The sequence below is a fragment of the Schistocerca piceifrons genome, chromosome 2 (genome assembly GCF_021461385.2).
Source record: "Schistocerca piceifrons isolate TAMUIC-IGC-003096 chromosome 2, iqSchPice1.1, whole genome shotgun sequence".
Classification (NCBI taxonomy): domain Eukaryota; kingdom Metazoa; phylum Arthropoda; class Insecta; order Orthoptera; family Acrididae; genus Schistocerca; species Schistocerca piceifrons.
This window is the reverse complement of record NC_060139.1, coordinates 107,704,626-107,977,317: the sequence shown is the minus strand read 5'-3', so window position 1 is coordinate 107,977,317 and position 272,692 is coordinate 107,704,626. Positions and strand designations below refer to the sequence as shown.

The 272,692-nt window shown below is 42.0% G+C and overlaps 1 protein-coding gene and 1 long non-coding RNA gene across 2 annotated transcripts; both read right to left on the bottom strand.

Annotated features, from left to right (window-relative positions):
- Window positions 1-39,800: 39,800 nt before the first annotated feature.
- LOC124775181 (alpha-tocopherol transfer protein-like) lies at window positions 39,801-60,376 on the bottom strand (the record flags this gene model as incomplete). The annotated part of the gene is made up of 4 exons (XM_047250021.1): window positions 39,801-40,226; window positions 40,313-40,454; window positions 50,218-50,328; window positions 60,203-60,376. Coding segments are annotated over 4 exons (474 nt in total), but the record flags the coding sequence as incomplete, so codon positions are not given.
- A 50-nt stretch (window positions 60,377-60,426) lies between these two features.
- On the bottom strand, window positions 60,427-226,991 carry LOC124777910. The gene is made up of 3 exons (XR_007015799.1): window positions 226,898-226,991; window positions 129,292-129,386; window positions 60,427-60,529 (listed from the first exon to the last, which is right to left on the bottom strand). It is a non-coding gene; the product is annotated as an uncharacterized LOC124777910 (long non-coding RNA).
- Between the last annotated feature and the right edge of the window lie 45,701 nt (window positions 226,992-272,692).

The window sequence follows — 272,692 nt, the reverse complement described above, 5'->3', positions numbered from 1 at the left end:
AAATTTTGGACCTCATTTTCATAAATCTCAGAACTTGCTTAATCACCACAAATCTCAATTTATACCATCTCAGGCTTGGAAATATTCACCAGTTAATAGTTCAGAGGTGCACTTAGACTCACAAGTTGTGAGTTATTTAAACATAACAGTTTCATCAAGCCCTGGGCAAATGATTTTTTTTGTCAGTATCAAGTACACTATGTGCAGCTTTTAACACATTTAACTTCCCTGTAGCTGAACTAATAGCTCAACTAATGTGTAAACCATACAGTCCCAATTACTGTAGAAGCAGTAGTTAATTATAAGTCGAATTTTAGTATTTATGCAGCTATGGAAGTGTCAGGATGCATATTCTTACAGTAACTGATAATAATTTAGGAGAAAAGGACACTGCTAATCAAATAGTAGAAGCGTTGAGTTGTCAGCATGCACAAAAGAGAGAGAAAACTTGCCACATTTTGAATGAATCATTTGCTTTTGTACTCTAGCTCAACAAAGGAGTTATGCTACAAGCTAGCAAGTTTTCTTTCTCTTTTGTGTGAGCCTGTTCATAACTCCATGCTTCTGCTATTTGATGAGTTGTCCCTTTTACTCCTAAATTATTTACATTCTATCTGAACTTTCCTATTGTAATTGTCAAATAGAATACACATCATCACAAGGACAACAAAGGTAAGTATTGTAGTAGTAATAGTTTTATTCGTCTGTGGATCACATTTAAAAGCATGCATGAATAGTTACAGAATTAGAGTTTAAAAACAAAAGAATTGTCATATATACAGACATTCGCTTTACTGCAAATCTAGTTTGACAAGAATAAGCAGATAGTCTGTGGGTCCTAATAGTAAGAACCATCATTGCATTTACCTGAAGTAATTTATACAATCTTAGAAGACCTACATTAAGATGGCTGGATGGGCTTGGAGATCTCATCTTTCCAAATACAAGATCATTCTCTTAAAAACAATACTATTTTTAAGTTTCCCTACTGTTGATTTTGATAAAGGCCTGATTTTTTATTCTCTTTTCATTCCAAGTAAGAAGACCAAATTTTTCAAAGGATGTCACAGCAAGAAGATTTGTACCATCACTTTAATTTTGAAGATGTGTAAGTTAAGAATGGAAAAAATGTAATACAACTAGATTTGTAATTTTTATTAATACTTTTTGTCACATTTTCAATTATTTGCCACTAAATAACTTTTTAAGAGTAAAGCAACTTTCCCCTGAATGTTTATATTGGATGCACCACAGAGAGTGATTAAAACATTAACACAACAGCATGCCAGGCCAAGACAACATTGGCAAAACAGCTTGAACAGAAGTGCCACTAGTGCAAAGTGGTAGCTGCCACTCACATACTCCAGAATTACTGATGCAGCAAGCTACTTCCCAATTGTTGTGGACACTAATGAATATTCTCTTCCATGCTACAAGGCTAAGTTACATATCTTGTTTCAGAAATGGTGAAGTTGGTCAGCTGTTCTTGTGCTACTGTGGTACACATCTATGGAAACTGTCGAAGGCCAGTGAAACGACAAGTAGCCAACAAGGTTTTAATGTCAATGCCTCATCACTGAGTATGGAAGTCAGAGGCTTGTCCACACTTGTAAGCAGGATAGGTGGCAGTCTGTGGCACATCTGATAAGAGTAAAATGTTTGTGCAAGCACAAGTCTTTCAGAGCACACCGTCCTGTGTGCATTGTTGAATATGGAGATCTGCAGCAGACAATTGACCCATTTACAAATGCAGTAGGCACAGAATCATTGAGATTGGACTGTAGATCAATAGAAATAACTCCTTTTTGGGTGAATAATGTTTCTTGTGCCAGGTCGATGGTTCTCCTTGGAGATGTCATTGAGGCTCAGTACGCTCATTACTCTATGAACAAATTCTAGTAGGGGCAGTACTACACTAGAGGGAGGGGGAATAGTCATTCACCTCAGCTCCATGAGACCTGTGGCAGCAATTGAAGGTACCACAGCAGCTGAACGTCGTTGCAGATCACCTACATAACTTTGTGGTTGATGTGGTCCCTGATGGAGATGACATCTTACGGAACGGTAACTGTCTATTCTTTAAGGCCACAATCACGCTGCAGCAGTTTGAGGAGTGTGTCAACAAATTTATGTTGATGTCTTGGCCACTAAATTTGCCTGATCTGAACCAAACAGAACACCTACAGAATGCTTTTGGGCACCAACTCCATGCACACAAACCATTAGCCTATGTCATGGGAACTGCGTGACTTGTGTAGTCATCTGATACTGATTACCTCCTGAAACTTACCAAGGACTTGACAGATTCATGCTGCACAAATCTGCTGTTGTATTGAGATCCAAAGGTAGATCAACATGCTGTTAAGCAGGGGTTATAACGTTTTTGCTATCAGTGTATCAGCTTACCTCAAGTTTTAATTTTGCACACTGCAACTTGCCATTTGCTTTTCTGAAAAACTGAGTCAGCATCCCACCATAATGAGTGAGATTTTGAGTTCAGAAAGAGAATAAAACTTTGTTATACATTGCTAGAATTTGGTGTAATGTTTCCCAAGGAAAAAAGTACAAAAGTAACAGTGATCTGTATTCCATAAAGAGCTATTTGTAAAGAGAGTTGACAGCTTTCAGTTTATTTAGAGCATGAAAAATAAATAACTGTGTTAATGTGTTTTACTGAAATGTTTGCACATGCTAAACTCATGTTGGGAATACAACTTAACCAAATCCCAACCACTAGTGCACTGTCAGCTAAACACTTATATGAATTATCTCTCATTAAAAATACATAGTGGTCTGACATTTAATTGACTTGGTAAGATGCATACAACATGTAAATGTTTCTTTTATAAAATAATACATTCTCTTTTGTTGCGTAGATGGCAAAAGATCATGTAATAAGTTTTTGTTAAACCTTAATTGCTAAATAATTTTTGTATACAGAAAAGATATTCAACAATGGACAAGGTCCAGTCTCATCAAAGCAGTATCCATTTCACACCAATGATTTCCAAAATGCTGTGTATGCCTTTTTAGGGTAAATTCTACATCCATATCTGGAGAATAAATTGGTTATAGTTGAAACATGTAGTTGCAAAACAAAATGTTATAGCTTGAGCAAAGTCATGGGTAATAAGAAAATTCTTTTAAAGTCATCCATGAAGGTATCAGAATCCTTATTAATAAAAAGGAAGAACTTAATGAATCTATACAGAAAAAATGATAAATGGAATAAGAGCAGAATACCACATGGAAATCAGTTAAATTTTATAGAATCTTCTTGATGAATACAACCTAATATACTACTGTGAAACTAATAACAAGAAAGAGGATTGGCTACAAATGCAAAACAGGAGTGTGAAGTGCAAGGCCATTCTGATTGATGAAACAAAGACTTACAGTACTGACATATAGGCCACAAACTGGAAATATCTTAAGCTCCATAAAGAAGCTAGAAACAGTTTTAACACACTGACTGCAACAAATCAGCTGCTGGCAACAGCAAAGCCTCATGTTTGATGCCATATGTCTCTTGGTGGCCATAGTGATCAACATTTTAATACGGTTATGTAGATTCAACTGCAGCATCATTGCTTGTAAAGATTTGAATGCCGATTTTTCATGAATGCTGATCAAGGGCACCTAGAGTTGTGTATGTCCAACTTTGAATTATTACTCCCAGAAAAATTCCTGAGAAGGATTGAAGTACATCGTGTAATAGAGCATGATGGTGAAATGTTAACGATTGAATGATGTGCACACTTTATACAGTATTGTATTATAGAATCCCAAAATTATTTTAATATGGAGTTTAGAAAGACAGTATGGAAGAACACAGAGGAGAAAAATATAAATCAGACAGTGTAGATTGAAAATTTAACTCTTTCCTCCATGTACCCCTAACAGCACTTTGTCTTGTTTTCACTAAAACATACAAGAGAACAATCAAACAGTAGCAGGGGTAAGGGTAAGGGTAAGGGATGGATGACCTTGGGATCAAAATATCTTGAGATAATATGATTTACCACCCCTATATTAAGCCAACTGAATAAAGATATCCATGTTCAGCTACCTCCATCACAACCTGTCAGTTCTTTAATTGGTATCAACTGGATCACCAGGCTTACTATAAAAGTTATACTTCATGAGATAAATGCAATTTTCTACATACAAATCATCAGGCTACTTTATCTTATGAGTAACCAGCATCAGTTCATATATTCAGTGACATCAATGCTGGAAGACTGTCTAAATTGATGAACACCTCCTCTGTTCATGTATACCTGCCACATTCAAAGTTTGAAGTGCTCACTAGAGATACAGGAACAACACAAACTATCTGAAAACACAGAGGAAAAGATTATCAAAAATGGCATGCCAATATTCAGGGTGACTCAAAATTCCATTAACATTTGAAAATGCATTAATTCACAGAATATGTGGTAGTTAGAGAGGTAAAAATTGAACATACATGACTGAAATGACATTGGGATTTATTGAAACCAAAAAGAGAGCAAAAGCTGGCCAACAGATGGCACTCAAAGGCAACATGCACATGATGCCACTTGAGAATCATGTATAAAGTTAGCCACAGTGAGACACAGAGTCAGATCATTCTTATCCTGGCTGATAAACACCTGCTGAAAAGTACAAATTTTATGCAAGATGGTGCTCCAGCCCATGTTGTTACATGTGTGAAAGACCTCCCGTACACCTTATTTGGTGAGGATCATGTGCTGAGCTGCCATGTCCTTCATGCTTGGCCTCCCAGGTCCCCAGACATCAATCCGTGTGATTATTGGTTGTGGGATTACCTGAAGTTACAAGTCTACCGTGAGTATCCAACCTCTTTAGTGATCCTAAAAGACAATATCTGACAGCAGTTTCTCACAATGCCTACTAATATGCTGTACAGTGTTAACAACATTATTCCTTGCCTATGGGTATTGTTGATGAATAACTGATGACACATTGAGTATTTGTTATAAAGAACATTGTCTTTGCTAAAAATCAATTATTATGCTAATTATTGCTTTTGTATCATGTGAAGCGCCATCTGTTGGTCATTTTGTGCACTTTGTTTTGGTTTCAATAAAACCGCATGTCATTTCAATATGTGCATCTGTATTTAGCTCTCTATCTACATTATTCTGTGAAGTAGTGAATTTTCAAATGCTAATGAAATTTTGGGTCACCCTGTAAATTAAATGTGAATCTCTGATAATAATACCTACTTCCACACTTTCGAAAATATGATGTCACAACCAGACTTAATGAACTTTCCTCCATATGAAGACAAATAATTACTAAATGACAGTGTCTAGAATGTGTAAGTGAAACAATATTTAATTTTCTTGGTTCCACCATCTATGAAATGTAGCAGTGCACAAATACGCCAATTAGTACTGAGATAAAAACTATGCAAATATAATACGGTTAGAATATTATAGAAGGACGTGTACAAAAAACTCTCTTTCAGTCTTTTTCTCTTGTTATTAAGTCTTGGATGGAATTAGGTCTTCGTTGCTGAACTGTATTACTAAATGTGACTCATACTTACGTTTGAAACTGACTGAATGCCCATTAAAAGAATTAAAAAATATTTTATGACATTAAGACTATGTCATTTAAAGAACATCTTTTATTTTGTATAAAAAGGAAAAGATCCATTTTATTCAGTGCTAGGGAGATAACTAAATACAGAAGCTTTTATTTGGTTTGTGATTATTTCAAACCCTACTTTATATGTGGTTACTAGTTGCACATTACACTAATTAGAAGCTGCGGTTGCTTATTTTTCTCAAAGTATGATTTTTGTGACCAGCAAAATACCAAACGAACTGCTTCCAAACTAACTGTAAGCCATAACTATTTGGCAATTTTGAAGTAAATGTTTTTATCCTTCTTCACTTCTACAAAAATAAGTGAGATTAAATCAAACTGGGCACCCACAACAGATTAACTGTAACAGCCCACACTCCCCCATACTCCAGTATTGTGACACTCTTTTGTGCCTTCTTACTCTTTTGTTTCGTTCTCTCACCAAAATCTAAAAATCTGAGCTCCCATAGGTTGTATAGCTCCTGTGCTGCTCCTCATTGCCTTTCTAAGCTCTCCTAGGAGCATTTCATGTACAGCCATTGCCTAGAAACAACAGATTGTATGTCTTGGGGAGAGGGCATGGTGATTACACTGCTAAATAATCTCTTGGTGAGGCTGTTGGTCTGCCGGCGATGGTCTCCGGGTTATCAATTGTTATGAAGTGCTCTGGGGCTGACACGAGCAGGTAGCTCTCGAAAGAAAGAGGGGACTTCAGACCTGTTGTGTTGATCGTAGGTGGAAGCGGCATGGACTGCTCTAATTACCTTGAGACTGTGCTGTTGCCCGACTGTCTTTTGTCAAATTTGGCCCTAACCATGAGTAGTGAGTCCTGCAATGTTACAGAAATGTCTTCTGGGAGGTAGTCTCGCAGGTCTAGGCTGACTGTAAATTGGCTTGATGGGCCTGGAGCTGGGGCTGATGGAGGGTAAACATTGGGTGTGTCCACTAAGGTCCACGCCAGTTTTGTGTTGCTCAGTGACAGTGTTGTCGTTTTTCAAGCTTGCAAGATATCAAAAGTGTTTGGCCCACATTTTAACACCTTGTACGGACCACTGTACACATAGTGGATTGTGGGTTTGATGGCAGCAGTTCTGAGTATGACGTGTGTACATGATTGGAGGTCCTTGTTCACAAAGATGGTCAATTTGGCATGATGGGATGCGGATGTGGTGGATGTGATTCCTCACATGTTTTACTAGGTCTGGCAGGTTGATATCCATGGGATCAGTGGTTTGTGATACAAACTCTGCTAGGAGAGTGGTCAGTTCCCCGTAGAGTACCTCTGCTGGTGAGTCATCCATATCTTCTTTGTAGGCAGTTAGTATACCCATCAGCAGCCAGAGGAGGGCCACCATTCATTCCTGGTCATGACATATGAGCACTGTCTTGAGGGTGCAGTGCCACAGTTCCACAAGTCCATTGTATTGAGGATGGTAGGGTGTTGTGTGGAACAGGTGACACCCACAGAGGTGGCAAAGCTTGGAGAAAAGAGCCAACTCAAACTGCTGGCCCTTTGTTAATTGTCAGGGACTCAGCAGCTGAAGAGTGTAATCCATAGTGTGATGAAAAATCAGGTGATGGTGTTGGCCCAGATATCAGTCAGAGGTGCGGCCACTACCCATTGAGACGTTCTTTCTATGGCTGACAAGATGTCCTTGTATCTGTTTGAATCTGGGAGTGGCCCCATCAGGTCTATGTGGGCATGCTGGAAATGGTCTTCAGGATGGAGAATTTCTCAAAGGGTGGTTTGGCATGATGTCTAATCTTGGCCCATTGGCATTGGATACAGCCTCTCATCCACACAGCACATATCCTAATAAATCATGTCTGTACTTCATAACCCAGGTATGTTACTATACCCTAATGAATTCAGAAATGTCTTCATTCACGTGACCAACTGTCACTCAAAAGTCTTTCATTAGTTTTACAAATAACATGTTAATACCATTTTGTGGGTAGATACTGAACAGTCTTTAATTATTTATCAGTGTAAATGTCCAAAATACATTGCCTAACACTAAGTATAAAGGTGCAGAACATTTCATTGTAATGTACCTGACCCACAGTACCCTCCCATGGATTTGCCTACTCATTTCTACTTACTTTAATCCTAATGTGGGTGCACTTCACCTTATATCCCATATTAGCCACACTGTAGTTACTTTATAACACTACACGAAGAAGTTCCTTTACTGTATCTAGATGCCAATGTAAATCTTCTGTCACTTCAGCTTTATTTGTTTTGTTTTGTTGCAGCCTGCCATGGATTCCTCTCCTGTGCCAACATCTTCATTTCCAAGTAACTTTCGCAACCTACACCCTCAATTATTTGCTGAATTCATTCCAATCTCTGTCTTCCACCAGAATTTTTACCCTCTACAGCTCTCACTAGTACCATGGAAATTATTCCCTGACATTTTAACTGATGTCCTACCATCCTGTCTCTTCTTCTTGTCATTGTTTTCCCTATATTTCTTTCCTCATCAATTATGTGGAGAACCTGCACACCCCTTACCTTATCAGTCCACCTAATTTTAAACATTCTTTTGTAGCACCATATCTCAAATGCTTCAAGTCTCTTGTTTTTCAGTTTTCCCATGGACCATGTTTCATTACCATACCGAGCTGTGCTCCAAACATACATTCTTAGAAATTTCTTTTTCAAATTAATGTCTATGTTTGATACCAGTAGACTTCTCTTGGCCAGCAATGCCCTTTTTGTTGTCTTATACCATATCATATATACCCAAGCTCACTTCCTCTAAATTAATTCAGTTACTTCACCTCTACGTGCTAAAAGTTTGTTTATCATAGCTGTGTAGATATATGTTTCCCAAAAATATTTTACAACAATATTATTCTCTCATCAATAGTCACAAGGATAGTTTTTTAGTGTGGATAATTTCGTCACTTTCTCAACTTCCAACCTGTCAGTATCTACCTCAAAACTCACTATGTCTCATTCTCCAATTATTTCTACTTCTTCTTTTGAATGGGCCCGCTAAGGACCACAATATCCAATTTTTCAGCCTGGAGAGGGACTTGATGTTTGCCCAGTAATCCCACATTCTCTGGCAATGTTTCTCCTTTCTCTCCTTTGTCCAAAGGGCACCGGTCTTTTTACAGGATGATCTGTCCTGAAACCTCTTTTCTTTTAGTATTCTTCTGAGAAGTGCTCGGTTTCTAATGTCCTTTCAGTTATGTTCAGTTCCTGGACGTCTTTCTTGACTTCTATAAGCCATGGTGTCACCGTCTTCCTGCTCTTCCAGTAGTTGAGAAATCGGTTGGTCAGTCTTGTTTGGTCCATCCTTGTGATATGTCTGTAGAAAGTGAGATGTCTCTTCCTGGCTACATCTGTGATTTTCTCAGTATGATGGTATAGCTCCTGGTTTAATTGTCTTCTGTACTCACCATCTGTTTTGATCAGTCCCAGAATTTTTCTCACGATCTTCCTCTCCTGAATCTGTAGTTTATCTGTTAAGCCTTCCCTGTTCAGGTTCTCGCATTCTGAGGCATATAGGGCTTCAGGGTAGATAACTGTTTGGTAGTGTTTTAGTTTGGAATTGCAAGATAGGCATTTATTGTTATAGATGTTCTTGATTGATCGATATGCTAATTGTAACTTATTAATTCAAGTTGTTAGTGCTGTTCATTTTGATAGGTTATGTTCCAACCATTCTCCTAGATACTTGAATCTGTCAAATTTCTCAATTTGACGTTTTTTGAGCTGTAGTTTCACTGGGAGTATCACTGCTGTTGGTGAGATATTTTGTCTTTTCTAGTGACAATTGAAGTCCTACCTTAGCAGCCTGGAGTTTGAGTATATTGAGCTGCTTTACTGCTACTTCCACTGAGCTTGCTATAACTGCCAGATCATCTGCAAAAGCTAAACCGTCTACTACTAGTCCCTTCCGTTTGGGTCCCAGGTAAATACCACTCGATATATTTTGTACTTCCATTTTTTTCACCGGCCTCTGATCACCTTGTCCAGTGCACAGTTGAAGAGAAGAGGTGAAAGTCCATCTCCCTGTCTAACTCCTGTCATTATCTCAAAGCTTTCTGAAAGTGTCCCCCCCAAACTTTACTTGTGATCTAGTGTTACTCAGGGTCTTTTGAATAAGGCTGTAGGTTTTCTGGTCCAGGCCCATTTCCTGCAAAATTCTCTGTCAACAGAATCGTATGCTTTCTTGAAGTCAATGAAAGTAACTACATACTGTTTATTCGTTACTTTAATTTGACTTAATATTGACTTCAAGTTAAGGATCTGTTCAGCACAAGAACGTCCTTTTCTAAAAACACCCTGATAATCTCCAAGTTTTGGGTCCAGTTGAGGTTCGGCTCTGTTTAATAATGCCTTAGATAATATCTTATAGGTGACTGGTACCAATGAGATCCCTCTATAATTGTTGATGTCAGTCAGATGACCCTTCTTGTGTAAGGGGTGGATCAGAGGAAATGTCTAGTCATCTGGTAACTTCTCAGTAGATGATCTCAGTCAACTTGCTGATTGCTTTGTCTCTAGCGTGCTTCCAGAGCTCTGCAACTATAGCGTCTTCTCCTGTTGCTTTGTTATTCTTCAGGGACTGAATGATATTTTTCACTTCTTCTTCTGTTGGAGGGTGAGAGTTTGGTTGTCTGGGACTGTCTTGATAGATAAAGGAGGTTTTAGGGGATCCACAGTTGAGGATATTCTCAAAATATTTGGCCAATATGTGACAGTTGTCTTTGTCATTATAGGCTATGTTTCCATCTGGTCCTCCGAAATGTAAGCTAGGTGGGGCATAGCTTCTAAGGTTTCACTTGAAAGTTTGGTAAAAGTTTCTAGTGTTATTCTTCTTGAAATCTTCATCTAATTGAGTCAAGTGGTCCTGAGTGTACTGATGTTTAACCTGCCTAATGGTTTTGGCAGTTAGCCGATGCTGTTCTATGAACTTCTCCTTATTTGCTTTGGACTTCTGTGAGCTCCATCTTAACCAAGCTGCTTGTCTCTTTGCGATCACTTGGTTGCAGGTACTTGTCCACCACTCATTCCTTCTTTTTCTTTAGTGGGGCAACTTCTGTTGTGGCTTTTACTAATTTGTCCCTTAGTTGGTTCCAGTTGTTGCATTCATGATCTAGTGTTTGCATTCTCTCTGCAAGTAAATTACAGGTTTTCAGTTTTTCCAAGTTAAATTTGGTAAGTTTGAGATTTTCTTGTATTCCTAGGTAGAAATTGGAACTTTATTTTTGAGAGGTAGTAATCTGAGTCCAGGTTCTCCCCTCTTAACACTCTCACATTCTGGACTTCTCTACAGGACTTTCTTGAAATGGCCACATGGTCTATTTGAAACTCTACTAGGAGTTTATTGGGTGAAGTCCATGTCTCCTGTTTTCTTGGTAGATGCTTAAAGGCCATTGATTTCGTTACTATGTTAAGTGCGTTACAGAGTCCCACAACTTGTTCTCCATTTCTGTAAGTGAGCTTGTGAGCCCGGTATTTCCCCACTACATATTTATACTTCCACTCTTTCCCTAACTGGGTGTTAAAATCACCCAATAATATGACTGTATTCTGCTCTGGGATCTTGCCGATAGTGTCCTTGAGTTCTTCCCAAAATTGGTCTGTACCTTCAGTGTTTTTCTTGTTGTCCTGGTTAATAGGTTCATGTACATTCACAATGGTGTGGACCTCACTGGAGCATCAAAATGTTAATAGAGACATTCGACTAATAGGTGAATGGAAGTAGATAACTGAATCAAGTATTTTGTTACTGACAATGAATCCAGTTCCCAGGTGAGTGATGTTCTTCATCTTCCAATGTCCCACTTTGCCCTTGAATATTTGATAACCCTGAGATTCAAAGGTATGTTCATCTGTATACCTGTTCTCTTGTACCACTGTGATAAGAATCTTGTGTTGTGTCAGGGTGCCTGTCAGATGCTTCAACTTGCCCATCTTGAGCAAGGAGTTAATATTCAGCATGGCAAAGTAGTTACATTGTTTATGCCGTATCTTTTTTCTAGAAGTTTTAGGATGCTCCAACTCATCCTTGTTGCATGTTGGTGTGGGCCCCCCAGAATCCAAAGACCCACTAACATCATCCGAGGCGACGGTGGATTGAGTACCACCTGGGGTAATTATATCTGTAAGCTTGTCCTCCATGCTTTTGTTGAAAATGTTGTTGGGTGGATTAGGATTGTTACAGCCTAATGATGTTACTACCAAGGTTGTAAGCTCCAGTAGGTTTGATTTCAGGGTTTACTTCCTTAGATTAGTTGCCTTCCCAGGCTATGGAGACCAACCTTCCCCTTGTGGTTCTCCAATTATTTGCTACTGCTCTGATGCAAGTTAGTGTATCATTTCCTTTACCATTGTAGCATTTTGTGACTTGTTCTCCTCCTCTAAAGCAGTAACCTGTCTAAATCACACTGGAAAAATGTTTGACTAATTGTCAATGTATTATTATGAGCTCTTCATTCTCCAGGATTCCTGTGAATACAAGTACAACAAGTCATGTTGTAGTTTCACCTTTAGAGCTCTGGAATAGAAGAAAGAGAAGTTCAACACATTAAGAAAGAAAAAAATAGTTAACAGCAATTCATTATTGTCATCAGTTTGTCTATCATTCATTATATTTATTCCCCATCTATGCTACACCTCCTCTAGAAAAATAATACATACCCCTTCACTATATATTATGTTGATAAAACATAAAAAAATTCCCTGTTAAGTAAAAAATAGAAAAGTTTCATATTACATATGTATTATGTAATACTGTTGCAACATGTTAAAAAGATGTATCTTCAATACTTATACTAATTAGGAATTGTGAATTCATTCATGTTTCAGATATGATAATCATATACGTTTTATTGCAGAACTTATTCTGGTCAGCATCTGCAATACATAAACAGTCGTAAATTTATTTTTTCTATATATTCACGATAAAAGACTTTCTCTGTTTTATATGTTAATATTACTATGTATTTGTTTATACTCAATAACATGGTGCCCCAGAGATCTAGTTATAAATATATTAATTCATAAAGGGTGAGGAACCAATGCAGATGAAATAAATATGGGATGTTGCATCACTTCACATAACTCCTAATCATATCAACATTACATAACCCTTTATTTTGACCATTGGGTGGATCTACCAGAAATACTGCCTTGGGGTGAGAAATATCAATTATTTTACAAGGTCCCTCACAATAAAAAAAATTCCAATCTCCTTTGTCAAGTTGTAGCTCTGATGGGATTTTACTAGAACTAGTACATCTATGTACGTATAAATGATGTGTGACTGCGTTCTAATTAATTTCTTTGACTCTAATTTCAGACTGACATTTTAACTATTTTTCTACTTGCTTTTTTGTATATCATCAAAGTTGATGTTTCCAACATCAGGCCTGGTGTAATATTTTAATAATAGTTCTCCAATAAATTGCTTATAAAGTACTTCCATTGCCAAGAGTCCTATAGATAGGTGTGGAAGCTCATTTAGAATCACCTGAAACCTGGGGATCATCTGTATTCATGTAGTGTGTCTATGTGAACAATACATTCCATGCAGTCATCTGATTTCCTTCATTACTCTCTGTCAGATTTGACTGCAGGTGGAGTATCATGTATAGTTATATGTCTTGAACCAGCACTCTCGTATCACGAGAATGTAGGTGACACACCTCCTCTACCTTGTCATATGTTTAATGACTTTCTTTATTTCAAAGTGTTCATAACCTCTGAGTAAAAACCAGATTAGGTCCATCTCCATGTCTTCTGGGATGCAAATCCTCCAGTAACAAGAGTTCTCATTTAGTCTCCAAAACAAAGTATCCTTGCAAACAATCCACATTTCCTTTCATTTTCTGGTAAAATATTCTGCTCTAATAATGACAATACTTAACTGAAAAACTCATTCATTTTATCTTCCTCCTTGATTGTCTTGCTAGAATTCTCACTTCATTATTGGTGTAAATTATAGATAAAAAATTAATAGTAAAAACTAATTCCTGGTCCCTCTGTTCCAGTTAACATATTCATGAAAAGGGATAATCATGAAAGTGCATCAGGTACTGCATTTAATTACCCTTCAATATGATGTATCTCTTTAGGGAACTTCTGCAAAAATCTTATTATTCTACTGTGAAGAAGTTTAGTCCCCATTACAAAACTCGAAGGCTGGTGATTGATGTATGTTACTATCTTTGATCCCCAAATCAACATTTGAAACTTTCTTAACTCCATACAATAGCTAGTATTTCTTTTTCCATAGCTGATAATTTAATTCATTTTTATTAAGAACTCAGCTAGCAAAAGCTATGATATTGATTTCTCTTTGTGCCACTCCCCTTGAAACAGTTCACAACCTAATCCATATTCTGAAGCATCCTTTGCTAACTGTGAATTGTGTTTTATTCGGCTCATGATACACATTTGCAATCCATTAGGCTGATGTAACCTTGGATGCATAAGTTGCTTAGCATCTAATAAACAATATTTAATTTTGTTAAGGGTTTCAGCACTCCCTCATCCCATTCCTATTTAGTTCTTTGCTTAAGAAATGACAATAAGCGTGGATCATTCATGGATTGACATTTTATGAAAAATCTGTAGAATCCAGCTAAATCCAAAAATGAACCTAACTGCTTGGCATTTCTTAGCTCTAGGCAATCTTTGGTTGCTCATATTCTTTCAGGGTCAGATTGTATCCCTTTTACTCTTACCATATGTCCTAAAAAAATTTATTCATTTCTACCAAAGTGAGAATTTTTTAAGTTAACTGTAATACCCCTAGTAAGATTTCAGTTAATAATTCACAATGTTCCTCCCATGATTCTGATATTAATAGCAAATCATCTACATATATTATTAAATCTTGTATTAAATCATCTTCCAGCACTCTGTCCAATACTCTTATAAAAACAGGTACTGATATATTCCAAATGGAAGTACTTGGAACTGGTAAAACTTCCCTTCAAACACAAACACCATATGTGGTCATGAGTATTCGTGCAATTTTGCTTGAACGTACCTGGCTGTGAGATCCGTTGAACTAAAGAAATTGGCTTGCTCAAATCTGCATAGTGATTCATCTGTTCCTACTGGTTGGTCTCTTTCTGTTTTGATGTGTTTCTTTAATATCCAAGCATCTAATACCAAGAACATTCCACCAGTCACTTTAATTACAACCAATAATGGATAATTGTACACACTTAGACTACTTTCAATTATCCCATTTTTGATCATTTTGTGTATCTCTTCCTCTTTTCGTAAACCCATAGGAATAGCATATGGCTTACAAAAAAAGTCCTATTATATAAAAAGGCCTATTATATTTTATTTTAAAATTACAGACATAATCTCCTATTGCTCTTGCCATAACAGAGAAAACTACCTTGTTTGTAATTAATATATCATATAATTCCCGCTTTTATTCTTCTGTCAGATGTCTGATTCACAAGGTTTCCATTGTAGACTTTTGTGGATTGCAGCCATTTCAACTACAGCATTCTCCATTACTGCTGTTTTAGTAGTGGCTACCAATTATATCTTGGCTACGTCTTTTCTGTCTGACTAACTGCTTTTGTTTTATTCTTAAATGGTACATTTTAAGAAATTGTTCCAATCCTCTATGATACTCTGTTAGTATGAAAATCAAGCATTACTTCCACGTTGTAACAACCAATCAATTCTGAGTAATACATGCAAATTAAAATTAGGAATGACTAATAAAGTTTGTTGACTGGAGGGTATCATCTCTGTAGGAAAACTGGCCTCTGTATTACAAGCAGAAATTACTGCAATCAGGGCATGTGTGGAGGAGAGTATGCATAGGTGCTACAAGGACCATAGCATCTACATCTATTCAGACAGTCAGACAGCCCTGAAACCATTCACAGCTCCTGCAACAAGATCTAAGATTGTTGCAGAATGCCACAAGGCTCTGGTGGAGCTATGGGGAAGCAATAGGATAAACTTAATGTGGATCCCTGGCCACTCAGGGATCTGTAGCAATGAACAAGCTGACAGACTGGCTAGGATGGGAGGTAACAACTCCATTTATTGGACCAGAACCTGTCCTGACAATCATTAAGGTTATGATCAAATTAGAACTACAGAACTGGCTTAGGAAACAGCACATAGGATGTTGGACCAAGGTCCATAAACAAACACATGGTAAGGTAATGATTCCCAAGCCATGTTTTTAAAACATAAGCTCTGTAATCCTGGGATTGAACAGGAAAGAGATCAAACTCATGACCTGGACTGATGACCAGCCATGGGAATTTCAAAAAACATCTACACACAGTGGGTATAATGGAAGAGGACCCTAAATGTAGGATCTGTGATGAGGGTGAAGAAACTGCATCACACCTAATCTTCGAATGCATGGCATTGGAGAGTAAAAGATACAGAATCTTCGGGACAGCTAGACCTGAAGAAATTGTGTCTAACAAAAAACTGGTAGAGGGACTCCTTGCACTATTTAAGGGCATTGGTTGGCTTTACTAGATATACAGGGAGCAATACTGCACATTAAACTTAGTTTCGGTGCAGGCAGTGGTGGGTTAGACCTAAGCCGTTTTAGCTTCCCTGTTACAATGAAATCAAAATCAAATCAATAACGTTTGTTAGTTTACTCATGTTGAGCTTGAAGAGCCAATCTGGAGTGACTGCTTAAGAGGAGAACTACTTAGCCAAGTTCTCTATAAAAAACTTTATTGCGGATAATTGATTTTTGGTAGAACTAACTTACCACTTTCAGATATTCATAAAGGTTGTGAAGATGTTTGTAATAACCTTTACGAAGTCCTGAAGATGGTAACTTAGTTTTATCAAAACCGGTTATCTACAATAGAGTTGTTTTTATAACTACCTCAGCTACAAAGCTGTTCTTCTGCTAAGTAATAGAGTTTGGTAAAATGGAGAACCATTCACCATAATTGGTGCTATTGTTTCCTCTTTTGTAGGCTTACCTCTACTTCGGGTTATGCATGTCACATAAACACCAATTACTGGTAGTACTGGACATTTTCATTTTCTATACTCAAGGTCATAAATTCCTGTGAAATTATTGATGTATTGCTACCTGAATCTTAGTGAATATCTACCTCTATTTCAAAAATTTTATCCACAGTTATAGGTTTTATTTGTTCCTCCTCTACTGTTCCTTCTTCTTCTTCTGGCAGCCAGTCACACCCTTCCTTTCATTGTTTAAATCATCTGACCCCCTCCATTAACGTTAAGAAATCACTAACACTTGTCCATCGTTGATACAAGACTTCTTTATGTACATGATAAAGTAATCAGCTTACCAATAAATCTGCTAAATGTCCTATTTTACTATCTAAATATTTGGTATGTGTAAGGTGCGTTCCATATATTTCTTGTGGGAACCCCAACTATTACTATAATTCTTAGGATTGAGTACATCAAGTATTAATATTTCCTACATGCTAGCTGACCAGTATTTCCTCTTGAAACTACTTTTGAAACATTCCCAAGATGTGAAGTTTTCAGAATGGGAACTATTCCATTCTGATGCATCTCCTATTAAATAGCCTAATGTAAAACCTATTTTTCTTGAGTCTTCCCACTTACTTGGTAATGAACTAGAAAATGCTCATAAGAGATAAATTGGATGTACTTGCCTTTCCACTTTAGATTTAGGAAATTACTTGGATGAATTTAAACCTGATCATAACTGGAATTCCTCCAAGAATTCTTTAGACACCCTACATTAACACTGTTCCCTCTTTTTTCAATATCTAACTGTGTTTTCTCTAAATTTTGAAATTTTGTTGTTGTTGTGCAGCACTACCCACAGAAGTGGTAAGTCCACTAAAGGATTCCACAGTGCCCTGTACCTTTTGTTCTACAAAATCTTGCGGTTGTTTCTCTAAACTAGTTAACACTATGTGGATTTAATACCTGGTGGTTTTCTAAGGTCTCAACTCTTTCTTGAATCTTTGAGATTTCATTGCTTACTGCTTAGAAATTCTCTTCAACCTAGCTGTAAAATGATCTTTAAGTTTAGTCATCACTTTAGTGTCTACTGTTGCTGGTAGACTTTTAGTTAAGGTACCAACTTTATTTTCTAAGGAACCTACTAGATTTTCTAGCATAGTTATGCATGACAGAAATTCTGTTTCAATGGTGTCCTCCACTTTCTTGTTTATATTTTCCTCTAATTGCGTGATATATCCTTCTTGTAAAGTCAGTTTGGTATTTATTAATGTTTGTAATCTTTTACCATTAGCTTCTAATGTGTTTTTAAGACTATTTGTTAACTTTTTAACTTAGGCATTTGCGATGCTGCTACAGATTCCACTGCTTTTGCTTCCATTGCACACTTAACTACTGTCACAAATTAAAGCTATTTTAATTTCAATTTGTAGTAGAAATAAGTAACCATCAATGATTGAAATGAAATTATGAAACAAAATCTCACTGTTTCACTTCTCACGAAGTTTCTCCATCATTACTGTGAAAATAAAATTTTTGTATTTAGCTCACTGGATGAAGTGAACTGCATGCTGGTGTTCATTAACAGTAAACAGCCGATGCACTGGCGAAGAGCTGCTGATGATCAGTGTACCATTTTGCCAGTGGGCTGCAGCTGGCTATGATGCATTTTGGAGCTGTATCTGGCTGCTGATTAGCTGCTACCGCCAAGTCGGTGAAGCAATTCTGTAATTTTGGAGCGTACATCAGCTCACAACTAGATGCTAATTACAAACTCGACTGTCTTCTTCTCCAAACCTGAACTGAATTTATTGTTATGTTGCTAAGTATGTAATATTTGCTCAATATTTGTCATGCATTTACTCTGTTGTAATAATTCTGGCTGGTGTTTACAAGTTTACAGCACTATTGCACCCTTCAAATTACGGATAACTTCATGAGCTATTGTTGTAAAATAATATTGGATAACTTGTCTTCTCCAAAGTGTTGAAATTTGTATCACAATGTATTGTGTGCACTTTGTAAGTTGTCTTGTTGATTTGTTGTTGCTTGTAGCAAAATATTGTTTCTTCTTAATGTTTTGTTGAAACCCCTTGAAAATTTGTTCATCTTCTTTTTAAAGCTTCTTTTTTCAATCATACACCATGCTTCTGACTCACTGTGACACCACAACATGGGGTGAAATGTACACACTGGGTAGTTGTGTGTGAGCATGTAGCATCTGCATTGGATCTGTCACTCAAAGCTCAAAGTCAGTATTACCTTTTTGATAATTCTGGCAAACAATTACAGTCACTATTCTAAAAGTTATCATGGTCTAGCTATTTCATACCATAGTTGTTTACAGAGTTGATTTCGTTGGACTGCTACTTCCTACAGGGTGGCACTGAAAGAAAAGTCTTCACTACTCAACACTAATGAAATAATCAGTTTAGTCCTTGATGTAACTCCCTAGATGTCAGTTTACTCCTTTCATTGGTATTCTTCTATATTTGAACAACACAAGTCAAGCAAATGACGGATCCATTTAACAATAATAATGACAATCACATAACTCAACATACATTGAAGCATTGCAAGCAACGTCTGCCATCAGGGTAAGTCAGTTCGAAGATAGTGACCATATTGCTCTGAGGAGTTCGCCACAACTTCTGTATGTACCACCAAAGCACCACTCATCATCCACAGCCAATGATCTTTTTTTGTATTTCATTCCCTGTTTTGGTAATCACATGTCCATATAATGTCTGCACCATCTGCACATACAGATACGAGACTGCACACAGTGCATGGTTGCTCATTTACACTACACCAAGTTAATATAGAACATGATCACCTTTGGCTACTGCAAGAAACCACAGTGGAACAGGCTGTTCCAAGAAACATCACATTGCACCTCTCTTAGAAAACATAAATTTTACATACGAGGTGCATTCAAGTTCTAAGGCCTCCGATTTTTTTTCTAATTAACTACCACCCGAAATTGATGAAACTGGCGTTACTTCTCGACGTAATCGCCCTGCAGACATACACATTTTTCACAACGCTGATGCCATGATTCCATGGCAGCGGCGAAGGCTTCTTTAGGAGTCTGTTTTGACTACTGGAAAATCCCTGAGGCAATAGCAGCACGGCTGGTGAATGTGCGGCCACGGAGAGTGTCTTTCATTGTTGGAAAAAGCCAAAAGTCACTAGGAGCCAGGTCAGGTGAGTAGGGAGCATGAGGAATCACTTCAAAGTTGTTATCACAAAGAAACTGTTGCGTAACGTTAGCTCAATGTGTGGGTGCGTTGTCTTGGTGAAACAGCACACGCGCAGCCCTTCCCGGATGTTTTTGTTGCAGTGCAGGATGGAATTTGTTCTTCGAAACATATTCGTAGGATGCACCTGTTACCATAGTGCCCTTTGGAATGCAATGGGTAAGGATTACGCCCTCGCTGTTCCAGAACATGGACACCATCATTTTTTCAGCACTGGCAATTACCCGAAATTTTTTTGGTGGCAGTGAATCTGTGTGCTTCCATTGAGGTGACTGGCACTTTGTTTCTGGATTGAAAAATGGCATCCACGTCTCATCCATTGTCACAACCGATGAAAAGAAAGTCCCATTCATGCTGTCGTTGCGCGTCAACATTGCTTGGCAACATGCCACACGGGCAGCCATGTGGTCTTCTGTCAGCATTCGTGGCACCCACCTGGATGACATTTTTCGTATTTTCAGGTCATCATGCAGGATTGTGTGCACAGAACCCACAGAAATGCCAACTCTGGAGGCGATCTGTTCAACAGTCATTCGGCGATCCCCCAAAACAATTCTCTCCACTTTCTCGATCATGTCGTCAGACTGGCTTGTGCGAGCCCGAGGTTGTTTCGGTTTGTTGTCACACGATGTTCTGCCTTCATTAAACTGTCGCACCCACGGACACACTTTTGACACATCCATAACTCCATCACCGTGTCTCCTTCAACTGTCGATGAATTTCAATTGGTTTCACACCACGCAAATTCAGAAAACGAATGATTGCATGCTGTTCAAGTAAGGAAAACGTCACCATTTTAAGTATTTAAAACCTCATTCTCGCCGCTGGCGGTAAAATTCCATCTGCCGTACGGTGCTGCCATCTCTGGGACGTATTGACAATGAACGCGGCCTCATTTTAAAACAATGCACATGTTTCTATCTCTTTCCAGTCCGGAGAAAAAAAATCGGAGGCCTTAGAACTTGAATGCACCTCGTATAGTTGGGTTGAACCATACTTAACAAACTGAATTCAAAAAGTTGTGATGAATAATTCTGAACAATGTTGCATCAAGAGAAAAATTTAATTACTGCAGAGAAATCATAAGTCCTACAGGGTAGAACTTTGAGTCCACTTTTATGTCTTATATCTGTGATGTCTAGCAGAATTGGTATATTTTGCAAACAATACTAGTGTTATAATAAATCTCATAAGAGAGAAAGCTACAACCCTGTCTCACTCCCTTCCCAACCACTGCTTCCCTTTCGTGCCCCTCAACTCTTATAACTGCCATTTGGTTTCTGTACAAATTGTAAATAGCCTTTCGTTCCCTGTATTTTACCCCTGCCACCATCAGAATCTGAAAGAGAGTATTCCAGTCAATATTGTCAAAAGCTTTCTCTAAATCTACAAATGCTAGAAATGTAGGTTTGCCTTTCCTTAATCTAGCTTCCAATATAATACGTAGCGTCAGTATTGCCTCACATGTTCCAGTATTTCTACGGAATCCAAACTGATCTTTCCCGAGGTCGGCTTCTACTAGTTTTTCCATTCATCTGTAAAGAATTCGCATTAGTATTTTGCAGCCGTGACTTATTAAACTGATAATTTGGTAATTTTCACATCTGTCAACACCTGCTTTCTTTGGGATTGGAATTATTATATTCTTCTTGAAGTCTGTATATTGTCAATCTGTATATTGAGCAAGCAGTGAAGGAAACAAAAGAAAAATTCGGAGTAGGTATTAAAATCCATGGAGAAGAAATAAAAACCTTGAGGTTCGCCGATGACATTGTAATTCTGTCAGAGACAGCAAAGGACTTGGAAGAGCAGCTGAACGGAATGGATAGCGTCTTGAAAGGAGGATATAAGATGAACATCAACAAAAGCAAAACGAGGATAATGGAATGTAGTCGAATTAAGTCGGGAGATGCTGAGGGAATTAGATTAGGAAATGAGACACTTAAAGCAGTAAAGGAGTTTTGCTATTTGGGGAGCAAAATAACTGATGATGGTCAAAGTAGGGAGGATATAAAATGTAGACTGGCAATGGCAGGGAAAGCGTTTCTGAAGAAGAGAAATTTGTTAACATCGAGTATAGATTTAAGTGTCAGGAAGTCATTTCTGAAAGTATTTGTATGGAGTGTAGCCATGTATGGAAGTGAAAATATGGACAATAAATAGTTTGAACAAGAAGAGAATAGAAGCTTTCGAAATGTGGTGCTACAGAAGAATCCTGAAGATTAGATGGGTAGATCACATAACTAATGAGGAGGTGTTGAATAGGATTGGGGAGAAGAGAAGTTTGTGGCACAACTTGACTAGAAGAAGGGATCAATTGGTAGGACATGTTCTGAGGCATCAAGGGATCACCAATTTAGCATTGGAGGGTTGTGTAGGGTAAAAATTGTAGAGGGAGACCAAGAGATGAATACACCAAGCAGATTCAGAAGGATGTAGATTGCAGTAGGTACTGGGAGATGAAGAAGCTTGCACAGGATAGAGTAGCATGGAGAGCTGCATCAAACCAGTCTCAGGACTGAAGACCACAACAACAACAACAGAGAAAAAGCAACAGAAGAAATTGATAATGATGTTTTTTTCAAAGAAGTGTTAAGTGGTTCTCTGAAAACGGAATCTCTCTAAATTTTTAGGGAACATATTACATTCAGATCCATTCAACAAATAATCATACAACAATTGATGCAGGACATGAACAGCAGTCAGTAAACAAGGCAGAATGCTCCAAATTTTAGGGTAAAAAAGCCTTTCACTGATGGAAGCATGTTGCTGAGCTGCTCAAACAGCTAACTTTATCTGCTTTCACTCTTCATATAATGGCAAGTCTTAGAAACAAACGAATTAACCCTCGAGCGGGTGCGCCTGTGCATAAAGTGCGCCAACCAAAAATAAAATTTCATGGTTCCATTGTCATCTCACAACTGCAAATCCATACCCATTCCTTCACTATTGGTTCAGGTAACATGGTGATAAATTCTGTTATCATACATCCAAGTGAGCAATGGTAATAGAAAATGCAAAGTGATGTAGGCAAGAGAAAATGTACGATCCATGCAAAAAAATGACCCTGATTACGAACTAGCAACATAATCCCACATTGAGGCAGTTGTCTAGGAGATAATTAGTGATCGAATAAGCAGCTGGCTGGAATCCGATGCTACTGCACTGCTTAATGCTTCAAGTGGGTCATTACTGTCTATGTAACACCTGCCCTTGACAACAGAGTTTGATAGTGAACATTTATTTCATTATTGTTTGATAAAACAGTGGTTAAGATCAAATTATGTAAGTTTATTTTCTTGTTGTTTAAATAAACTATGATTAAACTGTGATTTTGATCATACATGACTTACCTTGATAATATAAAGAAAGCTATCCTACACATTTGTGAAAAGTGCACCTTGCGGCCGCTCGTGTTATGAAAAACAGCACACCCACTTGAAGGTTAACCTTCTAATACATTTTCCATATTTCCACTCAATGATGTATTATGGAATAACTGTCTTGGGTGACTTGTCAGTTAGAAAGAAAGTGCTGATCACACAAAAGTGAGCTGTAAGAATAATATATGGTGTTCACCTGCAGTCATCTTGTGGGTACCTCTTCAAGGAGTAAGGCATTTAAATTGCTCCTTCACAATATATATACTCATTAGTAAAATTCATCACAAGTAATCCAGCACAATTTGAGAAGAATAGTGATGTCCATTCCAACACTAGAAAAAATGGCCTTTATTATCCATTATTATAACTTTCACAAGCTCACTGAAAGATGTACCAACAAAAGTTTTGATTATTTTGCCAATAACATAATGTGACTACAGGTAGCAAACAAGTTTTAAATCAAACCTACATTGATTTTTCCTGGCTAACTCTCCCTATTTTGTAGACAAATTTTTATTTAAAAACTGGTAGCCTGTAAGAAAATCTAGTTTTTAAGTGTAGTTGTGTGAGTAGAACTGAGAAATAATGTGTCATTATCAAGGAAAGAGGTGGTGTTATACTGTATTAGTGTGATGTCTCCTGGTGCTGAAAATTTTGATGGGTGCATTTATTTGGTTGTGCTGGTAGTTACAAATAGTAAAAATTATGTACAGGCCTGCAAGCTTCGATGAAACAACTACACTGAGATAAGTGTATCCATAGTAGTCAAACAATGGAAAATCCAGGATGGAATGTAATAGTTTAATGAAAAGGACAGTTGCTACTCACCATATAACAGAGGTGGTGAATTGCAGAAAGGCACAACAAAAAGGCTGTCAGAAAGTTAGCTTTTGGCTAACAAGGCTTTTGTCAAAAATAGACAAACACACACACACACACACACACACACACACACACACACACACACACACACACACACACACAGATGACTCCAGCTGCCAGAGACTGTAGTAATGTGTGTGTGTGTGTGAGTTTTAAAGCTTCTTTTTTTTTTCAATCATACACCATGCTTCTGACTCACAGTGAGATCACCACATGGGGTGAAATGTAAACACTGGGTAGCTGTGTGTGCACATGTAACATCTGCATTGGATCTGTCTCTCAGAGTCAATGTTACCTTTTTGTTAATTCTGGTAGACAATTACAGTCAGCATTCTAAAAGTTCTCCTGGTCTAGCTATTCTGTGCCATAGTTGTGTGCAAACACACACATGACCACAGTCTCTGGCTCCAGCTGCCAGAGACTGTGATCGTGTGCACACCCGAGCGCGCGCGCTGGTGTGTGTGTGTGTGTGTGTGTGTGTGTGTGTGTGTGTGTGTGTGTGTTTGTTTTTCTTTTTTTCTTTTTTGTCTATTTTTGACAAAGGCCTTGTTGGCCGAGAGCTATCATCTATTCCTTGCTCCAGTCTCCCTACAACTGCTGGGTAAGTGTGCCCAAAAGCCAGAGGAAGGCAGTTGCATTGCACCTCCAATAGGATAATTCCTGGTAAAGCACTGTGATTTTAAAATCAATCTTTGGGATTATGAAAGATTTGCTTAATTGTTAGATCAGTTATCTGTTTCATATTTACTATTGGAAACATTCATCAGTACAAGGAGGAGAAGGGGACTAAAAAATTTATCTCTTTGTAGCACAATAATTTTTCAACAAAGTTGCTTACTTTTTTTTTTAATGGTAAGTGGAAATGTAGTGTAGCTATTACATTTGTTGTGTATGAAAGCAGGATGATCTGATCAAGTATAAGACACATTCTTAAGGATACACATAATTAATGAGAATAGCCTGCTTCAAAGGATTGAAAACTGTGTACGGTAAGCGAGGATGAGGTACGAGGGTTGCCCATAAAGTAAGGTCTCCAATGAGCTCCCATTGGGACAAAGCAAGCTAGCTTAAATCTGACAACAGCACCGTGTTCCTGGCTTCCCACACCAATATTCTTGCCAGTTCCCACCTCTCTGTGACACTCATTCTTGGTGTAACAGCCATTAATGATGGAAGGGAAAATCAATGTTCCCACCAAGTGTGAATTGCGTTTGGTGGTTAGAGTTTGAAATATCACTACATGTGCTGTGTTGTTCGAACAAGACACAGCCAGTGCAAATGCACCACAGGTGCAAAGATGCAAGCTGGTACCAGTGCCACAGAGACTCACCACTTGCATGAGTTCCACTAGCTCCACGGGTGGCACTGAGGATGAAGATATTGACTTCACCTCGGCCAATTGCTGGCCAAGTACATTCCACCAATGAACGGACGACAACAGACAGAAGCCTACTCAGGAGATACAAGAGCAGCTCTTACCCATTTAGTTATAAATCATCGTCCAGGGCTGACTTAGACAGGGAACATCATCTAGTGAATTCTTAGAAGTGAACGAACAGTTGTTGTAAATTGCATTTGCTATTTACTGTGAAGTTTACCTACGATTATTTGTACTTAGCCATTGAGGGCCTTTTTTGCATTATATTACATGTAGTGTTACTGACTTCATTATTCGACAAGTCACAAAGATACGTAAACCTTCTTAACTCACTTGTGTGACTTTGTTACTAACTTGTTGAAGTGTTGTAGAACCTTTGTTCCCCTCTCCTGTTACCTGACTCTGGGGCATAGCTGTGTAATAATGGCAGGGAGAAATTGTCTTAGGAACATACTGCACCAGAAGCCATTTCATGAACTCACAAACTCGGCCTACCGTAACAACAGCGGCAACTCAGCCTCCACAGCAGTAGTGACAAGGCCTTTACAAAAGGGTGTGTGCCAGCTGGGTCCCACGGATGCTCATTTATGAACACAAAAAGGAGTTTCTGCGCCATTACTGGGAAGAGAGTGAGGAATTTCTGGATTCAGTTGTAACCAGGGATCAGACTTGCGTCCACAACTTCATGCCAGAGACTAAGGAACAATCAAAAGATTGGCAGCACTCTGGTTCTCCAAATGTCAAGAAGTTTAAGCAAACACTGTCTGCGGGAAAGGCGATGGCTTTGGTATTCTGGGATAGGAAAGGCATTCTGCTGGTCGAATACCTGGAAAGATGTACAACAGTCAACACTAACAAAGCTAAGCTGGGCTATACAGAACAAAAGGAGGGGTCGGCTGACAAAGAGAGTCCGTTTACAACATGACAATACCTGCCCTCACATTGTCCACAACATGACAGATCTCATCACTAAATTCAGGTGGGAAATCATTGACCATCCTCCATACAGCCCTGATTTGGCTCCCAGTGACTACTAATTGTTCCCCAATTTGAAACAACACTTGGGGTGAATGAAATTCCCAAGCATCAAAGAGCTGGTGGCGGCTGTCCATTCCATCCTGCATGAGTCGGCAGGAGAGTGGTATGATGCAGGTATGAAAAACCTTCTGAAGTGTCTCCAAAACGGCATCAATCATGATGGGGACTACATTGAAAAACACCTAAAAGTCCAAGGCTTCGGAATATGTACTTTTGCAATAAAATGATATTTACTATGTAAAGAAACATTGGAGACCTTAATTTACAGAGGACCCTCATATTCGTGGGGAAACCTGTGTGGTCAGGAGAGGTACTGTTCAAACTTAACAGCCCTGTGGACCACCAAAATTGTATCTACTGGCCTCCTAAAAATCCTCATGTTCTTGTAGACAAGGCAGTGAATCTACCAGTGCTTAACATGTGGTGTGGTTTGTTATCACATGATTTAATTGATCCTTTCTTCTTTGAGATTACAATAGTGGGTCAGGCATATCCTGATATTCTGCAGACAATGATTTAACCTGCTATCGAAACTCTGAGTAGAGAAGAAACATCTGACAAGAGAAGAAACATCTGAGCCCCACCTCCCTCACATTGAAATGTCAGGGTGTACCTAGATGACAGTCTACCTGCATGGTGGGTAGATCGGCCACAGGGAACCATCTAAGATCCTGTGTATTGACAAAAACCATCTACAGTCAATGAGCTGCATAAAAAAAAAAAAAAAAAAGAAAAAGAAATCATAGCCTCATGTGCTGCAGTTACACCAGATCACTGACACCTGTGGTTCAGTCTGCAGTTCAGTGCCAACAGTGTTTAGAAATTTCTACTTGTAATTTTGGACAAAAAACATAACTCTCTCTTTATGTCAAAAACTGTAAATTAAGTCAATTTTTTAAAAGATGTGTATGCTATCAAACAGTGAGTACATTCTTTGGACTCCTGTATATGACAATTTTTAATAAAAGTAATGTTAAAAATCACTTGGGTGATATATATTTTACTGCACATCTGGCCATGTGTTGCCTAAATGTGACACAAATGAGAGTATGGGCATCCACATTTAAAGCAAAGTGGATAACCTTTCTGTATGCTACACACCGGTCTTCCATTTTTCTGTACTTTAAAGAATATTATATACTATAGCAATGAAAGTATCTAATTCAGTCTACAAATTTTTTTCTCTATACATTGTATAACTGTAAATTCAACATTACTTTTCAGGGCTAAGGATGGATGTTAAAAGCATTATACTCAATGTCAAATCTTGCCTACTCCACTCAAAATGTAAACACAGCAAAAAGTTTTGAAACACTCCATTTCCCAGAACTCCTGGAGATAGACATTGACTGTGGGTATTGTATCACAGACACAGTCCCTTTGACTGTTCAGAGATGTCACTAAACCCACCCAAAGATGTAAACAACTATGCATGAGCAGCACCTATTAGGAGGAGGAGGTCTGACAGCCAATAAGTTCCAGTCATTCCACCAGGAATGAGATACACAGCTCATGTTGTGTGTAGTTCAACCAGGCCTAGATGATCAATATTGCGGTTCGATCACATCCGCATTGTTACTTTGTGCCAGGAAGGGCTCTCAACAAGGGAAGTGTCCAGAGTCTAAGAGTGAATCAAAGCGATGTTGTTCAGACATGGAGGAGATACAGAGAGACAGGAACTGTTGATGACATGACTTGCTCAGGCTGCCCAAGGGCTACTACTACAGTGGATGACTGCTACCTATGGATTATGGCTCACAGGAACCCTGACAGCAACACCACCATGTTGAATAATGTTTTTTGTGCAGAGACAGGACATTGTGTTACGACTCTGATTGTGAGCAATAGGCTGCATGATGCACAACTTACTTCCAACATCCATGACGAAGTCCGTCTTTGCAACCTCGACACCATGCAGCGTGGTACAGATGCGCCCAACAACATGCTGAATGGACCACTCAGGATTGGCATCACGTTCTCTTTATCAATGAGTGTCACATATGCCTTCAACCAGACAATCGTCGGAGATGTGTTTGGAGGCAACCTAGTCAGGCTGAAGCCTTAGACACACTGTTCAACGAGTGCAACAAGATGGAGGTTCCCTGCTGTTTCAGGGTGGTATTATGTGGGGCAGACGTATGCCACTGCTGGTCATGGAAGGTGCCATAATGGCTGTACAATACGTGAATGCCACCCTCCAACCGATAGTGCAACCGTATTGGCAGCATACTGGTGAGGCATTTGTCTTCATGGACAACAATTCGCAACCCCATCGCACACATCTTGTGAATGACTTCCTTCAGGATAACGACATCACTTGACAAGAGTGGTCAGCATGTTCTCCAGACATGAACCCTATCCATCATGCCTGGGGTAGATTTAAAAGGGCTGTTTATGGATGACATGACCAACCAACCACATCTGAGGGATTTACGCTGAAGTGCCGTTGAGAAGTGGGACAATCTGGACCAACAATGCCTTGATGAACTTGTGAATAGTATGCCACAATGAATACAGGAATGGATCACTGCAAGAGGATGTGCTGCTGTGTATTAGAGGTCCTGGTGTATACAGCTGTCTGGACCACCATCTCTGAAGGTCATGCTGTATGGTGGTACAACATGCAATGTGTGATGTTCTTGAGCGACAAATATGGTGGAAATGATGTTTATGTTGACCCCTATTCCCATTTTCTATACAGGTTCCGGAATTCTCAGAACCAAGGTGATGAAAAACCTTTTTTGGTGTGTATATAAAGTGAATAAGTGTGAGTTGAGGAGACATTTTCATCAGCATAATATGTTCTCATACGGTAAGATGAAATCCAATACATAACTCAGTCTCCTGGCACTCATTGTGACAATTATCAGCAGTGTTAGTACCATCTTTCCTATACTGGTGGCTATAATGAGTCACCCTCCTCTAACATTACCTTTTTCTTTAGAGAAATAACCGATACCATGTATAATATCGATTCTTGTCTAGGTGAACATTATATCAGCTGTCTAACTGAATGAACTTCATATGATTTTTTATATGATGTGTTACGTTTCAGACTAAAATATGTAAAAAGAAATTAGATCCCTTAATCGGGCAGGTGGGTTAGAAAATTTAAAAAGGGAAATGGATAGGTTAAAGTTAGATATAGTGGGAATTAGTGAAGTTCAGTGGCAGGAGGAACAAGACTTTCGGTCAGGTGAATGCAGGGTTATAAATACAAAGTCAAGTAGGGGTAATGCAGGAGTAGGTTTAATAATGAACCAAAAAATAGGAGTACGGGTAAACTACTACAAACAGCATAGTGAACGCATTATTGTGGCCAAGATAGACATGTAGCCCACGCCTACTACAGTAGTACAAGTTTATATGCCAACTAGCTCTGCAGATGTCGAAGAAATTGATGAAATGTATGATGAGATAAAAGAAATTACTCAGGTAGTGAAGGGAGCCGAAAATTTAATAGTCATGGGTGACTGGAATTCAAGTGTAGGAAAAGGGAGAGAAGGAAACATAGTAGGTGAATATGGATTGGGGCTAAGAAATGAAAGAAGAAGCCGCCTGGTAGAATTTTGCACAGAGCGTAACTTAATCATAGCTAACACTTGGTTTAAGAATCATGAAAGAAGGTTGTATACATGGAAGAACCCTGGAGATACTAAAAGGTATCAGATAGATTATATAATGGCAAGACAGAGATTTAGGAACCAGGTTTTAAATTGTAAGACATTTCCAGGGACAGATGTGGACTCTGACCACAATCTAGTGGTTATGAACTGTAGATTAAAATTGAAGAAACTGCAAAAAGGTGGGAATTTAAGAAGATGGGACCTGGATAAACTGAAAGAACCAGAGGTTGTACAGAGTTTCAGGGAGAGCATAAGGGAACAATTGACAGGAATGGGGGAACGAAATACAGTAGAAGAAGAATGGGTAACTTTGAGGGATGAAATAGTAAAGGCAGCAGAGGATCACATAGGTAAAAAGATGAGGGCTAGTAGAAACCCTTAGGCTGTTGTTGTTGTTGTTGTTGTTGTGGTCTTCAGTCCTGAGACTGGTTTGATGCAGCTCTTGTAGTAGCTTACCCACATTCCTATTTTCCTATTCATTATTAAACCTACTCCTGCATTACCCCTATTCGATTTTGTATTTATAACCCTGTATTCACCTGACCAGAAGTCTTGTTCCTCCTGCCACCAAACTTCACTAATTCCCACTATATCTAACTTTAACCTATCCATTTCCCTTTTTAAATTTTCTAACCTACCTGCCCGATTAAGGGATCTGACATTCCACGCTCCGATCCGTAGAACGCCAGATTTCTTTCTCCTGATAACGACGTCCTCCTGAGTAGTCCCCGCCCGGAGATCTGAATGGGGGACTATTTTACCCCCAGAATATTTTACCTAAGAGGACGCCATCATCATTTATCCATACAGTAAAGCTGCATGCCCTCATGAAAAAATTACGGCCGTAGTTTCCCCTTGCTTTCAGCCGTTTGCAGTACCAGCACAGCAAGGCCGTTTTGGTTAGTGTTACAAGGCTAGATCAGTCAATCATCCAGACTGTTGCCCCTGCAACTACTGAAAAGGCTGCTGCCCCTTTTCAGGAACCATATGTTTGTCTGTCCTCTCAACAAATACTCTTCCGTTGTGGTTGCACCTACGGTATGGCTATCTGTATCGCTGAGGCATGCAAGCCTCCCCACCAATGGCAAGGTCTATGGTTCATGGGGGTAACAGAAAAATATTGAATTTAATTGATAACAGAAGAAAATATAAAAATGCAGTAAATGAAGCAGGCAAAAAGGAATACAAACGTCTCAAAAATGATATCGACTGGAAGTGCAAAATGGCTAAGCAGGGTTGGCTAGAGGACAAATGTAAGGATGTAGAGGCTTGTCTCACTAGGGTTAAGATAGATACTGCCTACAGGAAAATTAAAGAGACCTTTGGAGAAAAGAGAGCCACTTGTATGAATATCAAGAGCTCAGATGGAAACCCAGTTCTAAGCAAAGAAGGGAAAGCAGAAAGGTGGAAGGAGTATATAGAGGGTCTATACAAGGGTGATGTACTTGAGGACAATATTATGGAAATGGAAGAGGATGTAGGTGAAGATGAAATGGGAGACGTGATACCGTGTGAAGAGTTTGACAGAGCACTGAAAGACCTGAGTCGAAACAAGGCCCCCGGAGTAGACAAAATTCCATTAGAACTACTGACAGCCTTGGGAGAGCCAGTCCTGACAAAACTCTACTGTCTGGTGAGCAAGATGTATGAGACAGGCGAAATACCCTCAGATTTCAAGAAGAATATATTAATTCCAATCCCAAAGAAAGCAGGTGTTGACAGATGTGAAAATTACCGAACTATCAGTTTAATAAGTCACAGCTGCAAAATACTAATGCAAATTCTTTACAGACGAATGGAAAAACTGATAGAAGCCAACCTCGGGGAAGATCAGTTTGGATTCCGTAGAAATGTTGGAACACATGAGGCAATACTGACCCTACGACTTATCTTAGAAGCTAGATTAAGGAAAGGCAAACCTACATTTCTAGCATTTGTAGACTTAGAGAAAGCTTTTGACAATGTTGATTGGAATACTCTCCTTCAAATTCTGAAGGTGGCAGGGGTAAATTACTGGGAGCGAAAGCCTATTTACAATTTGTACAGAAAGCAGATGGCAGTTATAAGAGTCGAGGTGTATGAAAGGGAAGCAGTGGTTGGGAAGGGAGTGAGACAGGGTTGTAGCCTATCCCCGATGTTATTCAATGTTATTCAATCTGTATATTGAGCAAGCAATAAAGGGAACAAAAGAAAAGTTCGGAGTAGGTATTAAAATCCATGGAGAAGAAATAAAAACTTTGATAATGAGATTTTCACTCTGCAGCGGAGTATGCGCTGATATGAAACTTCCTGGCAGATTAAAACTGTGTGCCCGACCGAGACTCGAACTCGGGACCTTTGCCTTTCGCGGGCAAGTGCTCTACCATCTGAGCTACCGAAAAACAACTCACGCCTGGTCCCCACAGCTTTACTTCTGCCAGTATCTCGTCTCCTACCTTCCAAACTTTACAGAAGCTCTCCTGCGCAGGAGAGCTTCTGTAAAGTTTGGAAGGTAGGAGATGAGATACTGGCAGAAGTAAAGCTGTGGGGACCGGGCGGGAGTCGTTTTTCGGTAGCTCAGATGGTAGAGCACTTGCCCGCGAAAGGCAAAGGTCCCAAGTTCGAGTCTCGGTCGGGCACACAGTTTTAATCTGCCAGGAAGTTTCAAAAACTTTGAGGTTCGCCAGTGACATTGTAATTCTGTCAGAGACAGCAAAGGACTTGGAAGAGCAGTTGAACGGAATGGACAGTGTCTTGAAAGGAGGGTAGAAGATGAACATCAACAAAAGCAAAATGAGGGTAATGGAATATAGTCAAATTAAGTCGGGTGATGCTGAGGGAATTAGATTAGAAAATGAGACACTTAAAGTAGTAAAGGAGTTTTGCTATTTGGGGAGCAAAATAACTGATGATGGTCAAAGTAGAGAGGATATAAAATGTAGACTGGCAATGGCAAGGAAAGCGTTTCTGAAGAAGAGAAATTTGTTAACATCGAGTATTGATTTAAGTGTTAGGAAGTCGTTTCTGAAAGAATTTGTATGGAGTGTAGCCATGTATGGAAGTGAAATGTGGCTGATAAATTATTTGGACAAGAAGAGAATAGAAGCTTCTGAAATGTGGTGCTACAGAAGAATGCTGTAGATTAGATGGGTAGATCACATAACTAATGAGGAGGTATTGAATAGAATTGGGGAGATGAGGAGTTTGTGGCACAACTTGACAATAAGAAGGGACCGTTTGGTAGGACATGTTCTGAGGCATCAGGGGATCACCAATTTAGTATTGGAGGGCAGCGTGGAGGGTAAAAATCGTAGAGGGAGACCAAGAGATGAATACACTAAACAGATTCAGAAGGATGTAGGCTGCAGTAGGTACTGGGAGATGAAGAAGCTTGCACAGGATAGAGTAGCATGGAGAGCTGCACTGAAGACAACAACAACAACCACTTAAAATTCATATTATTAATTGCACAATATAATGTGAATTATTAAATTTATTTCTGGACTCATTTATAAAATAATGTTATATCTTGCATGGGATTCTTTTTTGTCAAGAAAGTCGGTAAACTCTTTTGCTTTGTAAACTCTTTGGAATTTTGTGAGTTCAGCAGAATGTAGGAGGTAGTGGGCATGCCTCAGATGGAAAAAGATGTTTTTCTAAGTTTGTCAACAACAATGTAATTTGTGGTGAGATAGAAATGAAAATTGTAAGGTCAGTGTGATTTAGAAGAATGGGATAAAATAAAAAGATATTCATAACACCAGGCAAATCTTCCTCAGTTATTCAGTTCAACAAGAACCCGCAACATTATAAAATTACAGTCTCAAGAATGTACCCCTAGACAAGACTTGGAGCCAACATCAAAAAGATACTAAAGATAAGTAAAACTTTTTCTTGTGTATATATTACACCTCTCAAAGCTTTCAAAATTTGTGCAAAGGCAGAGAATTTTATAAGTAATGTAGGGGAGGGTAATATTACAAGTGTGGGCATCAGCCATGGTCTGTTGACTCATAATGAATTTTTGTCTGTTGCAGAAGAGGAAAGGACAATTATTTGTGTATTTTTGTATAAATGAGCTTCAATCACCGGACAGAGAAAGACCCAAGGACTGCCCAACAAAGTTGGATCAACAGTGACAAGATAATATCAACAATGACAGACCAGATGAATTGAAAGAGGACTTTACAATGACAACGGGGCACATCAATAAGAAAAAAACATAAGTACAGACTATTTGTGAAATTAATAGTTTTGGTGCACTTGTGTGATTGCTAGGAAAATGAATAGAGATGAGGGTAGTAGTGATGAAGTGAAAGCTGTAAGTAGCCTAGACATGTTTGAACCAAGTGAAAGTGTAGAAAGCAAAGAGACAGTGAAAACCAATATTTTGAAGTTGATTTTATTAAAATTAGAGGAAATGAAGATGGACTACAAAGCAAATTTAGTGCAGTCAGTGATCAGTTAATAAAAATAAAAACAGAACAGTCTAAAACAATGATCAAATGGACAAGGTACAATACCAAATAGACCAACTTAGTAATCAGGTTTCAGAACTAAAAGATGGGTTGTCAGAAGGATTAATAAGCGTAAATGATGTATTAGAAAATAAATTTATTGTATTGGAAAATGAATTCATGGCCAAATCTGCACAACAGGAGAAGAATGTTGATGATGTCAGAGTTGAACAGAGAGCTGTAGCAGAAAGAATGGAACAGTATTGTAGTGGTTTAGATTTTAAAAAATTAAATGTTGAAAACATTATGCTAACTAATGTAAATATTTTAGACCAAAAAATTTCAGTAGTTCAGGAAATTTGTATTCACAACAATCTGAATTCAAATAATGGTATTGCATGGTCCAACATTCCAATCAAAAGTTTCCCATCAGACAATTTACAGCCAGCGGATTTTCTACACCGCTGTAGAGATAGTTTTGTGTCAGGCGTGAGTGATGACCAAAAGATTAAAATTGTTCAAAGATTTCTTGAAGGCAAAGCTCTGTCTTGGGTAAACCTAAATTTAAGTCAGTGGGAGACATATCAAAGTTTCAAAAAAAGTATTTTAAATAAATTTTGGTCAGAAGCTGAACAAGGGAGAATTAAAAGTGAGCTTCTGAATGATCTAAATTATAGGAATAGGGACAGTACAATGAAAGAATTTTGTAAGAATCAACTAAAGAAATCAGCACACCTTGACAGGCCATTTGATGAAATGACATTGACTGACACACTTAAAAAGAGATTACCAGAGAGATTGCAGTGGGATTTAGTACACGGACCTGACAATTGCCTTGAACAATTTTTACAATGTGTTGACAGACTGGACAGGGCAGTTAGAAAGAAGCATGTACCATAACAATCATAATGATAGAGATCACAATGGTAGTAATTACAGAAACAGATAAAGTGGTAATTTTTATCAGGGTCAAAATGGTAATAGAGACAGAAATTTTGAACATCAGCAGAATAGGAATAATGGTGATAATCATGGGTGAATTTATGGGAGAAACAATCATAGACATGGCTATTCAGGAAATGGCAATCCAGCTCAATGAAGGTCCACAGTTTTGGGGCGAGGAAGCACAACAAGTACAGGACACCCAATTAACAACAATTAGATAATAAAAACAGTATTAAAATGTGGCACAGATATCTGAAGTTGAACACAAGGAACATCAGATTTCTCAATTATGTATTGATCAGAAGTTTTGAAATACTATGATCAATTATAAAGATGTAGATGTGAACCACAAACCATGATGTGAGAGTAATGAGAATTTTGATATTGTGTGTATGTGTGTACTATTAATTTCTTCTCTTGGTCAGAAAACAGTGTTATTGATGTATGTGAAAAAGGTAACAACTGTACTGTACCTGAATTAGGTCATATTTTTGATGAAGATGTGAATGAGAGCTGTGAAATTACTAAGGTCAGTAAGTCTGAGACTGGTAGCTTATTGGTGAGACTTGTGGTGTTAATGATGTTATTGATGAAGTAATTTTGGAAGAATATGATGATAATGATGATGATGACGATGAGTATCACGTTTTTGTGGAGTTTAAGAATAGTGAAGCAAGTGAATACAGGTAAGGTGAGTGATGTTTGTGATGATGTAAGTGAGAGTCATGGACTACCAGTCCAGTCAAAGCAGTTTTTCATTAATGTCATGCAGACTAATGATCCAAACAGTAAAGGTGAGTTATCTGTAAGTCTAGAGAACAAAGATGAAAATTTTTTGAAATTTGTTTGGGACAAAATTGATGATAACATAGATAATGGAATAAGTTAGGTGGTTAGTCAAAATTTACATACAAATTGGTGGAATGAAGTGAAAGAAGATCTAAGTAGGAAATGTAATTTTTTCAGTAATATATTTTGTGTTCCTTCTGTAATAAGTGACGTTAGTTGTGCTATGGAATCTGTTCAGTGTATTCAATTTTTACCTGACAACATTTGTAACCAAAGTAATGCTATGATACCAATAAAGTTGATAAAACCCTGCAAAAGCTGTGTGGATGTAGCATCTGATGAAATTGAAAATGATATCTTACATGAAGTGTCTAATAACAAAGTTGATGATTTAGATTTTGAATGTCCTTACATTAAGATTAAGACTGACCAGTGGGAAGGGAATTGTTGATACTGGTAGTCCAATTTGTGGTATATCTGAACAATTTAGAGATGATATCCAATATAGTAAGAATTTGGTGGAAATTTCCATTGCACTTGTAATGATTAGAGGTGCAACTGGTAAGCAAAGCAAGTATGTGAAATGTCAAGTACTGTTAAAATTTAGCATAGAGGACAAGACCTCTAAACATGATAATGATCCTTAGTCTGTAGATTTTTAAGACTATATAATTGTGTTTTGTTTGCCATGAATGTAGTATGTAAGATCATGTAGTTTCTAGCATTCCATCTTATGCATTGACTGAATTTAAATCTATTTTTAGATTCATAAAACAATATAATTGTGTTTTGTTTTCTGGAATTTAGCATGTAAGATGATGTGATTTTTTTAAGATTTGTCTTATCTGTTGACTGAGTTAATACCTATGATACACTATATAGTTGTGTTCTGTAATGGATTTGTGCTTTAGAATTTAATACATATATGCCATGAGATTAAAGAGTAGATCTTTTTGCAATTTTACAATGGGACAGTATTCACAATTTGTACTGCAAAAATTAGGAACAGTATCTGCACATATCTGTGTGTATTAACTTACTAGTCCATTCTTTTCATTGTGTTTAACTCCATTTATTAATGTTTCGTATGTGAACATTCTCACTGACATAAATCCCATATAACTGACTTGGAAAAGTTAATAAGGAGAACGTATCTTGTGTGATGTGAAGAAGGTACTGAACAGTATATTTAGTACACAAAACAATGTTTCAGGATTTGATGTGAATGCTAGACAGGAAGTTACCTATCTGCTGGAACATGTGATTATAACTCTAGAGAGGTAGCTGAAAGATGTGGGCGGATCAACTTCCCACACTGCTGTATGACTGTACCCTGCTGGGCCAGCCAACTTGCAAGAGATCGTGGGTGCTAGCATCTGTTGACTGGATCTGTGTTGTGACTGATATTTGTGAACTGTTAGCTGAGACGACTAAAGACAGTGTTATTCAGCATAAATGCATGTAGGGGGATTGTCTTTCCAATACATTATGTAACTTTAAATCAGTATGTATTTTTTTATCAATTGTGAATGAATCTTCTAGATTTTTATATATGTAGGTTAGTTTGGGTGGACAGTTAGAAAATAGTGTGGAAGACATTTACTAGTGTGGACAATATAAGTGTCATCATTCAAAGCTATTTATGACTATGTTTACTTGAATCTATCCTGAGTATTGCAGTATTGTATCTGACTGGATCTTGAGTCATGGACAGACTCATGCTTGGCTCAGTTTTGGTACTGCTGGTCATTGTGACTCTCTCTCTCTCTCTCTCTCTCTCTCTCTCTCTCTCTCTCTCTCTCTCTCTCTCTGTGTGTGTGTGTGTGTGTGTGTGTGTGTGTGTGTGTGTGTGTGTGTGTATGATACAACCTTTGATTGAGGCTAGATGCTTCTTTCATTTACTCTCTGCATATGACTGAACTTATTGCTATGACTATGAACCTTATTTTGTTGCTGGTTTGTAGTCAGTGTGGTTTGGATTCGTGGGTTGGTCCCCACATCATAAACTTTGGCTCTAATATTTTTCCATTAGTTTGTTCTTTCATGAGTCAACAAACTGTGAATACTATGACTTACATGGCTGATTGGTTCCTACTCATGATTTAGTATATTCTTATGGTCTGTAACTGTCGTTATGAGTTTTAGGTGTCAGCTCACTCATCGTACACTTAGGCTCTGAAATTTTTTCTCTTCTCTTTTGAAGGTTTGATTGTGTAGATCTTAACATAAAATTTATAAATTCTAGTAGTTTACATTATCTCTGTAATTATTTCTATAGTTTAGAGGCGTAATGTAGTTTTGACCTTGTATTATTTGTCTTGCGACAATGTGTTCCACAGATCTGAAAATCTGAACGCCACATCCTGATATAGGTATAGATTATGATTTGTATAGCAGATATTTTTCTTATGTTCTCTGTAATATGTTATGTATCAGATACTTCTATACATCCATTTTCTATCCTGGGCATCATTTTATACACCATTTGGCAAACCTTATAGACTGTCACAAAATATTGTAAACATTCTGTTTTCAAATTTTGTAAGGGGGGTATTATAATGGGTCACCCTCCACTAACATTACCTTTTTTTGTAGAAATAACCGATACCATGCATACTATCAACTCTTGTATAGGTGATCATTATATCAGCTGTCTAATTGAATGAACTTAATATGGTTTTGTATACAATGTGTTATGTTTTGGGCTAAAATATGTAAAAAGAAATTAATTTGTTAGTACTCTGTATGTACAGTTAAAATTACTCTTCTTTTAAAAATATTTGAAATTACAAAATTTCAGGTATACTTAAAATTCATATTATTAATTGAGAATCTAACACGAATTATTAAATTTATTTCCAGGTTCATTTATAAAATAATGTTATATCTTGCTTGGAATTCTTTTTTGTGAAGAAAGTCTGTAAACTCTTTTACTTTGTAAACTCTTTAAAATTTTGTGAGTCCATTAGAATGTAGGTAGTAGTGGGCATCCTTCAGATGGAAGTAGATGTTTTTCTAAGTTTGTCAACAACAATGTAATTTGTGGTGAGATAGAAATGAAAATTGTAAAGTCAATGTGATTTAGAAGAATAGGCTAAAATAAGAAGATATTCATAATGACAGGCAAATCTTCATCAGTTCTTCAGTTCAACAAGAACCCATAATGTTATAAAATTACAGCCTCAAGTATGTACCCCTAGACAAGACCTGGAGCCAACAACGACAACCACAAAATAGTGAAGATAAGTAAAATGTTTTTCTTTTGTATATCTTATACCTCTTGAAGCTTTCCAAATTTGTACAAAGACAGAGAATTTTAATGGTGATGTATGTTAGGGTAAGATTACATGGCAGCATGTGATTTCTGAAATGCTTTCACCTCCAGGACTCTAAATGACTTCTCTCTATAGTGTAACATAATTATCATAATTTAGTAACCTCGGTCACCAAAAAGTGCTTTGTAAAATAACAATTTTGATGGTGATGTTAAATACATACCCACCCTTGACTCTTTAAGATGGATCTCCGCAGTATTTTATTGCCAAACAACTGTAATGTACCTAGAACTCGAGTACATACAGGTCACAACAAACAGAATATTAGGTGCTTCTATATCAGTTCACAACTTCCTAATTACTGAAGTAGGAGGATAAAAATGATAGCAGTTGACATATAAAATGAGCAACAACACTACAGTATTTTCTCCAATATAGGCATTGTGAGAAAATACACTATTCTAAATACAAAACTATATTATACACAAAGCTTTAGCTATCTTGTACAAACATTCTAAAACCAGTCCAATTTCTTTTACTGTACAAAAATATTTTACTCAATACAGAAAATGCATATAACTATGACAGTGATGCTTTTTTCAAGTTATCTGTCTTCTTCTAAATAATCAGATCATCTTCAAAAACGTAACCAACTTTCTTCAGCCCTAGAAAGAGAGAAATAAACTCACATGTAAGAAACAGTAACTTCTTCATGATAGTAAAATCATAATGTTTCACTGTGAACACTCACCTAATACCACAGGTTGACTGAGAACATAGGAAAGCCACTCATTTAGATCTGTTTCTTTTCCAGAGCCTCCCAGGTCAGGGGGCAACCAGTCAGGAGTTATGTGGCTATGTAGTGATTCCATGTCATGTCCATGTAAGAACAGCTAAACAGAAAATATTTCAAACTAACAAGTAATCACATGTATCTTTTTGATATGGCTAACTTTTGTTTAAAGATAGTCTCTTTTGCAAATAAAAAATATAATGGCTGACCCAGTACAAGAAAATCCCTGACAGTTGCAGTGGGTGGAGTGCTGTAGCTTCACGCTCCTACCTCAACCAGTCATGTAACATGATTTTATAAACAGCTCTATGAGAAAGTTATGGAGTGAACCACTTGCAGAAAATATTCTGTGGTGGTTATTAGGATTGATAAAACTTTCAGAAAAAAGAGGTTTTTGACAACTAGATGCAAAGCAATCAAAGTATTTGACTCAGATCATAATATAAAAATAATGAAGAGAAAAAGAGGCAATCTGTTAGAATATGGGATTCTGACAATTTCATTTATTGGGGAATGAATTAGAAACTCTCAAGTCTGTGGCCACAACAGGGTTGCTTTTATGCGTAGATAATCCAAGATGAAACTTAGGAGTATGCAACTTGAAAGGGCCCATGCCACAACATTTAGAGTATTACATGGCATAAAGTACAAACTAATCTCAATAAAAAGGGAGAGTAGTTTAAAAACGGAAGTTCCAAATGAAAATTCTTTTCCTCTTTTTAATCTCCTCAAGTCATTAAATTTTCATTTGTGTGGTAAATTGTTATACAACTAGATAACAATCCTTAAACATTGCATTATGGGTTTTTAGTTTGAACTTTGCCCTAAAATGATTTCTTTCCAAGTCAGTTATCATAAAATCTAAAATTTCACTTCACGTCACCTGAACATTCATTCAGTGTAGCAATCTGTAGACTCTGACTACTGTCCTGAGCCACAAGACTGGGCACACACACTGATATGAGTAAACAGAAGATGCAGTAATGTAATAATAATAAACGTTGACACTGTGGCAATCATATGAAATATAGAATATTGTGGATACCTGAAGAAATATTCTGAGTTCTGAATTAAATAATTAGTGCAAATTTGTGTGAGATGTCAGAGGGTACTGACTGTGTGTAAATTGACTAAAGAAATTATCAATTTATGTTTGAAGAAAGAGGTTCAAAAGGAAAGTGGTGTCAGAAAGAGAACTGAGAGTAACCATTATTAGAAGAAATAATTCAGCACAGAGAAATATTAAGGCCAGTGGTATGTATCCAATGGATGTGAAGTAAGCACTGCTTACACAGCATAAACTGGAAACAATGGTGAAACTAATGGAAACAATGAAGTATAAAAGCATTCCTTACATAGGCTGGCAGACTTTTAGATTAGCACTATCAATTTTTCATGAGTCTCACCAAAATTTGTAAGATTGTGCTCACTCGAAATTACAGTCTGGGTGGGGCCTGATGTCCCTGAATGGGTTGTACAACTGGGAACAAAGCTCTGTGGAGGATGGTTACCTGCTTCCTCCAGCCACCAGCTCCCACGGTGAATTGATTGTGGGCATTGGTATAAGGTTATAACTACTAAACATAATAATTTATTTCCAACTGCTGCAGAAAATGTGTTCATTGTTTGTAAAAAAAAACTATTTATGCATGTGGTATACAATTTTGTATTATCTCAATACCATAAACAGACCTAACAGTTTCTAATACGCATTGCACATGTACACTGCTATTGGTAGGAAGGTAATCAACCAAGTCCATTGCTTATCACACTGCTGAGCAGCAAAATTGTGAAAGTTGGAGCAGGGCAACACCAGAGGGAATGCTGGACTCTGCTGCACAACTTTGTAGCCAATAGTTTCAGAGACAAGAAGAACATAATACAACTGGGTAGACCTATAACTGAATCACACATCACAACTATAAATCCATATCACAGTTCATTATGCATCTATACAAAAGCAACGAGTGGTTATCAGGATGCCTAATACTTTAAAGCTGAAATATGCAATCATTCTGAACTCATACATCTTCTCAGTGAATGTGACAAAAAGCTAAAATTTCATTCAATAGGTTCTTCTGTGTTTTCAGGAGCATTAACTCTAATAGAAAATGGCTTGACTGCATCTATTTCAAACACATTCATGAATAAAATAACAAAGGAGAATAATGAATTTTGTCTAATTTATTCTGGGTAATGTAACTGATATGTACAATTTCTTGCAGGCCTTCTTGATGCTAGCTGTCATAGCTGTTAGTCAAGTAAATTAAAGGTTTATAAAATTCATGAAAGAGCTCAGAGTTTTGATGGAAATGCAAATGGATGGTCATTTCAATGGATTCCAGTCAAGAGTGATAAACATGTTTCTAGTCCAATGGTCATTCATCATTTCACTGAATTCAGTGCTATTGCAAGCTGTGCCAAAGATCAAAGGATGCAGATTTTTTTTCCCTCTCTTCCACTGGTCTACCTACCTTTCTTTCCAAGTAAACAAAAAGAACTGGGTTCTACACTGAAGAGCCAAAGGAACTGGCACACCTCCCTAATATCGTATAGGGCACCCGCGGGCAATCATAAATGCTGCAACACGGCATGGCATGGACTCGACTAATGTCTGAAGTAGTGCTGGAGGGAACTGACTCCATTAATCCAGCAGCACTGTTCATAAATCCATAGAGTATGAGAGGGTGGAGATCTCTTCTGAACAGCACACTGCAAGGCATCCCCGATATGTTCAATAATGTTCATGTATGGGGAGTATGGTGTCCAGCAGAAGTGTTTAAACTCAGAAGAGTGTTCCTGGAGTTACTCTGTAGCAATTACGGACATGTGGGGTGTTGCATTGCCCTGCTGGAATTGCCAAGTCTGTCAGAATGCACAATGGGCAGGACAGATGCAGGTGATCAGACAGGATGCCTACATACGTGTCACCTGTCAGAGTCGTATCTAGATGATTCAGGGGTCTCATATCACTCCAACTGCACAAGCCCTACACCATTACAGAGCCTTCACCAACTTGAAGAGTCCCCTGCTGACATGCAGGGTCCATGGATTCATGAGGTTGTCTCCATACCTGTAGATGTCCATCCCCACGATACAATTTGAAATGAGACTCTTCTGATCAGGCAGCACGCTTCCAGTCATTAACAGTCCAATGTCAGGGTTGACAGGCCCAGGCAAGGTGTAAAGCTTTGTGTTGTGCAATCATCAGGGGTACACAAGATGGCTTTTGGAACCGATATCCCATATCGATGATGTTTCATTGAATGGTTCTCTGCTGACACTTGTTGATGGTCCAGCATTGCAATTTGCAGCAGGGTTGCTCTTCTGTCATGTTGAATGATTCTCCTCAGTTATTGTTGGTCCCATTCTTGTAGAATCTTTTTCCAGCTGCAGCAATATCTGAGATTAGCTTTTTTAACAGATTCCTGATTTTCATGGTACACTCATGAAATGGTCATACAGGAAAATCTCCGCTTGATCACAACCTCAGAGATGCTGTGTCCCATCACTTGCACATTGACTATAACAGCACATTCAGACTCACTTAAATCATGATAACCTGCCATTGTAGCAGCAGTACCTGATCTAACAACTGTGTCAGACACTTTTTGTCTTATATAGGCATAGCCAACCAGAGCACTGTATTCTGCTTGTTTCCATATCTCTGTATTTGAATACACATGCCAGTTCTTCGGTACTTCAGTGTAGATGAGGAAGTAAAGAAATGACTGTCTAAAGTGTCAGCTACGTGGTGGAGTTTTGCATTCTGTGTGTGAGAACCTTAAACTGCAGTCATTTGTTTCACGAAAAGCCTATACTACTGTGCATGGATTTGAAATCATGATGCAAGAATTCATTTCAGTTTCATTCAACATACTTTTGCAGACTGTTTCCCTTTCACTGACACATTATTTGATATATTTCAGTCTGGAATTTATGACGTTAGCTAATGTATGATAAAATTAATGAATTTGAAGAACTGCTGAAAATTAAACATAATGGACTTGTGAGAATATGGGAAAAACTAATTCATGGCCATCATACACATTAACAGGTAATTAAATGTCATATGAATAATACTTCTGTCATTTTGGCAACAATCTTTGGAATAAACTACTAGAATTTTTTTTTACACAGTTGTTTTTTCTTGTTTAAGAAAAATGCATCATGAAAATGTTGGTGATTTCATGAATTTTGCTGTCAAATGGGCTCCAGACTGCATGCTATGAAATTATAAACCTCTTTGGACTTATTTAGACTACTCTTGCATCCAGTACCTCAGCCAAGAGAAGCCTTTCAGTTATGAAAAAGATAAAAAACTATGTATGCACTTCATACCCTCAAGAACAGCTTACAATGTTAGCTCTATTGTTAATTGAAAATGATTTCCTGTGGAAGCTGATGTCTTGAGTTTTATGGTCCAGTGAGCAACAAAATTGCCAGAAATGTATTATCATATTTAAAAATGAAATTTTATTCTATTGTAACTGCTATTCCTGACAGTAAGTTCAGTACATACCACTGGTCAAAGAGTAATATTGGTAAGACAGAAGTAAAGGCATTCACATCTATTGGGAATATGGCAGACCATGAGAGAAGGAAATGACATATTTAAAGACTCAATGAAGGGGAACTGCATGGCAGAGTCCCAAAAAAAACTCAGTCCTAAACAAAGCAGCAAGGGCCAACAAGTGCAATCGAAGTCACATAAACCTGACAAGAGGATTGAGTACTAGGAGTTAATTTATAAACGAAGAATACAACTCAAAGAAACAGAAGAGTTTTTAGAAGATCACTATCCTCTCTACAAAGGTTGGCACTAACTCTATGACTGCTGATGTGATATTTGTTTTTTGTTTTTTTTTTTTTTCAGTTATCTATATCCTTGACTGTGCATGCTAGGCTGCCCAGTTTAGTCAAGAATAAATGTGTTCCAAAGGATAATATTAATTATCTGAAGTAGTGTGTCAGGTTTATTCTTATGGGTGCAGCAAAAAATACAAACGTGATCTCATCAAAGACACAAGATCGCAAGACTGTGTGCAATAAAACTACTGCTTCTGGGCATTGTCAAAGTTACAGTTAAACAGGAGATGGCTGTACCATTCAAACTCATTCAATCATTTAATAAAATATTTAGAACTGCACTTCAGACCCCAGTGGCTAATGCTGATGGAACATCTGGTGAAAATCAGTCATTTTTTATGCCTATCCAACTGGGACCCGACTTTTCTTGAGAACACCACTCATCAGATAATGATTTCTCATATGAATGAAGATGTAAACTATGCAATCAAATTTCAAATTACTCCAGTCAGTTAAAATCATTTGTGATGAAGCAAGCTTGCATAATTTTAATTCCCCTCTTGTTTTGCCATCTGCCTGCTTAAATTCGTTTTGTTACTTTTAACTGATTATCGTTAACATACATTAATATAATCTGCACTTCCATAAAATAGAAAGATTGGCCCTTAGTTTTAAAGTAAATAACTCCAGATCTAATTTTGTGATTAGTTTTGTGTATGTAATTGATTTTCTAATTTGTTTTGACTATTCCTTGTTAGTATCTTTCATTATAGGGTGAAAACAGTAATTGTTTCATGACTTATATTCTATTGTTGACATGTAAACAAATATACATTCTGTAATAATTGTAAACATTTGGAAGGTGAGATACTAGCAATCTTAAAGTATCTATTTGACTCTATTCGGAAACATGCTAGCAAAATCAGCCCTGAATTAATTCAAAAGTAATTAACAGTTTGGTCAAAAGCATTGTTTGTGCAACTATATTTGTTAATTTCACAATTTAAACAAATAATTTGGCCTAACTCTTGTAGTACAAGAAACTGTTAAAAAGAACCAGTTTTTCGATGAACTCAGTTAATTTAATTAGTTTAGTTTTAACTGTAGTTTCTGTAATTTTAACTTTGAACAATGTGTAGTTTCAGCACCTATTATTGTGATAACATATAAGGGCCCAATTTTTGGTCACAAGACAGTTGGTCCAGGGCCAAGTTTCAGATAAGAAACCCGTGCTGGTTATTAAAACAACCAGCTCTCTGAGACTGCAGACGTCTGTGCAAGTTGCGCTTGTGTGAGTGTGTGTGTGTGTGTGTGTGTGTGTGTGTGTGTGTGTGTGTGTGTGTGTATGTATGTATGTGTGTCTACTGCTGACAAAGGCCTTAATGGCTGAAAGCTATGTTTGTGTGAATCTTTTTATTGTGCCTATTGCGACTCAGCATCTCCGCTATATAGTGAGTAGCAACTTTCCTTCTCTCGTATTGCTACAATGCTTCAATTTAACTGTGAAACAAGTGTTAAACAATTAGCTCATGTGTAAAAACCAATGTCAATGGCAGCTTCATATGCACCTGATTATTATTCAAGAACTGTGGACTTTGTGGTTATGTCTTTACTGCTCGGGGATGTTCAACAGTAAACTACTGTAGCAATATGTGGAGCTTCACATGCGAACTATTAATGAGGCTTATCATAAGTTAAACAATAGTGCACTGGACATATAACTGTGTATTACTGAGAGGTTGTGAACAGTGAAACTAAAGTACTATGAAACACAACTATGTACCTGTCGGCTACATAATTTGCAGTAATCAGTGTCTGAATCCACAGTCCATTTTTTCAGCAAATGTAGGAATGGACAATGTTGACACTGAAGACAACAATCAACAAACGAAGAGATAAAGCAGGTGGAACTGCCACATGCGGTGTCCTGGCAGGTGAGGAGTATTGTACGTAACCACAATAAACAAGGACTCGCGAATTTTGAGCAGTAAATTTTACAGCGGTTTACAGTGTAATGGAGCACCAGCCAGTCGTGCAGGGTTTTCATGGCCACAGTGGGACAGCAGCTAATCAGTGACCAGTTTCTATGGAAGCAGCCACGGAGCACAGGAGCAGCCAATCAGCATGGAGGTGGATACAGCTGACCGAAGGTAAACAAGACGCTTCGCTGAGAGAATTACAATGCGCAGCAGATGATGAATCAAGAGGACAACCACAAAAACGGCCTTTATTCCCACAGCACTACAGACCGTTTAGCCTCTTGCCAACTCTCAGCAAGATCTGTGAGTGCCTCCTGCTTATTCCCATATGAGACCACATCACCAATGAGTGACTTCTGCTGGATTTACAATTCGGATTCCAAGCATAGTCAGGTTAGTCCAAAGCTATCTCACAAACAAAACTTTCTCTGTGAAGGTAGAAACAGTCATCTCCACCAAAAGCCATATTCATGCTGGGATGCCACAGGGATTGGTCTGGGGCCCGTTTTGTACAATCTGTACACTGCGGTCACTCCCACAGCCCCCCTGATGCGCACCACACAGTATGCTGACGACACAGCCCTTTACACTCATAATGCGAGTAAGGACCTGGTCATTCATAGGCTACAAATGGTTTTAGATAACACAGAAACCTGGGCCTGTCACTGGCGCATCACCATCAGCCCTGAAAAGACATGGTCTATGCTGATCACCTGGAGACTTGGGAGACGTGAAACCCCTCAACGTCCCCCCTTTCACCTCCACCGATATGGATCCCGACTCCCCTGGTGCAGATCCACCAAGTATCTAGGTGGAACCCTGGACTCAAGACTAAGGTGGAAACCCCACATAGATGACATCCACAGGAAGGTCTGTGCCAGAATGTCCATCCTATACCCAGTCCTCAACACAACCAGCTCCCTTCCCTGCTCTGTATGAATAAATGTCAATCAAGCCCTTATATGGCCAGCAATGGAGTATGTGTGCCCTGTCTGGGGATACACAGCAAAGCAGCATCTGGACAAACTCCAGAGGCTGCAAAACCGCGCCCTCAGGAGGGCACTGCATCTACCCATGGGATTCCCCACCAACAATCTGCACGCCGCTGCCAAAATCCCCCTCCTCAAAGAAAGATTCCAAGATCTGGCAAGGACTTTCTATGAGAACTCTTCCAGATCTAGAAATAACCTCATCCACTGCTTAGGCCAGCATGACGTGTCCTGTGATACGCGCAAACGCGCTATAATAATCTTCGACGATTAAGTCGATGACAAAAATCCCAAAATTTCCAAGTCCTAATATCAATCCTTAATCCTTAAAATACCCAACATCTCACCAACCTCAGGCAAGTACAAGATAGGTTTTTCTGAGTGATAATTTTGTCTGGTCAGTAATGAAAGTTAAATTTGCCTTAGCATAAGGATCTGTTACTTTGGAGTGTTTTTCAGTAGAGTAAATTGGGCATTAAATAAGCAGAGCAGGTGTTTATTTATTATATAATGAAACAATAATGAAATAAGAAAGGGAGCCTGTCTCTGCAGCAGGGATATTTTTTGAGAATGCATTCCACTTGTTAATTAAATGAGAAAGGTAAGTAAAATAATGGTGGTGACAGACATGACTGAGTAGTGACCAATGGTGCACTTTGAAGTTTTTTTGGGGGGGGGGGGATCAGCAGTACCAGGACTGGATGTGATGGCCCGGCAAATCTGCTTTTTAAGTAGGCTGGTGGTATAACTATGTTCGGTAAAGGCTGAGGTGAGAATGGTGGTGTACTGTTGTAAAGAGTCTGCATCTGAACAAATATGTTTGCCTCAAATGCTGGGCTGTACTGGAGGGAACATTTGACATGCAAAGGATGGCAACTATAAAAAATTAAGTACTGTTGTTTGTTAGTAGGTTTAATGTGAACAGAAGTGTGTAGCTGGCCTTTGGTAAGGATGAGACCAACATCAAGAAAAGAGGTACTGGATTCAGAATAGGACCATGTGAAATTTATTTGGGAGAAGGTGCTCAGAGATTCCAGGAATTTTAACAGGTTAGCCTCACCATCTCCGCAATATTCTTCTCAGACCCTATGCTGTTCCTACACCCATCTCCCTAAAGTATGGCTCCTATTCCTGTGATCATCCCTGCTGCAAGAATTGCCCAATGCACACTCCTACCACCACCTATACCAGCCCTGTAGCTGACAAAACATATAATTTCTAAGGGACAGCCACCTGTGAAATGACACATGTTGTATACCAGCTGTTATGTAAACACTGCTCAGCCTTTTATATTGGCATGACTACCACCAAATTACAGTTAGAATGAATGGGCATAGGCAGTGGGTGTATACTGGCAACACGAAATACCCTGCTGCAGGGCCACAAGTAAGAACTAGTGCTGCAACACATCCTTGGTTCTTTCCACCCACCTTGCCTTAATTTACATTAATTCCTTCACAGTTTTCTACATCTTTCATTTTCTTACCTGCCTATTTTCTGTTCCCTCCCACCTGTGTTATGTACAATGCACTCAGCTTTTCATTATTATTAACTCATGCATAATGTTTAAGCAGTAGTCTCTGTCTTGCATATAACCCTGTCTTCCACCTTCAAACTCTCAGGTTTTCAGATCTCTTCCAGTGCGGTCCCCAATGATCAGTCTTTCCTTCGCATCCCATTTGGTAAGTCTCTCCTGAGCTGCAGTTCTGGGTGACTTTCCTGAAATCTGCACCTTTTCCTAGACCTCTCCAGTCCCTTTGCTTCACCACTCTTCCTACCCCTTCAACCCTTCTGTCTGAAGAAGGAGTCACTGGTTCCAAAGGCTTGCCTAATTATAAGCTTCTTTTAAGTGTGTCTTTTGCGCCTTTTATCTTAAGTAATAATATTGTTGGTCTGGAGTTTATTTTTAAAGCTATAGACACCCAACTGTGTGTTTATTAGGAGCCTACAAGACATCTGACATATGGGAGTATCAAAAAGGAGGAAGCAAAGTGCATTAATAAAATGTGAATGCATCCTATTAACTTATATGTAAATTAAATTTTAATACATTATAAAAACTGTGTAATAGTATTTGGAAACTTACCCTTTTCTGCATACGTTCATTAAGGAAGCTCTTGAATAGTGAAAATACCAGACCAAAAATTGCTGGTTCATTTACAACATGGACTCCGTTTATTCGTATAGGAAAGCAATTCTGTAAATGAAAAATTTTGCTGTACCAGTGTTATTTTAGTGTTAATATATTATTAATAATAAGATACTCAGTAGAATGACCCCATTTAGTGATCTATTATCTGTCAAAAATAAAGAAAGAAAGGAAAGACATTCTTTCAGCAGTCAAATATTGAATCTTTTCATCCTCTATCCTCTACGCTCAATACCACACAGTATAGAAAACAAGCAAAGTGGTTTTCTACTGATTATATTATGCAATCCTGACAACTCTGTGTTGGAATTTTAATGTAAACGTATGACCAGAAGTTCACAGTGCTGCTACAACAGTGTATTTATGACAATATTTTACAGCTACACACTAACCAGTATGGAAATACAAAGGAAGAGATAGCACAGTGTGTGGCCACAGATTGGATAGACAAGCAAAGGAAACATCATCATCATCATCATCATCATAAAGTGTATTTAAATTCTGGGACAGCAAAAGAGTAATAGTAGTTGGTAGAGGAGCAAAAGATTGCCATAGTAATGGCAGATTTTAAGTCCTGGTTCACAAATAGCATAATTACCATAAATATGAGCATATGAAATCTGTAACTTTAGCAATACATAGTAAAATGTTCTTATAAATTAAAATTTGGAAGAGTAAATTATTGCACAGTGATACAAAAGAGTGACCTTCTGGTGTACTTTTGATATTATATTGACAATCTTGGTAACAACAATATTCGTGAGCTAATAAAAATAAATGAATAATTTGTATTTGATCATATCCTTATATGATTCAGTGTAAGCATCAGCACACTGAATCATTTGTTTGGATAGTTTTCCCAGTCTAAATAGCGTAAGAGTAAGGCAATGTACATTCACTCATGATGCATGTGATTTCAGAGAGTGTGTCCATACAGTTCACAGCCCTGCTTATAGAGGCTGCCTGGGTCAGCCTGCCGGTGTGCTCTGGTGAGCTGCCAAAGAACAGTATTATTTAAGCAATCACAAATGAGTGCTTGGTTTACTCTTTCTGTTGTATTACTGTTGTCCAGTCAATGTGCTCAGTGCTACGCAGTGCTATCAGAATATTATGTGTTACTCTATAAAGTACTGTGTTCCATAAAGCATGTTTTTTCATGGTGTAATAAACTTGGCGATAAGTGAGGGTTATGTTTTCTCTGTGTGCCAGTGCTAAGTCAGCTGACATCATTTCAATGGAAGAAATATTCCAACATCTACGAAACGTAAATGGAATGAGGCTAATGATTCAAAGACACTTCCAGCTTCACCACAGTTTGTCATTGTTTCACATTCTGAAGGTGGTCAGTCCTTCGCAACAGTAAATTCATTTATTATTCAGAAAGGTGATGATGCAATTGCTGGCCCTGTGAAATCCTGCTCTCGTTTATGGAATGGCACTTTGCTTTTGAAGACTACTTCTGATTCACAGGCACAACAACTGCTTGCCACCTCGCTTCTCCATGGCCGTCCCATTCATGTCAAGGCCCACAGAATTCTGAATTCTTGCTGTGGTGCTATGTATACTAGACTGCTTGCCATTCTGACCAAGGCCGAAATCTAATCATACCTTTCTGATCAGGGTGTCATTGCCATTCATCAGGTGATGAAAAACGTAGAATCCACCTTAGTGCCCACCTGCAGCCTTTTTCTCACCTTTGATGGAGTGGTGCTTCTGTCCAAGATTAAAGCAGGCTATGAAATTATCACAGTCTTCCAAACCCGATGCACTGCTACCGGTGCCATCATTTCAACCACGCTAGAATGTCTTGTTGACACCCAGCCAAATATGTATACCGTGGCACACGAGGTCAATTATCCACCTCCTTCTCCCCACTGTATCAATTGCAGTGGCGGCCATGCTGCCTCCTCTCGGGATTGTCCCATGTATCTTGATGAGAGGGCTGTCCAGGAGATCCAGGTAAAGGAAAAAGTGCCTTACCCAGCCGCTCGCAAGCTATTGGATTGTCACAAACCTGTGTTCTCCCGCCTGGCACTTATAATTCTGTTCTTGCTACCTCTCGCTCCATGAAGGACATGGCCATGCAGACATGCGACCTCAAATTCAGATCTGAGGTTGTGAAATCTCCCAGTGTCAAGGTAGCATCGCGATCCCCTCGTACAGCTGTGCAACAAGCCATCAAACTCTCGCCTCAGAGGGTGAAGCCACCAGCTACACAACCAGTAGGCCAGAATGGACAGAAGGAATGCTCCCGTCAAGACTTCTTATATCCCTCCAGCCAACCAGCATCTGAGCCCTCCTCTGCTAACTGGAAAGGCTCAAAGAAGTCCAACAAAGGCAAACGATCTTCTCCTTCACTGAATCAAAGATCCTCTTTGATGATGTTGCCATGTGATACCTTAGCCTGACCAGTCCCCGTGTCGCTGGTGTGCACCACCGACCCTTTTTCTGCGCTGGACTCCACAGACCAACAGCACAAGCAAGCTGATGCTTCTGTGGAGATCAAGGAGCACGATCCTCCTGCTTCTGTGCCCTGTAGGAGCAGTTCTTTGCACGCTATCGCTCGGCAGCCGCCAAGGTGATACCACTTCATTTCTTCATCATCATGACTCTCCTCCAATGGAATGTTCATGGTCTTTGATCCCACATATAGGATTTATGGCTGCTTTTAGCATTGCCACATCCCCTTGTACTCTGCCTTCAGGAAACAAAATTGCATCCTCATGACTTCTTTGAGCTTTCACATTTCTTCCCAGTTTGTTTTGATCTTCCTCCTGAGGTCGACATTCTGTCTCATGGGGACGTCATGCTGCTCATAAGGGATTACGTTCGTAGCCAACCCATCTCCCTGACTACCCATCTTCAAGGTGTTGCAGTTCGCCTTTTCCTTCCTCACCTGACTTTTTCCCTCTGTACCATTTATGTTCTTCCATCGTTCAGTGTCACCAGGACAGACTTCCTTCAGCTTATTGGCAGCTACCTCCCCCATTTCTGCTACTCGGTGACTTTAATGCACATCATCCCCTTTGGGGTTCTCCCAGGACCTGTTAGAGAGGAGCCCTCTTGGCTGATCTTGACACTGCCTTAACACTGGAGCTCCCACATTCCTTTCTGACTCCTTGCACACCTATCCCCATTTGGACCTATCTTTCTGCACTGCCCAGTTTGCTCATCGTCTTGAGTGGTCAATTCTTTCTGACACATGCTCGAGCGACCATTTCCCATGTGCTATCCATTTGCTGACTCCAACCCCAGCTGCGTACATACCCAAATGGCAGCTTACTAAGGCTGACTGGCAGCTTTACTCCTCCCTGGCGACCTTCGAAGAACAAGATTTCCCTGGAAGTGATTACCAGGCGAACTATCTCACAAACGTTATTCTTACTCCTGCAGAACATTCCATTCCTCGCATTTCCACTTTACCACGCCGTGTCCCAATCCCATGGTGGACTGAGGCAAGCCGCGACGCAATTTGCGCGTGGAGACGTGCCTTCCGCATTTTTAACCATCATCCTACGATGGCAAACTGCCTCCATTAAAAACATATGAGTGCAAAGTGACGCTGCGTTCTTCGGGACAGCAAATCAGCTAGCTGGATTTCATTCACTAGTTCTTTTAACAGTTCCACCCCTTCCTCTGTTGTGTGGGCCATCCTCCGACGACTCTCTGGGACCAAGATCCGTTCGCCAATTTCCGGCCTGGCAGTAGCAGACATTGTCATCGTGGACCCTATTGCCATCTCCAACACCTTGGGCCGCCATTTTGCGGAAATTTCGAGCTCTTTCTACTATCACCCTGCCTCACTCCATCGGAAACGAGCGGAGGAAGCTCAGGCGATACCCTTCTCTGCTCAGAATCATGAGTGTTACAATGCCGCCTCTACTATGAGGGGGCTAGACCATGCTCTCAGTTCATCCCGATCTTCCACCCCAGGGCCAGACACTGTCCACATTCAGATGTTGCAGCACCTTTCTCTTGTGGGCAAGCACTTTCTGCTTAATACATGCACCCACATCTGGACAGAGGGCACGTTTCCTGGACGTTGGCGTGAAGCCACCGTCATACGTATAACTAAGCCCAGTAAGGACAAAAACCTTCCTCCTAGCTACCTCGCCATCTCTTTCACCAGCTCTGTTTTCAAGGTGATGGAATGTATGTATGATTCACGGCCGGCTGGCATGGTGGCTCGAGTCTCGCAATTTACTAACGACTGCACAGTGTGGATTTCGAGCGCCCCATTCTGCAGTTGACCATCTAGTTTCTTTGTCCACCCATGTCATGAATCGTTTTCTGTGGAAATCCTAGACTGTGGCCGTGTTTTTCGGTTTGGAGAAGGTCTACGACACCTGCAGGAGAACTGGTATCCTCCATACTTTTAACACGTGGGGCTTCTGTGGCCGCCTGCCCCGTTTCCTTCAGGAACTTTTAAACGGCCGAGTTTTCAAGGTGCATGTGGACTCTGCCTTGTGAGACACCCTTTAGCCAGGAAACCGGTGTGTCTCAGGGTTCCGCTCTGAGCGTCGTCCTCTTTGCTATCGCCATTAACCCTATACTGGCCTGTCTCCCAAATTGACGATTCTCCACGGACCTGTCTCACTGAACGGCGTCTACAGCGATGTTTTGATCGTCTTTACTCCTGGAGCATCGATAAAAGCTTTTGTTTTTTCACTGACAAAACCGTCTGTATGAATCTCTGGCGGTGCATTTGGTCTCTCCCCCGATCTTTACATCTTGGGCCTGTTGCTCTTCCGTTCGTTGAAACTACGAAATTCTGGGGCTCATGCTCGATAGGAAACTCTCTTGGTCCTCCCATGTGCCTTACCTGGCAGCCCACTTTACGTGGTTCCTTAATGTTCTACTCCCTCAATTTTCTACATGTCCTCAATGTTACTTCCTGGGGTGCAGATAAAACGACCCTCCACCGTTTGTACTAGTCCCTTGTCCGTTCGAAACTAGACTATGGCTACTGTGTTTATATTTCTGCACGTCCGTCCCTCTTACGCTGTCTCTACATTATCCACCATCGTGGCATCCGTTTGGCCACTGGCGTCTTTTACACTAGCCCGGTTGAGAGTCTGTATGCAGAAGCTGCTGAACTACCACTGTCCAACCGCCATGACTTTCTCCTCAGCAGGTATGCATACCGTTCGTCTGCCATGTGTGGCCACCAATCTTATGTCTCCTTCTTCGATGATTCCTTTGATCGCTAGTATGGGGCGTGTCCCTCTTCTCTGTTATCTCCTGGGGTCCACTTTCGGCACTTGCTCCAGCGGTTTAACTTCACGCTGCCTGCAACTGTCCCGGTGGGTGTAGAGTCTTCACCACCTTGGCTTCGTGCAGCGGCCCATGTTCACCTTGGGCTTCATTCGCTTCCTAAGGACACTACACCAGCCTCGCTCTGTCGACTTCAGTTTCATGACCTTTGCACGGAACTTCGCGATTGTACCTTTGTGTACACCGATGGCTCTCAGACTGACCGTGGTGCCGATTGTGCCTTCGTTATTGGCGCCAACGTTTTTCGATATCGGCTTCTGGCACACTGCTCAGTATTTACAGCCGAGCTCTTCGCCCTGTATCTGGCCACGGAGTACAACCAGCGACACAGACTTTTCAATTGTGTCCTCTGCTCAGACTCTCTCAGTGCCATTCAAAGTCTATGTGCGCTGTACTCCGCCCATCCCATAGTGCAACGGGTCCAAGGAAACTGTCACTTGCTCATTCATGGTGGAGCCAGTGTGATGTTTCTGTGGGTTCCTGGTCATGTCGGTCTGGCGGGAAGCTAGGCTGCTGACGCTGCTGCCAAGGCTGCAGTCCTCGTACCACAGCCCACTAGTTCCTCTATTCCCTCCAGAGATCTCTGCGTTGCCGCCTGTCAGCAGGTTGTGTTCCATTGGCATCGCCATTGGTCCTCCCTTCATGGGAATAAGCTCCAGATTATTAAGCCTCTCTCAGCGGCTTGGACGACCTCCTCTCGGCCCTCCCGCTGGAAAGAGATTATTTTAACTAGGTTGCTTATTGGGCACTGTCTCTTCAGCCATGGTCATTTGTTAAATGGCGCTCCCCCACTACTTTGTACACATTGCGCCCAAGCCTTAACTGTCTGCCACTTCCTCACAGAATGCCCATATTTTAACCGTTTACTTTCCTGCTTGGGTTTGCCGTCAGAGTTATCGGCCGTTGTAGCAAATGACGCGCGGGCTGTCGACGGCGTTCTACTTTTTATCCATCGCAACAGTATGGCGTACGCCATTTAATTTTTAGTTCTCGATCTCCGTTTCTCTATGGTGTCTTTTGCAGCCCTTTCTCCACGTCCCTGTTTTTAGCTGTCTTCTCTTACGTCAGTTGGGATTGAGGCATAGCCCTTTGCTAACTCCTCTCTGTCTTCATGTCCTATAGTTTTGACTTGGGTGCGTGTGACCCCAGTTGTTTTTTCTCAAGACCGTTACAGCTTGTATTTAAAGCAAACCTGATTTGCAGCATCATTGTTGCGCTATTAGTGCCACTCTTAGGCGACTGGCCCGAAGTTCGAATAAACATCATCTTTCAGATGCAGAAACACCCCTTCCGACTTTCGTTTATGTCACATTGACCCTTTTTGGTGTTGTGATTTTCTTTCCGTCAGCGTACATATATTTTTTTTTTTTATATAAAACGCTGAAGAGCCAAAGAAACTGGCACACCTGCCCACTATCATGTAGGGTCCCCGCGAGCTCGCAAAGTGCCACAACACGACGTGGCATGGACTCGAGTAATCTCTGAAGTAGTGCTGGAGGGTACTGACACCATGAATCCCGAAGGGCTGTCGAGAAATCCGTAAGAGCATGAGGGGGTGGAGATCTCTTCTGAACAGCGCGTTGCAAGGCATCTCAGATATGCTCAATAAAGTTCATGTCTGGGGAGTTTGGTGGCCAGCGGAAGTGTTTAAACTCGGAACAGTGTTCCCGGAGGCACTCTGTAGCATTTCTGGACGTGTGGGGTGTCGCATTATCCTTCTGGAATTGCCCAAGTCGATCGGAACGCACAATGGACATGAATGGATGCAGGTGATCAGACAGGTTACTTACGTACGTGTCACGTGTCAGAGTCGTATCTGGACGTATCAGGGGTCCCATATCACTGCACATGCCCCACATCATTACAGAGCCTCCGTCAGCTTGAACAGCTCCTTGCTAACATGCAGGGTCGATGGATTCATGAGGTTGTCTCCATACCTGTACACGTCCATCCGCTCGACACAATTTGAAAGTAGACTCGTCGGGGCAGGCAACGTGTAGAGCCTAATGATCTCAGCAGTTTGGCCCCTTAGGAACTGACCACAAATTTCCAGACAACATGTTTCCCGTCATCAGCAGTCCAATGTCAGTGTTGACGGGCCCAGGTGAGGCGTAAAGCTTTGTGTTGCGCAGTCATCAAAGGTACACGAGTTGGCCTTCAGCTCCGAAAGCCCATATGGATGATGTATCGTTGTGAATGGTTCACACACTGACACTTATTGAGAGCCCTGCATTGCAATGTGCAGCAATTTGCGGAAGGGTTGAAGTTCTGTCACCCCCACTTCATCGCTACCTCGTAGCGTTCTACATCTACATTTATACTCCGAAAGCCACCCAACGGTGTGTGGCGGAGGGCACTTTACGTGCCACTGTCATTAGCTCTCTTTCCTGTTCCAGTCACGTATGGTTCGCGGGAAGAACGACTGCCGGAAACCCCCGTGCGCGTTCGAATCTCTCTAATTTTACATTCGAGATCTCCTCGGGAGGTATAAGTAGGGGGAGCAATATATTCGATACCTCATCCAGAAACGCACCCTCTCGAAACCTGGGCAGCAAGCTACACCGCGTTGCAGAGCGCCTCTCTTACAGAATCTGCCACTTGAGTTTGCTAAACATCTCCATAACGCTATCACGCTTACCAAATAACCCTGTAACGAAACGCGTCGCTCTTCTTTGGATCGTCTCTATCTCCTCTGTCAACCCGACCTGGGACGGATCCTACACTGATAAGCGATACTCAAGTATAGGTCGAGCGAGTGTTTTGTAAGCCACCTCCTTTGTTGATGGACTACATTTTGTAAGGACTCTCCCAATGAATCTCAACCTGTCACCCGCCTTACCAAGAATTAATTTTGTATGATCATTCCACTTCAAATCGTTCCGTACGCATACTCCCAGATATTTTACAGGAGTAACTGCTACCAGTGTTTGTTCCGATATCATATAATCATGCAATAAAGGATCCTTCTTTCTATGTATTCGCAATACATTACATTTGTCTATGTTAAGGGTCAGTTGCCACTCCCTGCACCAAGTGCCTATCCGCTGCAGATCTTCCTGCATTTCGCTGCAATTTTCTAATGCTGCAACATCTCTGTGTACTACAGCATCATCCGCGAAAAGCCGCGTGGAACTTCCGACACTATGTACTAGGTCATTTACATATATTGTGAAAAGCAATGGTCCCATAACACTCCCCAGTGGCACGCCAGATGTTACTTTAACGTCTGTAGACATCTCTCCATTGAGAACAACATGCTGTGTTCTGTTTGCTAAAAACTCTTTAATCCAGCCACACAGCTGGTCTGATATTCCGTAGGCTCTTACTCGGTTTATCAGGCGACAGTGCGGAACTGTATCGAACCCCTCCCGGAAGTCAAGGAAAATGGCATCTACCTGGGAGCCTGTATCTAATATTTTTTGGGTCTCATGAACAAATAAAGCGAGTTGGGTCTCACACGATTGCTGTTTCCGGTATCCATGTTGATTCCTACACAGTAGATTCTGGGTTTCCAGAAATGGCATGATACGCGAGCAAAAACCATGTTCTAAAATTCTACAATAGATCGATGTCAGAGATATAGGCCTATAGTTTTGCGCATCTGCTCGACGACCCTTCTTGAAAAGTGGAACTACCTGTGCTCTTTTCCAATCATTTGGAACCTTCCGTTCCTCTAGAGACTCGTGGTACACGGCTGTTAGAAGGGGGGCAAGTTCTTTCGCGTAAGCTGACTATAACACCATGTTCAAACTCACTTAAATATTGATAAACTGCCATTGTAGGAGCAGTAACCGATCTAACAACTTCGCAGGACACTTGTTGTCTTATATAGGTGTTGCCGACCGCAGCGCCGTATTCTGCCTGTTTACATACGTACCTCTGTGTTTGAATACGCATGGCAATGCCAGTTTCTTTGGCGTTTCAGTGTAGAATGAATGTGAGATACAAATTTTATAAAGTGGTTGTTGCAAGAAACGATTTGGCGATTTCTATGTTGTGGACATTTTATCAGCAGAAGATTAGTAGAGATCTCGCGGCACCCCTGACATTATTGGCGGCACGCACCAGTGTGTCGCTACACGGCGGTTGAGAAATGCTCCACTGGACCGTGAGCTGCGGGCAAACCTACGATGAACAAAGTATAGTATTCAGAATGAGATTTTCACTCTGCAGCGGAGTGTGCGCTGATATGAAACTTCCTGGCAGATTAAAACTGTGTGCCGGACCGAGACTCGAACTCGGGACCTGTGCCTTTCGCGGGCAAGTGCTCTACCAACTGAGCTACCCAAGCACGACTCACGCCCCGTCCTCACAGCTTTCCTTCTGCCAGTACCTCGTCTCCTACCTCCCAAACTTTACAGAAGCTCTCCTGCGAATCAAGCAGGACTAGCACACCTGAAAGAAAGGATATTGCGGAGACATGGCTTTGCCACAGCCTGGGGGATGTTTTCAGAATGAGATTTTCACTCTGCAGCGGAGTGTGCGCTGATATGAAACTTCCTGGCAGATTAAAACTGTGTGCCGGACCGAGACTCGAACTGCCAGGAAGTTTCAAAGTATAGTATTCACGAAGAGTGAAAGAAGTGAGTGAAACAAGAGGGTGGAAGAGTACTGAAGGTCGCCGACCTCGGCGCAGCTGAGCACTCACCCCGAGATAGTGGACCATAGTGCGCGCGAAGCCGGGCGAGAGCGCGCGCAGCTGCTCGAGGCCCAGCCCGCGCAGGTCGAAGACGGCCTGCACGCCCGACAGCTGCGCCGCGGGCTCCAACGCGGCCACCTCGCCGCACAGGCCGGCCGCCTGCAGCAGCTCCTCCGCCTGCCAGGCTGCGGGCCGCCAGCGGCCGAGGCGCAGCAGCAGCAGGCGGCGGGCGCGCACCTCCAGCACGCCAGAGGTCAGGCAGCGCCGCACCCACGGCCGACGTGGGCGCCGCCAGCCGGGCCCGCGCTGGCGCACGAACTCCTCGTACAGCTGCGCCTGCGCAACAAACGGTCGCGGAAGGCGTGCGTCAGTGCAGGGACGCCAGGATAAAGGGAGTGAACCGTCCATTAGGGCGGTTCACAAACAACAACTCAAGCACAGTAAAAACTCGGTTAACCGTCACTCTTTAAACCGCCAGTTTCTGTTAACCGTCACTGCTGTAACAGCATAATAATACTGTAATAACGGAATGCTCTAAGGTGCAGTTGTTTATTTACTTTATTTTAGTGGGAAGTGAATGTATCCGCCCGCCGTAGAATGGTACATAAAATATGACCTTCAGGTGACGTGCGAACACATCTCCCCCTTTTCTTGTCTTTGTCTCACTTGTGAGTCAACAATCACCACTGGATCGGTTTCCAGTTGTGGCGAGAAGACTCGCAGTGTATGTAGCGGACTGTGCCGTGTTACGTGTTTTCCACTTGAATAAGCTTTATTGACTAATATTTTACACTACCGTATTTAGTGCAGGTGTGTGTGATACAGTGACTTGATAAAATGTAAATGTAAACGTGTTGTTTTAGGACTTAAAACTTGAAATTATAAAACGCTTAAGAAAGGGCGAAACTGCGACAAATGTAGCGCTGATTTATGGTATTGGGAGAACAACAGTTAACGATATAAAACGTGATACTGATCAAATAGAACGACATGTCAACAATGCAGAGCATGGATGGAGATGTGCGAACAAGAAAGACAATGAAACCTGCAAAAATGATGAATTGGACACTGCAATGTACCGATGGTTTATACAAGCAAGAAGTCAGAAGATTCCACTTTCAGGGCCTATAATAATGGCCATGGCTGTTGAAATGAACAACCAACTTGATGGTGACTCGTCTTTTAAAGCAAGTATCGGATGGCTCGACAAATTTAAATTTCGTCATGGCATTCGCCAACTTGATGTCAGTGGAGAAAAACTCAGCGCGGATAGCTCTGTAATTGCTGAGTTCCGGGAACAATTTAAAGAAAAAATGGCTGATTTGAATCTTGTTAGGGAGCAAGTTTACAATTGTGATGAAACTGGGCTTCATTGGAAGGCTTTACCACAAAAGACATTAGCATCACTCTCTGAAAAAGCTGCTCCAGGTTTCAAAGTACAAAAAGATCGCATCACTGCTATGGATTTGCGCAAATGTGACCGGCAATCATAGGCTACCCCTACTTGTGATTGGGAAATCAAGAAAACCTCGTGCATTCAAGAATTTGAATGCTCTCCCTGCACAATACTACGCCCAGAAGAGTGCTTGGATGGGTCAATCAATTTTTTCTGACTGGTTTCACAAACAGTTTGTACCTCAAGTTAGAGCACATTTGGCTGAAAAAAAGTTGTCACAGAAAGCGCTATTGCTATTAGACAATGCCCCAACGCACCCTACTTGTGAAATGAAAAGTGATGACGGCAACATAACATGTGTCTTCCTTCCAGAAAACACAACTTCACTTATACAGCCCATGGATCAGGGAATCATCGAAAACATGAAACGTCATTACAGAAAAATATTTATCGAAAGTTTGCTCTCATCTGATGAATCAACATCTGTAAAACAGTTTTGGAGGTCTTACAGTATTAAAGATGCCATTTTCAATGTTGCCAGTGCATGGAATGATTTGTCAGTGTCAAATCTCAAGAATGGCTGGAACAAACTTTGGCCTCAACCTAGAGGTGAAGAATCGGAGGAACCTGAGTGTGTGACAGTTGACGAGATGGTCAATTTGTGCAATAATTTACAAATCAGCGCAAATTTGACGACAGAAGAAGTACCAGAGTGGTTAGAGTGTCACAAAGTCGATGGGGGTTTTTAGATTTTGAGTGATGACGAAATTGTTGCCAGTGTAAGTGCCACCAAAGAAGAAGAAGAAGGGGCTGATGAAGACAAGTGTTCAAACCATGAAGAAAAACAAACTATTGGCCATTCAGAGACCGAAACAATGCTGTCCAAGTGTATAGAATGGTTTGAAAGTCAAGAAGAGGCTAATGAAACGCAGGCTCTACTGCTCCGAAAAATACGAAATATTGCTGCGGTGAAAGCTCGAACATTAAAAAGGCACAAGAAATTGACTGACTATTTCCAAGCTAGATAAACTATTTCACCTGTAAGTTTATAGTACAGTACAGTACTGTACATTACGTATTTTGCAACTTTTGTAGCTACTGTACGGATGTTTTTATCATGTAATAAATAGTTTTATTTGCTATTACAATCGTGTTTAATTTGTTTTCGCTCCGAAATATTATTATATTACTGTGAGAGTGATATGTGTCTATACATAAAATGATCGATTGAGGTTATGTTTTGGAGGAATACAGTGTTTCTGTTATCCGTCTATTCGCTCAACCGTCACGACCACGGTCCCGAACATGACGGTTAATCGAGTTTCCACTGTACACGTGTTATTCGCCCGCCCGGTTGTCCGTGCGGTCTAAAGCAGGGCTTTCCGGGCGGGAAGGAGCGCCTGGTCCCCGGTACGAATCCGCCCGCCGGATTTGTGTCGAGGTCCGGCGAACCGGCCAGTCTGTGGATGGTTTTTAGGCGGTTTTCCATCTGCCTCGGCGAATGCGGGCTGGTTCCCCTTATTCCGCCACAGTTGCACTATGTCGGCGATTGCTGCGCAAACAAGTTCTCCAGGTACGCATGCACCACCATTACTTTACCACGCAAACATAGGGGTTACACTCGTCTGGTGTGAGACGTTCCCTGAGGGGTCCACCGGGGGCCGAACCGCACAATAACCCTGGGTTCAGTGTGGGGCAGCGGAGGGGTGAAGTGGACTGCGGTAGTCGTCGTGGGGTTGTGGACCACTGCGGCTGCGGCGGGGACGGAGCCTCTCTGTCGTTTCTAGGTCCCCGGTTAACGTACAATACAGTACAATACAATATACATGTTATTACAACCGTTATTGTGGAAGTAGGGGCCAGGAGGCGCTGGTGAAATAACACACTGCTAAGGTTATCTTTTTATTTTGAAAGGCTTCCTCAATAATAAATTTTTAACTCTGGCAATTAAAAAAAAATTAAAAAACAATTTCGAATAGCTGCCAAATTTTCTTTATGAAAAGGAGATTGCCAGGTATGACGTTACCAACTTCCCAATAGTAAGATTTTAGCTTGACATATATATATGGGGTGATCAAAAAGTCAGTATAAATTTGAAAACTGAATAAATTACGGAATAATGTAGATAGAGAGGTACAAATTGACACACATGCTTGGAATGACATGGGGTTTTATTAGAACTAAAAAAATACAAAGATTCAAAAAATGTCCAACAGATGGCGCTTCATCTGATCAGAATAGCAATAATTAATATAACAAAGTAAGACAAAGCAAAGATGATGTTCTTCACAGGAAATGCTCAATATGTCCACCATCATTCCTCAACAACAGCTGTAGTCGAGGAATAATGTTGTGAACAGCACTGTAAAGCATGTCCGGAGTTATGGTGAGGCATTGGCGTCGGATGTTGTCTTTCAGCATCCCTAGAGATGTCGGTCGATCACGATACATTTGCGACTTCAGGTAACCCCAAAGCCAATAATCGCACGTACTGAAATCTGGGGACCTGGGAGGCCAAGCATGACGAAAGTGGCGGCTGAGCACTCGATCATCACCAAACGACGCGCGCAAGAGGTCTTTCACGCGTCTACCAATATGGGGTGGAGCGCCATCCTGCATAAACATCGTACGTTCCAGCAGGTGTTTATCAGTCAGGCTGGGGATGATGCGATTCTGCAACATACCGGTGTACCTCTCACCCGTCACGGTAGCAGTTACAAAACCAGATCCACGCATTTCCTCGAAGAAAAAAGGCCCGATAACGGTAGATGTGGTAAATCCAATCCATACCGTGACTTTCTCGTCGTGCAATGGAGTTTCCACGACAGTTCTAGGATTTTTGGTAGCCCAAATTCTGCAGTTGTGGGCGTTGACAGACCCTCGGAGCGTGAAATGAGCTTCGTCGGTCCACAACACATTACTCAACCAATCGTCATCTTCCGCCATCTTTTAAAACGCCCACACTGCAAATGCCCTCCGCTTCACTAAATCGCCAGGTAACAGTTCATGATGCCGATGGATTTTGCACGGATAGCATCGAAGGGTACGCATCAGTGTCAACCAAAGAGTAGTGTATGGAATTCCAGTGCGACGTGCGACTGCACGAGCGCTGACTTCCCCGTGCATAGACGAACCCGCTACAGTCTCCATTTCTTCCTGAACTGTCTCAGCAGCATTACGCCTTGTGCTCGGTCGGCCACTACGGAGTCTATCGTCTAAACAACCCGTGGCTTCGAACTTCAAAATCATTCTCGCCACAGCTGCATTTGTCAACGGACCTTTACCCTTTCGAATCCCCTTCCTATGACGATAGGATCGTAACGCTGAGCTAGCACATTCCCCATTCTGATGCTTCACTAAAAGCGCCTTTTCAGGTAACATCAACATGTTGCGACTGCTGGCACATCTGATTCTCTCTCTCATTACAGCTCCTTTTATACACGATTGTCATGAGCACTCATTGACGTTTTGCTGTCCAGCGCCATCTGTCGGACATTTTGTGAACTTCGCATTTTTTGTTCTAATAAAACCCCATGTCATTCCAAGCATGTGTGTCAATTTTTACCTCTCTATCTACATTATTCCGTGGTTTATTAAGTTTTCAAATTTATACTGACATTTTGATCACCCGGTATATAAGACAACAATTTAAAAAACTCTTTTAAATAGCTGGTAAATTTTCTCTATGGAAAGGATATTGCAAGGTATGACGTTAACAACTTCCCAATAATAAGATTTTAAACTTGTTATATCTATAAGAGAACAATTCCGTAAAAAAAAAAAAAAAAAAAGAAAAAGAAAAAAAAAAAAGAAAAAGCGCCTTTAAGTAGCCAGTTTGTACTAAAGCTAAAATAGTTGTCTCTCGCCAGTTAAATAACTTATATTACACCTGTCAGTTGTTAAAAGATAAATGTGAATAAGCCAGCACACAAACCTTCACATTAAAGGCAGTTCCCAAAAAAATTTTCCTTAGCTCGGTGAGGGAGTGACACGTGTAAAGGGGCCCAAATCACAATAGGCGGAATAGTTACTGGTGGTCTACAGGGCCACGGCAGATCAGCCCCAAAACTTCCATTAGAAGCTACCACCTCCCCGAGTTACCCAAAACCAGAAGATGCAGCAAGGGCGGTGCCTGCACGGACTCCGAACCACAGCGACACGCGACACTGACCCTAAATCACCCAGTCGAGGTGTGAATGAAACGGTCTGACCAAGAAGCAATTACCAAATTTCCTGCGGACAGACAAACGAAAACTGTGGTGCGAAGACCCCAACAAAACCACTGGTGAAGAAACTCATACACTTCACTAGAACTTGAAAAACCCCTTTATATATATATATATATATATATATATATATATATATATATATATATATATATATATATATAGATATAGGGTCTATACAAGAGCGATGTACTTGAGGACAATATTATGGAAATGGGAGAGGATGTCGATGAAGATGAAATGGGAGATATAATACTGCGTGAAAGATTGACAGAGCACTGAAAGATCTGAGTCGAAACAAGGCCCCAGGAGTAGAGAACATTCCATTAGAACTACTGACGGCATTGGGAGAGCCAGTCCTGACGAAACTCTACCATCTGGTGAGCAAGATGTATGAGACAGGCGAAATACCCTCAGACTGCAAGAAGAATATAATAATTCCAATCCCAAAGAAAGCAGGTCTTGACAGATGTGAAAATTACTGAACAATGAGTTTAATAAGTCACAGCTGCAAAATACTAACGCGAATTCTTTACAGACGCATGGAAAAACTAGTAGAAGCCGACCTCGGGGAAGATCAGTTGGCATTCCGTAGAAATATTGGAACACGTGAGGCAATACTGATCCTACGACTTATCTTAGAAGCTAGATTTAGGGAAGGCAAACCTACGTTTCTAGCTTTTGTAGACTTAGAGAAAGCTTTTGACAATGTTGACTGGAATACTCTCTTTAAAATTCTAAAGGTGGAAGGGGTAAAATACAGGGAGCGAAAGGCTGTTTACAATTTGTACAGAAACCAGATGGCAGTTATTAAAGTCGAGGAACATGAAAGGGAAGCAGTGGTTGGGAAGGGAGTGAGACTGGGCTGTAGCCTATCCCCGATGTTATTCAATCTTTATATTGAGCAAGCAGTGAAGGAAACAATAGAAAAATTCGGAGTAGGTATTAAAATCCATGGAGAAGTAATAAAAACTTTGAGGTTTGCCGATGACATTGTTATTCTGTCAGAGACAGCAAAGGACTTGGAAGAGCAGTTGAACGGAATGGATAGTATGTTGAAAGGTGGATATAAGATGAACACCAACAAAAGCAAAACGAGGATAATGTAATGTAGTCGAATTAAGTCGGGTGATGCTGAGGGAATTAGATTAGGAAATGAGACACTTAAAGTAGTAAAGGAGTTTTGCTATATGGGGAGCAAAATAACTGATGATGGTCGAAGTAGAGAGGATATAAAATGTAGACTGGCAATGGCATGGAAAGCGTTTCTGAAGAAGAGAAATTTGTTAACTTCGAATATAGATTTAAGTGTCAGGAAGTCATTTCTGAAAGTATTTGTATGGAGTGTGGCAATGTATGGAAGTGAAACATGGACGATAAATAGTTTGGAAGCTTTCGAAATGTGGTGCTACAGAATAATGCTGAAGATTAGATGGGTAGATCACATAACTAATGAGGAGGTATTGAATAGGATTGCGGAGAAGAGAAGTTTGTGGCACAACTTGACTAGAAGAAGGGATCGGTTGGTAGGACATGTTCTGAGACATCAAGGGATCACCAATTTAGTATTGGAGGGCAGCGTGGAAGGTAAAAATCGTAGAAGGAGACCAAGAGACGAATACACTAAGCAGATTCAAAAGGATGTAGGTTGCAGTAGGTACTGGGAGATGAAGAAGCTTGCACAGGATAGAGTAGCACGGAGAGCTGCATCAAACCAGTCTCAGGACTGAAGACCACAATATATATATAACTCTGTTACATAAAAACAGTACTCAACTTCTCACACTCCACCACAGCGCCTAGAACACGTTGCACTTCCAAATGCTCGTCAGAGCCAACCGCTGCCAGTGGTTTCAATGGCCGATAAGAAGACATACGGTCCCAAGAGCTGATCTCCTACACTACGGCTTCTAAGGTTCATAAGCCACGTACATGCGGGTAAGGCAGACTTAGTCCCTGACAGCCAAGAGGTCGGGCAAAGCACGTGGCGAGCAGTTGACGATCCCCAACAGCAGGGCCCCGCTCTCGCCAGCACCTCTCTCGGTCACCGCCCAGTACGTGCTCCTCGATCTTCACGCGACCGTACACTTGCCTCACCTGCCGCTAGAGGGCGGTAGCGATCCAAACAGCGCGCCAAACAGAAAGCGCCACCGCAAACACTAGACGCGAAGCGAAAGCACACCGCCTGGCGCGCTTTTCGAACACAACTACGGCTCAGAGAGACCTCACCAGAAAGTATTAGTCACTTGTAGCCATAGTGGTTACGTCTGGGAACCGTGACTGTGTGGAATAATTACTGATTTGTAGTTTCCGTTACCAGCCGCTTTTATTTGCTTCATGTATAATTTAACATATTGCAACGCGTTTCGAGGATGTTCTGCTGATCTTCAAGTTTTATACGTACGGAAGATTATTACTTAAAAACAAAATTTTGATATGGCTCCATGCTGATGAATAATCGGAGCTACACGTATTGTCAATTTTTTTTTTTTTTTAACACGGCACTGAACTGTTATACGGGGTGTTTAGAAATGAATATCGTTGTTTTAACGCTTTATAATATTTATTATATTAAACTTACAGTTATAAATGATATGTCAAATGAAAGAGCGACTCAAACAGTTTTACCAAGAACCTTATAAATGTCCAATGTGAGCACCGTTTGTCACACGGCAAACATCAAGTCTATAGCCGAGTTCTTCCCAAACGTAGATGAGTGTGTCTTCAGTAATTGTAGCAACAGCTGCTTCAATCCGGTTTCTTAATTCAGGGAGGTCTGTTGGTAGGGGAGGCACGTACACAGGATCCTTGATGAAGCCCCAAAGGAAAAAATCGCATGGCGTGTTAGGTCAGGTGAATGTGGACGCCATGCAAAGCAAGCCCTGTCATTGGGCCCTTTGCGGCCTATCCAGCGCTTGGGTACAGTGAAGTTCAACCAATCGCGCATGCGCACTGGTGCCGAACACAACTGCTTGAGGCAGGGGCAATTGCCCCCCCCCCCCCCCCCCCCCCCGGCCACCGTTGCTTGACCGATCTTTCTTTCCGACTGCTTTAGGGGCTGATTATTTTACGTCTATCTAGTATGTTTTACTTGAAGTTGAATATGTAAACAATGGCACGCAGTTTGATGTAACAATTCAAAAAGAGACCTTGAAGCCACTTCCATTTAACGAATAAACTACAGAAGAAACAACTATACTTGCGAATAAAATGATAATATTCGCTGAGGCATGAGCGATGTGTGTCCCTTTTTTAGCACTTTCCCTGCAGTGCGTATGTAAGATTTTGTTCCTAGTGGCAAATTGGAAAGAGATGGCAATGAGCACCGAAGGAATACTTGAAAATATTCTCATTAGTTGAAAATAGTGAGAACCTTACGACAATCCCTTGTATTCTGCAATTGCACGTTTCGATCTGGATGAACGCTTCTCCCCCATTTTGGCTTTCTTCTCACTTTTGATGCGGAATGTGAACAAACATTAATTAGCCAAATGTAATAATGCACACGAAAATAACGTCTGTGGATTCATTCACAATCCATTCTCTCATTTTATTTTTTATTTTGTCCAGTAAGAATATAAATGTTACGGTCAGCAGATTCAAACAGATCCTGAAATCTAGAAAACTCACATTCATTTCTCTTTCTCCAGAGTGCAGAGGACAACTCTGCCAAAGACTGAGGAAGATGCGTTTTCCTCATCAATATAATTTATTCTGAGGAACTAAGCGTATGCTTCTGCCGCAATCTGAAAAAGCATGAATTTCATAACAGTGTTAGAACTTAGAGCTGTGGCTTTGTTCTAAACTGTTTGCTTATTTCAGAAGTCAAATCTTGAAGAAACGAACTGGTGTTTGCAAATAGCCAGGGAAACTGCTGGAGTAGAAGGAAGAATCTGCTCTCGAGCTTGCTAAACTGTCATAACAGTATTTAAAGAAAACATGAGCTCCTGTTGCTAGTTCATGAATTTTTATTGTTTACGTCCTGTTTCTGATTCCTATAATGCCATCATTCCCCACCTGCTTTCCTCCCACATGATTTTATTGATAATATGTATTTCGCCACCAGTTCATAAGTATTTCACAGGACTCTGAAAACCCAATGGTACTCGGTCGCTGTAGCGGAACAGCTTTAGGCGTTGTCATGAGCCGCGCGTACGCGAAGACTGTGTTCGTGTCCCCCCTTGGGTATCAGTGATGTCTGTACAGTGTGTAAACTTTTAGATGGCAGACCTCTCCCTAGTCCTGAATCGGTAGAAGTCGGTAAACGTCGGGAGACTTCGGTAGGCAGTTGCAACTGCTGCCAACATTATGTAGCTGACTGTGTTGTGCAAGGTAGCCATTGTCGTCTGCTTCGTTATCGTTTTGCGCTGTACTGTTCTGCGTGTTTTTATTGTGCAGTTGAGCTAAACATTTTCAAAATGAGTGAAGAGGCAGTTGCTGGCCCATCTTGGGAGTCGCCAACAACCCCTACCGGTAGGCCTACGGTTAGAAGGAAACCAGTATTACGTATCGATGCTCGCAAAATTATATTGCGTGTGATTGAATGCTGCGAAAGGGAAAGGGAGCAGAAAAAATTGCTTCTATTACTCTTTTCGGGAGTTTGGAGAACAACTTACCAAAGTTTCATTGCAATCGGAAGAATGGTTTGTGAGCGCATAGTAGACAAACATACATACATTCATTTTTATATATATAGATTTTAATATACATGACGATTTCAGTTTCGTTTACGAATAACATTTAAAGCGAGTTTTACTTCCAAGCCTTTCGTGTAAGCATGACGCGCAATTGGTAGTGCCAGCACTGCAACTGGTAGGCGTGCCTTGTCCCCCCCCCCCCCCCTTGCCAGCCAATGCTTGCTTCCTCCTCTCACCGCACTCCCCTCACAACTCTGCCGTCTTACAGTTAACACACTTCGTAGATTAAGCTACAATAAGTTAGCACTAAGCTGTCTCTAATGACCACATTGTCAACAGGACGTAAAACAACAACGTAAAAAAAACGTAGGCTTCCAATTTTTTGCTTCTCAAATTCAGTGAAACACGATAGTGATAATGTAAGTCACCACTGTAGTAGGCCTAGAAGCGTGATTTGACAGAAAAAAAAACATCATATATTAGAAACTACTGCGAACCGCTGAAGTCAAGAAGGTTGTGTTGAGGTGCGGTTTGACTGTTAAGAAACTGACAGCGAGCGAACACTTTGGGTGGCCACCGGCATCGAGCTCAATATCCCTCGCATACCTCGCCACGGTCGACGCCAAGTTTATCGTGACAACCCTCAAACAAATTCGGCAGAAGAATATTGCAGAGTAACAGTCTATGCTCCCCTACTTGTCTCCACAACCGTACACGTACAATTTGAAACGAGACTCGTCCGACCTGCAACATGTTTCCAGTCATCAACAGACCAATGTCGCTGTTGACGGGCGCAGGCGAGGCGTAAAGCTTTGTGTCGTGCAGTCATCAACGGTACACGAGTGTGCCTTCGGCTCCGAAAGCCCATACCGATGAGGTTTCGTTGACTGGTTCGCATGCTGACACTTGTTGATGGCCTAGCATTGAAATCTGCAGCGATTTGCGAAAAGGTTGCACTTTATCACGTTGAACGATTCTCTTCAGTCGTCGTCGGTCCCGTTCTTGCAGGATCTTTTTCCGGCGGCAGCATTGTTGGATATTTGATGTTTTACCGGATTCCTTATACTCACAGTACACTCGTGAAATGGTCGTATGGGAAAATCACCACTTCATCGCTACCTCGCAGATGCTGTGTCCCACCGCCCGTGCGCCGACTGTAACACTACGTTTAAACTCACTTAATTCAAATGGTTCTGTGCACTATGGGACTTAACATCTGAAGTCATCAGTCCCCTAGAACTTAGAACTACTTAAACCTAGCTAACCTAAGGATATCACACACATCCATGCCCGAGGCAGGATTCGAACCTGCGACAGTAGCGGTCGTGCGATTCCAGTCTGAAGCGCCTAGAACCGCTCGGCCACAACGGCCGGCGAAACTCACTTAAATCTTGATAACCTGCAATGTTGGAGCAGTAACCGATTTAACATCTGCGCCAGACATTTTTAGTCTTATACAGGCGTTGCCGACAACAGCCCCATATTGTGCCTGTGTACATATCTCTGTACTTGAATACACATGCCTTTACAAGTTTCTTTGGTGCTTCAGTGTAATGTAAGTAAAGAATAGCGAGAGGTGTGAGGTCATCCACATGACTGGATCCGTAAAATATCGGTTACACGATAAATCAGTCTAATCTCAAGGCCGTAAATTCAACTAAATAGCCGGCCGCTGGTGGACGAGCGGTTCTGGCGCTACAGTCTGGAACCGCGCGACCGCTAAGGTCGCAGGTTCGAATCCTGCCTCGGGCATGGATGTGTGTGTTGTCCTTAGGTTAGTTAGGTTTAAGTAGTTCTAAGTTCTAGGGGACTTATGACCTCAGCAGTTGAGTCCCAAAGTGCTCAGAGCCATTTGAATTTTTTTTCAACTAAATAGCTAGGAATTACAATTACGAAAAATTTAAATTGGAAAGAACACACGAAGAAAATGTTGTGGGGAAGGCAAACCAAAGACTGCGTTTATAGGCAGAACGCTAAGAAAATGTAATGGATCTACAAAGAGACTGCATGCACTACGCTTGTCCGTCCTCTTTTGGAGTACTGCTGCACTATCTGGGCTCCTTACCAGGTAAGATTAAAGGAGTACATCGAGAAAGTTCAACGCATAGGAGCACTTTTTGTAGTATCACGAAATAGGGGAGTGAGTCTCATGGACGTGATAAGGATTTGGGATGGACACCATTAAAACAAAGACTTTTTCGTTGAGGCGGAATTTTCTCACGAAATGTCAATCAGTAACTTTGTATTTTGTTGACGCCGGCCTACATAGTGAGAAACGATCATTATAATAAATCAAGGGAAATCAGAGCTCGCACGGAAAGATATAGGTGTTCGTTTTTCCGCGCTTTGTTCGGGAGTGGAATAAGAGAGAATTATTCTGAAGGTGGTTCGATGAACCCTCTGCAGAGTATCCAAGTAGATGTAGATGTTGATTTCACTCTAAATTTCACATTTTTTAAAAAAAAATGACAGTGTATATACTCAAAACACAATGTTATTTCAAATCTCACAAATAATTTTAATGAGACTGGAGAGAAGACATAATTGTAGTGTGTCACATGTATCGAAATTTATCGATTATCGGACACCACTATGTAAACAAACGTATGCTTGGTTATTTGTGAAAACATTATACTAGCTAAATCGCCATTGTGGTGACAAGTGACCACGCTGGGACATCAGCACATGTTGTATGTTTTAATTGTGTGATGTTTTATTTGCGACATGCTAATGTACCCTGCCACGTTTTATTACAATGTGACACAACATCACGTGTGACTTGCAGTGCTGAAAAAAGCATTCACATCTAATAACGTAACGGGGTACGTTCTAATGTTCAGTAGTGTACACAGTGGTTATATGAAATCGTATATGTTTGTGGTACCACTACTTGAGATGTTGGTTTTAGTAACTGTTAGATCTGATGATGGTACCGTAAATCTGCAGAAAGTGGTAATATCAATAAAGAGATTTCCTAGCGATCTTGGTAAACTTGGTTCTTCAAGAGTAATATAATAAGTAAAATGTCTCAATCTACATTAGCAAACGACTTTTTGTTTGTTGTTCGCTGCTGGTGTGGTATTTGTGGGGAGGGGGGAGGAGGAGGAGGAGGAGGGGGCAGGCAGTGGTTGGCCGGAAATTAATGTCCGGTGATGCCTTCTGCTGATGTGGAGCTGCCTCATTGTTTATTATTATTGACGCCACAGCTTGTATAGGATGCAGATCAGTGCTTACGGTGCGAGAATCTGCCTGTACAATATTTTACTTAAGCACTCCGTCTTCAGGCCACAGGTGGCCCATCGGGACCATCCGACCGCCGTTTCGTCCTCACTGAGAATGTGGAAAGGCGGGGCATGTGGTCAGCACACGGCTCTCCCGGTCGTTATGAGGTTTCCTGTGACAGGAGCCGCTACTATTTGGTCGAGTAGCTCCTCAGTTGGCATCACGAGGCTGAGTGCTCCCCGAAAAATGGCAACAGTGCACGGCGATCCCGACGGTCACCCACCCAAGTGCCGACCACGCCCCACAGCGCTTAACTTCGGTGTATCCATTGCGGCAAGGCCGTTGCCCCACTCTTTTACTTGACAGTTGTTAATTTAGGATTTTGATGTCCCAAAAGCAGTTTGCATCGTTGGTACACCGGCGGAGATGTTGTGAGACGTTACAGTATTGTACTATTTATTTTGGCACTGTTTTTTGACGCAGTTGACTCCACTGTCCTCCTGAGGGATATCGTGCCAAATTCTGTCCTAATGGCGCGTTAGACTGTCAGAATCCTGAGCTGGTTGGAACGCCCTGCCCATAAAATTTCAAACGCCCTCAACTGCGAAGAGATCCGGCAACCTTGCTGGCCAAGGCAGTATTTGGCATGCAGGAAGACAAACAGTAGATACTCTAGCCGCGTGCGGGCGGGCAATAACTTGCCGAAATGAACGTCCAGGATGACTTGTCACGAAGGGCAACAAAACGGGGCGTAGAACACCGTCAACGTACCGTTGTGCTGTAAGAGTGCCGCGAATAACAACCAAAGAGGTCCTGTTATGAAAAGGAATGGCGCCTCAGATCATCGTACGTGGTTCTCGGGCCTTTATACTGAGTGACAGTCAGGCAGGTATCCCACTGCATTTCATGGCTTTTCCAGACACGTCTTCGGCCCGGAATCTCATTGACTGGAGTAGAGTTCTCTTCAGCGATGAGCCCCGCTTCAAATTGAGCCCCAATGCCTAGACACTCTGTACAGTGAAGAGATACCAACCTGAATGTTGCCCACCTTATGGTCCGACATCCAGGACGCACACGGCGAGAGTTTCTACCGCTTGTCTTCGTGCTTGCCAAACCCTACCTTTGCCAGCAAGGTCGCTGTATCTCTCCCAACTGAGAAAGACCCTCCAACCATCTCGTGATTTTGACCATCTAACACGCCAGTTCGACAGAATCTGTCACGATGTGCCTCAGGAACAGGTCCAGCAACTCTGTCAATCAATGTCAAGCCAAATGGCTGCTTGCTTAATGGTCAAAAGTGGACCAATGCGTTACTGACTAGCTCTGTTTCTGCAGCTGAAGATCTTTCTCTTGAATAAATCATCCAGTTTTTTCTGAAATTGTAAGCATTCCTTTGTCTGCGTTTGAACATCACATCTATAGATTTCTCTTCCATTCGGATAATTTCTTCGTGGTGCGTCGTTTTTTCTCCCCCTTTTTTCTTGGAGTGTATCAGTGTCCCTCCTCGGATTCCGCATTAAAATACTGTAATATTTTGGGGAAACCACTAAAATGTCCAGAAATAGGCACATCATGACAGAAATTAATGAGTAGATAATGAGATTAAAGCTGACGAACAAGGGACGTTTTGAAACAAGAGACAGCCGGCCGAAAAGGCCGCGCTGTTCTAGCCGCTACAGTCGGGAGCTGAGCGACCGCTACGGTCGCAGGTTCGAATCCTGTCTCGGGCATGGATGTGTGCGATGTCCTTAGGTTAGTTAGGTATAATTTGTAGTGGCGTAGCAAGACAGCCACGCCACTCGGAAGTAGCCGAAAGGCACGCGTTAAGCTCACGCAGGCTGGCGTGAGGTCTGAAACAGGATACGTAATGAATGCTATAAAGAAAAGTACGTAGCTTCTGGAATACCTAACTTTAATCCATAATTATAGAACATCGCTCTTGATGATACATGCTTCATAATATTAATTAGCAATTGAATACGGCGCCTTGCTATGTCGTAGCAAATGTAGCTGAAGGCTAGGCTAACTATCGTCTCGGCAAATGAGAGCGTATTTGTCAGCGTGGCGTCGCTAGCAAAGTCGGCTGTACAACTGGGGCGAGTGCCAGGACGTCTCTCTAGACCTGCCGTGTGGTGGCGCTCGGTCTGCAATTACTGACAGTGGCGACACGCGGATCCGCCGTATACTAGCGGACCGCGGCCGATTTAAAAGGCTACCACCTAGCAAGTGTGGTGTCTGGCGGTGACAACACATAATTAGTTCTAAGTTCTAGACGGCTGATGACCTCAGAAGTTAAGTCGCATAGTGCTCAGAGCCATTTGAACCATTTGAAACAAGAGACAGGACAACCGATAAGTGTAACAGTCACAATTAAATGGAGATAATGTTGTGACTCATCATTCACAATTTCCGACAATTTCCTTAGTAATATATTATGTAATGTGTCACTGGCACAGGAAACTTTTCCAGATAGATTAAAGTATTCCTTTATTAGGAAGATGACAAGAAAGAATTATTGTCCAATTTTCTTACAAACATCTTTTTCCACAATATTCGAAAAAAGTGATGAACTCAAAAGCAGTCTCATATTTTAGCAGAAACACTTTACTTAACACGTTGAGAGTTTGAATTCCAGAAGGGCTGTTCGACTGAGAATACTATTCATTATTATGAGTTTTAAATAACAAAATATCGACAGTTAGTGTTTTCTGTGAAATTTCCAAGGCGCTGGTTGGATCATGTTACTCTCTTAGTAAAATTATGGACTTGATGACTTTATGGACAACTGATATAAATAAATCATACTTGACAGGCAGAACACGAACAACTATGCTGAATATTTCAAATAACGTTGGAAAGAGGGAAACTTTAGCTAGTGAGGAGGAATCACTCAGAGAGTTGTACAGGGTTCAGTTTTATGTCATACGCGAACGCTCTCCCACTTAACATTCCTCAAGCAGAGTTGGTACTTTTGCAGACATTATTAGTGCTATAATAAATGCCATTGGTGTGAAAATAACAGAAAAATCATTGTTCATGATTCTTTCCGAAGAATTATTAAGAGGTTCTCCGAAAATGTGCTCCCCTTTAATTTTGAAGAAATTCATTATTGTTAGTCCTGCACAACAAATAGCGTCTTACCATCGGTGGCAAAGCACACGAACAATAATCAGTATAAAGTATAGTATGTTCCAAATTGTTGGATCTAGATATCGATCAAAACTTGTACTGGGTGAAATGTATTACTAAACTGCTCAAACAATTAAAGACCGATGAGTAACGTGTTCATTAATGCGAAATTTTGGTCATAGTAACATTTAGGAACTTGTAAATGGCCAGCATGTTGCCATACTTTGAAACTAACGATGTATATACATTCTGTAAACCGACTCGTTCCACATCATTTCGATAAAAAGATCTATCAATTGGTCTAGGGAACATGTATCTAACTAACTCAAAGAACACACTGTTCGCCTTTAGTGCTGCACATGCCGTAGAACTGGCGAAAGGTACTCAAGTGACCTCTCAAACTGAGATGTTTCTTTAGAAAATATACATTTACATATTGAGGGTAGAGCCTAGTGTAGTACGTATGTAAACCTTGTGTCTTTAATTACGTAAACATAAATTTTGATTAAGTCGATATCGTAAAATGCAGATGTCATATCAAGAATACCAGCGATCTGCATTTCAAATCAGAGATTTCCAGGTGTTCAGAGATATACGGAATACCTTTGCTAAAACAAGAAAATGTAAAGCTGTTTCGTTTGTTTTATGAGTGCTGGCTCACTTCTATCTTGCCTTCCATCCACTCTGCTGCAGAGTTGATTTACTTGTGTCTGCTCGTGTACGCGTTTTTCGCTGGCTTTAAATAATATTAAACTTGTGTATCTAGTTTATACGATTGTTATCATTTATAGAGTAATTTCCTTTCCTAGAACTCTGACACGTGTATGTATTTATTCACTATTTTTCAGAATATTCAACGGTTGGAATAGCGAAGTTGGTAAGGAATTACGGTATATTAATAATTTTTACTTATGGACCGTCTGACAGCAACTGAATAAAACACAATTTCAGTGCCATACGCGTTTCGCCTTTATTTTCTGCAAGGCATCATCAGTGGCCTGGAATATGTACATATGTTAGCTATTTTATTTACATTTTTGTCATTGTGCCTATAGGTTATAAACAGTTCTGGTGGTTGGTATTTCTTATTAAGTAGTAATGTTTTTAACTGTACTTACAGGTTGCGTGGACAATTTCCTACATATTACGCTCCTGTTGCATTTTTAGTGTTGTTCTTCTTCTTATGAACGCCAATTTGCGGTATTTTTCGCCATTCCACAACACTATGCACAGAACGCTTTTTTTAAAGCAATGTTTTGGTTTCTGTTGACGACTGTCAAATATTTTTGCCAAAGATCGAATGTTATTGCCAAACTTATGAGTGTAACTATTGAAGTATCTGTGGTCTGTTCGTGTATGCATTTGTGTGTGCGTTTGTGTATGTGTGTGTGTGTGTGTGTGTGTGTGTGTGTGTGTGTGTGTGTGTGTGTGAGTGTTTTTTGGTGTGATGTATATTTTTTTCCCCTGTGTGAGTGTGTGTGTGTGTGTCTCCAGATGATGTGGGGAAGAGTTTTATTTCTTTTTTTCTTTTTTATGTTATCATTTCCTTTACTAAGTGCAGTAGGGAGCCTGTGCTGATGTGTGTTTGTTCATTTATCACATGTTTGTTTTCTGCTATGGCTTTTTGGATGTGGAAGTTTTCTTGCATTTGTATAAGATGTTTGTCATGGTTGATTATTCTCATTATTTTCATTTCTTGTTCCATGTTTGTAGGATGATGGTTGTAGTGTTTTAAATGCTCTGCAAATGTGGAATGGTTTGTTTCATACTTCCAACATCTGATATGTTCTTTGCATCTTGTTTGAAAATTCCTGCATGTCATGCCTATGTATACTGCATCACAACTTTGACATTCAAGTTTATATATTCCTGATTGTTGGAATTTGTCTCTCTTGGTAGCTGGCTGGCTTAGGTGTGATTGAAGGGTTTGCCCAGGCTTATATGCTATTTTGAAGCCCTGTTTCTTTAGGATGTTTGCAACTCTGTGTGTTAGTTTATGTGTGTAGGTCATGGTGTACCATCTGGTACTTTTCTGTGTGGTGTTGTCATTGTGTGTGTTTGTTGAGTGTGTTTGTAAGTTGTCAGCTTGTGAGTCCTTTTGTATTGTGGAACTGTTGTGTTTGTTTTTTATTTGTGTTTTATTTTTTGATTGAGCTTGTGTACCACATGTGTGTCATACCCGTTGTTCCTAGCTATTTGTATGATTGTACTCGTTTCTTGTTCATAGTTTCTCTTGCTGAGTGGGATTCCGTTTAATCTATGTAACATGTGTCTTAGTGCTGCAAGTTTCTGGCTGTGGGGGTGGTTGGATGTGGAATGTATTATTGTGTCTCTGACTGTTGGTTTTCTAAAGATGTTAAATGTATGTTTACCATTTTCTTTTTTAATTGTAATGTCAAGAAAATTTATTTGATTTTCTTTTTCTTTTTCAAGTGTGAATTTTATGTTCTGATGAGCTTTGTTTATTTCTGAATGGAGTTCATCTATTTTTTCACTTGGCTCATCTACCAGACAAATAATGTCATCCACGTATCTATACCAATATATGATTTTGAAACTTTCATTTGTGGTTATCTTATCAAATATCTGATTTTCTAGGTGACTGATGAAAATGTTTGCTAGTGTTCCTGATACTGGGGATCCCATGGGCAGTCCATCAGTTTGTAGATAATATTCTTTCTCAAACTGAAAATAGTTTTGTTCAGTTGTCAGTCTGAGCATATCTGTTATTTCTTTTATTGCGTCTGTGGTGAGGTTGCTGTGGGATGAGAGATTTTGTTCTATGATTTCTATTGTTTCTGTGATAGGGATGGAGGTATACATATTTTCTATATCGAATGAAATCAGTGATGCTGTGTGTGGTACCTGTATGTTTTGTATGTTTTCTATTAGGTTTCCTGTGTTTATCACTGTTCTGTTGTTTTCTACTTTATAGTGTTTTGTAACTAACTTTTGGAGGTGTTTGGCTATGCGGTATGTTGAGGCTTTCTTGAAGTTGATAACAGCTCTCATTGGCATTCCGTCTTTATGTACTTTCGGTTGACTGCGGAGTGTTGGTGCTTGTGGGTTTTTCTGTGTTAAGTAGTATTTCTGTTTGTCTGTGAGTGTGTGTTCAATGCTTTTCAGTGTTCGTTTCACATTTGCCTGGAATCGTGTAGTTGGATCTGACTTCAGTTTTTGTATGGCGTTGGTGTTTATGTATTCCTTGGTTTTTGTGATGTATTGCTCTTTATCCATGAGTACTGTTACATTTCCCTTGTCTGCTCTTGTTATTAATACGTTATTGTCTGTTAACGTTTGTTTTAACCTTTTCATAGTAGCTGCTTCTGTTTGGTTGTTCTTATTGTGTGTCTGCTGTGTTTGTTTTATTATACCTTTTATTTCTTCTTTTACTAGTTCTCTTGTCAGTCCTATGTTTATTTCACAATTGTTTTGTTGTTCTTCACGTGTAAGGATGTGTTCGGTTTCTACTATGAGATTTTCTATGTGTTGATTGTTCACTTTGTTATTGGTGCAGTGTTTCAAACCTTTTTCCAAGAGCATTTTTTCATTTTCGTGTAGTTCTGTCTCTGTTAGGTTAACGAAGCGTGGATGGAATGTGTGTTGGTGTTCATGTGGTTTCTCATTTAAAATGTAAATGTGTTTTTGCGTCTTTTTTACTGTTAGTTTCATTATCTTCTGTTTATGTTTGGTTTGTAAATGTTTCATTGCTGTGTATGTGTTGTGTTCAGTTTTTTCTGCTAGTGCCATGAAAACTGCGGCGTTTCCTACGTTTTTTGCCAATTCTAGATGAGTCTCATAGAGTATCATGTTTAGGTGCTGTTTTTTCGAATAGAGCATCTTAATTTCATGTAGTGATCAATATCGTTCTGCAAATGATTTCGACTTTTGTGCCACTGTAGAACTGTTTTTAACCTTTACATTAATGTAACTTGGAATTAAATCGTTCTTTTTGCATGTTTTGTTGAATTTTATATGCTGTATCGTCTTATGGAGTCTCAAATGTATTTTCTTGAACCTGTTGTACACGTTGACAGGGAATGCTTGACAGGGAATGCTTGACGTAGCTGTATTGACATCTTCAACTTTTATAGTCCTGTCTTCCTCAGTTGCGTGTAATATTACGGTATATTAATAATTTTTACTTATGGACCGTCTGACAGCAACGGAATAAAACACAATTTTAGTGCCATACGCGTTTCGCCTTTATTTTCTGCAAGGCATCATCAGTGGCCTGGAATATGTTGTTCTTCTTCTTATGAACTCCAATTTGCGGTATTTTTCGCCATTCCACAACACTATGCACAGAACGTTTTTTTTAAAGCAATGTTTTGGTTTCTGTTGACGACTGTCAAATATTTTTGCCAAAGATCGAATGTTATTGCAAAACATATGAGTGTAACTATTGAAGTATTAAAACACTACAACCATCATCCTACAAACATGGAACAAGAAATGAAAATAATGAGAATAAGCAACCATGACAAACATCTTATACAAATGCAAGAAAACTTCCACATCCAAAAAGCCATAGCAGAAAACAAACATGTGATAAATGAACAAACACACATCAGCACAGGCTCCCTACTGCACTTAGTAAAGGAAATGATAACATAAAAAAGAAAAAAAGAAATAAAACTCTTCCCCACATCATCTGGAGACACACACACACACACACACACACACACACACACTCACACAGGGGAAAAAAATACACACACACACAGCACAAAAAAAATATATATCACACCAAAAAACACTCACACACACACTCACACACACACACACACACACACACAAATGCATACACGAACAGACCACAGATACTTCAATAGTTACACTCATAAGTTTGGCAATAACATTCGATCTTTGGCAAAAATATTTGACAGTCGTCAACAGAAACCAAAACATTGCTTTAAAAAAAGCGTTCTGTGCATAGTGTTGTGGAATGGCGAAAAATACCGCAAATTGGCGTTCATAAGAAGAAGAACAACACTAAAAATGCAACAGGAGCGTAATATGTAGGAAATTGTCCACGCAACCTGTAAGTACAGTTAAAAACATTACTACTTAATAAGAAATACCAACCACCAGAACTGTTTATAACCTATAGGCACAATGACAAAAATGTAAATAAAATAGCTAACATATGTACATATTCCAGGCCACTGATGATGCCTTGCAGAAAATAAAGGCGAAACGCGTATGGCACTAAAATTGTGTTTTATTCAGTTGCTGTCAGACGGTCCATAAGTAAAAATTATTAATATACCGTAATATTACATGCAACTGAGGAAGACAGGACTATAAAAGTTGAAGATGGTAAGGAATTGTTGCGAGACGAAATGAGCGAACACGTTGAGTGTACAGTCAGTTTGCCTTTGAACCAAATACAATGCGGCCCTGAGATGGAAGCCATGCTGTGAATGATTCGTCCATTGATCTCCCATCAATGATGTTGTCTATCTTCAATATCAGTCAGACAGAGGCGCGCTCTACTATTTTAATCGACGGTGCTAAAAAAATTAAAAAAATTAATATTCTCATACAGCACTTTGTGCTAATCATAAGTACTTTCTTTACAAGCACGAGCTCTATGCGATAATATAATCAACACCATCAATGAAGTGTTGTTCTCTTATGACTGTTGTTGTCTGTATCTGTTACATAGGGTAAGATCGGTTAAGAGTATGCAGTGACATTTTCTCTACATTGGCCACACTGACCGGCAACGAAAAACTACATTCAGTTGTTGCTTCCATAAAGACGCCATCACATGTAATCTTCAAGAGCTTCGCCGGGTTTATTGGTTACAGAAGGTAAATATAAATTTTTGTTTCAAATTATGAATGTTTAAGTTGTATATCATAAGCAATAAGCACTATCTAGGTATGCACTAGAAAATAAAACTATGAGGTTAAGTCAATTATTATCCGCAATTTAGTTATATTTTTGTTTATTTTGGTAGTACTGTCGTTTTACGTTGATGACGCATGCTTTGTTTATTTGCAGTTATATCATTGCAATTTTCAAGCTGATAGGTTGGTTTAGTTATCGCTACCGTGCTGTTAATCGTGGCAGCTCCGCTGTCTATTTGCACCATGCACCAAAGAAGAGCAACGTTCAGTGATCCGTTTTTTTTTTTAAGGCGTATCAGGGGCCGAAATTCATCGGAGACTTTCGGTACAGTACGGCAACAGTGTTTTGCCACAACGGAGAGTCTACGAATGGTTTGAAAAATTCCGAAATGGTCGCATAAGTGTTACGCACGTTGGAGCCGGACGACCGTTTACCGCCACAAATGAAAAAAACCACTGAGCGTTCACGTGAAATGATTCTCTTAGACGATTAACTGACGAAGTGCACATCGTCTGCAAATTAGTCACGGTTCTGCCTACGAAATCATCCACAACAGACTTGGGTTTCTACATCTACATCCATACTCCGCAAGCCACCTGATAGTGTGTGGCGGAGGGTACCTTGAGTACCTCTATCGGTTCTCCCTTCTATTCCAGTCTCGTATTGTTCGTGGAAAGAAGGATTGTCGGTATGCTTCTATGTGGGCTCTAATCTCTCTGATTTTATCCTCATGGTCTCTTCGCGAGATATACGTAGGAGGTAGCAATATACTGCTTGACTATGTTCTCGAAACATTAACAAAATCCCGTACCGAGCTACTGAGCGTCTCTCCTGCAGAGTCTTCCACTGGAGTTTATCTACCATCTCCGTAACGCTTTAGCGATTACTAAATGATCCTGTAACGAAGCGCGCTGCTATCCGTTGGATCTTCTGTATCTCTTCTATCAACCCTATCTGGTACGGATCCCACACTGCTGAGCAGTATTCAAGTACTGGGCGAACAAGCGTACTGTAACCTACTTCCTTTGTTTACGGATTGCAATTCCTTAGGATTCTTCCAATGAATCTCAGTCTGGCATCTGCTTTACCAACGATCAACTTTATATGATCATCCCATTTTAAATCACTCCTATTGCGTACTCCCAGATAATTTATGGAATTAACTGCTTCCAGTTGCTGACCTGCTATTTTGTAGCTAAATGATAAGGGATCTATCTTTCTATGTATTCGCAGCACATTACACTTGTCTACATTGAGATTCAGTTGCCATTCCCTGCACCATACGTCAATTCGCTGCAGATCCTCCTGCATTTCAGTACAATTTTCCATTGCTACAACCTCTCGATACACCACAGCATCATCTGCAAAAAGTCTCAGTGAACTTCCGATGTCATCCACAAGGTCATTTATGTATATTGTGAATAGCAGCGGTCCTATGACACTCCCCTGCGGCACACCTGAAATCACTCTTACTTCGGCAGACTTCTCTCCATTGAGAATGACATGCTGCGTTCTGTTATCTAGGAACTCTTCAATCCAATCACACAATTGGTCTGATAGCCCATATGCTCTTACTTTGTTCATTAAACGACTGTGGGGAACTGTATCGAACGCCTTGCGGAAGTCAAGAAACACGGCATCTACCTGGGAACCCGTGTCTTTGGCCCCCTGAGTCTCGTGGATGAATAGCGCGAGCTGGGTTTCACACGATCGTCTTTTTCGAAACCCATGCTGATTCCTACAGAGTAGATTTCTAGTCTCCAGAAAAGTCATTATACTCGAACATAATACGTGTTTCAAAATTCTACAACTGATCGACATTAGAGATATAGGTCTATAGTTCTGCACATCTGTTCGACGTCCCTTCTTGAAAACTGGGATGACCTGTGCCCTTTTCCAATCCTTTGGAACGCTACGCTCTTCTAGAGACCTACGGTACACCGCTGCAAGAAGGGGGGCAAGTTCCTTCGCGTACTCTGTGTAAAATCGAACTGGTATCCCATCAGGTCCAGCGGCCTTTCCTCTCTTGAGCGATTTTAATTGGTTCTCTATCCCTCTGTCGTCTATTTCGATAGCTACCATTTTGTCATCTGTACGACAATCTAGAGAAGGAACTACATTGCAGTCTTCCTCTGTGAAACAGTTTTGGAAAAAAACATTTAGTATTTCGGCCTTTAGTGTGTCATTCTCTGTTTCAGTACCATTTTGGTCACAGAGTGTCTGGACATTTTGTTTTGACTCACCGACCTCTTTGACATAAGACCAAAATTTCTTAGGATTTTCTGCCAAGTCAGTACATAGAACTTTACTTTCGAATTCATTGAACGCCTCTCGCATAGCCCTCATCACACTACATTTCACTTCGCGTAATTTTTGTTTTTCTGCAAGGCTTTGGCTATGTTTATGTTTGCTGTGAAGTTCCCTTTGCTTCCGCAGCAGTTTTCTAACTTGGTTGTTGTACCACGGTGGCTCTTTTCCATCTCTTACGATCTTGCTTGGCACATACTCATCTAACGCATATTGTATGATGGTTTTGAACTTTGTCCACTGATCCTCAACACTATCTGTACTTGAGACAAAACTTTTGTGTTGAGCCGTCAGGTACTCTGTAATCTGCTTTGTGTCACTTTTGCTAAACAGAAAAATCTTCCTACCTTTTTTAATATTTCTACTTACGGCTAAAATCATTGATGCAGTAACCGCTTTATAATAACTGATTCCCTGTTCTGCGTTAACTGTTTCAAATAGTTCGGGTCTGTTTGTCACCAGAAGGTTTAGTATGTTATCGCCACAAGTCGGTTCTCTGTTTAACTGCTCAAGGTAGTTTTCAGATAAAGCACTTAAAAAAATTTCATTGGATTCTTTGTCCCTGCCACCCGTTATGAACGTTTGAGTCTCCCAGTCTATACCCGGCAAATTAAAATCTCCACCCAGAACTATAACATGGTGGGGAAATCTACTCGAAATATTTTCCAAATTATCCTTCTGGTGCTCAGCCACAGCAGCTACTGAGCCAGGGGGCCTATAGAGACATCCAATTACCATGTCTGAGCCTGCTTTAACCGTGACCTTCACCCAAATTATTTCACATTTCGGATCTCCGTCAATTTCCTTCGATACTATTGCACTTCTTATCGCTATAAACACCCCTCCCCCTTCACTGTCCAGCCTGTCTCTGCGGTATACATTCCAATCTGAGTTTAGGATTTCATTACTGTTTACGCCTGGTTTCAGCCAACTTTCTGTCCCTAGTACTATATGGGCATTGTGTCCGTTTATTAATGAGAGCCTTTCTGGGACCTTTCTATAGACGCTCCTGCAGTTTACTATTAGCACATTAATATTTTTATTCCCTGTTGCATTTTGCCTACTCCTACCTTGCCCCGTCTCAGGAGGCGTCTTGTCGGGCCTAGGGAGGGAATTCTCTAACCTAAAAAACCCACATGTGCACTCCACACGTACTCCGCTACCCTTGTAGCGGCTTCCGGCGTGTAGTGCACGCCTGACCTATTCAGGGGGACCCTACATTTCTCCACCCGATAGCGGAAGTCGAGAAATTTGCACCCCTGATCTCCGCAGAATCGTCTGAGCCTCTGGTTTAAGCCTTCTATTCGGCTCCAAACCAGAGGACCGCGATCGGTTCTGGGAACGATACTACAAATAGTTAGCTCAGATTCCACCCCGCGAGCGAGGCTTTCCGCCTTCACCAATTCCGCCAACCGCCTGTATGAAGTGAGGATGACCTCTGAACCCAGACGGCAGGAGTCATTGGTGCCGACATGAGCAACAATTTGCAGTCGGGTGCACCCAGTGCTCTCTATCGCCGCCGGCAGGGCCTCCTCCACATCTCGGATGAGACCCCCCGGCAAGCAGACAGAGTGAACAGTGGCCTTCTTCCCCGACCTTTTCGCTATTTCCCTAAGGGGCTCCATCACCCGCCTAACGTTGGAGCTCCCAATAACTAATAAACCCCTCCCCCCGTGTGCCTGTTCGGACTTTGCTGAAGGAGCGGCCACATGTCCACTCACACGCAGAGCGGGCGATGCCACATGGCCAGCCTCCACATTGACCCTCCGCCTCGTGCGCCGTGAACGCCGCTGAACCCGCCACCCCCCTTGGGGAGAGGGTGGCCCAACCGCGCCCTGTACCCGCGAAGATGTCTCGACAGCAGGGACAGTGGGTGAAGCACGTAACACCTGGGGTGTACCATGCGATGCACCAGACTCCCCACTGCGCTACACTCCGAGGCAGCAGCCTGAAGACGGCTGACCGCGGCCATCAACACGTTCAGCTGTTCGCGAACAGTGGCCAGCTCCTCCTGCGTCCGTACACAGCTGTCACACATCCTACCCATCCTAAGAAATCAATTTACTGTAGAGAATTAATCAACTTTTAACTAGACTGCTAATTCACTAAAGGCGGCTGATTGTTGACTAAACTGTGGTTGCTAGACACTTCTCGTAGAAAACAATGAAAATAGCACTACCTGTCTCTGGACTGTATTGAAAACAAACACTAGCTCTACTGGCACTATGGTTGACAAAGGGACTCTCTCCGACTGTATTCAAAACAAACACGAAATCTATGGAACACTATTACTAGCACTCGACAATTAAAGCTTCCTAAAAGCAAAAACACACGGAAGAAGAAGTGACAGGTAAGAAAAATACAGTTAATACTTAAATTAACGTAGCTCGCTGCACAGCAGACGGCATAAGATTTGTGCAAGATGGGTCCCAAAAAAAATCTCACACAGTTGCATAAACAAACGCGCTTGGACATCTGCAAAAAACATTTGGATCGCTATGGTAACGAAGGGGACAATTTCTTAGGATCATTACTGATGGCGAAACATTAATCCATCATTACTAGCCGGAGAGTAAACGGCAGAGTATGGAATGGAAACATGCAAATTCGCGGAGCAAAAAAAAAGTTCAAGACCCAACCGTCCGCAGGAAAGCTGATGTTTACGGTTTTTTGGGACGCTCAAGGTCCAGTACTGAAACATTATGGGGAAAGGGGCACAACAATAAACAGTGTACGTTACAGTGAGATGCTTACTGCCAGGCTAAAGACTGCAATTCGAAGCAAACGCCGAGGACTGCTGTTAAAAGGTGTTGTGTTGTTGCACGCTAATGCCCGTCCGCATACTGCTGCCCACACTGCTGAAACGCTCCAGAAACTCAAATTTGAAGTACTGGATCATCCTCCATATAATCCCGATCTTGCTCCTTCCGACTATCACTTGTTTGGTCCACTCAAACAGGCATTAAGGGGCCGTCGATTTGCCTCGGACGAAGCAGTGAAAAAAACGGTGCATTCCTGGCTAGCAGCTCAGGGCATCAGGAAACTTGTACAACGATGGACCAAGTGCGTTGAAACGCAAGGAGACTATGTCGAAAAATGATTTCCTGTAAGTTTCCTATTTGATTACAATAAAATTTTATAACTACTTTGCGGATAATAATTGACTTACCCTCGTATTTGCCAAAAGAATCGCCGTCCTGTGAGGAACAAACGACAGCTCGACAAACAGCGGAAGCAAGCAGTGACTGACATTTGTGATGTTTTCTGAACCGTGTGGCGCATCGGTTAAGAGTACGCTGTAAGATAGTGGGAAAGACTAATCGCATACTCTTAACCCCCACCTCTCCCCTTGTTTCTAACGGTCACTAATCCAGGAATACCATCAGGCAGACAGTTGTGAGTGCTTTGTTTCGAGCTGCATATTCTCAGTGGCAACTCCAGACAGTTGAGAAATCCTTCAAGTCAACGGGAATACTCGCGTTCAATCTGGATGTCTTCACAACAGGAGATTTTCTCCATCAGAAATCACTGAGAGAGCTGGGTTTCCAACATCTGAAGAAGGAAAAGGAGTTCAGTAGGAGCCCACAGACAAATAGTGCTCATCAGTGACAGATGAGTTGTCTGTGCAGTCACCAGGAAAAATCCAAGAACATCACACTAATGAAGTTCAGAGTGCTCTTTAACGAACAGTTGTAGGCTTATCCAGTGTGTATCCACTGCCAAAATTCGATTGACCCACGACAAAGAAGAAAATGGCAAAAAATCCAAGATTTTGTCTGGGTCTCCGTACAAAAATGCATTGTTAAGCAAAATAGCTAAACCAGACAAAACCAGTAAGAGAGAAACCACCAGTAGCGAACAACGCATAATTTCTATGGCTAATCTGGACTTAACTGCGCCATCATCTTCAGGAAGAACCAGTTTCAGGTCCAAGGAAGGATCTAATATTTTCAACTGCTCTGAGTGTGGTGAAGTCTACAAGGAACTTATCATGGAAGACTAGATTAAGTGTGATAATTGCTCCCAATGGTGGCATGAAGAATGCGCAGTTTATGAAGGACATGATGAATTTTCTTGTGATTATGCTAGTGCCTACTCTCTGACTACATGTCGCGTACTCTTACCAGACGGTGCGGCTAAGAGTGCAAACGAGCAGCATCTTGCATATGTTGGCATTTAAGATTTGTGTTAAGAATTAGGCAGCTGCAACTGATTCATGTTGTCCCTAAATAAACCGGCAATAGTTTTTTATAGGAAAAGTTTGTTTTATCCTTCTCACCTACTAGATATGATCGTTAAATATTAGGTGCGTACTCTTTCCTGACTTACCCCTACATGTAATTTAATTTAATTAGCTCAAGTGAATCGCCTCTCTTCAACCTCCGAAGTGTGACATGCCAGTGAAGTGGTGTGTGTGTGTGTGTGTGTGTGTGTGTGTGTGTGTGTGTGTGTGTGTGTGTGTGTGTGTGTGTAAGTGGGTGTGGGCGTGTGTGTGGGTATGTGTACCATTCGTTTCCATGGCATCAGCGCAGTAAGAAGAGTCTACATGGACATGTGGCGAAAGGCAGAAAAAAGCTACTGTCTTTGGACCTGCCCACGAAGTTGTCCGGTTTCTTAGAGTATCAACAGGGACCCACCAATGTGTCTAAAAGAAGTGATGTAAAACTGACAGCCATGTAATTCGATGTAAGAACAGTGGTCGTAAAAATATCTTAACTGACGGGCCAAAGAGGAGTTTCACGCCGCATCATTGGCAATCGGTTACATTATGTTAATAGTAGTGGAAAAATAAAGTTCTTGCAGTTTAATGAGTATAACTCAGTTTCTTCAAAATATAGGAAATTAAATTTTAAACAAAGTTCCTATTTCATGAAACTCGATCCAAGATGGCGAACATAGCCACAAAAATCCGTAAAGTTGTTCTTAAATAAGTATAAAACCTATAGGTCCGATCGAAAGATCGGAAACGAGAAAGTCGTAACGCTTTAAAATCTAAACAAACACTGTTTTTTGCCTTTTTTCACAAATTTTATTACTGCTCAACCTAGGTTTCGGGTTATAAGCCCATTTTCAAGTACATTACTGATTCTCAAAGATGATAATGCACAGATAAACATGATTATAATGCGAAGATATTCGTCTCCACTTCTTAGTGTGTCGATTCATGGCTTAATGTAAAAATACTGCAATGACCAATTTTTAACAAATTACATATGGAATTATACAATTTGTGATGTCACCGCCAGACACCACACTTGCTAGGTGGTAGCCTTTAAATCGGCCGCGGTCCGGTAGTATACGTTGGACCCGCGTGTCGCCACTATCAGTGATTGCAGACCGAGCGCCGCCACACGGCAGGTCTAGAGAGACTTCCTAGCACTCGCCCCAGTTGTACAGCCGACTTTGCTAGCGATGGTTCACTGACAAATTACGCTCTCATTTGCCGAGACGATAGTTAGCATAGCCTTCAGCTACGTCATTTGCTACGACCTAGCAAGGCGCCATTATCATTTGCTGTTAATCTTGTGATGCATGTACAGTCTGACCGATGTTCACCAATTATGGATTAAAGTTAAGTATTCCTGAAGCTACGTACTTTTCTTGATAGTATAATTACTTTACCTGTTCCAGACCTCACGCCAGCCTGCGTGAGCTTAAAAGCGTGCCTTTCGGCTTCCTCCAAACCCCGTGAATTGGCTCCTGCCAATTCACAACACAATTCACCAGTTACAATAACATAACGGGACTGAAGTTATGCATCAGCGAAGAACTTTTTATCTACAGATGCACTGAGGCCCAAAGTTTTACTTACTTAATAAAAACCTTATTTTGCAACTTTGCAGATTTTTGTGGCCATGTTTGCCATCTTGGATCGAGTTTCGTCAAAAAGAAACTGCATTTAAAATTAAAATTCCCAAATGCTAATTTTTTTGTCTTCAGGTCATAATTTTTGCAATCACTTCTCCATAATGCTTGGACTAGTATTAGTGCGATGTGTCCCAGGGGTAATTTTTTTTTTTCGTCTGTTGTGTTCTTAGTAATTGACAGACAGATAACCAGCTACTCAAACAAATGATGAAAACCGCTATGTATAATACAATCTTTAAATACTTAAATCAAAACAATCATTGTACACAAAAGGACACATAGGGCCTTCAAGCGTAACCCAACTCCCGAGGCATACGAAGCTTATAGGAAACTCCGAAACAGAACCAAGCAAAGCGTGAGGAATGCCAAAATCAGACATGCCCGCTCTGTCGTATGCGGCATATCAAAACCTGCTGCACTGTGGAAAAAGCTGCGCAGTTTCGGTATAGGGAAGCGAAGATCTGACGCTGTTTATCAAGCGTCTGCAGAAGAATTAAACGATTTCTTCTCAACAGCTGTAAGCTGCCATGCAGCGACAAATTACCAGCCCCAAGATATCAATCTCTCGAGAGACAAGTTTTTCCTAAAACATGTCACTACCGGCTCAGTACACAAGGCAATTATGAGAATCTCTTCCGAGGCAGTAGGAAATGATGGAGTGAGCATTGGCATGATTAAGAACGACGTAGACACTATTACTCCAGTTATCACAGACACCTTCAACCTGTCTCTTGTCAGTAGTACATATCCTACTGAGTGGAAGCAAAGTTTAATTCAACCTATACCCAAGACTGACAACCCTAAGTCGCCAGGTGACTACAGGCCGATCAGCATACTACCTGCAATATCTAAAGCCCTAGAATACATTGTCCATGAACAGCTGACGGATTACCTCAAAACTCATAACATCCACGGCAAATATCAGTCAGGCTTTCGAAAGCACCATAGTACAGCAACTGCATTAATCAAAGTAACTGATGACATTAAACATGCTATGGACAGACGTGAAGCTACCATCCTAACACTGCTTGACTTTAGCAAGGCTTTTGATACAGTTGACTTCGATATATTACTAATTAAAATGAAGCAGCTGAATTTCTCAAACAGTGCAATACACTGGTTCGACAGCTACCTCAAAAACAGAAGTCAACAAGTCATTTGTGGGTCGGAAAAGTCATCATGGAAAAACGTGCGCTCTGAAGTTCCCCAAGGCTCTGTCCTTGGTCCATTACTCTTCACTGTACATTAATGATATTTCTTCAGTGATGCACTCCTGCAACTACCATCTATATGCCGACGACATCCAACTGTACATAAGTGCAAGCCCCAAGAACATTGCTGACGCAGTAGCGAGTATGAACGCAGATCTTTGCTCTGTTTCTCGATGGGCACAGAACCTAGGTCTGAAACTAAACCCCAAGAAATCCCAGGTCATACTTATATCTCATCCAAAGATAATCAGTCGGTACTTTCGCGAAACAGTCCCTCAAATACTCCTCAATGGTACCCAACTACCATACCAAAAAACAATAAAAGACTGTGGAATAATCTTGGATGAACACCTAAACTGGGAAGAACAAACAGTCACAGCTTGCCGGAAATCGCTCTCCTCCCTACATGCAATTCAAAAATTTAGAAAAATATTTCCAACCCATGTTAAACAAAAATTAGTCCAAACACTTGTCTTGCCTAATCTTTACTACTGTGATGTAGTTCAACACGGCACAAATAGTGAAAATTCGAGATGCCTCGAGCTAGTGATGAATGCTTGTGTTAGATACGTATGCAACATACGGTTGTATGATCATATCAGTCCTTCATACTCCCAGCTAGGTTGGATACGCCCACATAAGGCACGCGATCTCCACACGATGTGCTTACTTCATCGATTTCTTAGCCACTGGTGCCCCCAATACTTATCTTCTCACATTAAACACCTATCATCATTCCACACCCGCAATACCAGATCGGATACGTCTAGCATCTTGGCTGTACCTTTACATAACACAAAATCTTTCTCCGTGTCATTCTCCATCTCAGCCATACGACTATGGAACGCGCTCCCCTGTGATCTGCGTCTTATCCAGAACCACTCAACATTCAAGAGGGAACTCAAGACTTACATATTAGGGACGGTATAGCCACCATTGTTGTGCCCCTCTCATCCTTTTCTTTCTCCTCTCCATCATAGCTTCGAATTTTACCATTCTATTTCTCTTCCTCTAACCTATCTACCTCTTCTATATCTCTTTCACCCCATTCTATCGTCTTATGTCTCTGCTTGATGAGAATAACTCACAAGCTGCAAGAACATAACGAGAAAATTCCCAACTAGCAATAGGACTGACATTCATAAAAGAAAAATATGTTTACTTTCATATAGATAGTCATTACTATTATTATTATTATTATTCTTGATTGTTATAATTATTTTTTGATTGTTATAATTATCATTGTACTACTTTTATAAGCTCTATTTTTTTCTTTAACATTAATACTGTATAACATGTTATATGTCCTTAATGTTCTGTAGAAACTGAAATTTGTTGAATCTGAGTATGCCTGGTTAGGTGTAAGAGAGGGCCCGATGGCCTTAATCTTGCCAGGTAAAATAAATGCATAAATAAATAAATAAATGAACACAGCCTAGTGTCGATACTGATATTCCCCCTGTATGCTGTGATGTGCTGTTTCGCCCTAGAATTCAGTTATTTAAACTGCACTTCGAAACCACAGTAGATACATGTGCAGTCTTTTGAGATCTCTGATCGAAACTGCGTGAGTAAGCAATCCTTCCACCAAAAGATAACAATTTATGAAGTTGTACAGCAAAGCAGCACTGTCAATAAGTGAGTGCTTGATGTTACACTGAGGTGTCACACGTCCCGAGACACCTCCTAACATCGTGTCGGGCCTCCTATTGCCCGGCATAGTGCAGCCACTCGACGTGGCTCGGAGTCAACAGATCGTTGGAAGTCCTCTGCAGAAATATTGAACCTGCCCTGCCTCTATAGCCGTCTACAATTGCGAAAGTGTTGCCACTGAAAGGTTTTGTACACGAACTGACCTCTCCGTTATGTTCAATAAATGTTCGATGGGATTCATGTCGGGCGATCTGAGTGGCCAAATAATTCGCTCGAATCGTGTTCTTCAAACCAATGGTGAACAATTGTGACCCGGTCAGATGGATGCGCCACACTCGACCCCTTCTATCAGCTCTTACCAACTGAAATGGGGACTCCTCTGACAAGGCCACGGTTTTCCAGTCGCCTAGGGTCGAACCGATTTGGTCATGAACCCAGGCGATGTCATGCTGCTAGCAAAGGCACTCGCTGCGTAGGTCGTCTGGTGCCATAGACCATTAATGACAAATTTCGCCGCATTGTCGTAACGGATATGTTCATAGTACGTCCCACTGATTTCTACGGTTTTTTCACGTAGTGTTGCTTGTCTGCTAGCACTGACAGCTCTAAGCAAACGCCGCTGTTCTCGGTCGTTAAGAGAAAGTCGTCTGCCGGTGCGTTGTACAGGCTCTGAGCACTATGGGCCTTAACATCTATGGTCATCAGTCCCCTAGAACTTAGAACTACTTAAACCTAACTAACCTAAGGACAGCACACAACACCCAGTCATCACCGGTGCGTTGTCCGTGGTGACAGTTAACGCCTGAAATTTGGTATTCTAGGCACACACTTGACACTGTGGATCTCTGAATACTGAATTGCCTGAAGATTTCCGAAACAGATTGTCCCATGCTTCTGTTCCTCATTCAGAGTTTGTTAATTCCCTGCTTGCTGGCTACAATCACGTCGGAAACCTTTTCACAAGAATCACCTGATAACAAACGAGATCTCCGCCAGTGCACAGCTTTTAAAAAACCTTCTGTATGCGATACTACCGCCATCTGTACAGGGTGTCCCAAAAAGAATGACCCGATTTTAAATAGAATTTTTTATTAGAAAGAAGGGCTTAACACCAACAAATTGCATACTAAATTACTCAGAAAAGACAAAAGATTATAAAAATCCATCAACATAAAAACATTGCTTAACATATCCCACAGGAAGAAATCACATTGTGTTAAGCCAGGGGCCGGCTGGAGTGACTGAGCGGTTCTAGGCGCTTCAGTCTGGAACCGCGCGACCGCTACGACCGCAGGTTCGAATCCTGCCTCGGGCATGGACGTGTGTGATGTCCCTAGGTTAGTGAGGTTTAAGTAGTTCTAAGTTCTAGGGGACTGATGACCTCACAAGTTAAGTCCCATAGTGCTCAGAGCCATTTTTGTTAAGCAAGGGGACCCAGGAGGCCAAGAGTGTAACGCGTGGTCTCGCGGTCCTGTATGCCCTATCCAGCGTTGAGGCACGTTGGCGTTGAGGAAACTGCGCATATTGTTGGGCCAGTGCTGTGGTGTTCCATCTTGCTGATAGGTGAAATTGACAGAGTCAAGGTGTGGGAATAACCAGTTACGTAGCATTGCAAGATATGATTGTCCTGTTACGGTTTCTTCCTCAAAAAAGTACGGTCCATAAACCCTGCTTTGCGAAACAGCACAAAAAACATTCACTTTTGGTGAATCACGTTTGGGTTCAATTGCTTCATGAGGATTTTCGAGCCCCTATATACGCACATGGTGAACCTTACTGCTAGTATGGAAAGTTGCCTCTTCGCTGAATATCAACCGTGACATAAAAGTGTCATCTTCCGTGTCCTCTACAACAGCATTACTAAAGTCCGCTAGCTCCACTTCGTCAGTATCTTGAAGAGCTTGTACCAGTCGTAATCGGTATGGTTTGAGGGCTAAACGACGCCGTAACACACGCCACACTGTCATGCGCGGTAGCGCAAGTTCTCAGCTAGCACAACACGTAGACTTGCGGGGGCTCCGCTCAAATGCTCGTCGAATTTGTTCCTCTGTTTGTTTAGGAACGCGTGGCCGTCCAGGACTTTTGCCTTTACAGAGGCACCCTGTGGTGTGCGTACTGTAAGACCTTCGGTACACACACCATGAGATTATTTGACTTGTCACTCTAACGAAGTAGGCGAGTGTCAGCAATATGTCTCGTGGTCTTATCGTGGTGTGTTTATCTTCTGCCGTTAGGTCAGACGATAGAAATGCCACTTGCACGCTTGGAGTAGCAGATTGACGGTGAACAACTTTAAACAGAACTTGATTAATTTTCACACACATTTATTAAAATAATAAAAATCATAGATATTACTTAACTTGATTCTGGTTGCTGTTTACAAATGACAATCTGAAGTTCCTTTGGTCTTGGTACGTTAATCTTATTCTCACATATCTCTGATACTTGACAAAGTGTCTATGCATTTCTCTTCATGGCTATGTACAGGAATATGATAATCTTATTAGGCACAGACTGAAACTTGGCTACAGGCTAATGCAGAGTAATGCAGACTGAGTAATCGGAGGTCTGTACACTCGTTATAATACCTCACGCGTTCAGGTATCACTGCGCGAGTGTGATCCGCGAGGAGAAAAGCTTCTACGTTAGCAGCAATCTCATTGGCTGCATTACATAATACGCGGATCGGAGGAAGCAGAATTTGGTCTGTCTCTACGACAGCGCCATCTCGTAGTGCGGAGACGGACGAGCGCTGCGTCTGCGCTGTTGTGCTTCGCGGGGCGCGCTGACTACGCGGAACTATGTACACAACACACCCTCTTCCTTCAAACTGTTTATACCACTGTAGAATGTTCTTTGGTGATGGTGGTTTAGCACGAAATAGAATATGAAACGCCCGCTGAACTGCGATCACTGATTGAGTACGACTAATTTCAATAACACAATACGCCTTCTGTTGCGCGGACGCCATATTGCGCGACACTGGCTACACGCTCCAGGTCAGCGCTCGTAGCGACATCTAGCGGATTTTTTATGAAACCATGCCGATTACATCTAGCGCTGTTTCAGTTACCTAGTGACATTTGCCTCAATATTATTACAAGTTAAAATCGGGTCATTCTTTTTGGGACACCCTGTACAAGAGCATATCGCTAACCCACCACTTTTGTCGCTTCAGTGTAGACAGTGGACGGCGGGAACTGTTGGTCTTGCCTACGTTATTGATCAGTAAAGTGTTGAACGACGCCAAGTGTCATATTTCATGGAATGAAGCGACAGGAGACGCGTCACTGCCGCTAAGCAGATTCCAAACACGAGGGAGGCTGTTGCTGCGGCCAAGGGCGGCCGCGCGGCTGTTCTGCAGACGCCGAAGGCCATCGGCGAGGAGCTCATCACGTCTCGTGCCTCTGGACGTGCGCTCCGCTCTTGCCAACGGCTCTTCAGGCTGCCGCGGCTACGATCGACCGCCACAAGGCTCTAGACCGCGAGACCTATGGCCGCTGACGAGTTTGTAAGGGGTTCACCACCCTGCTGAAGCAAATGTAATCTCGATGTATTGCTCATTTGCTAGAACGACAATTCACAGGCACTGCCTTAGACATAAAATATCTTTGCCCCTGTTAAAAGAGAGCTGCAATAGAGTCGCAGGTCAGAGCAGTCTCTACCGCAGTTGCAGTCGCTCGCTGCTACACTGTAGTTGTAGCTGGTACAGCGCAGTTAGTAGTTGTTAGTCACAGTGGAGAACAAATTGTAAAATTCTATTATATGGAACTGAATAATAATTGTGATCAGCCGCAGAGCTAAATGATACCATGGAATGAGATGATGAAGAACAAATGAATAATTGTTAATATAATGAAAAATCAACAGTTTAATGAAGTCAACCGTCTATTGTAAGGTAAGTTTTATTATTTTTATTGGCATGAGCGTAGTTAAGTCACTTGTCTGAGATGTTAATATGAATTTGTTTCAATCTTTTCTTTTGTGATTCGTCAGCTCCAGTTGACCCAGTTTTCTAATATATATTGAATTTTCCTGTGTAATGGATTGTAGATCTTTATCAATAATGTAAAAAAAATTTCAGAATATAATTGTTTTCACCAGTTAACTATAAAAGTATAATTTCCCCTAAAATCATTGCCAGCCCCGATTCAATCACTTATCTAAATTAAAATATTCCAGAATTTTTGTCAGGTCATAGTCATGTGCCCTTTGGTAATCAGACGACCAGCTGTGCAGCTGTGTCACTAAGTAAAGTAAGTTTTTCTCGTAATTCAGACCTCAGACAAATGTTATCCAGTATTAGTAGACAGGCCAGCACTGCACTAAGCTGTGCCATTCACGAGCCGATATATAGACAACGTTATCCGGCGACACCATCACGAGGCAAGAATTTTTCAGTTTATTTCTCACGGACAGATTCAGATTGATTTCACAGGGCCATGGCGTAGCGCTGCTTACATCAAAATTTATCAGTTTTTCATTAGTTAAGATTTATCAGTTTCATGCGTCAGAATTTAATTATTTTTATTTATACCGGAAGGTTACACTTCATGATTTTATATTTTTTTATTTATACGGGAAGGTTACAAGTTCTCGTCACTTCCACTGCGTCACGCTACACCGATAACACCGATACGAGGGCTATTTTTTTTTCCAACCTCCGACCGGCCGCGGAATGGAAACCACATCGGAAAACGAAAATGTTACACAATAGTGGAAATCAATATAAAGGAGTGGCTACTTGCAGGAAAAAAAAAAAACATTGTCAGTTGGAAATAATGTCGTGTGGCGATAGCCTCTTGGCAGGTAGACCAGTCCCTGTTGCACATCTTTCGAGTTGACACTACTTCGGCGATTTGCGTGTCGATGAGGATGACATAATGATAAGGCAACGCAGCACACAGTGTCCGAGTGGAGAAAATCTCCGACACAGCCGGCAACCGAACACGGGCCCTTCGCATGGCATTCTGCCGCTATGACCACTCAGCTATGGAGGCGGACATTGGTTGGAATAGTTGCGCGCAATGTATATGCACTACTATGAAATCCGACAAATGCAGTCAAATGGAATCGCCTATGATGTCAGTAGTACAGTTCTTAAGAACATCTTAACGTATGAGGTGGCAGAAGTGGAACTCGGTATAAACACAGTCGGCTTTGTGCAGTGTTAGTGTGTGTGCATGGGCGTCTTATTACTACCCACAGGGAACAAATACCATTAGTGACAGTGCGTGTTGTGTACATAAACCACCATTGTGACAATGCCACAGGGAAATTAGTTATCGTGTGATATATAAGCAAACATCGGTATGTACAAGGAAATGGGACTCTAACCGTCAAATTTCCAAGAAGCTGAACTGTTCAAGTACAGTGGTTGATATTTTCGTCATACTGAGTGCAGGATATGGACAGAATGGAAAATATGAGCAAAACAGAAAATTATCTGAGCCACAGAAAGGGCTACTTTTGCGCACAGCAAGGTCCACAAAATGTTATTCTTCTCAGTTGTTGCTAATTTAAAGTTGCCAATAATTGCCAGTCGTGTGCGACAAATTTTGTCTCATGACATTGCTCTCAAAAAAAAAAAGAGCAGAAACCCGCTCTATGCCCAAACATAAATAGGCTAGATTGGAGTTTCCTGAAAAACATGTGCATCACTTCTTCAGTGATGAGAAGAAATATGATTTAGACGGGCAGGATGGATTTCAATTGTCATGTACATACTTCCGCGTAGTCAGCGCGTACACAACTTTCCCACTAGAGCGCGCCCTGCTGAGCACAACAGCGCAGGCGCAGCGCTCGTCCGTCTCCGCACTACGAGATGGCGCTGCCTTAGAGACGGACCAAATTCTGCTTCCGCCGATCCGTGTATTAATATGTAACACAGCCAATGAGATTGCTACTAATGTAGAACCTTTTCTCCTCACGGATCACACTTGTGCAGTAATACATGAACGCTCGAGATATTATAACGAGTGTACAGACATCCGATTAGTCAGTCTGCATTAGTCTGCATTTGTCTGTACCAGTCCATAGTCAAGTTTCAATCTGCGCCTTTTAAGATTATGATATTCCTGTACATAGCCATGAAGAGAAATGTATAGACGCTTTGTCAAGTATCAGAGATATGTGAGAATAAGATTAACGTACCAAGACCAAAGGAACTTCAGATTGTCAGTTGTGAACAGCATCCAGAACCAAGTTGCGTAATGCCTATGCTTTTTATTATTTTAATAAATGTGTGTGAAAATTGATCAAGTTCTGTTTAAAGTTGGTCACCGTCAATCTGCTACTCTAAGCGTGCAAGTGGCATTTCTGTCGTCTGACCTAACGGCAGAAGATAAACACTCCACAATAAGACCACGAGACAATTTGCTGACACTCGCCTACTTCATTAGAGCGACAAGTCAAATAATCTGATGGTGTGTGTACAGAAGGTCTTACAGTACTCACACCACATCAATATTATTGGTATGATCTGAGAACAGAGCAATAGGTAAGAATGAACAGAAACTTTGGTTGCAGAAGTGTTATGATTCGTGCAGCGTTCTGCGCTAAAATTGTTATGCATTGCTTGGTTGAACACTAAAACGAACTCTTAACACGTACAGACAGATGCTAGAGACAATATTGATTAGGGAAAAGAAGTCTGACGCTTCAACCTTCAACAAGATAATGCATCTGTGCCTGTTTCGGTTACAGCCAAAAAGTGGTCTGAAGCTTGTACAGGCCTGGGTTTGAACCCAACGGAGAAGCTATCGGGAATACTTGCAACGTGCAGTTGTTGCAACGGAAGGCAATTTGAGACAGTATATGAGCTGAAAAGAGCTAAACGACAAGTGTGGGTGACAATTTCACTGCAAGAACTATAAACCCTAACAGAATCAATGTCAGAGACAATTCTTGAGGTAATTAGGAAGGACAGAGGCTGGACAAAGTACTAACAACGCAAAATCAGAACAGGACAGTGAGTGCCTTTGTATCAATTTCCATCCAGGAAATGCAAACGCCCTATTTTATTAATCGTGTTATGGAAGAAACAATGTAATTACGTTATGATTGTTCATGTCTTATATGCATCTACTACTTCCATAGAAAATTCGATACATGTGTGCTTCATACATTGTACTGTTACTTTCGTGGAAACCTGTCTTTATACTGATTTCCACTATTGTATTTGCAACTTTTAGATGCACCTTTCAGCTACTCCTCTAGACAGGCATTGCTCCAACTAAGTCTCTCCAGACACAAGGAAAACGTTTCTATTACTTCAAATATTCTTTGATAATATCGTGGCATATGGTTGGTTGGTAGGTTTGTGGGATTAAAGGGACCAGGCTGCTACGGTCATCGGTCCCCGTGGCATATGGATGTCTTAAATGAGCAGTGCAACAACAGTTCTTTGTTACTGTTCATTCAGAAAGAGATTGTCCTTTTGTCCAGCTGGACGGACAATGGAACTCAAAGTTATTATTCACGATATACGACCATGAAATTAATAAGAAAAGTATTTGTTGTCCAATATTTATTTAACATTTAGAAACATTATTTATGGAGTATTACAAAACTAAGAGACAGAAAAAGCAGTTTCAGTGATAAATATCTGAAATTGGGGCAGTACATCATAATCACTTCTCAGTTGTGGAACTCTTTAAACATTTTCTCTCTTCAGTGATACACAAATATACTTGGCATTCGGAGCTTATAAACTTGGTTCTAGCTTTGCAGCCCTTGTTTTGGCATCTCATCCATTTATTTTTGTCTGAAATCGGCCAGAGAGGCAAATGTCTGCTCGCACTTTTCCTAACATCTCCGTTTGGAACTTGAACTACCTTTGCATCTTTCGTGGGAGCTACTTCATGAGATTCAGATTGAGAGTCTGAAGAGTAAATATGTCGTGTCATGCTGCAGTTGCAGCAGAAATCATAGACTTACCGATACAGATCTTAAAATCCATTAAATCCATAACTGATTTGTTGTTAGCCTCTAGTGCCTTCTGATCCTTTCATTACTCATTCCACGAGTTCACAGTCGCCATGTAAATGAGATGGAAGAAGACTCTTACAGGCCATTTCTTTTCTTGCGTAGATATTCCAAAATAAGAAATCACTCTGTCACATACGAGGGGCGTTTGAAAAGTACGTGCAAAAATAAAAACTAGTTACGTGTTTGAGGTAAAGCTTTTTTATTTTTCGACATAGTCTCCTTTTAGAACGCTGTTCTAATTTGTTGATCCCTTCCGAATAATAGGAATAGTCCAAGTCTTCAAAATAGCTATTAGTTGTTGCAATCACCTCGTTTGAATAAAATCTTTGTCCCACCAGCGAATTCTTCAAGTTGAGGAACAAATTGTAGTCCGAGGGAGCCAAGTCTGGAGAATAAGGGGGGATGTGAAACGAGTTGGAATCCTATTTCCATTAATTTTGCGACCACAACTGCTGAGGTGTGTGCTGGTGCATTGTCGTGATGGAAAAGGACTTTTTTGCTGTCCAATCGCCGCCGTTTTTCTTGCAGCTCGGTTTTCAGACGGTTCAATAACGATGTATAATATGCATCTGTAAAAGTTTTACCCTTTTCCAGATAGTCGATGGGGATTATCCCTTACGAATCCCAAAAGACAGTCTCCATAACCTTTCCGGCCGAAGGACTGGTCTTCGTCATTTTTTGTGCAGATTCTCCCTTGGTAACCCATTGTTTAGATTGTTGTTTGATCTTAAGGAGTATATTAATGTATCCATGTTTCATACACAGTGACGAAACGACGCTTAAAGTGCTGCGGATTCTTCCTGAACAGCTGCAAACCATCCTTGCAACACTTCACACGATTACGTTTTTGGTCAAGCATGAGCAGTCGCGGAACCCATCTTGCGGATAGCTTTTTCATGTCCAAATGTTTATGCAAAATATTATGTACCCGTTCATTCGAGATACCCACAGCACTAGCAATCTCAAGCACCTTAACTCTTCAGTCATCTATCACCATATCATGGATTTTATCAATGATCCCTGGAGTGGTAACGTCCACAGGGCGTCCAGAACGTTCAGCACCACTTGGGCCCATATGACCACTCCGAAAATTTTGAAACCCTTTATAAACTGTTCTAATCGAAGGTGCAGAGTCACCGTAATGTTTATCAAGCTTCTCTTCGTTCTCCTCAGGCGTCTTGCCTTTCATAAAGTAATGTTTAATCACCACACGAAATTCTTCTTCGTCCATTTTTTGACAATCACTCGACTTCCTTGATTCACACGAATGCTAAACACAAAGAAATAGACCAATATGGCTGAAACTTGGTGTGCGTTCTTTCCAAAGATGCTACTAACCAAACATGGTCTCGATACGCATCAGTGGTGCCATCGCTGGGACTTTTCACACGCCCCTCATAGATCAACACTTCCCATTGGTTTCCAGTAATCACAGATACATTTGGGCCGAGACTCTCCAATGAATTCTGTTGTCTTTGTATGCCACCTTTTTACTACACTACTTGGAGAAGCATCAGAGATAGTAGACGCTACTGTAACATAACTGTTGTGGACTGAGAACATCCACTTTGATGAAATCTCTCTACCGCTGAAAAAGACTAATAAAGGTGTCCTGGTAGGACGAATGCGTGGGTTCCAGGATAGTATACACAGAATGAAAGTAACACAGAATAGTGAATAGTAAAATTACTCAACTTCGGTTATGCTGGATACAGCAGTTGTAGAATGCAGCTTTAGCCTATTTGTCCTGCGGTGATTACTGTTCCACGAACACCATCTAAATAATGTTCTCTGAACTAAAACAGGAAGAAAGCAAATTTTCTGTCTTTATATACTATTCGAAAGGCAGTTCCGAACTAACAGTACTCAGTTAAATCTCTAGGCACGCGGTCTCTTTCCATACACGTCAATTCTATTCACTGTTCTGTTTCTACTGAAGATTAACCACTGTCTGTCTGTCGATCATTGTTTCTGTCTCACTCGACAACTTGAGGACTAGACGAACGTCACACCCTGTCAAGACAACTTACAACCGACAACTTCTGCTCGTACACTACACGTTTATTTAAGAGCATGTGTGTCTTTCTCGTGTCGCCGCAACTCCAGGGGGAGTGGTCCTCGCGGGCGTCGTGATTGGTTTGCAGTCAGCAACGTTAGCGCTGCGGACGGACAATCACGGTACTTCTGATACCAACTGTCGCAAACTCTTCTTACGTGATATCTCAGTACACCACTTTATCGACCCGCTTCAAAAGGGAAATGTTGCTACATTCTCTGACGAACTCGTAGAAATGAACGTCTACTTCTCTTTATCAGTTCCTTGTCTCCAGTGAGTTTGGATGGAATACGGTAGCTAAAATGGTTCCTATTTTACACGTTTGTCTTTCCCACAGGTAGTGCAGTAATAGAATGGATATGAAATATCGATCGAAATACACAACATGCTCGCTGGCAGACTTACTTTCTTCCAGCTTCTTCTCCACAGAATGTCCCAAACCAAGATCGGGCTCTGGGTGCGCAGACTGACAAGTGTGGTACATAAACAAAGTTAAGTACCAGTCCATCAGCATTTGTCAGCATAAAATTCTTCATACCGACGGCACTTGGCTTATTATTTACACAATGTCTAAGAGAAGTCTTGCCACGGAAAGCAATCATTTGCTCATCTATCGAAACATGCCTAGAAACTGGCAGTGAAAAACATTTTCTCATAACACGATCAATGACTGGTTGCACTTTCCATAATTTTTTTACTTGTCTTGATTTTATCTGAATCACTCAGACGTCTTTCAAACTGCATTTAGTTCCTTAGTTTGAACATACGATTCCTTGCAATTACATTTACAGCAGGGACCCTCAATCTGCTGCGGGAATACATTCTCAGTCATAGACATTTATCGTAACATGCTGCCAACTTAACAATACCCCGTCGTAGAAGGCTGCCTTCTGAGATTCCGTCAATTCCCTGTGATCGTCTGCTGCTTGTTGTTTGTGCCAAAACGCTGGCCTCATAACCAGTGCTTCATGTGAGTGAAGAGGCGAAAACCAGAGGGAGACAAGACCGGGCTGTATGGTGCGTGGCCATACACTTCCCATTGACATTTTGAACATGGCTGTCTTTCAGAAACCCTATCTAAGTTTCATTGGAGAAACAACACAGCCAATCGGCTGCAAATAATTGTTTGATACATTTACCTAGGTTTCGACACATGTAAGGATGTCTTCATCAGAATGAAAATTTCAAAGCCCTATAAAATAATATATATAAAAATAAGTTTGACAGAAACATTAATCAAGATGAGAAATGTCGTAACACAGAAAGATTACTTATGCAAAGTTACATTGCGACAAGGAAGTAGTCAAAGTTTAGAGCAGACATGCTCAAGTCAAAGATTAAAAATTAAGAATGTTCCAGCCTTTGGTACGTATGCCTTGCAAGGATCAACATCAGACTGGCCGTCCCAGTGGCTTACACTGCTACTACGAAAACAAGACACAAGTTGCGTCGCCTGTCGGTCGCAGACTATGACATACTGTATGCCCATTTGAGACACCATAACAAAATAATCGAATTAGACAACAGTTAATTGTAAAAAACAAAATTCAAGGGATGAGAACTTAATGTATTTTTGAAAATGCAAACCAATCAATTAAATGAAGTACAAGCAAAAGCCTTCTATTAAGTCTTACTGAAGTGTCCATTACATAAAGTACAGAGTATTGTAGAATATTTACACCAACAGCTGCACAGTGCAAAAAGAGATGGGTCAAAGAAACTTTAGTAATTCACGTCTAAATGAGATCTGAAGAAAAAGATGTTTAGGAGTTATAGGCAGGAACATATGGAAAAAATAAAGGAATAAAAATTTCGTGAGTAGTGAATTAAGCCATTAAAAAAGACATAATTGTAACTGTTCGCTGAGGACGAGGCCATCGTTCTTAGAAGTATGCTTGTAAATCTCCAGCTCTTCGTGTACGTCGAGCCGGTGACCTTTCTTTTCCCTATGTAAAATGCACAGTTCTTCAACATTTTTCGGTTTGTGACCGGAAATTAACAGATGAACAGCAAAAATGCAATTATGTACATAAGCGCCTCACTTCCCCAATAATTGTTCCTTAGATCTGACACTGAAAGATCATCCAGTTTGTCCTATGAAATAAACAGGACAGGTAAGAAGTGGTTATATAAACTCTTCAACTGTGTATAGGCGCAACTGTGAACTTAAGATTATGAATAAGATTTTTCTGCACGCCCTCGATGTTTGTAAGTTACTCTTGCGTTACGTTGTAAACTAGTTCGTTTATCTGTTCCGAAGTACATAATGAAGCAATTTCTGGTCCATTGCGGAAACCACTTACAACTCAGAGAGGACACTTTCACGAGATATTTAGGTGTATGTGACGTACATGTCCCAATTTTACTGTCACAGGTGCACGGTATAAAGTACCTGTTCGTGTAGCATAACGCGTCGTACGCTAGTTTGCGAGAAGGGGAGGTGATCCAGACCTGGTTGGTGCACAGTTTCTGTACTCTATTAAAATTCTTTCCCCATGAACCATGGACCTTGCCGTTGGCGGGGAGGCTTGCGTGCCTCAGCGATACAGATAGCCGTACCGTAGATGCAACCACAACGGAGGGGTATCTGTTGGGAGGCCAGACAAACGTGAGTAATTGCAGGGGTAGTAGGTGTTAAAACCCATGGAGAAGAAATAAAAACGTAGACATTGTAATTCTGTCAGAGACAGCAAAGGACCTGGAAAAGCAGTTGAACGGAATGGACAGTGTCTTGAAAGGAGCATATAAGATAAACATCAACAAAAGCAAAACGAGGATAATGGAATGTAGTCGAATTAAGTAGGCCGATGCTGAGGGAATTAGATTAGGAAAAGAGACACTTAAAGTAGTAAAGGATTTTTTGCTATTTGGGGAGCAAAATAACTGATGATGGTCGAAGTAGAGAGGATATAAAATGTAGACTGGTAATGGCAAGGAAAGCGTTTCTGTAGAAGAGAAATTTGTTAACATCGAGTATAGATTTAAGTGTCAGGAAGTCGTTTCTGAAAGTATTTGTATGGAGTGTAGCCATGTATGGAAGTGAAACATGGATGATATATAGTTTGGACAAGAAGAGAATAGAAGCTTTCGAAATACGGTGCTACAGAAGAATGCTGAAGATTAGATGGGTAGATCACATAAGTAATAAGGAGGTATTGAATAGAATTGGGGAGAAGAGAAATTTGTGGCACAAGTTGACTAGAAGAAGGGATTGGTTGGTAGGACATATTCTGAGGCATCAAGGGATCACCAATTTAGTATTGGACGGCAGCTTGGAGGGTAAAAATCGTAGAAGGAGACCAAGAGATGAATACACTAAGCAGATTCAGAAGGATGTACGTTGCAGTAGGTACTGGGAGATGAAGAAGCTTGCACAGGATAGAGTAGCATGGAGAGCTGCATCAAATCAGTCTCTGGACTGAAGACCACAACAACATTAAAATTTAACACAAGGTTATACCTCTTAATGAGTAGATTATGACAGCATTTTAAATTTTTAAATTGAGCCAAAAATCAAATTTTGGTTGCACCTGCAAGCGGGATGGGTAACTTCAACTGGGACTTTGAATCTGAACCACGAACCGAAATTGACGTTAAGTGGCGTAGCTTATTACTAAACATTATTCTCCATTTTCTATTTATGTGTTATACATTAGTGCTACGAAATTAACTAAAGTAACCTACTATTTCCGAACTGTAAAACTATTGTAAATGTAAGTAATTTTTGCATACTGTTGCTGAAGTCAAAGCAATTATTGATAGATATGGCTGTTGAAGTAGTAGGAAAGTATGGAGACATGGAAGACGTTCTATGGTGTACAAGGGTTTTTTTTTTTTTTAAGTACAGGCTACCAGTTTTTAAACGGCAGTTCTTCGATGATATAGAAGGAGAAATGATTGTAAGTTAGAGTTAAAACTTGCTTTGCTCCCTGCCAGCCATTTTATGTTATTGGGCAAATAAAAAAAACTATGCAAAATAAGCCAGGTGATTGATTCGTTTATTTTCAAGACTTGCAGTTGTACGAAAAGCAATAGTAGCTGACATTAATAGTTTGAAAAACCTAGTAATATGCTTCTTCCAGCTCAAGTTTTCATCATTATGTACACCCAAAAATTTGGAGCATTCTACCCTACTCACTGACTACTGTTCATGTGCTACATGAGTTGTTGGTATGGCTATTAACTGTACAGAATTAAACACAGTGTGTTTTTTCAAAAATTAGGGGGAGTCCATTTTCAAAGGACTACTTGACAATTCTTTGAAAAACACGCTTAACGATCTCTTCTGTTGCTTTCTCTCTAATGGGGTTTAATATAAAACTGGTATCGTCTGTAAAAAGTATCGATTTTGCGTGGGGGCTGTTAAACTGAAAGTCATTCACATATATAAGGAATAGGAATGGGTCCAAAATTGAAACCTATGGGACTCCCTCTGTGGGTCCTCCCCAGCCACAAAATTTTTCTACCTCTCCAAAATTGTTTGAATTATTCAGCACAATTTTTTGCATTCTATTTGTTAAGTATAATTTATGCCAGTCGTCCATAAAACCATCTGTTCAATAAAACATAAGTTTTTCAAAGAGAGTAACTTGATCTACGCAATCAAACACCTTGGAAAGATTACAAAAATATCGACTGCCGATATTTTATTATTTATAGCTTGCAATATTTGGTGGGTGAATGTATAAATAGCATGTTCGGTGGAGCAACCCTTGTGGAGTCCAAACTGTGATGTGATAAGTAAGTAGTTTCTACTTAAATGTGAGACTTAAATACGTCACTTTTTCAGTATTTTGGGAACATACGTTCGTAAAGTAAATAATGGATGATAATTAGTTAAGTCTTTCTTGTTACCCTTCTTATAAAAAGATTTAACTGTTGACATTTTAGTCTGGAAAAATTCCCTTTGGCAGTGATGGATAACATATATAACTAAAGACATTACTTATTAAATTAGAACAACTTTACAGAATCTATCTGAAATTTCAGCAACACCATATCAGCTTTCGCTTTTTAGAATTTTTATCATACCATTAATTTCAGTGAAGGATGTTGGTGATACTTCTGTTTGCTTAAGGTTTTGTGGAACTGCTATTTTTTTTATAGATTCTCTTGCTACTTCAACAGAATCTTAATCATATTTTTGCTGCTATATTTAGAAAGTAATTGTTAATAGTACTCGCAGCTTGTGAATTATCAGTCACAACTTTGTCGTTTAGTTAATTAATAGAGTAACTAAAAGTTGTTGTACGATCATTAACTAATCAATGACCAATGCTCCAACAAAATGTGATGCATGAAGTTTTAAGTGGAAACTGCAACGAAGACCCCGAACTGTAAGTTTTGTCTTCTGTATTTATGCTATTCTTCTAACTTCAAAAAATGTGTTATAGGCTGTGATAGCGATCAATAACGGTACGAATAATAAAGAGTGACCAACTTTTGTGCCAACGTAGATCAAACAAATTTCAGTGTGTTAAGGCTATCTACACCGGTGAATTCAAAATTAGCAAATCCACTATTGTAAATTCTTTGAATAGATGTTTATATCGATTGAATTTGCTTCCTTTTGCCAAAATCTGAAAGACTATGGCAAACCCTTTTCTTTTTATGGCGCAATTCATTCACCACTTGCGAGCAATCTGTCAGTTGAAAATCAACTCAAAAGATGATGCGGAATTATTCTTCTTTATCTTCCCAACGACTTGTAAACACGTTTACATCGTCCACTACGAGAGACGTTTCTAGTACAGAAGATAATGAAGGATCGTCGTTCTATTGTGTAGCGAGTGTACCAGTGTAAATTACAGTAGCTTAATTGTTGCCGATAACCAGCACTGTTTATTAGAAGTAAAAGTACTACATATAGTCTCAGTTAGGAGGGAATTTGCCATATCATTCAGGATTAGTGTTTTTATGAAACCCACAGGAGAACAGGCAGTACAAACGTTGCAATAAACCAAGAAATTCTATAAATCATGTTATTGTTTAAGCAAAAGTTCTGCTTCCTTTTCTTTGTGTTCAGCCGCTGATGGAAGTCCATGACTTTGTTTTGTGACTGATTGCCATCGCATTTCCAGCTCGTCAGTTTATAAAGTGCAATGAAACAGAGCAAGCATGTCTCAACGTCAAAGGCCTCAGCATTGTCTTCGCAGCCTTTGTGTGCAAACTAGGATGGGAATTTTCCCATTTTAACTGCTCTTAGAACGAGTCATGCTGAAGGCCCGGGCAGCAACAGGGAGATCTGTTTTATTTTGCATATATTTTTCTCTGTTTCATTAGATCCGTTTTCTGGAAGCGTGATTTTTTGCAAGAATATTTTCTTGCTGTGAAATTAGAAGAGACAACAAAATAATTTTGAAAAAAATCTGTTAAATGTTTCGTAAAATGATTCGCCTAAAAGTAAGAAATGAAACAGATTAGAGAAATGCTTGACTTACCTCATTTGCTGTAAATAAGTTCGAGCACAATTCAACGGCGCGTCAAATGTTTTTCTAACCTGTTTTATTTCTTGGTTTTAGACAAATCTTTTGACCAATGTTTAACTATTTTTTGTTTCCAGGTTTCGTTCAGAAAGTGTGATCTTATTAACACCTCACTTACTTCCGTAACGTCGTATATTCTCAGTGTGTCCTGAATTTACTACTTGATTCGAATAAGACCATTTTCACAGTAAAATATCAAACTAATGCAACTTTTTAAGAGCAAGAATTTTTGACACTTCGCTAATGTAGCTAGCAGCAGGTATTCGTGAAATGTTTAGATTTCCCCTCAGAGCGCTAATTTTTCGTGATTACCACGACCTGAAGATGGTCAGTTTAACGCCCATTTGTCCATTTGCCACTCTTCGTTTGGCTATGAAAATTCGGGCAAAAACCCATTGCGTAATTTATGGGAAGTCATGTGTTTGTTCTGCTGATGCCATCCAGAGATAAGGCACAAGCTAAATCAACACCTCTAGATAGAGGTTTGACCATCTTCCCTATTGTATGTAAGTTCGACCCATTGAATGTAGCGGAAAGAAGTTAGATATGATAAGTTCTTTTCCTCTGCTAAATATAAAAAGATAAGGGCAGAAAAATGTCACCGATGGAAAAGCGAACACTGTCACAGCCTTATAATTCCTAACAATGTGTGAGTTAACTCTCGTGTTGACTCCGTACCGAGTTAAATGTTTGATTACTATGAAAGTAACAATCGTATCGTTGCTGTCGAAGATATCCGCAAACATTATTGTCATAAACGAATCGGCGCAGTAAGAGTGCATTTATCTAGAACAGTCTATCAAGTTGGCCAAATTGAAATATACTGATAAAGTTATCAATTTGACTTATGAATAAATTTGTGCAGTAATGAAACTGTTAAGTGGTGTTAGTTGGCTGAAAGTTTTTACATCGTACTATTCCGCTGATTCTGTTGAGCTTTATTGTTAGCTCAGTACTTCGTATAGAAAGTACGTACTACTGCAACTTCAAAGCACATCACTGTAGGCACTTTTATCCTCTGTTAGTTAATGTACCGGGTGATCAAAAAGTCAGTATAAATTTGAAAACTTAATAAACCACGGAATAATGTAGATACAGAGGTAAAAATTGACACACATGCTCGGAATGACATGCGGTTTTATTAGAACAAAAGAAACAAAGTTCACAAAATGTCTGACAGATGGCTCTGGACAGAAAAACGTCAGTGAATGCGCATGATAATCACGCTTGGCCTCCCAGGTCCCCGGACCTCAGTCCTTGCGATTATTGGCTTTGGGGTAACCTGAAGTCGCAAGTTTATCGTGATCGACCGACATCTCCAGGGATGCTGAAAGACAACATCCGACGCCAATGCTCCACCATAACTCCGGACATGCTTCACAGTGCTGTTCACAACATTATTCCTCGACTACAGCTACTGTTGAGGAATGGTGGTGGACATATTGAGCATTTCCTGTAAAGAACATCATCTTTGCTTTGTCTTACTTTGTTATGCTAATTATTGCTATTCTGATCAGATGAAGCGCCATCTGTCGGACATTTTTTGACCTTTTGTATTTTTTTGGTTCTAATAAAACCCCATGTCATTCCAAGCATGTGTTTCAATTTGTACCTCTCTATCTACATTATTCCGTGATTTATTCAGTTTTCAAATTTATACTGACTTTTTGATCACCCTGTAAGTTACATAGCACAGGCTGGTATCCATTGTACTGTACTTTATGGCTTCTTCGTCGATGCCTCCACCGATGTATTGTGGAATTAAAGTGATGAAACTTCATCATATCCCTACAATCCATCTCAATAGATAAGAAGCTGAAGTCTATTCGTAGATAATCACTGAAGGCGATCCCATAAATATTGTAAGTTTTTGTGAGGCATGTGGCTTATTCCTATGAACGTATACTAGTTAAGATAGCTGAACGTTTCTGTAGTACTACTCCGCAATTTACGAGGTCTTCTTAATTTTCTATTTAGATTCTCGTGTCACTCACACCAGTTGTTGGTTGGTTGGTTTTGGGGAAGGAGACCAGACAGCGTGGTCATCGGTCTCATCGGATTAGGGAAGGATGGGGAAGGAAGTCGGCCGTGCCCTTTCAGAGGAATCATCCCGGCATTTGCCTGGAGTGATTTGGGGAAATCACGGAAAACCTAAATCAGGATGGCCGGACGCGGGATTGAACCGTCGTCCTCCCGAATGCGAGTCCAGTGTCGAACTACTGCGCCACCTCGCTCGGTACCAGTTGTTAATAAGGATCCCATACATCTGAATAGTATATCAGTATAAGTGGTCTTAGCAGCTTTATAGAGACTGATTTATTAACATATAAAAACCTCCGAAGGGACGTAGATAACGTTGAGACCCATGGGGCCACAAATCTCGGGAAATACCCCAGAAGTGGATGGCAAATGTTGCACACGTGACGTCACCAGCTGACGTAGCTTGCCGCACGAGCAGCGGCTGTGTCTATCGGCCAGTCACATTTAATCTGGCCAACCAAAGTCAAGTATTCACTTCGGTGCCGTTCCGGGCCTGCGTGCGCTACTTTAGCTCGGGAGAGGGGAGGGGGGGGGGGAGGGGGGAGGTGATGTCAGGGTTTGAGTCATACGTCTAGCAGGCAGTATTTTTTCATTGCGTGAGACAATTATGTGCTTACATTGACCTATTAATTTATTAATGTATTTATCGGTCTCGCGGTCTCCGCTGGTTTATTGCTAAGTACAGTATTGCGTCACAAGTAAACGGAATTGCGTCACTGCCAGTAAATGACCTACGTTTTCCTTACTGCAAAATGTCTGTAAACAAAAAAAGACGGGAAGGAAGGTTATAGCGAGGACAACGACTTTGTAACTTCTACGTTTACAACATATACATTTTTAAAAAGGTGTCCGAAATTTGCACCGTTTGCTCAAATGCAATTATTGCACCGCTCAGTCATCCCTTCACGCACGCCCTCGACAATATGCTCCTTATTTTGGATGTGACGTCACGTGTTCAGCATTTGTCATCCGCTTTTGGGATATTTCCCGACATTTGCGGCCCCCTGTGTCTTACAGGAAATTACTTGTCTCAGCATCGTCTACGTCGCTACGAGGGTTTTTAAAAGTTAATAAGAATCGCCCTGTACAATGTCTTTCCTAGGTGAGGCAACTGGAGTGAAGGCTGCCGTCTGCTTTAGATGAAGGAATTTGAGTGGTACTTCAATTGCATGTCACATCACATTTGTGTCTACGAGTGCGTATATGACTTGAATGACTCCATCTGTGTCTCAACAGTCATTCTCTTCCTCTAGTGGTAACTGTCAGTGTTTCCATTACCTGAAATCTTGTTCGATGAAATTTCGGGCGAACTGCCGGGTGTCTGTAACTTGCTGCCACGATATTCCGGTGCAGAGCCTTCTGACCTTTGCATGGTATACCCAGTTATCGCTGCACATGCGCTGCTTGAGCGCACGTGCTTCTGCTGCAGTTCAGTACGGTACGGTACGGTACGGTACGGTACACTGCGCCGTGCCCCTCCGTGCCTTTACACCGTACAATCGCAGAGTTCGAAGTTTTTCTACAACAAGAAACCACGCAGAACCCAACTGGAAGCCGCCATTCCGATTTATGGAGTTCCAAAATTATAACGCATGGATTGCAATTTTTGTTTTACAGTTTTTCATCGGATAAGTATTAGAAATACAGTGTTCGGCGATAGCAGACTCGCTGGCTTGGAGGAGGCGAGTGTGCCGCTTGTGCTGAGCGATCCTGAGCAGTCCACGTCGTTTGCCCTATATGCAATACGCCGCAGTCACACGGAATCCTGCATATACCTGCATCGCAGTCCGGAGCTCGTGGTCGTGCGGTAGCGTTCCCGCTTCCCACGCCCGGGTTCCCGGGTTCGATTCCCGGCGGGGTCAGGGATTTTCTCTGCCTCGTGATGACTGGGTGTTGTGTGATGTCCTTCGGTTAGCTAAGTTTAAGTAGTTCTAAGTTCTAGGGGACTGATGACCATAGCTGTTAATTCCCATAGTGCTCAGAGCCATTCGAACCATTTTGAACCGTATACGTTTCCCATATATGGTAAATAAGTTTACGTTTTGAAGGGCTCATCATCTTCCTTTTTCTTCTGTTTGTATGCCCGTAGTGGTCTCTGTACGTGTTGAGAAGAATATACATTGTTCAGGAACGTAGTTTGTCCATGGGGTCAACAGAATATGGCAACACCTATAATATTACTAACCGTGCGGTGCAGGAAAACTGCTGGCATTCAAAACAACTTCCAGTCGCCTCTGAATGGATAAATATTGGTCCTGTATGCTTTTCAAGTGAATCTTATACAATTTTCCTGCAAACTAGTGGCTAGTTCAAATAGCGTGGACAGCGGTCACGCACCCTTACCTTCAAAGTACACCACAATGACTCAATAACATTGAGATCTGCTGGCTGTGGTCGTCAGCGGAGAAGCGACACTTCATCCTCATGTTGACGAAACCAGTCCTGGACGATGGGAGCTGTCTGAGCTGCAAGGGTCTTGCCTAGTGGCGTAAAATGCCTGGGCATTTATAATTTGGGGAAAATGCCCAGCATAAATGCATAGGCAAATGCCCAAAATTCATAGATGTCCAAGTATTTACGCATTATAAAAAATTTAAGCTGATATTTTGTATTGGAAAACGTGTTTCGCAGCACTGCTTCTTTAATGGTTGAGAAAGATAGAGATTGGAAAACACCTAGCAAATAAATGAGGACATAGGTTGCAAGTGCTACTCTCAGATGAAGAAGTTGACACAGGAGACGGATTTGTGGCGGGTCGCATCAAACCAGTCAAAAGATTGATGATTTTTAAAAAAACGAGTCATACCTGTACAGTGATATAATTTTGTAGGCGCATTCAGCTGTATACAGGGTGTCCCAGCTATCTTGTCCACTCAAAATATCTCTGGAACAATAACAGCTATTGGAAAACGACTTTCACCGGTATCAATGTAGGGCTGGGGCCCATGAATGTACATATTTGGAAACATTCTAAAACGAAAGCATATGCGTTTTTTAGCACAAACTTATGTTTTTTTTTTAAATGGACCTCCTATATTTTTTCTTCAGCAATCCATAGCATGACAAAGTACATACACAATGGAGTTGATTGCATCGCAATATTCCCATTACATCCCGAGATATTGAGACGCGAAGTTGACGCTTGAAATACCCGAGATGCGCTGCTAGCGCACGTCCTGAGGCTCAGGCGTGAACCCCATGCTGCCCGTAATCGCGATGTGATTGACATGTCTAATCACACCTCCATACTTATCAAGAGGTCCGAAACAACGGTAAAACTTTTAGTTGACTTGCTCGTTTCACTACAACCATTAACATGAATTTTACTATTACGAGTGAATGATTAACTGGCACTTGCGCTAGATCTACAGTAAAGTAAAGTTTCAACGTTGAACGGCATTACCTTTTTAGTAACGGATTAACGATAAACGAAGTTAACTTTGTGACTAACGTTGCGGTACACAGATATGTTACAGAACCGCATCACCCCTAGCCTATGGGATAAACACCTGCTGGAATGTACGACGTTAATGCAGGATGGCAGCAGACCGTATTATTCGTTTCGGACCTCTTGATAAGTATGGAAGTGTGATTACACATGTCAATCACATCGCGATTACGGGCAGCATGGGGTTCACGCCTGAGCTTCAGGACGTGCGCTAGCAGCGCATGTCGGGTGTTTCAAGCCTCAACTTCGCGTCTTAATATCTCGGGATGTAATGGGAATATTGCGATGCAATCAACGCCATTGTGTATGTGCTTTGTCATGCTATGGATTGCTGAAGAAAAAATATAGGAGGTCCATTTAAAAAATCATAAGTTGGTGTTAAAAAACACATATGCTTTCGTTTTAGAATGTTTCCAAATATGTACATTCATGGGCCCCAGCCCTACGTTGGTACCGGTGAAAGTCGTTTTCCAATAGCTGTTATTGTTCCAGAGATATTTTGAGTGGACAAGATAGCTGGGACACCCTGTATGTGGATACTGTCAGAGAAATGTGTTGCGAATAAAGTTAGTAGAAAAGAAGCAATAAACTTCAACGTCATGCACAATGCGGCAGTTTTTCACGCATCTCAGTGTCCATGATGTCGTATCTCCGTCATATGGGGATACAGTCTGCGAAATTTATTGCGAATAGTGTTACCTCCTGAACTATGATAGGTGCGCCTTTATACCCCCCTCCGCGATTGTTATCTCACAGTAAGGGATATTTATACCAGGTTCGGCTGAAATCGGCCCAGTGGTTTAGGAAGATGTGTGGAACACACACACACACACACAAGCATTAATGTACGTCCATTTTATAGTATGTGTGGATTAAAGCTACGAGGGCAGTTCAATAAGTAATGCAACACATTTTTTTTCTCGGCCAATTTTGGTTGAAAAAACCGGAAATTTCTTGTGGAATATTTTCAAACATTCCCGCTTCGTCTCGTATAGTTTCATTGACTTCCGACAGGTGGCAGCGCTGTACGGAGCTGTTAAAATGGCATCTGTAACGGATGTGCGTTGCAAACAACGGGCAGTGATCGAGTTTCTTTTGGCGGAAAACCAGGGCATCTCAGATATTCATAGGCGCTTGCAGAATGTCTACGGTGATCTGGCAGTGGACAAAAGCACGGTGAGTCGTTGGGCAAAGCGTGTGTCATCATCGCCGCAAGGTCAAGCAAGACTGTCTGATCTCCCGCGTGCGGGCCGGCCGTGCACAGCTGTGACTCCTGCAATGGCGGAGCGTGTGAACACACTCGTTCGAGATGATCGTCGGATTACCATCAAGCAACTCAGTGCTCAACTTGACATCTCTGTTGGTAGTGCTGTCACAATTGTTCACCAGTTGGGATATTCAAAGGTTTGTTCCCGCTGGGTCCCTCGTTGTCTAACCGAACACCATAAAGAGCAAAGGAGAACCATCTGTGCGGAATTGCTTGCTCGTCATGTGGCTGAGGGTGACAATTTCTTGTCAAAGATTGTTACAGGCGATGAAACATGGGTTCATCACTTCGAACCTGAAACAAAACGGCAATCAATGGAGTGGCGCCACACCCACTCCCCTACCAAGAAAAAGTTTAAAGCCATACCCTCAGCCGGTAAAGTCATGGTTACAGTCTTCTGGGACGCTGAAGGGGTTATTCTGTTAGATGTCCTTCAGCATGGTCAAACAATCAACTCTGAAGTGTATTGTGCTACTCTTCAGAAATTGAAAAAACGACTTCAGCGTGTTCGTAGGCACAAAAATCTGAACGAACTTCTCCTTCTTCATGACATCGCAAGGCCTCACACAAGTCTTCGCACCCGAGAGGAGCTCACAAAACTTCAGTGGACTGTTCTTCCTCATGCACCCTACAGCCCCGATCTCGCACCGTCGGATTTCCATATGTTTGGCCCAATGAAGGACGCAATCCGTGGGAGGCACTACGCGGATGATGAAGAAGTTATTGATGCAGTACGACGTTGGCTCCGACATCGACCAGTGAAATGGTACCGTGCAGGCATACAGGCCCTCATTTCAAGGTGGCGTAAGGCCGTAGCATTGAATGGAGATTACGTTGAAAAATAGTGTTGTGTAGCTAAAAGATTGGGGAATAACCTGGTGTATTTCAATGCTGAATAAAACAACCCCTGTTTCAGAAAAAAAATGTGTTGCATTACTTATTGGACTGCCCTCGTATTTGTAATATATTCTTAATTCTCCAGTTTCAGATTTTTATGGCGAGTAAGATTCTATATAGTTTTAAAACTAGTTATATAACTTGTGGATGGTTCAGCCACACTTCATCCGTCGTGCATCATCTTGTAAATCGAAGCAGGTGTTTGGAGTGGACCGTGGGATATTTGCAAATTAATTGAGTTTCGTTACTGTCTTAGCAATTTAATATATCTCCAAAATGGAACTTTGTGTTCGTTTCCAGTAGCTTCAGTTTCAAAATGTATTTAACTTGTGGTGGTGATGGTGGTGGTGGTGTGTTGGGGCTTATGGGCGCTCAACATCGAGGGCATCAGCGCCCTGACACACATTAAACGAATGTGGACAGACCTAAGAAAACTAAAGCACACACTCAAAGAAAGCTGGAAAAGAAGGAAAATGCTACATAAGAAAGTAAAACCTAAGGAAAGGGGGAACGTAGCAACAAGAATGTCACAGGAAATTGTTATTGGCCCTGCCACTTACATAAAATATGGGCGAGCTTGTCACACAGTGAGCAAATTAAAATCCTCTCCCTAAAATCTTTGTAAAAACAGAACTTTAAAACTTTAACCACATTCGTCCGAGTGTTGCCTAAAAGAGATGGCAGGTCCGCTGGCAAGTCAGCCGCGACCTGCTGGTCAGAAAATAAAACGCAATCCAATAAAACGTGGCGCACAGTGACCTGGACGCCGCAAGCACCACATATTGGAGGGTCCTCTCGCCGGAGCAGGAAGCCGTGCGTCATAGGGCTGTGGCCTATTCGAAGCCGAGTGAGGACAACCTCGTCCCGTCGATGGGGCTGAAAGGAAGTACGCCACACACGCGTTGTGGGCTTGACTATACGGAGCTTGTTGTCAGTCACTTCCAGCCACTCATCCTCCCACCGATGCATGACCCGTGAGCTCAACAGCGAGGTGAGTGCGTGCAAAACTTGTAACAGATAGATAACTCAATATAGTATTGACAAGAGTTCATCGACTGAAATATTTTTAAATGTCAGCAGAATATTTGATCCTAGTTACACGATCACGTTATACCTTGGAACATGTTTTCACAGTTGGAAAAATTTTAATTTTCCGGAGTAATTTTTGTAATTTCAGAAAAAGACTGCAATAGATGGCAAGCGAACGTGATATTTAAAAACGGAATAAGAAAAAACACTGAAGGAAAAAAAACCAATACCAAAAAGGAGTTGTGCGACACAAACGAAGGTTGCTTGGCGTGTTTCTGCATCTGAAAGAAGGCTATTCAAATTTGCGCCAATCGCATGAGGGTGGCGCTGTTAGCGTCACTATGAGGATGCAAATTAGGTTTGCTTGAACACACGCTTAACGGTCGTGATCGTTAGTTACTTTTCAGATTGTATATGGTATGTAGATGTTAGTCAAGAATGCCATTAAGACGACAAAGGAGCCATTATCATCACCTCACTGACTTTGAACGAGGTCGTCTAATAGGACTTACAGGTTAAATGTTCCTTCTGCGATAGTGAAGAAAACCTTGGCAGGAATGTAGCTACTGTACATGACTCCTGGCAGCGGTGGTCATGAGAATGTAAGGTCGCAAGAAGACTGGGCTCCGAACGACCATGTTTTCTTACATCCATATTTAAACTGGATGAAGGTGAGACACAGCTGGTATAATTTTTATTAAAAATGAAATTCCTCCAGCTCTACTTAAGATTTTTTATTTACTTCGCTACTAGTTTCGGCGTTGCGTCAACGTCATCTACAGGCCCGTACGCTTTGCTGAAATCACTTGTGCGTGGACTCTGACAGGTTAAATGTCCCTTCTGCGATAGTGCAGAAAACCTTGGCAGGAATGTAGCTACTGTACATGACTCCTGGCAGCGGTGGTCATGAGAATGTAAGGTCGCAAGAAGACTGGGCTCCGAACGACCATGTTTTCTTACATCCATATTTAAACTGGATGAAGGTGAGACACAGCTGGTATAATTTTTATTAAAAATGAAATTCCTCCAGCTCTACTTAAGATTTTTTATTTACTTCGCTACTAGTTTCGGCGTTGCGTCAACGTCATCTACAGGCCCGTACGCTTTGCTGAAATCACTTGTGCGTGGACTCTGACAGGTTAAATGTCCCTTCTGCGATAGTGCAGAAAACCTTGGCAGGAATGTAGCTACTGTACATGACTCCTGGCAGCGGTGGTCATGAGAATGTAAGGTCGCAAGAAGACTGGGCTCCGAACGACCATGTTTTCTTATACCCATATTTAAACTGGATGAAGGTATAATTTTTATTAAAAATGAAATTCCTCCAGCTGTACTTAAGATTTTTTATTTACTTCGCTACTAGTTTCGGCGTTGCGTCAACGCCATCTTCACCCCCGTACGCTTTACTGAAATCGTGAGATCAACACCTGGTGGAACATGTGTTGATCTCACCACGGACTTCTAGACTGGAGCACGTGTTGATATCACCGCGGAATTCTAGACTGAGTCACGCACAAGTGATTTCAGCAAAGCGTACGGGCCTGAAGATGGTGTCGACGCAACGCCGAAACTAGTAGCGAACTAAATAAAAAATCTTAAGTACAGCTGGAGGAATTTCATTTTTAGTTACAAAATGTGCTATTGTGTCCGGCGCATGGCTCTGGCGCATTCTGTAGCACCAATCGGAGCAGCAGTTGACACCATAGTGTTACAAAGAATTCTTTAAAAATCGGTTATTTCAAGGACAGCTCTAATTCGGACGCCCTGTAGCGTGCATTCCACTGGCCCCAAACCACCGCCATTTGCGACGTCAGCAGTGTCGTGCGTGAGCTCATTGGAGTGCAGGGTGGAGGTCTGTTGTGTTTTCTTATGAAAGCTGGTTCTGCCTCGGTGCCAGTGATGGCAGAATGCTGGTTATGAGGAAGCCAGTTGAGGGCCTGCAACCATCCTGTGTGCATGCTAAACATACTGGACCCACATCTGGAGCTATGGTTTGAAGTGCGATTTTGTATGACAGAACTCACTCTCGTAATTAGCTCACGCAGCCTGCTTTCAAAATTGTACGTTAGTCTGGTGATTCAACCTGTTGTGCTGCCGTTAATGAGCAGCATCCCAGGGGGTGTTTTCCAACAGGATAACGCTCGCCCACATACTGCTGTTGTAACCCAGCATGCTCTACAGAATGTTGGCATGTTGCCTTGGCCTGCTCTATCACCAGATCTGTCTCCTATCGAGCACATGTGGGATATCATCGGACGGCAACACCATCCACAAACAGCACTAACTGTACCTCTATTGACCGACCAAGTGCAAGAGTCACGGAACTCCATCCCACAAAAACATCCGGCACATGTGCAACACAATGCATGCACGTTTGCATGTTTGCATTCAACATTCTGGCGGTTAAGCCAGTTTTTAATGTACCAGCATTTCACATTTGCATTGGCTTATCCCCCACTTACGTTAACCTATGATCTTGCAATGTTAATCACTTAAATATGTTACCTAAAGAGATGTATTCCAGAAATATCATTACCCTACATTAATTATTTTTTGGTGTTGCGATTTATATACACTACTGGCCATTAAAATTGTTACACCAAGAAGAAATGCAGATGATAAACGGGTATTCATTGGACAAATATATTATGCTAGAACTGACATGTGATTACATTTTCACGCAATTTGGGTGCATAATGGTTCAAATGGCTTTGGGCACTATGAGACTTAACTTCTGAGGTCATAAGTCCCCTAGAACTTAGAACTACTTAAACCTAACTAACCTAAGGACGTCACACACATCCATGCCCAAGGCAGGATTCGAACCTGCGACCGTAGCGGTCGCGCGGTTCCAGACTGAAGCGCCTAGAACCGCTCGGCCACTCCGGCCGGCTTTGGGTGCATAGATCCTGAGAAATCAGTACCCAGAACAACCACCTCTGGCCGTAATAACGGCCTTGATACGCCTGGGCATTGAGTCAAACAGAGCTTGGTTGGCGTGTACAGCTACATCTGCCCATGCAGCTTCAACACGATACCACAGTTCATCAAGAGTAGTGACTGGTGTATTGTGACGAGCCAGTTGCTCGGCTACCATTGACCAGACGTTTTCAGTTGGTGAGAGATCTGGAGAATGTGCTGGCCAGGGCAGCAGTCGAACATTTTCTGTATCCAGAAAGGCCCGTACAGGACCTGCAACGTTCGATTATGCATTATCCTGTTGAAATGTAGGGTTTCGCTGGGATCGAATGAAGGGTAGAGCCACGGGTCGTAACACATCTGAAATGTAGCGTCCACTGTTCAAAGTGCTGTCAATGCGAACAAGAGGTGACCGAGACGTATAATCAATGGCACCCCATACCATCACGCCGCGTGATACACCAATATGGCGATGACCAGTAGACGCTTCCAATGTGCGTTCACCGCGATGTCGCCAAACACGGAGGCGAACATCATGATGCTGTAAACAGAACCTGGATTCATCCGTAAAAATGACGTTTTGCCATTCGGAGCTGTTATCTTGTGCTGTCAGTAGCTTTATATGTAAAATGCATTGTTATGGAAGTTCAAGTGTTGCTACAAGTGCTATTATAGTGAAGTAATGAGATATGGAAGTGGTTTTAGTGAAAAGCGCGCAAAGAAGTAATTAAATATCAGCAATTCCTCCGATAACGTTTTTGAGTATCCGCCCGTCTGCGTGTTGTACCGTACATCAATCACCCGCGCCCTGTCCAGCCTCTCAGAATGAACTTATGTCAATCAGCAATATAGTTACCACAAAAGAGTGCAATCAAGTGACAGTGTCTTGTAGCGAGCGTGAGGACGTGCGTTCGGTCATCGAGTTTCCGCATCATCAACAATCAGCCGCGCCGCGACGGTTACGTGCACGCTTGTACAAGTGAGAACTGAGAACTGAAAATTTAAATTCATGAGCAGTGTTATATTATTGCTAGTGACAAGGAGGAGTGGTACCAGATATCTGTGTTTGCGTGACGAGCGTAAGAATTTTCGTTCGAAAATTCGGCTTCCGCATCATCAACAATCACACGCGTCGCGTCGGTCACACGTACGCTCGTCCAAGTGACATTGTGGTCAGATAATCATCAAGAATGTTAATTGGGATAAACACTTAGGACTCAGGATGTAAACAGTGCAATCTGCTATTTGCTTATTGTCTCAGAATGTAGTTGTTCATACCAGACGTAGGACAGTGTTGTGTTAAACGTTGAGTGGCTCCCGAAACCCTCTTACATATTTAGATACATAATTTCCGGCACGCCAGCAGCAGTGTGGAGCAGAACAATACGACCGCCACGCGAGTATCAGGTACGTGGTGAGGATAGGGCGCAGGGTCAGAAGCGACAAACAGTTAAAGCCAGCCCGCCATTAGTACCCCCGGGAGTGTTACATGCTGTTGGTCCATCTTGCTGAAAATATCCATACAACCATTCGTCTTCTATGAGATGATCCGCATTTTGATTAATCAGTTTCTGACACACCAGTTAACATTAGCAAATGGTTCAAATGGCTCTGAGCACTATGCGACTTAACTTCTGAGGTCATCAGTCGCCTAGAACTTAGACCTAATGAAACCTAACTAACCTAAGGACATCACACACATCCATGCCCGAGGCAGGATTCGAACCTGCGACCGTAGCGGTCGCTCGGTTCCAGACTGTAGCGCCTAGAACCGCACGGCCACTCCGGCCGGCTAACATTAGCAGTTTCGCGAAGGAATCGCGTTCTGATGGAGACACCACACATTGCACCACCAAATAACAATTCTTTTATGTGCTGATGGGGATTTTCTGATACATAACGATGCATGTTTTGCGAGTTCACATACGCTGACAGGCCGAGGTAGGCCTTATCTGAAGAAATGAAAAACTGAGGATCGAAAAGTCTTGATTCTACTTCACTCAGAACGCAATATGCGAAAGTTCGTCTGGATGCCTTAACTCATACACAGCAGTAAATTATAAGGATACAAATCTATGTCTCTTTTGGTGACGTTCCCATGTGACGATCCCTTAATTCCCACTTTCACAGATAAACCATGTTGAAATTCCGTTGGACTTTGATCCAAGCTTTGTTTCACACGAGCTCTTTTCGGGTAGTTACTGTCCTTATTCGCTACAAAGCCCGTTTCGCGCCATTTTACCACTAACTTTTATACTGCAGACTTTACTGGAGGTTTTACGAAAGCGCTTTCAGTCTTAAACGTTTGCGCAAACAGTTCCGCACACATTTTCCACGTATTGTGCTTCGCCTAACACTCGACAACGGACGCTCACTGCTTTACTGTGAGCGCTATTTTGTGTTGCAGTAAACGGATTACTAAACGGTTCCGCTCCTCTCACTCACTCAAACGTAATGACAGCGAAGTATTTGAGGCAGGACACGCGGGACATGTACATTTACACACAAGTGACAGCAACCGATTGGTTCATCAAATCACGATTTCCAGCATTTTCTGTGTGGGCAGTTCTCCTGCTCGTTGACAAGGGTCAATTCCGTGTCAGTCTTACGAATATGCTGTGTATGTGTTTTAAATGTACGTTGACTAAGTAGCTGCAGCTAAGTTTTTGAATCAGAATGGTTGTTCAGCAATCGAAACTGGTCATCATAATTGTAACTGCGATCAAGACAAATAGCAGTTATATTGAATGTTCAGATCACTTGCTGAATAACATAACGCTATCAAGCTTTACAAAATTTTTCGATGGGATATTGCACCCCAATCTTTTGGGGACACACATCTCAATAATATTGGATTATCGCTGTTGTACAAGCCCACGCTTGTTGTCATGGAGAAAGTTGGTTTTAATTGCCCCCTCCCCCCCCCTCCCCCCCGCTCCCTCGACGTTACTTGAGTATGAAAGAAGTCACGTCTTCCCCAGTTATCAAAGTAATCAAGTAACTGCAAAGTCAGAAATAGATGCAACTCCTAAAACTTTTAAACCAGCAATCTCGTAGATGTAATATGAAGGATCACGTCCTAATCGTTCTCTTTTCCCTTCTCTCATTAAATTGCAAAGCTGTGCAGGCTTTGTATTTGGTGACTCTTTCCCCGTATGGGACCTCACACTTGTCTCTGTGACCAGATCTCTTCCTTGAGGCACAATATCTCCGGATAAGTGGAGGATCGACGTGCATATCTTTTAATTACGAATCTAGTAAACTTTTTTGTATGTGCTCGTGACTTTTGTGTGCCGTGTTTCTGACCAGGCAAAATAATAGCATGTTATTCGCCTAAAGGGATGAAGAGGAAGCCCCACGAAAACCACAACCACATTGACCGACCATGCAGCCAAACGGTAGCAAGGCAGACTGGGTCCGCTCCTGTCCCTCCTCCGTGTCTGACAGACAGCAACGCAGAAGACAGCATCGATTTGCAGAATGACCTGTAGAGGACTGATGAATGGTGCAAGCTCTGGCTGTTGACCCCGAACGTAAATAAATGTAACATATTGCTCATACACAGGAAAAGAAAAAGCGATCTTAAGGGGAATGACCACATAAAACAAATAGCAGGAAAATCAAATGCCAGACTGACATCCATAGGAAGAATCTTAAGGAAATGTAAGTCATCCACGATGGAAGTGGCTTATAAAGCGCTTGTTCGACCGATTCTTGAGTCTGTTCATCAACATGGGATTCTTACCAGGTAGGACTAAAGAGGGAGAGAATATCCAACGAAGAGCGGCGTGTTACGTCACGGGATCTTTTACTCAGCACTGAAACGTTAACAAGATGCTCAACAAACTCCGTTAATAGATGTTACAAGAGAGGCGTTGTACATCACGGAGAAGTTTACTACTGAAATTTGGAGAAAGCACTTTCCGGGAAGAGTCGGACATCTTATTACCTCCTCCCACATATATCTCACGTAATGAATACGAAGAGAAAATTCGAGAAATAAGAGCCAATACAAAAGCTTGTTGTTGTTGTTGTTGTTGTTGTGGTCTCCAGTCCTGAGACTGGTTTGATGCAGCTCTCCATACTACTCTATCCTGTGCGAGCCTCTTCATCTCCCAGTACCTACTGCAGCCTACATCCTTCTGAATCCGCTTAGTGTATTCATCTCTTGGTCTCCCTCTACGATTTTTACCCTCCACGCTGCCCTCCAATACTAAACTGGTGATCCCTTGATGCCTCAGAACATGTCCTACCAACCGATCCCTTCTTCTAGTCACGTTGTGCCACAAACTTCTCTTCTCCCCAATCCTATTCAATACTTCCTCATTAGTTATGTGATCTACCCATCTAATCTTCAACATTCTTCTGTAGCACCACATTTGAAAAGCTTCTATTCTCTTCTTGTCCAAACTATTTATCGTCCATGTTTCACTTCCATACATGGCTACACTCCATACAAATACTTTCAGAAATGACTTCCTGACACTTAAAGCTATACTCGATGTTAACAAATTTCTCTTCTTCGGAAACGATTTCCTTACCATTGCCAGTCTACATTTTATATCGTCTCTACTTCGACCATCATCAGTTATTTTGCTCCTCAAATAGCAAAACTCCTTTGCTACTTTAAGTGTCTCATTTCCCAATCTAAATCCCTCAGCATCACCCGACTTAATTCGACTACATTCCATTATCCTCGTTTTGCTTTTGTTGATGTTCATCTTATATCCTCCTTTCAAGACACTATCCATTCCGTTCAACTGCTCTTCCAAGTCCTTTGCTGTCTCTGACAGAATTACAATGTCATCGGCGAACCTCAAAGTTTTTATTTCTTCTCCATGGATTTTAATACCTACTCCGAATTTTTCTTTTGTTTCCTTCACTGCTTGCTCAATATACAGATTGAATAACATCGGGGATAGGTTACAACCCTGTACCACTCCCTTCCCAACCACTGCTTCCCTTTCATGCCCCTCGATTCTTATAACTGCCATCTGGTTTCTGTACAAATTGTAAATAGCCTTTCGCTCCCTGTATTTTACCCCTGCCACCTTCAGAATTTGAAAGAGAGTATTCCAGTCGACATTGTCAAAAGCTTTCTCTAAGTCTACAAATGCTAGAAACGTAGGTTTGCCCTTCCTTAATCTAGCTTCTAAGATGAGCCGTGGGGTCAGTATTGACTCACGTGTTCCAACATTCCTACGGAATCCAAACTGATCTTCCCCGAGGTCCGCTTCTATCAGTTTTTCCATTCGTCTGTAAAGAATTCGCGTTAGTATTTTGCAGCCGTGACTTATTAAACTGATAGTTCGGTAATTTTCACACCTGTCAACACCTGCTTTCTTTGGGATTGGGATTATTATATTCTTCTTGAAGTCTGAGGGCATTTCGCCTGTCTCATACATCTTGCTCACCGGATGGTAGAGTTTTGTCAGGACTGGCTCTCCCAAGGCCGTCAGTAGTTCCAATGGAATGTTGTCTACTATGAGAGCCTTTTTTCGACTCAGGTCTTTCAGTGCTCTGTCAAACTCTTCTCGCAGTATCGTATCTCCCATTTCATATTCATCTACATCCTCTTCCATTTCCATAACATTGTCCTCTAGTACATCGCCCTTGTATAGACCTTCTATATACTCCTTCCACCGTTCTGCTTTCCCTTCTTTGCTTAGAACTGGGTTTCCATCTGAGCTCTTGATGTTCATGCAAGTGGTTATCTCCAAAGGTCTCTTTAATTTTCCTGTAGGCTGTATCTATCTTACCCCTAGTGAGATAAGCCTCTACATCCTTACATTTGTCCTCTGGCCATCTCTGCTTAGCCATTTTGCACTTCCTGTCGATCTCATTTTTGAGACGTTTGTATTCCTTTTTGCGTGCTTCATTTGCTGCAGTTTTATATTTTCTCCTTTCATCAATTAAATTCAATATATCTTCTGTCACCCAAGGATTTCTACTAGCCCTCGTCTTTTTACGTACTTGATCCTCTGCTGCTTTCACAATTTCATCCCTCAAAGCTACCCATTCGTCTTCTACTGTATTTCTTTCCCCCATTCCTGTCAATTGTTCCCATATGCTCTCACTGAAAGTCTGTACAACCTCTGGTTTGGTCAGTTTATCCAGGTCCCATCTCCTTAAATTCCCACCTTTTCGCAGTTTCTTCAGTTTTAATCTACAGGTCATAACCAATAGATTGTGGTCAGTGTCCACATCTGCCCCTGGAAATGTCTTACAATTTAAAACCTAGTTCCTAAATCTCTGTCTTACCATTAGATAATCTATCTGAAACCTGCCAGTATCTCTAGGCTTCTTCCATGTATACAGCCTTCTTTTATGATTCTTGAACCAAGTGTTAGCTATGATTAAGTTGAGCTCTGTGCAAAATTCTATCAGGCGGCTTCCTCTTTCATTTCTTAGCCCAAATCCATATTCACCTTACGTTTCCTTCTCTCCCTTTTCCTACTACCGAATTCCAGTCACCCATGACTATTAAATTTTCGTCATCCTTCACTACCTGAATAATTTCTTTAATTTCATCATACATTTCTTCAATTTCTTCGTCATCTGCAGAGCTAGTTGGCATATAAACTTGTACTACTGTAGTAGGCGTGGGCTTCATATCTATCTTGGCCACAATAATGCGTTCACTATGCTGTTTGTAGTAGCTTACCCGCATTCCTATTTTCCTATTCATTATTAAACCTACTCCTGCATTACCCCTATTTGATTTTGTGTTTATAACCCTGTAGTCACCTGACCAGAAGTCTTGTTCCTCCTGCCACCGAACTTCACTAATTCCCACTATATCTAACTTTAACCTATCCATTTACCTTTTTAAATTTTCTATCCTACCTCCCCGATTAAGGGATCTGACATTCCACGCTCCGATCCGTAGAACGCCAGTTTTCTTTCTCCTGATAACGACATCCTCTTGAGTAGTCCCCGCCCGGAGATCCGAATGGGGGACTATTTTACCTCCGGAATATTTTACCCAAGAGGACGCCATCATCATTTAACCATACAGGAAAGCTGCATGCCCTCGGGAGAAATTACGGCCGTAGTTTCCCCTTGCTTTCAGCCGTTCGCAGTACCAGCACAGCAAGGCCGTTTTGGTTAGTGTTACAAGGCCAGATCAGTCAATCATCCAGACTGTTGCCCCTGCAACTACTGAAAAGGCTGCTGCCCCTCTTCAGGAACCACACGTTTGTCTGGCCTCTCAACAGATACCCCTCCGTTGTGGTTGCACCTACGGTACGGCTATCTGTATCGCTGAGGCACACTAGCCTCCCCACCAACAGTAAGGTCCATGGTTCGGGGGGGGGGGGGGGGGGGGGAGCTTACCGACAGTTATTCCTCACACGCGCCGTTTGCGAGTGGAACAGGGTAGGGAGATCTGTTAGTTGCATCCGACACACACCATTAGATGGCTTGCGGAGTATGACGTAGATGTAGATTGGTGTACTCACCAGACGGAGAGCCTGCGTGGGGTCGTACAGCTTGCAGCGCAGGAAACGCAGCAGATACCAGTCCTCCAGGCAGCTGAGTTCCACGTCGGGACGCTCTGAAACGAGCAAGTCACAGGCGTCAGAACCACCACAACATAAAAATGGTGCAGCATTTTTGTCTGGAAGGTTCCGAGTCCTTAGTTCCTTCGAACACACTAAGTGGTTTTACCTGTTGGGTCTAAAGCAGTGGTCGCCCAATTCTTTTGCTCTAAGGCCAATACCACATTGTGTGGTGACACGGGGCACCATGTTTACCAATCTTATTATTAACTGGTAAACTACCTAAATTAGTATGTTACCTGCTCTCTATATAATAGATATGGTAAGGACGTGATAAGCTAGCCGCCGGCCGACCAAGTACTGATCGTTAAAAGTCGACACCATTCGGAACACTTCGTGTGGACTAGAGATGGGTCATTCGCGAACATACGGGTCCAAAGGAACGGTTCATCAAGATGAACGGAACGAGCGATTAACGAAGTCTAAGGAACGGTCTTTCATAGTTCACTTCGGTCGCGACTTTCCACTGACAGTTGACGGGAACGGGAAACGGTCGGTCTCGTTCCCGCAACGACACGGCGGCTGGTCTCGTTCCAGCCTCGGTCCCGTTCCCATTTGTCTCGGTCTCGCTCGGCCGGACTCGTCCTTCTTCGCGTGGCCACTCATAGCAGTTCCACTGCCGACTGCTCATAGTTCAGTTTAGAGTAGTTCGCTTCGTTCGCTGCGCACGCCCATTCTATATCTGCTTCAAACCTTTTTTGACCTCTGAACTTCTGGTTCTTTTCGTATTCTATTCAGCGTCCATGACCGGTAATTAAAATGTATTTTATAATTACGTAAATTACATAAAATTACGTGGTATGTAATACATACATCTTTTCAGGTAACAAAACGACATATTAGCTTATTCACTATTTCGATAAACAGCAGAAGAAATACTTGCAAAAAGGCAAGATTTTTTGTTATTACACATGCAAAGGAAGTCAGCACGGCACGTAAGAGTGACCATTTTCCGTCCTTTTTTTTTTTTTAATACAGTTTAAAAGTGATTATTGTTATGGAAGGCAGACAGACTTACAACCGAATGAAGTCCGCGTTCCACAATCGAATGTCTGGTATCACATTTTGTAAAGAGAGTATGATAACTTCTACAATATTATTTCAGTGGTACAGGGTGGCGCACGAAAAATCGGCCCCGAGTACCAGACTGCTCATTGTCGTCTACCAATCATCATCTATTGTTCCGAAGTTGTTGTTTGCATTAGCTTATTTGTTATTTTTTCACTGCCTAATTATTACATGTTTATCTATTCTGCTCGTAGCGGTCAACAAATCGCGCGTAATTGGCGAGCAGTCTGTACTCGGGGCCGGTTTTTCGTAAGCCATTTTACACCAGTTCACTGCGATCAGCCACATAACTACAGTTGGCTAAACGAGAGGTTTTGCAGAATTACGAAAATTACAAGTGTGCGAGAATTCTGTTATGAATAAAAACTCTGTACTCGAGGGCGGAGACAAGTGCCCCCTCTTGGTGCCTTCCATCTTCAGTCACCTATGCTATTAATTTTCAATTTTTCATGAGAACCGTATACCAAGCGCAAATGATCAGTGAACGAGTAAAAATGAACGGTTCCCAAAATAGAGCGATCACCAGTGGACTAGTTCCCAAGCATGAACGAGTTTGTCCATCTCTAGTGTCGACTGTTTTCTGTTTCAGAGTGCTGGCAACCTCAGTGACCCCAGAGTTCTGTCACTGAAAATGCCTAACGAAATGTTACGTTGTCAGTGTGTGCGGATTGTTAATTGTTTACCAGAAGTAACTGTACTTATACTTGAATACATTATGGACTATGAGATCCGATCATAAATGTTAAGCGAATACATTGAATAACATTTTTTATGCGTTGTATTACAACAGCCTTGTTAATTTATTGTTCCTTGCTACAGATAAATACCGCATTTGAAGCAAGCTCCAACCACGTCGTAGTGGAGAAGGGAGTCAGATACTCCTAAACTGAAGCCGCCATTTGCAAAGACGAATATGGATGCTAACCTAGTGACTTGAAGGGTACGAGAGATAACAAACGGAAACTGAACAATAAAATAAAATGATGTTTACTACTGAAATGGTGTTGGCCGGGAGGCCCCATGCGGCTGATTTCGGCCCCCGTATTGCAAGTCCTTTTTGGTTGACGCCACTTCGGCGACTTGAGAGTCAATGATGATGAAAGACACACAACACCCAGTCATCACGAGGCAGAGAAAATCCCTGACCACGCCGGGAATCGAAACCGAGACCCCGCGCGTAGGAAACGAGAACGCTACCGCAAGACCACGAGCTACGGATACTAGAGAATAATCATGGCATTTAAATGAATACACTTCCCGAGTCTGCAGTCCTAGTACACACAGAAATCCCCAGGTTACAGTCCCGTAGCACTCCACTACATCTACATCTACATCAACATGACTACTCTGCAATTCACATTTAAGTGCTTGGCAGAGGGTTCGTCGAACCACAATCATACTATCTCTCTACCATTCCACTCCCGAACAGCGCGCGGGAAAAACGAACACCTAAACCTTTCTGTTCGAGCTCTGATTTCTCTTATTTTATTTTGATGATCATTCCTACCTATGTAGGTTGGGCTCAACAAAATATTTTCGCATTCGGAAGAGTAAGTTGATGACTGAAATTTCGTAAATAGATCTCGCCGCGACGAAAAACGTCTTTGCTGTAATGACTACCATCCCAATTCGCGTATCATATCTGCCACACTCTCTCCCCTACTACGTGATAATACAAAAAGGGCTGCCCTTTTTTGCACCCTTTCGATGTCCTCCGTCAATCCCACCTGGTAAGGATCCCACACCGCGCAGCAATATTCTAACAGAGGACAAACAAGTGTAGTGTAAGCTGTCTCTTTAGTGGACTTGTTGCATCTTCTAAGTGTCCTGCCAATGAAACGCAAGCTTTGGCTCGTGTTCCCCACAATATTATCTATGTGGTCTTTCCAACTGAAGTTGTTCGTAATTTTAACACCCAGGTACTTAGTTGAATTGACAGTCTTGAGAATTGTACTATTTATCGAGTAATCGAATTCCAACGGATTTCTTTTGGAACTCATGCGGATCACCTCACACTTTTCGTTATTTAGCGTCAACTGCCACCTGCCACACCATACAGCAATCTTTTCTAAATCGCTTTGCAACTGATACTGGTCTTCGGATGACCTTACTAGACGGTAAATTACAGCATCATCTGCGAACAACCTAAGAGAACTGCTCAGATTGCCACCCAGGTCATTTATATAGATCAGGAACAGCAGAGGTCCCAGGACGCTTCCCTGGGGAACACCTGATATCACTTCAGTTTTACTCGATGATTTGCCGTCTATTACTACGAACTGCGACCTTCCTGACAGGAAATCACGAATCCAGTCGCACAACTGAGACGATACCCCATAGGCCCGCAGCTTGATTAGAAGTCGCTTGTGAGGAACGGTGTCAAAAGCTTTCCGGAAATCTTGAAATACGGAATCAACTTCAGATCCCCTGTCGATAACGGCCATTATTTCGTGCGAATAAAGAGCTAGCTGCGTTGCACAAGAATGATGTTTTCTGAAACCATGCTGATTACGTATCAATAGATCGTTCCCTTCGAGGTGATTCATAATGTTTGAATACAGTATATGCTCCAAAACCCTACTGCAAACCGACGTCAATGATATAGGTCTGTAGTTAGATGGATTACTCCTACTACCCTTCTTAAACACTGGTGCGACCTGCGCAATTTTCCAATCTGTAGGTACAGATCTATCGGTGAGCGAGCGATTGTATATGAGTGCTAAGCAGGGAGCTATTGTATCAGCGTAATCTGAAAGGAACCTAATCGGTATACAATCTGGCCTGAAGACTTGCCCGTATCAAGCGATTTGAGTTGCTTCGCAACCCCTAAAGTATCTACTTCTAAGAAACTCATGCTAGCAGCTGTTCGTGTTTCAAATTCTGGAATATTCCATTCATCTTCCCTGGTGAAGGAATTTCGGAAAACTGCGTTCAATAACTCCGCTTTAGCGGCACAGTCGTCGGTAACAGCACCATCGGCACTGCGCAGCGAAGGTATTGACTGCGTCTTGCCGCTTGTGTACTTTACATACGACCAGAATTTCTTCGGATTTTCTACCAAATTTCGAGACAATGTTTCGTTGTGGAACCTATTAAAGGCATCTCACATTGAAATCCGTGCCAAATTTCGCGCGTCTGTAAATTTTAGCCAATCTTCGGGATTTCGCGTTCTTCTGAACTTCGCATGCTTTTTCCGTTGCCTCTGCAACAGAGTTCGGACCTGTTTTGTGTACCACGGGGGATCAGTTCCATCTCTTACCAATTTATGAGGTATGAATCTGTCAATTGCTGTTGCTACTATATCTTTGAATTTGAGCCACATCTCGTCTACATTTGCAGTGTCAGTTCGGAAGGAATGGAGATTGTCTCTTAGGAAGGCTTCTAGTGACACTTTATCCGCTTTTTTAAATAAAATTATTTTGCGTTTATTTCTGGTGGATTTGGAAGAAACGGTATTGAGCCTAGCTATAACGACCTTGTGATCACTAATCCCTGTATCAGTCATGATGCTCTCTATCAGCTCTGGATTGTTTGTGGCTAAGAGGTCAAGTGTGTTTTCGCAACCATTTACAATTTGCGTGGGTTCGTGGACTAACTGCTCGAAATAATTTTCGGAGAAATCATTTAGGACAATCTCGGAAGATGTTTTCTGCCTACCACCGGTTTTGAACAGGTATTTTTGCCAACATATCGAGGGAAGGTTGAAGTCCCCACCAACTATAACCGTATGAGTGGGGTATTTATTTGTTACGAGACTCAAATTTTCTCTGAACTCTTCCGCAACTGTATCATCAGAATCTGGTAGAAGGAGCCAATTATTAACTTAGTTCGGCTGTTAAGTATAACCTCCACCCATACCAATTCGCACAGAGTATCTACTTCGACTTCACTACAAGATAAACCACTATCGACAGACACAAACACTCCACCACCAATTCTGCCTACTCTATCTTTCCTGAACACCGTCTGAGACTTCGTAAAAATTTCTGCAGAACTTATTTCAGGCTTTAGCCAGCTTTCTGTACCTATAACGATTTCAGCTTCTGTGCTTTCTATTAGCGCTTGAAGCTCAGGGACTTTCCCAGCACAACTACAACAATTTACAACTACACTAGAGGAATGAAAGTCGATGGTGCGATAAAAAATCTTTATTCTGCATTTTAATTGGACACGGAGCAACCATTCATTCAGAGTTAGTGGAAATGTTCGTCAACAATGTATCAATGACACAAGGGGAAAGTGGCGCAGCTGATTCCAGTGTCCTCAGATTAGTCTGAATAACATAAAACTAAGCAGCAGACAATCTCTGAAGAATCAGGAATAGAATGGGAGGCGGAGGCCTTGGTGCTCGAAGACAAGGGATCACAAACGGGATGACAGTGGAGAACTTCGAAATTTATTCGCTGACTGCGAATTCCTTGACAAAACCTGTATTAGGTATCACTCTACCGCCCAAAATTGGCGTGATGAAAATCTGAGCCCGACCATGATTCGACCCGGATTTTCCACTTTATTGCGACCGATTTCCGTAACTACTTCGGCATCTGTGCACGCTCCCTACCCAAACCTCCATATGTCATACTGTCTACATCCTTACGTCGTAGTCCACTAAATTAATTACGTAATGCCCGCAATGCTCGTAAATTTGCGAGCATTACGTGATTAATTTAGTGGACTACGACGTAAGGATGTAGACAATATGACATATGGAGGTTTGGGTGGGGAGCTTGTGCAGATAGCCGAAGTAGTTACGGCGATCGCTTGCAATAAAGTGGGGAATCCGGGTTCGAATCCTGATCGGGCTCAAATTTTCGTTGTACCAGTTTTGGTAATACAACTATTGTCAAGGAATTCGCGAATAAATGGTGGTTCAAATGGCTCTGAGCACTATGGGACTCAACATCTGAGGTCATCAGTCCCCTAGAACTTAGAACTACTTAAGCCTAACTAACCTAAGGACATCACACACAGCCATGCCCGAGGCAGGATTCGAACCTGCGACCGTAGCGGTCACGCGGTTACAAACTGAAGCGCCTAGAACGGCACGGCCACACCGGTCGGCCCGCGAATAAATGTCGAAATATTTCTTACAGATGTGGATCGTTAGCAGTGCCTGTTCTTTCAGACATGGTTGTAAGACAGTGGAAAAAGTGAAAACCAGTCCCAGATCAGCTTTAATATGGTGTACGACATTTTTGAATACGACAAAGATTCCGACGTTATCCACTATGTCGTGTTGTCAATTTGCATTACAATTAATAGCGAAACTGACATTGGTAGAAGCATACAGTAATAGAGGTAAAGAGGTTCCAGTAAAAATGTAATCGCAAATGAACCATTTGCGAGGTACTAGAGAATGTGTCGTTACAAGCCTCCACTGACATCAGTATGAAATATAATCATAGTGTATATGAATTTTCGACGTAAAATTTTGCATTAATGAGTCTCTTGATTGGGCTCAAATTTCAGCTATGGTTCTTGGTTCAGGAGTGTGGAACATGCATGACAGGCAACAGCATATTTGGCTGTTAGCGTAAGATGCCTAACACTGATAAGTTGAAGAGGGACTGTATATTGGTTTCCAAGATTACCTGACCATAATCCTCTGGCTTTTTCAAGTTTGGGGTTATCTCAAACGTAAAATGTACAGCACTCCCATTGATATGGATGACGAATTGAAGCAGCGAATCCTAGGGTCATACGGGGTGATCTGGTGTAGCTTGAAAGATTTCATAGCCCATTATAGAGGCGGTTGCAGTATTGGATACAAATGCGAGCAGGACACGTGGAACACCTCGTTAAACACATACGAGAGTACAGTAAACTGTGATACGCAGCGTGCTGAAGTGGTACTTTATTTCTTCTTGAAACAGGTCACGTATGAAATTTACGGTACAGTTAGAAGGGGACTTGGTAGTAAAATTTTAGATTTCAAATATATTTGTATTAACTAGGACAACATTTCATACTGAAGTCAGTGATGGATGGTAACCTCACAATGGCCGTTATTTTATTTTTTATTTATTTATTTCCCCCCATGAACCATGGACCTTGCCGTTGGTGGGGAGGCTTGCGTGCCTCAGCGATACAGATAGCCGTACCGTAGGTGCAACCACAACGGAGGGATATCTGTTGAGAGGCCAGACAAACATGTGGTTCCTGAAGAGGGGCAGCAGCCTTTTCAGTAGTTGCAAGGGCAACAGTCTGGATGATTGACTGATCTGGCCTTGTAACAATAACCAAAACAGCCTTGCTGTGCTGGTACTGCGAACGGCTGAAAGCAAGGGGAAACTACAGCCGTAATTTTTCCCGAGGGCATGCAGCTTTACTGTATGATTACATGATGATGGCGTCCTCTTGGGTAAAATATTCCGGAGGTAAAATAGTCCCCCATTCGGATCTCCGGGCGGGGACTACTCAAGAGGATGTCGTTATCAGGAGAAAGAAAACTGGCGTTCTACGGATCGGAGCGTGGAATGTCAGATCCCTTAATCGGGCAGGTAGGTTAGAAAATTTAAAAAGGGAAATGGATAGGTTGAAGTTAGATATAGTGGGAATTAGTGAAGTTCGGTGGCAGGAGGAACAAGACTTCTGGTCAGGTGACTACAGGGTTATAAACACAAAATCAAATAGGGGTAATGCAGGAGTAGGTTTAATAATGAATAGGAAAATAGGAATGCGGGTAAGCTACTACAAACAGCATAGTGAACGCATTATTGTGGCCAAGATAGATACGAAGCCCACGCCTACTACAGTAGTACAAGATTATATGCCAACTAGCTCTGCAGATGACGAAGAAATTGAAGAAATGTATGATGAAATAAAAGAAATTATTCAGATTGTGAAGGGAGACGAAAATTTAATAGTCATGGGTGACTGGAATTCGAGTGTAGGAAAAGGGAGAGAAGGAAACGTAGTAGGTGAATATGGATTGGGGGACAGAAATGAAAGAGGAAGCCGCCTGGTCGAATTTTGCACAGAGCACAACATAATCATAACTAACACTTGGTTTAAGAATCATGAAAGAAGGTTGCATACATGGAAGAACCCTGGAGATACTAAAAGGTATCAGATAGATTATATAATGGTAAGACAGAGATTTAGGAACTAGGTTTTAAATTGTAAGACATTTCCAGGGGCAGATGTGGACTCTGACCACAATCTATTGGTTATGACCTGTAGATTAAAACTGAAGAAACTGCAAAAAGGTGGGAATTTAAGGAGATGGGACCTGGATAAACTAAAAGAACCAGAGGTTGTACAGAGATTCAGGGAGAGCATAAGGGAGCAATTGACAGGAATGGGGGAAATAAATACAGTAGAAGAAGAATGGGTAGCTTTGAGGGATGAAGTAGTGAAGGCAGCAGAGGATCAAGTAGGTAAAAAGACGAGGGCTAGTAGAAATCCTTGGGTAACAGAAGAAATATTGAATTTAATTGATGAAAGGAGAAAATATAAAAATGCAGTAAATGAAGCAGGCAAAAAGGAATATAAACGTCTCAAAAATTAGATCGACAGGAAGTGCAAAGTGGCTAAGCAGGGATGGCTAGAGGACAAATGTAAGGATGTAGAGGCCTATCTCACTAGGGGTAAGATAGATACCGCCTACAGGAAAATTAAAGAGACCTTTGGATATAAGAGAACGACTTGTATGAATATCAAGAGCTCAGATGGAAACCCAGTTCTAAGCAAAGAAGGGAAAGCAGAAAGGTGGAAGGAGTATATAGAGGGTCTATACAAGGGCGATGTACTTGAGGACAATATTATGGAAATGGAAGAGGATGTAGATGAAGATGAAATGGGAGATATGATACTGCGTGAAGAGTTTGACAGAGCACTTAAAGACCTGAGTCGAAACAAGGCCCCCGGAGTAGACAATATTCCATTGGAACTACTGACGGCCGTGGGAGAGCCAGTCCTGACAAAACTCTACCATCTGGTGAGCAAGATGTATGAAACAGGCGAAATACCCTCAGACTTCAAGGAGAATATAATAATTCAAATCCCAAAGAAAGCAGGTGTTGACAGATGTGAAAATTACTGAACTATCAGCTTAATAAGTCACAGCTGCAAAATACTAACACGAATTCTTTACAGACGAATGGAAAAACTAGTAGAAGCCAACCTCGGGGAAGATCAGTTTGGATTCCGTAGAAACACTGGAACACGTGAGGCAATACTGACCTTACGACTTATCTTAGAAGAAAGATTAAGGAAAGGCAAACCTACGTTTCTAGCATTTGTAGACTTAGAGAAAGCTTTTGACAATGTTGACTGGAATATTCTCTTTCAAATTCTAAAGGCGGCAGGGGTAAAATACAGGGAACGAAGGGCTATTTACAATTTGTACAGAAACCAGATGGCAGTTATAAGAGTCGAGGGACATGAAAGGGAAGCAGTGGTTGGGAAGGGAGTAAGACAGGGTTGTAGCCTCTCCCCGATGTTGTTCAATCTGTATATTGAGCAAGCAGTAAAGGAAACAAAAGAAAAATTCGGAGTAGGTATTAAAATTCATGGAGAAGAAGTAAAAACTTTGAGGTTCGCCGATGACATTGTAATTCTGTCAGAGACAGCAAAGGACTTGGAAGAGCAGTTGAATGGAATGGACAGTGTCTTGAAAGGAGGATATAAGATGAACATCAACAAAAGCAAAACAAGGATAATGGAATGTAGTCTAATTAAGTCAGGTGATGCTGAAGGAATTAGATTAGGAAATGAGGCACTTAAAGTAGTAAAGGAGTTTTGCTATTTGGGGAGCAAAATAACTGATGATGGTCGAAGTAGAGAGGATATAAAATGTAGGCTGGCAATGGCAAGGAAAGCGTTTCTGAAGAAGAGAAATTTGTTAACATCCAGTATTGATTTAAATGTCAGGAAGTCATTTCTGAAAGTATTTGTATGGAGTGTAGCCATGTATGGAAGTGAAACATGGACGATAAATAGTTTGGACAAGAATAGAATAGAAGCTTTCGAAATGTGGTGCTACAGAAGAATGCTGAAGATTAGATGGGTAGATCACATAACTAATGAGGAAGTATTGAATAGGATTGGGGAGAAGAGAAGTTTGTGGCACAACTTGACCAGAAGAAGGGATCGGTTGGTAGGACATGTTCTGAGGCATCAAGGGATCACCAATTTAGTATTGGAGGGCAGCATGGAGGGTAAAAATCGTAGAGGGAGACCAAGAGATGAATACACTAAGCAGATTCAGAAGGATGTAGGTTGCAGTAGGTACTGGGAGATGAAAAAGCTTGCACAGGATAGAGTAGCATGGAGAGCTGCATCAAACCAGTCTCAGGACTGAAGACCACAACAACATTTATTTATTTAATCCTTTTTCAGCCCGACCAGATTAGGGCCTTAAGGCTGTCTCTTAGATTTGACTAGGGACAACAAACATGAAAAATATTACATACCAAACTCGGTAATAATAATTTGCATTATTAACAAAATGTAATAATTTGCAATAATATAATAATAATTGTAATAATAATAGTAACACTGTTATTAATAATAACAAAATAACGGATGCATTAAGAATGATATTTATTCGATTAGCACTTTTGAAGCCTTGTTTGGTGCTAGGATAAGTGGAAGGGATAATGAAAGAGAAGAGGATTGAAATGAAACTGGCAGTGACTCCTAGAAGAGAACATCAGTAAAGAATTCTGTAGACAAAGAGAGGGAAAAGTGGTGGGGACGGAAGGTTGATGAGAGTGACCTGCACGAAGAGACAGCTATTGTGACAGAAGGTTTGACGTTAGCTGTCTTTTGAGGTTTGAAAGTATTTTAATTTCTCTAAAATTTTGAGGAAAATTGTTCCAAAGTCAGGTTCGTGATGCAGAAAATGATTTAGAGAACATGGCAATGTTGTGCAGAGCTACAAAGAGGATTATACGTTGCTGAAAACGGGTATTTATGCTGCATTGTTCAGATAGTGGCGTAAGGGTTGAAGATAAATAGGGAGTTCAATGATTGAGAAGACGACGCAGCAAAAATAGGGTATGATAATTGTTCATAGGCAGCAGTGATACAGTCGAAGTAGCGTACATCACAAATGTATCGCTCGTAAGCATTCATCGCCACTTCCAGTCGACGTGAGCTCTCATACGAAAGTCCTTCGAGAATACGATCACCATAATCAAGGATGTGGAGTGTTAGGGACTCTACGAGTTTCCTTTCAAGCTCGCAAACGTCTCGCTTGCGAACCCGTGTGTACTGGAAGATTCTTGCTTTTATTATCATATGATTTCACTCGGGTCAGTTTTTGTTATTAATTATGATACAGCCTGTGTGTTGCTAAAGAGGAACGACTGTGTAACAGTCACTTGGGCTACTCCCGATATAACCTCTAAACAGTCGATTGCGTCCCATTAAGAACAACGTCTTGAGTTCTATCTGCTAGGAAGGACTGAATCTAATTACAAATCTGATTAAATAATCGATAAGCTTGCATTTTGTTCACTAAATGACAGCACGGAACTGTGTCGAAACCTATCAAAGAGACAAGGAAAACAGAATCAACTTGGACGTCTCATGGGCGAGATCTCTGCGGAATCCATGTAGATTTTTATAGAGGAGATTTTTCTTCCCCAGTCGTCATAATACGTGAACTAAAAACATTTGCCACTATGAAACAACAGAATGACATCAGCGGTATAGTCGTACAATTATGTGAATGAGCCCGAAGAACCTTCTTCAAAGTGGGAACGGCCTGACCTTTATCCCAGTCGCTTAGTGTCATTAGTTGCTCTAGCGAAGTCCAGAAACTGCTGCAAGAATGAGAGCAAGCTCTTTCTCATCCAGTCCAGATGCCTTTCCATTGTTGTGCATCTACAATCGCCCAAACGCAACGAATGACATTAAACTAACAGCTGAGCCTTATTTCCCCATTCCAAAGGTAAGTCAACCCCCCCTCACAAATCCCTCCAGTTCTCCACACAGAGACATGTACACACAAGAAATCTCACTGGAGTTATATAACGGTGACGAAATTCTCGACTACCACTAAGGTTCGCACGAAGGAAGTAAGATTATAGTTAAACGTTCCATCGACGACGTGGTCATTAGCGACGGCGCACAAACTCGAAAGAACCCTCCCGGAATTTCCCTCTAGCGGTTTAAGGAAACCACAGAGTATTTAAAAAGCTGTGGCTAAACCGAGATTTAAACTGCCGACCTCCCGGATGCGAGTCTAATTTCTTAACAACAGCACCACCTCCAAGAACCGGTGAAGATATTAGCGTTCAGCAGCGACCTCAAGCACGGAAACAGGTTGACTTTGAACTTCCCCTTGCCGAAACGTGTTTGTCACACCGACCAAAGCTAATTCTAATTACGATCAAACTGCCAACTACCTATGTGACAAAAACTACATTAAATCAGAGAAAACATTTGTTCCACTTTTCAAGATCCGTTGCGCAACGGTGGCTGAGAGGTCGTTTTATTTGCTGCTGGAAATAATCTTGCGGTTTTTTTCTTTTTTTAGTCATCGGTCTTCTGGCTGGTTTATTGCGGCCAAGCACGAATTATTCTCCTGTGCCATCCTTTTCATCTCACAGTGGCGCTCGCAGCATACGTTCTCTCTACGTAATGGACAGAATTTAGTAAGTATGGTTTTTCTTACTTTCTATCAGCAAATTAAAATTTATTGTTCACTTATAAACCGAATCAACATCATTAACATTATTTCAGATCATTTACCTGTAATTAACAGAAAAAATTATAATTAGCTGGAAAACCTGATGTTGTGAACCAACATACTGTCGTAAAGTTGAGCAAAACTTACAATTCCATTCTCGTGATTGCATAATTACATTTCCATAGAAATGTCAGGAGAAATATCCATGCCATAATTAAACCAATAGTTAATTAGAAAAAATCGTCAATTTCAACTACCTAATAACTGACTTTTGGGACCTTTATTAGTCATCTGACGTACTCAACGTGACTTGTGCATTTTACGTATCATGTCAATAACTCAAAAGCAATTAGATCAGTTGTATTTAACCTTTTCACTAAAGATTCTCGAACATGCTGATGTAAACACTATTGATTTTCCAGCATTTTGATACCACGAAATTATCAGACAGAACTTTAACCTGAAATTCCGCTTTAGCATTTTGTATTATACCTCAGTTAACGTTAGGAATTAAATCTAACGTAAAATCAAGCTGTAATTAATGATTTTACGACAGGTATTGTTATTGTAACTTCATAACCAAATTTCCATACAAAAGTCAAAAAACACTATTTAGAAATGTATTCAGAACGAATCAGCACTTACTGTTTTTAGAACCGTACTAACAGTTTGTTGCAAATCATTAACTTTGCATTATAAATCAGTAAATGTAATTGTTGTTCACAATACACGAAGAACATACATTGTAAAGATAGGGTATATACTGAGCGGTGCGAAGTCAGTCGCAGTTTGGTCAATGTAGGCTACTGACGCAAAATCTGTAAATAGTTGCTGTCTTCTCAGTCATGTTAGTGGAAAGCAGTTTATATGTGGACATCCTAGTAAATGCTTACGGAAAATACATTTGCTGATAAAAGGATTCATCAGCGTGTTCGAAAATATTATATTAACATCCAAGTTTTCATCACGTCCGAAATCAAGTCATTTCTCCAATATGCGTCCCCTAATGCGCGTTATTGGTGGAGGAGATTCGACGGTTCACAGCTAATATTCCACTGCAAAACCTACATCATTTCACACTCCGATGAATTTCTCATAATGAGAAGTAATTTAGCCAGAGTCATAGTTGGAGTAATGTTAGAAGCACCACATATGAAAGGCTTCGATTCTCTTCGTTTCCTGATTTCTCACAGTCCATGATTCACTACCATACAATGCTGTGCACCAAACGTACATTCTCAGAAATTTCTTCCTCAAATTACCGCCCGTGTTTGATACCAGTAGATTTCTCTTGGCCAGGACTGCCCTCTTTGTCTCCTCTAATTTGCTTTTTACGGTCTCCTTGCTTGTCCGACGAATTTTATTTTGCTTTCAAGGTACTGAATTCCGTCACCTTATCTACTTCGTGGTCCTCAGCTCTGATGTTAAGTTCATCGCTAATGTCATTCTGCTTTCTCTCATTACTCTTTTGGTGTACTCTCAACTCATATTCTAGATCTATCTTCATTTTCGCTGCTTATAGCAATGTCATCAGCGAACATTACCCAAGATATCCTTTGATCTGGTGCCCCTATCTTTACGAAAGCCAAACTGATCATCATCTGATAAATCCTCAGTTTTCTTTTCCATTCTTTTGTAAGTTATTCTTGTCAGTAATTTGGTTCCGTGAGCCATTAAACTGATTGTACGATAGCTTTCGCACTTGCCTGCTCTTCCTGTTTTAGCGATTGTTTAGATGATATTTTCCCAAAAGTCCGATGGTTTGTCTCTAGAATCGTATGTTCAACACACCAACTAGAATAACTGCTTGAATGTCACTTCTCCTAATAATTTAAAAAATTAAAAATTAAAAAATTCCGAACGAATGTTATCTATCCTTTATACCTTACTAGCTGCAGTGCCCGACGTTGCCCAGGATGTTTAATACCTTCATTCAACTCATTGCGGATGCAGGCGGCATGGGGAACTGAAATCGCTTTAAATGTAACTTTTATTGTTTCAGCTCAGTTTTCACTGTTTCAAGTAGGGCTGTGTCCGAGCACGACTCGAACTGTTGGAATAGCTTACGTCACAGTTCGGGAAATCTCGGGTTCCGTCCGATCTTTTGATCGACCCGCGATCTAGGAACTTTTGTTAGTACTATAACCAAGACCTGCCTTAGGCTTTGTATGGCACTGTGGATTTTGATAATAAAAATGACTGGGAAACATGGACTAACATATCTTCTATGGTATACGTCATATGTAACAACGGCAACTAAGTAATTGATGTAGTGACGCCTGATAGTGCAGTCCCCAAGACGGGTATTGCTGCTGTAATTTATTCTCGCTATAAGAATTACAGTCAGTTTACTCTTAAGGCCAAGAACTTTGTAGTAAAATTGGTAACAACGTCTCCATAGTCTTGAAAGAAAAGTGTACAAAATTTGTTCAAGATCGGAATAAATCTGGAGATCTGTATCCACATCTGTATTGACGCAAATTTCTTCCTCAAATCACATCATTTTGTGTGAATTCCTCAAATAGTTTTAAAGCGAATGTCAGGATGGTTCCTTTGGAATAGCACGGCCGATTTCCTTCCCAATTCTCTCTAATACGAGCTTCTGCTCTGCCACTAATGAGTTCGTTGTTGACGAGACCCTAATATCTCATCTTCCTTTTCCTTCATTAAACGAGGCCTCCTCCCCTTCTAGAGACCTTCAATGTCTTAGTAAATTTTTTAAACGACATGCGAGTAGTTCACTTTGTCAACTGCAGGCAGTTTTATTAAAATAACAGAAACCCTGGTTTTTCTGTTTGTACATGTGTATGACTTCATTAATATGGATATTCTATGTCGCACTTACATGAACTCGTCTTTCAAAATTCACACATTAATAGACTTCGTGTCAGCTTGCAGTGACACCGTTTGCACCAATCGTTGGTTGGTTGTTTTGGGGAAGGAGACCAGACAGCGTGGTCATCGGATTAGGGAAGGATGGGGAAGGAAGTCGGCCGTGCCCTTTCAGAGGAACCATCCCGGCATTTGCCTGGAGTGATTTAGGGAAATCACGGAAAACCTAAATCAGGATGGCCGGACGAGGGATTGAACCGTCGTCCTCCCGAATGCGAGTCCAGTGTCTAACCACTGCGCCACCTCGCTCGGTTTGCACCAATGGAATCCACAGCACCCCTTCGCTTTCAGACTAAACATAATTGTCTCCTTTCACCTTTCTTCGTCATACTTCTGCTAGTCTATCCTAACCTCACGCCTATACTTCCCCAAAGAGTCCCTCACCAATGTCACCTTTTCCTACCCAGCCATCAATTCATCTGAAGTACGCCACAGCTAACCTTCCTCCATATCAAAAGAAAAAAAAAGTTCAAACGCCAGCTTTAATCAATGGAATGAGGAAATTTCGTAGACTAAGCTCAATGAAAAAAAAATGAAAATTACAAGATTTCAACTGCTACAGAACGCCTTAAGACAGACTTAGGACCCTGTCCATGAGCTCAAGACATAACGAACCCAGTGTTAATGATGAACCGTTTAATTTCAAAATTCTTTTCCATCACAGTAGTCCTATGTTGATTGAAACCATTATATTGAACATTGCCAGTAGAAGTTAGGGAGGACATGTTACATAGGCACACGGTTATCGGAGTTCTTAAAGTGGTACATGTACATAGGGTGTAAATTGTTCGAAAATGCTGTCTACAAACAGTCCGATGCCGAATTAATGTGCAGCAAACTCCTGCAATTTATATAAAGCTCCTGCGAAGAATGGCCACGGCAAGAGACTTGTTAAATGAATTATTATTGTGAAATTTCTTCATCACAGTTTGCATATAGGTTCCGCTGGTTACCGAAATAGATTATGTCACGTTAGATCTTTGCTGTGAGATGAGGAACTTGGACTCATGTAGCGTTGAGCATTTGCACAAAACCCTGTAAAGTGTGCAGAATGGTCCTTTCTACCACGAAGCTGTGAAATTGAAATAATTTTATTTCAACCTCCACAACTTGATTTCTTTGTAATCTGCAGCTACTGAACAGTTCTGTATCTATTTCATCGAGATTCAGATTAACGTTCGTTTCTCCGACTTGGAAATTAATTACCAACGGCGAACCAACAGTAGGATTCTAAATTACCTTCACTTTTCACTGAGTTAAAGAGCAGTACACAATTTCAGTGCGGTATAAGGTACAGTAGCTTCGAAGCGGAACTGTAAAGTTACACCACATCACGCAGACGTTTGAAGGAACCAATGTTTGAACGGCGCACAGCAGAGAATAAGTGTGAAACGCCTTCTATAGTCAAAAGAAATCTGTGTAAACGTGGACATTTGCATGACCAGTTGTAAGAGGTTTTTCCTGTGGTTGCCAGAAGTGGCTCTCTGATGCGAATGGAACGAGTACACAACTGTTTTAGAATGACGTCAAGCTGAAACTTTGCTGAGAAAATCACGTGCGTATGACTAGATATTCTTGTCAGTTTTTCTTTCATCTGTCCCTTCACGGAGCCCAGTTGTCGGGTTTACTGTGTTTTACCTCTGTATCAATATTGTAATTTTTAGGGACTGTTGGACGATGTTTTTGAAATAAGCACTTGCGTTTGTGTCTCAAGACTGACACTACATCTTGTATGACACATTAGGAACTGAGTAGTATGGAACATAGCCATATAATTTACTATGATCTTTCAGTACGTCGTGTTGTGCAGAACATTGTAGATTACGTTCAGCTTGTTCACCTTTAACTAATACAGGTTGTACAGATTATGAACCTTGAAGCCAATAAATAAATCAATGAACAAAAATTTTGCGCTATCCCCACGGGCCAATAAAATTAATATGACCACTGCCTATGTTCGATGTCAGTGTGGAATAACCACTCACATACGGCAAATGGCATCACTAGCAGTGGAGGGTATACAGGGTGTTACAAAAAGGTACGGCAAAACTTTCAGGAAACATTCCTCACACACAAATAAAGAAAAGATGTTATGTGGACAAGTGTCCGGAAACGCTTAATTTCCATGTTAGAGCTCATTTTAGTTTCGTCAGTATGTACTGTACTTCCTCGATTCACCGCCATGATAGCCGGCCGGAGTGGCCGAGCGGTTCTAGGCGCTTCAGTCTGGAACCGCGCGACCGCTACGGTCGCAGGTTCGAATCCTGCCTCGGGCATGGATGTGTGTGATGTCCTTAGGTTAGTTAGGTTTAAGTAGTTCTAAGTTCTGGGGGACTGATGACCTGAGAAGTTGAGTCCCATAGTGCTCAGAGCCATTTGAACCATTTGAACCATTCACCGCCATGATTTCATACAGGATACTCTACCTGTGCTGCTAGAACATGTGCCTTTACAAGTATGACACAAAACGTGGTTCATGCACGATGGAGTTCCTGTACATTTCAGTCGAAGTGTTCGAACGCTTCTCAACAACAGATTCCGTGACCGATGGACTGGTAGAGGCGGACCAATTCCATTGTCTCCACGCTCTCCTGACCTCAACCCTCTTGACTTTCATTTATGGGGGCATTTGAAAGCTCTTGGCTACGCAACCCCGGTACCAAATGTAGAGACTCTTCGTGCTCGTATTGTGGACGGCTGTGATACAATACCCCATTCTCCAGGGCTGCATCAGCGCATCAGGGATTCCATGCAACGGAGGGTGGATGCATGTATCCTCGCTAACGGAGGACATTTTGAACATTTCCTGTAACAAAGTGAAGTCACGCTGGTACGTTCCATGATTAATGTGATTTGAAGAGAAGTAATAAAATGAGCTCTAACATGGAAAGTAAGCGTTTCCGGACGCACGTCCACATAACATATTTTCTTTCTTTGTGTGTGAGGAATGTTTCCTGAGAGTTTGGCCGTACCTTTTTGTAACACCCTGTATAATGCGTGCCGGGAAAGACACGGACAACTGTGAAGTCGTTGTCGCAATGCGGAAACGGAGCGATTTACCTGGTTTGGGAGTGATCATTGGCTTTCGGGCCAAGGGTGGAAACATTTCCGAAACTGCTGAGTTTGTTAACTGTTGGCGTGTCGCAGTGGTTAAAGTTTACCGTGCTCGCCAAACCCGGTACCGAGGCAGCGGCGGTGCCGCTTATGACAAGGGTGAACAACGGCTGCGGAAGTGTGTGAGGGAGAATAGACGCGCAACTGGCGAGCAACTGACTACCCACACGAACTAAGGGGCTGCCAACAGTGTCTCCTCAATAACCGTTTAGCGAACGTTGCAGCGTACAGGCCTCCGCAGTAAGCGCGTGGTTCAGGCAACCCATGCCGACTGCTGTTCATGAGCGACGAAGGCTGAAATATGGGCGCCAGTAGCGCAAATAGTCGTCCACTCAGTGATCAAAGGTGACCTTTTCAGATGAATCACGTTTTAAGCTCCATCGGACAGAGGGCCGGTGGCGTGTACAGCGTGGAAAGTCTGAAAACGAACACCCTGTAACAATCGTCCAATCGTCGGAAGAGTCCAGGTCGGAGGGGGGGGGGGGCGTTATTGTCTGAGGAATGTTTTCGTGGCATTCCCTAGGTGATCTTATCATTCCGGCAAGCACAATGGATCAACACAAGTGTGTATGTATCCTTGGGAACCAGTCCCTACATGCAGTGTAGAATAAATTAGGACACGTTATAACACAAGCTTAGAAGCTAGATTAAGGAAAGCCAAACCTACGTTTCTAGCATTTGTAGACTTAGAAAAAGCTTTTGACAATGTTGACTGGAATACCCTCCTTCAAATTCTGAAGGTGGCAGGGGTAAAATACAGGGAGCGAAAGGCTATTTACAATTTGTATAGAAACCAAATGGCAGTTACAAGAGTTGAGGGACATGAAAGGGAAGCAGCGGTTGGGAAGGGAGTGAGACAGGGTTGTAGCCTCTTCCCGATGTTATTCAATCCGTATATTGAGCAAGCAGTGAAGGAAACAAAAGAAAAATTCGGAGTAGGTATTAAAATCCATGGAGGAGAAATAAAAACTTTGAGGTTCGCCGATGACATTATAATTCTGTCAGAGACAGCAAAGGACTTGGAAGAGCAGTTGAACGGAATGGATAGTGTGTTGAAAGGAGGATGTAAGATGAACATCAACAAAAGCAATACGAGGATCACGGAATGTAGTCGAATTAAGTCGGGTGATGCTGAGGGTATTAGATTAGGAAATGAGACACTTAAAGTAGTAAAGGAGTTTTGCTATTTGGGTAGCAAAATAACTGATGATGGTCGAAGTAGAGAGGATATAAAATGTAGACTGGCAGTGGCAAGGAAAACGTTTCTGAAGAAGAGAAATTTGTTAACGTCGAGTATAGATTTAAATGTCAGGAAGTCGTTTCTGAAAGTATTTGTATGGAATGTAGCCATGTATGGAAGTGAAACATGGATGATAAATAGCTTAGACAAGAAGAGAATAGAAGCTTTCGAAATGTGGTGCTACAGAAGAATGCTGAAGATTAGATGGGTAGATCACATAACTAATGAGGAGGTATTGACTAGGATTAGGGAGAAGAGAAGTTTGTGGCACAACTTGACTAGAAGAAGGGATCGATTGGTAGGACATGTTCTGAGGTATCAAGGGATCACCAATTTAGTATTGGAGGGCAGCGTGGAGGGTAAAAATCGTAGAGGGAGACCAAGAGATCAATACACCAAGCAGATTCAGAAGGATGTAGGTTGCAGTAGGTACTGGGAGATGAAGAGGCTTGCACAGGATAGAGTAGCATGGAGAGCTGCATCAAACCAGTCTCAGGACTGAAGATCACAACAACAACATAACACAACTTCGAAGATAGTCATTGCTGATCGAAACCAGTAAATACCAAAAGTTTTGTGGTTATTGACGGAAGTAAACGAAATGTATTCTACTCTTCGTGGATCACTGTTTTGATCTGGGACTATGCCGCAGCTTGTAATACATGCAGTTTGTTTTCCATGGGAACTATGGCATCTACCAGCAGGACAGTGCAATGTTTCACGCAGTTGACGGTGTGCGTGCGTTGTTCGAAGAGTGTCAGGACAAGTTTACCCTAGTCCCATGGCCATCAAACTTCCCGGATTTAAACCTAATCGAGAATCTGTGGGAATACCTCGATAGGGCCGAATCCTCAACGGACACTGGAGTGGGGCATGGCTCCACATCCCTGTCATTATCTTCCAGAACCTCACTGACCCTCCTTCTGCAATCTCGTAGCAGTCCACGATGTAAACGGTTGTTATTCAGGTTTTTGGCAGGTGGTGGTCACGTTAATGTGAGTGGACAGTATACAGGGTGGTCAGAAAATGTCTTAAACGCTTGTAGGGATGTTACAGGCCAAGTTGTACTGAGACATAAAGGTTAAGAAAAAATTTCGATACGTTGCGCCGTTTCCGAGTTATTTAGCATTGAAGTTAGCCCATCAGGTCGTCGTGTGGGCAAATTCAAGTTCCAGCTATCCAAACAAAGCATTCGTTGGGCAACATCGCCCCTGGAGGGCCGCTTGAATGCGAGCGCGCGAAGATCTGATTGGCTAACTTCAGTGCTAAATAACTCAGATGCGGCGCATATTATCGAAATTTTTTCTTAATATTTATGTCTCAATACAACATGCCCTGCAACATCCCTACAAGCGTTTTACACATTTTCGACCACTCTGTGTATACGTATATATCTCTAAAACCTCATTATCAAGGTATTTTGTCTACGTAGAGCCCTGTTTGCAACGAAGATTAAAGTAAATCTGCTTTCTCTGTGTTCTTCAGTGCAAGGTGCTGTGCCTCCAAACACGATGAGAGCCCATTCGGCTTGTGTACACTTTTCAACATCTCAGCATTTATCAAAGGGTTGTTGAAAGTTTAGACCTTGTGGGCAAAGTTAATGAGTATGGTGAGACTTTACATATTGAATGAAGATCTGCTTCGTACTGATCGCCTGCAGTCGACAACACCAGTTAACAGCCAATAACTGTAAGGAGCAATCAAATGAAAACAAAACCGATTGAGAAAAAGTAAGCAAACTGTTTATTATTTGAAATGTAATCGCCATAACTGTTAACAGGTTATATTCCAACGGTCTACATGGCTCAACTTCCTATGGAGTATTGCAAAGATAATTGATATCCTAGCTGTGAACAGTACAGCCCAAACTTTAAGTTGTTTGATCGTCAGAATATACTTCGATCTTACCAATTAAAATTGGATCTCACTGTGTGAGTGTCTCCCCAACCTGCCACAACTAATTAACATTGCAGGATAGAATCCCTAGCTGGCGGTGGGAAAGGCAAGATGACAGTCACCGGCTAACCAGATACGTAGGGCTTAGGCACAGGGTCGTTAAATATGCAGTCCTCGTCCCTGTGTTGTACCTGCCTTGAGCAGTGCACGAACTGAGAAGTACCGTTTTGCTGGGATGTGTTCTATCTCCGGGCGTCTTACGCCACGGAAAGATGTTTGTACCCAAGTGTGCACCTCTTCTTCTAAAGCAAATCGAAGGCCACGAATGTCTGTCTTCAGGACTCCAAAAGTGTCGATATCGCAAGGGGAGGGATCGGATCCGTATGGAGGACGTGTAAGGGCTTTATAGCGAAACTTCAGCAGCATAGTAGGAACAGCGTGTGTGAGCGGGCCCACTTTCGTGGCCGTCGTTTCGCTTCGGACAAAGAGGTGCACTCCTGGGTACAATCATGTTGCCGTAGATAACTGCAAAAATGTTTCCATGGTGGCATTGACCGCCTTATCTCACAGTGGGATAAATACACTACTGGCCATTAAACTTGCTACACCAAGAAGAAATTCAGATGATAAACGGGTATTCATTAGACAAATATATTATTCTAGAACTGACATGTGATTACACTTTCACGCAATTTGGATGCATAGATCCTGAGAAATCAGTACCCTGAATAACCACATCTGGCCGTAATAACGGCCTTGACACGCCTGGGCATTGAGTCGAACAGAGCTTGGATGGCGTGTACAGGTACAGCTGCCCATGCAGATTCAACACGATACCACAGTTCATCAATAGTAGTGACTGGCGTGTTGTGACGAGCCAGTTGCTCGGCCACCATTGACCAGACGTTTTCAGTTGGTGAGAGATCTGGAGAATGTGCTGGCCAGGGCAGCAGTCGAACATTTTCTATATCCAGAAAGGCCCGTACAGGACCTGCAACATGCGGTCGTGCATTATCCCATTATCCTGCTGAAATGTAGGGTTTCGTAGCGATCGAATGACGGGTAGAGCCACGGGTCGTAATACATTTGAAATGTAACGTCCACTGTTCAAAGTGCCGTCAATGCGAACAAGAGGTGACCGAGACGTGTAACCAATGGCACCCCATACCATCACGCCCGGTAATGCGCCAGTATGGCGATGACGAATACACGCTTCCAATGTGCGTTCACCGCGATATCGCCAAACACGGATGCGACCGTCATGATGCTGTAAACAGAACGTGGATTTATCCGAAAAAATGACGTTTTGCCATTCGTGCACCCAGGTTCGTCGTTGAGTACACCATCGCAGGCGCTCCTGTCTGTAATGCAGCGTCAAGGGTAACCGCAGCCATGGTCTCCGAGCTGATAGTCCGTGCTGCTGCAAACGTCGTCGAACTGTTCGTGAAGCTGCTTGTTGTCTTGCAAACGTCCCCATCTGTTGACTCAGGGATCGAGACGTGGCTGCACCATCCGTTACAGCCACGCGGATAATATTCCTGTCATCTCGACTGCTAGTGATACGAGGCCGTTGGGATCCAGCACGGCGTTCCGTATTACCCACCTGAACCCACCGATTCCTTATTCTGCTAACACTCATTGGATCTCGGCCAACGCGAGCAGCAATGTCGCGATACGTTAAACCGCAGTCGCGATAGGCTACAATCCGACCTTTATCAAAGTTGGAAACGTGATGGTACGCATTTCTCCACCTTACACGAAGCATCACAACAACATTTCACCTGGCAACGCCGATCAACTGCTGTTTGTGTATGAGAAATCGGTTGGAAACTTTCCTCATGTCAGCACGTTGTAGGTGTGAATGCTCTGAAAAGCTAATCATTTGCATATCACAGCATCTTCTTCCTGTCGGTTAAATTTCGCGTCTGTAGCACGTCATTTTCGTGGTGTAGCAATTTTAATGGCCAGTAGTGTATATTAAAAGTTAGGTCGAACACTTTTGAAACATAAACTGTTTATTTACTTTTTAGGATTCTGTACCTCAAGCAGTAAAAACGGAACCCTTGTAGGATCACTTTGCTGTTTGTCGGAATGTCGAAAATCCCTTTTCTCAGGAACGAGTAGACGTATCAACTTGAAATTTATGTCACTTAGAAAAGTCTATGGGCTTTTGGCGGTGTATAACACTGAATTTCTAAGTCAATGCAATCAAAAGAAGGTCATGTATGTCACATATCATGATATCGGCAAACTCACTCATCGGAATCTACAGGGTACTTCCTTTTGAGCTGTAGTTATGAAATTTGGCAAGAAGCAAGATCCACTTCCCAAGTGCAAAAAAATTCGAAAATTATTAATTTCTAATTTAATCACTCGAAAGAAATATTTCTTTTGTCATTTGTTGTCCGACGCCAAACTTGAAATTAAAACGATCAGCAATTCTGCATTCGGGCTGACTGGGTCGCAGTAGTAAAAGTCATTTCTTGTCTGTTGTTTGAGTTTTACTATTTCGACCCAGTTATCCTGAATGATTATTATTATAACGGTCGCCTGCCTCCTGCATGCTTTATGTCACATTTATGTTATTGAAATTAAAACATGCTCGGGAACCTTGGAGCCCTTGGGACCGATATCTTGCCAGTATCAATCTTGGTGACGGGCAAAAATGGTCGAGATTCTAGATTCCCAGAAAGGGTGAACAGTATACACACATAATTAGTTTGAACGAAACACTCAGCGCGCGGGTACTACTCGCACCTCGCCAGTTTTTTCCTTTATCTAGCTCTTTTATTTTTCCATCCGTCTCATTTTCATTCGACAGCCCCTTATACAAATGAAGACCCGAAGGTACATGGAAAAGAATGCAACAGAACTGCGCACTTCGTTTATGGGGATGAATTGAAGGATTTTGTCGACGCAGATGGTCTACACACGATGAAGATGGCCTCTAGCAGTTCATTACGAACAACCACATGAACCTATCAGCATCATGGCCCGCGAAGAAGACAGGAAAAAACACCTGAGATGGAACCGGTTCTCTTCACCGAGGATGTACCTGACACCCGACTGATTGTCACAGGGCAGTTGAAGGACGCAAGACACCAATGCACGTTTCAGATATGCATTCTCGTAAGTTCTGACCTGTCATGTTTTGGACTAGTGACATGTACAGATGTCGAACAACTTTCATGACTGTTGAGAGGGATTTGCTCTGTCCTCTAACACACCATGCGGCCCTATGGTCAGCTTTTCGGCGATAGGATTAGTCTTTCGCTATAATAGTGAACGAGTAGACCCCTTGAACTCATTCCTTAGGTAGACAGTTATCTACTGAATGGAATACCTGCTGCATATACGTACTGACGTCAAACCGATACGGCATATTTGGGACCAGGAATCCAGCCCTGCAGAATCTTTCAGCTCACGCTGTTGGTCACAGGAGGGGGACAGGTTTGGGCAGCGACATCTCCGTCACTTTCTGGTTAGAATGCCAAGTGGAATGAAGCCGGCGACAATGCACGGGGCGGAGTGACATTGCATTCATATTAACCGCCAGTACAGTCTGATTTCACAGATGTGTTCTTTCTAACAGAGTATCTTTATTTTTTTTTAACAATGTCTGAAGGAACAGACATCGGTAACGACCTTGCAGCTGTACTTTGTTTTCATTGCGTTTTCCTTTTTATTCGGCGATAAAGCTACATTTTTAAGTTTCTTAAGACTTATTTTTGCATTCGTTCTATCCTTTGACACCGAACGAGGTGAAGCAGTGGTTAGCACACCGAACTCGCATTCCGGAGGACGACGGTTAAGACTCGCGTCCGGCCATTCTGATTTGTGTTTTCCGTAATTCCCCTAGGTCACTTAAGTCAAATACCGGCCGATTTCCTTCTCTGTCTTTCCCTCATCCGATCTTGTGCCTCGTCTCTAATAACGTCGTTGTCGACGGGGCGTTAAACACTAATCTCCTCTTCCTCCTACACCAGAGAGCTCCTAAACGTTCAGAGATATTCAGGTAGGTCAGAGGTTGAATGCTCAGTTGCGATGTTCTGCCAACAGGATTGTTTGTATTAGATAGGTGCATAAGCCGTAGCGTTTTTCCATACGTTTAAGATACGCAACAGATACACATAACAGACTTTAGTCATCAATAATATATTCTCTTTCACTATTTACTACAATATGCCAACGCTGCGGTAACCGGAACACTAACATCCAAAACAAAATCTCTAATAACTTATGCGCCAAATTTACACGTAAATGCCGGCCGGTGTGGCTGAGCGGTTCTAGGCGCTACAGTCTGGAACCGCGCAACCGCTACGGTCGCAGGTTCGAATCGTGCCTCGGGCATGGATGTGTGTGATGTCCTTGGGTTAGTTAGATTTAAGTAGTTCTAAGTTCTATGGGACTGATGACCTCAGAAGTTAAGTCCCATAGTGCTCAGAGCCATTTGAACTGTTTTACATATAAATCGCAATCTTGCAGGTCTGTGGTTACAAACTGAAACACTACATCACTGTCGTTGAAAAGAACGTAGTTGACATGAAAGTAGTCGCCGACAAGCATTGAGAACATTTTTCTACAGGTAAACTTTAGAAGGTAAGGAGAAAAACCTGCAGATTACGTTTTATTTATTTTTTATTTTGTTTTGTCTCTTCGACATCAGTTATTTTGATTACACCCGAAACCTCTGCTATCCGATTACAGCAGTGTGTGTATTAGAAGGAGCTTTAAAACCTTATTCGATAATTGCGATTTACGTTTCCCTAAATAGCATCAACCAAATGCTTAGACTATTTCGTCGTCGAGGTCAATCCCTGTCCTTGCCGAACAGAGGTTATGATTGCCTACAAAGAATGCAACAGACGCGTGACACCATAGCGTGTCCCATCTCAGAGATCTATAAACCACTTTCCACTCAGTTCCGTTACCTCCATATACAACACAAACATTGCATTGCACCAAGCATACATTGCAGTCGCCAAGCAGTGCAGTCAGCAACTTTAAAACTCTACGCCGAGAAAGGTCCTGGGGACGCTGCCTCATCCGTGACAATGGTTACAACTTGTAAGGTTGGTAGTAATGATGTGGTAGCTCAAGGGTCGCACTGTGAAAACTGTGCCCCTACTTGATGCATCTGATATTCACTACCTACTAAAAATTGGGCCCGTACTATATAAAAAAAAAGTTAAAAATGTGTTTTCTGAAGATGTTTGTTTGCAGTGCAGCATTTTACGGAGGTGAAATGTCGCCGACAACACTGCAGACAGGAAGGCAACAGAAGGTTTTGAAATGGATGCTACCGAAGAAGGCTGGATGTTAGGTAGATAGAATAACTAATGATGAAGTTCTAAATCGGAATGGAGAAAAAAGAAATGTGTCACACAATTTGATTAAAAGGAGGGCCGGTTGATACGACACATCCTGAGGCGTCAAGGAATTATCGTTTTGGCAATCTAGGAAAGTACGGGCAGTAAACTGTAGAGTTACACTAATCAGTTATCACACAGCAGATGAATACATCTGCATAGGACAGAATAGCGTAGAGCTGCATGAAATCAGTCTTCGGACAGAAGATAACAACAATGACAACAACAGCAACTATATAAACATTTATTATTAAAAATTTCCAATAATGCGCCGTCTAGTGTGTTATCGTATCCTTCTAAAACACATGATACAGGGTACTTAGAAATAATTGCTAAGAAAAAATTCGATATTTATTATTTATTTATTTATTGTTCCGTGGGACCAAATTAAGGAGAAGTCTCCATGGTCATGGAACGAGTCAATACATGAAATTATAACACGATATTAGAAACAGATAAAATGAAATATAAAAAAAACGTATTCAGGTGACACGTCGTAAGTTTAAATGAAGAAAATCAACAATGTAACACTGGAATTTGCTTAATTTTTTAGCTCTTCCAGGAGCTCCTCGACAGAATAGAAGGAGTGAGCCATGAGGAAACTCTTCAGTTTAGACTTAAAAGAGTTTGGGCTACTGCTAAGATTTTTGAGTTCTTGTGGTAGCTTATTGAAAATGGATGCAGCAGAATACTGCACTCCTTTCTGCACAAGAGTCAAGGAAGTGCATTCTACATGCAGATTTGATTTCTGCCTAGTATTAACTGAGTGAAAGCTGCTAACTCTTGGGAATAGGCTAATATTGCTAACAACAAACGACATTAAAGAAAATATATACTGTGAGGGCAATGTCAGAATTCCCAGATTTTTGAATAAGGGTCGACAAGAGGTTCTCGAACTTGCACCACATATAGCTCGAATAGCCCGTTTTTGAGCCAAAAATACCCTTTTTGAATCAGAAGAATTACCCCAAAAAATAATACCATACGACATAAGCGTATGAAAATATGCGATGTAGACTACTTTTCGTGTTGAAGTGTCACTTATTTCAGATACTGTTCTAATGGTAAATAAAGCAGCATTTAGTTTCTGAACAAGATCCTGGACATGGGCTTTCCACAACAGCTTACTATCTATCCGAACGCCTAGGAACTTGAACTGTTCTGTCTCGCTTATAATATGCCTATTCTGTCTGATCAAAATATCGGTTCTTGTTGAATTGTGAGTTAGAAACTGTAAAAACTGAGTCTTACTGTTATTTGGCATCAAATTATTTTCCACAAGCCACGAACTTATTTCATGAACTACATTATTTGTTACTGTTTCAATATTACACACAAGATCCTTCACTATCAAGCTGGTGTCATCAGCAAACAGAAATATTTTTGAATCACCTGTAATACTAGAAGGCGTATCATTTATATAAATAAGAAACAGCAGTGGCCCCAGCACCGACCCTTGGGGAACGCCCCACTTAACAGTGCCCCATTGGGACTGAACATCACTACCACTCTCAATATTGCGGAGAATTATCCTCTGCTTTCTGTTCTTAAAGTAAGAGGCGAACCAATTGTAAGCTACTCCCCTTACTCCATAATGGTCCAACTTCTGCAGTAATATTTTGTGGTCAACACAGTCAAAAGCCTTCGTTAAATCAAAGAAAACACCTAGCGTTCGCAACCTTTTATTTAATCCGTCCAAAACCTCACAGAGAAAAGAGAGTATAGCATTTTCAGTTGTTAAACCATTTCTAAAACCAAACTGAACATTTGACAGCAAATTATGTGAATTTAAATGCTCCAGTAACCTTGTATATACAACCTTCTCGATAACTTTAGCAAACACCGATGGCATAGAAATAGGTCTAAAATTGTCAACATTATCAATGTCTCCCTTTTTATAAAGTGGCTTCACTACCGAGTACTTTAATCGGTCAGGAAACCGACCACTCCTAAAGGAAAAGTTACAGATATGGCTGAGAACTGGGCTAACATACATAGAACAATACTTCAGTATTCTGCTAGATACCCCATCATATCAATGAGAGTTCTTGGTCTTTAGTGATTTAATTATTAACTCAATCTCCCTCTTGTCAGTATCATGGAGGAGCATTTCAGGTAACAGTCTCGAAACACTTTTTTCTAAGAGAGCTATATGATTCCCTGTTGGGACTAGGTTTCTATTTAGTTCACCTGCTATATTCAGAAAGTGATTATTAAATACTGTGCATATATGCGACTTATCAGTAACACGGACATTCCCACTACGCACTGATTCTGTATCCTAGACCTGACTCTGCAGACCAGCAACTTCCTTTACGACTGACCATATGGTTTTAATTTTATCCTGAGACTTAGCTATTCTATCTGCATACCACATACTTTTTGCCTTCCTAATAACATTTTTAAGCACCTTACAATGCTGTTTGTAATGGGCTGCTGCATTTAGATTTTGACTGTTTCTAACGTTTTGATATAACTGCCACTTTGTTCTACAAGATATTCTTATCCCTCTAGTCAGCCACCCAGGCTGCCTGTTTGTGCTAGTACCCTGTTTTAAACGTTCTAACGGAAAGCAACTTTCAAAGAGCATGAGAAAAGTCTTGAGAAAAGCATTATATTTATCGTCTACTGTATCAGCGCTATAAACATCTTGCCACTCTTGTTCCTTTATAAGGTTTACAAAGGTCTCTACAGCAACTGGATCAGCTTTCCTGAACAGCTGATGACTATATTTAACACGTGTTGCAGCACAAAAATCTTTTAAAGTTAAAATTTGTGCATCATGATCTGAAAGGCCATTCACCTGTTTGCTAACAGAACGCCCTTCTAGTAATGAGGAATGAACAAAAATGTTGTCTATGGTTGTTCTACTGTTCCCTTGCACTCTAGTTGGAAAGAATACGGTTTGCATAAGATTATATGAATTAAAGAGGTCTACCAGCATCCTCTTCCTTGCACAATCACTTATACAATTAATATTGAAGTCACCACATATAACTAACTTTTTGTATTTCCTATAAGGTGAACCAAGAACCTCCTCTAGCTTTAGCAAAAATGTTTTGAAATCTGAGTCTGTGGATCAATAAATAACAACAGTTAGAAGTTTATCTCCGTTAAATTTAACCACACCTGCACAACATTCAAAAACCTTTTCAGTGCAGTACTTTGAAACATCAATTGACTCAAATGGGATGCCGTTTTTCACATACATGGCTACTCCCCCACACCGCAAAGAGCTCCCCGAAAAGCTGCCAGCCAAGTTGTATCGTGGTAAAGGAAGCCTCTGAATTATCTCCTTATTTAAGAAGTGTTCAGATATACCAATAATTTCAGAGTCAACATCTATAAGCAGTTCACTAACTTTATCTCTAATACCTTGTATATTTTGATGAAATATACTAATTCCCTCATTACTCGGATACCTAAGCTTTGTCAAAAGTGATTCCCTTGTTAGAGAGACTTCCCTTAAGCAGGAATACCTATCAGCTGACTTCAGTCTAAAAAAGGTGCAGCTCGAACACCCACTACTGCAGGAATTTTCCCATGAGTGATCCCACCAACCCCACCTATGCTGTCACCTATAAGCTTTGCCAACCTCCCCTTCCCATACCTGTTGAGGTGCAGGCCATGTCTAGTGAAACCCGTCCTGCTGATAGACTCCACCGACACCACTGAAATGTGACCCATGCTTTCTGTCATCAGCGCACCCCCAAGTCTCATGTTATTACGCCTGTTTCCTTCAAAGATATGTTGCCCACTTTCTGAGTTAATTAGCATTGAAGTTAGCCAGCTAGGCCACAGTGTGCGCAAATTCAAGCGGCCGCCAGATACAATTAGTGTCAGTTGGTTCCATAGCGTAGATGACAGCACACGAGACTTCTCAGCCTCTGGTTCAGATTCGACCCCTACTACTATCCCATGACCAATTTTTGTATCGCTTGCGCAGTTAAAATTTCCCTAAAGGGAAGTAAATTAAGAATACGTTCCGCGACACCGCCTCTGCGCTCACTACAGATTGGCTAACTTCAATACTAATTAACTCGGAAACGGCGCAACGTATTGAATCTTTTTCTTAAGAATTATTTCTCAGCCGGCAGGTGTGGCTGTGCGGTTCTAGGCGCTTCAGTCTGGAACCGCATGACCGCTACGGTCGCAGGTTCGAATGCTGCCTCGGGCATGGATGTGTGTGATGTCCTTAGGTTAGTGAGGTTTAAGTAGTTCTAAGCTCTAGGGGACTGATGACCATAGATGTTAAGTCCCATAGTGCTCAGAGCCAATTATTTCTCAGCACAACCTACTCTGCGACACCCTTACGAGCTTTTCAGACTGTTTCTGACCAACGTGCATAGATATTTTCCTGAAGGATAGATCCTCCAGACTACATCCTAAGCTAAAACTTCAAAAGTGATTCCTTTCAGTACACTTGTCCAGCCGAGCTGGTGTCTGTTTCTGTTGATCAGGCCGTTGACGAGGCGTTAAAATCTGTAGTTTTTCACTTCCTTGTTCGATGTAACCTTTAACACTAGAAGTCTGTGAACGCGTTTTTAGTTGTGTGTATTGTGTATAGTAAACTGTTTCCTTACTGTAAAAAACAGTTAATCTTCAGATGAATTGATTAAGACAGGACTGCGAAAGGAAGTGAACTCATTTCTGTCTTACAGCAGCGGTGGAGGTACTTTAGTTTTGGCTATGCTAATGACTCCGTTGCGAGGGACTTCTACACTCAAGTATGTATGCTGTGTAGGCCGCGCCAGCAAATACAGCGTTCAGGTGTTGTTGACCGAGTCATTGCTTACATTTCGCAGTGAGTCGGGAAGTTACCTCACCGTGTTTCAACTTATCCTTGGGTTGACGTTGCAGGGAGGACCTATCCGGGATTGCACAACAACATTTTTCGGCTAAGAACATGAAAACAGCTTGTTCAGACCGTCTAGTCCGCTAACCACTGTGGTACAGCTATGAGATATGTAACAATTCCGCTCTCTCTCCACGGGAATAGTTAAATAAAATGTAAATGTCGTGTGACTAGGGCCTCCCGTAGGGTAGACCGTTCGCCAGGTGCAAGTCTTTCGATTTGACGCAACTTCGGCGACTTGTGGGTCGATGGGGATGAAATGATGATGATTAGAACAACACAACATCCAGTGCCTGAGCGGAGAAAATCTCCGACCCGGCCGGGAATAGAACCCCTGCCCTTAGGATTGACATTCTGTCACGCTGACCACTTTTTTGTGTTATTCTATATTGTTCGTTGAATTTGTTCGTGTTGGACGTCCGATGACACTCGTTCAGGTTGTTCGTTGATCCGTTCAATCAGTTTTCTTGATTACAGAGGGCAGCTAAACCCTCTGACCGAACACACTGAGCTACCGTGCCGGCTACCACTAGTTAAAAGAAAAGAAACTGAAGAACACCGCACCTGAATACGGAAATGATGAATTATCTGACCTAAAACTTGAAGGTATCGCTGAAGAACCTCAGTCTTTGTAGGGAGAATGGCGCACTCGCTCAATATTTGCTTTGTTCTATTATCTTATTTTATCACGAACCATAATAACGTGAGGAATTTTCCTTGCCGCTGAATTTATTGCGGCTTTAGTGGTTTGTAGACTGTTGCGTCCACTGTGATGAAAATCACGTTGCCACGAGAAAGACTAATAAAGTTGTCCTGCTAGGACAGATGCGTGGATCCTAGGGCACCACACACACGATGTCATACAGAATAGTGAATAGTAAAATCTGTTACTCAAATTTGGTAACGCTGGTTACAGCAGTTGTAGAATGCAGGTGTAGCCTATGTGTCCGGATTTGATTTTAGTTCCATGAACGCAAACTAAATAATGTTCTCTGAACTAAAGTCGGAAGAAAACTAATCTTCTTTCCTGATGTACTGTTCGAAGTTTAAATATCTAGTAAGGTGGTCTCTGTCCACACACGCCAATACTGTTCACTTTTCTGTTTCTACTGAAGACTAACCGCTTTATCGGCCACTGTTTCTGTCTGACTCGGCGACCTGGAGACTTGAAGACACGGCGAACGTTATGCCCGTAGTCCCTAGCAAAATGGTTCAGATGGCTCTAAGCACAATGGGACTTAACATCTGAGGTCATCAGTCCCCTAGACTTAGAACTACTTAAACCTAACTAACCCAAGGACAACACACACATCCATGCCCGAGGCAGGATTCGAACCTGCGATCGTAGCAGCAGCGCGGTTCCGGACTGAAGCGCATAGAACCGCTCGGTCACAACGGTCGGCTCCCTAGCAAGACTCTGACTGACTTACACCTGACAACTTCTGCTCGTACACGGTTTCCTAAGCGTGCATCTCTCTTTTCCTGGTTGCACTGCCGCTCCAGGAAGCGTGATTCTCGCGGGCAGCGTAATTGGTTTGCACGCAGAGATGTGGCTGCTGCGAACGGATTTCCACGGTCGAGTCCGCTCAGGATACGGTGGCCGATGCGCATGGGCAATGTTCGTCCAAAGCGCTTGGCGAGTTCATTCGTTTCTTCAGAAGGGGAGGCCGAGACTGTTTGCCACCCTTTGGACTGTCAGCGATGACAGAATCGATGCGCACGCCCTGTAATCTTTATCAAACAATTTTGCAGAAACTAATCCGTAAAATTTCATTTTTGCGTTACTTATAGCTTTATATGGCAGGTTCATCGTGATGTGCTCATCATCTCGTTAATGGTCGTAGTTATTGTGACATTAACAAGGAAGTAAGACACTGCGTGACATCCGAAAAAGTTTGCAATGAAAAATAGCGGTCGCTTTGGTTTTGCGTTTGTTGCATATTATATAATACGTTGCTGCATATTATATTTAGCTAACATATGGAATGTTTCTATAGACTTGGGTGTTGGGTGGATGTCTACAGGATGTAAATTTTAAGTTGACGAACCAGAATAACTCGAAAAATAAACCTCACACGCAAAAATGTGTAGAATACAAAGCTGATTATTTTCGAAGGGACATCTGCTGGTGCTAAAATTAGCCCGCAACTTTAAAATTTCAAATGGGAACCCCCATTTTTTATTGCAGAATCAGATTCTACATAAAAAACTACGCACATTTTGTCTTAAACACTTGTTTTGATTCTTGGTAGCTGACGCTGTAATTCAAGAAAATCCATGTTCTAATTTTTGCGTGGAAAATGGTTACGGATAAATGAAAAATACTTATTTACTTCGTAAATTTTGATTCGCTAGCACTAAAACTCTCCCTCCCTCCCCATAGGATGGGGTTTGAGAGAGAGGAATTAGAGTTCTACAAATGTTGACCCAATCCGAATCTGCACAAAAAATTAATATTTGGGTCAACATTTGTAAAACTAATTCCTTTCTAAAACCCCACCCTATGGGGAGAGAGGTAGAGTTTTAGTTTTAGCGAATTAAAATTTACGAAGTTAATAAGTATTTTTTATTTATCCATAACCATTTTCCAAGCAAAAATGAGAACACGGATTTTCTTGAATTACAGCGCCAACTACCAAGAACCAAAACAAATGTTTAAGACAAAATGTACGTAGTTTTCTTATGTAGAATCTGATTCTGCAATAAAAAATGGGGGTTTCCATTTGAAATTTTAAAGTTGCCTCCCGTCCCACCCCCAAGGGCGGGCTAATTTTTTCGTGTGAAGCTTATTTTTCGAGTTATTCTGGTCTGTTAACTTAAAATTTACACCCTGTATATCTGTCACCAATCTCGAGAAAATTGATCTGATATAGCACACTCATTTGCGATTGCGCTGCAAGCTGCGCCAGCGATAAAGCCAGAATGAAATATTCACAACAGTTCTCATATTTCATAAACAGTTTGAGATGTAGAAAAGAAATTTTGGCAAATGATAGCACACAAAGAGGAGAGTATTTTGACTTATAGTTACTACGCAAAACTTCATTATCTACTGTGTTATTCCACCAACTACAGATCTTTTTCAATGAAAGAATGTAATTATTAAGGGCCATGCTATGAGTTTTGGAACAACCTGGGTGAAGACAAAAAAAATGTTCAAATGTGTGTGAAATCTTATGGGACTTAACTGCTAAGGTCATCAGTCCCTAAGCTTACACACTACTAAACCTAAGTTATCCTAAGGACAAACATACACATCCATGCCCGAGGGAGGACTCGAACCTCCGCCAGGATCAGCCGCACAGTCCATGACTGCAGCGCCTAAGACCGCTCGGCTAATCCCGCGCGGCTAGGTGAAGACATTACACGTTTAGTTTGTAATGAGTATGTGCTTTTTCATAAGCTACTGATCTTACTTTTCCTCAGTTGCTCACTTAATAAACTTAATAAACCATTGTTCCAGAATTCTCTAGCAGTTGCATCGGGTGCACAACATTAATGGGGTGACGCTATGTAAACTCCACTGTGTTTTGGCAAAAGAAAGAAGTTGTAACATGGCAACAAGAGAAGTGTGTATGTCTACTCAAAATTTGCCTGTCATTATTCTTCTCTGAAAGTTACAAACGGTTAAGGAGCCAGGCGAAAGAAATCGCTGTATTTACAACGGAATTCTTGTTAGATATTAACCAAAGCAGAGGTGACAGATATTTTTGAATGGCCACCACGCAAGTGTGAGCATGGAGGGGCTTCACAAATATTTACGAAAAAACTGAACATAGACTTCAGTTTAAACTGTCACTTTCCCTCCAGTGCTCGAAACAGTACACTTGAGCGCCTGCCCGTAACCCCCACTATTACCGCTCTCCACACGCATGCCTTACTGACTGCACATCTATCGGCCATGTTATCCTGCGTAGACTATACTTCTGGTACCAACTGTTGCAAAAACTATTCCTGTGTGCTATCTCAGTACACCACTGCAGATCCCTTTTATCTGACCACGGTGCAGGATTGTTGTTGCTCATATTACTAATAATAATGAATAAATTCGCCCTGGATGGCTGATAACTATCTGTACTCATCGAAGAATGGAAGGGAAAACTGTTTAAGTAGATTAGGAGAAGGGCAGTTTGGCTTTAGGAGAAATAGCTACATTCGAGAAGGAATCTGAGCTCTGAAGCTGATAACAGAGAACCGATTTAGGAGGTGCAAGGTGGCACACTCTGCCGTCATGGATTTGGTGAATGCTTTTGATAATATGGAATGTGTGGTGTCACCGCCAGACACCACCTTGCTAGGTGGTAGCCTTTAAATCGGCCGCGGTCCGGTAGTATACGTCGGACCCGCGTGTCGACACTGTCAGTAATTGCAGACCGAGCGCCACCACACGGCAGGTCTAGAGAGACGTCCTGGCACTCGCCCCAGTTGTACAGCCGACGTTCATAGCAATGGTTCGCTGACAATTACTCTCTCATTTGCCGAGAAGATAGTTAGCATAGCCTTCAGCTAAGTCAATTGCTACGACCTAGCAAGGCGCCATCACCAAGTTATATTGAGATGATAATACTGTATCAACAAGACCAATGTTCACCAATTGTGGACCACGCCAGCCTGCGTGAGTTTAAGCGCGTGCCTTTCGGCTTCCTCTCATTGTGTCTAGGCTGTCTTGTCTAGACACAACAGAATGGTATAAAATGTTTTCCTTTATTAGGTAGCAGAAGAGCAATTTCTTCCCTCCAGGCGAAACAGATTTCGATAGTTAGCATTGACAGAGTGTTACAACAGACCGAAATCAGGAAAAGTGTAAAACTGGTTTGCTCATTGTCTCCACTGGTTGCTTCCAATGGCTCTGAGCACTATGGGACTTAACTTCTAAGGTCATCAGTCCCCAAGAACTTAGAACTACTTAAACCTAACTAATCTAAGGACATCACACACATCCATGCCCGAGGCAGGATTCCAACCAGCGACCGCATCGGTCGCGCGGTTCCAGACTGTAGCGCCTAGAACCGCTCGATCACCCCGGCCGGCTGTCTCCACTGGTACTTAGGTTATACACTCCTGGAAATGGAAAAAAGAACACATTGACACCGGTGTGTCAGACCCACCATACTTGCTCCGGACACTGCGAGAGGGCTGTACAAGCAATGATCACACGCACGGCACAGCGGACACACCAGGAACCGCGGTGTTGGCCGTCGAATGGCGCTAGCTGCGCAGCATTTGTGCACCGCCGCCGTCAGTGTCAGCCAGTTTGCCGTGGCATACGGAGCTCCATCGCAGTCTTTAACACTGGTAGCATGCCGCGACAGCGTGGACGTGAACCGTATGTGCAGTTGACGGACTTTGAGCGAGGGCGTATAGTGGGCATGCGGGAGGCCGGGTGGACGTACCGCCGAATTGCTCAACACGTGGGGCGTGAGGTCTCCACAGTACATCGATGTTGTCGCCAGTGGTCGGCGGAAGGTGCACGTGCCCGTCGACCTGGGACCGGACCGCAGCGACGCACGGATGCACGCCAAGATCGTAGGATCCTACGCAGTGCCGTAGGGGACCGCACCGCCACTTCCCAGCAAATTAGGGACACTGTTGCTCCTGGGGTATCGGCGAGGACCATTCGCAACCGTCTCCATGAAGCTGGGCTACGGTCCCGCACACCGTTAGGCCGTCTTCCGCTCACGCCCCAACATCGTGCAGCCCGCCTCCAGTGGTGTCGCGACAGGCGTGAATGGAGGGACGAATGGAGACGTGTCGTCTTCAGCGATGAGAGTCGCTTCTGCCTTGGTGCCAATTATGGTCGTATGCGTGTTTGGCGCCGTGCAGGTGAGCGCCACAATCAGGACTGCATACGACCGAGGCACACAGGGCCAACACCCGGCATCATGGTGTGGAGAGCGATCTCCTACACTGGCCGTACACCACTGGTGATCGTCGAGGGGACACTGAATAGTGCACGGTACATCCAAACCGTCATCGAACCCATCGTTCTACCATTTCTAGACCGGCAAGGGAACTTGCTGTTCCAACAGGACAATGCACGTCCGCATGTATCCCGTGCCACCCAATGTGCTCTAGAAGGTGTAAGTCAACTACCCTGGCCAGCAAGATCTCCGGATCTGTCCCCCATTGAGCATGTTTGGGACTGGATGAAGCGTCGTCTCACGCGGTCTGCACGTCCAGCACGAACGCTGGTCCAACTGAGGCGCCAGGTGGAAATGGCATGGCAAGCCGTTCCACAGGACTACATCCAGCATCTCTACGACCGTCTCCATGGGAGAATAGCAGCCTGCATTGCTGCGAAAGGTGGATATACACTGTACTAGTGCCGACATTGTGCATGCTCTGTTGCCTGTGTCTATGTGCCTGTGGTTCTGTCAGTGTGATCATGTGATGTATCTGACCCCAGGAATGTGTCAATAAAGTTTCCCCTTCCTGGGACAATGAATTCACGGTGTTCTTATTTCAATTTCCAGGAGTGTATATTAAGGAGGCACCGAGGGAAGGACTATACCAAAACAGGATGGTCTGTCATTGACAGAAAATCAATATGATACAGCAGAGGTCGCTGAAAATGAACATGAATTGCGATGCTTGATAACTGAAATGGAACATGTCACAGTTCATGGCTATAATATGTTCATAAATAAAAAATAAGTCTAAGATAATAGTGTGTGAAGCAGGTGGAAAATTATAGTGTAGTCAGGTGTTATCCTTTCAAGAAAATTATATAAAAGTCTGCATTACACAGGTTTTTAATAGATTCAGAAATGGAACTTTTTTTATGGCTACTTACAAGTCACCATTTATATTCCAAAATATTAACAATACTCCACACCTCCAGTTCTAGCCCCCCCCCCCCTTTCAAACTATCGTATTGGAGCCTTTGTTGGGCGGCCAATTGGTGAACTTGAGGAGCTCGATGTATTTTACTTTCTCGGAGCAGAACAGACATAGAAGAAAAACATAAAGTTGGGATCAGAAAAATGTCCTTGAGAGCAATATTTGAGCAGGCCTTCATAAATGTATTTATTTGACATACACTTCAGTTCACATTTGAAAATGATAGTTACGAATGTTTCTCGCTTAGGAATTGCATATCTTTTCGGTGGATACTCTTCGCTGGACTGTCAAATCGACATCTAAATATATGTTGGTTAAGTCTCTTGGCAAGCCTCCTGAGAAGGTCAGTCTCAGTGAATTGCTGTCAGATTGAATAAGGTCGCTTGACGTGGCGTAGTGGTTAAAGCCTTGGACTCATTTACGGAAGAAACTGTGTTTAATTACTGTAGACTCATCCTCATTTAGGTTAGTCGAGGTAGTTACGGACATAATAGCCCAACTACTATACTTTACTATCGTACTACTCGCCACACAACATGTCTCATATCAGGTCTAAGTACTCATTCCTCCACTGGTCGAAGGGGTGATGGCAGAGGAAAAACCGCTAGTATGAAACGAAACATTCGAGACGAAAACTGGAGAGGCTGACTACTTACTGGGCGGCAATCCATCAACAGAGAGATCGTCCTTCGAAAAATAAATGCAAAATCTGAATTCAAAGCCCCGGCCATCCCCCCCCCCCTCCCACCCCGTCAAAGAAGGCAGCAGCAGATAACATCAGATAGCTTAAAAGCAACTAATCATTTGGTAAAGACGCATTACTGCTGAGATGTGGAAGTTTGGAGGAGACGAGTTCTTAAAGAGAATACAAACATATTTAATAGAGATCTGGAAAACTGAAACGATTTCGCACGACTGAAAATCTGCATTGATACTCCCGCTGCATAATAAAGTTGAGAAGACAGACTCGAATAATTACAGAGGCTGGCCACATACTTAGTTATAAACCGTTTGGAACAACAACCCGACCGCTGATAGATGACTACCAGGCAGGTTTCAGAAATAGTCGATCGTGTGCGTAACAGATATTTAACCAAATGACGATATTAAGGACCTGCCATGTACCACCACAATTGTCATCTTTGTGGACTTGTTAAGACCAACGACACTATCGACGGACAGACTGCTTCTGACATTATAAAAGAGCTCAGAGTAGACAGGAAGACTAGAGAACTCATCTGTCAGATTCTTAGAAATTTGAAAAGTAAAATTCCCACGTGAAATTTCTGAGCCTTTTGAAATACATACAGTGTTCAACATGGTGACTTTTCGCCTCCTGTGTTCTAGACACAGTTACAAGAGAGTGGGAGACACACATCAAGGGCATAAACATTGGAAATTTTGGATACAGAATCTATATTAAATACTCATCTATCGTTAGCGAGCACTAAGCCTACAGAAAAATTAAATACGGCTATATAATCTACAGAGAATAGCGGCGTAGGCAGATAAAACATATTACATGGAGAATCTGCATCAGAAAAATAGCAAAGTCCCATTAAAAATGGAATATGGTGCTATTTTGCAAGTATCCTCTTTCAAAGATCTCGGAGAGGGCATACTGCCCTCAAGGTTCGATAGTAGCGCAAACCTAGAAACGACCGTTAAACTTCTAAGGTCGCCCAGAATCACGTGAGACCAATGCAGTAAAAAGGGATTTCGCGCAATATGAACTTGCGACCTTACCGGAAGAATTATATGTATCATGTACCATAGTTGCAGAAGGGCACTATAAAGTAGCAGAAAGTGAAAAATAGGAGAGAGAAATGCTTAGGAAAGCTTACGAACCCGCAAAAAAGGAGAAAGAGGGACTTGGATGAAGAGGCGAACATATGACCTCTATAGTGTAATAGGTACGTTCACTACTAACACCGAGTGCAACAGACACTTCAAACTCAATGGTCGTCTTCTTATAATAGACACCAGTAAACTCATCAAGGGACTATTCAAGAATATCATAACAAGTATTCAGAAGAAACTCGAGAAGATATACAAAACATGACCATCACGAAAGAAATCATGACAAATTGTCTATCCTTTGGGATACTAGTAATAAAGCACAGATTCAGGAGAAAGTTCGAAAAGAAGACTGCCAAGAAATTGTAAGAAGCCGGGAAAAAGAAACATTGCGAATTCATGAAGAGATTTATGGAGGACAAGAAGTCAAATACCACGAAGTTAACAACCAACTTTAAACACAGTGAGTGGGCAAAACGAAGAGAGAAAAACACCAACAAACAAGTAAGTTAAACACTTCATCTTCTGTCATAACAACTCACAGAATAAATTGACCTACATCCGCATGCATTAGTGAGCTTTTATTGATATGTTGTGTCTGTCGTATGATTCACTTGTGTGTCTTTCATTAGTTTCGAGACGTGGCAGAGGTTATGTTGTAATTTGGCGTTAGTACGTCTCTTAGTTTCGAAACTACTTACGTGTGAAAGAACATTCTCCAGTCCGACAATTTATGGAGGACAAGAAGCCAAATACCACGAAGTTAACAACCAACTTTAAACACAGTGAGTGGGCAAAACGAAGAGAGAAAAACACCAACAAACAAGTAAGTTAAACACTTCGTCTTATGTCATAACAACTCACAGAATAAATTGACCTACATCTGCATGCATTAGTGAGCTTTTATTGATATGTTGTGTCTGTCGTATGATTCACTTGTGTGTCTTTCATTAGTTTCGACACGTGGCAGAGGTTATGTTGTAATTTGGCGTTAGTACGTCTCTTAGTTTCGAAACTACTTACGTGTGAAAGAACATTCTCCAGTCCGACAAATAACCAAAAATATACTAGATGAATCTACAGTAACTATCTGACCAAATTTAAACGGTCATCCCTGAGTAATGTGGAATTCACCGCTAGATGTCAAGAGCGGAGGACCCACAGCATAAAAGAAGGCGGGGAGTAGGCCTATTGTGTCGCCAATAACGAAACAGGAACAGGAGGCTGTGTACTTTACGAGAGCTCAGTCACTTCGAATGTGTCATTGAATGTCACCCACCAAATCCATCACGGAGATTTCAACCCTTCTACAGCTCCGTACTCCGCGACTGTGAAGTGGAAACGCGAAGGTACATCCACAGCTAAACCAGAACCAGCCAGACCTCATGTACCGATGGAAGGACACCGTGGAACATTGCGAAGGATTACAGCGCCCCCATACCACTATGTAATAATAATATTTTTTGCAAGTGAAGTGAGACATACAAAAACTATAGAAAAGTTGTGTGACTATGAAATGCTAAAGAGATTGTTTTATGCGAATAATTACGAAAATTAATAGTTTAAAAAAGCAAAGACCATCAATAATGATGTATTTGAAAAATAAACGATATCATCGTGCTGATAAGAGTTCATCTGCGGTCTTCAACCGATTTATATGTGTAAAGTTTCTCTCTCTCTCTCTCTCTCTCTCTCTCTCTCTGTGTGTGTGTGTGTGTGTGTGTGTGTGTTTTCCGAAGCGTTATTACAATGTAATGTTATGTAATTTACTGAGCTGATGTCAAGAAAATAATAAGTTAAAATATTAGTTGAGTTTTATTTACAGTGGTGTTATACGTTTGTCAAATAATCCTAGTTTTCAGAATCACAGTATTGTCTGCAGCTGAGCGAAAACAGCATCGCTGGAGCGCTCCATTCGTCCGCCATTACGCGGCACATTTACATGCGCGTTACTATCAGCACAAATTGTTGAATAATTTTTCTTTTAGCAAAGCTGGAGACTTCGTCCAGGCAGTTTTATTGACGAATTTGCCAGTCATTTTAAGGCACTGTGTGGAATTGGGCCCCGGCCTGTACTTCGTCTGAAGAACGACGACTTTAGTTACAAGGAGTGAACATTATATTTGTCCTAGCCCGCTGAAAAGCAAAGTGACATCTAAAAGCATATTCATTTTCATGAATAATCATCAAGGTGCATTTGGATGTGTTTTAATGTACTCGTAAGATACCAATCGTATATGGCTAGAATTTACGTAGCGTTGCCAGATTGTGGTTACCGTTTTATCAATTGTAGCAATATTGCGCCACATACAGACAATTTCACTGAAATAGTAATATTTAATTAACATAATAATAACATTTTCAAGAAATATACAAAACCTATTTTAAACAGAGTACGGTCACATTAAATGATGGCTGTTAAAAAAATCGCATGAAATCAGTCTAAGGAATCACTCTTAGAGTTCTACAAGGTGTGCAACTTTGCTTCTGCCGTTTGCCGATAGTACAGTGGTAAGTAGCGATCGAAAGAAACAGATCGCAGACGTCAGGCAGTTAGCTTGGACCTCGGTCAACGTAACCTCATTCAAACATTAGTCGATTTGTGTCTGCTTCACAAAGTTGTTCTTGATTGAAAATGTCAGTTTACGAGCCTAATTCTCGTCATTTGCGGGAGGTGTTACTGTTTTGTTTCAATATGAAGGAAACAGCGGCTGAGTCACATCGTATGCTCTCAAGTACGTATGGTAAGGACGCTATTAGTGAAAGAACTTCTCGTGAGTGGTTGCGACGCTTCAAGAGCGGTGATTTTAACGTCGTAAACCGGCATGGTGGTGGAAGAGAAACGTTTTCGAAGATGCAGAATTGGAGACACTGCTGAGTGAAGACTCGCATTAAACTCAATAAGAATTGGCACAATTAGTGGGAGTGACACAGCAAGCCATTTCAAAACGTCTCAAGGCTATGGGCATCATTCGGAAAGAAGCAACTTGGGTCCCGTGTGAGCTGATACCAAGAGACGTTGAACGGCGTTTGTGTGTCTGTGAACAGTTGCTTCAGAGGCAAAAACGGAAGGGATTTCTGCATCGCATTGTGACCGGGGACGAAAAATGGGTTCATTACGATAAACCTAAATGCAAAAAATCATGATGATATCCCGACCATGCTTCTACGTCGACGGCCAAACCGAATATTCACGGCGCGAAGATCATGCTCTGCATTTGGTGGGACCAGCTCAGCGTCGTGTACTATGAAGTGTTAAAACTAAGTGAAAAAATCACAGATGCTCGTTATCGAACGCAATTAATGCGTTTGAGCAGAGCATTAAAAGACAAACGGCCACAATACAGCGAGAGGCACGATAAAGTAATTTTGCAGCACGACAACGCTCGACCCCACGTTGCAAAAAAGATCAAAACGTACTTGGAAATGTTAAAATTGGAAGTCCTACCCGACCCGCCGTATTCTCCAGACATTGCTCCCTCTGACTATGTCCTGTTTAAATCAATGGCGCATGGCCTGGCTGATCAACACTTCCGATCTCATGAAGTCATAAATTGAATCGATTCGTGGATCGCTTCAAAAGATGAATAATTTTTTCGGCGCGGGATTCGTACACTGCCCGAAAGATGGGCGAAAGTAGTGGCCAGCGATGGAAAATACTTTCAATGATGCATGTGTAACCGATTTATTTCATTAAAGCCTCAAATGTTGGGGGAAAAACGGCGGAAGCAAAGTTGTACAGCTTATAATTATCGCACTGACTATGTGTAGGGAGTTAAAAAGAATGGGGATAAGTGGTCGAGTAGCTCCTCACAAATCACACATTTCTGCAGTTGGTGCTAAACGACGGTTGAGGTAATGTAAAGAGAGACACCACTGAACGGTGAATGACTGAAAACGTGATTACGAGTGCTGAATCACGCCTCTGCCAGAACGGTGGAAGGGTTGGGGTTTGACGGATACCTGGAGAATGTTGCCTGCAACCACGTTTAGTACCAACAGTGAAATGCGGAGGAGCTGTATTACAGTATGGAAGTGTTTTCTGTGGTTGGAGTGTGGTCCCCTTATTGCGCATAGGAAAACGCTAGACGTGGAAGGGTTTTAACACACTTTACAGCATCGTGCACTGTGTTCAGTAGAGGAACAGTTCGGAGACGATGATTCTGTCAGTATGACAAGGCACCCTGCCGTAAAGCAGCATCTCTGAGGCAGTAGCTTGTAGAAAATAACATTCCCGAAACGGCCCGGAAAGCCCAGTTCTTTCTTCTTTCTTTTGCTACTGCCCTTACCCGCATTGTACGCAGGTTCGGCAGGGTTAATTACGGATTTGCCATGGTGAATTTTAAGGGGTGGCCGGATGCCCTTCCTGCCCCCACCCCATTACCCCCACGACGGAATTAGTGTACCCCAGCTGTCTGCGTCTAGTGTAAATCGTGAAATAGTGTGAACGTGTTTCAAATGTCTGCAAGTCGTGTAACTGAGGCGGGACGTGGGGACCAGACCGGTATTCACCCAGTAGGATGTGGAAAACCGCCTAAAAACCACATCCAGGCTGGTCGGCACACCAGCCCTCGTCGTAAATCCGCTGGGCGGATTCGATCCAGGGCCGGCGCGCCTACCCGAGCCCAGGAAGCAGCGCGTTAGCGCTCTCGGCTATCCTGGCGGGTCGTGATCCGCACTGCCCAGTGTCTAAACCTAATGGGTCGCCTGTGGAATGAGTTAGAACCTCGATTTCGCTCCAGACCCCAGCGTCCAATGTGGATATCTTCTTTGGTTTCGGCTCTTGTGGAAGAAAGGACTGCCATTCCTACATTCCTGAGGCACATTGAAAGTATCCGCAGCAGACTTCGGCTGTCGTAAAGGCGAAGTCTGGACACACCCTATATTAATGTCCACTAATACGGGCCAGGTCAGATAGTGTATCAAGTTTAACAGTCAGTGGTACACAGTACGTCTACAGTTAATTAACTTGTGGGGCATACATTTAAATTGCAGCCAGAAGCATTTTGGGCGGTCGGTGTTTGTTCTCAAGAAACTGAAGCTGTGAGCCTTGCCACCGTTAATGTGTGCTTGACAGAATATTTCATTGTTAGTATATTCGTATCGTAACAACCATCAAAAAATGCAAATAACAGTCATTAACAGTTAACGGTGGTTGGTTAACATTTATTTTGTTTTTGCAGTTAAAGATAATACTTAACGATTGACGAGTTATTATAGTTAACCAGCGACCCCACTATTCCTATCTCAAACTATTGACTGTTATAAATGTGACAGTTATTGACAATAACGCTAACGCTAACGGAACTAATATTTCTTCAGCGAAGACGAAAACAACAGAATTTAGGGGGAGGTCCATCGTATTAAACAAAATAGTGGTGGAAGAAAGTACATCGGACTAGTCGTACCCTACAACTATTACGCATATTTTAACGTTCCTAGGAACAATATAGCAAACTAGACAAACGTATTTCATTCTTTGAGCGTTATCGTACGTAGATCAGTGAGAAATAAAACGCGGTAAGAAACATGACAAGAATTTTACAGGAGAGTAGCTACCTCAACGACACTGCATGATAGTAGTAGTAACAGGCGATCATAACACCCCAGAGTACCTAGATGAATATTTTATGAGTGGTAATGGAATATTTGACAGAAGCTAAGGAAAAGAAATGAGTATATAAGAACTGAAAGTAGGGACTGTAAATTCAAAAGTCCAAGAATGTAAGAGATGATAGCTTCAACAAACAAAAATTTATTTTACATGTGAGATAATTGTTTCAACAAGCAAAAATTTATTTCTGTTATCTCTTAGATTTCTAAACTTTTGGATTTACAATCTCTACTTTCAGTCACTACTGTACGTCCCCATTCCTTTTCTTTCATTTATTTTTCTCCAAAAGAGCCCTAAATTATCGAGTACACGGAGGTAGTGATTTAGGAAAACACAGGAAGAGAAGGCAGGAGACTCTGTGAAGATGGAATAGGCATATACGTTTACCGTGAAACAGGGGAGAAATAAAGAAGTCTATAAATGAAAAAGAACAGCAGTAAGCTATTTCATAAGGACGTAGAAGAAAGGAGCCCGATTTCAACTCGCAGACAATCTGTTTCTTTTACAGACTATTGAAACAGTCCGCAACTTCACAAATGCTTTAAAAGAGTGTAACACCGATATAGCCTCATGTAGCCGTTTGACAGACCGTGGCTTGAAGCTAGTTGCTGCGAAATTTAAAAATATTTTGTAAACCGTTTTTAGTTGGTTGTTGATTATCTTTAATTAGATAAGAGCCGCGCCGTTCAGAGAGATCCACGATGGATAAAGTAACTTCATAATTGTTTTTCTAGGTCACACGTCTCCAACTAGCTTTAGCTTATCAAGCCTCAGTATCTCTTTTGAAGTGGAAAACAAAGACCTTGTACGCTTACTGCCAATCTGCACTTCTTGCAGGCACGTATGACTTTTAACGTTAGTGGAAAACAGTTGTGTCGAAACTGGTCACGTTCCATTGGCCCGTCTCAAACATGCTGATTCGAGGCATGCTGCCTCGGGATGGTAGGTCCGCAACGGTGTAGTATTTTTGTAGCTTCTCCATCGCAGTTGCATGAATATACAGTTCATTGCTCCAGTAGTTACCGGTTTCGGACTAACTTGGCCATTCTCAAACCACACACCTTGTTGTTAACCGTAGCTCGTTATACAACATGATTCCAAAAGACACAAGTAGCTTTGTACACGCTGCGAGCAACAGTTACTCTCACTGAGAAGACAGCCTATGTGTCTAATGTCGCACCTGAACGACACAATCAGATTTGTTGTCTTGCATAAGCCCCCCACATTGTTACGGAATTACACAGATTTTCACCTTCCGTATCAGCAGAGGAGCCTTCGAAGATTTCACAATAGCTGCCGCCTTGGCTGGTGAGCGAAAGGCTACATACATTTTGTGCTTGTTCACGATTCCGACAATTTTCGAAGAAACATTTCCTACATACGACGATATGTCGCAGAATTTACATCTCTTTCATCTTCCTCTTCTTTTGCGTTTCCTTTGTCTGGCATCTTGGCTAGTAGAGCTCTTCATGATGCCGTTTATAGCCATTTCTCTTAACACTGCCTCTAGATGTACCAGTTCGTCCTACAGGCTATCAGCGTCAGACACTACATGGATCTTGAGTACTTCAGTTTTGAGTACGCTCAATGTTTGCGAAGGATAGTGGCAGCTGGATGCCTGCATGTATAATTGCATATGCGTGGGCTTACAGCACGCGCACTCTCTTACGAGGGTAATTCCAAAAGTAAGGTCTCCTATTTTTATAATTACATAGACCTGTTTATTTCTACAGTGGTTTACATCAGTTTACAGCTTGAACATTTAACTATTTTTCGGCATAATCGCCGTTTCTGTCGATGCATTTTTGTAGACGCTGTGGCAGTTTTTGTATGCCCATGTCATACCAGCTCGCCGCCATGCTTTTCAGAAAGTTATAAACCTCTTCTTTCACCTCGTCTCGGAGCTGAATCGCTTTCCGGCCAAATGTTCTTTTAACCTAGGGAACAGGTGATAGTCTCTGGGCGCCAAGTCAGGACTATAGGGTGGGTGGGTGATTGTGCTCCACTGAAACTGTTGCAGGAGAGCAACGGTTTGCCGAGCGGCGTGTGGGCGAGCGTTGTCATGGAGAATGTGTACGCCCTTGCTCAACATTCCTCTGCTCCGGTTCTGGATTGCCCGTTTGAGTTTTTTCAGTCTCGCAGTACCTTTCAGCGTTAATTGTGGCCCCAGTGGGTACAAAGTCGACCCCCTTCGTCATGACTTTACCGGCAGACTGTGTTTGTTTGAAAATCCACGGCTTTGGCGAAGAAGGACGCCGCCACTGGCGTGATTGTTGCTTGGTCTCAGGTGTAAAGTAGTATGCCGAGGTTTCGTCACCCGTGACAACTGAGTCCAGAAAGTTGCCCTGTTCGTCTGCAAGACGGTGAAGAAATGCGCGGGAAGCATCAACTCGTTGCCGCATGCGGTCCTCAGTCAGCATGCGTGGTACCCATCTTGCGCACACCTTCCAGTAGTTCAATGTTTCCGTTAAAATTCTGTGAGCGGTGCTTCTGGAAACCTCAGGAACCAACGGGCAGAGATCATCCAGGGTGATCCGCCGAACTTCACGCATGCTTTGCTCAACCTTCAACACTGTCTCCTCAGAAACTGCCGGTCTCCCGCTCTTATGTTCGTCGTGAATTTCGGTCCGACCAGCTGCAAACTCTCTACACCACTTATGAACATTTCTGACATCCATGCACGACTCACCATACACTTCCGTCAATTGGCGATGGATTTCAATCGGCGCCGCAGTGCCCTTTACATTCAAAAACCGAATAACTGCGCGCAATTCACACTTGGCGGTAACATCCAACGGGAGCTCCATTCTCAACGGCTGCCAAGCCAAGACTGAGCGCCTCAGCGCGGCGTGCGCATGTTTACACACAGCGCGTGAAGCACTCTTCATAACGGTGTGACCGACTGCCACACAAACAGAGTTCTGTACTTATAAAAAAAAAAAAATAGGAGATCTTACTTTTGGGATTACCCTCGTAGAAACCCTTCGTCCTTCCGACGAACTCTTACACTCGAAAACGGTAGTCATTTACTCTTCTCTCGCTCTGCGTTGAACCTGATATTATTACGAACAGAGTTCAAGTGCTCAGAAAATTCTACGAGTTTTTCCTCATTGTGGGGCAACGTTTCCGTACCATAGGTAACAATGGTGCATGGAACACCAACCGAGACGCGCGGGATTAGACGAGCGGTCTCAGGCGCTGCAGTCATGGACTGTGCGGCTGGTCCCGGCGGAGGTTCGAGTCCTCCCTCGGGGATGGGTGTGTGTGTTTGTCCTTAGGATAATTTAGGTTAAGTAGTGTGTAAGCTTAGGGACTGATGACCTTAGCGGTTAAGTCCCTTAAGATTTCACACACATTTGAACATTTTTTGAACACCAACCGTACACCCACATTCTGCAGCCATATAAATCTGCGGTGGCTGAACATTATATTTGCATTGGAGATTTCACGGGTTTCGGAAAAACCTGCTAGGTTATCCGAGGGTGCTAATGCGCTGCTTCTTGGACTCGGGTTGGCGCGCCGGCCCCGGATCGAATCCGCCCGGTGGATTACCGACGAGGGCCGGTGTGCCAGGCAGCCTGGATGTGGTTTTTAGGCGGTTTTCCACATACCGCTAGGTGAACCCCTGGCTGGTCACCCGTGTCACTCCTCAGTTACACGACTCGCAGAAATTTGAAAACATTCACACTCTTTCATGGCTTACACTAGATGCAGACAGCTGGGGTACACTAATTCCGTTCCGGGGAGTACAGGGTGGCGACAGCAAGGGTATCGGCCACCCTCTGACACTAACATCGCCAAATCCATAGTAACAGGGCCGCCCCACGTCGAAGTGGGACAAAGGCCCAAGAAAATGATAACGATGATGATTTCACGGGTTACGAAAAAGATATTGATTACGTCTTCATCCTTTTGGGGTTCAGCAGTCAAGGGAGCAGTGCAAATACAACTGGCAGATAAGCTTTTCAACCGAGACTAGGGCTTTCTTCTCGACAATTCATGGAAACCTCTTATTTTTGGTCTTCACTCTAAGAGGAACTTTCAAATACAACTGGCAGATAAGCTTTTCAACCGAGACTAGGGCTTTCTTCTCGACAATTCATGGAAACCTCTTATTTTTGGTCTTCACTCTAAGAGGAACTTTCGCTCTGAAACTTCGCTGCCAGGCAGATAGATGTCTGCCTTTAATTTTAATTGTTCACCACCTAACCGATGAACATGTCGAATTATAGCAGCTCTATGCTTGATTAGACTCGGCGCTTGCGCCATTTCCATCTTCAGCGCAAGCGTTTCAACTATGACTGCCGCTTCTGTGCCGACTGTGTTACAGTAGAGTAGAAGTAGCCTATCTATGGAGAGAGTCTTCAGATCTACAGGACTTTCGTCATCAAAACACTTTTGTCATCAAAACACGTTGTCCTCCAAGTCACGTGACTACAGAATGGCTCGAGGCTGCATAGAATACAATTGCGGAGACTGTCGGCAGTTTCATTTATTTAATTTTAAGCCGCGCGGGATTAGCCGAGCTGTCTGGGCCGCTGCAGTCATGGACTGTGTGGCTAGTACCGGTGGAGGTTCGAGTCCTCCCTCGGGCATGGGTGTGTGGGTTTGTCCTTAGGATAATTGAGGTTAAGTCGTGTGTACGCTTAGGGACTGATGACCTTAGCAGTTAAGTCCCATAAGATTTCACACACATTTGAACATTTAATTTTATTTCCATTTGGCCCTTACGTAGGTTATGTCATCTGAACGGTTACCAAATAGCTCAGATGGAAAACTCTGAACTGGATCACTGTCCATTCAGTCAGTAACGCAGTCCTAGTTTGCTTGATGTAATGTACTCGTTCATATACCGCCGAGCGAAAATGTTATGACCACTGCCCATCGCGAGATTGAATGCCAACTGGTGGCGCTGCGGGTATATGACACAGTAAGCAGAGTACATAAGCGGAACAGAGACAAATGAGGAGTTTTTCTAGCGACGACACGGACCACAAAAGGAGAAATCCGCCGAAATAAGCGATTTTAATAAGGGACAGATTCTTATGGTCCGGTGTCTGGAAACGAGCATCTCGGAAACGGCTAAACTGATGTGCTGTTGGCCGACCGCTGTGGCCGAGCGGTTCTAGGCGCTTCAGTCCGGTAACACGCTGCTGCTGCGGTCGCAGGTTCGAAACCTGCCTCGGACTTGGATGTGTGTGATGTCCTTAGGTTAGTTTGGTTTAGGTAGTTCTACGTTCTAGGGGACTGATGACCTCAAATGTTAAGTCCCATAGTGCTTAGAGCCATTTGAACCATTTTTGATAGGCTGTTCACGTGCTACTGTCGTGAGCATCTAGGCAAAGAGGTGAAACCACTATACAATGCGACAGACTATGGATGTCTATGGCTCACCACAGGTTGTGGAGCACGGAGGCTTGCCACTGGCCATTAAAATTGCTACACCATGAAGATGACGTACTACAGACGCGGATGCTGTGATATGCAAATGATTAGCTTTTCAGAGCATAAACACAAGGTTGGCGCCGGTGGCGACACCTACAACGTGCTGACATGAAGAAAGTTTCCAACTGATTTCTCAAGCACAAACAGCAGTTGACCAGCGTTGCCTGGTGAAACGTTGTTGTGATGCCTCGTGTAAGGAGGACAAATGCGTACCATCAGGTTTCCGACTTTGATAAAGGTCGCATTGTAGCCTATCGCGGTTGCGGTTTATCGTATCGCCACACTGCTGCTCGCGTTGGTCGAGATCCAATGACTGTCAGCAGAATATGGAATCGGTGGGTTCAGGAGGGAAATACGAAACGCCGTGACGGATCCCAACGGCCTCGTATCACTAGCAGTCGAGATGACAGGCATCTTATCCGCATGGCTGTAACGGATCGTGCAGCCACGTCTCGATCCCTGAGTCAACAGATGGGGCCGTTTGCAAGACAACAACCATCTGCACGAGCAGTTCGACGACGTTTGCAGCAGCATAGACTATCTGCTCGGAGACCATGACTGCGGTTGCCCTTGACGCTGCAATGGTGTGCTCAACGACGCCTGCAATGGTGTGCTCAACGACGAACCTGGGTGCACGAATCGCAAAACGTCATTTTTTCGGATGATCCAGGTTCTGTTTACAGCATCATGATGGTCGCATCCATGTTTGGCGACATCGCGGTGAACGCACATTGGAAGCGTGTATTCGTCATCGCCATACTGGCGTATCACCAGGCGCGATGGTATGGGGTGCCATTGGTTACACGTGTCGGTCACCTCTTGTTCGCATTGACGGCACTTTGAACAGTGGACGTTACATTTCAGATGTGTTACGACCCGTGGCTCTACCCTTCAGCCGGCCAGAGTGGCCGTGGGGTTCTAGGCGCTACAGTCTGGAGCCGAGCGACCGCTACGGTCGCTGGTTCGAATCCTGCCTCGGGCATGGATGTGTGTGATGTCCTTAGGTTAGTTAGGTTTAATTAGTTCTAAGTTCTAGGCGACTGATGACCTCAGAAGTTAAGTCACATAGTGCTCAGAGCCATTTCTACCCTTCATTCGATCCCTGCGAAACCCTACATTTCAGCAGGATAATGCACGACCGCATGTTGCAGGTCCTGTACGGGTCTTTCTGGATACATGAAATGTTCGACTGCTGCCCTGGCCAGCACATTCTTCAGATCTCTCACCAATTGAAAACGCCTGGTCAATGGTGGCCGAGCAACTGGCTCGTCACAATACACCAGTCACTGCTCTTGATTAACTGTGGTATCGTGTTGAAGCTGCATGGGCAGCTGTACCTGTACACGCCATCCAAGCTCTGTTTGACTCAATGCCGAGGCGTATCAAGGCCGTTATTGCGGGCAGAGGTGGTTGTTCTGGGTACTGATTTCTCAGGATCTATGCACCCAAATTGCGTGAAAATGTAATCACACGTCAGCTCTAGTATAATATATTTGTCCAATGAATACCCGTTTATCATCTGCATTTCTTCTTGGTGTAGCAATTTTAATGGCCAGTAGTGTAGGGTATTTGGCAATTTGTGGCAGACCTGACGACAGGGCACAATAGTGGTTGCAGGGCCAAGTGTGTTGGAGCACACCGTACAGCGCTCACTGTAGCTGGGGATACGCACCAGACGGCCCCTCCGTAATCCTATCTTGACCTAGCGACATCGTCAATTACAATTTCTGTGGGCACGGGATCATCGAGAGTGGACCGTGGACCAGTAGGAACGTGTCGTCTGGTCGGCTGAATCCCGTTTATTGTTAAACCAGGTCGATGGTCGAGTCCAGATCATCTAGGCGAACCGTAGCTAGACACTTGCACCGCGTCGCGGACGCAGGATAATGCGACAGTAAGATGCTATGGGAGACGTTCACCTGGACGTCTCTGAGACCTGTGACAGTAATTGAAGGAGCCATGACAGCTGTGCACTACACGAACCTTATTGTGGACCACCTGCATTCCATTATGCTTGATGTCTTTTCCGACAGCGATGGTATCTTCCATCAGGATAACTGTCAGGTGATACAGGACCATAATCGTCCTACAGTGGTTTGAGAAGCGTGACAGCAACTCATGGGGCTACCTGGCCACCAACTGGCGCCTCATCTTATCCAGATGGAACACATCTGGAACGCTATCGGGCGCCAGCTCAGCAGCCACAAGCCACCGCGCAGAATCTTACTGGAATTACGTAACCCCATTCGTAGACATCTTGTGCCACACGTCTACAGAAAGCTGCGAAGGGCTTGTCGAATCCATGCCAGGCAGAGTAGTTGCTGTATTGCGTTCCAAACGTAGGCCAACACGCTTTTAAGCAAGTGGTGAAAATCTTAGTGTATCTACATCTAGATCTACATCTACATGGATATTCTGCAAATGGGACTGGAAACGAGCGTTTGGCGTCATTGGCCGGGAGGCCCCTTGCGGGGCAGGTCTGGCCGCCTTGGTGCAGGTCTTATTACATTCGACGCCACATTGGGCGACCTGGACGCCGGATGGGGATGAAGTGATGATGAAGACAGCACAACACCCAGTCCCTGAGCGGAGAAAATCCCCGACTCAGCCGGGAATCGAACACGGGCCCGTAAGACGCCAATCCGTCACGCTGATCACTCAGTTATCGGGGCGGACACTCTGCAAATAATTATCTATTATTCCAATCTCGTACAGCGAGCGGAAAAGACGAACACCTATATCTTTCGTGCGAGCTCTGATTTCTCTTATTTCATTATGATGATCGTTTTTCCCTACGTAGGTCGGCGCAAAACTAAATATATTCGCATTCGGAGGAGAAAATTGGTGATTGAAATTTCGTGCGTGAGCAGATTCTGCCGCAACTAAAAACGCCTTTCGTTTAATGTTGTCCACCCCAAATCCAGTATCATTTCAGTGTCACTCTCTCTCCTATTTCCCGATAATACAAAACGTGCTGCCCTTCTTTGAAATTTTTCGATGTACTGCGTCAATTCTAAATGGTAAGGATCCCACACCGCGCAGCAGATTCTAAAAGAGGACGGACATGCGTAGTGTAGGTACTCTCCTTAGTAAAAAAAAAAAAATGGTTCAAATGGCTCTGAGCACTATGGGACTTAACTTCTAAGGTCATCAGCCCCTAGAACTTAGAACTATTTAAACCTAACTAACCTAAGGACATCACACACATCCATGCCCGAGGCAGGATTCGAACCTGCGGCCGTAGCGGTCGCGCGGTTCCAGACTGCAGCGCCTAGAACCGCTCGGCCACCCCGTCCGGCTCTCCTTAGTAGATCTGCTACTTTTTCTAAGTGTCCTGCCAATAAAAGGCAGTCTCTGGTTAGCCTTCCGCACAACTTCTATGTGTTCCTTCCAACTTAAGGTGATCGTAATTGTAATTCCTAAGTATTTAGTTGAATTTACGTCCTTTAGATCTGACTGAATTATCGTGCAATCGAATTCCTTTCAGTACTCACGTGGATGACCTCGCACTTTTCGTTATTTAGGGTCAATTGCCTATTTTCGCACCATACAGATATCTTTTCTAAGTCGTTCTGCAATTTCTTTTGATCTTCTGATGACTTTATTAGTCGATAAACGACAGCGTCATCTGCAAACAACCTAAGACGGCTGCTCAGATTGTCTCCTAATCGTTTACATAAATAAGGAACAGCAAAGGGCCTATAATACTACCTTGAGGAACGCCAGAAATCACTTCAATTTTACTCGATGACCTTGCTTCAGTTACTACCAACTGTGACCTCTCTGACAGGAAATCACGAACCCAGTCACATAACCGAGGCGATATTCCATAAGCACGCAATTTCACTGTAAGCCGCTTGTGTGGTACAGTGTCAAAAGCCTTCCGGAAATACAGAAATACGGAATCAATTTGAAATCCCTTGTGAACAGCATGTGCGAGTAAAGAGCTAATTATGTTTCAGAAGGACGATGTTTTCTAGATACGTGTTGACTGTGTGTCAATAGACCGTTTTCTTCGAGGTAATTCACAATGTTCTAACACAATATACGTTCCAAAATCCTGCTGCATATCGACATTAATGATGTGATCCTGTAACTTAGTGGATTACTCAAATGGTTCAAATGGCTCTAAGCACTATGGAACTTAACATCTGAGGTCTTCAGTCCCCTAGACTTAGAAACTACTTAAACCTAACTAACGTAAGGACATCACACACATGCATGCCCGAGGCAGGATTCGAACCTGCGACCGCAGCAGCCGCATGGTTCCGGACTGAAGCGCCTAGAACAGCTCGGCCACCGCGCCCGACTGTGGATTACTCCTATACCTTTCTTGAATAGCGTTCGGCATACTATAAGGCTGATGCATAATTTCGTATCGTTTTCGTTTTACATACTGGTATTCCGGTTGCTATGGTCCCGATGGCCTGAAGTCGGAGTGCTTGTCCGGTTGCTATGCGTTTATTTATCGATAGCCATTTTTTATTTGTATTTCACTGTTGCTGTCTGAGTTTGCGTATTGTTATTCGTCATTTTGATATAGTGAGTGAAGCTGTGGACGCTTGTAAATGGAGTGCCAAGTGGAGAAATTGGAACGCTTCCGACATATTTTCTGTTTGAGATCAAGAGAGCGGTAACAGCAGCGGAAGCAGCCAGAAACATTTGCGCCGTGTTTGGGGATAACGTCATTGGACAAGGCACAGTAATAAAATGGTTTTCTCGTTTTAAGGAGGATTGTTTTGAAATTAGTAACTATCCACGATCGGGAAGACCTTCAGGGTTTGCTGAAGATCATTTAAGCCCACTAATCCTCAATGATCCACATCGGCGTATTCGAGAACTGGTAAATGTGATACACAGCGACCATTCCACCATCATGCGACATTTGCACGCAGTGGGGAAGGTTAAAAAATCGGGTGTATAGGTACCGTATCCTCTAAGCCAAAATCACAAAAACCGGTAGGTGGCCATTTGTTCATCTCTGCTTGCTCGTCATCAATCGGCTCGTGAACAACACCGACCATTCCCATACTGTATCGTTACTGGAGACGATAAACGGTGCCTTTATCCTAATACAAGAAAAATAAAGGAATCGTAGAGCCCGAACAAAGCAGCAATTCCCCGTCAAAGACCTGCGCCCGTCCACAGATGTAATGTCATGCATCTGGTGGAACAGGACGGTGTGTTGTACTACGTACGAATTGCTTCCCCGAGGCGTAACCATCACTGTTGACATTTATTGTCAACAGTTCAGATGTCTTGCAGACGCAATCAAATAACGATGAACCGTAGACTGCATGAAGTAATGCAACTCCGCGATAATACCCGGCCGCATTCTGCTAGACTACTTAACAAAAAACGCTGTATAGCAGTTGGACTGTAAAGTCATTCCACACCCACCTTATTCACTTGATCTTGCTCCCTCAGATTTTCACTTTTTCCGCTCTCTTTCGAACAGCCTTCAAGGAACCAACTTCCGAATGAAAATGCGCTAGATACATGGCTGGACAAGTTCTTCGGCTCAAAACCACGAGATTTCTACAGTCGCGGAATCGATAAGTTATCTCAGCGTTGGCAGTTTGTTGTAAACTGTGAACGATAATATATTACTGACGACTAAAGTCTCTGTTATGTGTATTTGTAGTGTTTATTAAACTTATGGGAAAACGCTGCGAACTTATGCACGAACATAATAATAAGTGTATTTTACCAAATTAGGTTTAGCTGCGCTACAGCAGTTAAAAGAAGTCGTTTATTTTCGTCAGTATCAAGGTTAAGTGTCTCAGCTACACAAGCAAATTTGGGAAGGACTCTTCTGGAGGAAGTCAAACATACGCAATATACAGGGTGGAACATTGATCGTCACTGGGCCAAATATCTTACGAAATAAGCGTCAAACGAAAAAATTACAAAGAACGAAACTTGTCTAGCTTGGAGGGGGAAACCGGATGGCGCTATGGTGCTGCCATAGGTCAAACGGATATCAACGGCGTTTTTCAAAATAGGAACCCCCATTTTTTATTACATATTCGTGTAGTACGTAAAGAAATATGAATGTTTTAGTTGGACCACTTTTTTCGCTTTGTGATAGATGGCGCTGTAATAGTCACAAACACACGACTCACGATTTTAGACGAACAGTTGGTAACAGGTAGGTTTTTTAAATTAAAATACAGAACGTAGGTACGTTTGAACATTTTATTTCGGTTGTTCCAATGTGATACATGTACCTTTGTGAACTTATCATTTCTGAGAACGCATGCTGTTACAGCGTGATTACCTGTAAATGCCACATTAATGCAACAAATGCTCAAAATGACGTCCGTCAACCTCAATGCATTTGGATACGTGTAACGACATTCCTCTCAACAGCGAGTAGTTCGCCTTCCGTAATGTTCGCACATGCATTGACAATGCGCTGACGCATGTTGTCAGGCGTTGTCGGTGGATCACGATAGCAAATATCCTTCAACTCTCCCCACAGAAAGAAATCCGGGGACGTCAGATCCGGTGAACTTGCGGGCCGTGGTGTGGTGCTTCGACGACCAATCCACCTGTCATGAAATATGCTATTCAATACCATTTCAACCGCACGCGAGCTATGTGCCGGACATTCATCATGTTGGAAGTACATCGCCATTCTGTCGTGCAGTGAAACATCTTGTAGTAACATCGGTAGAACATTATGTAGGAAATCAGCATACATTGCACCGTTTAGATTGCCGTCGATAAAGTGGGGCCAGTTATCCTTTCTCCCATAATGCTGCACCATACATTAACCCACCAAAGTCGATGATGTTCCACTTGTCGCAACCATCGTGGATTTTCCGTTGCCCAATAGTGCATATTATGCCGCTTTACGTTACCACTGTTGGTGAATCACGCTTCGTCGCAAAATAGAACGCGTGCAAAAAATCAGTCATCGTCCGGTGATTTCTCTTGTGCCCCGTGGCAGAACTGTACACGACGTTCAAAGTCGTCGCCATGCAATTCTTGGTGCATAGAAATATGGTACGGGTGCAATCGATGTTGATGTAGCATTCTCAACACCGACGTGTTTGAGATTCCCGATTCTCGCGCAGTTTGTCTGCTACTGATGCGCGGATCAGCCGCGACAGCAGCTAAAACACCTCCTTGGGCATCATGATTTGTTGCTAGTCGTGGTTGACGTTTCACATGTGGCTGGACACTTCCTGTTGCCTTAAATAACGTAACTATCCGGCGAACGGTCCGGACACTTGGATGATGCCGTCCAGGATACCGAGCAGCTTACATAGCACAAGCCCGTTGAGCATTTTGATCACAACAGCCATGCATCACCACGATATCGACCTTTTCTGCAATTGGTAAACAGTCCATTTTAACACGGGTAATGCATCACGAAGCAAATACCCTCCGCACTGGCGGAATGTTACGGGATACCACGTACTTATACGTTTGTGACTATTACAGCGCCATCTATCACAAAGCGAAGAAAGTTGTCCAACTAAAACATTCATATTTCTTTACGTACTACACGAATATGTAATAAAAAATGGGGTTTCCTATTTAAGAAAACGCAGCTGATATCCGTTCGACCTATGGCAGCGCCATCTAGCCGCACAACCATAGTGCCATCTGGTTTGCCCCTTCAAGCTAGAAAAGTTTCGTTCTTTGTAGTTTTTTTCGTTTGATGCTTATTTCGTGAGATATTTGGCCCGGTCACTATCAATGGACCACCCTGTATTGCAGTTGGATTGGAAAGTCATTCCGTATCTACCTCATTCACTTGATCTTACACTCTCAGATTTTCACTTTTTCGGCTCTCTGTCGAACAGCCTTCAGGGAACTACCTTCCGAATGAAAATGCGCTCGATACATGGATCGACAAGTTATTTGGCTCAAAACCACGAGATTTCTACAGTCGCGGAATCGATATCTCAGCGTTGGCAATGTGTTGTAAACTGTGAATGATAATATATTACTGACGACTAAAGTCTCTGTTATGTGTATTTGTTGTGTTTATTTAACTTATAGGAAAACGCTGCGAACTTATGTACGAACCTAATAATAGGTGTGTTTTACCAAATAGGTTTAGCTGCGCTACAGCAGTTAAAAGAAGTCGTTTATTTTTGTCAGTATCAAGGTTAAGTGTCTCAGCTACACAAATAATTTTGGGAAGGACTCTTCTAGAGGAAGTCAAACATATGCAATATATCGTTCAAATGGTTCAAATGGCTCTAAGCACTATGGGACTTAACATCTGAGGTCATCATTCCCCTAGACTTAGAAATACTTAAACCTAACCAACCTAAGGACATCACACACATCCATGCCCAAGGCAGGATTCGAACCTGCGACCGCAGCAGCCGCGTGGTTCCGGAGTGAAGCGCCTTGAAACCGCTCGGCCACCGCGCCGGCTATGCAATATATATAGATATTTATATTCTTGTTGGTGTCTACAGACAACACGTTGTCAAAGAATACTAAACCAAGAGCAAATGTGTGTTCACCGTTTTTAGTGGGAAAGATTTGCGAGGTTGCTTATTTTTTCAGAAATATTCCTGTGGAAGAAGGTTTCCATCGTGGTAATATTGAATTTGCGCAGGGTAACACGATTTTTCCCGTCCTGAGGAAGAGCTTTGTGGATGGCGGATTGAGTAACAAAAACAGTCAACAATGAGAAAACCAGTTTTCTGTTCTGACGTTGAACATACAGTGGCGCCATTACATCAGTTGACGCGAACGTCAAATTGTAAACATTGCGGCGGACACGACCAAGGTCAGAAGAGGCGAAGCGCGCTTAGCTGCCCGCTCTTGAGCCACGTCGATCAGACCGCTCGCCACTCGGCACATGGCCGGCGGAACCGCGACGCGAGGTCAGCTGTTTGCTGACAGCCGCTGGTTACGGCTGTGAGGCAAGGGCCCTCCGCGGGCTGACGAAACAGCCGCTTGCGGCGGATTTCCAGGCACGGCTGCGCTCTCGTGTCCAAATAACGCCACACGAGCGGAATTCCACGGCCGCCGCTGTTTACGTCGAGCGATGCGAATAAACAGCTGTCTGCTACGGCGAACGTGGACGCAATACCCACAGAAGCCAGACTACTGCATACCCTGGCCGCAATCAGCTGTACACGAGCGCTTCGAGAATTACTTGCACGTAAACATTTCGCGGCCAGCTAGTACGCTTAGCTTTCACAGCACGCGGCTCTTGGAGTCTTCGTGTCTACAGTGCACGTCCGTCTCCCGTCTCTTTGCCCGTATACCAAGCATTTAACGTATCAACTTTACAACAGAATCAACAGAAATTCCATATAGCTGTATTTTATGATGTGCTCTCTCTTGGTTACAAAAACCAATTATGACGTACAGCGGTCAAAAAAGTATTCATACGATTGAAGATCTCGGCTGCAAACAATGGTAAAGCCGTCCTCCCACGGGACGAAGCAGCTAACGTGGACGCAGACCGGACATCCGACCTCACGAGAGAGAGCGCCGACCGCACACGGGACGTGCTCGTTAACGTGATTTACACTCGCAGTACTCTCCAGCGGCAGTTGTCAGCTTTATTTGGCTCGCAAACCACAAAATTCCATTACGACAATGGACGCTCGTAAAATAGCTGCGTCAACACTGTTAGTGACTGTCGAAGAAGAGCGGAGAAAATCTTGGAGATTTTGGACTCGTCGATGGCTTGAACGGCAAATTGTTGGTAGAGGAACACTACATAATGCAGTACAACGATCTGAGATACAGACTAGTAAAAGTTATTCGTTAACTCAACTGAATTTTCATCCCATTTTCGCTTTTAAATCGAATATAGTTAAACTATAGTGTATAATCTCAGTTTGCAAATGCAAAATATCCATATCTCGATGTTGCATTGGAAATGATATTTACCGGCAAGATACAAACACGAGGCAATCCTTAAAACCAAGAGATAGGATAGATATTTTACGCAAAGTTTTGCAAGAGCAACAAATGCTAGCGTGTAACTTGTGTTTGCTTTCTTGAATAGACCTGAAGTCACGATAATATTTCTGGCCAATGGTGAAAGATTCCAGTCGTTGGGCTATGCTTCAAGAATTACACCAAAAACATTATTCGTAACATTTCTGTTAAATTAAAAAAAGACCCAGAATCTTTTAGTAAACAACAGATCACGACGCTATTAACTACGCTACCGCTTCGACATGGCAGCCAAGTCTCAGTATACGGCAGGCAGTGTGTAAGGGATGTATCTACAGACATCATTATTTGGTATTTAACGATGACAAATTGTACCAGTACGGCGTTGTTTTCACAGGTCATCATTGTGCCGTAACATTGAAATGGTTTATTTTCACAGAACACAAGTTATAAGGGTAAAAGCCACTAAGAAGCACTCATGCTCCGATCTCCCTTCAGCTCCAAGGTAATTTTATACCTTTCTTCTTTAAATATGGATCTGAGCCGAGGAAATGATCAGAAATGCATGAGCAAATTTTTTCGGACACCGTCAATGTTACCGTCAGGGCTTTTGGGATAGAGAGATCTCTGTTCGACACAGATGCTAAAATAATTTTTGGTGGTGAAAATGCAAAGGATCTGGACCTATTCAACCATACAATTTCCCAAATTTCTTCATTTAAGTATGCGTCGCAAGCAGTAAAGGAAACAAAAGAAAAATTCAGAGTAGGAATTAAAATCTACGGAGAAGAAATAAAAACGTTGAGGTTCGCCGATGATATTGTAATTCTATCAGAGACAATAAAGGACCTGGAAGAGCAGATGGACGGAATTGACAGTGTCTTGAAAGGAGGATATAAGATAAACATCAACAAAAGCAAAATGAGGATAATGGAATGTAGTCGAATTAAGTTGGGTGATGCTGAGGGAATTAGATTAGGAAATGAGACACTTAAAGTAGTAGATGAATATTTGCTATTTGGGGAGAAAAATAACTCATGATGGTAGAAGTAGAGAGGATATAAAATGTAGACTGGCAATGGCAAGGAATCCATGTATGGAAGTGGAACGTGGACGATAAATAGTTTGGACAAGAAGAGAATAGAAGCTTTCGAAATGAGGTGTTACAGAAGAATGCTGAAGATTAGATGGGTAGATCACATAATTAATGAGGAGGTATTGAATAGAATTAGAGAGAAGAGGAGTTTGTGCCACAACTTGACTAGAAGAAGGGATCGGTTGGTAGGAGGTATCAAGGGATCACCAATTTAGTATTGGAGGGCAGCGTGGAGGGTAAAATTCGTAGAGGGAGACCAAGAGATGAATAGACTAAGCAGATTCAGAAGGATGTAGGTTGTAGTAGGTTCTGGGAGATGAAGAAGCTTGGTTCAAATGGCTCTGAGCACTATGGGACTAAACATCTGAGGTCATCAGTCCCTAGAACTTAGAACTACTTAAACCTAACTAACCTAAGGACTTCACACACATCCATGCCCGAGGCAGGATTCGAACCTGCGACCGTAGTGGTCGCGCGGTTCCAGACTGTAGCGCCTACAACCGCTCGGCCGCTCCGGTCGGCGAAGAAGCTTGCATAGGATAGAGTAGCATGGAGAGCTGCATCGGATCAGTCTCTGGACTGAAGACCACAACAACAACAACAAGTATGCGTCTGTCATATCTTGCAATGCAAGAAAAATCATTTTCTGCACTAAAGAATGTGCCGGTAGACAAATGCATGAGCCTAAATGAGGAGAATTTGGATTATTATTTATTTACCGTATGGCTTTTAGTGCTGGGAGTCACCGAAGTGAAGCTCGGCCCGCCTTCGATGCAGCTCTTTTCATTTAAACAGAGTTCCTGAATCTTTAAGGGAATTGGAATCCGTAAGAAAGAAAAGGAATTTGGAAGTAATTGACTGTGGTCTATAGTAAGGGACCATCTTCGGTATTTCCGTAGATTGAAAACGGGAAATCATAGGTTGCCGGCGGATGGATTCAAACTACCTCGCCTCCCGAGTCCAGGGACTGCTAGCTCAGCTGCTCAACACACAGAGCTACTTCAAACCGGTGGAGAATTTCGAATAATTGGTTGTTATACACTGTTTTAAAATAAAATGAAATGCACCAAAATAAAGGATTGAATTCTGATATTAAATTTTTTTTCCTTTAATCGTGCGCGATTAGTAATTTGATAGCGCATGAATGCATGCTTATTTTAAGATTTAAATGGTTATGGAATTGCTGGCGTCAGTTATTAAAGTATTAGAAAAACGTAAATACGAAGGATTTTGGACAAACGGGGTAGGGAGGGATGCAGGGCACAATTTGCTCGGACGAAATCAAGCAGCCCGCTGAAAAAATCTTTTAGAAACGAACAAAGTATAGAATGTGCTGTCATAACTCCGCTCACCACAGACCCCTCTCCATCGTTCCGCACCTGCCGCTGTGGCCGAGGGGTTCGAGACGCCTCAGTCTGGAACCGCGCGACCGCTACGGTCGCAGGTTCGAATCCTGCCTCTGGCATGGATGTGTGTGATGTCCTTAGGTTAGTTGGGTTTAAGTAGTTCTAAGTTCTAGGGGACTGATGACCTCAGATGTTAAGATCCATAGTGCTCAGAGCCATTTGAACTGTCATTCCGCATCACAACTGGTTTCCATCACTTAGTACCGCACGGATGACCAGATTGGACGACATATTGTCTCTTGGGCTACTAATGATAGAATATTGAATAAATTTTTTAAAGAAATGTAACCATCGGCTTTTGGATGATGATTTGTTGATAAACGCGAGCCGTGCGGGACTAGCCGAGCGGTCTAAGGCGCTGCAGTCATGAACTGTGCGGCTGGTCCCGGCGGAGGCTCGAGTCCTCCCTCGGGCATGGGTGCGTGTGTTTGTCCTTAGGATAATTTAGGTTAAGTAGTGTGTAAGCTTAGGGACTGATGACCTTAGCAGTTAAGTCCCTTAAGATTTCACACACATTTGAACATTTGATAAACGCGATATTTGGGCTCCAAAAACAAATCCAGGTGTGTTTTTGTGTAGTAATTTGAATTTAATGTTATTTATAATGAAATTTATCGCTCCCATACCTTATTAAATACTGAAATATTGCAACCTCAAGGTTCTACCAGTCTCCAAATAACGATTCCAGTGCTAACATTAAACTGCTATAGATAGGTAAATAGGTAAACATATTTTCAACTTACCATGACGCTAACGGTCGAACCAAAATCGTTTTGCTCTTCTTTCTTGTTACAAACTTATCCATAATTAGAAAATATCACAACAGCACACATCACTAAAACATTAAACCATAGCACTTACATTAAAATAAACAGCAAATAAGGACTGAACTGACTAACAAAACAACAACTGAGCTCAAGCGAGGCCAACGACTGATCTTGACTAAAATAGGGATGTGCGATAGCCGATAGTGCACTGGATTTATAGATAGCTGAAATGTATCGTTGACCTTGCTGATTATCGATAGTGCATATCCCTTCTCGTCACATGATTGAATGTAAAAAGGCTTTAAATTTCACTCCACAGCAGCTAAGCTGTTTATAATTTCATTTAGGTGATGGGAAGGGGGGAGGGGAGGGGGTCCGAACTTCCGGGACCTCTCCTTTGGCTAGTCCTTTGCCTAAATGACAGTGTCTGATCGATGGTGACTGTTAGGTATTTAGGATAACTACGGGAAACTTCAGCCCAATCCAATAAGGCCTATAAGGTCCTATATGTCCTTTATTATGGAGGTGGAACACTGTGGCTTCAGTTTTACGTGCTTAGTCAGGGTCTCCATTTTTGTAAATACTCATTTATTATGGTAACGTTACTTGAGAGCGTACTCTCGCATTCCTTGATGTCTTAGCTTTGAAATATTAATGCCAGGTGATAGGCATACTGTATTTTCTTGGAGGTATAGCTGGAAGGTCGTGGACGTACAAATTAGACAGAATGGGAGCCAGGACTCTTCCGTGAGGCAGACAATTGTTCAAGGTTCTCCATCTGCTCACTTTTACTCGCACATAAACTGAAGAGAATTTCGATTAGAGAGCATTTTTTTGAGTAAACTTGCTGGCTTATGGCATTTAACAGCGTCAATAAACCTGAATATCAGGTCTGCTCCCCATTGTGTAGCGAAAGCCGCAGTCATATCCGCTAACGCTGCAGTCGAGTTGAGGGCTCTCTGAAAACCATCGTCGTTAAGTGTTACCGCCTAATCGCTGCAACTCCGGTTAGTTCTAAAGCCACCCTGATGGAATGGGATTATTTTGTCTCTAGCTTCATGGATGCGGCTGAAAATGAAACTCTCCAGTAATTCCGTATACTGAAATAGTTAGCCACATTAGTTCCTTCTTTGCTTGATTTTAGAACTACCATTACTTTAGCTTTATTAAACATCTTAGGCAGTTTTTCAGTTCGCAGTAGTTCATGTCCCCACCTTAGTGTATATCTAAACTCCCATCATCTCCATTTACTGCGTTTTTTATGTCCCCCTTTTTATCCCCCCTTTTTATGTAATCCCCCTTCTGTATTTTTGTAAAGCCAACTGACTGAAGGGCGGTGGACTGTGTGGCTACCAGCCCTCCCATTCCCATATGGGACAGGGGAATGAAATTACAACAAAGGAAAGAAAAGAAAGTGAAGCTGTCACTCGTACTCGGGTGATTCATTTGAAAAGGTTTCCGCTGTGATTACGGCCACATGACGGAAATTAACAGACTTTGAATTGGGAATGGTAGTTGGAGCTAGACACATGAGACTTTCCATTTCGGTAATCGTTAGGGAATTCAATATTCCGAGATACACAGTGTCAAGATTGGGCCGAGAATACCAAATTTCACGCATTACCTCTCACCACTGACAACACATAATAATAATAATGCGATATTCTGCGTACTAGTAAAGGAACGAACAAACGAACAATATACGGCAGAAGGATGTCTGCACCCCGTACCAGTCGTCCCACCAAGGGAACAATCGTTGGCAGCACAAGGGAATCGAACCCGGGTCGTCTGCATGGCAGCCTTCTGTGCTGACAACTCGCCTACAGAGGTGGACGGAGACTATACTACTCTGGGTACAAGGCCGGAACACTTCCAAAGAAGCAGTTATGAGAAAAATTGAGATCTCTGGCTGGATTTCATATAAACGCATACAAATAAATCGATTTTGGAAAAATTTGCTTTTCGTGGGTGAAAATCAGTATTCGGCTTCGACATGCGCCAGTTGTGTGAAGAAAGCAAGATGAAGGACTGAACGCTCTCACGGAGCAGCGTAAAAGACGGGGGCCATCTTTTCAAGTAAAAAAATTTAAAAAATGAAAAGTGAAAGAAAATTTTTTGTTACAAATTGCTTTTGTTTTTTCTCAAAATATTTGACTGTAATAAGTTACATGGGTTCGAACAATTTCTGGAAGTATTTTTTACCTCAAAACATGGTTCACGATTTATTCGGTGGCGTCTTGAAACGACAATCGCTGTACAAATACTGAGGTCGTTAGGCTGTAAATCATGTGAAAGAGGTATTAATTCAGTGTTTTTGTCTGTCAAATCGTTTGACATAGTATGTGATAGCCGCCGCTGTCATTGTTATGACCAGACGAAACTACAGTCATCCGGCATAACTGTGGGTTCTTTGAATTCTCTCGGAGATGACTCATTGGAACTACAACATATGAAATACCAGTTCACTTTATTACATGAATAATAAAAGGATTTACTTAAAGTGATACAGTGCTTTGTCAAAGGGGTGCTTGATAATTTACAACTCTAATTGACTATTAAAGCATCGCCTGGTGCACAAATTAACAAATTGTTCTCTTGAAGAATAATTTTCAACATTTACAATATTACATTTCCATCTGAGATCTGAATAACTCTTTACTCCTATTCGATGATGGTGACTGCTTCAGCTGAGGTCACGAACTGGGGCAGAGTGCTTCAGTGCTCGGCTCTGTATTTGACTTGCTGATATCTGATTTCACTCAGGGGGGATGGTCTCAGAAACGATGGGAACAGGTTTCAGAAAGGTTGGGAACACTGCCCTAAAGCAATGGTTGCAACATGTCCAGTGTAACCAAAGAATCAAGCGATCGCATTTTTGGAATTGCTTCCCACCAAATTAACGCACTTTTATCTGTTTCGGTTCATCTTGGAACGCCTACACAGTTCACTGCCGTTTAGTTTCCCACTCATACGAATATAATCAACTTTCGTCTGCTGTTGCGTTGTTTGCCGCGCGGGATTAGCGGTGCGGTCTTAGGCGCTACAGTCATGAACTGTGTCCTGGCGGAGGTTCGAGTCCTCCCTCGGGCACAGGTGTGTGTGTTTGTCCTTCGAATAATTTAGTTTAAGTAGTGTGTAAACTTAGCAGTGAAGCCTCATAAGATTTCACATACAATTGAACATTTTTTGTTGAGTTGTTTAATGGATCTTGTTTTCTCCATCTTTTCTAGTTTCATGGCGGTATTTCAACTAGGAATTTGTGGCATCAGCGGATATCCCTCTAAACACGAATAGTCTGGACTTCGCTCCGAAATGCAGATTCACATGTTAAAACTGAACTACATATATTTGAAAATCTGAGGTTTATCGCTAAAAATTTTTAGTTCTGCTAAAAGTGCATTGATAGTGAACCCTGCAAAGTGTAAACACCTGTCTGTACATATGCGTCTAATTCGTATTCCAAAATCCCACTCTTACCACATATTAAGGTTTCGTTCTACTCTCGAATGGAGGGTGGAAAAAACGATTGGTTAAACGCCAGACAAGTGAAAGACTCATGGGTTCTAAAAAATTTCAGTAGCTCTGTAGCGAATTCTATTGTTCCAGTTTTCGGAGTCCTTAATGACATACGACATCGAAAAAATTCAGAGACGTGCTGATGGAATCGCAGCAGGCTGATACAGCTCACATGAAAATGTAACAGTTACGTTTGGGGAACTTAAATGGAAATCCCTGAAAGAAAGAGAACGTAGTTCTCGCGAAATCCTGTGGGATACGTTAAGAGAACCTGCATTCGAAGAAAACTGTGCGGCCATTGCGCTGCCAACACAATGTATCACACGTGGGCGTCATGAGAGATGTGACAGATTATGGTACGCACAGAGGCCTATAGATACTCATCTTTCATTCGCACAATACGCTAATGGAGTAGTGCAGAAAACCACTATTACTGGCACACAGAACCCTCTACCATGCACTGTACAGTGGCTTTCGAAGCGTGGATGTGGACGTAGACGTAGATGCAAATGTAAGATATAATATCTAATGTCATTAGTTTCGGAATACAGCTGTATCTGCACGAAGGCATGGGGATTCACTCATGCAAAATTGTCAAAGAGTCGTCGGGAACTCTCATTACGTAATTGAGAGATATCGTAGATAAACTAAACCTGTAATGCTGAATTAAATCCTGAAGCACTCACTAAAGCCGGATCTCACAAATAAAAGGCTTTAATTACGCTTTTAAGAAAAGTTATATCACTTATACACTGACATAAAATATCCAAAAGTAAATTTCAGAAACAATTTTTTTTTCTAATAATCGAAGACGTTCTGTAGGTAAAATTTTGTTTAGAAAACTTTTATCGTATTCTTATGTTGAACTATTGCAATAATCATCTACACACACTAGGAACTCATTATACATTCTAGGGGGGGGGGGAGAGGGAGGGGAAGGAAGGGGGGAGGGGGCGAAGGAGAGGATTTACGTTTTAGACTGCAGTGGTTTCCATCCTGCTGACACAATTACGCCTTGATTAGAGCCTGTCAAGTTATTACCCCAACATAGCTGGACACCTAACTGAACTATAGATTAGAAAACATTAACATCGGTTTTTTATAGTGAGAAATGGCAAATAATACTTCGTTAACGCGTAAAAATATAAAACTTATTTTTGAAATTTTATTAAATCAAGAAACAGTGAATCAGTAAAACATTTTATACTGCTTATTTCTAACAAGGAATTCTTATTTTGAGCTTCGTGTCGAATAATACCCATGATGGGTCATGCTGAAATTTCATTAGAGTCACCGCTTTTCTTTTCATTGCTACCTTAGCCGATCGTATATTTTCACCTCTGAAAGTACGTTAGTAGTAAATTAAATTGGTATCCTTAAGACCTTTTCCGGTGGTAGTGGGTACTAGCCACTGACCATTCGCTAAAAGAATGATAGTTATGTTTTATCAAAATCCGTTTTTGTCTTCGCGGAGTCCAAGACATTGTACTGTGACTGGAATTGCAGTATTTAAAATTATTCCTTCCTTGATTCCAAATCGTCTTAGACCCCAGACATTTACTTGTCGGTTTATAAAAATCAGGAAAATAGTAGCTAATATAATTTACAAGTGGCGACAAGTGATGCAAACTATTACTGGATTTACAGCAAAAGAAATAAACATAAGCATAAAACTGTCCAGGAGCACTTTTAGTAAAGCAAATCGGTTTTCGAAACGAAGCTTCAAATGCGTCTGAAACAGAAAATTTACAATCGATGTGTTCAAAATGGGTCTAAGCACTATGCGACTTAACTTCTGAGGCCATCAGTCACCTAGAACTTAGAACTAATTTAACCTAACTAACCTAAGGACATCACACATATCCATGCCCGAGCCAGGATTCGAACCTGCGACCGTAGCGGTCGCTCGGCTCCAGACTGTAGCGCCTAGAACCGCACGGCCACTCTGGCCGGCATAATCGATGTGTGTTAACAGTTTTAACGATAGCTGTGACACAGGGGCTGTAATGGAAATTATTTGAAATCTTGTTCAGTGATCAATGGTGAGGTGTATGTTGGGGATTATAGGGAGAGACAGGGAAGCAAACGAACTGATCAGGCAACAAACTGGAGAAAAGACGTAACTATGACTAACGAAAATGACGAGGAAGTGAGTAGGATGTAAATGGATGAGAGATGAGACAGGAAATCCTTTGTTAGATGCTAAGAGACAAGAGACAACCGAGATGAGGACCTAATGAAAGGTGGGTATGTCTCTTATATGTATAAATTGAAGATCCGCACTCACTTCTGTTTGTGTCTGCCGACTAATGTCAGGAAATGCCGAAAGTATTTTGATGTGGTTCTGACTAACATATAGACTGAGGAACGAAAAAGGTTCGTGTGCATAGTTTATAAATATCTACGATGAATTAAAGTCCTTCGCCGCGTTTTTCCTGTCTGTATGTGAAGCTTACTCTCGGTTCGCAGTGACAACCAGTTGCAGTGGGGCAGCCCACTCACGACTTGAGGTGCTGCAGTAGACCGGCAAACGGCGTGTGCTGCTTAAATCATTTTATTCGTGTAAAGAAGATGGCATGCAGTTACCTAATGCTGTTCTCCAATTTTTACTCATAACTCTATGCGGTGTCCCATAAACAAAATTTCCGCTACGCCAGACAAATCGTCTAGCTGTAGATTCTTAGTGCTACCCTAGCGAAGCACGGATGGGTTGCTTGTTGTTAGTAAATACACTAATTGCTATTAAAATTGCACCACCAAGGAAGATTGTAAGTAACTAAATTTTACTTCCTGTGAGTGTACAGTGAAATGTGACGAATACATGATTAAATTTGTAGGTAATTTGGGGCTACGTACGTGGCGATATTTAGTGTAAACAGGTGCCACCTCTTGCTCTAACATGGCTGGTCATCGAGAGTACACCATTCCATGCTGCTTCATATTCATGCGAGAGTTCATCAGTTGCAGTGACCGGGAGGTGGTGGTGTGCCAGTTTCTCGGCAACCCATGTCAAGAGAATTTTGGTGTGTGAGAGATCTGGCGAACATGCTGTCTAAGGTAACAGGACGACATTTGCCGTATCAAAAGAGGTCTTGTGTTGCCTTGATGACAGGTAACCTCACGGTGATTCACGATGAACTCGAAACAAGAAAACAATCACCGGCTTTACTACATCAGAAATGTACCAGTTGCCGTCCAGGGTAGCAGTTATTCTCATCAGTCCCTTGGTACTACATGTGATACCTCCAGGTCTTATTTTTCTCTGGGGCGCGCACGCAGCTGAACCTTTTCTGGCCTATGTTATCTTGTACGACACACATTGCACTTGCCACAGCTCACTTTTTCATCTTTCTGCGGAGCACCACGAGGCCGCTGCACAGCCTCGGCGAAATGACGTATGTTTTTCTCATTACAAGTGATTTCGCACGCATTAATACTTTATGAAAGCTGTAAAGACCTTCCTCAATTACTAGATAACTACAGGGTGGCGCACGAAATGTGTTACCAAATATTTCTTTCACAGTTTACGACGCACATTAGATATCCCGCTGGGATCTCTACAGCAGTACCAGCAGAGCTTGTAAAAACAAATGAGTTACGAAATGACGTGTAATTCACGATACTGCCGCTAGGAGACTAATAAGCAGCAATGACTGACAATGGATAACTGACGACACAGCAACGATCGGCAGTTGTGTTACTTTTTCATGAAACGAAAAGCCCTGTTGTGACTCAGAGGCGTTTTCAACAGTTTAACACACGATGGGTCTCTCGCAAGAAGACCATCCACAGGTTGTACGATAAATTTGTACAGGAAGGAACAGTATTGGAAGCGAAGCGACCTCGGCCTAAGCCTGTTTGTTCGCCGGAGAATATTGAAGCGGTACGAGTTGCTGTACAGAGAAGTCCCGGGAAATCGTGTAGAAAGGCGGCAGTGCAACTGGGAATATCCAGACGCTCCGTTCAACGCATTCTTAAAAGTGACCTCCATATGTATCCATACAAGACGACCTGTGCACAGAAGCTCACTGAAGAACACAAGCAGCAGAGACTACTGTTTGCTCAGTGAGCGGAGGATAGGGAAGAAACTCTCAACAACGTTTAGTTTTCAGACGAGGCGCATTTTCATTTAGACGGTGTGGTTAAAAAAACGAAATGTACGCTTTTGGGCCACTGAAAACCCACAAGTGCTTCATGAACGACAACATCATGCTCCGAGGATTACAGCGTGGGCAGCAATTTCCAGTCACGGACTTATTGGACCTTTTTCTCTGAAGAAACTGTGAACAGCGAGCGTTATTTGAGCATGCTTCACAATACCTTCATTCCACAGCTCCCTGCTACTGCCTTGCCCTTCAACACGCAGTGGTTCATGCAAGATGGAGCAAGGCCACATACTGCAAACACTGTGTTGGAGTTTTTACACGAGCATTTCGAGATGCGGATCATTTCATTCAGGTTTCCAGTTCGCTTCAATGACGGACAAAATTGGCCCCCCAATAGTCAAGACCTCAATCCATGTGACTTTTTTCTTTGGGGGTACCTAAAGGAAAACATTTTCCCGAAACGTCCACGTGATTTAATAGAGCTCAGAAGACTTATTCTTCGAGCTTGCAGTTAAATTACGGAAGACATGTGCCGTAGGGGAATCACTAACTTCAGTGTTCGTTTGAAGGAAGTTAGGAAACGAAATGGTGGACATATTGAGCATGTGCTGAGTTAGAACAAATCTCCATGGACGGCTCTTCATTGTAGTATGTGTTCCTTTCAGATTGTTTTGACAATAAAGTTTATATTCAAAAACAAAATGGTAACACATTTCGTGCGCCACCCTGTATAATTAATGTTATAATGGACTTATAAGCTGTAAACTTTTGGAATTCAGTGCCAATTTTTTTTACGTCAGTGAACGAGGGGTTATATTTTTTTAGCTTGATCAACAGGCTTGAGTACCACGTTCAGAAGAACTGGTCAAAATGCCGCTGCCACTGCAGAGGTTCTACTTTTGTATGGCGTGAACAGTGCAAAGTGTTCCTTTGCTTCACAACTGATGGCAGTTGTTTTACATCTTCCACAAAAAATTAAAGTAAGGTTAGAAATATGTGTAATGTATATGATCTCAAAAAAAATTGGGGACAATTCATTGTGAGCTAGCATTAACACGAAGCAATTAACACAGTAGTAGCCCACTTGTACTTTTAATATGCGCTCGGGGCCGAAGAGGTATGCGGACTTGAGGTGGTCATGGTGTATACCCAATGGCATTCCACATCATCACATCTGGTGCTGAGCCCTCATGTCGAAGACAAATGCAACCTGGCGTCCTTTGTGGTCCTCAGAGGCATCACACATGGGTACTTCCACTGGGCACAGCCAGGACTCGTCTGAAAGAACAACGTGGTGCCAGTAGTGCATTGGGCTCCCTGCTGTTGGCCCGCCTTCCTGCTGTCTACTCAAGGTAAGCGGCACCTATGGTCGACGTCTTGACAGTTCCTGCCATACTTTGTCACACGGCCTGCGTGGTTACCTGTCTCACTGCAAACAAGCCCATTCCTTGAATCGAGGTACATCAGGGCCAACGACATACATGGGCTTTGTGGTCCGCATCACGGCACGTGACCCTGCAGGTCTTATGACTTGCAGCGACTTCCTCCAGCGCGGAGCGAGTTACAGTTTCACACCAATCTAATGCTTCATTGCTGTGTGTTTAAATACGGTCGAGCTCTCGACAACACATGACAAAGTTAAGGGCTTTATTTAAGGACGCAGCCATGATTTTGTCAAAGACGGGGTCTAATTTGTTAAAGAGGACCTTTAAAAGGTCATATTTTTCATTTATTCTGGAATCAGATTTTTTAAATTTTATGTACATAATGTGCTTTTGAGGGCCTTCATGTAATTGGTATTTGGTCTATAACATTAAGCGAGAAAAGCTTTCCTTGAATATATATATGAATACACTAAGCAGATTCAGAAGGATGTAGGTGCCAGTAGGTACTGGGAGATGAAGAAGCTTGCACAGGATAGAGTAGCATGGAGAGCTGCATCAAACCAGTCTCAGGACTTAAGACCACAACAACATATATATATATATATATATATATATATATATATATATATATATATATATATATATATGTGTGTGTGTGTGTGTGTGTGTGTGTGTTGTTGTTGTTGTGGTCTTAAGTCCTGAGACTGGTTTGATGCAGCTCTCCATGCTACTCTATCCTGTGCAAGCTTCTTCATCTCCCAGTACCTACTGGCACCTACATCCTTCTGAATCTGCTTAGTGTATTCATCTCTTGGTCTCCCTCTACGATTTTTACCCTCCATGCTGCCCTCCAATGCTAAATTTGTGAGCCCTTGATGCCTCAAAACATGTCCTACCAACCGATCCCTTCTTCTAGTCAAGCTGTGCCACAAACTTCTCTTCTCCCCAATCCTATTCAATACCTCCTCATTAGTTACGTGATCTACCCACCTTATCTTCAGCATTCTTCTGTAGCACCACATTTCGAAAGTTTCTATTCTCTTCTTGTCCAAACTAGTTATCGTCCATGTTTCACTTCCATACATGGCTACACTCCATACAAATACTTTCAGAAACGACTTCCTGACACTTAAACCTATATTCGATGTTAACAAATTTCTCTTCTTCAGAAACGATTTCCTTGCCATTGCCAGTCTACATTTTATATCCTCTCTACTTCGACCATCATCAGTTATTTTACTCCCTAAATAGCAAAACTCCTTTACTACTTTAAGTGTCTCATTTCCTAATCTAATTCCCTCAGCATCACCCGATTTAATTTGACTACATTCCATTATCCTCGTTTTGCTTCTGTTGATGTTCATCTTATATCCTCATTTCAAGACACTGTCCATTCCGTTCAATTGCTCTTCCAAGTCCTTTGCTGTCTCTGACAGAATTACAATGTCATCGGCAAACCTCAAAGTTTTTACTTCTTCTCCATGAATATTAATACCTACTTCGAATTTTTCTTTTGTTTCCTTTACTGCTTGCTCAATATACAGATTGAATAACATCGGGGAGAGGCTACAACCCTGTCTCACTGCTTTCCCAACCACTGCTTCCCTTTCATGCCCCTTTCCCAACCACTGCTTCCCTTTCATGCCCCTCGACTCTTATAACTGCCATCTGATTTCTGTACAAATTGTAAATAGCCTTTCGCTCCCTGTATTTTATACCTGCCACCTTCAGAATTTGAAAGAGAGTATTCCAGTTAACATTGTCAAAAGCTTTCTCTAAGTCTAGAAATGCTAGAAACGTAGGTTTGCCTTTTCTTAATCTTTCTTCTAAGATAAGTCGTAAGGTTAGTATTGCCTCACGTGTTCCAACATTTCTACGGAATCCAAACTGATCTTCCTCGAGGTCCGCTTCTACCAGTTTTTCCATTCGCCTGTAAAGAATTCGCGTTAGTATTTTGCAGCTGTGACTTATTAAACTGATAGTTCGGTAATTTTCACATCTGTCAACACCTGCTTTCTTTGGGATTGGAATTATTATATTCTTCTTGAAGTCTGAGGGTATTTCGCCTGTCTCATACATCTTGCTCACCAAATGGTAGAGTTTGGTCAGGACTGGCTCTCCCAAGGCCGTCAGTAGTTCTAATGGAATGTTGTCTACTCCCGGGGCCTTGTTTCGACTCAGGTCTTTCAGTGCTCTGTCAAACTCTTCACGCAGTATCTTATCTCCCATTTCGTCTTCATCTACATCCTCTTCCATTTCCATAATATTGTCCTCAAGTACATCGCCCTTGTATAAACCCTCTATATACTCCTGCTGTCTACTCAAGGTAAGCGGCACCTATGGTCGACGTCCTATATATATAGGGTGTTTATAAATGAATATCGGGGTTTAACGCTTTATAATATTTATTACATTGAACTTACAGTTGTAAATGAAATATCAAATCAAAGAGCAACTCAAACAGTTTTACCAAGAACCTTATAAATGTTCAATGTGAGCACCATTTGTCACATGGCACATATCAAGTCTACAGCCAAGCGCAGGATAGGCCGCAAGGTGCCCAATGACAGGGCTTGCTTTGCATGGATTCCACCTTCACTCGACCTAACGCCATACGATTTTTTCCTTTGGGGCTTCATCAAGGATCGTGTGCACATGCCTCCGCTACCAGCAGACGTACCTGAATTAAGAAACAGGATTGAAGCAGCTGTTGCTACAATCACTGAAGACACACTTATCAACATTTGGGAAGAACTCGGCTGTAGATTTGATGTGTACCGAGTGACAAATGGTGCTCACATTGAACATTTATGAGGTTCTTGGTAAAACTGTTTTGAGTTGCTCCTTCATTTGACATATCATTTATAACTGTAAGTTTAATATAATAAATATCATAAACTGTTAAAACACCGATATTCATTTATAAGCACCCTGTATAATGAGAAATACCCAAATGAACAATTAAATATTTCTTGTTTTTGCAGTATGATAATTTCACTTTATTACCAAACGAATTAAAATCCCAATACAATGTAGACTGGTCAGCCAGAACATTATGACCACCTACCTAACGGTCGGTACGTCCATCATTGGAGCCGGCCGTTGTGGCCGAGAGGTTCTAGGCGCTTCAGTCCGGAACCGCACTGCTGCTACGGTGGCAGGTTCGAATTTTGCCTCGGGCATGGATGTGTGTGATGTCCTTAGATTAGTTAGGTTTAAGTAGTTCTAAGTCTAGGAGACTGATGACCTCAGATGTTAAGTCCCATAGTGCTCAGAACCATTTGAACAGATGCGGCAGTCATAGTTGAAACGCTTGCGCTGAAAATAGAAATGGCGCAAGCGCCGACTCTAAACAAGCCATTTGAACCACCCGTCATTGGCATGGATAACAGCGGCGGCGCGTCGTGGCATGGAAGCAATGAAACCTTGGTAGGTCGCTGGATGCTGTTGGCATCATGTCTGTACACAAAAGCCACCTGATTTCCGTAAATTCCGCGGAGGGAGGGGGGGGGGGGGGGCGATGAGCTCTAACGCCATGTTCAGTCACATCTCAGATGTGTTCGATCGGGTTCAGATATAGCAAGTTGGAGGACCAGCGCATTAACTGGAACTCATTACAGTGTCCCTTGAACCACTCCATCATACTCCTCGTCTTATGACATGGCGCATTATCTTCCTGAAAAGTGGCACAGTCGTCGGGAAATACAGGGTGATTCAAAAAGAATACCACAACTTTAGGAATTTAAAACTCTGCAACGACAAAAGGCAGAGATAAGCACTATCTGTCGGCGAATTAAGGGAGCTGTAAAGTTTCATTTAGTTGTACATTTGTTCGCTTGAGGCGCTGTTGACTAGGCGTCAGCGTCAGTTGATGCTAAGATGGCGACCGCTCAACAGAAAGCTTTTTGTGTTATTGAGTACGGCAGAAGTGAATCGACGACAGTTGTTCAGCGTGCATTTCGAACGAAGTGTGGTGTTAAACCTCCTGATAGGTGGTGTATTAAACGTTGGTATAAACAGTTTACAGAGAATGGGTGTTTGTGCAAAGGGAAAAGTTCTGGACGGCCGAGAACGAGTGATGAAAATGTAGCACGCATCCAGCAAGCATTTGTTCGCAGCCCATAAAAATCGACTCGCAGAGCTAGCAGAGAGCTGCAAATTCCACAATCAACTGTATGGAGAGTCCTACGAAAAAGGTTAGTTATGAAACCTTATCGTCTGAAATTGGTTCAAGCACTGTCTGCAGCTGATAAGATTAAAAGAATCGATTTCTGTGATTTTATCCTTGCTCAAATGGAAACAGATGAATCTTTCGTTTCAAAGATTGTGTTTAGTGATGAAGCAACTTTCCACACTAACGGGAAAGTCAACCGTCACAATGTCTGTATATGGGGCACTGAGAATCCGCGGGAAACAACTCAGTATGAACGTGACTCGCCTAAGGTGAACGTTTTCTGTGCCATTTCAGCCAATAAAGTTTTTGGTCCCTTTTTCTTCGAAGGTGCTACTGTAACTGGACTACAGTATCTGGAGATGTTAGAGAATTGGCTGTTCCCTCAGCTCGAACAAGAAGCACAACAATTCATATTTCAGCAGGATGGAGCGCCACCACATTGGCACTTATCTGTCTGTAACTACCTGAACGTCAACTACCCGAGGCGATGGATCGGCCGCCAGGCAGCCCGTGACAGAGCACTTCATCATTGGCCTCCAAGAAGCCCTGATCTTACCCCCTGCGATTTTTTCTTATGGGGGTATTTTAAGGAGGTGTTTCGGCCACCTCTCCCAGCCACCATTGATGATTTGAAACGAGAAATAACAGCAGCTATCCAAACTGTTACGCCTGATATGCTACAGAGAGTGTGGAACGAGTTGGAATATCGGGTTGATATTGCTCGAGTGTCTGGAGGGGGCCATATTGAACATCTCTGAACTTGTTTTTGAGTGAAAAAAAAAAGTTTTTAAATACTCTTTGTAATTATGTATAACAGAAGGTTATATTATGTTTCTTTCATTAAATACACATTTTTAAAGTTGTGGTATTCTTTTTGAATCACCCTGTATTATCTTTATGAATTGGCGTACGTCGCCTGCAACCAGTGTACGATGCTCCTTAGCCGTCATGGTGCCTTGCCTGAGCTCTACTGACTCATGGATGCCCACGTAATGTTCCGCAGAGCATAATGGAGCCGCTGGCAGCTTCTCCCCGTCCCGCAGTACGTCAAGGAGCTGTTCTACTGTAAGACGACGGTTTTGCACCTTTCCATCGGCACGGTGAAAAAGGTATCCAGATTAATTAGACCAAGCAACGCTACGCTACTGCGCCAACGTCCAGTACCGACTGCACATGCACATTTCAGTCAAAGTTGCTGATGTCGTGGTGTTAACATTGGAATGTGCGTGGTTCGTCGGCTGAGGAGATCCATCGTCAGGAATGTTCAGTGTAGTATATGTTCAGACACGCTTGTACTCTGTTCAGAATTAAAGTCTAATGTTGATTCCGCCACAGTTCACCGAAAGTCCTGTTTTACTGGTCTGCCAGCTTACGATGTCCAACATCTATAAAGACTGGTGGCCACCCAAACCCATGACGTCTGGACGTGGCTTCACCTTGGTTTCGCCACGTGTTGAAGACAGTCACCACAGCACTCTTCCAACATCCGAAAGTCGTGCAGTGTCCGAAATGCTCGTACCGAGCCTCCGGGCCAGCACAATCTGCCCTCGGTCAAACTCAGATTGCGCCCCTTCCCCATTCTAAGCACGGACAGTACACACGGACAGTACGCACCGTGCGTGTGTCTGACTAGCAGTCATTCCTCGCCAGGTGATGCTGCTATTGCCTGTACGGGTTTATATCGATAGTAGGTCGGTGGCCATAATGTTCTGCCTCATCAGTGTATTGCCTGTTTGGTAACAAAATACAGTTCAGTCTTCTAGTATAAGGTTCACTATGGCAGAGCATAACAATCTTAATTCTGGGTTAAATAACTTATAAAGTTAAATGGGTTCAAAAGTGTTTTGACAAGAGCTATATTTCTCCTACTATGATCTTGTATTTAAATTTGCGACCTACCTCAAATCAAGTCAGATTTCCTTCAGCACATCAAAGTATCACAAGTTTCTCAATTCAGCTTCATATCTCATTAAGTGACCAAGAACTTTTAAATTCTTATATCAACAGTCAAGCAGCAGCATCAAGCAGTGCTGCCAGCTTTAAAAAAAGAATCACGAGCGGTCTGGCGCTACCAGTAACCACCACAACAGCCTTCTATATTGAAGGCGCGATCTACGCGCACGCTAAGAGGCCAAATAATTATATCAATGCTTTTTATTGTTTTAGAGACAAGGAATTAGGAAAGGGAGATAAGGAATTTAGATTTATTGTCTATGCGGCATACAGTCACCAACTACTTTTATTTTACAGTTTCCATTGCCTGCTTTGGTCCATATAAACAGGTACTCATCAGAAGTCAACTTCTTCTTCCTTATTTTTGACAGTACAAAGGGCTTATCTGGAACCAACGTACCATATGGGACCTTAGCAAGTATGCCTGAAGTCTCTGTTATACTCCAGATCTTCCACGCAAGTATATCTGCACCAGGGGCAGCTTCAAGGCCACCATAGTCTGCAAGATTTCCACACACTACAGCAAGAGTCAACCATGTACCAACTCCAAACACAGCAGTAACTTCCGCGCGACCGCTACGGTCGCAGGTTCAATTTCCTGCCTCGGGCATTGATGTATGTGATGTCCTTAGGTTAGTTAGGTTTATGTAGTTCTAAGTTCTAGGTGACTGATGGCCGCCGGCCGTTGTGACCGAGCTGTTCTAGGCGCTTCAGTCCGGAACCGCGCTGCTGCTACGGTCGCAGGTTCGAATCCTGCCTTGGGCATGGATGTGTGTGATGTCCTTAGGTATGTTAGGTTTAAGTAGTTCTAAGTCTAGGGGACTGATGACCTCAGATGTTAAGTCCCATAGTGCTCAGAGCCATTTGAACCATTTGACTGATGACCTCAGATGTTAAGTCCCATAGTGCTCACAGCCATTTGAATCGTTTTTTTTTTTCCGAAACACGTTTAGATCTCCAATAAGCTGCTGCTGATTGAAATGTCCAGCAAGGTCAATGTCCTTGGCTTTCAAAGCCTTGTCCACAGGCACCATGCGCCGCCAACGGCGACGATAAGTTTTGTACTTTTTTCTTATAGAAGTTTCACAATAACTGGTACGCTGCTTCCATCTCTTTTGTGCTTTATTGTAATGTAATAGTTCGCAGCTTAATGATGTTAACTATTCCCCTAGCATTTAAATTTCTTCGTTATCTTCTTATTTCGTACTTTGTGATATTTGTGTTCGGTCTGTTTTGCTCTGTATCATAATTTCTGTCTTTACGCTAGATATTTGTAATCCTACTTTTCATCTCTCTTTCCATGTATTTAAATTACTGTCTTGACTGTTTCTATGTCTTCTGCCGGTATTGGTACATCATTTGAAAATAAGCCGGCCGCAGTGGCCGAGCGGTTAAAGGCGCTACAGTCTGGAACCGCACGACCGCTACGATCGCAGGTTCGAATCCTGCCTCGGGCATGGATGTGTGTGATGTCCTTAGGTTAGTTAGGTTTAAGTAGTTCTAAGTTCTAGGGGACTTATGACCACAGCAGTTGAGTCCCATAGTGCTCAGAGCCATTTGAACCATTTGAAAATACAAGACATTCTAGTTTTACTTTACATCTCCGCAATGTTACTACGTTTTTTACTTCCATTTCTATCATCTTCTTTCTGCGCTACTTGACCAGTTTTTCAAGTATATTGTTTAAACAGTATTATAATTACATTTCCGAAATTCTATCAGCTTCATGCTTCAGACGGATATACAGTAGAGTATAATCAGCCGTTTAATTTGCTCAAAGTGAGGACAAAGCTCAATGTTACCAAGAACAAGTCTCCACTGGTTCGGTAAGTAAGGACTTCCTGCTCTCCCTCAGTGACTGTGTGTAAGGCAAACATCATCTGGCGAGTAACAAGGACACGGTGTCTACATGTTAACCTGCCGCTCCAACTGTTTTATTCTGTCTCCGTCCTTCGACGATCGAATCAGATTGGTTGTCAATATTAAGTTACAAAACTGATCGGTGTAACAAACTGTTTGCTTTGTCGTTATTCATAATACGACTCGATGGCTTCTGTTTCTCCCTCTGCATTCTAAACAGACGCACGTACATATTACTCTGTGTCCTCGGTGGCTCAGACGTACTCGCTTCGGCGGTACATATACTAAAATTGGAACGATACAGAGTATCCGTCCACGCGGTGGCCAACGGTTTGGCGTCACATCCACCAGCCTTTTCTTCCCTCCAACGTCAGGGCAACATGGTACCAAGTCGCAAATGAAAAATTCGCCACAAACCATCGCCTTCACGCCATCGGACTACAGGACTCTCCACTTTGTTCCATTTGCCACCTCGTGGATGACGATGTCCATCAACTGACTTGTACTGCCACCAGTGACGTCTGGAAACTTGCCCGACAGTTCGTAGCCTGTTACCTCCGCGTTCCGCCGGACTCGATTGACCCATGGACTTTTATCCATCCTGAGAATACTTATTTCCCCGCCTCCAAAAATCATGCGATTGTCTGGGTCAAGGGATGGACGATCACCTACATGTATAATGGTGGCGACAAATCACGCCTTGATTTCTGGCAGTACTTACAAACCGCCCACAGTGAAGTCGAACAGCGACCGCGCTACCGCGCCTTCTTCGCCAATTACCTACACGCGATCTTTACTTCACCCCCGTTCAGTTGGATGGTGCCACACGCCGACAGCACTCCCGCCCCCCCTGCTGACATCTGAGACTCCCCGCGCTACTTTCTACATTGTAACCCACAGTGGAATAGGCGCATGGACACGCGCCTCCTTTCTTTAATGCACTACCCCAGACAACACTGGTCTTTCCCTCACTCCACTGTATATTGCTTCACACCTCTTAGATTACATCAGACCTATTATTCTTTTTTTCCCTACACCATGTTCATAAAAAAAAAAAATCCTCGCCTTGTACGAGTATATTGTCTTGTGTTATTTTCGCCGGAAGGATGGCATTTCTGTTCTATTTAAGTTTGTACCAATAAAGATCTTTTTTTTCCATTTACCCTTTTCCTGGTGAAAAAAAATATAAATAAAAAAAAAATCAAAAAGCTACTTTGAGTGAGTGATTCAGGGACGGGAGGGGGGAGACATCGCGGCCAGGCCTCGGGTTTCGACCCCTGCCCGCCTTGTCTCCACCTACCCATATCTGAACACTCTTAAAAAAAAAAACAAGTGGTAAAAAAAAAAAGCGGTAATAGTCGCGCATTCTAAACTGATAGTCGCCTGTTCGCGCCCACCTATATGTAATTTTTTTTACTACATTTCGGCCCTCGTATAAAAATGAATAAAACAAACGAAAATAATAGATATAAAAAAAAAGATGGATAGAGCGTCTGCCATGTAAGCAGGAGGAGATCCCCGGTTCGAGTCCCGGTCGGGGCATACATTTTCATCTGTCCCCGTTGACGTATGTCAACGCCTGTAAGCAGCTAAGGGTGTTCATTTCATTTTAATGTCATTCTAACGAGCTGCTTGGTCACCGATGGTATCTGTTCTTTCGGACACGTCCGAAAGAACAGATACCATCTTAGTAAATATTACTTCGTGTATCAATATTTACATTTTTTCACCTACGTCTTAATGACCAAACAAGAGTGCATGGGTAATGCATGCGATACAGCACAATACGATTTTATTATTTTTACAAATGCGTGAAGGTATTTGATGATCATCATTTAAAACGTTTTCGTGCATGACTATATCGTTTTATCCTACCATTAGTTTCTACTGTTTGTAAAACTTTGTTCTCTCTGTCCCCTGCCTCACCCTGAGGCGTGGGGGTCGTCGTCGTGCACGAAGTAGATCTCCCGACGGGAGCTATACTGTCCAGGTAATCAGCACACACTACATTTCATGGACTTCCAAGAAGCGACTGAAATTCACCCCATTATTCATGTAACAGCTTGTAAACGAAACATTTCCGAGTCGACGTTGATGTAACCATTACCGTTAATTCCGTTTATACGTACGGTGTCCCGCCCTTAAGTACTAACTCCTACTTAAAATATACCCTGCATAGCAGGAACTTACTATTTAAGGTAGGTGAACCAGTTCTCGTGCCACGTACGTCAGGCAAGTGTACCGCTTGCCCGACAGGCCTCTGTGGTGCTCAGGCTAACCTTCAGGTGGGGGAACGCTTCACTTTTACGGTTACAGCAGTACGAGGAAGCAGACAAGTGGAGTAGTCGTTCTTCGTTTTGCCGGTGTCCTTCCGCATTGCCGAACTGCCGCAGCCTTTCAAGTATCAAGTTCGACGAGGCAGACATACTCGCCTGTGCGGCCGAGGTCACGAAGTAGTCGCTGCGCGCTGACACCCGACTGGGTTCGTTCACTCGGTCCGAAACTCTGGTGCTGGGAGAAACTTCCATCAGCTGAAAAGGAGATGTGACGCTATGCAGTTACTGACATTCAGACTGCTCGGAATCAATTTCGATTAAACCCTACAAGTCTTGACAGTCCCTTATGGAGTGAGAGTATACGAACATGATGGAGATTCGTCCGTCAAATTTGTACGTTTAACTCAACTAGCACTCTTAGTGTAATGACAAAATAATAGTCTGTACGTGCGCTCTTAGTTCGCGCTCTCTTTCTCTGTCACATTTTGTACTCCTCTGTAATGACACAGACGCAGCGTTACCACGTAGACGCGCCCTCTGAGGCCACATTACACAGTTGAGCACTGGACAGAGCACCTAATGAACACACGAAAGGAAACCACTGAACAGACGGTATCCTGGACAGTAATGCAGAACTGTTAGGTAGTGAATGTGCATTCTATGAGACTTCAGATTTTTGCTTTTAGTTTCAAGACGAAGTTAGGGAAATACAAGGCGCTTTCAATAATCAATACAACATATTTTATTCTCTGCCTGTTTCGGTTGAAACAATGCGTAACTTGTTGTGTGACATCGTGGAATATTCCCGCTTCAGCCCCTAGAGTTTCATGAAAATCCGGCGCTATTCTTAGCCTTCAAAATGGCGTCTGTAACGGAAGTGCGATCCAAGCACAGAATTAGCATTGAGTTCCTTTTGGCGAAAAACCAGAGCATCGCAGATATCCATAGCCGCTTGCAGAATGTTGAAAGGTGGCTACACTGAGCCACAGCGCCAGAGATTGCGCCAAAGAGTATTATTCAGCCGCCTCCACTGGCAGTGCTTGTCGAGAACTCGTAGTAGTCAGTGCTTGCTGAGATGTCGTAGTGAAGAGTTCTTGTCGAGAAGTTGTGGTGGAGAGTGCTTGTTGAGATGTGGTAGTAGTGAGTCGGTGTTGAGATGTTGTAGTAGGGAGTGCTTGTTCCATGTTTTATGCAGTTGTTTGATGGGATAGACAGCAGATGTTGTTCGAATGGAGATATTGTAATGATCAGAGTGCTTTTCGTCAGTATATATGAAGGTAAAATATTCCCTGTTTTTTCATTATTTCAGTGTCTTAAATAATGCGTCATTACAGGTTCAGTCAACAAAGCATCTGGCTCGTGTTCCTGTATTAGAGTGTAATTCTGGTTTCCTTACGCAATTATAGTATTTATATTTTTTTAAATTACTTCAGTATAAATGATATTTAAAATTTGTTGTCTTATTGAAGAAGAACCGTGCCAGATGTGTACGTTGAATCACACTTCCACACACAGAACAGTTACACTTGTGCTTTGTTGTTGCGTTGGTTTTATAGCTGCTGGGGACTTAATTAATTAATTGTGTTAACGGAAAATTTCATTCCATTCTTTGTTGTTATTCTACGCAGTCAGATTGCGTACTAAAACTAGTCAGGGCCAACCGTTTACGAGACTTCGTAATTGGACATACAGCGACTAAAAAATTTAAAAATTATTTGAATTATAAATAATGAAGCCCCCTGCAATGTCTACGGAGACCTGGAAGTGAACAAAAGCACTTTGCGTCATTGGGCGAAGCGTCTGTCATCATCGCAACAAGGTCACGCAGACTTGTCCGATCTCTCGTGTGCCCACCGGCCGCTCACAGATACGACTCCTGCAATGTTGGAACGTGTGGACACACTCATTCGGATTGATTGAATGATCACAATCAAACACCTCGCTACACAACTGGACGTCTGTGCTGGCAGTGCTGACACACTCGTCCTCCACCTGGGATACTCACAGATGTGTGGCTGCTGCGTTCATCGCCGCCTATAGGGAGAGCACAAAGACCAATGAAGGACCATCCGTGCGAAATTGCTTGCTCTTTACTAGGCTGATCGTGACAATTTTTCGTCAAACGAACATGGGTTAATCACTGCGAACCAGAAACGAAACGGCAATCAATGGATTCGCGCCACACCATCTCTCCTCCGTAGAAAAAGTTCAAAGCGCACCATCAGCCGATAAAGTCATGGCGACGACTTTCTGGGACTCTGAAGTCGTTACTCTGATGTCCTCCTTCATGGTGCAACGATAATCTCGGAAGTGTATTGCGCTACCCTCAGATAATTGGGGAAACGGTTTCATCGTGTTCGTCACCACAAAAACGCAAACCAACTCCTCCTTGCTCACAACAACACAAGGCCTGACGGAAGTCTGCGCGCCCGAGAGGAGTTTACAGGTCTTAACTGGAATGTTTTTCTCCATCAACCCGACAAGCCCGCTCACGTCCCTTCCGACTTCCAGCTGTTTGGTCCAATGAAAGACGCAGTCAGCGGGAAGCAGTACGTGGCTAGTGGGGAGCTTACAAGGGGAGGCCACGACGTTTGGAACGCGGATTTACTTCAAATTTCACACACTCGTAGTACTCCATTAGGACAACAAAATGTGCAAACAGTAGCACGTACTTCTAAGGCGTTATTAAGAAACTCGCAAGATAATTTCGGATGTCAAATGTATAACTGTGCGTGGCCATTTTTACCATGAAGCGGTGGCAGCCGAGTGGTTAGCGTTCAAGCTACGTAATCGTTGGATCGCTGGATCGAGTCCCGTTCGTCAGCTTTTTTTTATTTCTAACACAGTCACTTTCCTTACTATTTATATTACAATTGATATAATGGGAAAAATAAGTGCAATCGGATGGACTTTTATTAAATTTGCAATGTTATTTGCCAGTCTACAAATTTTTATTATCACAGATAATATAATAATCATAACTACTGACTAGTAAACGATAAAATTCATAAAGTGATACTGAAAATGTATGCTTGTCCGTGATCTGAGAAATCCCTTACACCTGGGAGGAGCCCGAAACGACTTGTTACCTGCAAGTTTTGACTGGCACAGACGGCTTTAGAAAGATGTACAATTAGTCGTCGCTTTCGACATTACGAGTACAAGTTGCAGGATGGTATTTTTCGTAAAAACTATGAAAACATAAAATTAAACGGCACCAAAAAATGGTTCAAATGGCTCTGAGCGCTATGGGACTTAACTTCTGAGGTCATCAGTCCCCTAGAACTTAGAACTACTTAAGCCTAACTGACCTAAGGACATCACACACATCCATGCCCGAGGCAGGATTCGAACCTGCGACCGTAGCGGTCGCGCGGCTCCGGACGGAAGCGCCTAGAACCGCTCGGCCACCGCGGCCGGCAAACGGCACCAGCTGCATTGAATAAATGCTATGTTTCCGCATACGCAAGGTCTTATGAGGTTTTCCGTGGAAAAACAAACCTTGTTAACAATTTCAGAAACCTCTCTCTTCAGTCGATAATTTGCAAGCAAACCATGAATAACGCAGCATTTCCTTAAATATCGGCGCTGATAATTGGTCATGCAGTATCGAGTGCATTTTAATAGCGTCTTCACGAGAAGCAATTTGTCGTTCTCTTTCGGTTAAATACAAACAATTTTGAAGACACGGACAAGCATACATTTTCAGTATCATTTTATGAGTTTGGTCGTTTACTAGTCGATAGTTATGAATATTATATTATTTGTGATAATAAAAAATTTGTAGACTGCCAAATAACATTGTAAATGTAATAAAAGTCCATCCGAATACATGTATTTTTCCCATTATATCAATTGTAATATAAATAGTAAAGAAAATTTCTGTCTTAGAAATAAAAAAAAACTGACGAACGGGACTCGACCAAGCGATCCAGCAGCTTGAACGCTAACCACTCGGCTGCCACAGCTTCATGGTAAAAATGGCTACGCATAGTTATGCATTTGACGACCGAAATTATCTTGCGGTTTTCTCAATAACGCTTGAGAAGTACGTGCTTCTGGTTACACATTTTGTTGTCCTCACGGAGTACTACGAGTGTACGAAGTCTGCAGTAAATCCGCGTTCCAAACGTCGTGGCCCCCCTTGTTAGTGATGCAGCAGGACGTTGCCACCAGCGTCAACCAGTAGAGTGGTACCATGCGGGCATACATGCCGTTCCGGCAAGACGGCGTAAGGCCGTCGTATTGAATGGAAATTATGTTGAAAAGTAGGGTTTTATATCCAAAACAGTGGGGAATAATCAGGTGTATTGGAATCCTGAATAAAACCTACCCGCTTTGAGAAAAATGCGTTGCATCACGTATTTAACGCCTCTCGTGGTAAAACAATTGCATTTAGATATTACTTTGAACGCATGGGGGGCATTTGTATATATGCATAATGATAAACATGAGTGGTCGACAGTGAGTGAAAAAAAAGTCTTTAAATCACCTAGCTCTGCTGGGCGACGATGGCAGAAGGAAAATCGTATTCGATAGATTGTTTTAGAAGATTCGTCCGATTTCATAAGACGACATCTTTTAATGAATGAGGGTAGGAACTTGGGGAAAGTTTTAACAAACGGATCGAAAATAAAAGCTTACACTGGTACCAGCTATACGCGTCGCCTCATGTAGTTGCCGTTAGGGGCGTCCCTGCTGCAACTAGCTTGCTCGTTCATTACCCGCTTTGTGTCGAGTCGAGACAGCAGTAATACAGCAACAAAATGCGTTTTGCGATTTCCTTTCCAGCAGGTGGAATTCAGTCACAACTCTGAGGCGTGAGCTTTGTCTCGAGTACCGCACTGCACCTCCTACAGCTGAAAAGATTCGATGATGGCACTAGCATTTTCAAGGCGCTGGATATTTACTTGAGGAGAAATCTCATGTTCGTTCAAATATACAGTGCAGCATTCTCCTAAATAAATTCAAGTTTTATGGGATTAATGGTATAGCCAACCAATGAATTATGTTGTATCCAACCAAAAGAACGAAGAAACTTGTACTGGTAAATCAACCAATACAGTCCAAGGACGTAATTCTGAAAGTGAAGAAATCACGTAAGGGGCTCTTCAAGGCTCAGTCTTAGGTCGACTATCGTTCCTCATCTATGTAAACGATCTTCAGTCTAATATACAAGCAGAATTAGTTCTTTTTGCAGAAGACACTAGTATTGTAATCAGTCCAAACATGCATACAGAAACAGAGCAAATAGTAAACAGTGTTCTTAAAAGTATTATTGACTATTCTCTGCGAATGCTCTCATCCTCAATTTTAATAAGACACTGCATATTCAGTTGTGCACATCTAGCGGTACTACATCAATGACACGTGTAACACCGATGACGAAATAATAAATAGGACGAAAACTTCAAAATTCGTAGGTATTGATGAGAATTTAAACTGAAAAAGAAACATTTTGGAAATCATAAAACAACTCAATTCAGCCACAATCTTGGCGACCGACAAATCAATAAGTTGACATATTTTCATTCAATAATGACATATTGAATAACGGTGTGAGGCAACTTATCATTCAGAAAGAATGACGTCATTGCTCAAAAACGTGCTTCGGGAATAGTATGTGGTACTCACCCTAGATCATCTAATAGATATTTGTTTAAGGACTCGGTGATTCTGACTACTGCTTCACAGTATATTTATTCTCTTGAAAGCTTGTTGTAAATAATCCACTACACTTCAAAATGAACAATGATGTGCATAACTACAACACCAAAAGGAAAAATGACATTCATTACTCGGCGCTACGGTTGTCTTTACCACAAAATGGGGTGCGCAATGCTGAAACAAGAATTTTTGATCACTTATCCGGTGGTACGAAATGTCTGGCAGACAGCAAAGTAAAATTTGAAAACAAACTGAAAAGGCCTATTCTTGACACTTCCTTCTATTCCGTAGAAGAATTTCTGTTACTATAATGTGTAAAAGCTAGTGGGTAGGTATTATTAACTCACAGCCGTTATTAAAAAACAATAAAAAAGCTTGCAAATGTTCAGCGTGTAGCCATATTTAGTAATTAATTTGCTAGGTGAATGTAAAATGATTCGTTGCACATCAGTACGACTTTTAGTGCAAAATGATCCCTGTAACACGAAACTAACTAACACTGAACTAAATTCTCCACGGGCGGCTAATCGTCGTGCCAGCCAAAAGCTAGCCATTTCTCGTATGACTGTCCGGCCTGTTTTGCGGGGTCGTTTGTGCTTCGAATCATGCAGGATTCAGTTCCTACAAGCCCTTCATGATGATGATAAACAAAACCGTGTATTGTTTTGTGAATTTATTCTGGGAGTGGATGTGGAAGATAATTTCCTTTCACGTTTAGTGTTCATCGAGAAGATTGCCTTCCCTGCAGTGATAAAGCGAACAACGGCAACGTTGCACAGCAGCCGAACACCATAGTCGAGCAGTAGCGAGACTCTCGTAAGATTCGTGTGCCCTGCGTCATGTACAATGAAAAGATTTATGGGTCGTTCATTTTTGTGGAAAATACGGTTACAGCAAACACGTATCTATTGCAGATCCGACTTTTTATGCAGTTCGAAGAGCTTGTAGAAAATACAGGACACAGCAACACCACACTGGCACCTGCATGTAACAGCATTTCTTAACAACGGTCTCAACGACGGATCAACCGTAACGGCGGTACGTAGGACCTCGCATTGGACCATTGGCGTTGAAGGTCACCTAATTCCACAGTACATGAACATTTTTTCTTTTTTGTTGACTACACCGCGTATGTGTCTCTCCTTCAGACAAGTTTGAGTGAACTGCGACGTCTAATAGCAACAGCAGTGAATTTAGTTAGCTCCACACAAGCTCTCAAAAGAATGAGGCGAATGGTGGAGGGCACATTGAGCAACTGTGATAAGTAAATGAAAACCTCGACCCCGAGAGTAATTGTAAGAAGTACCACAAAGTTGTACTTGCATACATGGAACAGCATAGTTCTCTTGAAAATAAAAACGATGTACTCCTATATGTAAGTCAAAATTAACCCTGAAGTACATGTAATACAGTCTTGTAGATGGGATAAATCTTTTTGAAACACCCTGTACTAAACACTACCTTCTCACGCCTCGCCCGAATCTGACATGCTGAAGAATGGTACTGTTTGCAATCAATTTGTGATTCTTCGCTTAACCTCAAATTAATAGTGAAAACAGTCTGATAAAAAGGATTATCTGATTTAATGTTCAACACATATGTGACATTGGTTAAAAGGTTCGATCTCGTATTAATTCAAACTGTTATTCGCAATGCAGAAGGAACATGCAACTGTGTACACTTGTGTCTCACGCTATAGCTGCAACCAGTGGCCTTGTACAGTGATACGTCGCGGAACAATAACAAGAGTCGGGTACGTACCGAGTATGAGCTATTCATTGACGACCGTTGTTCTGGTACACCGGTTAATCTGGGTGTGATTTTAGGTGGTTTTCCATGTTCGTCAGATCTGATTCTCTGTCTCCACTTGAGGCTGGCAAAACACAAACAGCTGCAATACAAAAATTCAGGGAAAAGACGACATTTTTCGATCTTTTCTTTGCAGACTGCAATGATTATACATGATAAGGTAAAACTGTGTGTTGGGCCGTGATACACTCATTTTTCGTTTAATGTGCTACACGCACGAGCACTTCTCACGTGTTCATCTTCTAAATTTTCAAAGGAATGAGGACAAACATGGACACTTAAGAGACTTTCAGAAAAGCAACACTGTTACTTTACTTCCAACTGGCGTCTACCCAACCCTTTCAAACCCTGCGAAGGTTCTCCCACGAAGCTGTGAGATGAGATGCAAAGGGGGTTTTGCTTCTACAGAGCCTCATTACATTAATTACGCGACGTGTTCATTGTGCATAACAAATCTATTCTGTGCCAACTACGTTCACACGAAACAGAGAATATGTATCCAATTCGCATACAATAAAGTGCAAGAATGACAAAGTGTACTCTAATAGGTACCGCGGAAAAACGGGAACTTTACAAACAAAACGAAATGAATAGCGTGGTGAGATAGTACCTATTAGTATTTCATTGGGATAATAAGGACAGGGCAGCCTTTAATGATATCAGAAGGCCTTACTTCAGGGGAAAAGATGGGACTACCAACACTGAAAATAGCTCCATCTAGAACGATCAAGAGTTTAAGCATAAAACTGAAAGCCTGAATATGTGCCTTCCAGGTTTTCCAATAATCCTACAATCAACGTCACTATTCGCGTGGTTTACAGCAGTGACACCTGACCTTTCAAAACAAAAACAAAAATAGCTACTTACTGAGATATGTCGAAATCGTGAAAAGTAAATTTAGGGGCTGCAGGGAATCCCAGCATTCCCCTGGAATGATTTAGAGAAAGTACAGAAAACCGAAAACTGAATGGCCGGTTGCGAATTGGTTCAAATGGCTCTGAGCAGTATGGGACTTAACATCCTAGGTCGTCAGTCCCCTAGAATTTACAACTTCTTAAACCTAACTAACCTAAGGACATCACACACATCCATGTCCGAGGCAGGATTCGAACCTGCGACCATAGCGGTCGCGCGCTTCCACACTGAAGCGCCTAGAACCGCTCGGCCACACTGGCCGGCAACTGCGAATTCAAATCTCGATCCATCGGAATGTGAAGTCACCTCACTCAATTGTCGGAAGTCGTAGCAGTATTTCTACAGCGCTTCACAGTGCTGGGACATATTCCTGAAAACGTCGCGCACATTAAATCCGACAGAAGCAGAGGTAACTTTTGAGAAATGCTCCAAATCTATTTAAATACTGAATAATCAGTCGCATTTCACAGAAATAAGAGCATTTTCTGTTTTAGAAAGAGATTTAAAACGCAAGCGCTTTTCCCATTTTCATGTGCAATGGTACCTGTTGTTGTAAAACACGCTGACACCTGACGATAAGTTACTGTAAGCAATTTTTAAACGTATTTGGCATTTAAAAAAATCTACTTCAAAGAGTCATATCTGTCTACTTTCTCAGAATTAGTCTTCCGTTTCACTAACAGAAAGACCTTATTCATTTTAAAATACTTGTTGGAATATATTTCTTACTGTAGCGTGTTCTAAGAATTGTTCCTGTTTCATTCAAGGAAGTAGAGTGGGGATAATGTTTGGTTATACGCCTCTGCGTGACCTGTTATTAGTCTAATTTGATCCCCGCGGTCTCTCCAGGGGATAAAGACATTCGTGAACATTTCTTGAAAGTTTCTTGTGAGGTTTTGTGGAAATGTAATAGGTCTCTGCACAACTTTTACAAAGTGAGTCTTCAGCATTTCTGCTATATTGTCTCGCCAATTAGGCAAGTCTAGGATCATTCACGGCCCCCATTCCTGAAACACTCGATATTACCGGTCAGTCTGATATGGGACCTACATATTTACGCAGTGTTATAGAGTACCGCAAGTCGTTTAAACGTGTTGTAAGGTATGTTTCCTGCAGATAATCTAAATTGCTATTTCTATGATAATAGTGTGTTCCCGTCTTTAGCACTGTCAGCTTACATGTTTCTACATGAAGTCATAACTGTCAGTCTTTTCGCCTACGCGATATTTTCTCAAAACCTTACTGGAGGTTCCTATAAGTTTCATTGGATAGAACGTCTTCGTACAAAACCTCACAGTTTAGGAAAGGGAAAAAGAAGAAAGATTAGACTTTAAAGTCCCACCGATACTATTAGGAACGGAAGTCGGTTATGTCCTTTTCAAATGACTCATGCCGGCATTTACTTCGCTCGATTCAGAACCAGTACAACTAAACATGAATGGTCAAAGGAGGATTCGATCCCCGCTCATCTCAAAAGCGAGTCCAGTGCCGTAAGAGGGTTGTAAGCTTAATGCGTGACGTAAAAGTCTGAAGTGTGAAGTCGTTGGCTCGAATCTCGTTGAAAGGAACATTTTTGTTTTACTTGAATTTCCTATTTATTAAGAAATGGAAATGTTTATTTACAAATAATGTACGGCAATCTTTGGTGAAATTTGATGCCCTTTTGTGAAATGACAAATTTGAGTAAATCAATACTACTCTGCAATTTCTAAAAATGAGAAAGTATTTTCATTTTCTATTTTATGTTTTGCAGTTGTGTATTAATATTTAATTTATCATAATTACTCGCATTTTCATGCGATTAGTAATGAAAAAAAGAAGGACGGTTTACTTTACTTTTACTTTACATTTTTCTTCAGTTTACATATGGCAAGGGCCTTATCGACCATACGCCAGCTCTACGAGCCCCCCCCCCCCCTCCCCCTCCCGTTTCTTTCTGTGGAGTGCTCTGTGTCGATTTGGTGTCAATGTTCGTCGTAGCAAGCAGTGTCTATCTAAATGTTATCTCGCCACCCAATTCTCGGCCTTCTTCTTCTTCTCCTTCCATCTATTGTCCTCTTATGTTACGTTCATTTAAAAATGTGATCAAATATTTGTTAATTAACATTTCCATTTGTTAATAAACGTGGAATAAAAAATAAAAAGTTGCTTTCAACGATATTCGAACCAACAGCTTTACTATTAATAGACTTTCAGCCTACACACCTTTCTCCGGCTACCAACAACTACGTTAATAGCAGCAAATACGTTAATAAGTTCGAAATGTTGTTTCATTAACAGCGGTCAGAAATGTTCTAAGTTTCAAAAGCGATGTTTAGAGGCCTGTACGTGAAATGAGTCAATCGATGTCTGAGTTTCTTCCTGCTATTGTTCATGTAGTTACGGAGAAGCATCACCGAGAAAGATCAAAATCAAAGGTCACCGATCGAAGAGGAAAATCAATTGCGGCTACGAGGGAAGTCCTTTCCTCGAATTTTTTAATCGTTAGAAAACAAAGCCACTCTCTGAGAAGATCACGTCGTTAGCAGCAGAAGAAATCGCGATATTGTTGTAGACGTACCGCGCTGTGCGACAGAAATGACCATCACAGTAGCACAAGCGCACTGTAGACGTGAACTCAGCAGCGAAAGGGGTAACGTGTACGTACACTAATGGCACGATTATATTGCTCTGGGGAACACAAGAAATTAGTTTACTTGTATTCGTCCGCTATCTGAGTAATTTCGCCAACATTTCGCAACGTTCTGTGCACTGATAGACATACTATACTACCCTGAGGTACATCAGAAATTAGTTTATCCGTGTTCGCCGGCTGTCTGAGAAGATTACTAATATATTGCCAACGATCTGTACGGCAATGGTCCGATTATACTTCCCTGGGGAACACCACAAATTAATCTATTTTTGAGCGCCAGGTATAGGAAAAAATTCACTAACAAGTAAACCTACCCAAGGGATACACATCGATTTTGATCGGCTCCGAATATTACGTAGCGTAAACAAAATAACAGACTTACTTTTTTACGTGCTTAACATGAATACCGTTGAAAAGGTAACAGATGTAAAAAAAAACTTAAAGTAAAAGGTCTATGGTTTTTAATGTGCGTTACGACGGTACACCCAGATTTCTCGAGAAAGTCACTATTTTCGAAATCTCCCCCATCCCACTTTTTTTGTTTTTCGTTTCGATATGTGACCAACAGCAAAATATGTAACATAGTTAATGTCAAATTCAGTTATATATGATGAAGTGGTAGTCCAAAGACGCATTTGTCAGGAATGAGCTAAAAATATCTCTGCATTGTTGTACACGCGCTCGAAGAAAACAAATGCTCTATTGGATGTATTTATCTGGGAAAGACTTATTAAACAACCCAGCATGACAGCTGGCACTGAAGGGTACACACATGTGTGCAGTAATGGTACTATTGTACTACCCTGGGGAACACCAGAAATTAGTTTATCTGAGTTCGTAGGCTATCTGAGAAATACATTGCTAGCTTATTTCTAACAAATGGATCTTTGGAATATAACTTCATCTTATATGACTGGGTTTGACATTAACGAGCTCTACGTTTTGCTATTAGTCAAATGTCAAAATGAAAAATAAAATATTGGGGAGAGGGAATTTCGAAAATTATTACTTTTGCAACAGGTCTGGGTGCACCGTTGTAATGTACATTAAAAACCATAGAACTTTTAGCTGAAGTTCTTTTTTGTACCTGTTATCGTTTCAACGATATTGATTCAGAATTATTAAACTCAATTTTTTTCCGCGTCGTGTTTCGCCCTCTTAACGGCCGTATGGACAGGTATAAAAAAAATACATGCCTCTTACTTTGGAACCTTCAACATCGCAGCGCGTCAGCAATCGTTGCTTAATATACTAAAAAACTAAAAAGCCGCCTCGATTGCGAATCGAGGCGGCTTTTTAGTTTTTTAAGGGGAGTAGGACGTCAAACCGGCCGACTTGGAGCATGGGAGGCACCACAGGACATTTTAATTTCCACTGTCTATACTTCTACAAATAAATTCATAAAACTTCAACAGCATGACCAGGAAGGATTCAGGATCCATACTCATAGCAGTGGAAGCTCAAAAACGTAACAAAACACATTTTTTTTTACATGTGAAATTTCATCATTTTTTCATCTACTACTGGCATCATTTGTTGCTATAGGTACACTTTTCTTCCTAAGTAAGAGAGATTCTTCGATGACTTTTGCACAGCATACAAACCATAGTTACAGGTGTATGAAACTCTAGAAGTTATTTAACTTATGAAAAAATGAATGAACAGTTACATTTTAAACTTCACGTTTAGAAAAAATTCAAGTTTTATAATTAACTATCTCAATTTTTTCCACAGTTTTTAATAGATTTGGAAAATTCTAGAGTTTCATACACCTGTAACTACTGTTTGTATGCTGTGAAAAATTCATCGAAGAATCTCTCTTACTTAGGAGGAAAAGTGTGACTATAGCAACAAATGCAGCCAGTAATAAGTGAAAAAACGATGAAAATTCACATGTAAAAAAGGTATTTTGCTACGTTTTTGAACTTCCACTGCGATGAGTGTGAGTCCTCAATCCTTCCTGGTCATGGTGACAAAGTTTTATGAATTTATTTGTAAAAGTATAGACAGTAGAAATTAAAATGTCCTGTGGTGACTCTCCTGCTCCAAGTCGACCCGTTTGACGTCCTACCCCTCTCAATACCTTTTATTTTGCTCTGCACTACAACATGTTCAAAGCCTGTCAAAATCGAAATGTAACCCTTGTGTAGGTTTACTTGTAAGATTCCGCCGGAGTTCTGTCCTATAGAACAACCCCTCCGAGCGGCAGTGACTAAACAGGAATTAAATGAAGAGCCTGCTAGGTGAATTATGGAGGCTAGGTATGGAGGAGAGTGCGGTTACCTGCAAGTAGCGCCCGCATCTGCCGCAGAGCTTTGCCGGCGCTGGCGGCGTTCTCCTCTAGCGGCGATGCGTGCAGCTGCGGCGCCTCCATGTTGCACTCTGAGCGGCAGGTCGGCGGCGCCCACCGTAGTCGGGCTGTGCGTGACGTCACACGGTACCCACGGCTGCAGCTGACGGGGCGGTAAGGTGGCAGCGGCGGGGAACAGCTCGCGGACAGCGTGGTAGGAAACCGAGCCGTACCGGCCGAGCGAGGTGGCACAGTTGACTCGCACTCGGGAGGACGACAACTCAAGTTTCCGGCCGACCATTCAGGTTTAGGTTTACCGTGGCGCCGAGAAACAGCTGAAATCGTTAAAACTGAACGTAGCTCCAGGCCCAATGGAATCCCTTCGACATCCTGTAGCCAATTTTCGCTTGTGAACCGATGTTGTAACTACAATCTACCGTAGATCCCACGAACAAAAATCCGAGCCCAGTTGTTGGAAGAAAGCACAAGACATACACCCGTATGCAAGATGGGCAGCAGAACTGATCCACAAAACTACCATCCAATATCCTTAGCATTCATTTATTGCAGAATCCTAAAAGCAGTGCCTGATTTGTAAAAATAGGAGGTTTTGGTACTGTGACCTTCCGGGAGTGTGTGTGTGTGTGTGTGTGTAGGGGGGGGGGAATTGAAATTAAGACTTTTTAAAACGTCATTTTAACGTTTTTCTGCTCATTTCAAAAATGGGAAAACAAGTTTTGCACTAGCAAAAAATTAAGTTCTATAGTTTAGATAAGAAGAAAATAGAAGCTTTCGAAATGTGGTGCTACAGAAGAATGCTGAAGATTAGATGGGTAGATCACATAACACGAGGAGGTATTGAATAGAATTGGGGTTAAGAAAAATTTGTGGCACAACTTGACTAGAAGAAGGGATAGGTTGGTAGGACTGGTTCTGAGGCATCAATGGATCACCAGCTTAGTATTGGAGGGCAGCGTGGAGGGTAAAAATCGTAGAGAGAGACCAAGAGATGAATACGCTAAACAGATTCAGAAGGATGTAGGTTGCAGTAGGTACTGGGAGATGAAGAAGCTTGCACAGGATAGAGTAGCATGGAGAGCTGCATCAAACCAGTCTCAGGACTGAAGACAACAACAACAACAACAACAACAACAGTACTGCATCTCAAAATTTGCTGTTCTGAATTTTTTTTTCGTCAGAGGTGCCGTTACGGGGTACCGGTGCGCACCGGTACAAGTCAAGCATTGTTAGAACATATTCTGAGCTCAAAGCAATAAGGTGCATCGAACGGAAGGATTTATTCCATGCTAACCAGGGTGGATTTCGAAAACATCGCTCATGTGACAGCCAGTTCACACTTTTCTCTCATGACATGTTAGCTATTGATCAAGTGTTTGAGATTTTCACTCTGCAGCAGAGTGTGCGATGATATGAAACTTTCTGGCAGATTAAAACTGCCTGCCAGACCGAGACAAACAGTTGTAATCTGCCAGGAAGTTTCAAGTGGTTGGCTCTTTGTTTGATTTGGGGAGAGGGGATCAAACAGCGAGGTCATCGGTCCCAGCGGATGAAAGAAGGATGGAGAAGGAAATTGGCCGTGCCCTTTCAAAAGAACCATCCCGGCTTTTGCCTGAGGCGATTAAGGGAAACGCGGGATTGAACCTCGTCCTCCCGAATGCGAGTCCAGTGTGCTAACCACTGCGCTATCTCTCTCGGTCATGGTTCAAGGCAGTCACGTGGTAGCAGTATTTCTCGATTCCTGAAAATCAGCTATTATCAAAATTTCCGACCTTACGGGGTTGGTATCCGTCTTGCCGTGCCTAGCTGCCTTGGGATCGGGAGGACTAGACCAAAGGTGTACTGAACATCATTCGTGGCACCAACAAGTTTTAAAATACATTTATTGAACACGCATCAAACAAATCGGTTAAAACACTAGGCTTTCCTCCACAAGGACTAAAACAATACGGATCTCAAAATATAGAATGATGAAAGCGTGTTTCACACCAAATAACAAAACCAATACTTTTATTTAAAATAATTATTAAAGGAAAATTATTCATAAGGTTAATACTTGCGTGAGAAACTAGTGTTCTTGACATTTGCATAAGAAAAATCACTGGAAACGTTGGCGGTCACAACAAGTTATCAAAGTTAGCAAAGCACACAGGAAGAATAGGAAAAATATGTATATAAGTAAAATCTACTTGCGAGGAAGCCACAGAATGGCTAATAACGTGACCAGACGTCGCCAAAACTGTCTTGCAGTCATCCAATTAGCCTTAAGTGACAACAAGCAATGAAAGCTCTACGGTCGGCAAGTTTTCTTAACCTCCAGACCGAAAAAAAAAATTATCTCCGACCTGATTAAATGTATTGAAGATATTTCCAGCGACAAGGCTCCGAGTCCAAACCTTACGGGACCCACCAATGACAGAGTTAACACAACACTCTCACATGATAAAGGCAAAACAGAGTAATAACAACTATTTCAAAATGTAGTAACTCATTAAACAAAGGCCAGCTTAATGATCGGCGCCACATGCAAAAAAAGTGAGATCACTTCATTAGCTTAAGCCTGAGGCAGGAGCTGTTCGTTTCACAATTTTAGCAGCTGAGAATTACACTACAGACAAGAAACAATTATTAATTCTTGTCGAAGTTTACGATCTTAAATGGCGACATGCGCGCTGGCCAGTACGAGGCAACACAAGAAAATAGTTCACGCAAAGGCTTCAAGCATATATTAACTGCTTTGTACAAATCCGCACAAGGTGGCATGCAAAACAACCAAACAGTTACAAAACTTGGGCTCTGGCACGAATGCACAGAGATCGAGTAGCTACATGCAGCTCGCAATGAAGTCCAAACCATGTTTACGGAAACGTTATCAACGTTACCGGAAACTACATAGGAAATACCTCCTGAGATCCAACGATTGACCAAAACACACAGTCCACGAATCAATGGTTACTCCCCTGAAAAAGGAAACTCTAAAAGTAACACACTGCAAATACGTACGTCAATACCACTTCAGGTTAGGAAGGCTGAGCAGTGATTGCAGCTCGACCGTTAATGTTGTTACCCTCGAACCCTAGGCAACATGGAGTCACCAGTTTCAAAACGCCGTGGTGATGGTGCTGCAAAAGACCACTTGCGAAGGAATACACACAGGCGTCCAACGATACCGTTTCAGACGGCTTAACGCCGAACACGAACATTTAAAAGGAAGAATGTTCTCGAAGCTGCTCACCCGCCGTAATGCAGAAAGGTGTAGGCGCAGAAAAAGCTGCTAGCAGAAGCCAAATGTGCTCCCATTTGCTCAGGACTAAACTGCTTTCCAAAACGATGTCCCGCGGAAGAATTTCGCAGACGTACGGCGGATGTCTTCTAGCTGGCCCGACGGCCCAAACTCAATCCGTTTATGTTGCCTTTGTTAACCTCCAATAAATCACGCCCCGCCAGGCAACGAACCCACGGATCAGTAGAAGAGGCCCGGACGGTCACAACAGTGACCTACTCAACCGTTACTGTCTCCGTTAAAGCGACTTGCTCCCTCTCAGTGCGCCATGCCACTCAGTGCCCAAGTTCCTCTAACCCTCTCGTCACTCCCACCACGCCCCGTGCCCTCCTCTCTGGCCAAAATTAACGAGCGTGAAGCGAGACACTGAACGCGGCACGGCTCATGGGTATCAAGCGAAATTTGTCACTAGAATGAAGATTTCTTGGTATGTAGGATGCTACAAGTTATCTTAGATGGAACGTCATCTGAAGTAGATGGAACATCGAGCGATAAGTGTTGGGACCGTTGCTATTCATCTTGTATATTAACGACCTTGCATACAGTGCTAACAGTAACCTCAGACTTCTCGCAGATGACGTAGTTATCTGTAGCGAAAGAAGCTGCACAAATTATCAGTCAGATCTAGATAATGTTTGAAAGTGGTACAAAGATTGGCAACTTGCTTTAAATGCTCAGAAATATAGAAAACTGCACTCCAGAAAACGAAATAAAGGTAGTATCTTATCACCATAATGTCAATGAGTCACAGCTGGAATCGATCAACTCATACAAAAATGATTTCCAGAGATATTAATTGGAACAATCATACAGTCTCAGTTATAGCTAAAGCAGATGGAAGACAGCGGTTCATTGGTAAACTACTAGGAAAATGCAATGAATCTAGAAAGGAGGCTGCATACAAACCACTAGTGCGAGCCATCCTAAAATAGTGCTCAAGTGTGTGGGACTCATACTACACTACTGGCCATTTAAATTGCTACACTAAGAAGAAATGCAGATGACAAACGGGAATTCATTGGACAAACATATTATTCTAGAACTGACAATGTGACTACATTTTCACGCAATTTGGATGCGTAGATCCTGAGAAATCAATACCCTGAACAACCACCTCTGGCCGTAATAACGACCTTGATACGCCTGGGCATTGAGTCAAACAGAGCTTGGATGGCGTGTACAGGTACAGTTACCCATGCAGCTTCAACACGATACCACAGTTCATCAAGAGTAGTGACTGGCGTATCGTGACGAGCCAGTTGCTCGGCCACCGTTGACCAGACGTTTTCAATTGGTGAGAGATCTGGAGAATGTGCTGGCCAGGACAGCAGTCGAACATTTTCTGTTTCCAGAAAGGCCCGTACAGGACCTGCAACATGCGGTCGTGCATTATCCTGCTGAAATGTAGGGTTTCTCAGGAATCGAATGAAGGGTAGAGCCACGGGTCGTAACACATCTGAAATGTAACGTCCACTGTTCAAAGTGCCGTCAGTGCGAACAAGAGTTGACCGAGACGTGTAACCAATGGCACCCCATACCATCACGCCGGGTGATACGCCAGTATGGCGATGACGAATACACGCTTCCAATGTGCGTTCACCGCGATGTCGCCAAACACGGATGCGACCATCATGATGCAATAAACAGAACCTGGATTCATCCGAAAAAATGACGTTTTGCTATTCGTGCACCCAGGTTCGTCGTTGAGCACACCATCGCAGCGCTCCTGTCTGTGATGCAGCGTCAAGGGTAACCGTAGCCGTGGTCTCCGAGCTGATAGTTCATGCTGCTGCAAATGTCGTCGAACTGTTCGTGCAGATGGTTGTTGTCTTGCAAACGGCCCCATCTGTTGACTCAGGGATCGAGACGTGGCTGCACGATCCGTTACAGCCATGCAGGTAAGATGCCTGTCATCTCGACTGATAGTGATACGAGGCCGTTGGGATCCAGCACGGCGTTCCGTATTACCCTCCTAAACCCACCGATTCCATATTCTGCTAACAGTCTTTGAATCTCGACCAACGCGAGCAGCAATGTCGCGATACGTTTTACCGCAATCGCGATAAGCTACAATCCGGCCTTTATCAAAGACGGAAACGTGATGGTACGCATTTCTCCTCCTTACACGAGGCATCACAACAACGTTTCGCCAGGCAACTCCGGTCAACTGTTGTTTGTGTATGAGAAATCGGTTGGAAACTTTCCTCATGTCAGCACGTTGTAGGTGTCGCCACCGGCGCCAACCTTGTGTGAATACTCTGAAAAGCTAATCATTTGCATATCACAGCATCTTCTTCCTGTCGGTTAAATTTCGCGTCTGTAGCCCGTTCGCAGGAGAGCTTCTGTAAAGTCTGGAAGGTAGGAGACGAGATACTGGCAGAAGTACAGCTGTGAGTACCGGGCGTGAGTCGTGCTTCGGTAGCTCAGATGGTAGAGCACTTGCCCGCGAAAGGCAAAGGTCCGAGTTCGAGTCTCGGTCGGGCACACAGTTTTAATCTGCCAGGAAGTTTCATATCAGCGCACACTCCGCTGCAGAGTGAAAATCTCATTCTGGAGGAATCCGATAGTTTCTTGGTAGGTTTGTGGAGAAATGAGGCTTAAGATGTGTGGTGTGCGTACTGTAAGACCTTCAGTACACACACCATCAGATTATTTGACTTGTCGCTCCAGCGAAGTAGACAAGTGTCAGCAATATGTCATGTGGTCTTATCGTGGTGTGTTTATCTGCTGCCGTTACGTCAGACGATAGAAATGCTACTTGCATGCATAGAGTAGCAGATTGACGGTGACCAACTTTAAACAGAACTTGATTAATTTTCACACACATTTATTAAAATAATAAAAATCATAGACATTACGTAACTTGATTCTGGATGCTGTTTACAATTGACAATCTTTAGTTCCTCTGGTCTTGGTACATTAATCTTATTCTCACATATCTCTGATACTCGACAAAGTGTCTATACATTTCTCTTCATGGCTATGTACAGATATATTAGGCGCAGACTGAAACTTGACTATAGACTGGTACAGACTAATGCAGACTAATGCAGACTGACTAATCGGAGGTCTGTACACTCGTTATATTACCTCGAGCGTTCAGGTATCACTGCGCGAGTGTGATCCGCGAGGAGAAGAGGTTCTATGTTAGCAGCAATCTCATTGGCTGCGTTACATATTAATACGCGGATCGGCGGAAGCAGAATTTGGTCCGTCTCTAAGACAGCGCCATCTCGTAGTGCGGAGACGGACGAGCGCTGCGCCTGCGCTGTTGTGCTTAGCGGGGCACGCTCTATTGGGAAAGTTGTGTAGGCGCTGACAACGCGGAACTATGTACACAACAAGATGTCTTCGCACGGGTCATGTAATTCGCGTAAATAGCGGGCGTACGCGGTGATGGCGCCTGTTAGCGACCTAGATGGGTTGCATAGGATTTACGTCAGGCGAATTTGGACGCCGAGACATTAACGAGGAGTTCACTATAATACTCCTCAAACCACTGCCACAGATCAACATCTATCCTACTTTACGGAGCAGACAAGCCTCTGATCTTCACATCCTGTGAAGAGTCATGGACTTCCAACCATTTAGCGCCAGTGGTAGTTTCACTGCCCATCTACCTCTTTCCGTAGATGCCCACGACAGTAGCACATGAACATTCCACCAACTTCGCCGTTTCGAGATGACACGTTCACGGTCTCTGCTTAATAATAATGTGCCCTTTGTTTATTGGGAAGTTTGGAATGGGGACCAAACAGCGAAATGAAGGGCTTGAGATCGATAATCACGTTAAACTTGCCACTGTAAAGATCCATGTGAAACTTCAGGACGCCATATACGATAGCCATTGCTTCCTTCCCGATTTGCAAACCATTCCTCAGCTCAGCATTTAACGTTTTAGATGCAAATGCAGTGGACTGTTCTACGTCGTTGGCGTATTTGTGGGACAGCACGCCAGCAATGCTACAATTTACAATTTGATACACCAGTGGCAAGTGTTACATGAATGCCAGGCTGGAACAGTGCTAAACGATGAGCCAATCTAAGGCGATTTTTAAGTTTGATGAAAGCCTTGTGACTTGCCTCTGATCACACAAATTTAACACCTTTCATACGCAATTGTTTGAGTGGATGAGAAACATAGTCTGCATTTGGAATAGATGGGTGTTATATTTTACTTTGCTGAGGTACGACTGGTAAGTTAGTGATTGCGTCCACATGATCTTGTCTGGATGTGAGCTCATCTCCCCTGAACATATGTCCCAGCATTTGATACTTGGCTCAAAGAAACTATATTTATAGAGGCGACATCGCAGACCAAGGGCTTGGAATCACTCAAAGAACATCTGTAGGCCGCGCAGGTACTGCTCCCACATGGCCCCAATTACTGACAAGTCATCTAAATATAGCGTTGCCCGGAATATCTCTGAAACGTCACAAAAGGACTTGCAACCTCAAATAGCAAAATATTTTAACGATACATGCCAAATGTTGTATTAATCACTAAACGCTGTTTCGTCTGGTTATCAATAGGCAGTTGGAAGTAGGCATCAGAGAGAGGGAGAGAGATATTTGAAAAATAATGACTGCCTGCTAATTTAGCCAACAGCTCCTCTGATGAGCAAGTGGATACAAATCGACATTTGCTTGATCATTGACGGTAGGCGTAAGATTACTATAAATGCGAAGTGATTCATTAGATTTCTTCACTTACAATAATGGAGATATAGCACCCACACTTTACAACCTATCTAGTTCCGCTTTAACTTGCTCGCGCATGGCGAAACTCATTGGACAAACTCTACAAAACATAGGCACTGGTCACTGCTTTCAGGATACAGGGACATGGAATCCTGCTGACAACCCCACGTAGGTTCAAGCAGCTGCTTGAATTGTACACACAACATATCAAGTTCTGTGAATGGGATCACAGTTGAAACTCGATTAACCTGGTCCTGAATTTTAAAAACAAAAAGTGCAAAAACATCTAGATCAAAAATTTTATGGCCGAGCGGTTCTAGGAGCTACAGTCTGGAACCGCGCTACCGCTACGGTCGCAGGTTCGAATCCTGCCTCGGGCATGGATGTGTGTGATGTCCTTAGGTTAGTTAGGTTTAAGTAGTTCTAAGTTCTAGGGGACTGATGATCTCAGAAGTTAAGTCCCATAGTGCTCAGAGCCATTTGAACCCAAAAATGTTAGTTGTCGTCCTAGAGCTGACAACTTACAAGGTTAGTTGCCGAGCCACATTTTTATACCTAGGTTGGACAACGATCTGACCCTGCAATGGAATCGACTGCCTGCTGTACATGACGACTTTGCTCTGAGGACACTGCAACTACGAGAAGCCAATGCGCTGGTAAGTGTCCCCATTAATCACAGACACAGCTGCGCCTGTGTACAACTGGAAATCCGCCATTGTCCCATTAATGTCCAGCTGCTACATGAGACGCTGTGTCCTCCCTGCTGTTGCTATGAGCACCAGCAAAGTATCGTGTAGCGTGCCGACGGCCGATGTGACTGATGCACGCCAGCCAAGGCGGCCACTCACGAGGTGCCCAGGTTTGTGGTATGCAGAATACATGACGTCACGAAAACGCCAGTGACACCGCTGAGGCTAAGGGCCGCAAACTGGACATGATTTGACAACGATGGGAAGAAAAACGTTGAATGAGCCTCGTCTCGCATTGCGACATGCCGATGGCGGACAAAGCGCTTCCGTGCGTACCGACGACGCGGGTGCGAGATCACTAACTACGAGGGTAATCCCAAAAGTAAGGTCTCCTATTTTTTTATAAGTACATAGACCTGTTTATTTCTACAATGGTTTATGTAGTGTCACCGCCAGACACCACACTTGCTAGGTGGTAGCTTAAATCGGCCGCGGTCCATGTAGTACATGTCGGACCCGCGTGTCGCCACTGTGATCGCAGACCTAGCGCCACCACCAAGGCAGGTCTCGTGATACGAGAGAGCACTCGACCCCAGTTGTACGCGAACCTAGCTATCGCCCAGTTGTACGAGAACCTAGCTACCGCCCAGTTGTACGCGAACCTAGCTACCGCCCAGTTGTACGAAGCCTTTCTCTCTCATTAGCCGAGAGACAGAATAGCCATCAGCTAAGTTAATGGCAACGAACTAGCAAGGCGCCAGTTGTATCAGTGCCTATAGCTTACAAGTATTCAAGAGAGATGTATTCCAAGGCCTCAATAAAAGATAAGTACTAAGCATCTACATACTTTTCTTCTTATTCATTTATAAGTTCTCATGTTCCAGACTTCACGCCCGTCTGCTTTAGCCTTGCGTGCACTATCGGCTACAGCGTTAGTCTAGCCTTCATTTTCAGCCATCAACTTCACGGTGTCGGCCCAGCTACCGACACTACATTTATTGGCGACGAGGGAAAAGTGAACTTTTTCTGATTGCTTACATTTAATTGTGTCATGGCTTCGCCACATTCTCCAGATGTACTGTCCGAATTTTATCGCTTGCAGACTCAGCAGACGCAGGCGTTACTGGATGCCCTTGGACAGCTCGTCCAGGGTCAACGTACCATTCAAACCGATGCGGCCGCCGCCGCTTCTTCGCTACCGCTGCCTCTAAACGCTGTGGCACCTCCCTTTCGACCATACGTGGCAGCCGATGAGACGTGGCAAGAGTGGTCTCGCCAGTTCACCTTCCACCTTGCTGCCTACAGAATTCAAGGTAATGAGCGGCAGCCGTTTTTGCTTTCTTGTGTCGGTGTGTCCACATACCGTGTGATAGTGAAATTGTTTCCCCGACGAGACGTAGCAACTCTGTCATACGAGGAAATTTTGTCTGCATTAGATGCCTATTTCAAAGAAACAGTTAATGTGGTTGCAAAACGGTATACGTTCTTTCGTACAAAACGTACGGCCGGTCAAACTAATAGGGAGTGGGTAGCAACATTGCAAGGACTTACTAGGGACTGTGCCTTTGAATGTGACTGTGGTCTTTCTTATTCAGATACAATGGTGCGTGATGCAATTGCACAGAACGTTTCTGATGTTCGCATACGGGAGCAAATTTTGAAACTAGTCAATCCCTCCCTTCAACAAGTAATAGACATATTGGATAGACAGGACACACTTGACTGTGCTCAGGAATCTTTTGAAACTTCGCCAGCTGTGTGTAACATTAACCGGCCCGCCGGGCGCGCTCGCGCAACGCGGCCCGGTCAACTGCCCTCGCGGCCGTCCGCACAGCTGCCGCCGCGCACTAAGCCAGGTGTGCCGCGCCAGCACACACATGTAGTGAAATCGTGCCCGCGGTGTGCTACTAGACATTCGCGTGAACATTGCCCGTCACGCCAAGCTATTTGCTTTTTCTGCAATAAGAAAGGACATGTTCAAAGTGTTTGCCAGAAAAAGCTCAGATCAGACAATCACAATCATTCCAGGCCCTTTGCTTCGCGCCGGAATCGAACCAAGGACACTCAGGCTCGTGGACCTTCGCCTATGGACATTCATGTCGTTAATTCCACTTCGTCCAGTGCCACTTTCTCTAACAGTAACTGTGATCGTCCCACAAAAACTGTGCGTCGACGTCGCCGGAAATCACGTCAATTAGCAAGTGATTCTGTACCAGTGTCTGTTCCAATTGCACAAAACAGTCTCTCTTGTCGTCAGCAGAACAATAAACTTTTTGTGGACTTAGACTTTGAAGGCAAAGTGATACCATTCCAGCTTGATACCGGAGCTGCAGTTTCATTGCTCAATCACGACACGTACAAACAACTGGGCAAACCTCCGTTGCGTTCCGCAAATGTTAAGCTAACTACATATTCCGGACAGAAAATTCCTGTGTTAGGACAGTGCAGCCTTCTTGCAACATACAAGGGACAAACAAAACTTGTGTCATTTTACGTTCTTCGTTCTTCTTCTGCAGTGAACTTGTTTGGTCTAGATTTATTTAAGTTGTTTAACATGTCTATTGTAAATCAGGTCCTATCAGTGAATCAGACTGTGCCTACAGACAGTGTTTCTCGGCTGTGTGACGAATTTGCAGACGTTTTTGCACCGGGCTTAGGTTGCGCTAAAAACTATGAAGCACATTTGGAACTGAAGGTCAACGCGCAACCGAAATTTTTCAGAGCGCGCAATGTTCCCCACGCATTGCGTGATGAGGTCGCCAGAACGTTACACGATCTCGAATCACAGGGTGTAATTGAACGTGTGCAAGCTTCTCTCTGGGCCTCACCCTTAGTCATTTTGCCAAAACCTTCCGGAAAATTGAGACTTTGCGTGGACTTCAAGGCCACAGTGAATCCACAGCTAGTGACTGCTACTTTTCCTTTGCCCCGCCCGGAAGATCTTTTTGCTAAACTGTGCCCGGGAAAATATTTTTCAAAGTTGGACCTAGCCGATGCGTACTTGCAAATACCGGTGGACGACGAATCCCAGCGCGTATTGGTGGTTAACACGCATCTTGGATTGTACCGCTTCAAAAGACTGCCTTTCGGGTGTGCATCCGCCCCTGCCTTGTTTCAGCAATATTTACAAACTATTTGTGCGTCGGTCCCTACTGCAGCAAACTATCTGGACGATATAGTGATCTCCGGACAGACAGAAGAAGATCATCTTGCGAATTTACGAACATTATTTCAGGTTTTGCGACAAAATGGTCTTCGCTTGAGGAAGGACAAATGTGTGTTTTTTGCTCGTGACTTACCATACCTGGGACATGTCATTAATGCCCAAGGCATACATCAGAGTCCAGAGCACCTCCGTGCCATACAAGAATTGCCTTCCCCTCAAAATATGAAACAGCTACAGATTGTGTTGGGTAAAATTAATTATTACCATAAATATGTGCGCAATGCCTCTTCCATTTCAGCTCCGCTTCATCGCTTACGCCGTAAAGGTGTTCCGTTCGTCTGGACGACGGAATGTGAACGCGCCTTTCGCCAGTTGAAATCGGCGTTGCTTTCTAATACTTGCCTTACGCCATTCGATCCCCAGAAACCCCTTTTGTTGATGGTAGATGCATCGGATTTCGGGATCGGTGCTGTGCTTGCGCACAAAGTTGGCTCCCATGATCGCCCTATTGCCTTTGCGTCCAAATTGCTCTCGTCTGCGCAAAGAAATTATTCACAGATAGAGAAAGAAGCTTTGGCTCTCGTGTTTGGTGTTACTAAGTTCCATGATTTCTTGTATGGTCGTCACTTTACCATCATCACAGACCACAAACCTTTGACATCGCTTTTTCATCCGACCAAGCCTGTACCTCCACGTACAGCGCAGAAATTCATTCGCTGGTCTATTTTCCTCTCGCAGTACCGCTACGATATCTTGTATCGGTCCACTGCTAAGCACGGAAACGCCGATGCGTTGTCCCGTTTGCCTGTTGCTGAGGATAAAGCATTCGATTCTTCCGAACTTGCTTGCATGTTCATTGATTCGGAAACCGATGAAGTGGTCGAATCGTTTCCGATTGATTTTCGTCGTGTCGCTACAGCCACAGCTGCTGACCCTGTCCTTGCTACTGTTTTACGTTTTGTTGCTACGCAATGGCCTTTGTCAAAGTCTCGGATCGAGGATCCGTTGGTTCGCCGATTTTTTGCTCACAAGGAGAGACTTTTTGTTCGACGTGGTGTTTTGTTGTTGCGTTCTGATAATGATCAGTCCAGAGTCGTGGTCCCACGTTCGTTACAGTCCTCTGTTTTACGGCTTCTTCACCAAGGACATTGGGGTATAGTGCGAACGAAACAACTTGCTCGTCAGCACTGTACTTGGTTCGGAATCGATGCTGCGATTACGAATATGTGTTCTTCGTGCCCGGCGTGTGCCGAACAACAATCCGCACCGCCGCGGAAAGTCTTTGAGTGGCCAAAAGCCACTTCCCCTTGGCAACGCTTGCACATTGATTTTGCTGGTCCATTCTGGAATGCTCGATGGTTGGTTCTGGTCGACGCCTTCAGTAATTTTCCTTTTGTTGTCCGGATGTCTTCCACGACGTCCTCCGCCACCATCCAAGCGTTGTCTGCTATCTTTTGCATTGAAGGTCTTCCGCAGACTATTGTTTCCGACAATGGCCCACAATTCATGTCCGCAGAATTTCAGTCATTCTGCCAGGCCAATGGTATTCAACATCTGACATCCGCGCCGTTTTCGCCTCAGTCCAACGGTGCCGCTGAACGATTGGTCAGGACTTTCAAGTCACAGATGTTGAAATTGAAAGAGTCGCATTCTCGGGAGGACGCATTGTTGCTTTTTTTGTCTTCGTATCGCTCTCAGCCCCGAGATGGTCGCTCGCCGGCTGAGTTGCTCCACGGTCGTCCTCATCGCACCTTGATGTCTTTGCTGCATCCGCCGCATCAGGTTCCTGTGCAGCGGCAGACTCCTGCTTTTGCTCCAGGCGACGTTGTATTTTATCGCAACTATCGAGGTTCACGGCGTTGGCTCGCAGGGCGCATTCTTCGCTGCCTCGGCCGCGCGATGTATTTGGTTTTGGGGGCCTCTGGTGAGGTGCGTCGGCATCTCAATCAGCTGCGCCTCTGTCGTCGCTCGGGTTCTGCCGCTCCCCGTCTGCTTTCAGCGACGGTGCCGTCCGGTCAGCGCCCTGGGGACCCATCTACTGGCTCGCCTCATCCCCAGGTGTTACCGACGATGCCTTCCATTTTGCCCCATGGCGACGCGCCGCCGCAGCAGCAGCAGCCGCCGCCGCCGCCGCCTGTTCTCCCGCCGGCGTCGCCCGCATTAGACGCTTCGCTGCAGCCGCCAAACGCCTCCCAGGGTCACGCGCCGCCGATCGCTTCCCGTGACCAGCTGTCCTCCGCCATGGAACTCCAGCCCGCTCCGGACCACATGACGTCATCGCGCGTCGGCTACCCCGACGCAATGGAGGTCGACCCTTCGGTACCTCCTGTCTCTTTACGGGCGCATACACCGCATGTTGACGTGCACCCTGGACTAGTTTTGCAGGCGTTTCCTAGCTCCCCTCGGACCGGATGGCCGGGTGCGGGTGGCACAGCCTCGCCTGTTGTTAGGCTCCCCACCTCATCGCATACGTCAACATGTGGTCCTCCCCACGGCGGGCGGAAGCCTTATCTCACGACCGTTCGCCGATTTGCGGGGGAGGAATGTAGTGTCACCGCCAGACACCACACTTGCTAGGTGGTAGCTTAAATCGGCCGCGGTCCATGTAGTACATGTCGGACCCGCGTGTCGCCACTGTGATCGCAGACCTAGCGCCACCACCAAGGCAGGTCTCGTGATACGAGAGAGCACTCGACCCCAGTTGTACGCGAACCTAGCTATCGCCCAGTTGTACGAGAACCTAGCTACCGCCCAGTTGTACGCGAACCTAGCTACCGCCCAGTTGTACGAAGCCTTTCTCTCTCATTAGCCGAGAGACAGAATAGCCATCAGCTAAGTTAATGGCAACGAACTAGCAAGGCGCCAGTTGTATCAGTGCCTATAGCTTACAAGTATTCAAGAGAGATGTATTCCAAGGCCTCAATAAAAGATAAGTACTAAGCATCTACATACTTTTCTTCTTATTTATTTATAAGTTCTCATGTTCCAGACTTCACGCCCGTCTGCTTTAGCCTTGCGTGCACTATCGGCTACAGCGTTAGTCTAGCCTTCATTTTCAGCCATCAACTTCACGGTGTCGGCCCAGCTACCGACACTACAGTTTACATCAATTTACAGCTTGTACATTTAGCTATTTTTCGACATAATCACCATTTCTGTATGTATGCATTTTTGTAGATGTTGTGGCAGTTTTTGTATACCCATGTCATACCAGCTCGCCACCAAGCTGTTCAGAAAGTTATGAATTTCTTCTTTCACCTCGTCGTCGGAGCTGAATCGCTTGCCGGCCAAATGTTCTTTTAACCTAGGGAAAAGGTGATAGTCACTGGGCGCCAAATCAGCACTATAGGGTGGGTGGGTGATTGTGTTCCACTGAAACTGTTGCAGGAGAGCAACGGTTTGCCGAGCGATGTGTGGGCGAGCGTTGTCATGGAGAATGTGTACGCCCTTGCTCAACATTCCTCTTCTCCGGTTCTGAATTGCCCGTTTGAGTTTTTTCAGAGTCTCACAGTACCTGTCAGCGGTAATTGTGGTCCCAGTGGACATAAAGTCGACCACCAATATCCCTTTCCGATATTAAAAAACGGTTGTCATGACTTTACCGGCAGGCTGTGTTTGTTTGAATTTCCGCGGTTTTGGCGAAGAAGGATGCCGCCACTGGCGTGATTGTGGCTTGGTCTCAGGTGCAAAGTGGTACACCCAGGTTTCGTCACCCGTGACAACTGAGTCCAGAAAGTTGTCCTGTTCGGCTGCAAGGTGGTGAAGAAATGCGCGGGAAGCATCAACTCGTTGCCGCATGTGGTCCTCAGTTAGCATGCGTGGCACCCATCTTGCGCACACCTTCCAGTAGTTCAATGTTTCCGATAAAATTCTGTGAGCGGTGCTTCCGGTAACCTCAGGAACCAACGTGCAGAGATCATCCAGGGTGATCCGCCGATCTTCATGCATGCTTTGCTCAACCTTCAACACTGTCTCCTCAGAAATAGACGGTCTCCCGCTCTTATGTTCGTCGTGAATTTCGGTCCGACGAGCTGCAAACTCTCTGCACCACTTACGAACATTTTTGACATCCATGCACGACTCACCATACACTTCTGTCAATTGGCGATGGATTTCAATCGGTGCAGTGTCCTTTGCGTTCAAAAACCGAATAACTGCGCTCAATTCGCACTTGGCGGTAACATCCAACGGAAGCTCCATTCTCAACGGCTGCCAAGCCAAGACTGAGCGCCTCAGCGCGGCGTGCGCATGTTTACGCATAGCGCGTGAAGCACTCTTCATAACAGTGTGGCCGACTGCCGCAAAAACAGAGTTCTATACTTATAAAAAAAATAGGAGACCTTACTTTTGGGATTACCCTCGTACTATACTATCTGCTGAATCTCGTGTCGCGAGACTATCGGACAAACGGATGCTCAGTAAATCGGATGGTGACGTTGATTGGAAGTCATCAGTTGATCATACAGCACAATGGCGCCAAACAGTACTAGGATCGTCGAACCAGACGAATCGTCAAACAGCTTGTGCTGCACAGTTACTCCGTGAGCTCTGTCAGTTTCTGACAGATGTCTGAAGGTGGGATCGGGCACCTTTAAAGCCCTCGCACTAATTTCTCGGTTAGGAGTAAGGCAAATAACATCATAGATTAAGGAGTTTACAGGAAAAATTATACTTTCGTGCCAATCTTGCAAATCAGGAGCCCACACTGCGTAGGATTGATTGCTTTGCTTACCCCTTTCGTGGCTTCGGGTATACATGCATGACCACCAGGTAGAGCGCCCAGACGTCCATGGACATACATGTACGCCCGGCAGATTGGACGACCAGATGGTACGGACATTAATTTACGTCCGGTGGGCAAGGAAGCCTGACGGCTAGGTGCGGGACCAGATAAACATGCACAAAAGAATGGAGAATCGCTGTTGTCCGTATTCGAACATTCCTGCCAACGCCACTACTAATTGCTTTTCTTTGTAATGTCAGAAAGCGTTACAGCTTTCATCTGCTCCTGGTTCCTTTCTACTTGCGAGTCGATCTAATACGCATAATTTTATTTCCTAACGTACACAAGGGCAATGGAAATGTCGTGTGGCTAGGGCCTCCCGTCGGGTAGACCGTTCGCCTGGTGCAGGTCTTTCGATTTGACGCCACTTCGGCGACCTGCGTGTCGATGGGGCTGAAATGATAATGATTAGGACAACACAACAGCCAGTCCATGAGCGGAGAAAATTTCCGACCCAGCCGTGAATCGAACCCGTGCCCTTAGGATTGACAGTCTGTCACGCTGACCACTCAGCTACCGGGGCGGACACAAGGGAAATGACACAAACATATACAATCCAAAGCGTACGAATTATACTAATGAACTTATACAGTGTGTTACAAAAAGGTACTTTCAGGAAACATTCCTCACACACAAAGAAAGAAAATATGTTATGTGGACATGTGTCCGGAAACGCTTACTTTCCATGTTAGAGCTCATTTTATTACTTCTCTTCAAATCACATTAATCATGGAATGGAAACACACAGCAACAGAACGTACCAGCGTGACTTCAAACACTTTGTTACAGGAAATGTTCAAAATGTCCTCCGTTAGCGAGGATAAATGCATCCACCCTCCGTCGCATGAAATCCCTGATGCGCTGATGCAGCCCTGGAGAATGGCGTATTGTATCCCAGCCGTCCACAATACGAGCACGAAGAGTCTCTACATTTGGTACCGGGGTTGCGTAGACAAGAGCTTTCAAATGCCCCCATAAATGAAAGTCAAGAGGGTCGAGGTCAGGAGAGCGTGGAGGCCATGGAATTGGTCCGCCTCTACTAATCCATCGGTCACCGAATCTGTTGTTGAGAAGCGTACGAACACTTCGACTGAAATGTGCAGGAGCTCCATCGTGCATGAACCACATGTTGTGTCGTACTTGTAAAGGCACATATTCTAGCAGCGCAGGTAGAGTATCCCGTACGGAATCATGATAACGTGCTCCATTGAGCGTTGGTGGACGAAACTAAAATGAGCTCTAACATGGAAATTAAGCGTTTCCGGACACATGTCCACATAACATCTTTTCTTTATTTGTGTGTGAGGAGTGTTTCCTGAAAGTCTGGCCGTACCTTTCTGTAACACCTTGTGTAACAGATGTCACGAAGGGAGACCAGTGCAGCAGATACGTGGGGTTTGTCAGCAACACTCGCTGCCAGGCAGACCAGAAGACAGTCCGAGTTTTCGGCGTCTTCACTGGGTGCTGGTCACTTTAAAACTTTACACCTTGAAAGATATTGATCCGATATTAATGGGTTTTTATAGGTTACAGGCACGTATATTTCTAGTGTAAATCTCAAGTTACACAGACCCTGGAATAGTTTTTGGGCCGTGTGCAGCTCGCGTGATGCCTTCATAGCTTGGCATCTTGTAACAGCGATAGTGGTCTCTAGGTTGGTTGGTTGGTTTGGGGAAGGAGACCAGACAGCGAGGTCATCGGTCAGTGGTCTCTAGTTTTCTTAGTGTGTTCACTGGCGCCACTACGTTTTCTCGCCTCGTCTGTCCGTGAGTGGCAGCAGCAGCGCTTATCGATGGCACGTACTGCAGTACCATCTTTGGATTTCCGGGTCGTCGTGTGTCGAGAGAGTGGAGTTGGGACGGAGCAGCAGTGAGGTCCGGACAGCCAGCACTCGCCCAACCGCTGGCGACACACATGCACTGCCCGACGGCTGGATGTGGTCGCGAGAGTCCTAGTCAAGGACCGGATTCAGCGAGTTTTAGTTGAATGGAACGTGATATTCGAGTAGTGCAACCTTCGCTTGTGTGTATATGTCTGCCTGTCGAAGTGACCTCATGGCAATAAGTTGTCAGTCGACGATTTACACTGGGATCTTTACTGTGCCTGACTTGAGTGGGGATGACCGTTGGTTGGTGTTCGGTCGGTCACCGCAGCGGACGACGTGCATTTGGCATCCCACTGCTTCTGGCTTCTCTGTGTTTGTGCCAAGTTATAATTCGTCCGTGTTGTTTCACAGTGACTGGTTTTAGTATTGTGAGTTGTTGGTGGAACTGTTTTCCCGGATCCGTGTGTATCTTCTGGTTTTGAATGAGCAGTAATTTTAATGCTGTCTGTGTACTGGACTTGGTGAGGGGTTGTGAACGGACAACAGCTTGGTTGGGGGCGCAGCAGCGAGCAGGTTGGTTCAAATGGCTCTGAGCACTATGGGACTTAACTTCTAAGGTTATCAGTCCCCTAGAACTTAGAACTACTTAAACCTAACTAACCTAAGGACATCACACACATCCATGCCCGAGGCAGGATTCGAACCTGCGACCGTAGCGGTCGCGCGGTTCCAGACTGTAGCGCCTAGTACCGCTCGGCCACCGCGGCTGGCGCAGCGAGCAGGTCCGTGAAGCGCCAGGGCAAGCCAGTGATGCTGGCGGCGTGCTGCCACTGCCGGATCGGGGAGAGGTAGCTGCGAGAGCGACGACTTTGTTGCACACCGAACCCTGGACGTTTACGTTGAGTGAAGAGTTAACTGCTAATGCAACCTCGACCATTCTGAGATATCGTCTTAGGTCGGCTGGTTGTTGCTCCCAGGACCGCTGAGCCTGGGGTGCAGCAGTTGGTTAGTCGTTCGGTCGGTGCTTAAAATAAGTTGCCCCTAGTTTGAGTTGCCATCCTGTTACGTGAGTACAACTCTTAGCTGCCTGTCTCACCATACCTTATGTTTGAGTTACCTTCCCAGGCTGACCCTTGGAACACTTGCTGAGAACCGCTTGTCCTGATTCCTTAGATTGTGATGTTTGTTTTAAGGATATTTGTAATTTTCTCGGCTGGTGCCGGCGGAGGTTCGAGTCCTCTCTCGGGAATGGGTGTGTGTGTTTGTCCTTAGGATAATTTAGGTTAAGTTGTGTGTAAGCTTAGGGACTGATGACCTTAGCAGTTAAGTCCCATAAGATTTCACACATCTTTGAACATTTTTTGTAATTTTCTAATTATTGTTGATGTGGCCTTCAGCCGAGCAATAATTTCACTTCTTTGTTGATAAGGCCTTCAGCCGTGTTACCGTAAGTTTTTTTCGGCAAACGTGTTCTAAAAGCAAGGTATTTATTTTAAAGGTGCTATTTGGAATTGTTCTTCTGACTTCTAATTCAGGCCGTCAGCCGTTTGTGATTTGAAGTTGTGTGTGGCCTTCCGACGAGCAATAATTCCACTTCTTTCATAATAAGGCCCTCAGCTATGTTACAATAAGTTTTTTCTAAAGCAAACTTGTTTAAAAAGCAAGGTATTTGTTGAGATGTGTGCTATTTGGAATTGTTTCCCTGACTTCTAATTCAGGCCTTTAGCTGTTTGTTGTTTGAGGTTATTGTTGGTGGCCTTCGACGCTAAAATTGTGGAATTTTTTTTTTGTGATAAGATCTTCAGGCGTCATACAGTCAATTGTGATTTTTTAAGAGATTGTTTTAAATTTTTAATTTCTTTAAATAAAGTTTACGTATTTGTTGTGCAACCGAGAGTTACTAATATGGCTCCATCCACAATCGTAATCTTATTCTGCCCCATCCTGAGAAACCAGGTCTCAGTTTTGAAGTTCTGTTTCGTTTTTACCAAAAACAGCAATCTCTGTGACTGTATAGAGTGATACTGATTTTATAATAATTGTTATTGCAGAGTGGTTCTACACGCACTGGAAAGTGCGACTGGCCTACAGAGGGCGAAGCCTACAGCGAGGCGTAGAATATCTTCGTCCCTTATAGCCGGTCGAGCAGACAGAACACTCGGTCCTAGCACCCGCGAGAGGGTTAACATACTGATTAAACTTGAGTCTGGCTACAGCGACGTGAGTCTGTTGACCGTAATAGTCAGTCAGAAAAACATAAATGTCAGGAAAAGTCGAGCTACTAAGATCCGAGAGCGGGCGTAATTTTCGCACCACTTCGTACAGTTTACAGCTAGGAGAGAGTAAGAGCGCACCCTGACGACTGAGGTCCGTTATTTGAATTTTCCTGCAGTGAAGAACAAAAGAACGCGGTAAATGGACCCCACAACTCTAGTTTGTCTCGTCGGAACAAGCAAATGGTGGAGGGGGATGCGAACAAGTCGCAGCCGCCAACTATTGTTGGTTTTGCAGGAGCTGTCTCTGCTGTTGCTGGTGGGTGGAACACAGTTTATGATAACTCGCGCTGGTGGTAACGTAGGTAACAGTGCAACGAAACAGGCGTTTCTGGAGGTAAATGATAGTGGAGATCACGTAGTGGACGAATAACCGAATCAAGCCCAGAGGGTCGGAAAGTTGTCGCATATAGCAAAGGTCAGGGAGCAATCCAAACTACAAACGTAAATCTGGCACAGTCGAAACTCTGCTGTTCAATGGCGCGTAACTAAAGGCTTCAGTGATCGACGAGAGACTGGTTAGCAACAGCCAGGCTGCAGTACGTAGCGGTAAACAATCGGTCAGAGAGTGGCGCCATCTCAAGTACTTAGGCTGGAGCCCGAGTATCTCTGAAGCGTTCTGCTTATCGATACTCGGGCTAGGAAATGAATCCGATTCACCGTGGGATCTATAGTTATAAGCAAGGAAAATCAAGAAATGTGACAAGGATTGAGTTACGATGTAGTGGGATATTCATTAATGATATCACCTGTGACAACGGGTACTACAATCCGTCTCTCAGCTGAAGTCACTGGAACAGCTGTCGTAAATCTGACTCAACCAGTGATATACTGGGCGGAGAAGCCTGTAGATGTGTTGTCAACCTAGAACCTAGCCTTCCACAACGAGTCTTTAAACCTCCCACTCTCCGTAGACCTATTCATAACATCGTAAAAGGAACAAATCACTGCGGAGCAAACGCTTCAACACATACAACAGTATTGCGAGATCAGCGCCAGACTGTTTTCACAACTGCCACAACCTCTAGCGCTGTGATTGTACTGGTTGGGCTTTGTGTTGCCTACATCTGTTGTAAGCGAAAGACTGTATCCTCTCATGAATCGCCTGTCCATCAAATACAAGTAGAATGGTTTATTAACAGAATAAGTTTACTTCCTGGCAGATTAAAACTGTATGCCTGACCGAGACTCCAACTCGGGACCTTTGCCTTTCTCGGAGTCTCGGACCGCACACAGTTTTAATCTGCCAGGAAGTTCCATATCAGCGCACACTCCGCTGCAGAGTGAAAATCCCATTCTAGAATAAGTATAGTTACGAAACAATTAGATAAATGAATTAACTGTTAAATGATTAAGATTACGCGAGATTGTAAATTATAGTATGATTACGAGTGATACAGGAAAAACGATTGTATTTCTGTTCGTGCTCTAGGGATAGTGTGTTTGACTAGTAATCACAACATTCTCCGTCCCGGGATCGAGCCTCACATCTGCTTAAATTTTGAATAAAAATCATCAGCAATGAGAGCCGAAGACATCCGCCTCGTTCCGCCAACGGCTTTGTCAAAGATTGCGGAGAAGTGGACAGAGGTTCACGACACTCTCTTGCCCTTGGAGTGGGAAACTGCCCCTAAAAGGCGGAAGAATCAGCAATGATCAACGGCATGAGGATGCAGAAGACTATGGAAACAATTGAATTAAAGACACACAATGTTTATCCACAGGACATGTTGTCTGTAATTGAAAAAGTGTCATGATGATCTCTCCATTGGCAAAAAATTCCGGACTGGTCACCCATTCGGATCTCCTGTAAGGGACGGTCAATGGGGATGTGACTGCGACAAATAACTGAATAACAAACGAAGGGCGCGGAATGTCATAAGTTTGAATGTGATAGGGAAGCCAGAAAATATGAAAAGGGGGATGCAGAGGCTCAACCTAGACGTAACGGCAGTCAGTGACGTGAAATAGAAAGAAGACAAGGATTTCTGGTCAGACGAGTATAGGGTAATATCAGCAGCAGCAGAAAATGGTATAACGGGAATAGGATTCATTATGAATAGGAAGGTAGGGCAGAGAGTGAGTCACTGTGAACAGTTCAGTGACAGGACAGTTTTCATCAGAATCGACAGCAAACCAACACCAGCAACATCACAAGCAGAAGATGAAGGGAGAGAGAATGTATATGTGGATATTGAACAGGTAATTCAGTATGTAAAGGGAAATGAAAAACTAATACTCATGAATGTGGTTGTAGGGAGAGGGGCAGTAGAAGAAGTGGGCTTGGTAGTACCAGCGAGAAAGGAGAAATAACAATTTAGTTCTGCCATAGATAGCAGAACATAATAGCGAATACTCTGTTCGAGAATCACAAGAGGATGGAGGTATACTCGTAAAAGGCTAGGAGATACAGGAAGATTCTAATTAGATCACGTCAGGGTCAGGCAGAGATTCAGATGTCAGATATTGGATTGTAAGGTGTACCCAGGAGCAGACTAGTCTCAAATTACAATATAGTGTTGTGAAATGTAGTGTGAAGCCGGAGAGACTAAGCAGGAAGAATCAATCCACGGAGTAGTGGGATGTGGAAGTACTAAGGAACGAAGATATATCCTTGAAGTTCTCTGAGGCTATAGATACTGTGGTATTTAATGGCTCAGTAGGTAGCTCAATTGAAGAGGAATGAAAATCTCTAAAAACGGCAATTACAGAAGTTGGAAAGAAAGACGTAGGTACAAGAAAGGTAACTGCGAAGAAACCACTGTAACAGAAAAAAGACTCCAGATGATCGGCGAAAAAAGGAAGTATAAAAAGCGCAGGAAAATTCAGGAATACAGAGATACAAGTCATTTATGAACGAAATAAATAGGAAGTGCATGGAAGCTGAGGCGAAATGGCTGCATCAGAAAGGTGAAGAAATCGAAAAACAAACGATTGTCGGAGAGACTGACTCGTCAAATAGAAAAGGCAAAAGAAGGGTGGTAACACTAAGAGTGCAATGGGAATTCCACTGTCAAATGCAAATGAGAGAGCGGGTGGGTGGAAAGAGCACATTGAAGGCCACTGAAGAAGGAGAAGGACTTCTCTAATGACTTGATGGTAGAAGACACAGGATTCGACAGAGAAGAGAGAGGGGATCGAGTATTAGATCAGAATTTAAAAGAATTTTGGAAAAAATAAGATCAAATAAGGCAGAAGGGTTAAATAACATTCGGAATTTCTAAAACCATTCGGAAAAGTGGCAACAAAACGACTATTCACGTTGTTGTTTAGAACATATTGTAAGTAGGCTGTTTAGGTTTTTATGTTGGTAACGCCTCTAGTGCTCTGTGTGGTGTCACCGCCAGACTCCACACTTGCTAGGTGGTAGCTTTAAATCGGCCGCGGTCCATTAGTACATTTCGGACCCGCGTGTCGCCACTGTGTGATCGCAGACCGAGCGCCACCACAAGGCAGGTCTCGAGATACGGACTAGCACTCGCCCCAGTTGTACGGACGACTTTGCTAGCGACTACACTGACGAAGCCTCGCTCCTTTGCCGAGCAGATAGTTAGAATAGCCTTCAGCTAAGTCAATGGCTACGACCTAGCAAGGCGCCATTAGTAACATTGCATGTATCTATGGAGTCTCACTTATATCGTCAATAGCGATGTACCAAGGATGGATTAAAGTTAAGTATTCCAGAAGCTACGTACTTTTCTTAATAGCATTCATTACGTATCCTGTTACAGACCTCTCTCTTGCCTGCGTGAACTAAACGCGTGCCTTTCGGCTACTTCCGTGGCGTGGCTGTCTTGCTACGCCACAACACTCTGTATGAAAATCACTGACTGTGCTGTGTGCAGTCTGTGGCTGGTTGGCATTGTTGAAATATTCGCTATTGTAGTGTTTGGCAGTTGGATGTGAACGGTGTGTAGCGTTGTGCAGTTGGAGGTGAGCCGCCAGCAGTGGTTGTAAGACTGGATGTCATGACTTTTGAACACTATTAAGGTAAATACATTGTTTGTTCTCTATGAAAATCTTTCATTTGCTAACTGTGTCTATCAGTAGTTAGCGCCTTCAGTAGTTAGAATATTTTATTTAGCTGGCAGTATTGGCTCACGCTGTATTGCAGTAGTTCGAGTAACGAAGATTTTTGCGAGGTAAGTGATTCATGAAAGGTATAGGTTATTGTTAGTCAGGGCCATTCTTTTCTAGGGATTATTGAAAGTCAGATTGCGTTGCGCTAAGAAATATTGTGGGTCAGTTTAGTGATGATCAGAGTAAGTAAAGAGAGAGCTGTCTGAGTACGTCCAGTTTTGCTCAGCTGTTTGAAATTCAAATAACGTAAGAGTTTTTCAAGCACAGTCATTCATAATTTTTCTAAGCAGACGTTTCAATATGAGACTGGCGATACACTATCAGACTCTCGAAAAAACATCAACCACACAGTTCCCAAGATTACAACAGCAGACAAGTGGGAGAATTACCCCACAGTCAGCTTAACAGGTCATGCATCCACGTTTCTGACAAGAATAACATACAGGAGAATTTGAAGACAAATTTGAGGACCTGTTAGACATAGATCAGTTTGGCTTTAGGAAAGATAAAGACACTAGAGAAGCAGTCTGCACGCAAGACTAAAGAAAAATCAAGACATGTTCATAATATCTATCGATCTGGAAAAGCGTTCGACAATGTAAATTCTGAGAAAAGTAGTGTAAGCTATAGGGAAAGACAGGTGTTATAAAATAAGACAAGAATCAAGGCGAACAATAAGAATGGGACTCCAAGAATAAAAAGCTCAGATTAAAAAGGATTATTCAATCTGTACATCGAAGAAGCAATGACGAGAATATAGGGAAGGTTCAAGATTTAGATTAAAATTCAGGGTGTAAGGATATCAATCATAAGATTCGCTGATGAAATTGCTATCATCAGTTAAAGCGATGAACTACAGGGTTTGTTAAATGGAATGAACACTCTAATGAGTACAGAGTATGGATTGAGAGTAAATCGAAGAAAGACGAAAGTAATAAGAAGTAGCAGAAATGAGAACAGAGAGGAACTTAACATCAGCATTGGTGATCACGAAATAGATGAAGTTAAGGAATTCTGCTATCTATGCAGCAAAATAATCGAAGATGGACAGAGCGAGGAGGACATAAAAAGCAGATTAGCATTGACAAAAAGCGCATCCCGGCCAAGAAAAGTATACTAACATGAAACATAGTCCTTAATTTGTGGAAGTAATTTCTGAGAATGTACTTTTGGAGCACGCTATTGTATGGTAGTGAAGCATAGACTGTGAGAAAACCTGAACAGAAGAGACTTGAAGCATTTGAGCCTTGGTACTACATAAGAATGTTGAATATTAGGTGAACGGATAAGGTAATGAATGAGGAGGAATATATGGAAAACACAGGCAAGAAGAAGGGGCAGAATGACGAGTAATTTGTTAAGACATCTAAGGTTAACTTCTATGGAATTAGCGGAAGCTGCTGAAGATAAAAATTGTAGAGGAAGACAGAGACTGGAATATGTGAAACAAATAGTTGAGGATGTAGGTTGCAATTGATACTCTCAGATGAAAAGGTTGGCACAGGTTAGAAATTCGTGGTTGCCTGCATCAAACCAATCAGAAGACTGATGACTCAGATACAATGGACTGAGGTTTAAGAAAATAAGATTTTACCGTCAAGAGCCTACTGACGAACCCTGTGATTCGAACTGGACGGACTGAGCATTGTATAATCATATTCTGTGTATGTGTGTCAAAACTGTTTGTGTTATCTCAGAGAAATCAAAGGTGGATTTCTTAAAGACTGGGGGAATATTGCACAGCAGAGTTGTATATTTCGTGCAGCCAGAAAAATTTCAAATTTCTTCCCTTGCAACACCAGACACCGAGTAACATGAGTCAATAGGCAGGTGGAAGACCACTGAGAAAGGACTGCTGATGGAGCAGCAATGAACATAGATGTTGTTCCAGCTCCATAAATTGCCTCAGTGCTGGAGGAAGAAATGTAGAAAAATGGGATCATAGCAATGGAAGGATATTGTCATAATGGTGACTACACAAACTGTTGCAAGAAGGCTTAAGTCAGATGCAAGTGCAGCAGTTCAGTTTACTGACCTAGCTGAAAGAGAGTCTGAAAGACAAAGTTATGAAATCCTGAAGTGTCCAAGGTAGCTGACCAAATTGAAAAACAGAATGTACGATGTCACTGCTGCCCTGTACCAGAGCACAGAACACACGAGCTCATCCTGTACAAGAACTACATCTGTTCTTAGTGAGTTCTATTCAGTTTTCAGCCATCCAGTCAAGAGGGGAGCCATATGTTGGTTGACCCTCTACTCATCTAGTCACCTTCGAGCTTGAGTCATGTCTGGAGGGACTGAGTCTTTGTGAGCTGCAGTGCCAACTAACCAGCTACTAAGGGGAGCTGTGATGGAGCTGTGGCTCTCACCATCTGAGAGGTCTTCTGGTGGCCCAACCAGCAGGGCTTGGGGGCAGATCATCATCTGTCATCATGCAGACCAGCCACTGCTGCTGCTAACCACCGTTTCTGTGGCAGGCTCTGACTTTTGACAGGCTCTCTCTTTCGACAGGGGCCACAGCACTTCCCTGCATGGCTTGAAATGTACTTCAAACAGAGCTGGTAATGCTTTCCAGTGTGCAGTCTGTGAGGAAGTTACGGTGGCCATCGTTTTCCGTAGGGTCCCAGCAACCTCGCTTTGCACAGACTTGGCTGAGCACTAATGCAGGCGAGGTGACTCACCTCATGAAGTCATGGCTGCTGATCTGATATGCCACCAACTGTGTGCTGAGTGCTGACTAGTGCATTCCACCTCAGTATGCTAGCACCAGCTGTGCCCCCACTGGCTGCCTGTATGTCAAAGCATCAACTGTTGTATTTTGTGTACAATAATTGTTTAAAGCTGTAATGTTGTTTTAATAATGTCATCAGACATCAGACAGGCATCTAACCTCCAAGACAGTGTAGCAATATCTCTTGGGTGGTCACCTGTCAGCCGTGGCCTGATCCCAACGTGCTGCCTCTATACTTTCCACCATAGTGTCCTCACCCCAGGATGCTACAAAACTAATCAATTATGTTCCTATATCAAATATTCTTAGTCTGAGATTAGTGTAAGTTTTCATCACATCATGTCATGTCATGTACCATCAATACACTATACGATTTGTACTGTATCACAATATAGTTTCTTTATGTATCACAATTATCAAAATTTGGATGTCAAAAATTATTCAGAAGATCAAAAAGAAATAATAATAACAAAATTTATGGGTCCAAGGAAATACATGCAGATGAAGAACTTCTTGAATGCAGCATTCATCAACCTGTTGCTAAACACCCTATTACAACTTATATATAGGTGTCAAGAATAGAGAAATGTGAGCACCTGAGAAAAAAGCAGGATATATTCTTATCTGACAATTGTGTGAAGTTCTTGGAAAAAACTTAGAAATCTTCAGAATGTAACCATATGTACAAATTAATTTGCGATGTGAATGTGTAATAAGTCATTCCACATCATACAGTCGGTCATGCCAAATGATTCATGGAACATGAAACAAACTAACAAACCACTCTCTTCCCAAATATTTGTGTAGTGTCTTATCACTGTGTAGCCTCACGCAGTATGTCAAAACAGAAAGAACTGTTAGTACCAGGAGTGTACGTAGGGGTTGACAGGAGTGGCCCCTGCCAGTGGCGCAAGAGCAAGGGGAATGCAAATTACAAAGGCCGCCGACGACGACGTGACGGAGCGCCGCGCCGCCCTCTGAAAAAATAACGCTGCGCTGCGGCCAGTCTGGTACGAGAAATTGTGGAAAAATTTGCTACAGAACAGAGAAGAGATAGTGAAGGAAGACGCTCTGATGACGAGAATCCTCTTCGTTTTACTGGGAAGCACTTTCCTCATGTCACTCCAAGTGACCAGTCCAAGAAATGCAGACTATGCCATAGATGTGCAGTCTGCTCGAAACAGAATGTGCGCCGCGGCCGGTATTATCTTTTTAGATGAAATTTTTCTACATACTACTTCTACTACCACTAATTTATTCTTGATTTTTTGGCAGTGCTCAGCTAATACATATTACTCAAGCTGAGTCTCCTTACTCCATGAACTTTTTTATCAGGGCACGATAGCACGTAACCTTGCAAACCAGTTTTGACATCTTCATCTTCCTGTAAATACATAAAGTGTGACTTTGGTCAGATCCAGTTGTCATATTTCTTGTTTAATTGGGCAAGTAAACATATACTCTATATTCACGGTAAGTAAATATTATTTACTTGTTATATTAGCTTATGGCAACAGTTGCAAAATATTACCTTACCCAGAAAGTCATATTAGATCTATTTAATAACAATTATCACATACACCTATAAACAAGATTTGTTGTTAATATTACTGGTCTCATTAATTTTGCCATGGTAATTGCCATATCAAATCTATTTTACCTTATTCTTTTATCTCCGCTGAGTCGACAATTTATCAGCAGATTTGCGGTTTTGAAGGAACATAGATCCTTTTGGCTTAATTGTACTGTCGCCTGGTCAGGGCAATTACGACTTGCCCAAAAGTTTGGGGTGAGGATTTTGAAACACGAGGCCTTACTAGAGCGATGTAGAACAAGTCATGCTGAATGCACCATGTACACTTTCGGCATTACCTGGTTATCATACTGAGAAATAATGTAGCACTTAAAAGTTCATTGACAGTGACGACTCGCCTACCTCCCCATCCTGGTCGGCTTTCCGTCAGGCTTCAAAATCGCCACCCACCTTCATAGTGGTAGGTGTTAGTGTTATCTGGCGAGCGGAAGTAACCCAGACCGGACATGCACCCCCATGTTGTCTGTCGCCAATTCGCAGAAGGACCTCGGTGCCAACACTAATCCTGCCGACTATGAGGCTGACTGCCCCCCTCAAAGGCTCGCCGAAGATGCATTCACAGTTACACAGCCCTGCAAAACTCAACAGTTAACAGTTCACCTGTGGCTGTGTACCAAGAGAAAGCACCCGGTCATACATCAAGAAAGGTGAGTCATGTGTTCTGTAATAACAATATGTTTCCTGAGCTCAAGCTCATGGTTCATAAGCAGCTACGATTCATTCATGTTTGAATGAAACTCTTATTTTGTTTTATCAGGCAGTTAAACATTTTCCCCGTTTTTCTCGTAGTAGAATCGCACTATTTATTATTTGACGCTTCTCACGTATATCTGCTTAGTTTATGGACTGGTCTTTTTTTTGCAGTCAATTTTTTGATTTTAAATTCGTAGCAGTAGGTAAAACTACATTATAACAATATATACATATCAAAATCTGTGGAAAGTCTAGCATTTGTCACTATAAGTTGCAATCGACATATGTGTTGCCAAAAGCATCCCTAGGGAAGATACTAAAATTATCAGTCTTATTGTTAATGAGTACATAAAAAACCAGAGTTTAACTTTTGATTATTCAAAATAATATGAACTCATTCACCTACAATGCCAGTCATACAATTTTTCTTTCTCACAACTACATTTCATTTGTTGTTGTTGTTGTTGTGGTCTTCAGTCCTGAGACTGGTTTGATGCAGCTCTCCATGCCACTCTATCCTGTGCAAGCTTTTTCATCTCCCAGTACCTACTGCAACCTACATCCTTCTGATTCTGCTTAGTGTATTCATCTCTTGGTCTCCCTCTACGATTTTTACCCTCCACGCTGCCCTCCAATACTAAATTGGTGATCCCTTGATGCCTCAGAACATGTCCTACCAACCAATCCCTTCTTCTGGTCAAGTTGTGCCACAAACTTCCCTTCTTCCCAATCCTATTCAGTACTTCCTCATTAGTTATGAGATCTACCCATCTAATCCTCAGCATTCTTCTGTAGCACCACATTTCGAAAGCTTCTATTCTCTTCTTGTCCAAACTATTTATCGTCCATGTTTCACTTCCATAACTCCATACGAATACTTTCAGAAATGACTTCCTGACACTTAAATCAATACTGGATGTTAACAAATTTCTCTTCTTCAGAAACGCTTTCCTTTCTATTGACAGCCTACATTTTATATCCTCTCTACTTCGACCATCATCAGTTATTTTGCTCCCCAAATAGCAAAACTCCTTTACCACTTTAAGTGCCTCATTTCCTAATCTAATTCCCTCAGCATCACCCGACTTAATTAGACTACATTCTATTATCCTTGTTTTGCTTTTGTTGATGTTCATCTTATATCCTCCTTTCAAGACACTGTCCATTCCATTCAACTGCTCTTCCAAGTCCTTTGCTGTCTCTGACAGAATTACAATGTCATCGGCGAACCTCAACGTTTTTATTTCTTCTCCATGAATTTTAATACCTACTCCGAATTTTTCTTTTGTTTCCTTTACTGCTTGCTCAATATACAGATTGAACAACATCGTGGAGAGGCTACAACCCTGTCTCACTCCTTTCCCAACCACTGCTTCCCTTTCATGTCCCTCAACTCTTATAACTGCCATCTGGTTTCTGTACAAATTGTAAATAGCCTTTCGCTCCCTGCATTTTACCCCTGCCACCTTTAGAATTTGAAAGAGAATATTCCAGTCAACATTGTCAAAAGCTTTCTCTAAGTCTACAAATGCTAGAACCGTAGGTTTGCCTTTCCTTAATCTTTCTTCTAAGATAAGTCGTAAGGTCAGTATTGCCTCACGTGTTCCAGTGTTTCTACGGAATCCAAACTGATCTTCCCCGAGGTTGGCTTCTACTAGTTTTTCCATTCGTCTGTAAAGAATTCGTGTTAGTATTTTGCAGCTGTGACTTATTAAACTGATAGTTCGGTAATTTTCACATCTGTCAACACCTGCTTTCTTTGGGATTGGAATTATTATATTCTTCTTGAAGTCTGAGGGTATTAAATTAATAAACATGAACATACTCATGTTTGATAATTGTAGCACTTTTATTGTTTATTTCAGTAACATTTGATATCCTATCTATGGGGATTTGGCTGTTTGCCATATTGTTTACAACAGATGTACCAGTTAAAATTACACATAAGATTTTAAAGCATTGAAGATGAAATCAGTTGTTTTATCCTAAATGTCATCACATTCGATAAATATCAAAGTGACGCTAATTTCATTATAATCTCAGATGAATATTTTTTATAAAAGCAAGCAGTGTTAAAGAAGCAGCTTTGATGTACGTGCCAAGTAGAAGGGAGATATTGATAGTATCTTTGAATTTTTTCCACTGTGCTACTGTCTGCTGTTTTGCCACATGAAGCATGAAGTGTCCTTTCATGCATTCCACTGGGACTGTCCGGGATAATGAAATCCAGCAGAATTTTCTTGCATTTCTCCAATCGTTTGTATGGATTACAGACCACACAAAGACAATAATAACATTCTTTAAAACGGAAATGAAGCCTGACGTGTGAAAAATGCTAGGTGTTTATTTCTCTCTTTCTTTCAGTTTTTCGTTTTTTTTCCTCCAGACACAGATGATCCCCTCACAATTTTTTCTGTACGTAAAGCTGGTATTATCAGGGGTGAACCAAAGTTTCTGGTCCATTCACACAGGTAACAATGATCCATCCAGATTAATAATGGGCATTATTGTATAAAAAAGTGTCAATAGCAGACGTTGAATGCAAAGTCGCCTTTGTATTTTTCACCTTTGATTGAAAGTGTCCTTCTAACGCTGACGTGTGAAAAATGCTAGATGTTTATTTCTCTCTTTCTTACAGTTTTTCTTTTTTTTTCCTCCAGACATAGATGATCCCTTCACAATTTTTTCTGTACATAAAGCTGGTATTATCAGGGGTGAACCAAAGTTTCTGGTCCATTCACACAGGTAACAATGATCCATCCAGATTAATAATGGGCAACATTGTATAAAAAGTGTCAATAGCAGACGTTGAATGCAAAGTCGCCTTTGTATTTTTCACCTTTGATTGAAAGTGTCCTTCTAACGCTCATTCCCATTTTAATATTAGATCTACGTGCATTGTGCATTCAGGGTTCACAAAAAGTGGCGATACCGCACTGGTCAATTTGCATTCATAAAACAAGCTCTGAGCACTTCAGTTTCAGTCATATCTGGTTGTGATATGTTTCTCGATACACACTGTATCTCTCTATGGGAATTTTTTTTGAGACAAAAAGGCTAACTCTAAATTCTCTAGCGCTTACATCGTTAGTATTGTCTACTCTAAAGCAATATCGTGTGCGCAATGTGGTTTCCCTGGCAATAAAATTTGTTTGAATCCAAAGAAATATTAAAAAGTCACGCATATATTATCACCGTTATTTCTGATATACTTCTGCATTGTCTTGCTGCTTTGGTTTTTTACGTTGATATTTGACATTCAGACTGATTACATGTAAATTTGTCCAGAATTTAAAAAGTCCTACTCTGTTAATGAACTACTGAATTTATTCCGATGAGCAATATTTTCTGATAAACAAAACTACAGTGGAACTTCGCATAGCGAGTATAATTCATTCCAGAATATTACTCATACTTAGAAACACTCATTAAGTGAAACAATTTATCCCATATAAATTAATGTAAAATATGGTAAGTGTTCCATGCAGAAAAAGTACTGAAAGTTTTATCTTATTCATGCCATTTATCGAAAAAAAATTATACATACAGTATTATGTGCTTAAATATTCATGGTACAAAACTAATTCTTTTTTGCTAGAAAGCTGTGTACTGTCATTAGTTTCTGCTAAGGCTTCAACACTTGGTAAAAATGCGACACAGTATTATTGTCAAATAAATTTGATACATGCGTAGCCACTGCTTTATTGCGGTGATGATTTTCAATGTACAATGCAACTGATTCCTATGCTTTCAGCATTTTTCTTATTGTGCCAAAAGATTGCTGCTTTGCTGTTACTGCCTCCTCTTCCTTGACTGAAGAACTTCCTGTTTTGAAACCTACTGGAAATCTGTAAGCTCTTCGATGGTGATTTCTTTACTGGTAATTTCATCGATACCATTGTTATCACACCTAGTCCCATGATATTGGTCAAATAAAGACACAATCTCATTGACTATAGGCTCTACAGGTACTGACTCAAGTACCTCCAAGTCACATTCGACAACGCACTCTGCCCACAGCTTTTTCCAAGCAGAAGTGAGAGTTCTCTCAGTAAGCCCTTTCTGTGCATTTTTGATCATCTTGATGCAGGCAACTGTGTTGAGGTGATATATCAAAAATTCTCTGAGAGTGAGAATGGTAGCTTCAGCAAACTCAAAGCAGTGCACAAAGAGTGTTTTATAGTAGAGCTTCTCAAAGTTAGAAATACTCTGCTGGTCGATAGGCTGGAGTTATGGAGTGATGCTGTGAAATAGAAACTGGATCTTGATGAATTGAAATTCTTAAAAGAGGTGGTCTTGTAGGCCTGGAGAATGGGCAGGAGCGTTGACCCTAACAAGAATGACATGAAGTGGCAGATTCAGGAAATATTTTTTCACTAAAGAACCAAACACTTCATTCATCCAATCACAAAAAAGATTATGTGTCGCCCAAGCCTTGTCGTTGGACCTCCTCTTCACATTTAACCTACTCTTCTGGACTTTATACTTCTGGAACGCTCGTGGAGTTTCTGAATGGTAAGCAAGCAGCAGTTTCATTTTCAAATCGCCACTTGCTTTCACACAGGATAGCACTGTGAAATGACATTTCATTGGCTTGTGACTGGGCAATGCATTATCCTCTGCTATTAAAAATGTATGCTTCGGCGTATTTTTCCAGAATAGACCTGTCTTGTCACACTTAAAAATCTTTTGCATGCTAAATCAGCAATGCTCACACCACGTTCGAGATTTTAAGTGATTTTACATTTCATTTCTAAGGTCACTTTCTTTCTCTTATGGTCGTCTTCTTGTGGCTTTATCCTCAGGGACGTTTCTATGAAGGTTATTAAAATGTGATCACAAGTTCTACTAAGATGGTAGCAGAAAGAGCACCAAACACAGACTGCAGTACATACTAAAGATATTGTTCATATGCCATTGCCGACAATGAAAGGTGTTCATATTACTGAATGTTATTTGTGCAAAAAATCATATGTTATGTTTGTCATTTTTTTGCAATTCGTTTTGCTTATTACGAAAACTGCGCATTATGGGAGGTACTCGTGGTGTGAGGGTCCTCTGTATTATACTGTTATATTCGTGGAATTGACTGCAACTGTCTTCTTTCTTTGAGCCACAGAACACAAGGTGCATTAGAACAAAATATGTGGTGAAAAATCTCAGTGTACTGCATTACTGTGTTTTTTTCTTATTGATTTTAATAAATGATTAATTTAGGTCTTGTCAGTAACAAAGTTTCACTAAAGTATATTGCGCAGCTGATTAACAGCAAAATGCCTTTGTACCAAGATGAAGCAAGAAGATAGTTTAGTGATACTTATCTTTTTGCAAACAATTACAGCTTTAGAGAGACAAGAACAATAACTAGGAGCAATACAATATTAGAATTACAAGACTACAACACTGAACAAACAAACTATACAAAATTTCTGGTGGTATCAACAGGTAAATGAGCATCTCATTTCAAAACAAACTACTGAACTGTTTAATATAGAGTGAGTAAAAGTTATAATATTTCATGAATGTTTTGTGGCTACTGTAATACGCTACTGAAATAGTGTAATGTGCTTTTTGCTAAATCATGCACAGTCTAATTAGGTCTGCTATGTCATGCTAATGCAATGCAACTTTAGGAACGCCATAAGAAGTACCTATAATCTGCTAGATATGTACGTGAGAAAGTACTATAGCTGTGGAAGTGTGTTTATTACACAACAAACAAAATTATTCCTAAATAATCTAATACGGATTAAAAATATGTTTATTCAACAAAGAATTGAAAAAAGGCAAGTCTCTAATAGTTTCTGCAGAATTGAGGAGCGATTTCATTATTCACATGAGACAGTCACCCCATTTCGTTGAACAGATATACTCACATACAGGATCACAGCTGGTGTCATCAGGCCATCAAATACTAACTGCTGCCAGTAGGTGCCAACCTCAGTGAATCATTCTTATCAAGACTTGGTCCCAAGGCCTAGTATACTCACACTAGGTTGAGCAATTTATTTATCTAGACAGTGTTTGTAAACAATAGAGGACTTTTATATATGGAAAACTGATAGACATTTCTCATCTATAGGTGTGCTTTTGAAACAAAATTGCAGAACTTTCGACTCCTATTTGAAATAGGAGATATGAGAGAATTTTTAGACAACATTATTCGACATTTTGTAGTGTGGACCATAATGATAGACATAGCCTCCAGTTATTTTCTTTGTTCTGTGCGAAATGTTTCTTCAGTTTTTTATTTGTTTTATTTTCCTCATATAAATGTAGCTTATGAAGATGTGGCCAATGAAGAAGATTTTGCAGATGATTGAGTGTTTTCATGCTGAATCACGTTTGTGGGAAGTCAGTAGTTCTGAACACAAAAATCGCAACAAGAAGAAGCTAGTTATTGAAAAGCTGGCCAAAAAATATGAAGTATCAAGGAGTGATATTGAAGACAAATGTACAATTTGAAAACAGATTTTCATCAGGAGCATAAAAAGATTAGCCGAGTGAAGAAGAGTAGGATACCTCCTGTAAACAATGTTTGGTTTGCATCTGACCACTTTTTATTTCTAATGCAAGTTTCACAAGAAGCAGCTGAAACACTGACTGCAATGAGGGGGAAAAAAACCAGTGAATCAGGGCAATATATGTACTTTACGTATATGTTTTTTTTTAATTTTTATACATGAATATATAGCACAAAACAATACTAATAAAAGGCAGAAATTAAAATTATTAACAATAGCTATTACTTGCAGCTGCACTCTCATATCAGTAGTTTCATCACGACTATGAGTAAATATTTTTCCCTAATTTGCATAATATCCTTCAATCCAATAAGTATATTTTACTGGACACCTTCTAAAGCTGCCTATGTTCTTCCTTAATGTTCAACCTATCTCCGTACCAAATTTCATGGAAATTGGGTAGATGAGTAAAACTTTTAATTACAATTTTTTATGAAATGAAGCCTATACAGTTCCCCAAGCTATGCTCAAGTTGCCTGTGAAGACTCCACAAAAATTTGTATAGCAATTTCAGAGATTAGCAAGTTCAAACAAAGAAACAGGCAGATATTGCGATTTTAGATAAAACTTTGCATCATGATATCTTTTTTCCATGATCCAGTTTTGATGAAGTAAAGCCAGTACAGTGCCTGAAGACATATTCAAGTTACTTGCAAAAACTTAATATAAAGGCATCTAGTAGTTTTGGAGAAATGTTTTCAGACAGACAGAGACGCCAGTTATGTATAATATCTTATAATCAGAAAATATTTATTGAGGGTGTTTTTAAAGACATTTTCAAAACGATTGTTTTAAATATTGGAAGCTATATGAACTCTTAATTTAGTAAACATCTTATTGCCCTAGAACCTCTTCCCCTATCATATTATATTCGTTGGTGGAGAGTTTAATCATCCAACAATCAATAGAGAAAATTACAGTTTTGTTAGTGGTGGGTGTGATAAGACATTCTGTGAAACATTACCAAATGCTTTCTCTGAATACTACCTAGAACAGACGGTTAGGAGCCATACCCATGATGGAAATATGTTGGATCTAATCTTCAACCAACAGAGCTGACCTCTTTGAGGGTGTCCACACAGAAACTGGTATCAGTGACCATGACACAGCTGTGGCAACAATGATTACCAAAGTACAAAGCACAACTAAAACAAGCAGAAAGACATATGTTCAGTAAACCATATAAAATATCAGTAGTGTCATATCTCACTGAGAATCTTGAAACTTTCAGCACAGGACAGGAGCATAAAGAGGAACTACAGCTCACTTTTAAAAGAATAACTAACGATGGAAAAACTGGTAGAAGCTGACCTCGGGGAAGATCAGTTTGGATTCCATAGAAATATTCGACCTATCTTAGAAGAAAGATAAAGGAAAGGCAAACCAACGTTTCTAGCATTTGTAAACTTAGAGAAAGCTTTTGTCAATCTTTACTGGAATACTCTCTTTCAAATTCTAAAGGTGGCAGGGGTAAAATACAGGTAGCGAAAGGCTATTTACAATTTGTACAGAAACCAGATGGCACTTATAAGAGTCGAGGGGTATGAAAGGAAAAAATTGGTTGGGAAGGGAGTGAGACAGTGTTGTAGCCTCTCCCTGACGTTATTCAATCTGTATATTGAGCAAGCAGTAAAGGAAACAAAACAAAAATTCGGGGTAGTTATTAAAATCCACGGAGAAGAAATAAAAAATTGTAATTCTTTCAGAGACAGCAAAGGACTTGGAAGAGCAGTTGAACGAAATGGACAGTGTCTTGAAAGGAAGATACAAGATGAACATCAACAAAAGCAAAACGAGGATAACGGAATGTAGTCGAATTAAGTCGGGTGACGATGAGGGAATTAGATTAGGAAATGGGACACTTGAAGTAGTAAAGGAGTTTTGCTATTTGGGGAGCAAAGTAACTGATGATGGTCGAAGTAGAGAGGATATAAAATGTACACTGGCAATGGCAAGGAAAGCGTTTCTGAAGAAGAGAAATTTGTTAACATTGAATATAGACTTAAGTGTCAGGAAGTCGTTTCTGAGAGTATTTGTATGGAGGGTAGCCATGTATGGAAGTGAAACATTTACGATAAATAGTTTGGACAAGAAGAGAATAGAAGCTTTCGAAATGTGGTGCTACAGAAGAATGCTGAAGATTAGATGGGTAGATCACAAAACTAATGAGGAGGTATTGAATAGAATTGGGGAGAAGAGGAGTTTGTGGCACAACTTGACAAGAAGAAGGGGTCGATTGGTAGGACATGTTCTGAGGCATCAAGGGATCACCAATTTAGTACTGGAGGGCAGTGTGGAGGGTAAAAATCGTAGAGGGAGACCCAGAGATGAATACACAAAGCAGATTCAGAAGGATGTAGGTTGCAGTAGGTACAGGGTGATGAAGAAGCTTCCACAGGATAGAGTAGCATGGAGAGCTGCCTCAAACCAGTCTCAGGACTGAAGACCACAACAAGTACAACAACAACAACAACAACAACAACTGGCGATACACCATATAGGTATTTACTCAGGAGAACAGTTCATAATGGGTGGTAAGCACCATGGTTCACAGTTACTGTAAAGAAACTTCTAAGAAAACAGAGATTGCTGCTTAATAGGTGCAAAACAAAATGTAGGACTATAGGCAGAGAAATGTCGATTGAAATGTGTGTTACTGTCAAGGGAGCAACGAATGATATCTTCAATGACTATCACAGCAAAATATTGTCAAATGATATTTCACAAAGCACAAAGAAATTGCGGTCATGTGTAAAGGCTGTTGGTGGCACCAAATGTAGTATGCAGTTACTAACGAACGATATGGGAAATGAAATTGAGGGTAGTAAAGCAAAAACTGAAATGCTGAACTCAGTTTTAAAAAATTCCTTCACAAAGGAAAACCCAGGAAATTGCCTCAATCCTTGTACCACTGTAAAGATGAATGAAATATGTATTAGTTTTAGTGGTGCTGATAAACAGTGGAAATCGTTAAAACTGAACAAAGCTCCAGGGCTTCATGAAATCTCTATCAGATTCTACACTGAATATGTGGCTGGGTTAGCCCCTCTTCCAATTACAATCTATTGTAGATTCCTGGAACAAAAAACAGTGCCCATTTCTTGGAAAAAGCAGAGGTCACACCTGTCTACAAGAGGGTAGTAGAAGTGATTCAAAAAACACCCATCCAATATCCTTCACATTAATTTCTTGTAGAATTTTTTTTTTGGAACATCTTCTGTACTTAGTCATAATGAGGTATCTTGAAGAGTATGACCTCCTCAGTGCCAACCAGCATGGATTCCGGAAACATTGCTCATGTGAAACCCAACTCACCCTTTTCTCTCATGACATACTGAAAACTTTAAGCCAAGGCAGTCGGGTAATGCAGTATTACAGTATTTCTTGATTTTCGAAAAGCATTTGACTCAGTACCACACCTACGCTTTTGGCCAAAAGTATGATCGTATGGGGGTATCAAATGAAGTGCTTATTTCAATACTGGTACAAGTCCATTACCTCCACTTTTCTGTCTATAATTCTTCTGGAATTAATAATCCAAACAACACAAAGAAAGGTTCATCTCTAGCAAAAAGCCATCTGCTTGAACATTTCTGCTATCTCAACTGCAGATTTTTCAGCGCTCAACTTTAGGACTCTGTATCTCAAAATGAACAAAAATGGACGTGTACCACTATTGAAATAAGCCCTTCAAATGAAATTTGCAACTGGATTGAGTACTTTCTGGTCAGGAGGATGCAGCATGTTATCTTGGATGGAGAGTCATTGTCAGATGTAGGAGTAACTTCAGGTGGCCCTAGTATAGTGCATTGGGACCCTTGCTGTGCATGTTGTATATTAATGATCTTGCAGATAATATTAATAGTAGTCCATTAAATATCAGCCATGCAGTTGTGCAAATAAAATTTCTTCCACTGATATTTCAGCTGTGTATTCAGTCTTGTGATTCAGTCTGTGGATGGCTGGACGATACCCGGCCGAAATATCAGTGGACGAAATTTTATTTGCTCATCTGCATGCCCAAAGTGTAATGGACTACTCATTACGCAGTGAAAAGCTGAAATTGCACAATATTAATAGTAATTTCAGACTCTACAAATGATGCAGTTATCTGTGATTAAGTATTCTGAAAGAAGCTGCTTAAATATTCTGTCAGATCCTGATAACATTTCAAAGTGTGAAAATATCGGCAAGTTGCTTTAAATGTTCAGAAATGTAAAATTATACACATCACAAAACAAAAAAAGACATAGTGTCCTATGACTAAAATATCAGTGAGTCACTGTTGGAATTGGCCAACTCATAAAAATACCTTTGCAGAGATGTGACTGGGATTATCACATACGTTCAGTTGTAGGTGAAGGAGGGGGTAGACTCTGGTTTATTAGTAGAATATTGGGGAAGTGCAATCAGTCTACAAAGGAGATTGTTACAAATTACTCTTATGACCTGTTCTAGAATATTGCTCAAGTGTGTGGGACCATACCACATAGGACTAACAGGAGATATTGAATGTATACAGAGAAGGGCAGTAGGAATAGTCACAGGTGTGTTTGATTCATAGGAGGGTGTTACAAAGATACTGAAGGAAGTTAACTGAAAGATTCTTGAAGATAGGTGTAAAGTACCCTGAGAAAGCCTATTAACAAAATTTCAAGAACTGGCTTTAAATGACGACTCTGGGAATATACTACAGCCCCCTACGTGTCTCTTACATAGGAATAGTGATATAAGATTAGCATAATTACTGCATGCACACAGGCAGTCAAACAATTATTCTTCCTGCACTCCATATGTGAATGGAATGAGAAGACACCCTACTAACTGCTGCAATGGGATGCAGCCTCTGCTACGCACCTCACAGCGATTTGTAGAGAACAGATAGAGATGTAGAAATGATCTCTCAGTTCATTTCGAATTTGATGCCAGTTTGTTGCTGACTTTCGAAGCAGATTTTGGAGATTGATCACAGTGTTATTCTTGTCCAGTTCTGTCCTCCAGGGCCCCTCAATCAAGCTTCCATCTGTATCATATGAATCAAAAATACGAGCTGGAGTATTGAATACACTGTTTATGTACAAAAATTTGAGCAGATAAATGCAGGATAAAACAATGGCCTCTGCTTTTTGTCGATCTAGAGCTATCCATAAAACATAAGATGAAATTGTGGAAACTGCTAGCAAACACGTTTTGAGCTATTGTGTGCTTACTGAGACAATAATATGTCTCTCTAGAGCTATTTACACTATCATTACATGGAGTTTAACACAGAGAATGTAAAAAATATTTATGCAGACATTGCAAAAGATAAGTCAGTCTCTTAATTTAGCTAGCAAACCTGCATATGTGCTGTATCTTGAGATTACAGACCTTATAGTGTAAAGTATTGTCAAGGCGATTTGCTAAGCAGAATATCTTCAGGTGGATGCATACAGCAACCACCCAGAAACACACACAAAAAAGTGCCCACAATTTACCCATGCCAGCAGTCAGCGGCAATACTGAAAAAAACCCTGGTGTTCTGGACCTTGATAGAGTGAAACTGAAACTTTACATTTCGAGCAAGGATTAGGAGATAAAACCTTCATAAAGTCTGGCGTTCATATGCACGCAATTTTTGTGGAAATGCAGTCCATCAAATGGTCAGTACTTTCATACATGAATCGATCATTTTAGAAACAGCACAACTCCATAAATTCATGTTTTTCAGGAAACACAAAAAACTACATTTAAAAGAAAGTTCACCATGTATCAAAAGTTGCTTTGTCTTTTTAAAGAGTGTAGCCAGGTGAGTAATTTAACATACGATATAATCTCCAGCTCCTTGTAGAACCAGCCAAAATAGTGATGAAAGTGATTGGAGTTCTATTTTTTCTAAAAATGCTTGTGAAAATTTATCACTGAAATGTGCTATTGTAATCAACCTAATAATAATTTTAATTTCAAAAGTTATGAAATGTATAAAAATTGATTTGTACAGCAAATTTACACAGATGTATGAAGCTAGTAATATAATGCCTTTAACACTAACATTAATTTGAGGCATCTAACATGTTTTTAAATTATACAACAAAAATAATCTTATAACACTATGACTTGGCGCTGCAAATGCAAGATTGAAAATAAGTACTTCAAATTATCAATGACTGTCCAGAATTTCAAGGGAAAATTGCTGATATTCTTCACAAACATACTGCAAGATGCTCTTCAGGTCAGCAAGTTTAGTTTCAGTGATCGACAACTGTCAGTTGTATGCCCTCGTTCACATTAAACACACATTTCGCAAGCCAGTACCCTGCAGGATGAATCTTCCACTGCTATGTTGATGAATGGTGTGACCTTGGATGCTGAGATGAGTGCTTGAAATGCCTTAATGCTGATATCTGGAATGCAGTACGCTTGTGTCTCGAAAGATGTTAGCTTTCCAATGAATTTAGTATCTTCTTATGTAGAGGTGGCCACCAGTCAGTGAAGTCAATTACATCTTCAATGCTTGTGGTAGTAACCATGAAGTTTGTAGGGAATCTTGACTGTTCTATTACCTCAAATACTTCTTTAGGAAGATAAATACGATCGTTATTTGACAAAAGCCTCTTCACAACACCAAAATCATGGACAATGGGAAGAAGAGAACATCCTCTCAGGGGAAAGAAGTGCTGGATTTTATCAAAATGCTCTGCTTCTGCAAGAGCCATTTAAAATCTTACTATGGTGTGATCCCTGTTTTGACCGCCACAGCTATCACCAAGGACATGTAGTTCCTTCACATCCATCACAGTGCAATTATCTATATAATGCAGAAGAAAAGAAGCTACTTCATTTGGTCTTTCTTACCTTGGGTTTCATCATAGATGTAAAAATGACCTTCTCCTGATGTTTCATTGTGAATTTCAGAAACGTTAAAGGTTAACTGTCAAAGATAAAATAACTCTTACTCCAGTATTTTAGGCAGCAAAATATCCTACATGTAGTTAAATGTTTTAACAGCCAGATCCTCTCCGGCTGGGATGGCCGAGCGGTTCTAGGCGCTACTGTCTGGAACCGCGCGACCACTATGGTCGCAGGTTCGAATCCTGCCTCGGGCATGGATGTGTGTGTTGTCCTTAGGTTGGTTAGGTTTAAGTAGTTCTAAGTTCTAGGGGACTGATGACCACAGAAGTTATGTCCATAGTGCTCAGGGCTATTTGAACCATTTGAACCAGATCCTCCCTTTCTTTGCACAGATTTGTTGAAGCTGGAAGAGTATTGTAAAATTTTTTAGTTCTTCTTTTGTGGATCATTAATTCTGCTTCACTAACCTTCTTTGCATTCTCGTTAAGAAATTGGTACTTCAATTTCTGTTTCATAACTTCTCATGTACAGGAGATATATACCTGAGACCTCCAAAAATCGAGGTAAAAATGGTATTTGCACAATTTTACATAGCACTAAATTTAATGTCTGTGTCAGGTTGTTTTTCCTTAAACATCTGATTTTCACATTTAACTTTGCATCAAGGTAATTTTCCACCTTGGAGGAACAGTGTGTCTGTTATCTTGGCAAATACTCAATATGTTGATGAATGGGCATTTTAATTTTGGCAGATTTTGAATTTGCTATGGGTTTTTTTCCTGTTAAATTAACTCTAGATTTACTGGCTAACAACAATTCACATAGACAGTGGAGCCTACTGTCACCCTTAAGATCATGGAAAGCTATAAATGCCTTCTGGCAGACCTTCTTCCTTTTGTCATTGAGCATGCACTTAAAATTGTGACTATTGGATGACACATTGTTCGGTGGATGAGGTCTTTGTACATTGACTTTGCTCTTCAAATTATTAAGTTTATCTTACAAAGATGTGTGATGAAATATATCAATATTAGCATAACACACTTTCTTACATTTGCATTTCTCACTTGTTTTCATTTATGAAATTGTTTTTCCTGGATAATTAATGAATCCACTTCCTTGAACATGTGCTCTTTTAATTACCTCACTCTTGTATTCAGCTTCATTTCTCACACCTCTATTTCGTTTTGCAGAATTTAACAATAAAACTTCTGTCAACCTGCACCATGTAATCTCAGAAGATATCTAGGACCAAGAATGCTCTGTTCTGTCTAAAAGACAATCAACTCTGCAACAATGACAAATCTTATTATTAGAATAAACAGAACGCACAGCACTGCCAATAGAATCAACAGTACTACAACGTTAAGATTCGAAACACCAGAACTCCAGAACTTGATACAAATCTTCTAGGCACAAAAGACATACACAGTTAGATGGAAATTACCTCTTTTCTATATGGATTGCAGTGGCTACCCTTAAAGAAGGCCTGCACATAAGTAATGTATTTTGCATAAAATGTGGAATTACATTGTTTCTAAAATGACTGATTCACAATTGATGTTTATGGAAACAAACTAACATAGTTATATAAAACTTTGAGAATCACTGTGAGTAAGTATCATGACAAACATCCCTCACTGTACTCATCTAATAAATTCCAGTACATAAAAGTAATTCATAAGGGTGAACATTGTCTACAGAAAAATCTACTTGTCAACTGCAAATACATTTTCCTAGGTATTTTATATCTCCTCTGTTTACTGATAATGACCATAAGCTTATGCTTTCTTTGTTCTGTGGAGAAACATGTATACGAAATGCACCAATATTACTGATAAATTTTCCTGGGAGATTAATCTGGTTTTAATCTATGAGGAAGCTTCACTTCAATGCACACTTTGTTGCAGAGCGTAAATTCATTCTGGGGTCTTACTGATATATATAATTCATTTCAGATGTTTGTGTTATATTTTAATTTGTTTCATATGACCCATAATTGAAAATAAAATGACGTTATTTTCATTAGAAAATTATGATTCACTATTTGGTTATTATAATTTCAGCTCAACAGAAAATGTAAAAATTAAGGAAAAGTAAACTCAATTACAATAGATGAGACTTGAAACAGAGACTCTTCTATCACCAGAATTCGACACTATGCATTCACTCCAGGAACATACATTTTGCTCTTATCAGTGCCTAGGAATCTTCTTATTTTGAGGGGCAATTTTTCCGAATTTTTCTTTTTAAAAATTGTTTTTTTTATATTTTCTTTATTTTAAAAAAAATTATTACTGCTTTAGGAAATTGATGTCTGAAGATAGAATTAAAAAACCGATAAATATAAAGAAAATCGATTTGGGAAGTCTATAAGGTCTCCTTGTCAGATTTACACTCATGGGTGTGAAATCTATGCAATCACCAGCCTGAGTAAAGTGCAAACATACGGAGTTCATAACAAATCTGACAATAACCTAGATATGTTGAAGTCATTTCCTCAAGTCTTGAAAAGGACAGCTCGTTGAGTGTGCCATCTACTGGCAACATTAGGTACCTGCTTGGGCTCACCATGTCTTTTTTTTTTTTTTTTTTGT